The 288358-nt window shown below is 41.2% G+C and overlaps 2 protein-coding genes across 3 annotated transcripts; both read left to right on the plus strand.

Annotated features, from left to right (window-relative positions):
* Positions 1 to 9353: 9353 nt before the first annotated feature.
* Positions 9354 to 204275, plus strand: FSHR (follicle stimulating hormone receptor). 2 transcript variants are annotated; one of them, XM_061156295.1, is made up of 10 exons: positions 9354 to 9505; positions 77792 to 77863; positions 127100 to 127174; positions 129564 to 129638; positions 166287 to 166358; positions 167569 to 167646; positions 175238 to 175306; positions 175421 to 175495; positions 197756 to 197941; positions 203042 to 204275. In XM_061156295.1, the coding sequence occupies exons 1-10, from the start codon at positions 9354 to 9356 to the stop codon at positions 204273 to 204275; spliced, it is 2088 nt and encodes a 695-aa protein (XP_061012278.1). The 2 variants fall into 2 exon arrangements, with proteins under 2 accessions (XP_061012278.1, XP_061012279.1); XM_061156296.1 differs by lacking the exon at positions 167569 to 167646.
* Positions 53814 to 54428, plus strand: LOC133064227 (large ribosomal subunit protein eL18-like). The gene has a single exon (XM_061154042.1). It carries the CDS (start codon positions 53844 to 53846, stop codon positions 54426 to 54428), a length of 585 nt encoding a protein of 194 aa, XP_061010025.1. The 5' UTR covers positions 53814 to 53843.
* Positions 204276 to 288358: the final 84083 nt, after the last annotated feature.

Genomic DNA, 288358 nt, shown 5'->3' on the forward strand with positions numbered 1-288358 from the left:
CTAGTCCTGTGAAGTAAAGAACGTCATGTGTTGTATAGTCCTGTCGTTATAAACAAATGTTTAAACCCCCTGAGGCAAAGGGCAGGATCCTAGACCTTGCGATGCCCTGACTCCTGGGGCTAAACTTTTTGAAAGATACCAGACGTAAATTTATATTAACACTGGTTTCACTCTAAGTATTCCTGAAAACATTCATTGGCCTTGAATTTTTTATGAAACCTCCCACAATCAAACCAGGAACTAGATGTAGCCACCACCCTCCTTACCACCAGCCCCTGCCTGGTGTCTGAACATACGACACATGCGACCCTCATATCAGTGCACCCCAAATCTTAAGTGCTCCCTTGCAATTTCCACTTTCTCTGAAGTCTAGAAATGTTGGGAGTCAAAATACTGACCCAAAGGTCACTTGCAATGACTAGGTGTGATTTGAATCCTCCTTACTGTGTTTTTAAAAGAGCCTGTGACTTTCTTTGTCCATGAGAAATTAAACGAATGCAAGAATTTAAACTCCACTTTGTTCAGAAGCAGCACGGATTGGCCATCAAGCTTACAAACAACCCCCTCCCTCATCTCTCATTAGTATTCATTGTAACATTTTTGTTTTGACTGTATACTTCATTTGTTATCCAATCAGTCAAGGACAAGTCGGGAGGCTACACCATCTCTCTGCCCACAACAGATTGGCCTTGAACTCCCCAAGTCCTAAGTGCAAGAAAGGGTCCAAAAGGGGAGATAAGGGTTAGTGTTGCCAATGGCATAATTGTGATGCTTGGTGAGGCAAGGTCAGTGGCACACAGGTTTAAACAATTGTGCAACCAGAGTTGTTCGTCTACCACTTCACCACAGAAACCAAGTGGAAAATCATCATGAAAGGGACTCACTCTTTCTGTGATGAGATGTTTATCTTTCCTTTTTACCACAACAGCCACATACACATTGACACCAGACTCTGTCACGGTGCTTTCACGTGTGCATTGCATTCTAGGCTGTCTTCACAACAGCCATGCAAGTTAAGTGTTTACACTCACACTTTGGAGGAGAGGAAACTGAGCTCCAGATAATTAAAAATCTCTGGGGCTTATAGTTGCCACGGGAGGAAAGCTTGGGGAGAAGGGATAGTTAGGGAGTTTGGGATCAACATATACACACTGCTATATTTAAAACAGATAACCAACAGGGTCCAACTATATAGCACAGGGAACTCTGCTCAATGTTATATGGCAGCCTGGCTGGGTGGGGATTTCGGGGGAGAATGGATACATGTATATGCATGGTTGAGTCCCCTTACTGTCTACCTGAAATTATCACAATATTGTTAATCAGATATACTCCAATATAAAAGAGAGAAGTTTTTAAAAAAAATCTCTGGGGCTGCAACAGGAATAACACAGTTACGCACAGAGCCTGGGCCTCTCAATTCCATGTCTACTTCTTCCTTTTTTGAGCTTAGGAATAAGTAATGCAGACGATCAACTGCATGGTGTCCTATAGGATGCTCCTCTGGACCAGTACCCAGGCACTCTGAGTACTCTGTCACAATGCCTGTCTTTAGCCTCCATAAACTTACCCTCACCAGATCAAGCATCCACCACTGGCACCCATCCTGAGTCCCCAGCACAGGGCTGTCAGGCGCAGTTGTACAGGTTGTGCACTGCTCAACCCAAGAAGGGTCATTAACACTATGGCCTACGTGACTGTTCTATCTCAACATGCAAAATATGTGTCACAGCCCATCAGGCCAGGTGTGGCTGGTCGTGCAACTGGTGTGCTGCCTCCTGTGTAATGCCCTAGGCTCCTATGTAACTACATAACCCCATCTAATTCTTACTATAAATTATATGGCAGAGCAACAAAATGTCAGTAAAGCTTACTGTATAAAAAATACCTAATAGGAACCATGTTTAAGACTATACTATTGAGAATAATGCTTCCCAGGTGGCTCAGTGGTAAAGAATTCGTCTGCAATGCAGGAGACACAGGCTTGATCCCTGGGTCAGAAAGATTCCTTGGAGAAGGAAATATCAACCCACTCCAGTATTCTTACCTGGAGAATCCCAAGGATAGAGGAGCATAGTGGGTAACAGTCCATAGGGTCACAAAAGAGTCAGACATGACTTAGTGACTAAACAACTGATAATAATGTGGATTCAAGGATGCTACTTGAAAGATTTCATGTCCAAATATCATGTTTTACTGAATATTTATAAACTATACCTTTATGCTCTGGTCATATCACAAGAAATTTTTATCCCTGCCATAAGTCACACAACATACTTCACTAAAGCCACTAATATTAGAGCAAAACTGCATTAGATTCATAGAAACAAATGACATTACAGCATGAAAATATAAAAAAAGAGAGAGAGAGAAAGGCAAATTTTAAAAATAAATGTAAATCAACAAATATAAACAGAGAATAAATATCTTTGGTCATTTCAAAACACCATAGAATTCAAAAGACCATACTGCCTTTCTTGGGGTAGCAATATATTTAAGTTAATAATTGAACAAACTACTAAAGGCTGAAAATGAATATTCAACATTATCATCACCAGTGTCTCTATTAGTTGGCCTAACTTGTACTTTGGAAAACATTAAGCAAAACTAGCAAAAATTACCCAGCACAAACAATGATGTCTTCTTTGAATGCTTGGATAGCTGCAGTAATACTGGCAGAAGTGGCTGCAATTATTCTCCTTGCACGTGCCCACCACTTTGCCATCCCTTTGTGTTCCTTTCAACAAGAGTAGGAGTCTATTTCCCCAGCCTTTGAAGCTGATCTAGCTTTGTGACTTAGCATGACCAACAGATTGCAACAGAAGTTCTCTCCATCAATAAGACAGATCTCTTTCCAACAAGCAGACACACAGACATTCTCCCAGTGGCCCTATCTTCACATGACTATCCTAAAACAAAAAGAAAATTAGTTTCAATTTTCCAGATTCATTTATAAGCCATTTTGAATTTCCGACCTGTTGACAAACATTCCTTGCTGAAGAACTGCACAGAGTTTTGTGAGATCATCAGAAAATCTGCCTTGTAGCAACTGTATTAAGTCCTCCAGTCGAATGGTACAGACCAGGCTACCATCTCATCTGTGAAATTCAAGATCCTCGTAACCTGAGAAACTTTAATTTATGAAATCAGGAAGCTAAAAGAGACATTGACTTCCTAAGAGATAGATTTCTAAGAGAACGTTCTTTAGACAACCATAATCATAATCATCATCATGTGATGTCTGCATAGTTCTTAATCTCTAGCAAATCTACAGAGAAATCTGAGCAACCTGAAGGCAGTGTTGAATACAAGGCATCCTCTGATGCAAGGAAGAACAGTGAAATGACCTCAAGAGAAAGCTCTTCTCGCAATAGAATAAGTGAAAGAAAAGGCAAGGGGAAGCTAACAACAGCTAATGACAGGATAAAAAAAGATGCTGAGGGTCAGGTGGGAGATTTACAAGAGTAAAAAAAAAAAAATCTGTATCCCACAGAATTTTTCAAGACTGAACACTCAGTAATAAGGCATTTAATTCAGACTTATCACCACTAATCTCCTGGTAAGCTGTTAGAGTCTCATTTTCCACATTTGAGATTCCGTTTTATGTTAGAGAAGGATTTTTTCCTTCTGTATCTAGTACCAGAGCCAAACACTGCTGCCACAACAGCTATGCCTGATTCTCTGATTATGGCTGAAGGAGCCATTTGTTTTCATTTGAGGAGAAGAATCAAATCCATATAGCTGCTTCTGAGAGTATGCCTATATGTTCACACCTTATAATACTTTCCATCCATCCAGACTCGTGCTAACTTCTTAGAATTCATAATGATGTTGAACAACCCCAAGAAGCACTGCAGGCTTTGGCACCTGAGATAAAGCAACTCACGTTGGAGATTATTCCAAAGTGAAGTTCCAATAAAACTATTGCACACTCAAAGCTATGAAGTTGGAGATCATCTAAACAAGTAAGATGGTTCAAGAACAAAATATCCAGTGATATGCTAGGACAAGATCTTACCAGCTTATAAAAGCAGATTGACAAATGTTGAAGAATTCTGTAAGCTGGTTGACATTACACTGGTAGCTTGATAGAAGCTATGGTAGGCGAATTCATTCCATGGAAGTTAACAAATGCTACAAATAAAGACTTTTTTCCCCCCTGAAAAGCTGGTTGTTAAACATTTACCAGCATATCCCTGAAAATAGCTGTCTTCTATTATTCTGAGGTTTATCTTTGGAAAGAGATTATATTTGATAACAAGCAAAGCTTCTCAAAGCTTTCTAATGCTGTACTGACAAAGGCAAATGAGAGTACAAACTCCTCAGAGATCCAGTTACATTCCAAAGTGGCAGAGAATCTAAACAAATATTGAATGTATAAAATAATGAGGATGTATAATAATGACTGAACTAAAATACTGGATAACAAAAAATACACAGTATCTGGCTAGTGTGTAGGCTTAAAAATTTAAAGTCCATGCATCTTTTAGGAGGGGATTTAAAACACTATACAATTAAATTTTTTAAATAAGAGGTATAAGCTAAAAGTATATGGTAAAAATTTGAGAGTAACCATTAAAATTAATAAAGAGAGTATGTGCTGTGTCCTTAGTCGCTCAGTCCTGTCTGACTCTTTGTGATCCTATGGACTGTAGCCTACCAGGCTCCTCTGTCCATGGGGATTCTCCAGGCAAGAATACTGAAGTGAGTTTCCATGCCCTCCTCCAGGGAATCTTCCCAACCCAGGGATCAAACCCAGGTCTCCCACACTGTAGGCAGATTTTTTACCATCTGAGCCACTAAGGAGAGTATATAACATCCAAAACAGTAGATGGAACAAAACAGAATAAGAAAATAAAACAAAGCAATAAAAGAAACAAACACACAAAAATTCAACAAATAAAAGATAAAAAGGTGAAAAATGGAACATGTAAAACTAGAACAAAGTAGACAGCAAATGGCATGGTAGAAAAAAAATTCATGTGGATCAATAATTAGAATAAATGTAAATTATTAAGGTCATCTGTTAAAAGAGATTATAAGAATGTATTAAAACAAAAAATTCAGCTTAGTGGTTATAAAATTCTACCAGTGGTTATAAAAGACATACCTAAAACAAAAACACAGAAAGGTCGAAAGTACAAAGGTAGAAAAAAATACTAGAAAAATATTTATTAAATGAATATCAGACAAAATAAATTTTAAGATAAAAGACAGTATTATGTGTACAGTAAGATGCTACAAAATTAGAGAAAGTCTGATTCACCATGTATATATTCCATTCTAACTTGTATGCCCAAGTAACATTGATCTGTAAAGAAAAATATAAGGACAAGATTGAAATGCTGACAACTGTATCATTCTGATCACGTGAAATTTCAACAGAAATCCCTTCAAAATGTTAGCAAATATATAGACATTTTAGGAAAATAATAATATGCTGGATTGATGGAACAAATACAGAAGTTGTCACAATTGATTGATTCTTCTCAAGCTCACATTGAGTATTTACAAAAATTAACAATACTAAGCCTTAAAACATATATCAACATGGCTGGGGGGAAAAATCAATACAGACCATACCCTGTATTGTATTAACAAAGAGATAAGTTTAAATATCTCTGTATTTTGTAGATTTCAAAACTGTACATATCCATTATCTGTGAGTCCAGGAAAAAATAATAGAAAATTGAGAAATACTTAGAACTCAGCTATAACCAGAAATTTACCTGTCAATATTTGTTGAATAGAGCTAAGGCACAGATTTTGGGAGATTCAGAAAGGAAGATGGGCTGAAGAACTAGTTAACTGACATCCAAAGAAGAGGTTAAAAGAAAACAGAACAAAAAGAAACACAGGAGAAAATAAGGGCAAAAATTGTGGAAAGTTAAAATAAAGATAGAACATGATCAGTAAGGCAAAAGTCAGGCCTTGAGAGTGCAATTAAATTGAAAATAATCTGGCAAGGTTAGCTAATACAAAGAAAATGGACAGAAATAAACAACATTAGGAATAGTTTTTAATAGATTTAAAAAGTGAATACCAAAAAGCCTTATGACAATACACTTAAAAACTCAAATGAAAAGGAAAATTCCTAGAAAAATTATAGTGTAAAACTTTAAGAAATAGGAAGCTTGAATAGCTGGAAAATGAAGAAAGCTGAATGAATATTTTTAATCTACACACACACACACACAATACCAGGCTAGGATGGTTTACAGGCAAGTAAAGCCACACTTTTTCAAGGAATAGATGAAAACAATCTAAAACAGTCCCATTCCTAGAGCAAACTAAGAGGGATTACTGCCCAACTTAGTCTATGAGGCAAATGCATCCTCAATACCAAACCATAAAAAGATAACAAAATAAAGGAAAATGAGAAATTACATTATTTGTTACTAAATTACAAGTTGCTTATGAGATAGATGCCAAAATTCTAAATAAAATATTAGAAAGTCAAATCTCTTAGTGTATAAAATAACAGTAACTCATAAACAACACTGCTAATCCTAGGAATATGAGTAGCTTAGTAGTATATCATTATCACTGTAAGGGTAAGGGTAAAACAAATGCAGAAAATGCATTTGACAAAATTCATTTCTACTCATGGTAGAAAAAAAATCCTTAGAAAACTTTTCTAAGAACTTCACCTTGAGATCTAACCTCGTGGGTATCAAAAGCTTATAACAAATATTTTAATGATGAAAAATTAAAAAACAGTTTCTTTAAAGTCAGGAACATGACAAAAATGCTCACCACTTTTGTGAGCATTGTCCTAGGTATCCAGACCAGAGAAGAAAAAGAAAGAGTCAGAGAGAGAAGAAGGAAGAGAGAATGAGGCAGAGGGAGGGAGAGAGTGAGAAGAAAAGAGGAGGATGGGATAAATTAGGAAAGAAGAAATTGTCTACTCACATGTCAAAACTATTTTAAAATTCTAATAATTAAGACAGTATAGTATTGGTACAGATAAAAAAGGACAATAGGCTATAAAAGAGCTTAAACACAAAACTAAGCAAAACAGTAGTTACTTGAGATGTGATAATTTTACAAATGAGAGAGAAAAAGAGGGTTTATTCAATAAATAATTCTGGGACAAATGTTTATCCATGTGTATAAAAACCATAAGCCACTGAATAAAACTGAACTTGAGTTCCTGATACACACCACACATAAGTACTAATACCTAATAAAGATTTAAATATGCAGAGCAAAATTATAAATTCTAAAACTTGCAGAAGGAAACATAGAAGAATATTTTATGGCCTTAGAGTAAAGAAAGATCACAGGAGAATAAAAATAAATAAATAAATGGCAGTATATTTACACAATGGAATATTATACAGCAGGGAGCTTTAACAAACTATGGCTACACAGAGAAATATGGATGGCTCTCTAAAATGTTGTTAGTGCAAAATATAATAGAAAGTAAAAAAAAAAAAAAAGACTAGTTAAGGTAATAAAATTTGTATAAAACCCAAAATCAAGCAGTATACTGTTTGAAGATATATACTTAGATGATGCAATTTGAAAAAAACAAAGGAATAACAAAATCAAAATTCAGGTCACTTCTAGGAGTAGGAACAGAGAAAGGAGGAATAACAAACACAGATGCAATGGCATTGGGATCTCTTTCTTTGGTCTACAACTGTTTTGTGATTTTGCTTAATAATTTGCATTTAGGTTAGCCATGTTATCTATCAGTTGTTAACAGGAATAGCTTTAAAGTCAAAATCTCAGTTAAAAATATTTCTTATTATACGAGGGCTAATTTAGTCATAACTGGAGCTTTCCAAAATCTCAGTGGGGCTTTGTGAGGTGGGGGTATATGTGAGAGGTTCAACTGGAAATGAGTTTTTTGGTCACTTGGAGTTATTCAAGAAGAGGTTAAGTCGACCCCTTTAAATTAATGTGGACATTTTAAAGCAAACTTAAGCATTAGCTGGATGATTGAATTAAATCCCTTCTCCATCTAAATGATTATGATTCCACAGGTCAACTGCTGAATGAAATAATTTATCTGTTCACGTTAGCCAAAACTGTAACAACATAGAGTCCATATAGATACTGGCCTGATCTTATAGTCCTGGAGTTAGAATGAAGCAGTTGTTCCCAGAAGCAGCCAGGGAACAATTTTACCCTAAGATTCACTTGCTTCTGTTATTCCCTTAATGATTATTTAATCCATTCCTTCTATGTTATGATTCGTTGGCTAGGTTCAGGAGAGGAAGAAAGGAGGGGAGATTGATATATACTTGTTTAGCCGTTCCACATAACTCAATTTTGTGCAACTAATTACCTAAAGATAGTGTTAAAACTAATTTGAGCAAGTAGTAAGTTATAGGCAGGATCTTAGAGAATATTCTGCCTTTTAAACTTCATAGGTTCTGGAGTTGAAAGTAGATGGCCCCTTGACTGAAAGTATGGCCAAACGTTCCTCAGATCCCTCACCATCGAGAAGGTGGGGCGTGCCCACAGAAGTGCCAGGATCGTCAGCTACAGAGAACATTTAAAACTAAGCTAAAAGCATAGGTTAAATAAATTCATTTGTGCCAGCTTCCAAAAGGCAAGGGCAATCTTCAGAGCCTGGAAATGAGAGAAGCCAGAAAGGATATGCGACAGAGGGTAGGATAGTTGGTGTCCACTAAACTCAGTGAAAACCCAGCCCGAGCTGTTGGTCACTCAGCTGAGTCAGGTATCTCTGTAGACTACTCTCTTAAAAGTGCCTCCTACCTACCACCATCTGTCCAGGGGCTCACTAACCCACTGCCTGTCCTCTGAGCTACACCATATTTGGTTGTTAATTCCAGCAAGAAAGAGAACCAGTGACACTGACCCAGAAGTTCTGGTTTTGTATCAAGTGGCCTGGAGGAAGACATTCACGCCAAGACTGGAAACAGGTCCCTGCCCTTCCCTGAGGAACTCTCTTAATGATGTTTCACACTGCAGATTGCATCTGTTTTGGAGAAAGTCGAGTGTGTCACTGTTTTGAGAAAAAACTAGTGACCCACAGGGACAGTCTTACAGCGAATTTAATATAAGCTATTCTAGGCATGCATCAAGTTTCAATTTGCAAACCCAACCAAAAAAGATAAAGGAACAGCGTATCTTGCCACGCCCTCCACCTCTCCCGCCCCACCCCCACCAAAGTCACTGCTGTCACTCAGAAATTCTGCTATTTGTCTGGAAGTGACCGATAAAAAAGAAAAAAAGGAAAGCGGCCCTGGGTGGGTCACGTGACCCTACCAGCTCCCAAAGCAGACGTCTTCTCATAAGGGCTCCGTGTGGAGCCTCTGAAATCTGTGCAGGATTTTCTCTGCAGAGGCAGAAGAAAGCAGGTGGATGGATAAGTAAACATGGCCTTGCTCCTGGTGGCCTTGCTCGCATTCCTGAGCTTGGGCTCAGGATGCCATCATCGACTCTGTCACTGCTCTAACGGGGTCTTCCTCTGCCAGGAGAGCAAGGTGACAGAGATTCCCTCCGACCTCCCCAGGGATGCGGTCGAACTGTAAGTATCTGAGTCAGTGGGAACAACAGCGTGGCTGTTATGTGTGCATTGCGTGCTATTATTATTTTCACATTAGGCTGATAACTGTTGGGCTGAAATACTCTGCCCTGACTGAAGGCTTAAGTAAAACAAACTCCCCCAGCCCAACACTCCTGCCCTGTGGTTCTCTAAGGATCTTAGTGAGAGTTTGTCTCGGAATTGTCAGGGAAGGGCAGCGTGGAAACCTGAATCTAAAGGTGAAAGGAAGACTTCTTAGTGTTTTTGACATGTTTGTTCTTGGGTGCTGTACTGTCTTTGGTGGAACTAAGAGAAGGCTAAGGAAAATGTAGAAACTTAGAAGAACTCGGATTGAAGGCAGAAAGATGGCTTCGATTGACATGGAAGGCATGATGTGTGTTTTTGAGGATACTGAATTCAAGAAGGCAAGAGTCATTACTGCTCTGGAGGCATCAGCAAGGAATTTCTGAACTGAGACTCTGCTTCCTGGGGGAAAAGGAGTCTCTTTTCTGGGGGAAAAGAGAGGGAAGGGGTGTGAAGAAAGGGAGAAAAAAAAAGGAGGCATAGAAGGAAGGAGATCATCTTTCATACCACTGGGAAAAGGTGATTCCCAACTTTAGATTTTTATTGAACTACTTTAAAAGGAAACAGACAGACTTTTAGAACTTGACAAGATCTTAGACATCATTCCACTTCCATCTGTTTATTTTGCAGTTGAGAAATCTGGGGTCTGGAAAGCAGAAAATTTCCTAACCTCTCACGATGAGTAGAGGTGGAGCCAAACTAGAAAGCAGGCCTTTGACTCACAGATTGCTGTCTTTCCCTTAAAGCCCCATGTCTATTGCATTAAGTAAGAGGAAGGCAGGACTGTTTCATGGTTCAATGACCATCGCTCCCCACCTCCCCACTCCTCCCCACCACCCGAGAGTTGGCTTGGAGATCATAGATATCCTCAGTCATTTCATCCCAAGGATTTTAAACAGAAGCTGCTATTTTGGAAGCGTCCTTTAATCTTGGTTCCCCAAAGCTATACATGAACTTCTTTTATGGCAGAATGTGGTCATCTTTTCATGTACCAGTTACCACTACCTATGCTCAAACACGATGGGGCTGCATTTCAGATTTTCACTCAGGGACAAACAGCTGCAAGGCTGAGTTGGTTCTGCCTGCTCCTTTTCCCCCGACATCACAAGTTCTCCATTCCTTCCCAGAGGTAGCGGCAAGGAAAACAGGTGGCCAACTCTGTGTTTTGGCGACACTGCCTTAATGAGACAGTTACTCCTGATTGCAGGGAAGAATGCGCCTATGCACAGTCTTGCTTTGTTAGATGATTATAAACACAAGAGAAGAATGATGAGCTCCTCTAAGAAGTCAGTCGCTTCTAAGCTACTTTGAACAATTACTTAACTTCTTTTGAGCCTCAAGTTCCTAACTTCTAGAAGCTTAATACAGTCTGCTTAGTGGGATGGCTGTGAACACCAAAAGATACAGCCCCTCAACGCACACACTCAACGCACACACTCAACACACACACACACACACACACGTGCTCACACACACACACACATTTCTACCTCTCCCAATCCTTCTCTTTTTCCAGTGTTTCCCCAGGGACCAAGCAGAGCCAACCAGTTACTAAAAGAGACATCCTCTTACAAGGCTTAATTTTAGAGTGATAACCTCTTTTCAAAACTCCCTTCTAAATTAGGCTATCTGATTTCTGGCATCTTTTCACCAGAAGGGAGATTTTTTTTTCCCACTCTGTATAGAAAAACAGGAAGCAACCAGATGTGGGCCATAGTCTGTGGAATGCCCACTTCTGATTTAGACCATAGCTGAGAGTAGTTAAATATTTCTGGCTTCAGGCAAACTCCAGGAGATAGTGAAGGACATGCTTGGGATGTGATAGTGAAGGGATGCTTGGAGTGCTGCAGTCCATGGGGTTGCAAACAGGTGGATACTACTGAACAACTGAACAACAACAACAAAGGGTTTAGGTGGCCTGAGACAACACAGCATTGTGGAGAAAGACCTCAACTTGCTGAGCAGGGTCAGGAATAGAGGGACTTCTAAAGTAATAGTCACAGGTGGGCCTTTAACTCTTTATCACAAGTCAGAGATGGAAGAGTATGGATTCTAGAATCTAAGAGACCTGTGTCCTGACCCAGACTATGACTGTTCCTTGCTTCAGCATGTGAGCTCTTGGGTGTATCATAGAAATTGTAATGTGTACAATTTTTCAGAGTTGCCATGGGCATTAAATGTAGGATTAAAACATTGAGCACAATGCCTCTCAAGTGTGGGGGGTGGGGATTGTTGTTCATCTGTAAAGTACTAGAGAAAAAACTACCACAGAGGGCATTCAGGATGATCAAATGAATCAATGGAAATGAGAAGCCTTTGGAAAACTGATGTAAAGATTTTCGTAGCTCTGAGATAGTTTATAGTGTCCCACTGATTTAAGGATAATTTCCTTCCCCTCCCAGTGGCTGGAGCACTTCCTCTCTGAATAAGAAATGGTGTTCCTTTGGGCTTTCGGTATTTGCCAAGAACTCAGGGAACAGGTTTCATTCTGATGATAGGCAAAGGATTTTTTTTTATTTCAGACTTACTCTAGAAACTCAGATTCACCTAGGGGCAATGAATCTGGAAAGGACCCTTTGATCTTGCATTATTCTTCCTGGAGTTAGAATTTTTAAGAATGTGAACACCCATTCAAAACCTGAAATTTTAGGTCTCAGTGATGTTATGGATACAGATTGTTTTCTTTAGCAGGGTCAGATGACCACAATACTAGAAGAAAAGAGTCCATTGATGGGCATTCTTGGCACAGGGAGAACTGTGTTGGGATCATGCAATAGGCTGCTTGTGTTGACCCCTCTCTTCACAGCAAGCTCCTATATCTCATTGCCGTCTCAATTCTCTTTCTGAGATGTAGAAAGGAACGGATTAGAAAACTACTAAAACCACTGTTGATTTCTTCATTTGTTGAATGTTGATAGTTTAGTTCACCTCATCATGTAGGTTTCATGTTCCCCAAAGCCCACATTTAACTACTTTCATAAACTCCCTTCATACTGCTACAAGCGATAATTCTCTTTTTTTTTTTTTATTGCCATTATCTTTGTTTGGAATCTGAACAACTACACACTGGATTAAATAATTGTCTTAATTTATCTCCTTGCTACCAATCTCTGTCTTCTCCAAACCAGCCCAAACACCGTCATTCCATTTTTCTTCATAAAACACCACAGCCACCATGATTCTCCAGTTCAGAACCATTTGGTGGCTCATCTTTCTGACTTTACCTCTCACCTATCTCCAACAGGAGCCATCTGCTCCACAAACCTGAAAAAGACTTGCTCTCAAGCTCAGTTCATGTCCCAGGGTGTTACTACTGTTATACTTCTTGCTTGTATATTCTTCAAGTTTTTCTTTGTCTCTTGAAATCCAACCTACTTACTATAAGCTAGCTCAAAGTTTGCCTCTTTGATAAAAACTCTCCTGACCATTCCATCTTCATGCAATCTGAACCCTGGTGCAGTTCACTTTACAGTCTTGCTTTGCCCTTAATTTTTCATGTGTGTCCTATTTCCTCAATGGCAGTGAACATTTTCTTTGTAGTCATTGTGCCTGGCTCAATGCAATGTAGGTTCTGGGCCCTCATTTACATATAGGATAAATGATACAATAAATAAGGGAGAATTACATCTCCTTATTTGCTTTGCTCCTCAGTATCGAAGAAAAGATTCTTATAAAAGATGATTATTGCTCCCCCTGTGGGGAACTGCTACAGGATTTGATAGTTCCCTTGCTTTCTTTGCTTTTTTACGTGTTTGTTTTAAAGAAAATGCCTGTATATCATTCTGGAATCCATTACTTTATTCAGAAAGAGACACACATAGACTTGAAACAAAGTCTACTAAGTTACAAGTTGAATATTCTTTTAGGCATGCCACTCAATTCTCTTGATTTAAGTAATAATACCTGTTTCTCTATTTTTAACAAGAATACTGAAAGGATGAGTGAAGTTACCTTGAACAAAATCACTTTAAACCAGGCAAAAGTGTTCAAAGAAATACAGTTTTTGCCAACTGAGGTCAGATTCCAAACCCTGAATGTTAGGTCTCCTGTGTTTCCCAGATGTGCTTTGATGATCGTAGTCTGTCCAGATGTCAAAACCAAACAGCCCACTGTGCCCACTGCTCCGGGTTCATCTATCTGGAGACGCCTACGACCTTGTTTAGACATTTCTTTGAAAGAAACAAACAGCACAGATTTCATGCTAATGCATACATAATCTTTCCAAATCCTGCACTTTCTTTAGTGAGAAATGATATGTCTATGTCCAACATTTAGAATTTAATCAAGCTAGGGTAAGGAAGGTTTATATTTCCTGCATAAAAATCAGAAAAAGGAACAGCTATAGAATGCAGTATCTTCAAAGGGAAAAAGTAAAAATTATATTGCAGAGGAAAAAATTCTTTAAAGTAACAGATGAACTCTACTCTGAGAATTAGCTAAGAGCTATAATTTATAGAGTCATTATCAGCTATTGAAGAGTAAGGGTTTGATAGCATAGAACGGCACTTCTTGATGATGATAACATCTCCTTGTTTACCTAAAGGTCAGGGCTGTCCTTCCTCACCCAAGTCCTCTACCAAACAAGCCTAAGCTTCAGAAGCAGAAAATCTTGGCAGCAAATGGGAAATTCATTTAATGTTTGACTGTTCTTCTCCAAAACCACTAATTGGGTTATCCAGTCACAGTGGTTTATTGGACTATCTTCTTCTTCTTTTTTTTTTTTTTTGAACTGTTAGATTTAAGATCTCCAATTTAGCTTTATTTAGACTAGATGCTAACTTTTATATCCCATAAGGTCACCTAGCAAAGAGAGTAATTATTTTCAATTGCTTAAGATCTGATAATAATGAGATATGGATGTTTCTTCTTAATCTGACCTCTTCCTAAAGAATCTTGAGCAAGTTTTATGTCTCTGACATGAACACGCCATAACCTTTTTCTTTCATACGGAATATGCCAACTGATCTGAAAGTCTTCAAGGGAAGTGCAAAAAAAATTTTTTTGAGTAAAGCAACCAAACCTGTGCCGTAGACCTGAACTCAATTATATTTTTAGTCTCAGGAGTAGCTAGTGTCCACTCTCTTTCATACCTTCTCCCAGACCTTTTATAGCAAGAGCCAACACACAGCCATCATGGAATCCTGCATCACAAATACTAGAAAATGTACCGCATAAGCCAATTTTTGTATCTCAGTGATGCTAAGATTGATGAAAATCTTTAAGAAATAGGGACCCTAAGAGTTCAGCTATTTCAGTGAAACAGATCAGTTGAGGACATGGGAGAGAAAACTCATCAGTAAATTGGTGAAGGGCAGAAGTAAAATAGTGCTGATATTTCTTTCAATCCTAAAATGCTTTGATTTTTACAAATATCGTCAGGTACCAGACTTCCCCAAACCAATAGGTTTCTTCTAGTCCTCCAGAGTCCAACACGTATAATTGTAACTCCTAAATTTCTGTGATTTCAGTTGTGGGATTTTGAAGAGTGTGGTTCTTAAGCTTAATAGACAGTTCTGTGAACTTCTGTTACTTATAACTGCAACGTGGAAAACCTCCCCATAGATACTTGTCTCTTACTGCTTTCAGTTTGGTGAGGGTTTTTAAACAAAGAATTTTTGAGGGATCCCGGATCCAACAATGACTTTGTAACTAGATAAACAAAGGCTGACTGGAAATCATCCTAGAATAGAAGGGCATGGAAAAGAAAGGGCCAGAGCCTTGAGCACTAGAATTCAGGAGTGGGTCCAATTTAAAATAGCTTGTCCCTTCTGAAAGAGTCTAGCAAATTTGGTTCAGGAGATAGGATCACATCCCTGGAAGACAGAGGTGCCTTCATTTGTGCTTTACTCATCATCTCAGGTAATAGCTTGTGAATCAGCCCCTTGCGCCTTTGGCTTTCTCCCCTCCCAACCTTCTGCTCTGAGTCCTGGCTCTGGTTTAATTCCCCTATAGGCACGAATGTCCAGATACAGGACAAAAGTCCAAAGTCTTAAGTTTGACATGAAGTTCCTCCACATTTTATCCTCAAATTAGCTCTCCTGTCTTCCCCTCATATCTTCCATCCTCTCCACACTTTTTCTGTGGACGATTTCCTAATTCCCAGCTCCCAAACATACTTTATATTCCCCTACCTAAATAATATTATTTTCTCCAACCTGAAATGCATTCTCCTACTTTAATATATTCAGCTTTGGAGACCAAGCAAAAAGGCTCATTTTTCATGAAGGTTTCTTTCAACATCAAATATTTATTGATTATATTTGTGCAGGGCACTACGCTGGGCACTTGGGAGAGGAGTATCAAAAGGGGAGGCACGGGACTGCTCTCATGGAGCTGCTAAAAGAGAAGAGCATTCAACAGTAACAATCATGCTTTTCCTCACTTTTACCCACAACAACAAAAATCCCCCTGGAAACCCAGAATGGTCATTGTCTAAACTACCCATTTGACAGTTAATTGCAAGTTGCCTTATGCAATCTGAAATCACAGACTGTGAGAGCTGGGAGAAACAGATGCTGAGTGAAAGTCAGTGGGGAGATGCCTGCCTTTTGACATTTGACCAGCATCTGGCTGCCCTAACTTTGCTCTTTTGACCAGCTAGGGTGGATTTAAGGAGCTGTGCAGGGCCACTTAGAATACCCTTTTTTGTAAAAGGTCAGAAGTGCCTTGCTTTATTTTACAAGGAAAACACAGACCTCAAGTAAAATAGAATGATAAATGAACACCAGCAAATTCATGATAAGGCTTAACCAGCAGATGTTTAAATATTTAAGTTTGACTAGGATTCCCTGGTAGCTCAGCTGGTAAAGAAACTGACTCCAATGCAGGAGACCATGGTTCGATCCCTGGATCGGGAAGATCCCCTAGAGAAGGAAATTGCAACCCACTCCAGTATTCTTGCCTGGAAAATACCATGGACGGAGGAGCCTGGCAGGCTACAGTCCATGGGGTAGCAAAGAGTCAGAAATGACTGAGCAACTTTCACTTTCAGAAATTTTCAAATTGGGCAAATACAAGGGTCTGGACTCAAAAGATACAGAAGATGGAAAACAGCATCAAAAGTGGAAGCTTAGGCTGCATTGTTTTCTTTCCTAAACTCATAATTTTTTCCCCAAAACTGCTTGTGTTCCTGAATACTACTAAGTAGACACTGGGAGAGAATAGGTAAAAGGAGTTTACATGTCAATGGACTGTGTATGACAGCTTCCCTTCAAAGCAGCTGAACATCATCTATGAAATCTGGTAACCACACCGAGTTCACAAAGACTAGATGTCTCTTCTGAAAGTGACACACCTTAAACATGTCTACTTTGGCATAAGTGGGACACAAACAAGGAATTCTTGAATGTTCTTAAATTTCTAAGCAATTTCTCTTCCTTCTAAATTCCAAACTACTTTGTATGGCTGTGTTTAGAATAGGAAAACAAACTGAAAACAAAAGAATGATCCGTAGCCATCCTCGGATCACAGCAAGTAAAGAGAGTCAGACTTAAAGCCTTGCCACTGCCATATGCCCACCAAGGCTAATTTCTGCTCAGGGCAGGAAGGAATGAATCCTTCATCTAATTGGTGTTTGTTTTATGGGCAAGTGGTGTAGACATTCTGTAAGTAAATATACTGGGTTGGGAGGGGCAGCAGAAAATACTAGAAACACTTTTTTAATTTAGAAAACAAACTGGAAAGGCAACGAAAAGCAAACATGAGATTTATGGTGACCAGCAAAGAGGTCATCTGGAAGCCTGCACACAGCAGCAAAATTGCTTATCAGGTCCCTGGCTGTGAAAATCTGCTGAGTTCCTTCAATAAGAACATGGAGTCTTAGAATGGCATCTGATTCCCCCAAACAAATACTAGAGATGAGGGGAAAGAGAACAAAGAGTTATGATAACCAGATAGGAAAATTACAAAGTAGCTCTGAAAGCAGAGCTATAGGGTAAGAAGAAGCAAAACAACAGCCCCAGCAGTATAAATAAAGGAAAGGGCTGGGCCATTGAACTGGGGGATCACTGTGCCAATATCTTGATCTTGCCTCTTGGACTGGGCAAAACCCCTGGAGAGGATTCTTCCAAGCCCCTACCTGGAGCGTGAAGCCCTAACTGCCAGCACTCTGGTGGCTAGGGAAGAGGACTGGAGGTCTCAGCACCCAGCATCCATAAGTGGTCCCTGGGGTCTCCAGTTCAGACATTCTCTGCTCTCTTTAAAGAACAAATCTTGGTATTCCCCTGGTGGTCCAGTGGTTAAGAATTTGCCTGCCAATGCAGGGGACACAGGTTCGGTCCCTAGTCGGAAGATCCCACATGCTGCTAAGCAACTAAGGCCCTGTGCCATAACTACCAAGTCCGCACTCTGGAGCCCACGAGCCGTGACTACTGAAACCCACGCACCTAGAGCCGGAGACCCGCAACAAGAGAAGACACGTTAACAAGAAGCCTGTGCCCCGCAGCCAGAGAAAGCGTGTGTGCGGCACAAAGGCCCAGCACAGCCAAACAAATAAATAAACCCTTCGTGTTTTCGCTCAGGTAGGAGGGAACACTGGCCTGACTGCCCCTGGTGGGTAGTATGGCTGCTTTTTAAACAACGTTTCTACCGGCCCTCTTTCTTTTGGCCACTTCAACCCTCTTCACCCTCCATTCCTGCTTCTGGGGACACCAGCGCCTCCAGTTCCTGAGTGCTTTTAGGGATCATGGGGCATAAATCTGACAGGCTTGGGATTTCATTTTAGAGGCTTCCAAGTCAGGACTTCTCCAACTTTAATATGCAAGCCAATCAGAGGAATATACTGGGAAAATGCAGATTCCGACTCAGTAAGTCTGGGGAGTGGGGAGGAGCCTGAGCTTCTGCATTTCCAGTCACCTCCAAGAGATGCTGGTTGTAGTAGTACCACATCCACATTCCTCCATGGTCTTTACAAAATTCTGTTGCTCTTGTTTCTCTGCACTTATGGCTTTGAAAGAAAAAAAGTCCTCTTCTTATCTTCTCAGTGGTGTTTCAAAAGGAAACCAATAGTTAGTTAATTGTTTGTTAATTCCGCCTTCTATTCTCTGGAATCCCCATTCATTATTCAATCCACTCAATGCCCACTGTTGCATTAAAAATTATCTTGTCACAGGTACTGATAAACTTTATTTTTGGTATGTTTTACTTAGTAGTTACATTATTCTTCAAATAAAAACCCGAATATTAGATGACCACAGGTAACCATCCTCCTGCTTGAAACACTTTTCTCTCTTGACTGCCAACTTCTGTGACATCACACTAGTTTTTCCTCTTACATCTCACCCCGGACCTTGACCTCCTCTGTTACCAAGTCTCTAAATGATGAAGTGCCCCAGGCTCTTCCAGACCCTCTTCTCTCATGAATCTGTATTCTCTCTACAGTAATCTCATCAGCCCTGTGGCTTTAAATACTAGCTATATTCAAAATCCATGTGTCATATCTGACCTCTTCATTGAGCCCCAGACAAGAATTACCCAGCCAAAACCTTGACATCTCACTGAATCTCTTGCCAGCACCTCAAAACCAGCAAGCAGAAAATAGTACACTTAATCACCCTCCCCTTAACCCCTCAGGATCTCCTCTCCCAGGCTTCATCCTCTGTGTTAACGCCCGTATCACCAACTCCTTTCCATAAATCTAATCCAAGTGCTGGGGATTAGACCCCCAAAATATAGCTCAAATTCTCCACTTCTCACCTTCCTTACTACCACTCCAGCTCAAACCACCATCTTCTCTCACCTGGGCTAGTACAGTAGTCACCAGGGCTTCTATCCCCTGTGAAGTTCTTCAGTCATGTCCAACTCTTTGCAACCCCATGGACTGTAGCCTACCACGCTCCTCCGTCCATGGGATTTTCCAGGCAAGAGTACTGGAGTGGGTTGCCATTTCCTTCTCCAGAGGACTTCCCAACCCAAGGATTGAACCCAGGTCTCCCGCATTGTAGGCAGATGCTTTACCAACTGAGCCACCAGGGAAGTCTCTATCCCCTAGTTCCACTTAAATCCATTCCCACACAGGAGCTAGAAAGACTTTGAAAAAGATGGCATACAATTACTTAGAATTTCACTCAGAATAAAATTTTTTCAACCCACGTTTCATGACTATCTATTATAACAGGCACTGTTCTAGGTGTCAGAGGTCCGGCAGTAAGCAAAACAAACCCAGGCTCTTCCCCTGTGGCGCTTACATGCTTCGTCATGGCTGCAGGGTACTCTGTGATCTGACCCCTGCCTGCCTTCCACAGGCACAGTGCACGTCATCTATCACTTGCCCATCGCCACTATGCTCTGGACCTTTTTCTGCTCTCCAAACACACCAGACTCTTATCCACCTGAAAACTTTCCTTTGCTTTTCTTTCCCTCTAGAATGTTTTTTTCTCTCCTCTTCAGTCTCTCCCCAAATGCCAACCCTTTGGAGAGGTCGTCCTTGACCACCCTACTATAGTAGCACCCCGACTGCAATAGTATATGATCTCTTTCCTTCATAAATTTACTGTAATGTGAATGTTTTTATCTATTTATCACCCCTCGACTAGAGACAAGAACTAATGCTTCACAGTAGCAAGGATTCTCATGTGTAGAATAGCTCCTAGTACAGAGCAGATGCTCAATAACTTCATGAATTAAATGAATAAATGAAAGGCCCCTTCAGCAAATGAGAAGTAGAAGGAGAGACTGAATGTAACAGATACCTATTAATTCTACTCTATCATCATGCTGTGTGCCTCTTATAGTATCTCACCCAACAGTCTTGCACTGTAGCTATTACTGTTCCCATTTTAGGAAATAAGATAAATGGAATCAATCAGTGCTAAATGTCAGAACTGAAATTGAGATTCCTGATATACCTGATTGGACAATGTCCAATCTTTGTACTAAACATGAAAAGAGAGAGAGAAAGAGGACCCCCTAGTCCTCTGAACTCAATCCCTAAAGAAAAACAATCCAAACTTATCATCAGAGCTGAAATACATACAAGTCTGGAGTCATCTATAATACCAAACTTACATAATATCTTACCTCTTAAAAACAGAAAAACTGTCTGAGGGCTAGCATTGCACCCCTGGCCTGCACTCAGCAGGGTTGGTTGCTCGATAGCTAATCAATAAGGAGGGCAGAGATAGAAAATGAATGTGTGGGATCATGAAAACACAGAAGGAGGACTGAAAATCAGATGTCACTGGCCATTTTCAGTGATAAACTGCAACATAACCAGAAGTTGTGTAATAAGGTCCTAAACACTGGACCATCAGGGAAGTCCAAAATCAGAAGATTTTTTGCTAGATAAATTTAAGAGAGCATATACTTCCTCCTTCCCCTTACTTGTTTTAGGTATGAGAAATGAAGCTCAGTAAAATGATTTGTCTTAATCCTCAATTTCCAAGCTTCTGGGTCAGGCTTGGTGATAAAACATTCCTCTCTACTCCCACAGAGAACAGATAACTCCCCAGCACATTCACTTCTTTTCCCTCACATTCAAGGAGGTATAAACTTTAGAATTCCACCACGATCTTCTTTTTACCTTTGCTTGCTTTTCAAAAGCAGCTTTATTGAGACATAACACATAGTGTACAATCTACTCAAAGTTTACATTTCAATGGTATTTCATATATTCACAGATATGTTCAACCATCGTCCTAACCAATTTTAAAACATTTTTATCACCTAACCCTCTAACTGCCACTCCTCTGCCTACCTATGCTACAACCAGACCAAAGAAACCATTAATCTACTGCCTTTACAGATTTTTCTATTCTAAACTTTCATATAAATGGAATTATATAAGATCTTTGTGACTAACTTCTTTCATTTTGCATACTTTCAAAGGTTTATTCAAGGTATCAATAATCTTTTCATAGTCAAAAAATATTTCTTTGTATAGGTAAACCACATTTTGTTTATCCATTCATCTGTTGATGGACACTGGATTATTGACTTTTTGACTATTAATGATGCTTGCTTTAAACATTTATGTGTAAGGTTTTGTGTGGACATGTTATCCCCGTACCACCTCTGGTCTCCATTGTTTCTGACAAGATGTGAGTTGTTAACCTTATTGAAGGTTCTTTGTAAGTAATGAGTCATTTTTCTCTTGCTTTCAAGATTTTCTCCTTGTCTTTGATTTTCAGTGTTTTTACTATAATGTGTCTGTTTTTGGGTCTCTTTGTGAATATTCTACTCTAATAATATTGAGCTTACTAGATGCTTTCAGTAAATCTAGAAGATTTTCAGCCATTATTTTTTCAAATAATTTTTCCTCCTTTATGTTTCTACTTTTTTTTTCTGGGAACATTTCAGACAATCTATTGTAGCATTCTGGGTACTGGTTCCACTTCCATGACTTACTAGCGTTATTGGTTAGTTTGCTGTTTAGTGGCTACTAGCTAGATTATTTTGTTAAAAGCCTTTGACATTGATTCTCAGGAAGGCACAACTTTGAAGATGCCCATGGTCACCCTGGGAAGACAAGGTATTACCAGGGCTGTCATCTATTCTTTCCTTGACCACACCCAGATATTAAACTTTACTGCCTGCAGTCAGACCATGCTACTATTTTCAAAAATTCCCTGGGGCATAAATTCCTTTATAAACTAATCCAATCAAACTGTGGCTCCTTCAAATAAATCATTGATGAAGTCAATGTTTTAATATTCATTTTCTGACCCCAGGGGGGCTCCTTCCAGCTGTTTTATTTCCCCTGGTTCTCCCCTGCAAACTAATTGTCCTACATTATATGTCTATTAGATCCATGAATATCCCAACTGCCTTTACCATAACTTTGCTGTTCTTGAGAGAGCTCTCAGGCTTAAACTTCTGCACCCTCTGTTGCAAATAAAGTCAGTTCTTTGGGAAAAGAATACCAGATATGTGTTTCACAGTCTGTTTTTCACTTTATGCAAAATCTCAGCCAGGGCTCTGGAGCCAGGAGTGGATTCAAAGGTAAACTTCTGAGACCCTCATTCCAGGAGTTAAACACTTGAAGGAAGGTAGGGTAGCAACCAATCAAGCTTGACTTGGAACCACCACCTCATGAACCCTAGCAAGAGATTTGGATTCCTAGCATTCCCAGCCAGCCGAACCCGAGACAGCCTCTGATGCACGTGTGCCTTGGTATAAAGGATGGAGCCCCCACTTCCCAACCTCACCTGCCTAGCATTCAACCTCAGCAACCCTAACCCTAAATGTTGAAGTCCTGCTTCTTCTGGAAGAAAGCCCTCCACCTGGAAACTGGGAAGAGAGGAAACCCTATGTTCTTGACCATAGCACTCTGAAGGACCAGTATCTCCACTTCTCTGAAGTGGGAGGGGCAAGGGAGGCAGTACTTTTGATTTAAGTAACACACTCTTGCCTTTTTTTAGCCGGATTTTCACAGATATTCTTGAATAGATGTCTTTATTTAATTTGTTACAATATCGCTTCTGTTTTATGTTTTTGTTTTTCTGGCCATGAGGCTTGAGAATCTTAGCTCCCTGAACAGTCCCTAATATATATGTATTAGGGACTTCCCCAGTGGTTAAGACTTTGCCATCCAATGCAAGGGGTGTGGCTTCCATCCCTGGTCAGGGAGCTAAGATCCTATATATGCAAATATTTTGCTGCGCTAGGTCTTAATTGTGGCATGAGGGATATCTAGTTTGTGGCATGCAAACTTCTGAGTTGTGACATGTGGGATCTAGTTCCCTGACTAGAGACTGTATTGGAAGCATGGAGACTTAGCTACTGGACCACCAGGAAAGTCCCGGCCCTCTATGTTCTTGATCAAGCAACACAAAGGGGGAGCAGGTTGTGGCTGAAAGCAGAGAAGCAGTGAGGTGCCCAGGATTATCATCTCTGAAGTTCTGTGTGCCCTTGAACAAGGAGAAGAGTTGGGCATGCCAGGAGGAAATGGATGTTTTCACCCTGAAGTTCTGCATCCCATTTTTAACTTTAATGTCTTTCACGTGCATTATTAGCTTTAAATAATTTAGTACACATGTCTTAAAGTTGGTCTGGTGAATAGTAATGGTTCTATCATCCACCAAATAAGGCCACTAATTGCTCTTCTTGACAGCCATAACAGTTTCTTAAACATTGTGATATGGTGAGCAAAACAGGTGGAAATGGAATTACAGCTGAAAGAATGCTTTCCAGAGTTGCTTTGGTTTGTTAGATCAAAAGAGAAACACAGATTTTTTTTTTTTTTTTCCTCCTGAGCAGGCTAGAGACAAAATAACTTCCCTGTGTATTGACAGTCCTGACCATTTGACAGAAGCAATTTCAGCAACAGGGAGCATGCAGTTGTATCAAATGGCAAACAAGCCAAAAGTATATCAAAATCCTGAGTTCAGCATCTTCCCCCCAAAAAAATCATTGAGACCCTAAACAAAGCAGTACATCACCCACAACCTGCTGCTACTGGCATCACATCTTTATTGAACACTTAACTGTGTGTACAGCCATTTGCTGGGATATAAGAGCCAACCTTACCACCCTGACATACAGAGTCTCTTAATGGATCTGAAGAAAGTAGGCACACACAGAGACACAGAAAAAGTGAGCAAGGCTTTTCAACTGATCATGTGATAACATGATAAGGACAGGAAGTGCAAGACAAAATGTAACTACTGTAGAAATTCCTTGAAGGGAGAGGTACCTGTGCTTGCAAGAAACAAACAAGGCCACTTCCTTGAAGAAGTCAGACATGCGCTGGACATAAAGAAAAGATTTAAATATGCAACAGTGAGGGAAGATTCTTAGTAGCTAGAAAGAACATCTGCAGAGCTAATCCAACAGCAGTAAATCAAAGAAAAAGCTTTTTGTCCTGAACGATATAGTATTGTTTCTGAATTATCAATTTCCTTTTTCAAAAATGTGCCAATCACAGCACTTGGGTGAGAGTGGGGGAAACTGGAGCATTTCCATTCCAAATCTCCAAATTCAAGAATCTAGTAGGGGGAGAAATGAAGTTCTGTTTTAATAGATAGTGGAGATTTGGGTAGAAAGAACTAAGGCATGGTTCAGAGAAACTTAGTGGAGTGTATTCAATGGTTTTCAAAATCTTTTGACTGAATGCAGAACAAATTAGACCCAGATTTACTTTGCAGTTAAGAAATACAAATTACTTAAGTCATTAGATTCTATTTGATAGATAAATAGAATCAGTTTTTATTCAATTGTTTCAATCGGCTGGAGTAGGGACAAGCTGAGGTCACAGGTGATCTTTGGATCTAAAACTACATTTCTAAAACAAATAATTCCTTCAGAGAAACTTAGACATTGGACTCTTTCACACAGTAAGCAAATAGACCCCAATTAGGTCTAGATAACTTTTCCTAGAATGAACAGAGGAGCCTGGAGGGCTACAGTCCTTGGGGTTGCAAAGAGTCAGACATGACTAAGTGATTCAAACCAACAACAACCTGAAATTAAATATTTTGTTTGTTGATCCCCAACCCACTTTGCTTTTCAAAAAAAAAAAAAAAAGGCGGGGGGGGGGGGGAGGAATAAATAACTGAACATAAAACAAGAAATATCAAGAAAATCTTCCAAATAGTCTGCCTCCCCATCTCATTTTTTTTTTCTCTTTTTATAACATTTTATATAGCTCATAAAAAAGTGCTTGTATAAAAATTCACACAAAGTTGCTAGAGAGCATACAATTTCCAAAACTGTCCTGGGTTTTTGTTACATTCAGTTTTCTTACTGTATTTTTCTAACTCTGCCTTGAAGGTGAGCAGTCAAGATCAGCTACCAACACGCAGCCCAACTCCTTTTGTTTTTGCATCACTCTGTTAAGCTGTCTCCCTTCCAATAATCATTATGGTGTAAGTGACACTCCAGGGGAAATCAATTCCTTTTGACTAAATAGAAAAGCTTGGTCTACCTCCCTCAAATCATAATTGGGGCTCTGTTTATTTTGCTGTTGTCTGAACCCTGCAAGGCCACATCTTGTTTCCACCAAAGTTGAATAGCTTGTCTACTGCAGCCTCCAGGGAAGAAGCCAGCCTTTAGGAACTGACCGCCTTAAGAAGGGAATAATTAGAACCACCTAGATATTAGAATTGCATTTCCTAGTGACTGGCTCCATGTTGTTTCCCCTCAAGATTGTTTAAAGGAAAACTCCTTTAAACCCCTAAGGGGATAGAGTCTGTCTCATTTTCTTTCCACTTAGAAAGACATGAAGCTACTGAAGCCTTTATATTTGTAAGATTCTCAAAACCAAGGATTCCCATGCCTCATTTCTAGCTGTCTTAGGTCTGGCAAGTATCAAGCATGTCTTAGACCTCAAGAGATATTTCTGAATAAATGAAATGAATGACTTCCGCTAAGTTAAACTGATGAGTTAAATTGAATTGGATTGGACTGGAGAATGAATTGAATTGGGCTTCTCTGCACTGACAGAGTAGCTATCAGGAAAGCAGAAAGAAGGTCAGTATATGCCATTCACTAGCTGATCAAGGCCAGCTATTTGGAATAATCAGGGAGCCCGGGCCCTCCCGGCTGCTGAGGATCAGAGGTTAAATGATATTCCAAGGGCAGATAGCAAAAAATGAGAGCAGAGACTCCAGACATAATAACAAGAAAGACAAATAACTAGGCTTGTGTGTATGTGTATGTAGGATGCCAGGCATGGCTCTCAGTGTCTCACTGTATCATTATCTTTTTTAGCCCTCATGGCAACCCTCTGGGGCAGGCTCTACTATTATCCACACTTTCAGATAAAGCAACTAGGCATTAAGCCAGTAAGTCATTTGCCCAAGTGGCACATCCAGGATAGGGACTCAGGAAGAAAGACCCCAAGACACTGCTGTTAACCATTTCAAGACGTCATGGACAGGGGAGAAAAAGAGTTTATAACACAGCTTAAATAAAGGTTTTAAGAAAGGAAAATGACAGCAATGTAAGGAAAAGGAGAAACAAAAACAAAAACAAAAAAAAAAGGAAGAATTTTTTCCCCTCTTGAAGACTTGCAATTATAAACCAGTTCTAATCTCCTAAACATTTTAAGACATCCAGATTTCATATTACTGAACTTCCTGGAGTTTGACCCTGGTAGGATCTGCCCAATCACATTGTACAGAGCCTTGTAGGTAGGTCAGGGTTCTAGTACATAGGAGTGTCATAAAATAAAGGTTTTTTAGAATAATACATCATCTCATGTTTATATTTACCTATCCTTTACAATAGAAAACACAGACCCATGATGTTGAAAATGTTCAAATAACTTCTTGGGACATGGCGGCCCTAGTCAGTGCTGGACACCATATTCGTTCTCCCAGAATGACCAGGAGTCCTGACCTGGAGCTGTCTCCCTGCCCTGTATGCACCCAAAGGCCTGTTCACTGCTGAATCTTCTGCTCCCATCAGTGGGGCATGACTGAGTGCCTCCACTGAACCCTGCACATAGATATTTAAACAAATAGGTGTTTAAATCATCCTATCGAAGCAGAACCAAACGCACCATTCTAGCTACTGACTATTCTAGGTCTGAAGATCTGAGTTCTTCAAAGTGTGAGCCTTCCCTTCCATGAGTTTGCCCAAACCTCCCCTTAGCTACTCACTGTTTTTCTGCCAGCTTGAGAGAAGCTGACAATCTTTCTCTCTCGTGAGTTCAGGAAGCAGGGAGAAGATGTGGAAGCCTCCCTGTGGGGCAGGCCTATAGGCCATCCCTGAAACCCTCGCATTCCATCTCCTGAGAGGTGTATTTCAGGGCAAGGAGGTCAAACTGTCATGGGATGATCGCAGGACCAGCATCGAGAAGAATCTGGGTCTAGTCCCAAGAGCACCTCATTATTCAACCTAGGAAAATCATCTAACATTTCAGGGCCTCAGTTTACTCTCTTATAAAGTCACAGAGCTGAACACAAGGATTCCTGAAGTCACTTCCCTCCCCAAAAACAGAAGGAAAACTTGAGCCTGAGAATGAACTGACTTAAGCCAATCAACTTTTTAACAATCAAGCCAGCTTCATAACACGGTCACCACTCCTCCCAGCCTACACGCGCAGAGACCCTGACAGCTTTGTCATATGTGATGCTAGGAATCACACCTGAGCAGTCAAAGTCCTGCATTTTTTGCCAGCCTCTTCCTTCAGGTCTGTCATGACTCAATGGCAGCAGGAAAAAGCTAAAGGACCAGGTATCTTTTTATTGACAGCTTGCCCTGTAGACCCTGCCCAGGGAGGAGGAGGAGGAGGAGTCCATCAGCCATCTGTGGTTTCCCAGGCTTTAGGTCTGTTAGCAACTGACATTTCATTCACATCACTATAGAGAGTGGCACAACCAGGGAGTTAGGGCCATTTCTGTGTGTGTTTGCGTGTGTTCATTCCTGGCTTTCCATTCCTAAGTCCAATATTTAAAATCAAGAGCCCTGCAAATTTGAGGCAGTCGATAGCCGTAAAACTCCTCGAGTAGTTGAATGTTACTTATTAAGGAAAAAAGAAAGCAAAATTGGTGAGCAACAATTCATCCATTCATTCAAACATACTTACTAAGTGCCTCCCTTGCGCCAGATAATGTTCTATATGCCAGAGATACAGCAGAGAACAAAATGGATTACAAGAAGAGATGATAAGCTTACTTAAGGAGCTTATATTCTACAATAGATGACTAATAATGGCCATGAAAAATAAGATATGTAATATGTTAGATGTTGATGTGTGATACTAAGAAAAAAAAAAAAAAAGGAAAGGGATCTAGAAAATCAGAAGCGGTATGTACAGTGGCCAGGAAATCCTTTGGAGAAGCAACCAATTGAGTAAAGGACTAAAGATGGTGAAGGACTGAGTCACATGGACATCTGGGGGAAGACTGTTCCAGAAGAGGCCAAGTGAGAGACTGTGAGACAGGGACACATCTGCATATAAAAGGAACAGCAAAGTCAGATTGGCTGAGTGAATGACTGAAGAGGGCATAGATAAATGCAGAGGGTCACAAAGATATTTGCATGTAAGGAATTTGCATGTAAACCCTTGTAGGGACATGGGATTCTGTTTAGTGTGAGATAGGAAGCCAGGGGAGGGAGTGATCTGATTTAAGCTTTAACAGAATTAATGTCAAGAATACACTGAAGGATGTCAAGACAGAAGTTGAAACACAGATTGAGAGGCTATTACAATAATTTATTTGAGAGGTGACAAGGATTCACATGAAAGAGTGAACAGTGGAGATGATGAGAAGCAGTGAAATTCTGGGCACATTTTGGAGGTACAGACAATAAAGATTACTGACAAATTAAATACGGGGTGTGAAGGAAAACAGTATCAAAGATGGCTACAGGTTATAAACCTGAACAGCTAGAAAAAAATGGAATTGTCTTTTCAGACTGGAGAAAGAAGCAGGAGAAACTGGGCTGAAGGCTGGGGTGGAGAAGGGGTGGAGGGGAGACACAGCAAAGATTATGAGAGAGACATAACCCTAAAGAAAATTGCATTCTTGTTTTCTGATGCTGCCCAGGTTAAACTCATCCCTGTCCACTGCTCCTAGAATGTTACACTAAAAACTGATACTTTAAAAAAAAAAAAATGCTTCTGAATAACTACATTAGACCTCAGGATTAGCTTTTTAAAAACGCCTCCTAAGGAAATGGCAATCCCCTCCATTATTCTTGCCTGGGAAACCCTATGGACAGAGGAGCCTGGTGGGCTACAGTCCATGGGGTTGCAGGTCAGACATGACTTAGCAACTAAACAACAATAAAATAGCTGAACAAGTTCCCTCTGGCTACAGACATAAACCCAATGCCCCACTTTTTAGTGATGATGTAGGGAGGACCCTCACTCCTGTGAAGAAAACTGCCGCATCTGCTCATTTTATCATCAATGCCCTTCCCTTTGTCTGGCCCCTTGCCAGAGTCCCAGTGTTTCTATCCAATCCCCCCTCTCCATCTCTGACCCCTGCCCCAGAAAGCAAGTCTGGGTGGAGCACCCAGACATCTGAACTTTGCTTGGAGGGCATGAGTCCTTTCCAAAGAGACTTTACAGACATAATATAGAAGATAGAGTTTATATGACTCAAGTAAGTAGGTCACTTAAATTTCTCATGTCTTGAATGTTTCTATCTCAAATCAAAATGTGGATGAAAGGAGGAAAGAAGGGAAGAAGGGAGAGATGAGGGGAGGGGGGCACTGAGGGGAATGAGGAGAAAGAAACACTACAGTTCTTACAGCAAAGGCAGATAGACCCCAACATAGCTACTACATCCTTCATTTTATTTATTTTTTAAATAAGTGATGGTTTTACAGCAAAATTATATAGGCAGTATATGAAGTTATTTCAGATGACAGATTTAATTCTTTTCCTTACAACTAAAAGCTGCAATTACCACATTAGAACTTCAATGCAGAATACCTAATACATATAGAGCTTCAGTCTCAGGCCTTGAATTCTCAGAAGCTGTGAATGAAAGTTATTACCACACCATTGGAGTCTGTGGATATCAGTATATTGTCCTTTATCTTCCACCTTTCCATCTTTCCGGTTTCCAATGTAGACAAATTCCATTAGGAGTGGTATGAATACCTACTCCATTTCTTGTAAAGATTTCAGAAAATGTTCTTATACCATCCCCGTTTGACACATAGGGGAGATTTTCTGGACTCTGCAATTTCCTCTGGACCTCCAGCTTTGTCTACCTCCTTCATGCTATAAGTATCAAAGGTGATATTCCAGAGGTGTGAGGCGACCTTCCCAAAGACTCAGAGCCAGAATCTGGCAAAACCAAGAATGGAACCCAAGATTTTGGACCTTGATCTTCAGCAGAAGTGAGACCTCTTCTCCAGGAGGGACTTTGAAAGTGAGCCAGAGGATCATCAGTTTAATTGAACAGGCAATAGAAAGCTGTTGTGGGCCGGGGAGCATGAGTGTGAAGTCATGCTTTTGGAGCCTTGGTTTGAATGTAAATGTTCAAAACAAATTGGCAAAGAGAGAAAGAAACTGGTGAAATGGAGACATAAGCAAAAGCCATTACAGTTATTCAGTCATGAGGTGAACAAGACTCTGGACCAGAATATTTCTAGAAATAGAGAAGAAAGGGTGGATCCAAGAGAATTTTCCAAGAAGCAATCAGACATTGGGGCAATGAAGGTTGAGACAAAGACAAACCCGACTGTCATAACCGTGGAGGCCAGCTCACTGTTTCGCAAGCTTGCAGTCAATCTGTGGCCCCATCCTGAGAGAAAGCCAGGCCCATCCCCGACCCTGCGTTAGGAGGATGACAGTGCTGTCAGCAGCATCAGAAAGGCACCAGCTCATTCCCGGGTCAGCCAAGAACATGCCCATGTGAGTCTGTCAGTCTGTTTCTAGCTCGCTCTTTCCATCATAAAGGTACAAAGGAAAATGCCCAGAGCGTGCTTTAGGCAAAGCATATTTTATCCCAAAGCCAAGAAAGAGAAAAGTTCACCTCTCACACCATCAATGCCAAGGTTTTGAAAGCACCAAGAAATGGATGAAAGAAAACAAGCTGCAGCAAGGGTGCTGATGCTTTGGTTAGGAGCAATCTGAAGTGGCGCGCATGCCGCCTGGCTGAGCAGGCACTAGGGAGGGAAATACAAAAGGAGATAGGATTGAAGTGCTTTGGATGACAATTTTCTCAAATAAATAAATAAATAACTGGACAAGCATCCCGTTCAAGAGAAAGTGGGCTCCTTTTTTGTCCTGAAGATACACACACATTATGAAACAGTGAGGCAGAGAAAAGATGTTATCTTGTGGACATTTTTCTTAAGGGAAAAAAAGACATTTGTTATTAAAAATGAAACACTTGGGTATTTTGATGTGGTGGTCCTCAGTCTTCCTGTGATGGACTGCGATGTTGGAGTTTAGACTGCTATGCATGACGCTCCGCCCTGAACTGCATTTTTCATAAGCACTGAGGCTCTCAGAATGACAACTTGAAGGCAGAGGAAGTTAGAGAAGAGGCTACCGCTGATGCCCGGGATTCCGGTCACCAGTGTGCAAAAGCCCACACCGAATATCTAGAGTAGAGTAGAAACCACCCCCAAATACCAGCCCCTTCCTGTACTGCTCTCAGCTATAGTGATGAGCAGGGTTACAGGCTTTCAGACATCAAAATAGCCCAGATTTCTGTTCCCAATGGTTCTTTTAATTCATAACTATAGCTAACATTTACAGAGTACTTGACAGTTTACAAAAGCATTTTGACAGGCCTTATCTCATTTGATTCTCACAATGTGCAAGCAGTTTAGTCCATTTAGGCTGCTGTAACAAAATACCATAGATTCAGTGACTTACAAACAGCAGAGATTTATGTCTCACAGTGTTGGAGGCCAGAAAGTTCAAGATCAAGGTGTTAGCAGACTCCCATCAGTATCTGATGGGAACCTAATCTTTGGTTCATAGCACCTTCTCACTGCATCCTCATGTAGCAGGAGTGAGGGGTTTTCTGGGGTCTCTTTTATAAGGGCATTGATCCCATTCATGAGGGCTCCAGCCTTATGACTTAATCATCTTACAAAGGCCCCAACCGCCTAACACCATCACTTTGGGTATTAGAATTATAGCATGCCGATTTAGGGGGGCACAAACATTCAGATCATAGCAGTAACATAGAGGTTATTCTGTACTGATGAGGAAATGGAGGGTCAGAGAGGTATACTGATTTGCCCAAAAGTACACAATTTAAAGGGGCTTCACAGGTGGCTGCTACACTGTACTTAGTCACTCAGTTGTATCCGACTCTTTGTGACCTCATGGACTGTGGCCTGTCAGGATCCTCTGTCCATGGAGATTCTCCAGGCAAAAATAATGAAGTGAGTTGCCATGCCCTCTTCCAGGGGATCTTCACAACCCAGGGATCAAATCCAGATCTCACACATTGCAGGCAGATTATTTACCGTCTGAGCTATCAGGTAAGCTCTGGTGGCGCTAGTGATAAAGAACCCACCTGCCAATGCAGGAAGCATGAGAAACGCAGGTTTGATCACTGGGTCTGGAAGATTCTCCTGGAGGAGGGCACAGCAGCCCACTCAGGTATTCTATTCTTGCCTAGAGAATCCCATGAACAGAGGAGCCCTGCAGGCTATATAGTTCGTAGGGTTGCAAAGAGTCGGACATGAATGAAGTTACTTAGCACACACAGCATATACACTTAAAAACAAAAACGGAATCTGAATTCAAGGTTGTTGTGAGGGTCAAAAGTATTTATATAAGTTACTCAGTCCAGTGTTTGTCACAGTTGCCACTCAATAAATAGTACCACCCATACACGACAACACACAAGAACTTCACCAAAGCAACTCATCAAATATTTTAGCAATTCTCCCTTCAAAGGATGGCCATGCAAACAAAGGAGAATAATTTGGTTCATTATTATTTTCTGTCTAGAAGTCCCAAAAGAATTTCTAATTCCTGCTAATTTATTAAGCAAAGAAGAAAAGCTCAAACTCACTTGTGTCTTCCTGGAACATTACAATGCATTTTACTCTCATATTCTAGTTTTCAATTAATGAATACTGAATATAATGGTGTAGAACTTAAAAGGTGAAAACACGATGGAAGAGAAACCAAGATTTACCCAGCACCTATTATATAGGTTAGCAAGTGTGATTAAGCTTATAAAATAACCTTGTAAGACTTCTTGGTACAGGAGAGAGCAAGGCCTAGGAAGCCTGTAAAATTTGTCCATGGTGTGACTAGTGCATCACTGAGCCAGAATCTGACCTCAGAAAGTGTGTCTGCCTCATACTATTTCAACTATAGCACAGACCCCTTGATTCTAGAAATCGCTAGAATTCTATTGAGTGCTACTTGTAAGTAAAGTGAAAGGAAGTGTTAGTTGTTCAATTGTGTCCGATTCTTTGTGACCCCATGAACTGTATGTAGCCTCTTAACCCCACCAAATTCCCTAGCTCTTTCAAGGACCTAATGTTACAGCATCCGTATATTTCAAAGTGTGGCATTCCCCCCACCCCCCCCCAAAAAAAGTATGGCATTCCCTGCTGACTTATACTGAAGTGTCAGGTAACGGCAAAAGGCCACCTTGTCCAAGGGCAAAAACAAGAATTCGTTAGTATTATCTTCAGGGGGCCACAATGCATATCCTCCCAGTGTTGATTCACAATGGATTCTACTACCATCCTGACCTAGAAGATGGAGGTTCATACCTAGAGCACAGCACTGTAAGGGAGTCCTTCTTCCCTGAACCCCTGTATGTGTTGCCGCAGCTGCATGCTGTCTCGTACTCTCATTTGACCCTCACAGTAGCCCTATGATGTAGAAAATGTTAGCCCCAGTTTGCAGATGGGGATACTGAGGCTTAGAGTGGTTATACAACATGCTGCCTCACACAGCTCCAAGTGTGATATGGGTCACAAACCCTGAGCTGGGCTCTTTGCTGACTTTTTACTTATGTCCACTTATTTTATGTTAAACATCGTCTCTTACGATCGTAACAGCTGCAAAGGGAAAGTGTTTAAAAGGGCCATGTGTGCTACCTGGGATTTCAGTGACGATCTACTATAAAAGTCTGCATAATATTTGCACAAGGATCTGGGAAGAAATTCAGTGCAATCAGATTTGGTCAAATAAAACAAACCAACCCAGTGATTTTAAATGTGTCAATGCAAAACATGAGGACACTGAGCTGGTGTGAGTTAGGTTAGAAACGATGGGTGAGAAAGGGAAATTAAGGAAACAATTTAGGTTTATAGCATGAAACTTACCAGAAAAAAGAAGGTGACAGAAATGATAAAAGCAAAAACCCCAAATCAGAAAATGCTTCTTATCTGAATGTTTGGCCAAACTACCATGTTATTTGCCTATGGAACATTATTTAATATATTTAACCTAAATTTCCTCAAATTCTACCAGCATAGTAGAAACAAATCATATTGTAGTAGCAATGGTAAATTATAAAGTATCTTATTTCTTGCCCAACCCCCTCACTTCCTTTATAAAGTCAGCTTTCACTTCACCTGCAAAGGGTCCCTGAGTTACACTGGCAGTTTCTGGGGGTAGAGCACATGTGGTCAGACACGGTCCTCTGGTTCCAACCAACTTGCCAATGTCCACTGCCTATGAAGTCACTCCACAAGACGCCTCTCCAGTCCCACAGCTGCCACCATGAGAGACCTGGGGGCGAGGATCCACCATCTCTCACAGGCAGTAGCTCATTAGTTGGACTGAGAAGAGAGAACTCTTACCTCAGTAGGTCCCACTCAGCAAGTCAGGAACCAAAACCTCCTGCCATTAGCTGCTGTCCTTGACACACCCCAAGCCTGCCTTCATCTCCCCCAACTCCTCCACTTCCCCTGCACTCCTCACTCCTCCTGTGGAAACAGTTCCCTCAACTTCTGCCTGGAGCCCCTGCCTGCAGGGTATTCATCACCATCCACAGCCTTGGGAGAGGTTAAAGATCTTTCTAATCCTTCCTTGAGTTGACTGCTTTCAGGTACTCCACACACAAATTGTTTCCAGAGGCATCCTCTCCCCACTCAACCACCCATCAAATCAAGTTTTAAAGAGATGTTCCAAAGCTACTGGCCATATCTACCCATCAACTAAGCTCAAACACTTCTAAATTTCTAATGCTAAAATCACCTGGATCCCATACATCTATGTGTCACCCTAGTTCTTCGTCCAGGGCTCAGCAATGTTTTCTAAGTGAATAATTTACAGTACCACTTAATAGTTTCCTAAAATAATCCCATACCTCTCCTTTGCATTTGGTTTTCTATCTCTTTGCTATAATGGGTGAGCATTGCTATGATACAAAATGGAGCCCATGGGAGTCGTAAATAAAATAACATGAGATCAAGTGAAAAAGTTGGGATGAAATCATTCACTTCCAAGAATGGTCAAGCAAAATAAACAGTGACAGTGGTGATAGGGGCACATATACAAAGAAATTAGAAGACCAGAAAGAGAGCTGTGGTGAAAAGGTTGAAATACTTATCCTTGGCACTATACTCAATCTAACTCATTGGTACACATTTATCAAGTTCTTAATATCACTGAACCTTTTTCCTTCCTGTTTGGTCTCATTGCCCAGTGCTTCCAATAAGGATGCCCCAGTTATCTGGAATAAAATTCAACTCTTTTAGTCTTCAGCATAGATAAACAGGAGCAGCTGCTAATTTGTATGAATCAGATTGAATTTCAGAGAAGGGAAAACTAAATGATTATCCACATTTAAACCAATTTTTCTTTGCTTTTACTTTGTTGTCCATGAATTATCATTAAGCAGATACTCAGCAGGGCCAGAAAAAGCCAAATCAAATGAAGGGTGTTGGCTGGTACGTCCCATTCAATATAGAAGTTCCTTCGATGACACCAAGGACATACCAGAGATGCAAAAGGGTGTGTGTGGTGAGGAAAAAGGTGGCTCTGATTTGGGAAAAGCAACCTGGTAGGCTGGAAGAGTGAGTATAAACATGGAAGCTGCATATTCCAGAGTTGCCCTCAGTGATTTTTAACCTAAAACAGAAGTAGATCTCTCTTGTGAGCTTTTTTCTTGGCCTGATTTGGGGCAAGCAGCCTCCAAACTCTGACCAAGCCAAAGATAACATTCCTTGTTGTTCAGTCACTAAGTCTTGTCTGACTCCTTGTGACCCCACGGACCGCAGCACACCAGGCTTCCCTGTCTTTCACCATCTTCCAGAGCTTGCTCAAACTCATGTCCATTAAGTCAGTAATGCCATCCAACCATCTCATCCTCTTTCTCCCCCTTCTCCTGCCTTCAATCTATCCCAGCATCAGGGTCTTTTCTAATGAATTAGCTCTTTGGATCAGGTGGCCACAGTATTGGAGCTTCAGCATCCAATGAATATTCAGGGCCGATTTCCTTTCAGATTGACTGGTTTGATCTCCTTGATGTTCGAGGAACTCTCAAGAGTTTTCCAGCACCACAATTCAAAGGCATCAGTTCTTTGGCTCCCAACCCTCTTCATGGTCCAATTCTCACATCCATATAGGACTACTGGAAAAACCATAAATTTGACTATATGGACCTTTGTCCGCAAAGTGATGTCTCTGCTTTTTAATATGCTGTCTAGGTCTCTCATAGCTTTTCTTTGAAGGAGCAAGCATCTTTTAATTTCATGGCTGCAGTCACCATCTGCACTGATTTTGGAGTTCAAAAAACTAAAATCTGCCACTGTTTCCTTAACAGTCCTAGCTAACACCAATCGAGTGTTCACAAAGGACCAGCGCCGTGCCAACACAGCAGTAGACGTAAATGGAATGACCCACGTGTCCCTCTGCAAGCTCTCCTTTCCCATGTTTTCCTTACTCTTATGGCGAGCTGAAAATGCTTCCACCTTTATCAGTCTGACAAAAACATACCAGGGCAGGGTGACTGGTCCTTTGTTCACTTTTTAGATTCTAATTGAAGTCAACAAAGCAGATTTTGGGGAAGGAGGCAGAAATTTTTAAGAACATTACTCTAAGAAGTATGGTAGCAAAATGTGGGCACATAAAAAGCTATTGATGACATAATTGGAGGTTATGAAAAAACTCTAGCTTGCTTTTTCAACTACCGTTTATCAAGTACTTAATGAAGCATTAGGTACTGTGCTAAGAACGTTATGTGCATTCACATTATCTCATTTAATCTTCACAACATCCTTGTTAGGAAGCACTATTGTTATCCTCATTTTACTGAGAGAAAACCTGAAGTTTAGAGGACACATGGAATACGAGTAGCACAGCAAAGGCTGAGACTCTGATCTGTCTGATGCTAAAGCCCTGCCCTTAACCGCACAGGGTTTCTTCCGGGCCCCATATTTGCTGGAGCCTGCAAACTCATCATGGCATTTTGCCTCATTCTCATCCTCCCACCATCACCACAGAGCAGCAGAGGGGCCATCCAAAGCTCAAGTCTGATCATCTCACACCCCTCAGAAACACTCTCAGAACTGGAATTCCCTAAGTTCCCCAATATGGCTTAGTGAGACCCTTCCTGACTTGACTTTGACTCACATAAAGACTCAGTTTTTATTCATTCCTCACTCTTCTGCCTTCCTCATGATAATTTTCCTACTATTCCTGAGAAATGCCAACTTTTCTCTTCTTTGCAGGTCTTGGCACAAAATGTTCCCCCTAATAGAACAGGGGGGAACCCTATTAAAACAGGTGACCTCCCAATTACCTATTTTAACACAAAACACATACAGGATGTGGCACGTCACCTCTTCTCAGAAGTCTGCAAGATTCCTCAGGCTCCTTGAGCTGCCAGTCCTGAATCTGCGTGACTGTGCTCATCACACCAAATCACTCTTCTCTCTGACCTCTAGACTGGGTTCTTAAGAGTAACAACTGTACGTTATTTACTGCCTTAATCCCTGAGCTTGACACCATGCCTAACACCAACTAGGCCGTCTATACATCAGCAGAGTGAGTGCAGAAACCTTGGTGCTAAAAGCCAGCTCTTACTAATGATGCAGCCAGGGCAGGAGATCCTGAGAGCGTGGTTTTGTTACCCTTTTCATGACATATTACAGCATGATGTAAGGGGACCGTGTCTCCAGCTGTGTGTCCTATGGGAATAAATGTGGCCTCCTAGATTCAAGTCCAAGCTGCTCCCCTAAGTGAGCCCTCATCAAGAAGAGCTTTTCCTTATCATTCTCCTCTCATCTTCTCTGCAACAATCCCATTTTCATATTCATCCCAGCACTTTCCTCAAATTATAATCATCACATTCTCTAGATGTCACAGTCCACCTCAAAAGGGACCACTGTCAACCCTGTTCTTCCTTCTTTCCACTAACTTGGAACACTGTCTGGCACATAGAAGATGGTCAGTAAATACGTGTCAACTGAATGAATGATCTACCTCTTTGAACTTGGTGTGAGATAACAATAAATATCACAGGTTGATTTCCATGTATAAGGTACTGGGTTAAAAGTTGGTGTTCAAAACATGTCTGCAGGTATTGTGCATTCAGACAGAAGGAGGTGCATTTAACTGGAAGGATCTCTCAGTGTTTCATTCTTCCAGATGCTCTGGTTGGTCCCCATGAAGGGCCGTGCTGTGGCCAAGTCTATTATCCCTCTGCCCTTCTTCCTGTAAGCCAGGTGTTCTCCACTCACCACTTTGGGGTTGGAGGGAATCAGCTGCTTTCTGCATACCTCCTGCCCCCTAGAACCAGGTTTTCACTAGATCATCCTTTAAGAGCAGGAAGGAGGCCAAACACACTTTTCATCCAAATGACCTAAATCAAATTTTAGTCCTTTATCTTTTAGTATAGGATAAAAATACTTTTTCTCAATATCTTTCAAGGAATCCTTATTCCTTCCTGTCATATTGTTTTTATGACAACCAAAAGGTGTGTTTGATCACTGTAACAACATTCAGCTCTAAACCTAGTATATTTTTAACACTTCCTCCCCCATAAAATTTCTGCTTTCATTGGAATTCAGGGTATCTCAACCTCTCCAAGGCAGAGTGAAACACCACCCCAACTTCTTACTTCCTCAATATTATAAAATTGTAATGATTGTTGCTATAATACTTATTACCCTTTCTGAGATATCTTCACAAATATCTTTTGAGTTCTGCTTAAGCTTCTTATCCCTTATTGCTTAGAGTTGTGGCAATCGAGACTCAGAAACAGTAATCCACTTACCCAAGGTCACATAGCTGTTAAGTACTAGTGTCAAAGTTTAAACATGGGATTCCAAGCTAATATGGAAACCTTCTTGTTGACTCACTTTTTTTCTCTGAAGACTTCTCTGAAGGCAAGACTGTGGTTTATAAACAAAGGAAAATAGAGCAGTCTGGTTGTGACACATTATGTCAAAACGATGCATTAAGAGAACATTGTCTTGGTTGACAATGGTCCACAGAGACTCCCAGGATGCAGAACTGATTGCTCCTCATCACCGTGTTTAGCATTCGGATAACACTCAGCCCTGTGAAGTGAGACTTGGCAGAGCTTCTGTCAGCGCAGGTGGCTGTGACTGGCAATGTGCTGGTGCTGGGGTTCCAAAGTTATTTGTACAAATGGGGTCTTTGGGTCTCTGATAACCAAAGAGGGAAATAAAGAAGATGGATTGCTGGAAAGCAAGTCTGCAGTGAAGCGACACGAGAGCATAACCACCCTGCTGATTGGAATCGCACTGTACTTCATTGCCATGATCTGGGATTTGGGGAAACGAGCTCGACTAATTCTACCATGTCTCGAAGCCTTAATTATTCCATCTTCTAAATGGGACTAATAAGTCTTCCTGAGACAACTCCCAGAGAATGACAGGAGATAACAAGTGTAAAACATTTAAGGCACCTTGGATGTAATCAAGGGAAAGGTAGGGTTTGCTGCCAACAAACCTGGCGTCAGTGTTGGGGCACATATACCTGAACCCCAAGGCCTTCCTCAGTGTGTCCTTTAGCACACAGGTTTAGTTTAGAAACCACGTCCTACAAAATGTAACTGTCAACACAGGAAACCAACATCCAGGTTTCTAATGAAACTCTTCAATTAAAACAAGCTGTTGGGGGTTAGGGGGAGTAGTAAATGAACAACTTCATGTTCTCACAGGCCCTGCTCTGTTATCCTCCAGTTAAAGGGGGAAACATATATTTGTGTAAAAGGAAAACAAATTTGCAAAAGGCTCGAATGGTTTTCAATTTAAATCTCCTCTCCTAACCTGCTGAGCTAACATCAGTTCTCTCTCCGTGTGTGTGAATCCACAGCTCCCCCGAACATGAGACAGAGATGCTATGGGATGAACAGTTTTCACAAACAATCATCCTTTTAAATCCTGCTGCTGAGAAGATAAGAACTCATAAGAACCCAGAACATAGGCTTCTCAGGGTTCAGCCTCTGCTTGTCCCACCGTCCCCCGCCTCTCGCCTCTCATGCCTTCTGGACCTGCACCGGCCCACAGAAAGGCCATCCACAGATTTCCAACCCATGCCCTGCCAGCAGAATAAACTATGTGTTAATGGCTTAGCCCTGTCAGGCAGAACTGTCTCCAGGAGCTGCCAGCTTCACAGGCCTGGAAACGCAGGTGTGCCCTCAAGGCCACCAGTAGCTAAGGCTGGCGCTGAAGGGCAGGCACCCTGCCCAGCAGCATATCTGTCCCTGCCTCTTAAGTCACAACTCCCAGGATGCCATCCTGTCTCCCTCCTTCCTGCTGTTCAAACATGACCTACCTACCTACCGACCCTCCCCTTATCTTCTCCTCTCTCATTCCTGGGGGCTTTTCTTTTCCCCTCCAATTGCCTTCTCGCAACAGGGCATTTGGGATTTGTCTGAGGGATAAAAGTTCTCAGGGATGGATCCCTAATGTCCCATAAGGCATTAACACACCTTTCAAACACACAGCATGGCCACCAGTTCATCCAAACACTTGGCACAACTTGAAAACCTAAATAAAGCATTGTTCATAACAACAAAGGCTTACAGGAACAAGAGAGACATCTCCCTTACTTGGTTACTATTGCGAAGTTAGCCTCCCCAAAATAAAAACACAGTGGCAGTCAACATTTGGTCCTAGTGGCTTATGGAGACCTCTCTTGTGGTGCTCTCTTGTATATCCTCACCAAGGGGTCTGCTACTTCTACTGAAAGATTCCAAAGAAGGGGCTTCTCTACCCTATCAATGCATCTGTGCAGAAAGTAACAAATAACCCTAACATCCCTAAGACTCAGCTTCAACAGAATATTCAGTGTTGATTTCCTTTAGGATTGACTGGTTTGATCTCCTTGCTGTCCAAGGGACTCAAGAGTCTTCTCCAGCACAAGTCGAAAATTATCAATTCTTCTACATCCCCTGTGCTGTGCTTAGTCACTCAGTCACGTCTGAGTCCAACCCCATGGACTATAGCCCGCCAGGCTCCTCTGTCCATGGGGGTCCTCCAGGTAGGCATACTGGAGTGGGTTGCCATGCCTTCCTCCAGGGCAACATCCCCTAATTCCTCCCTGAATCATCCTCTACCATTGTTTTAAAGAAACTTCCAGACCATTAATATTCTTGTCTGTATTTTATTTTAAAAATTGATATTTCTCTAACCCAACTTCACTGTCTTACTACAAAACATATACATTATCCCAAAGTACCTTGGGTACACAGATTTGCAGTTGTGTTAATGGAAATGTAATGATTAGAGTGGGATTCTTCTCTTTGTTAGACTTGAGGACTCCAATGGAAGGAGGCTCACACACAACCCAAACCTTCATCTCATTTTCTATGAGAAGTGACACCCCGAAGTGAAGAGACTGCCTAAGAGATCCTAGGTGTTCTCTGGATCCCTATCAGAGGCTGTGTTATTCTCTGCTTCCTCCTATAGAGGAAGCTGGGGGTAGGAGAAACCTGCTTCACTTACTGCACCAGGATATGGGAATCCCATGGGGTGATCCACGTGGACTCAATTTGCAAAGACAATGTACTATTCACGTGTAAGAAACAACTCCTAAGGAGAAAAAGAAAGACACACTGCAGCAACAGAGCTCCGTGGGAGTGTGTAAAGAACACAGAGATTTCCCTGTCAGGTCTCTTGTTCTGGCTCCTGGAGCCTTCTCTGCAGGCTCATAATGGACGCTTGCTGAGGCGCCATGGGGAGCACCAGCTGCCAAACTGTGTCAGGAGAGGCCTCCTCAATGATGATCTCAATCAGTAAACCTGCCGCCCTGGGCAGTGGCTGCCTCCTCCTCCACTGTATGGGGTGTTCAGACACAAAAGACACCAGAGAAAGTGCATTTTTCACCTTCTTTGGAGATCTGAATGGAGGAACAAATCACTGCTCTTTCCTCTCAGAGAGGAGAGAAATCGTCTAATAATAACACTTTCCCTGGCCAGCCAGAGAGACGAAGTGACCAGCTGAGCAGCAAGGAGATGATGATTCTTTCAACAGAAACTATGATCTGGCTGCATTCAAAGACCAAAGGCATTTTAAAGGAAAAATACCTGGGGAGAGGAATGGTCAGTGGATTAAAACAAGAATTCGCCTCACCTGATTTCTTCACAGAGCCAGCCAAAAAAGCACAGGAGCAAAATTGGCACTGAGAAGGATGATGTAATGGTTGACTAAACAATGGCCCTGTGTCAGAGAAGCATTCTGGGGGTGCCATTCTCTCTGACACTCCGATCAGGGGCTCTCCTGTGTTCTAATGATTGGATGATGACAAGATAGCAACAAATAACCAATCAAGACAAAAACAAGTCCCTGGGGGGATTCTGCTTACATGGCCCAAAGCCTTATATGATGTAGACTTGGAGTCTCATTTTCTTTCTTTTCTTTTTCTAGTTAAAGAAATCACTGTGTTTTCATAAAGGCAGGCTCACCTGCTGATATCAAGCAAAAAATACCTGGGGAGAAGAATGGTCAATGGATTAAAACAAAAATTCCCCTCGCCTGGTTTCTTCACAGTGCCAGCCAAAAAAGTTTCTGATATCAACCCCCCCAAGTCACAGCAGCTCAACGTGACAAAAACGTGTTTCTCTTTCTAGCAAGGTCTCTGGCTGGGTGGCTCTGTCACTAAGGTCCGGGTCCAGAACTCGGTACAGCCCACCAGGATGCCCTGGTCTGGAAATGTTGTTCCTGGCTGGGCAGCCATTTCTGGGCAACCACTCCAGGCCATGGGAGGGCAGCACACGCATGGGGCTCTGGTGATTCTGCCAAACCCTGGGATGGCTGGAGACGGTACAGGACTGTTAAGTTGCCAAGGGGAGGAGGGGGTGGTGGGGAACTGACTGATAGGTGTTTGTGATCACCTGCTTTGTGCAAAGATCTAAACCACGTGTTGTAAGGGAGATCAAGGGAGAAAATAGGACCTTTGATCCTCAAAGACACTTAAAACCTACTGAGGGTAACAAATGTGCAATGGGAGAACAACAAATTAGATGATAAACCTCCTCCTGTTCCATTTTCTTTGAATTGTGTCAGCTAATTGACTTTTATGGTATATTGATGAACTTCATGTACCTGCCTGGAGCTAAATGATTTATAAGACAAGTCCTCATCACAAAAATTTACACTGAAGACATTAATGAGCAGAGGCAGTATATGAACTGATTAAGGATCAGCATTAGGGCAGACAGCCTGTGTTCAAGTGTGAAGTCTGCTACTTCCAAAAATGGATTGGCTCTGTGCTTTATTTTCGCACCCATAAAATGGAAGTTGTCCCTATCTCCTGGTTTGTTGAAAGGATTAGATGGATTATAAAGGTAAAACACTTAAACCATGCCTTGTAGGGAGTAATCACCAAGTAAATCTTGGCTGTTGTTACTGAGTAATGCTGTATAAAATGTAAAGGGTGTAGACCACAGGTGAACATGAGAATTCTTGAATGACTCCGTTCACAACATGTAAATCCTGCTCCCAAATGCACTCTTCTTGGCCTCCTCTTGCAACTGTCCTGGCCTGCATTTCAGGCACTCCTGTGTGTTTTGCCCTCATCCTACATAGCTTCTGTTCTGTACTCTTTACCTCTGGCCCCATCTGAACAGATTTGTCCTGATTTCCTAGGAGAAGTGGAAGCATCTTATTTGTTTACTTTTTACTGAAGGATATTTTATCCTTTTCCTAATTTGAAGGTTTAGTTTCATTTTCCTAATATGACAGAGTGGCTTCCCATATCCCCATCAAGGGATATAGGAAGAAGTAAGCCCTTAATTTCCAAGGGATCAGAAAAAGTGACACCAAGCCATCAGGATTGTGGAGGTGCAGCAAACTTTCCATGGCTGGTGGTTTTCTCTTTATTTGACCAGCTTGCTGTACGTCTGGTCTACACATTCAAAACTAGGCTCATCCCCTTCCCCCAGCTCTCCTAACTGTTCCTTTGGTCCTAACTGCTCCTCTGTTTCCCACCTAGCACGTATTAGGCTATAAATGTTTACAGACTAAATGAATGAATGTCCTACATCTATTTAAGCATTTCAGTTTTTTAAGGTTAATTTGAACTTTTCTTTGCAAGTATAACTTAACTATAGATGCTTGCAAACTTTTTTGACCTAAAACATACAATTTACATCACAATCCAACAAATACACACAGGTGTATGTGTATATATATGTGTGTGTATGTATACACACACAAACACACACACACCTGAAACAAACGTTTTTGCCAAAAATGTCTACCGTAACACTGAGTGTTCTTTTTAAGCCTTTTTTTTTTTTTTGGTGGTTTCAGGTTCCTAAAAAATAATTGACAGGAAGGTACAGGAATGTTCCATATACCCTCTCCCCATGTCTAGCTTCTGACTCTTAACTATCTCTAATGTCTATCTTCTCATCATTGTTCGCTATGACAATCACCTTCACCTTTAGGTCACAATTTCACTTCCATGCAAGCCCAGGCTGTGTTCTCAAAAGCACCCCAGACAGTAACTACACAGGTCTCCTTACCCTCTTCTATGGTATACCTTGCTCTGTTCAGCTTTCATTCCTGAAATCCCTGTGCTTAGCTTCTACACAATAGATTCTCGGCAGGAGAATTACAGATGGGACACAGTCAACACTTAATGAGCCTCCTCAGCCCTCTGCCTGCTTTATGACCAGTTCCAAAGGTGCCGAAGTTCTAGGCTGGGTTTGGCCAAATACAGCAGATCAAGGGGTGTGGGGAGCAAAATGCATGTGAGATGCGGAAAGCAAACACGCTTAGGTATTGATAGGTACTGATGTGTCCAGATAGGGAATGTGTACTCATATGTTTCAATGTGCATTTCAAAGTCACAATGGGAGGGTAAAAAGAACTCCATCTTTGAAGTCAGAAAGGCCTTGCCTGAAACATCTCTGCTGCTAAGTAATTTTGTAAACTTGGCAAAGCCACCTAATCTCTCTCAACCTCATTTTCCTCACCTGGAAAATTGGAGAGAGTTGTTTTTACATTGTAGGACTACAAAGTAGGCACATAAAACTCTCCACACTGTGTATTTGTCACAGAGTCCATTTCCAATAAAAGTTAGTGATCACTAAGAAGAATTTTGTGATTTACTATTGTCAATCAGCTTTCATTTGAAAATCAAAGTTTCTCTTGTAATGTCGTAGATGGATAGATTATTCCCCAATAAGTACCTATGAAACCTATTAGTACCTATTATTTTCAAGATGTAAGATAACTGAAACACAGAGCCTACCCTCCTGGAACTAATTATAATGAAGGGAAACAGTTAGGTCCATAAATGAACAGGGCAGCAAGATAAGTGCTGTGAGGTGGCATGTGCAAGACTGTGTGAGAACTTCAGAAGAAAGGTTTAGCAGAGCCTAAGGATGTCAGAAGGAGAAGGCAATGACACCCTACTCCAGTACTCTTGCCTGGAAAATCCCATGGAACAGAGGAGCCTGGTGGGCTGCAGTCCATGGCATCGCGAAAAGTCAGACAGGACTGAGCGACTTCACTTTCACTTTTCACTTTCATGCGTTGGAAAAGGAAATGGCAACCCACTCCAGCACTCTTGCCTGGAGAATCCCAGGGACAGAGGAGCCTTGCGGGCTGCTGTCTATGGGGTTTGCACAGAGTCGGACACGACTGAAGCGACTTAGCAGCAGCAGCAAGGATGTCAGAGACCAGAGATACTTGCCCAGAGGAGGTGACAGTGGAGACAAATTTCACAAGAGGGAGGAAATACCCATGAGAACTAGGAAGGAATGCCATCCTAAGCAGAGGAAACTGCATGTGCAGAAAGCAGAAATGAGTAGCATGATGCTTTCAGGGAAGAGCAGACGGCTGGAAGTGACCAGGACGCAGGCTTGGAAGGTAAAGCAGCAGCAGATCACACAGGGTGAATTCACAGCTAGCCTGCTGAAGAATCTGAACTTCCTCCTCTGGGTAATAAGGAGTTACTGAACGACGATAGGGTAGGATTTGCATTTAGAATGTTTTCTTTAGATATTGTAGAACATAGCTAGACAAGTGCTTTCCAACTGTTTTCACATCACAGCACACACAGACTCAGGCAATAAAGGGATGGTTCACTAGGTCAGTGGCAGGACGGTCTAAGGTGAGAGGTAGCCCTGGCCCCACACAGCTGGCCAGGGGGCTGAAAGTGTTTGCACATGTGTGGCCTCCTCATAGCCCAGCAGTGTGACATGGCACTTGGATTAGGAAGCTTTGGATTAGAGGAGAAAATGAAATGTAGGAAATGTCCTTGGAAATGAACTACACAGAGGTTGTCTGGGTGAGTCCTATCTCATGAGCATAATGTGGGTAATGGTCAGGGTCATAGAATGGTGTCAAGAATGTTGTTCCATGCCAGTGGGCCTAGGGTTTGATGGAATTTAATAAAATGCCACTTTTCACATGGCATCAAACTGCCTAAAGAGCTGGATGGGATAAAATATATCTTCTTATTCTTTAATAAGTTCCATCTGTATCTCTGAAGAAGAGCACTGAATGGCTGGATCAGCCCCCCACCACACTGTAAAATAAGTGAGATTTATCCCAGGAATCTTGTCTTCCCCATCTTCATCCTTGCCTGTGCACCCACAGCCCACTCACAAGAACTGGCCCACTTGCTCTCGTTCCCTCCTCCTATATCACCTGGCTCTGCACCTCTGATGCGGTCACTCATCCACAGGCATAAATGCATCACTACACATCTTCTCCTTGGAGTATGTGCATGCCAAATGGCATCTCCTTGTTAAACACAGAGACTGGCTTCCTTCTCAAGGTATCCAGGCCTTCAGGCCAAGGAAGAAAAGATGGGCAGGCAGAGAGCCTTATCTTTGCATTCCTGAAATCACACTAGCAAGGTGTCTCTAAAAACACCTGTGTGGTATTTGATAGTCACCAAATATTCTTTCATTTGGCCATCCCAAAATCTTGATCAGAAGGTAGAGCAGAAGGGGATATGCCCATTTTGCAGAGGAGAAAACTGAGATGTGGAGCAGTTCCAAGTCCTTTGCTTAAGGCCACATAGTTCACTCTTGGGGTAAATTCTAGCTTGTCAAATGGTTGGAAAGAGGAGTACTCTCAACTTGCCATGAAATTCTTCTGAATCAGTGCTCTTCAATTACCTTCCCATTGGGAAGCAGACAAAATCAGTCAGCCCCACACAGTGATTCGAGGTCAATACTTCCAGACAAACCTCCTCAGAGTTTTGTTTGTCCACTTGGTGGCCTAGGGTCCAGTAGCTTCCAGCCAGCTGGCAGGGGAACACAGCTCACAAGGACAGAAGGGCTTTGTCCTGAAAGGCTGAATGTATCAGTGTTGAGACTGAGATGGAGAGCCTGGGGAGTGGGGAACCAACAGATACATTGTTGAGATCGGCTTGTTCAGCCTGATCTTTCTGAGAAAGCAGAAACCTTGTTTTTCCCATTTAAATCCTTTCCATTTATTTTTTTCTTGGCCTCCTGACTTTTGAAGTTTAATTGCTAGCTTCTGTTTTTCAAAAACACAAGGGAAGATGTCTGGCCTTCTAACGCATAAGGTGACCTTAAGTGAGCTTTCTTGGGACCAAAGTCCTTTCACTGAACTTGGGAAATAAGCCATCCAGTCTCAGGTGGCAGCAGGTGGTGGAAAAGTGAAGGAGGGGAGCTTTCCAACACAACATGATTGAGATTCTAAATACCAACAGCTCCCCCCACCCAGGACACAGAGGCGAAGAGGACACTGCCCCAGCTCTTTCAATACTGGCTTCCTTTTTTGCTTTTCAAGGCCATTTCTGACAGTCATATAAACCAGACTACATCAGTGAAAAGACACTCAGTCAGAAGCACAAAGTATGACTGACGCCTGCCCTCATCCTGTCTAGGACTGATGGTGTGAGCCCTTTTCCTCAAAGTCTTTGAATCTGTTCTGCTCAAAACAGATATTGTTACTTGGATTCACTAAACATTAATTCTGTAGTCCCACTTCCAAACCCCTCTCACCTTCCATACACCCAGGTATAATAGTTTGGGGAGGCTGGTCTCCTCTCCACCACCAATGCACTCCATCTTCCCCTGCTGCCTGTACCTTGGGGCCAAGCACAGCTGGACCAGCTGGACTGCCTGGGTGGGATGGGGTGACTGCTCCCTTTTCTCTACCTTGCTCCTTTGAGGGCAATAGTCAGAGGTGGACAGGAAACAAAAAAAGACCCACTGAAGCAACCCCCCATATGGCTAATGTTCATGGCATTCTCTGGTCTCCTCACACCATGCCACATGCCCTCTGGAACACAACGCCTTTCTGCAAACCATTTTTCCTTTGTAACTCTGCAAATCAACTTGCTTCCGTCAAGGCTACAGCTTGCAAAGAATGCAAAGACAAGACTGAACATAAACACTTTCTCTTTCTTAAACTTTCCCTTTTTTTCTATGTCAAAGAAAATGTGATGGATGATGAAAAGAGAATGGGAGCAGAATGGTTCTCAGAGTGACTTTCCATGGAGGATTGCTTTGAACTCTGACCAAGCAGAGTTCCCTCCATGTTTCTGCCCTTTCTCTCCTTCACAGAGTTCTGGCTCAGGTGGCCTCTGCACAGCACCACCTGATCCTACTTAATGGGTACCAATCCTCTGTTGTGTGTGCATGCATGATAAGTTACCTCAGTCATGTCCAACTCTTGGCGACCCTATGGACGGTAGCCCCCCAGGCTCCTCTGTCCATGGGATTCTCCAGGCAAGAATACTGGAGTGGGTTGCCAGCCCCTTCTCCAGGAGATCTTCCCGACCCCGGGATAGAACCTGAATCTCTTAGGTCTCCTGCATTGGCAGGTGGGTTCTTTACCACTAGCGCCACCTGGATGATGAGAAAATCAAAGTGGGCCTGGTGGTCTGATGAGCCTCCTGGGACTCTGGAGAAAGCAATTTGCCAGCTTCTAGGCTCATCCCTTTCTCCAAGAGGTCACAAGGCACAGGCTCAGCATTTTGTAAAAATTAATCCTACTCTAACTTTCTTCCATGTGATGGTTTGCTAGGTAATGACCTTTTCTACTGTCAAAAAGAAAATTCAGAAAGCTTTACTTGATATGAGTATTTTATCGAGTAGGAAACAAACTGTTCACGAGCAGAGGCACTGCGAACCTAAAACTGGTATGACTCTCAGAAGCAGGATGTTACAGGTGGCTTGTAAAGTGAAAACGAGGACCTTTACCATGGTTGGCTATTATAATGGGGATCTCCAGACAGCAGGGGAGGTTGAAAGTTGTTATATTATTGCAAATCATTTTATGAAGATGTCTTAAGTTTCATTTATTATTACCAGAGGCATTTGTAAAAAAAAAAAAAAAATAGCCCAAATTAAATTTTGCTTATATTCATGAAATATGAAAGATGGCTTCACTTCTGTGGCTTAACTGGTTTTGTCTGCTTAAGGGATCTTCCACCCTGACTGGTCTCCGCTTTTTTATTTTAGTAATTCTTCCCTTTTGGTCATTCTTTTCACAAGCTCAGGATGTGACCAAATAGTACAGCATCACTTTCAATGACACTGTTAATATAGTGGCCGGGACAGAAAGTCATATAGTCGCTGTTTCCAATAGTTGTACTGCCATCCTAGACATGGGCAGTCAGATGATTGAGTTCTTTGAACTATCTAATCCTGGTGGATATCATTTGATGTGTGAGCGGCTTCTGAAACAAATTTAAACCCCCTGGAGAGGACACAATGCACCTGGGAGGTTCATATCGTGAGTCTGAGAGGAATAACAGTGAAGGACTGAAGAACGCCCCAGACCCAGATATTCCCAGGAACTCGGATTTAACCAACTAAAACAATCAAAGAAGTTATAATCAGAGTCAAGTTTAACTTTTCAGAGCCAATTTGTGTTTCTTAGATAATGTGTAATTAGGTTTCCATTTTTCTGAGCTATATACATAGACACAACATGCCATATTAGCAATAATATATAGTCTTTCTCACTCAGCCAGGAATTGGCCCAAGGTTATGCAATTGTCAAATACAATTCTGACTAAAGATTTATAGAATTTATAAATTCTTTCTGTAATTAAAGATTAGAAGATAAGGTCTCTTTTAAGGAGGTTTAAATGCAGTCTTTCATTGGTGATGTTTACAATAAACTAAGACTCCTGGTTCTAATGTATGGGACATATTGTCTTCTTCTGAAAGCAGATCATAGAAATCTTTTCAGTCTTGGTGGAAATAAGTCTTCGAATACTGTGTTAGTGCCTTACGTTATTGAAGAGTGAAAGCATTATTGGCTCAGTAGTGTCCTACTGTTCATGACCCTGTGGATTGTAGCCTTCCAGGCTCCTCTGTACATGTAATTCCCCGGGCAAGAATATTGGAGTGGGTAGCCATTTCTTCTCAGGGAATCTTCCCAAGTCAGGGATCAAAACCAGGTCTTCTACATTGCAGGTGTATTCTTTACTGTCTGAGTCACCATTGAGCTATGTCATAATTATTTAGGGCAGAATAAACATGGAGATGTTTCATTTCAGGATGTAATGCTGTAGGCAAGCTTCTATTTGGGTTAGAACTCAATTGGTATGAGGAATCAGGTATTATATAAGAGGGATTTCTATAGAAACAAAAGAAAAATAAAGTGTAATATTTGGAGCAAATTATAAACTGTTTCCAAGTCTGGAGAGCAGTCAGTGAAGAAATATTTTAGATTTGAGCTCAAAGCATCTTTAGATAATGAATGGGAATGGCAGCTTCAATCTGATGGATTTTCTTGGTTTGCAATTTGAATGTCCTTCGGTTTCAGTTGGACTCTCTGAGCAGCCCACACTGAAGTACAACCACACAGAATGCTGTGCACACTTGATCAGTAGTGATTTCCTGGAAGTTTACAGGTAGATAATAAAACCCCAACAACAATGAACACAAAAATAACCTGGTAACAGGAGCATTTACCATTGTTGTTCAGTTGCTCAGTCGTGTCCAACTGTTTGTGACCCCATGGGCTGCAGCACGCCAGCCTTCCCTTTCCTTCACTCTCTCCCAGAGTTTGCTCAAACTCATGTCCACTGAGTCAGTGATGCCATCCAACCATCTCATCCTCTGTCACCCCCTTCCTTCTCCTGCTCTCTATCTTTCCCAGCATCAGGGTCTTTTCCAATGGTCAATTTTCATTCCAATCATAAAGAAGGGCAATGCCAAAGAACGTTCAAACTACCACACAATTGCGCTCATTTCACATGCTAGCAAGGTAATGCTCAAAATCCTTCAAGCTAGGCTTCAACTGTATGTGAATTGAGAACTTCCAGATGTACAAGTTGGATTTAGAAAAGGCAGACAAACCAGAGATCAAATTGCCAACATCCATTGGATCATCAAAAAAACAAGGGAGTTCCAGAAAAACATCTACTTCTGCTTCATTGACTGTGCTAAAGCTTTTGACTGTGCAGATCACAACAAACTATGGGAAATTCTTAAAGAGATGAGAGTACCAGACAACCTTACCTGCCTCCTAAGAAACCTATGTAGGTCAAAAAACAACAGTTAGAACCAGACATGGAACAATGGACTGGTTCAAAACTGGGAAAGGAGTATGTATGTCAAGGCTGTATATTGTCACCCTGCTTATTTAACTTATATGTGGAGTACATCATGCAAAATGTCAGGCTGGATGAAGCACAAGCTAGAATCAAGATGGCCAGAAGAAATATCAATAACCTCAGGTATACAGATGACACCACCCTAATGATAGAAAGCAAAGAGGAACAAAATCCTCTTGATGAAGAAGCACTTACAGTTTTCTACTATTTTTTTTCTATTTTTCACTATTCTGTAGTCACCTCATTTTTATCAAAGACAATCACAGTAAGACTAATTTGTTTGTAAACAAATCTAGTATCGTTACTTTTGACCTGATTATTTACATAGTACAGCAAGAATAGTGAGTCTACCCATATTCTCAAATATGATATTCCAGTCAAAGTGTTGCTAATATCTAAGGGGCTTTCCTGGCTCCATAAAGTCAACCTTAGTTCTTTAAAACCATCTGGTAATAAGGAATCTAAGATTATATCTTTAAAAGTCTCTTTAGGCTAAGAAGCTAAGCTAATGACTTGCCCAATTTTTTCTTGTTATGAGGAATACAAATTCTTGTTAAACTTAGCTAAATTGCCATGAAACCTATATTGCCATGAAAATAAGAATAGTCAGTGAGAGTATTCTGGAGGGATCAGGTAAGAAGAAAAAGATAAGTATTTTATATTCTTTACAAAAATGTATTTTATGGGATGAAGTGAGAGGTGGAAGGAAAGTTCAACAGGGAGGGGACATATGTATACCTATGGCAGATACATGTTGGTGTATGGCAGAAATTAACACAATATTGTAAATCAATTATCCTCCAATTGAAAATAAATTTTTAAAACGTGTATTTTACCAAACAGGTATAAATTATGGATAGGAAACAGAAAGAGAGACAGAAATTTGAGATTGAGGGGATAGAGTGGGCAGGTTTGTCAAAGCTAGAAAACAGATCATTGAAGAACCAGTAATGTTTCAGTCATAAAAATTGTAATCATCTCTAATAGTTTATTCAGGTCCATGTAACTAATTCTTGTTTTGCTTGATTAGTAGTTTTAAGAATCAACTGTTATTTCCAGTAGAATTTTAGAAATCCTTACCCAGGTCACTGTTACAATCTAAAAATTATCAGAAACCTGTATGTTAGAGTACTTTTCAGGGTCTTTCCATTAATCTCTTGCAATTTTGTATCATAGATGCTTGCAAAAGCTTTCAGGAAATCATGAAAGTGAAACAGTAACTGGGCTATAATTATAATGGCCATGGATAAAGATCCAGTGAGAGTTCATGATAATGCAACTGACAAAGGAATTTGGTTATTTTTTTTGACATATAATATTTGAAGATAACAACCTGAATTATGACAGATTATCTGGACTTAAGGACAGTGACAAATTTTACAGAATTTTGTATAGTTTGAGGAACATTAGTAATACATACCCATGCACATACAACCTAAACAAGATTAATCATCACTTTTATTTGACAATGTTTCCAATGTAACTGCACATACCAAGTAAGCCTATTCATTTAATATTTTTCTTTTTCTAAGAAAATAGAATAAATATTTTGAGATCTTCCAGGGACCCTATGGAAAAACCAAAAAAGATTTTATTCAGAATTGATTTGGAGAAGTCTGTCAAAAATGTCAAAAGACTTAAAACACTTATCAAATAGGAACATAGGTCACTGTAAAGGTACAGTCAGTCAATCAAAGTGACAATTAAAAGATTTCAAAAGCAAATACAGAAAATCACATAATTATTTTTTAAACTCTTTTAACAGTGAAAAGACTCAGTTTTTCTCAATAATCAAAGATCTGATAAAGACACTATGCACAGGAAATTATTTTTGATAAAACAAGGAATCTTTGTTTCCTAGGTAGATCACAAGAAAACATTTTATAATCTCTTCTTAAGAACAGAGCACTTTCCGGAGCTGGCTAAAGAGGAGGCGCCATCATGGGAGTTGACATCCGCCACAACAAGGACCGAAAGGTTCGACGCAAGGAGCCCAAGAGCCAGGACATTTACCTGAGGCTGTTGGTCAAGCTGTACAGGTTCCTGGCCAGACGAACCAACTCCACCTTCAATCAGGTTGTCCTAAAGAGACTGTTCATGAGCCGCACCAACCGGCCACCGCTCTCCCTTTCCCGGATGATCCGCAAGATGAAGCTTCCTGGCCGGGAAGGCAAAACAGCTGTGGTCGTGGGAGCTGTAACTGATGATGTTCGTGTCCAGGAGGTGCCCAAACTGAAGGTGTGTGCTCTGCGAGTAAGCAGCCGTGCCCGGAGTCGCATCCTCAAGGCCGGGGGCAAGATGCTCACCTTCGACCAGCTGGCCCTGGACTCCCCCAAGGGCTGCGGCACCGTCCTCCTCTCGGGTCCTCGCAAGGCCCCAGGAACCCCGCATAGCCACACCAAACCCTGTGTCCGCTCCAAGCGCCGGAAGTTCGAGCGTGCCGTGGCTACAAAAACTAACCCGAGAGTCTACCTTGTTATTAAAAAGATTTTGGATGCTTTAAAAAAAAAAAGAACAGAGCAATAATTCAAGAAATTTTCTCATTTTAACAGAAAGAAAATTAAACTCTAGGTTTTTTATGAGTATATTGTAGAGCACATTTTAAAAACTCATAAATAAATCCATTTAACTTCAATTAGCCTTGACCTTACAATGAATAATATCCTTTCTACAAATCTTCTGCAACTTTCTATATCCATTTATATTTTGCCCTATTTCTTTTTTTTTTTTTTTTTTAATTAGTTGGAGGCTAATTACTTCACAACATTTCAGTGGGTTTTGTCATACATTGATATGAATCAGCCATAGATTTACACGTATTCCCCATCCCGCCCTATTTCTTTTTTTCTTTTTCATTCTGGAGCAACCAGGTATTTTACTTTAGGACAACACTCTTACTTAAAAGCACATCCACCTTTCCTGCCACTCTTTATATACAAAGCTGTTTCCCTTCATTCTTACTGTTTCTGTTTACTTTTATATATTGATTATAAAGTTTAGATATCAGTAACCTCTATTTTCCAGTGAAAACTAAGAAGCAGGCAATTAGGTACTGTCTATCATAACAGCATCTTGTAGTAGATTAGCAAACTAATATATAATTATAAAAATCTATAATTTTCAACACATCTATTTTTATGTTATAAAATTTTTGTTATAAAAATATAAATATAAAATTTTATGTTACAAAATTTTTAATGTGGCAAAAGACATATTTTTCAATAGACCCAGATATTTTTTGTTCTTAAAAATTAACAACCCAAAGATAGATAAATTTATGTTTAGCAATTAATGTTTTAGTATGGAAATGATCCTATAATCAATGAATATCGATCATTTAACTTAACTTAGTGTAAACTTGTATCTTATTTACATCTATTTAAATTACTTGTTTTTCAAAATAAGTATGCTTAGATTAAACATTAAACAGCTAACCATCATCTTATTTTTCTTGCTGATGAATTTTGTAACACAGAGATAACATGAGCTATAAGACTAGTAAATCTAGGTAGAAAAAGCAGTATGTTTGAGTTATATTTTATGTTGCCAACTCCAACGACATACCTGCTTTAACTAAGCCAACAACTTAAGCTAGATTTTATTTGTCGAATATTATCCTGTGAACTTGGAAAACTTTAATTTAATCTCTAGATTTTTGAGAGTGTTAGGAATACGTTAGATAACACCTAATCCCTGATAGCTCAGCTGGTCAAGAATCCGCCTTCAGTGTGGGAGACCTGGGTTCGACCCCTGGGTTGGCAAGATCTCCTGGAGAAGGGAAAGGCTACCCACTCCAGTATTCTGGCCTATAGAATTCCATGGGGTCACAAAGAGTCGGACACGACTGAGCGACTTTCACTTTCAAGGAACACTTAATTGGCTTATCTTTTAAACAAAACAAATAGAGCTTTAAAAAATATCACATAAACATAATGTACACACATTTATAGATGTACATAACATACAGACAGACACAGAGATCTTATAGCTTTCATTTTCAGCTATGTATCAGGCATAATAACACAAAACCCAGAAGAAAAGCTGGACCCAAATTGTGTTTCTAGCAGATAGAATAAGTTAGTTACCTGCTAAGATGGCAAAAGTTTTTACCAAAGAGTTTTCCTTTACATGCTACAGGGACTCCTAGAGAAGTTGCTTTTGGAAATCATTTCTCTTCCTACCAATCAAAGAAAGCATTCTATTGCCTGAGAGGTTAGGAATCATTTTTTTGTTATTTATTTTAAACTGAAGGATAATTGCTTTAGAGTATTGTGTTGGTTTCTGCTGTACATCAACATGAATCAGTCATAGGCATGTTTTCTTTTCAAGAGCACCCCTAAGGTAGACTATCTTATTTAAGTGAAAGATTCCTCTAAAAGCCACTTCAGTTCCAGATTATCCAAAGGTTCATCTATTTTCTACAGAGTTCAACATCGTGGTCAAGAACTTAAAGACAGACTATTAGGAATTATCAGGAGGAATTATTTTCAGTATTCAAAAGCATGTCATCTGGGAAAAGAGATAGTTTTACTTCTTTTTCAGTCTGGAAGCCTCTTATTTATTCTTCTTACCCAGTTTTTCTGGTTAGAACCTCCAGTGTGATTAAACTGAAATTGTAAGTGGACGTCTTTGTCTTGTACCTGATCTTGGTGATAAGCTTTCAGTCTTATACCATTAAGTATGCTGTTAGCTGTGAGGTATTCATAGCAGCCTTGTATCAAAGAAGCCTGTTTTTATTCCTAGTTTGTTGAGTAATTTTTTCCTAGTTTGTTCAGTGTTGGGTTTCATCAAATGTTTTTTCTGTACCTCTTTGGGTGATATCGTTTTTGTCCTCTATCCTATTAATACTGTGTAATGTATTCATATTTGCATATTAAACCAACGATGTATTCATGGCATAAATTCCACTTGATCACAGTGTACAATCTGTTTTATATTGTATTGGATTTGATTTGCTTATATTTTGTTAAGGATATTTACATCTGTATTCATAAGGATTATTGGTATGTAATTTTATTTCCTTGTGATGCCTCTGATTTTGGTATTAGAGTAATACTTGTCTCGTGGAGTCAGAGAAGGCAACGGCACCCCACTCCAGTCCTCTTGCCTGGAAAATCCCATGGACGGAGGAGCCTGGTAGGCTGCAGTCCATGGGGTCGCAAGGAGTCAGACACCACTGAGCAACTTCACTTTCACTTTTCACTTTCACACATTGGAGAAGGCAATGGCAACCCACTCCACTGTTCTTGCCCGGAGAATCCCAGGGACGGGGGAGCCTGGTGGGCAGCCGTCTATGGGGTCGCACAGAGTCGGACACGACTGAAGTGACTTAGCAGCAGCAGCAGCAGCAGCAGCCTCGCGGGGTAGGTTAGAAACTATTCGTTTATCTTCTATATTTTACAAAATTTTGTGAAGGATTTGAATTTTTTAATTTTGTGAGAAAGGGCTTAATTCTTCTTCAAACAATTGACAGATTTCACCAATGAAGATATCTGGTCTTGGGCTTTTCTTTGTGAAAAGTTTTCTTGCGTATTAATTCAGTCTCTTGATTTATTATGTGATTCAGATTTTCTGTTTATTCTTGGGTTGACTTTGGTAGTTGGCATCTTCCTAGGAACTTGTCCATTTAACTTAGTTTATCTAATTTGTTGACATCCCATAAGCTTTGGTATGCTGTATTTTTCTTTTCACTCATAAAACAACACTTTAAAATTCTAAAAGAAAAGAACTTTCAACCCAGTGTTCTGTTTTATGAAAATAGCCTTAAAGAATACAGATGAAATAAAATACCATCAAAAGAAAGGAATTCAAGAGAATTTGTTGCTAGCAGAGCTGCTCGAAAAGAAATTCTGAAGAAAGATCTTCAGTTTGAAGGAAAATTATCTCAAAAGTAAACAGAATATTAACGGTTAATAATATATAATAAATAATATATAGAGACATATTATAATAATAAAATATCTAAAATATGTTGAAAAATATAAACTATTCTTTCCCCTCAAGTTCTTTAAACATATATGACAGTTGAAGAAAAAATTTGAACTTTATCTAAAGGGTTTTTCAGTATATGTAGATGAAATTCATATGACAATTACAACATGAAAGGAAGTTAAAAGGACTATGAGATGGTAAGATTTCTACATTCATCTTGAAATCATGAAATATTAATTCTAAGAGGATTCTAAAATTTTAAGTGTGACTATTTCAATCCCTAGAGCAACTACTTAATAATTTATGTAAAGATATATGGTCAAATATAATTTGAAAAAATTTAAATAAGCCAAAGAAGGAAGGAAAGGGGTAACAGAATAACAAAAAGTAGAAGAAACAAACAAGTTAGAAAATGAAAGACCTAAGTCTAAACATATTAATAATGTACCTTATATATAAATAATTTAAGCACACCAATTAAAATAAAGACATTCAACTATACACTGAAGGAAATCTACTTCAGATATAATGGTATAGGAAGGTTGAAAACAAAGGATAAATAAAAATATGTCATGCAAACACTGATCAAAACAAAGTAGGAGTGGCCATATTAATATCAAACATCAGAGCAAAGAAATAGTAGACTTCAGAGCAAAAACTACTAAGAATAAAAAGACTCATTTCATAATGACAAAGGGTCAAGAAGACTTAGCAATTTTAAGTATGTATGTACCTAACAACATTGCTTAAAAATAAATGAAACAAAAATTGATAGAGCTGAAATGAGAAATGGGGAAATCTACACCTATATTTGGAGGCTTCAATATTCCTTTCTCAGTAAATAAAAGAACAAGTAGGTAGAACATCAGTAAAGATCCAGAAGATTGAACAACATCATCAGCCATGTCAATTCAACTGACATTTTCCAACTCATTTTAAGAGGCCAGCATTACTCTGATACCTAAACTAGACAGAAGGAAATGAAACAGTAATATTCCTTACGAACACAGATGAGAAAACTTCAACAACATATAAGCAAATGAAATCCAGCAAAATATAATAAAATTACACACAATGACCAAGTGGGGTTTATCCTAGAAATGCAAACCTTTTAATATTTGAAAATCAAGCAATGCAACCTATAGACTGAAATTAAAAGACAAAAGAACACATACAACAAGCTTATATAAATTAATGTAGAAGAAGCATTTGAATACAATCCAATATCCACTCTTAGTAAAAACACCCAGCAAAGTTGGAATAAAAGAAAACTTACTAACTTGATCAAGAGCACCAGGAAAAACAGCTACCACTAAAATCATACTTAATCATGAGAGATGAAAGACTTTTCCTCTAAGATAAAAAATAAAGCAAGAATGTCCACTTTCACCACTTGCGTTCAACAAAGTACCGGAAACCTATCCAGTGTAATATAGAAAGGAAGATAGACAAAAGGCCTTCAGGTTGGAAAATAAGAAGTAAAATTGTTTCTAATGATGATGCATGCATGTGTAGTCGTGTCCAACTCTTTGTGACCCCATGGACTCTAGCCCTCCAGATTTCTCTGTCCATGGGATTTCCCAAGAAAGAATACTGGAGTGGGTTGCCATTTCCTTCTCCAGGGGATATTCCCAACCCAGGGGTCGCAATGGCATCTTTTATGTCTCCTGAATAACAGACATAGGTGGATTCTTTTTTTTTTTTTTTTCCATTTATTTTTATTAGTTGGAGGCTAATTACTTTACAATATTGTAGTGGTTTTTGTCATACATTGACATGAATCAGCCATGGATTTACATGTATTCCCCATGCCGATCCCCCCTCCCACCTCCCTCTCTACCCGATTCCTCTGGGTCTTCCCAGTGCACCAGTACCGAGCACTTGTCTCATGCATCCAGCCTAGATTCTTAACCAGCTGAGGCACTGGGGAAGTCCTATTAATAGATGATATAATTGTCTATTAGAAAGTCCATGCAATCTCAAAGAAAAATGGTCCTAGAAGCAATAAGTGAATTTAGGAAAGTTGCAAGATACAAGTAAAAATCATTTTTATATTTAAAGTAACAGTGAACAATTAGAAAACAAAAGTAAAATCCAATGCCATTTATAATCACTCAAAAAAATGAAATTCTTAGTTATAAACTTTATCAAACAAAGGAGCTATATCCTGTTAGATACAAAACACAGTTGAAAGAAACCAAAGAAGACCTAAAAAAGAGATATACTCTGTTTTGTTCATCACTGGGGAAAGTATTATGGTTAAGATGTCAGTTCTCCCCAAACTGATCTGTAGGTTAACACAATTTCAATCAAAATCCCAGCAGGATATTTGTAGATACAGAGTAGTCAATTTTAAAATTTATAAGAAAAGGCAAATGAATTAAAATAATAAAAACAATTCTAAAAAAGAATTCACATTATGAAGTTTCAAGACTTACTATCAGTTCAGTTCAGTGGCTCAGTTGTGTCCGACTCTTTGCGACCCCATGGACTGCAGCACGCCAGGCCTCCCTGTCCATCTCCAACTCCCAGAGTTTACTCAAACTCATGTCCATTGAGTCGGTGATGCCATCCAACCATCTTATCCTCTGTTGTCCCCTTCTCCTCTTGCTTTCAATCTTTCCCAGCATCAGGGTCTTTTCAAGTGAGTCAGTTTTTCGCATCAGGTGGCCAAAGTACTGGAGTTTCAGCTTCAGCATCAGTCCTTCCAATGAATATTCAGGACTGATTTCCTTTAGGATGGACTGGTTGGATCTCCTTGCAGTCCAAGGGACTCTCAAGAGTCTTCTCCAACACCACAGTTCAAAAGCATCAATTGTTTGGTGGTCAGCTTTCCTTATAGTCCAACTCTCACATCCACACATGACTACTGGAAAAACCATAGCCTTGACTAGACGGACCTTTGTTGACAAAGTAATGTCTCTGCTTTTTAATATGCTGTCTAGGTTGGTCATGACTTTCCTTCTGAGGAGCAAATGTCTTTTAATTTCATGGCTGCAGTCACCATCTTCAGTGATCTTGGAGCCCAAGCTAATAAAGTCTGACACTGTTTCCATTGTTTCCCCATCTATTTGCCATGAAGTGATAGGACCGGATGCCATGATCTTAGTTTTCTGAATGTTGAGCTTTAAGCCAACTTTTTCACTTTCCTCTTTCACCTTCATCAAGAGGCTCTTTAGTTCTTCTTCATTTTCTTTTCTTTTTTTTTTCATTTATTTTTATTAGTTGGAGGTTAATTACTTTTCAATATTGTAGTGGTTTTTGCCATACATTGACATGAATCAGCCATGGATTTACATGTATTCCCCATCCCGATCCCCCCTCCCACCTCTCTCTCCACCCGATCCCTCTGGGTCTTCCCAGTGCACCAGGCCCGAGCATTTGTCTCATGCATCCAACCTGGGCTGGTGATCTGTTTCACCCTAGATAATATACATGTTTCGATGCTGTTCTCTCAAAACATCCCACCCTCGCCTTCTCCCACAGAGTTCGAAAGTCTGTTCTGTACATCTGTGTCTCTTTTTCTGTTTTGCATATAGGGTTATCTTACCCTCTTTCTAAATTCCATATATATATGTGTTAGTATACTGTAATGGTCTTTATCTCTCTGGCTTACTTCACTCTGTATAATGGGCTCCAGTTTCATCCATCTTATTAGAACTGATTCAAATGAATTCTTTTTAATGGTTGAGTAATATTCCATGGTGTATATGTACCACAGTTTCTTTATCCATTCGTCTGCTAATGGGCATCTAGGTTGCTTCCATGTCCTGACTATTATAAACAGTGCTGCGATGAACATTGGGGTGCACGTGTCTCTTTCAGATCTGGTTTCCTTGGTGTGTATGCCCAGAAGTGGGATTGCTGGGTCATATGGCAGTTCTATTTCTTCTTCACTTTCTGACATAAAGGTGGTGTCATCTGCATATCTGAGGTTATTGATATTTCTCCCGGCAATCTTGATTCCAGCTTGTGCTTCTTCCAGCCCAGCATTTCTCATGATGTACTCTGCATATAAGTTAAATAAGCAGGGTGACAATCTACACCCTTGACGGACTCCTTTCCTGATTTGGAACCACTCTGTTGTTCCATGTCCGGTTCTAACTGTTGCTTCTTGACGTGCATACAGATTTCTCAGGAGGCAGGTCAGGTGGTCTGGTATTCTCATCTCTTTAAGGATTTTCCACAGTTTGTTGTGATCCACACAGTCAAAGGCTTTGGCATAGTCAATAAAACAGAAGTAGATGTTTTTCTGGAACTCTCTTGCTTTTTCAATGATCCAGCAGATATTGGCAATGATCTCTGGTTCCTCTGCCTTTTCTAAATCCAGCTTGAACATCTGGAAGTTCACGGTTCATGTACTGTTGAAGCCTGGCTTGGAGAATTTTGAGCACTACTTTACTAGTGCGTGAGATGAGTGCAATTGTGTGGTAGTTTGAGCATTCTTCAGCATTGTGTTTCTTTGGGACTGGAATGAAAACTGACCTTTTCCAGTCCTGTGGCCACTGCTGAGTTTTCCAAATTTGCTGGCATAATGAGTGCAGCACTTCCACAGCATCATCTTTCAGGATTTGAAATCGCTCAATTGGAATTCCATCACCTTCACTAGCTTTGTTCATAGTGATGCTTCCTAAGGCCCACTTGACTTGACATTCTAGGATGTCTGGCTCTAGGTTGCTGATCACACGATCATGATTATCTAGGTCATGAAGATCACTTTTGTATAAGACTTACTATAAAACTACGGTAATCAAGAAAGTACTGCACTGGCAAAGGGATAGACTCAGATCAATGTAACAGAATAGAGAGTCTAGAAATCAACTCACACAATTAGGGCTGACTGATTTTTGACAAAGGAGGAAAAGTAATTCAATGGCAAAAGGATAGTCTTTTTTAAACAAATAGTTTTGGAGCCTATGACAAAAAGGAAGCTTGACCTAAACCTCACACAAAAAATAACCTGAAATCCAAAATGGATCATAAATCTAAATGTAAAACTTAAAATTAAAAAATTCTTAGAAAACACTGGAGAAAATCTCTGTCACCTGGAGTTCAGCAGAGTTCTTAACTATAACATTAAAAGCACTACCCATAAAAGAAACAACTGATAAGTTGGACTCTATCAAAATTTTTGCTCTGCATAAGATACTATCAAGAAAATGAAAAAGAAACTATAGATTGGGAGAAAGTATTTGTAAACCACATCTCTGAGAAGGAACATGTATCCAGATTACTTTTTAAAAAAGGAAAACTCTTAGAACTCAACAGAAAGGAATCAACAGCAAAAAAAAACCAGAGTACTTCACCAAAGAAGTACCTCACGTCTGTCAGAATGGCCATCATTTTGTGTGTGTGTGTGTGGTGGTTTTATTTGCAGTTTTTTAAGGAATCTCCATACCGTCTTCCATAGTGGCTGCATCAATTTACATTCCCACCAACAGTGCAAGAGCATTCCCTTTTCTCCACACCCTCTCCAGCATTTATTGTTTGTAGACTTTTTGATGATGGCCATTTTGACTAGTGTGAGGTGATAGGCACTTCACCAAAGAAGATATATGAATGTCAGATAAGCACATGAAGAGATGCTCAACCTCAGTGGCCATTAAGAAAAAAAAAAACTTGAAAATCTCAGTGTGATAAACTACACATCTATTAGAACAGCTGAAAACAAAACTGACACTGCCAAGGGCTGGCAAGGATGTAGCACATTGGGAATTCTCACATACAACTAGTGAGACTGCAAAACTGGAAAGCTGTTGTGCAAAACAATTTGGCAGTTTCTCAGAGTTAAACTTGCATTTACCATATAACCCAGCAATTTCACTCAAAGATATTTATCCTAGAAAAGTGAAAATGTATATTTCTACTAAACCCTGAACATCAGTGTTTATAGTAACTCTATTCCTGATCACCCAAAAATGGCAACAACCCAAATGTCCTTTAGGTGAATGGGTAAACAAACTGTGGTATATATACAATGCATATACACAATGTATATGTATATATATGCTATATATACACATATATACATATACACAATGAAATACCACTCAACAACAAAAAGAAACAAGCTACTGATAAAGAAAACAAAATCCATGAGGCTTAATTAAAAAGCACTGATGGAAAAAAAGCTAGTCTCAAAAGGTAATATACTGGGTAGTACCATTTATATAATAGTTGAGAAAGGAAAAGTATAGCACTGGAATACAGTCAGTGGTTACCAGGGCTTAAAGTGTGGGAAGGGTATCAGTGTGACTTCAAAGGGACAGCACAGGGAGTTATATGGCGATGTAACTGTTCTGCATCCTGAATGTGGTGGTGAGGGTTATATGAATCCATGCACCTGCTCTGCCACTCAGCCATGCCCCACTCTTGGCAACCCCATGGACTGTAGCCCACCAGGCTCCTCTGTCCATGGGATTCTCCAAGCAAGAACACTGGAGTGGGTTGCCATTTCCTTCTCCAGGGCATCTTCCTGACCCAAAGATCGAACCTGAGTCTCCTACATTGGCAGGTGGATTCTTTACCTCTGCAGCCCCTGGGAAACCCTATATGAATCTATCCATGTGTTAGAACTCTTGGAATTGTACATATATGCTCAAACTGTACATTAGTTTGGGAAAAAAAAATTTTACCTGTCACACTGCCGTGAGAACTAAATAGTGAGAGTGTATGGTAAACAGCCTTGAACAACGGCTGTACATAGTAAGACTGTACCAAATGTTTGTTCAGCCCCCAGTTTGTTCTCCCTTTCAGCCAAGGCTAAGCCCCTTTCCAGTGGTCAATGTCCCCACGAGCTAGAATCTGTGTGCTTTTCACAGTTTCGAATTGAAAAAGTCTGGTGGAGATTGCATCCTACCAGCGGTGACCCAGCTCTTCACCACCATGTTTTAGTCTTTAGCTAGTGCAAAGACTCCGTTTAACAGGAACATTTATTTCTTAGATCAATGGGTGTTTTCAAAACAGGAAATGTCAAGAGCCAAGATAGAGATTTCATTCCTAGAGTAAAATGAAATATAGCCCATGTTCAGAAAATTGGAGACATGACCCTTTTTGTGAAATGCAAGGTATCAATATTATTACATTTTTGTTTTCAAAGCTGCTACTGTGTCACACACAGTTAATCTAGAAATTATCATTTATAGATTGTAACATTTTCAGTGAAGGAAAGAGTCCTTGTATTTCTACTGACCATTGCTATTCATTTCTACCAGTTAAGTACCAGAGACAACTAATGCTTTGCTTGTATTACAATGTAGGAACTATCCATTCAGGATCGCTCTGTGCTAGCAGTTAGCATCAAGAAAAGAATAATGTGCGCTTAATATTCATTTTATGTTCTTCTGATGCAAAGCAGAAGTATTCATCTTGATTTCTGGCAAAATCTCTGGCCCATATTCAAAAGAAACAATGCCAAATAATGCTTTCTTCTTATCCTCACAGAGGACATTAAACTTTTCAGGGAATATCTCTCTCTGTCAAAATACATGTTGCTCTTAAGGATTAGGTACAAATATCATCAGATTACTGCCTTAAAGATTAAATAAATCATTCTTTTAAATCCTGTAATAAATAACATATTTATTATGTGAGGAGTGATTTTGGATCCAGGGTTGCATTCTGAGTACTGTCTTACTTGCTTTACTCCAAATCTATTTTAAATAGTTTTATGCATTTGTTCTTGTCTCTAACAGGGTTCATTTGAACATTTGATATTTGCATTTTACAGAGTCAGTAAAAGATAATTATTCAATGCATATGCTTTCTGATTAAATGTGTGAAACTCCTAAATAGAAAACAGAAATTAGTTTTAAGTGCATTATGAAAGACTTAAATCTGTCTTTGGTTCATGGCGCAACGATGAGGTTTTGTTTGGTGCTGTTCTTGTGGTTTCATCTTCAGTGATTGTCACAGTCAAGTGGCGCCCATAGATTCCAGAAGGATGTTTATCCCTATTTAATCCTCCTATATCTGAACAGAAGTTGCCCCAAACTGACCTTTATGTGACAGTTGCCTTTCATTATTGCATCTTGAGCTGAGTGTTGTCAATAAAAATCACAGTTAAACCATTTGACATTAACCAAGGGGACTGAAAGAGCCACTTTAGAGGCATGATATATTTGCCATTTTATCAGATGCTGTCTGAGACCCTGGTGAGTCATTAAAGTGGAATTCTGTTTATTCACTCTGACAGAGTAAGAGTAGCCCTGAATTCTATCTAGACCAAGACCCTGAATTCTATTCCAAACCCAGTTCTCAATTAATAAAATTCTTTGATAATTCAAAACCAATTCTGAATTATTAATAATAATTTAATAAGACTGACCTTCAGGGGAATTTCTGGTAACATCTCTCCTTTCACCTTCTTGAGGCATCTTTGTGTTTTCCCAAATTTCTAGCACAATCTCAAATGACTGCTGGTCCCACCCCTCTTTGAATTAATTTACTTAGTACTGCTTTTTAAAGGAACATCTAAGTTCCTGATATATTTTATCCTCATTCATCCCACTTGCCCCCGTGAAAATCTTACTAGCTCTCGTTCCGATCTCTAATCCCTCTGATTATACGTGTGTGTGTGTGTGTGTGTGTGTGTGTGTGTGTGTGAATTTACATATACATATATGAGCATGGGCTTTTGGAGACCAGACCTGAGTTTGAAAATTAGATCTGCTACTGTGTCTTTGATCAAGTTACTACACCACTCTTAACTCAATGCTCTCATCTATAAAGTAATAGTTACCTACTTCATGAGGTGGTTTTGAAGATTATAATAGATAATACAAATGAAGGATTTAGCATAGTGCCTGACACAGCAAGCACTAAAAATAGTCATGTATGTATTATACATACATATATATATGTATGTATAGCACCATACACTCTGTGCTATAATTATTATATATATCACAGTAGAATTAAAATTGGTAAGGCAAGAAACGTATCTTGCTTAGCATTACTTTTCCCAGAACTTTAATGTGCATCATGAAGTACTTGATCAATAAAAAAGTTATAAATCAATAACTGTATATGGTGGGCTTCCCTGGTGGCTCGGAGGGTAAAGAACCTGCAATGCAGGAGACCTGGATTTGATCCCTGGGCTGGAAAGATCCCCTGCAGGAGGGCATGACAACCCACTCCAGTATTCTTGCCTGAAAACTCCCCACAGTCAGAGGAGTCTGGAGGGCTGTAGTCCATAGGCTTGCCAAGAGTTGGACACGACTAAGTGACCAAACACAGCACTGCATAACTTTGAAAAAACCTTCCCCATCATCCCAACTCCCTAACTACTGATCAAGGCAGCTTGCTGCTGATTCTTTTTGTTTTCCCTCTAAAGCAAGAGTTCTCAGTCTTCACTATGCATGAGAATCACCTGGGGAACTTTTATAGTAAGGATGCCTGGTTGCACCTGCTGCCCATCCCCCGCGCCAGCCCCCCAACATGGGTGTGGCTCAGGCACTTACAGTATGTAAAAAACAACAACAACAAAAACAGCCCTAAGTGATTCTCATGTGCACCCAAGGTTGAGAACCTTTGAATTCTAAAACATTCAAACCCATTCAGACTAGCTTTTCAAGAACCAGAAATCCCAAACACAAAGCCTTAAGACACAGGACAGAAGAACAGACCAGCATGAATGAAACCTGACCAACCATGTCAGCCATCACTCAACTGTAGCCAATTATACTTTTGTGGGAATGGAGCCCAGTGTTGCAAGATCTAAGTCTTCAAGAGAAGCCACAGATCTGCAGTTTTAGATGAACTTTCACAATGTGAAGAGCTGGCAACCAATTCAAACTTCTTTAAAATACTGTGTGGGCTGAACAAAACATGTCTTGTGCTGGATTCTGTTCATGGGCCAATAATTTGCAGTTTTTACTTTCTACCAACTGCTCTCCCACATCCTAAGAAACCCTTTCTATATTCTTCACCAAGTCTGTGTTAAATTCCTAGAAAGTTAAACTCCTTTTTCATCATTCATGAAATGATGAATGATGAAAATGATGTGTGTCCCAGGTATTATTTTGAACAAAACTGATTGGTATGATTGGCATAATTTTAAAGGGCTAACAATTTCTGTGATTTAAAGTATGAGATGCTCAAATGCCTAAAACTTAAGAGCTACTGCCATCATAAACAATATCCCCCATCTACTAACATGCATTAATATGGGAAATATGCAAAGCTCTGTTGAGATGAGGCCCTTTGGAATACAGACAAGTGGCTTGGTTCCTGCTCTATGGCACCATTCCATATACTTAGGGAAACTAAGACATACACCCATGGGATTTTAACACATATGCAACACAAGCCATGTATTAATGGTGAAGGCCTGGGTAGATTGAGCTTCTACACAGGAAGTAGTAGAACATCTCTCTGAAAAGCAAGTGGAGGCAGACTGTGATTCCTTTTGCTTTACACAGAATATGACTGAAATGGGAGAGCGTTTGAAGAGGATTCCACTATACAACCACAGTGTGAAATCTATCTTCTAGGGCTTTAGAGATCATCGGGCCCAACTCCCTCACTTTATTGATTGGACTTGACTTTTCTCAGTTATTTGCATACTTTGTAGCACAGCCGGAAGAGAACCCAGATTTCTAATTTTTTATCCTTAGTGATCTTTTCTTTTCATCATGTTGCTTCTTCATCCTGAGCTCTCATATAAATGAGTTATCAATCAGGCATTAGATTCAGGTAAAAGATGATGACAGTGAACAGCTGAAAAATGGAAGTGAACAGGTGATAAAATGTGGTGTAGAGTGTAATTTCAGAGCCACTCAGTGCAAACAAGGGGTTGGGGGGCGGAGTTAGTCAGGAAAAGAAGTCTCTGCAACCTTGATATAAAGGTTATACAAAGGAGGAGATAAAGTCAGCAATGGTATATAGTTAGCAGGAGAGCCTCATCCCCTTTATCAGTCCAGCACAGATGCTGAGATAAGGGGACATAAATGGAAATAAAAAGAAAGCAGATTCAAAACAGCTATTAGAAATTCCTGTTCACTGGAAGATGACAAAAGTGAAGAATCACCACTCTCAGAAGGTTGATGATGGGAAATCCCTGAGACTTGCTGGACAGTGAGGTGTCATTGGAGTTGGGTTTGGAGTGGCACCTACCCACCTACAACTATACTTTCTCTCCCAAAGAAAACATCATGGTATCATGAGTTGACACAATGGCATGTGGCAGTGTCTACACGAGACAGATTGAGTACAGTTTAGTCACTCAGTGGAGTCCAACTCTTTGCGACCCCATGGACTGTAGCACGCCAGGCTTCCCTGTCCATCACCAATTCCAGAGCTTGCTCAAACTCATCTCCATCAAGTAGGCGATGCCATCCAACCATCTCATCCTCTGTTGTCCCCTTCTCCTCCTGCCTTCAATCTTTCCCAGCATCAGGGTCTTTTCAAATGAGTCAGTTCTTCACATCATGTGGCCAAAGTACTGGAATTTCACCGTCAGCATCAGTCCTTCCAATGAATATTCAGGACTGATTTCCTTTAGTTTTGACTGGTTGGATCTCCTTTCAGTCCAAGGGATTGTCAAGAGTCTTCTCCAACACCATGGTTCCAAAAGCATCAATTCTTCTGTGCTCAGCTTTCTTTATAGTCCAACTCTCACATCCATACATGACTACTGGAAAAACCATAACTTTAACTAGACGAACCTTGAGACAGACTATCTGGAAGTTAAACTAGATAGAAAGTCAATGGGAACTGAATGTCTGGGCAAGCGGACTTTGCCTCCTTTAGCCAGCCTTTTGGCTAGTATGCAGATGATCCCTGTGGCTGGGGCTCTGATATGCAAACCTTTCTTCTATCTCAAACTACACCAAAAGGAAAAGCCAAATTATCCTCTCTGTCCTAAATTGCTCACTGTCAGCCCATGTAATGAGAACTAAATAAAAGGGGAGGAAACAGGAACAAGAATGTTTTCTATTCCTTTCTATTCCTTCTCCCATTTAAGCTCAGAATACATTTCTCTCACGGATAAATGTCTACAGAGAAAGATTTGGGGAAGACACAGAAGCCATAACATACTGATCAGGATGGATTCAGTGGGATACAAGAAGAAGGAGCTCTCTTCTTAACTGCCACTGCCAGGCAAACCTGCTCCATTGACTTGCCTTCCCCATCCCAGATGAAATTCAGGACAGATGCCATAGCTGTGTACTCTCATAAATGTCATGAAAGTCCAGTGTCAAATGTCATTCAAGGTCCCCTCTTTCATCCTATTTAAACCCTCCCTATTCCACTGCTCAGAGTAGTTCGGAGGGAGCAGTTCCTTCCTCCTACAGGCTTCTGGAAGTCTACTCCAGACAGGTTTTCTATTGGGCTCTGGTCACTATTCAGGCAAGTCCATTCTTTTCAGGATGAGAGGCCAGTTCCTTTTGGCTGGGTACAGGCCTGGCTTCTGGGAAACCCACACCTTCGTCACACCTCTTTCCCAAAGCAGCTGGCCATTTCTCACCTTTAGAGGCCAGACTTTAGTCATAAGCCAGACTCTATATCACCTAGATATGCAGGAAATGAGTGACAAACTCTTTAATTAGTTCTCCTCATACCTCCCACATTTGGCTAAAGGTGAAGAACAAGTGTCTCCTCCACACCAGGAAGGAAAAGTACAAAGAACACTGACACATCTATTCCAAGAAACCTCCACGAGAGCCTTTGCAATCCCAATGAATAGTTGGCATTTTCACACACAGCCTGGAGGTGGGTAAAGGGCTAAAGTCAGCTGAACCAATTTCTCTGTACTTTACAGAACATCTCACCTTGCACGTGACAGAGCACACCACATCTAGGCAGTTAAGACATGCCAGAAGGTGGAGAATTTTTTTTTTTAAAGCTTAAAGTCCAGTTATATAAGGAAGCCTACTCTTCCTACCTTCTCACCTCTTCCTTCCTGCTATTCACTGCCCCACTGGTTTCATGACTCATGTGGCAAAGTGAAAAATACACCCAATTAGATGCCCAAATGATTTTGACAGTGAGATAGTCATCTCCTGGGTCATGGTAAAGAGCCAAATCAAGTTAGCTATACTCTTTTTTTTTCCAGATGATTTCCTCATTTAATTCAATCCACCCCCTAGGATAGTTTTCCTAAACACATTCCCAGAATGTTAATTAGGGTAACGGTCTGACCTAAAGACTGTGAAGCACAAAAACTCTTGACATTTCGAGGTCAGGACGATGATCAATTTCTTTTTGTATACCCTGTGCCAAACTGTTCTCACTTTAATTTTTTAAACTCATGTGAAATTCAAAGAACACAGAGAGCAGTGTCATTTACACCTTGGGCCATCATAAAAAGGCAGCTTCCTCAAAAAGAATATTGGCTGTTTTCCAAACTGCCAGAAAGCTTTTTATGGGATCTTTTAAACTATTCTCCTTTAATCCACAAAGAGGAATTAAATTTGGCCAAGGGTGAATCGACCACCCAAGAAATTAATTGCTTGTTCAAGGGAATCCTAAAGCTTCCCCATTTCAGGAAAGTAAAAAATAAAAAATAAACCCCACCCACCCCATTTATCATGAAAGAGACATGAAATAACTTGCAATATAGTGAAGAAAATTTTCTTTTTGGAGTCATATTGATGAATTGTGCATCTTTACAGAAATTGTTCAGGCAACTTTATGCCCCCCTTACAGAGTATGAAAGTTGCCATCTGACATGAAGGGTATGATGACATTTTTAAATAGCTCTCTCTGTTTAAAAACAGACATAAATAAATGATGCTGGGGATATGGCCTGGTGAGAATTTCAATCTTGAAAAACTAATTATGAAATATTTCAAGTATGAAGCATACAAAATGATATCATAAACACTCATAAAGTACCACTCAGCTTTGCTAAATCTTAACATTTGGTCAAAATGGCTCAGATCTTTTTGAAAAATCAAAATACTTTAGAGTTGTGTTTCACTCCTTTTCCTTGTCACAGAGGTAAACACGGTGATTTTGCTGTTGTCATTCTCAGAAGTTTCCTTTTGATAAATCTGTATGCATCTCTAAACATATTTTGAAATATGGATCTTATTATTATTTGAATATAGTGAAAATATTAGCCACTCAGTCATGTCTGACTCTTTGAGACCCCAGGGGCTGTAGGCCATCAGGCTCCTCTGTCCATGGAATTCTCCAGGCAAGAATACTGGAGTGAGTTGCCATCCCCTTCTCTAGGGGATCTTCCCGACCCAGGGATTGAACCTGGGCCTCCTGCATTGCAGGCAGATTCTTTATCGTCTGAACCACCAGGGAAGCCATGGGTCTTATTATTCGAGTATGGCGAAGCCAACATATTAGAAGCCAACTGCCATGAAAAGACGGTTTGTCATATTCACAGCTCCCAAGAGAAAGGGGGGCTGTGAGGAAGCACCAGGGTTTGTCATGTGGCAACAGGAGCTGGGGGAAAACAGGCAAGAACTTTCCTTGTAGCTTCCAAGGGGGAAAAAAAAAACAGGGTAAACAGGTTTAGGACTCTGCAGTGTAGGAGCTTCCCTGGGGTGATCAGGGTAGAGAAACAGAGGCTTAGGGTATAAGGGCCCCTTAAAGGAAGTGGTGTGTGTTGGGGGGGGCGGGGGCGGGGCACGGGGGTGGACTAGTTGGTTTGCATAAGAAACCTACACTCTGAGGCCAGTTGTTTGCTGTCTCTGGGAATTAGCCCTGGGAGGAGTAGTCCTTCCAGAATCAACATATCACAAGATCTGAAAACATCAAAAATACAGAATGAAAAAAACACGATTCATACAAAACAATAAACTGTTTTATTTTGCATGTTGTTAACCTTTATGAAAATCACATCACACTGTACATACTGCACATATAATTCACTTTTTTCTCAACATTCTGCTTTCAGGATTTATCCAGATTTTTGAATGCAGCTCCAGCTAGTTTGTTTATTTTCACTGCTTTGTAATTTGGCATTGCGTCAGTATATCACAATTGATTATCATATATTCATTCTCTTGTTTATGAGCATTTGTCTCCAGTTTTGTTTTGTTTTTTTAACATATGATGTTGCAGTGCTTAATCTTTTACCTGTCTCCAGGTGTATACGTGGCCAAGAGACTTGAAATAACTGGATCCAAAGACATTTGTTTCTTTGACTTTAATACATTTTGCCTAGTGGCTACTGAAAGTACTCGTAGCAAATTATCCTTCTATCAAGAGTGTAGAAAATGTCCTAATATTCCACTGTCTCACCAGCACTGCTACTGTGAAGTATTCCTTATAGTGTTTGTCAATACGGTGGTATTTAAAGGCATCTAATTATTGTTTAAATTTGCATTTTCTTAATTACTAGTGAAGTTGAGCATCTTTTCATATGTTTATTAGCCATTTGCATTTTCTCTTATATGAATTGCCTGTTCTTTTCTTTTGCCAATTTTTCTACTGGCTTGTTTGTATTTTTCTCATTATTTTGTAAAGTTCTTTGTATTTTGGATGCCAACCCTTGTTAGTTGTATGTGTTGCAAACATCTTTCCCCAGTCTATTTCCCCATTTTATCTTTGTTTTTGAGAAATTTTAAGTTTACTATAGTCAAATCTATTAGCTTTACAATTTTGGTATACAATTTTCATATCTTTTTAAAAGACAATTTTCTCAATAAAATGTTACATTTTATTTAAAAGTTTTAAAGTATTGATTTTTCCCATTTAGATTTTTAATAAACCTGGAATTGAGATTTTAATATGATAATAAAGGTTTTATTTTTATCAACAAGGATAATCAATACTTTAAGCATTTATTGATTAATCCACATCTTCTTCCATAGATTTTTAATGCTACTCTCTCACATGTCATTTTCTTTTGTTTAATGGTCTATTTCTATATTTGTTTTCTTTTCCACTGGTCTACTGATTAATCTCCGTCAATACCACAGCATTTTAATCACTATAGTTTTATAAAAATCATATCACCTATTATGCCAATTCTCCCAATCTTGTTTTACTTCTTCAAAATTGTTTTGGTTATTCTTCAAAACTGCTCTTCCATATGAATATTAACCAGCTAGTCAATTTCCATTCACATGTATCAAAAGAAACAGCAAAAACTATTATGTCTTATATGGGTCTTGCATTTAATTTCTGTTAATGTGGATTAAAACTGATATTTTTACAACAGTGTGATTTCCCTTAAACATAAGTTGTATGGCCATTACCAGTGATATACTTTAAAATAATATAAGAATGAAAATTAAGTGTGTTAATTATACAGCCACCTACCCAACTAGACTTTATTAGTTCTACTACTGATCTCTTAGGTTAGAGTTTGCTTTATAGACAATTATGTTATCTATAGACAATGACAGTTTTTCATCAATAATCTTAATATATCTTTTTTTTTTTTATCTTACTGTATAGGCTAGGGTGCCTAGGACAATACTGAGTGGCAGATGCAACAGCAGGCATCCTCGCCTTATTTCTAATTTTAAAAGGAATGTGTCTAACATTTCTTCACTGGGTATGATGTATTTATTGTAGTGGTAAAATAGATTTTTCTCCTTATCAGATTAAGGATATTCTCTCTTTTCCTTGTGTGTCAAAATGTTTTATCATGAATGGACTTGGTCACTATTTTTTTAGAGTTTTCCAACCATTATAAACCTACCTATTCAATAAGGAGTACTAATTTCTTTGTTCACTACTCCTCCTTGTTTTTGAGCCTTCCCACTGGATTATTTTCTAAGGGAAATTTTTTGCTAAAACTTTGTTAAGGGTGAATTAAACTTTTCTAAATTCTTTTTATTTTACCCCCACATTTGAATGACTACTTCTGGGAACGGGACTCTAAACTGGCAGTTATTTTCTCTAATAATTTTGAAGATATTTTTACCAAGCTTTCTAATTGTATTTTTTTTTTCCTTTGAAGATAATGACTTTTTTTCTTCTGTTTGCATTTTTAAAAAATTCTTCTTTGGCCCTACAGGTTTAATTCACAGGTATCTGACAATGTATTTGTCTGTTTCCCTTCCTGAGACTTATTGAGGTTTCTGAATCTGAGCATTTATGTCTTTCATAAATTATGGAAATTCTCCAGATGTTATTTCATTGAAAATTGATGTTCTCCACTTTCTTTCTAGAAAACACATATGATAGATAGGTAGATAGATAGGTATGTAGACAGACAATGACATACATAAATAAATCTTTGCATTCCAACTTCCATATTTCATCTCATGGGATCAAAACACAAATGCTTTGTCTACCAAGTCCAGATACCCCTCCTCCCAACTTCTTTTCTTTATCCCCTCCTCCCCCAACCCGACACTCCCAGAATACACTGACTTCAATTTACCTTCTTAGAATTCTGTTTGCATTCATGACTCCAGTTTCCATCTGGTATTCAGTTATTATACTCTAGGTCCCTAGAAATGTCTTATACTTTTTTATAAGCTCAGCTATGCAACTGAAACAATATTGGCTATGTTTTACATAAGACTTCTGGGTGATCTTTAGTGGATCTAATTTATAGCCTTTCAGGAGATGGAAGACTTTAAATCTTCAATAAGATTTAATTTTATTAATTAGTTTGAACCACTTAATACAGGAATAGACAGTAAAAGTTTTAGAATATGTGCTTGATACTAAAGTTGAATCCAAAAGAACTATCTGGTTGACTCATTATCAAATAAAGTCAATTATACAAGATTCCACTTTTTGCATGTCTTGTTAACTAGTATTTACCTTAGTATTTCAACTCCCTTGAAGTTTTAGACTAAGTAGTTTAAAACAATTTTATTCTTTGCTTTTACCAGTTTGTTTTCATAATTTTTCTGTCTTGTAATAAATAGGAACAAAAGGACTTTGTCTACTTTAACTAAGATTAAGTGAGAGCATTAAGAGAATATGAACTGACCTTGATTCTTTTCAGATGTGCATTCAATAAGTTACATTGTTCCAGAACCATTACACTCAACCCTAAATTAGATCAAATACTTTCATGGAGACTATGCTTTTAGCATCAATATGATCTGATAGTTTTGAGACCCAGGCTCAAGCTCACACACTCCTTCCAACCTTCCTCATATATATTTATTTATGTACTATGGGAGTTTTACATTTTAATCCTTGTATAACATTTATAGTTGTTACATCAACTGTATCCCACATCTGTTTTCTTGTGATTCCAAGACTTCTATTTTTTGCCTTCCCATGTGTATAAAATCCTCCAGAGCAAGAACAGTACACAGAATTCTCTCTCATGATTCCTCACCGTGGAACTGGTGAGGACATGACAACAAAAGGCAAACAAACAAACAAAGTGGAAGAAAAGAACTGCTTGCCTGAACAATAACTTTATGAAACAGGAATTTCACTAATACAAATTTAAAAAAATAGGAGACTAATGTAAAGAAGGTTTGTGAAACTTCAAGTCCACACTGAATGCCCACTAACAGACTGCCTTGCAGAAGGAAGGATTATAGTAGGGGGAAAACCAAATCCCTATTAACCAATTGCAAAGCAAGGAAAGTGAGAGGGAGCAGAAACAGTACTCCTGTTATAGACTCCCAAAGGGTCACCTGTAATTCTACCCTCAAGCCTAGAACTCTCAGGCTTCAATAGCCATTCAAGAAACATTTTTCTGAATATGTGTCATACATCATTCACTGTTCCAGGCATTTGGTATACAGCAGTAGGCAAATCAGACAAAAATCCCTGCCCTCACAGAGCTTGCATTCTAGTTTTGGGTAAAAGATAAGTAAGTATATTAATATATAAGTAGATAAGTAAATAGAAGATTAAACATATCAGAAATACTATGAAGAAAGCTAAGGCTAACAGTCTAAGTTGGGGAAGCTGTCATTTTAAATAGGGTAGTTATGGAAAGCTTTACTAAGAAAGTGACATTTGAGCAAGCAGCTGGCTGAAGGAGCAAGCCAGAAAAATATGAGAGAAGAATTCTCCAGGAAGAGAGAATTGCAAATGCAGAAATATTAGGCAAGAAGGAACCTGGTCTGTACAAAAGAATAGTAAGAGATTACTGTGAAGAGAATGAAATAATCAGTGGTGTGAGGTGTCAAAATTGAAGTTAGAGAATCTATGGGAAAGGAGAGTGGGAAGATCCTGTAGGATCCTGAAGGCCATTATATACTATCTGGTTTTTTTTGTTTGTTTGTTTTGTTTTGTTTTTTTCCTGACTAAGATGAGAAGCCATCAGAAGAATATTGAGGCAAGCATGAGACAAATTTTTCCAGCAGAAGGAAATGGCAAAAGCTAAAGATGGATGAGGTTAAGATTTTTCTAAGATGGGAGAAATTAAGGCATGTTGGTATACTGATGGGCAGGATCCAATAAAGAAGAAAAAGTAGGTGAATGAAATGTATGAAAGAAAGGGGGAAACGGCTGTAGTGGCTACCTTCACAAGGCAAGGAAAGAGATACGGCGTGGATCAGGGGAGCTGGTTTTTAGTCAGGACCCTGGACAGCTCACCCGTAGAAACAGGAAGTGGGGCAGGGTGTATAATAAGCCCAGGTGCAGGTGGGAGGTTAGCTGGGAGCCATGTGAGAGCATGAGGATGTTCTCTTCTATTGGTTTCATTTTTTTTTTTTTTCTGAAGTAAGAAAAGTCAGCTGAGGAAACAGGGAGTAGGTATTGAGAGTTGGAGTAGAGAAAAAGAAGGAAACTCACAAAGGGCTAGAGGAGGCAACATGGAGAGGTGATGAGCAGAAGGCTCATATCCTAACTCTGCCACATATTAGCCACCTGACCCTGGGCAAATTTTTTAACCCTCCCTAAACCTCAGTTTCCTCTTATGAAAAAGAGGGATAACAATAGTGCCCATATCACTGCTTTGTGATATGGGTGAAAAGGGATCTTGGAGAAGCAATTATCACCATTACTAAATGGCAAGCACATAGTATGCGTTGGCTGTTATCTGTTGTTATATCTTAGGCACTCAATGGCTAATCAATGAATGAATAGGTTGTGATATTTTATGTTCACTCTCTTTTCAGGAGGTTTGTTCTCACCAAGCTTCGAGTCATCCCGAAAGGAGCCTTTTCAGGATTTGGCGACCTGGAGAAAATGTATGTACCTGAAGAGTGTGTGGGTGCTTTGAATGGCTATAGGCAGCAACCTCAGATCACATCTAGCATGATTCTTTATGCTTAGGAATTAGAATGACATGCCAAGCAAAGATTTTGCATCTTGTCCAATTGCGTTTCCTTCCCATATTTCCTAAACTTGTGGAATCTTTCAGCATGTGGCCACTGAAATAGGCATGAGGTCAATCCAAAAAATTCTCACTTTTTTGGTACAAAATTTGGCTTCCCTGGTCGCTCAGATGGTAAAGAATCTTCCTGCAGTGCAGGAGACACGGGTTTGATCCCTGGGTCAGGAAGATCCCCTGGAGAAGGGAATGGCATCTACTCCATTGGATTCTTACCTGGAGAATCCCATGGACAGAGGAGCTTGGCAGGCTACAGTCCATGGGGTTGCAAAGAGTCAGACTGGGCTACTAACACTTTCACTTTCTTTCTTTTGTTCCCAAAGTACCTGTGAGTGGAATTTTTATAAACCAAAGCCTATTTTCTCTGCTGACATCCATTCTTTTTAAAGATACTCTCTATTATTTCTGATTAATTTTTAATTGACATCAGGGACTAACATTTGGGCTTTAGAGATTTTGTGAACTTCTTGTCCCTAAGCCATGCTGACAAGTGGTAAATGACAGATAAACATTCAGAAGTATTGGGAAAGTTTAGAGCACTGAAGACGATTTCCTTTGAAAAGAGTAGACGTTGTTAATGTAAATATTTGCTTTTTTTTTTTAAGATCTTCAACATTTGAGTTTTATTGGGCTAGCTTAATGTATGGGTTTCCCCAAATAAGCTTTTCTCAAAGTGGGGTACAAAGTAATAAAAAAAAAAAACCCAGCAAATTCTTTCATGCTTATGGTAACCCACTCTGCTTTTGAAGGTATTTGATCCCATCCCCCAGGCTTTAAGAAATGGAAAAAGTATTTTTCACCATAGTTGCAGCCAGAAACCAGAACTTAAGCGCCAGTAAGTACACTAATAAATAGATGGATTACACAGAAGGGAACTTTTTTTTTTCACTATAAGAATAAGCAACACCCCTCCCTCAGTTATATATGTTTTTCCTTCTTTAAGCCAGTAAATTTTTATCTTGATTCTTTCACCTGCCTTTTAGAAAGAATACTTGCCCGGGTCTGAGGAAGTGAGAAATAAATCCATTAATGAAAGAAACACAAAGCAGAGAAAGTAGCAACATATTTCAGTGGTTAAGTCACTTGGTTAGAAGAGATTGGTCAGAATCCTATGTTTGAGTGTTAGTTTTAATATAAACTTAACTGTGTCACCTTGATTAAATCAGTCTGTCTCTGAGATCTGTGGTTTCCTCATCTGTATATCAAGGGAGGCATTTGTATAGTGGGGAATGGCTTATGTGATCTATATGCAAGCGTCTCCCTGTTGGACGGGAGCCCAGTTTAAAACCTGTGGTCTTCAGGGTTTACCTTCTTGAAGACATTCAATAGGCACAGGAATTGCAAGATGGGGCACTCATCTGAGCAGAGTTCACCAAGGAAAACAGGAAAGAAATAGTGTAGGAGAGCTTTCAGCTCAACGTGTATTCCTGGATGGATCAGCCATTACCCTGCCTGAAATTAACAGAGATTTGATGATGATTGGGTAGGTCTTGCCCCTTCAACCAGTCTGTAAAATTGCATAGAAATCATTCTAAAGTCATCAGTACCAGGTACAAATAATTCACCTTAATATAATTAAATCCAGAAAATGTGACTGACCCCTCATTGGGTGCTCAGCCTCCCAGGAGAACTTCCTGTGGTGACAGAGGGTTGATCCGAGATGACAGAGCAATAATCCCAGAGACAGAGCAGCTGCTTTTGAAACTCAGCTTCCTGAGTCACAGGATGTCCATTTCTACCACATGCTTTTATGAATCAGCCTGTACTGACACAGATGCCATTAAAAAAAAAAAATCTTATTGTTGCAGTACTTTTCATGTCCTAAGATAGCATTCCTGAGTAGAGGAGCCAGCACTGAACCGAACTCTGAACAGATGATTTGTACCCTTCATCCTTTGTTCCTTTGTCTCACCTCCTTTTCTTGGCCCCTGATGAGTTCAGATCAGATCTTTCCAGATATCTCTTCTTCATTTATTTTATTCTTCCAGTTTTTAACCAGTTTCCTGAACCTAATAACTACTGGCTTCCTTTTCAATATCTCCCTCTCCACAAATCACAAAATCCCTTTCATTCATTCTGCACATGTAGCCTAGTTTCACGTATGCTTATTAAAACGAAGATGGAAAAGCTTTCTGGATAAATCCTGCCTTCTTTCTCTTCTGCTTTCCTATCTCTTCCTCATCAATACCCTCCTCTGAAAAAGCAGCCTGCATTCTGTTCAGCCTTTCTGTTCAGTCTCTCCTCATTCCAGTCCAATTGCTATTTGACCACAAATCTTCTCACACTGTTAAATTATTCTATCAAAGGTCCCAAAAACACCCAAACTTCCAGAACTGACGACTTCTACTTTGTCCTCTTAGCGCTTAACCGACAGGTAGCTTCTGATTACATTGACCACTCATGCCATCCTTCTCATTACTCTTTCTCCTTTTGCTTCAGTGACACCTCACCCTTCTGCCTGCCTGCTGAACGCCTCAGACTACTCCATAACCAGTTCTGTCTCCTTTCTTATTCCTCAGCTGCCCCTCAAAAGTTCAGGTATTCCAGGGCCCCATTTCTTGGCCAGTTTCCTTCTTTATACTCACACCTTCAAATCATTATTTATCAAATAATGTCTTACTACCGGGGCTCCTAAATCTGTATCTGCCTAAACTCACCTCTCCTCTGAGGCCATAATTCTTGCTTTGAAATGGAGAGATTCCTCAAGACCTACCCCTAAATGAACCGCAAGTGCCTCATATCCAGACAAACTCCTTATCTCTTTTTTTTTTTTTAAGTTGGAGCCTAATTACTTCACAACATTTCAGTGGGTTTTGTCATACATTGACATGAATCAGCCATGGAGTTACATGTATTCCCCATCCCGATCCCCCCTCCCACCTCCCTCTCCACCCGATTCCTCTGGGTCTTCCCAGTGCACCAGGCCCAGGCACTTGTCTCATGCATCCCACCTGGGCTGGTGATCTGTTTCATCATAGATAATATACATGCTGTTCTTTCGAAACACCCCACCCTCACCTTCTCCCACAGAGTTCAAAAGTCTGTTCTGTACTTCTGTGTCTCTTTTTCTGTTTTGCATATAGGGTTATCATTACCATCTTTCTAAATTCCATATATATGTGTTAGTATACTGTAATGTTCTTTATCTTTCTGGCTTACTTCACTCTGTATAATGGGCTCCAGCTTCATCCATCTCATTAGAACTGATTCAAATGAATTCTTTTTAATGGCGGAGTAATATTCCATGGTGTATATGTACCACAGCTTCCTTATCCATTCATCTGCTGATGGGCATCTAGGTTGCTTCCATGTCCTGGCTATTATAAACAGTGCTGCGATGAACATTGGGGTGCACGTGTCTCTTTCAGATCTGGTTTCCTCAGTGTGTATGCCCAGAAGTGGGATTGCTGGGTCATATGGCAGTTCTATTTCCAGTTTTTTAAGAAATCTCCACACTGTTTTCCATAGTGGCTGTACTAGTTTGCATTCCCACCAACAGTGTAAGAGGGTTCCCTTTTCTCCACACCCTCTCCAGCATTTATTGCTTGTAGACTTTTGGATAGCAGCCATCCTGACTGGCATGTAATGGTACATCATTGTGGTTTTGATGTGCATTTCTCTGATAATGAGTGATGTTGAGCATCTTTTCATGTGTTTGTTAGCCATCTGTATGTCTTCTTTGGAGAAATGTCTGTTTAGTTCTTTGGCCCATTTTTTGATTGGGTCATTTATTTTTCTGGAATTGAGCTGCAGGAGTTGCTTGTATATTTTTGAGATTAATCCTTTGTCTGTTTCTTCATTTGCTATTATTTTCTCCCAATCTGAGGCCTGTCTTTTCACCTTACTTATAGTTTCCTTTGTAGTGCAAAAGCTTTTAAGTTTCATTAGGTCCCATTTGTTTAGTTTTGCTTTTATTTCCAATATTCTGGGAGGTGGGTCATAGAGGATCTTGCTGTGATTTATGTCGGAGAGTGTTTTGCCTATGTTCTCCTCTAGGAGTTTTATAGTTTCTGGTCTTACATGTAGATCTTTAATCCATTTTGAGTTTATTTTTGTGTATGGTGTTAGAAAGTGTTCTAGTTTCATTCTTTTACAAGTGGTTGACCAGTTTTCCCAGCACCACGTGTTAAAGAGGTTGTCTTTTTTCCATTGTATATCCTTGCCTCCTTTGTCAAAGATAAGGTGTCCATAGGTTCGTGGATTTATCTCTGGGCTTTCTATTCTGTTCCATTGATCTATATTTCTGTCTTTGTGCCAGTACCACACTGTCTTGATGACTGTGGCTTTGTAGTAGAGTCTGAAGTCAGGCAGGTTGATTCCTCCAGTTCCATTCTTCTTTCTCAAGATTACCATGGCTATTCGAAGTTTTTTGTATTTCCATACAAATTGTGAAATTATTTGTTCTAGTTCTGTGAAAAATACCGTTGGTAGCTTGATAGGGATTGCATTGAATCTATAGATTGCTTTGGGTAGAATAGCCATTTTGACAATATTGATTCTTCCAATCCATGAACACGGTATGTTTCTCCATCTGTTTGTGTCCTCTTTGATTTCTTTCATCAGTGTTTTATAGTTTTCTATGTATAGGTCTTTTGTTTCTTTAGGTAGATATACTCCTAAGTATTTTATTCTTTTTGTTGCAATGGTGAATGGTATTGTTTCCTTATAGGAAAAGAAGAAGTGAAACTCTCGCTGTTTGCAGATGACATGATCCTCTACATAGAAAACCCTAAAGACTCTTCCAGAAAATTACTAGAGCTAATCAATGAATATAGTAAAGTTGCAGGATATAAAATTAACACAGAGAAATCCCTTTCATTCCTATATACTAACAATGAAAACAAACTCCTTATCTCTATCCTTAAATTTCTAATCTTCTCATATTGCCCAATGAATAACATCATCATCTGCCCAGATTCCCAAGAAAATCCCGTGACTCACATGCCTTCTCTCTCCCTGCTATGCAGGTGCTCTTCCAGTCCTATTGACCACCCCTCACAAATACCTCTGGAGCCCTATTCTCTCATCTTACTCCTGCAGCTATGAGGTTCAAAGTCACTTGCACAACCTACTGCATAAGGCCCAACCTCCCACCACTCTGCTTCCACACCTGTCTTGCTCAAAGTCCCTTGCAGAAGAACTTCTAAGAACCATAAGCCTCTGACACAGAAATCAAAGCTCATGTCTCCCACCATACACTTTCAGGCAGGAAGATTTGCCATTTCCCAAGCACTGCCATTCCCAGATATCATATTGCTTATTTAGAATGTGATGGCTGGTTCATTGGATCATGCCTGGCACATAGAAAGACCAAAAAATAGGTACAGTTGAATGTATAAATGAACAAGTGAACAAATATATTTTCACTGTTCATGTATAGATGCTGTCCTTCTACCTAAAATTCCACTTAGTAGAATCCTGCTTGTCCTCCAGGAGCTGGATCAAATGTTTATCCCCCTCCTCCACTGAAGAGTAGAGCCTTTCCAAAACTCTCTCAGTGCTTCCAAACCATAATCTTGTGCTTGTAGTAGCAACAGCATATTTATCAGATTGTATTCAGAATTTACAGGCTTCTTCCACATCCCTGAATTGCTGTTTAAGAGCAAAGCCAGAGTGTAACGTTTTGTTTTAAGTACAACACCAAGTCCTATTGTTTTTAATCTCCTGATTATACTTCTGATCTGCCTACCCATCTCCTTCTCCAGCTACCATTGTCTTTCCCCAGAAAACTGCACCAGGCTTCTTCTTGTGCTGCCCCATCTATCTTCTACATGACAACCAGAGTGATATTTTCTAAATCTACACCTAATCATGTGTATACCTGTACACACACACACACACACACACACACACACACACACACACACACACTACATACCTTACTGCTGTTCTGAACATAAAAAAGAAATTAACATGAAAGCAACGTAGAGGTCCATCAACAGAGGAATGGATAAAGAAGTTGTGGTACACAAACCCAAAGGAATATTACTCATCCCTAAAAAGGAACACATTTGACTCAGTTCTAATGAGGTGGATGAACCGAGAGCCTATTCTATAGAGTGAAATAACTCAGAAAGAGAAAAACAAGGATCATATACTAACGCATATATATGGAGGCTAGAAAGATGGTACTGAGGAACCTATCTGCAGGGCAGCAATGGAGACACAGACATAGAGAAGAGACTTGTGGACACAGTGGGGGCAGGAGAGGGAGGGACGAATTGAGAGAGTAGCATGGAAACATATACATTACCATATGCAAAATTAGCTAGCCAGTAGAAATTTGCCATATGACACAGGGAGCTCAAATTCAGTGTTCTGTGACAATCTAGAGGGGTGGGAGGGGGGAGGGAGGTTTGAGAGGGAGGGGACATATGTATCACTATGTCTGATTCGTGTTGCTATATGGCAGAAACCAACACAACAACGTAAAGTAATTATCCTCCAATTAAAAATAAATAAACTTAAATTAAAAAGAGAGAGAGAGAGAAAAGCAACTAGACTAGACCTCTCACATTTTCTTCTTTGCTCTGCTGACCCTTTTTTCAGTTCAGTTCAGTGTTCCATGCTACACTGCCCACCCTGGGCCTTGTCTGGCATGCACTCGTCCTTCTGACAAGACCTTCTTTCTACTCTGTCCTCTTAATCTAGTCAGTTCCTCCTTCTGCTTCAGATTCCCACACCAGTGTCACTTGCCTAGGAAGGCCTTCCCTGACCTCCTCAACCAGGACAAATCCTCCCTACTAAACACCCTCCTATCACCACTAGTCTCTATGTGGTGACTGTCACTTCAGCACTCTTGCACTTGTTTATGCCATAATTTAATTAATCTCTGACTCCCCTAAGCTCCATGAGCACAAGGACATGACTACTTTTACCCAGTACCAGATCCATAGTGTCTCGTACAGTCAGATACCTAGAATAAATGTCTGATAAGTGCATGAATAAAAATGACAAACAAATATAATTAGTTGGAGAGAGAAACTACCTAGATACAAAAAAAAAAAAAATACTAATGGAATGACAGAAATGATAGAACAAATAATAGGAATATTTATCATAGGAATGATAATAATAAAAAACATAGGAGTTAATAGACAAGTAAACACTGGCTGAGACTCTGCTATGATCTAGGCATTTCTATAGCGATAGTTTAAAATATGACCCAGGACAAAAAGGCACAAAATAATATATGCAAAATAAGTGATACAAACATTGCACTTGTTTGGGCTTTTTCTGTTGTGTGAAGTCAAAGAAAATAAACCTCAAACTGGCTTAAGGAAAAGAAGGGAGTTTAATGGCTCATTTAACTTGACATTTGGCAAGAAGGAATGTGTTTAGAAATAGCTCTATTCAGGTTCAGTGTCCTTAGGACTCAGCTTTTCCCCTCTCTCTGGCCTTCCTTCACTATGATCATTCCAGCCGAGCCCCACCCTTGGTGGAAAAAAACAGTAGCAGTCCTGCCTTCAGACACTGTCTCAGGTTCTGTTCAGGGTGGAAGCACTGCCCTTTTTCCTGCTCAATCCCACAAAAGTCTTAAGATTTAAGTCTGACTTGCTTAAATCACACAACCATCCCCGGACCAACCACAGCAGCTAAGAGAATATGATGTTCAAATTGGCTGTGACTTGAGTAAGGGGCTCCATTCCTAGAGCTGAAAATATCTACCCCAGCCACGGGGATTTGAAAGTGAGGAGGGAAATTCACAAAAAAAAAACCTGAGTCTATTGTCGGAAAAAAAAAAAATAATAAGTGAAGACTAGATCCTGGTAGTTGAGCAAACCATGAATGTCAAAAAAGAAAATTAGTCCTCTTCTCATCATAAAGAGAGAAGGCTCTGTAGCCTTGGTGGTTGGGGATTTGCTAAGTTTGATCTGTCCCCCTTCCACCTCCTAGAATAACTGAAAGAATTAGTAACTCTGCCCCAATCTGTGCTAATCTATTCGTTTATTAATCCAGTTTAACCCACCCCTTCTGCTTCTTCTATAAGAAGTCAAGAGGGAACTGAGTCTTTTGGCAGAAGTGGAACAGGAGCTTCTCCATTAGAAGTGAACTGATCACTGTCACACCTTAGCTTTTTTCCTCAGCATCACTATCGCAAACCTCCTGACTCTTCACTGCTTTGGGACTGGCTGGGGGAAAAGGAAATCACTAAACTCTCTGCAGTGTGAAGTGGCTTTGCAAAGTGCACTGTAAACTGTTTACATTGTTTTTAATTACTTTGGAACCATATGTCAGCTTGGTATAAAGTGTGAAGATTACACTAAATGGGGGTGGGGGGAGGAGATGACAATGTGGTGATTTATGGTAACCAGAAAATTTGTGTATGGAAATGAGTGCAATTTAAAAACACATCTATGTGGTATTATAACACTGGAGGGGGAAGAAAAGCCAGTGTATAACAAAATATCTTTGAAAATAGGAGCATGATGAATATGTAAATGAGACCAATCAACATCAGCTGAGATATGGTATATGCAGATGAGACGGCAATGAGCCAAAATGCGAAATAGCTCCCAAACCATAAATATGAACCATATAAAATTCGTTTGAAATATTCATCATAACATAAGGACAAAAAATATAATCAAGTGATTTATTTGCATATAAAAATGAGAATACTAGTCTGACACTCCAGCCTCCACTCCCAGATCAGCGGAGGAAGAAAAGTTAACAGGGGGACTTTTAGAGGGAGAGATTTATTGACTGAAAACTGTTGCAGGCACACTAAAAAAGCTGAAGATCCTCCCAATTCTATATTCCTCAGACTCACTCAGCACAGATAAAGAGAAAGGGGAAAAGTCAGGTAACTAAAATACTAATGGCACTGGGGATAGAAGATTTGGGTTCCAGTCTGCTTTGCCTCCCTAAGCACCCCGTTGTTAGATAACTTAGGCCTCTTCTCACTCTGACCTTCTGTGATTCTGAGAGTTAATGAGCAAAGAAGCTTTGAGTCCCACTTACCGAAATAAAGCAAGAAGGAAAGATTGATGATTCTACAGGCTCCTGGTAAGAAACTGGTGGCCAGTGTTGGAGTGGCTGGACCTCTGAATAGGAAGAGGGAATCTGAATTCCAGGGGGAAAAAAAAAGAAGTGATCATGAGGTTCAGGTTGTACTGGACTTTACAAACTCCTGGGGAACTTTTAAAGTAATCTACAAATGTAACTGTCACCTACAGGGACTTTTCATTCTATTTTTTTAAATAGAAGCACTGATCATTTTTTAAAACTCCTTTGATGATTTTAATATACATCCACAGTTGAAACGCACTGAGATGGATGATAATATTAAGTCTGAATCCAATTTGTAGAAAGATTATTCATCACAAATGTATAGTGTGTCTATGTAGTATGGCTGAAGGAGAATCAACATAGGGGAGATGGCAGGAGATAAGGTCAGAGAAGAAGCTGGGATAAGGTCATGGAGAACCTTGTAGACCGTGAGGACAAGTTTGACTGTCACAGTGACTGTGATGGAAATTACATGGGTTATTTTGAGCAACTAAATAAAACTATCATACTTAGATTTGTCAAAATCCATTTTTGTTCACAGGTTTTGATTTACTAATATTTTGTTAAGAATTTTTGTGTCTATGTTTGTAGAGATGTTAGTCTGTATATTTCTTTTCTTGTGACTGCTTTTTTTGGCTTTGTTTTAGTGATGCTACAGAATGAGCTGGGAAATGATCCCTCATCCTCTATATCTTGAGTTGATTACAATAAGGAAAGAATAGTTTTTTTCCCACAAATGGTGGTGAAGCAACTTGGTATTCATATGGGGAAAAAAATACAACTCAACCCTTACCTCATGTTATACACAAAATTTATCTCTAAACAGATCATAGACTTAAATGTAAAAGCTAAAACTTCAAAACTTTTGACTTCATCAAAATAAAATCTCTGCTCTTCAAAAGTACAGCTATCAGGAAAATGAAAAACTAAGCCACAGGCAGGGACTAAAATATTTCCAAAACACGCTCTGAAAAGGGACTTGTAAAAAGAAGATAGAAAGAACTCTTAAAAGGGAAAAACAAGTAGATGAACAATCTAATTTAAAATAGGCCAAAGATCTGAACAACTACTTAGCAAAAGAAGATATAGAAATGAACAATAAGCACATGAAATGATGTTCAACATCAGTGGTCATTACAGATATGCAATGTGAAACCTTAAATTCCATTGCAAACTCACTAGAATGGCTAGAATTAAAGACTGATAGAGCAGGAACAGGGGAAGCCGGGGGAATGAATGGAACGATCCAGTGTATCTGGTAATACTGCAAAATAGTACAACCCCTTTGGGAAACAGTTTGACAGCTTCTTATAAACTATTTATCCAAAAGAAGTGAAAACATATGTCCACACAAAGCCTTGGTCAAGAATATTCAAAACAGATTTATTCATAATAGCCAAAAACTAAAAACAATTCAAATACTCATCACCAGGTTACTGGATAAACAAATTGTGTTCTATTCACATAACAGAGTATGAATAAATAATAAATAAAAAGGAATAAACTACTAATGCAATGACATGGCTGAGTCTCAAGCATTATACTAAGGCAAAGAAGCCAAACATAAGAGGATATACCATACTTCAAATAATTTTATTTATATAAAACTTGAAGAAATAACATATCCAATCTATAGTGACAGGAAGCAAGCATGTCAGTACTTGCAGGGGTCAAGGGTGATGGTGGGGATTGTCTGGGAAGAGGCACCAAAGAAACTTTTAGGCTGGTGAACATGTTCTATATCTTGACTAAGGTGGCTGTTACAAAATACATGAATTTGCAAAAACTCCTCAAACAGTTGAAATGAGCACATAGAATCATTTAAGTTACACTTCAATAAAGTGGATTTTCTAAAACCAACAATTTCTCAGCACCTATTTGGGGCCAGGTGTTTCAAATACCACATCTCAGTGAATCTGCACTTTACAAACAGACATTCAGAAAAGGTAAGCAATCAACCAGCCTCAGAGTTCTTTTGTGGTGAAGCTAGAATTTGAACCCAAGGTAATCTGGCCCTTTCTGCTACACAAGGCTTGCTTTTTGTTGGTGTCTACCTTTGCCCAGAATCATTCTACCTTACTAAAGTAACAAGTGACAAACGGGAGGATTAAGAGTGTAAAAGCTTCCTGTGATGTTATTTAAAATTAGAAGAGAGGATTTCTACTGCAAGAGAGAAACAAGAGTGCCTAAGCACTTAAATTGCCATAAACCAGAACCTAGAGTCACTTTCTACTGGGACAGTTACAGAGGAGCAGAAACCTCTTCTTGGAGCATTTTCTTCACCTTCAAGTTTCCACATGCCAACTCATTTCTGGGTAGAGATCCTGCTGAGACTGGCTTTAGTTCACTGTTCTGCAAACCCAGCTGCCTGTTAAGTCACAAATTAACTTAGTCAGCAGTTGGGAAATCTAAGAGCTGGGCCAATTAAGTTGTCATTATTGACCTGGGTCAAACATGAGTTAGTGTCTAAAAGGTGAAAATCCTTATCTCATTTCCTGTCCTCCATAAATATTCTGAAAATAAGTATTTTTGTTGTATTTACTGCTTCAAGAACACAAGAAGCCGTTTTCTTGTCACTTTCAGGGTTGGTGTGGTTTTACTGTTTCCATTAAGTCTCCTTATTGTCAACTATTTCTAGGTGGGGCCTCAAAACAGACTCTACAGTATCTAATAGCTGCCCAGATCAGAAAGAGAATAATTTATTACCTTTGTATTTATAAGTTCGGCTTTGTCTTTTTGCTAGTTGTTTTCACTTCGATTTCTTTCTATGTGTTCAGGGTGGGGAGGAGTCTGATAAAGGAAACAAGAGTTCCTGAGATCTAGTCATTTTATGGATGCCTTTTATATTCATTATAACCGTCCACATTTCAGTCCTTTTTGCTTTATCCATGAAGGTAGTATAGGGTTTCCTTTGCTGGAAGGGATTCCAAAGAAGGGAATACTGAAAGAACACATTCATCGACGAGAGCCCTGTTGTCTTAACTGGTTCAGGCTGCTGTAATATTGAATGCAATACTGCACCAGGTGACTTAACAAATATTTAAATCTCCCAGTTCGGTGAGTCCAAGATTAGATGCCAGACTGGTCAGGTTCTGGTGTGAAACTACCCCTGCTTTTGCTCTGTATCACCACATGGTTAAGAGAGAGCTCTGGCTTCGTCATCCTCTGCTGTGGATCCAGTCCCATCATGAGAGGTCCACCCCTATGACCTTATCCAATCATTTCCCAAAGTCCTCATCTCCAGATTCCACCCACCCATATGTTTAGGGGATTAGGGCCTAAATATATGAATTTAGGGTGGTGGGGAGAGAGACACAACCAATCCACAATACCCACTGTGAAGTAGCAAGCTTTGGTACTAAAGAAGCATGCTGGAGATGCTCCCTAGCTTGGGAAAGCACAGATACACCCTCACATTCACATGTTCAATCTCTAGCATCCTCCAGCCTCTTGGCTACTGGATGCTCTAAGGCATCCATGGTCCTACTGACCTCTGTTCAGTGCCTTTAATTCAGCAGCTAAAACTTACAGGGGGCAAGACTTGACAGAGGTTACTCAAGCCAGGCTTTTTTGGCTTGCCATCACATACCAATCTTCTTCCATTTTCTAATCAACAGCCAGGCAACGTCATCTTCTCTATCTTTTAAGACTCTGTTTCAGCCCTGCTTGCCCTTCTGACCTTTCTTGACAAGGCAAGCTGTGGGAAAGACCTTTGAACATGTTATGTTTGTTAGGGCTCACAGATACACTAGAAAATGAACTGGCCTTTTTGTTCTCTCTGCCAGCAACTCAATGTTTGTGTCTACTCAGAGAAGATACAATTAAGGCAGCATAATACTCGAGTTAAAAATAGCCTCAGTGGCTCTGCCCTACAGCCTCTTGCTAGGTTTTCTTTTTTTAATAGAGTGGTATTAAAATAAAAAAGATGCAATCTAAATACAAGCTCCAATCGATGCACAAACTATTTATTTTTATTTCCTCATTTAGCCCATGCCCATCACAACCACATCCATCTGGGCTGTTTATGACTTAATAAAATGCTTTAAACAGTAAAACACTCAAATAGGATATGGACCTACTTGCCTGCCCATCCCCCAACAACAACAAAAAATTACCTGAATCTTATACTTCATAAACTTCCTCTGTGTTACTCAGATCCACTCTGGCTAGCCTACACAGAAATGGAATGATCAGACATGGGTTTTTATAGTTCAGACCATTCCAGGGGTTAAACAGGCAGAGGAAAAGTGGAAGAGTGAAGGATAAATGCCACAAGAGCCTAAATGAATAAAGTGGAAGTTAATCACCCCAGTGGGTCTTAGATTCTGAGAGAGGCTGGGCATAGAGATAGCAATTGTTGATGCCAAGTGTTTTATAAACATGTAATTTGCACTTGGATATGAGCATGCTTTGACAAGATACAAGCTCATACAAACGCAAGGTATGGATTATTAAGAGAGCACATGTGCTCTGCTTCCCATCCGCGGCATCTCAGCTCAACTACATACGGATTACAGATTCTGCATTTCTCTTTTCTCATATTCCTCTCCAAAGCATGCAGCCCAGGACTGGGCACACAGGAAACCTAATGGCAGGCTAAGTTAGTGAACTTGTCATCTCTGCCTCTTGGATCCATTCCCAGCCTTTCAGAACCTCTTCCCCAAATCAGGCTCTCAACATTTCCTTTTAAATCTTGTTCTTTGTTATTCTTTCCCACTGATGATAACAACATCTGAATAACGTAATGGCATTGAAATTCTAAGGAGTTGCTGAATTAGATCCTCCAAGACAACGTGCCTTTTTAAAAAGACATGAAGTAGGTAATGCCAGCTCCTCCAAAGGACTGAATTGCTAATGGTGGGATTTTAGTCAATGTGGCATGTGTGCTTGAGGAGATTTGCTTTAATACATGAAAAATCATATCTAGAACTACTTGTTTGGACTGCAAAGTCCATGTGTACCTGGACAGAAACTTGAGCAAACAATGTTTCCTGTAATCAGGGGTATCAATGCCTTCAAGGGTCTATCTCCTAAGGATGGGCCCCCTCACTGTCTGACTGACCACGTGGAGAACTCAGACTGGTGTTTGTTTGGCTTTGCTTTTCCTTTGCTGAATGTTAAAAACTGGGGTTTCAGTCTTCATGTATTTGTTTACAATGTAGCCCCTTATGTGCTAAGTCACTTCAGTCATGTCCGACTCTTTGTGGCCCTATGGACTGCAGCCTTCTGGGCTCCTCTGTCTGTGGGATTCTCCAGACAAGAATACTGGAGTGGGTTGCCATGCCCTCCTTCAGGGGATCTTCTTGACCCAGGAATTGAACCTGCAGCTCCTGTGCCTCCTGCATTTCAGGTGAATTCTTTACCACTGAGCTACCAGGGAAGCCCCATGTCCCCTTATACTTTCCCTTATATATTCTTCCCTGCTTTTCTTCATATAACTTCTCACTCCAGCCAGATAAGATACTTAAGATGTGATTTTTCATTTAGTAAAGCAGACAATCACTTTGGGGGAGAAAGGATGGTTGCTTACTGCAACACCAAGATCCATAACGCCCCCCCACCAAAAAAAATCTTGCAAAAAGGGTAAATTCTAAATTAACTTCAAGGAAATGAGGCCAAATCAAAAATTACTGGTTGGAGTTTTTTAAGAAGAAGAGATTTATAGATTTCAGTCAAGTCCTCAAGACAAGTGCAGCCAGATGGATGACACCAGCTAATCCACCAAGTGATTGATCAGGGTTCACAGAGTAAATGATCATGATTTCCATCACTCCCTGAGCACCTGTGAGGATGAGGCTTGTAGAGCTAATATACTTCCTCAAGCCAGGGCCACCTCCTCTGACTGCTGTATGTGCTGCTATGTTTGCTCTTTCTATTTGTGAGCAACTCAGAGAGAGACCAGGTAAACTCGGGGAAGCATTATCCACCCATCAGTCAAGAATTCCACCAATTCTTCTTAAGTCACAAAATATATTAATTAGATGAGGAATGAATTGATGAGGGTTATGTGCCCACCACTTCTAGGTGTTCTGAGCAATAAGATGAAGATACTAAGTCTCTGCTCTCAAAGAGTTCTCAAGGGGAACAGCAACCATTGGCTGTCATTTGGTGAGTGATTATTTTGGCAGAAACTGAGATAAGCCACTTTACATGCATTATCGTACTTCATTATCATAACCTCATCGTCCAAGTTTTATAGTGAAGAGACTGAAGTCAAATGGGGTTATGTGACTTGCTCAATGTCACACTCTAAAGAAGTGGTAGGGCCAGGATTGGAAACCAGTCTTTCTGACTCCAATGCCCACACAGTAATCTATTATTCTGTAAAATCTATGAATGCAAAGAAAGTAGTCCAGACAATAAATGATATAGGAGGGTGCTAATCTTACTGTAGGAGTCACATGCTTCCTCATACCTATTAGCTCATTTAATCTCACACACACACACCCTTCAGAGTCAGCTGGGGCAAGAATTTGAGCTTATTGCATGGGTGAGAAAACAGAAGTCAGAGAAGTTTGGTGACCGGTCAGAGATCAACATCTACGAAGTGATGGAGGTGGGTTTCTCAGATGCCACGTGCAGTGCATTTTCCCATATAATGCTAAGCTTTCTACCATGCTGTCTCTCATTTACTAAAGAGAAATTACATCTTGAGATTTTTACAGTCATATCAGTATAGGATAGTAATAGATTGTCCAAGTCAGAAGAAACAAGTAACCCTTATATTTCTGCCAAGTATAAAAACTTCATATTCAGGTACTCAGCACTTCTCATAGCTTCGACTCAGTCTTGAGCACTTGGCAGTGGGGGAAGAAAAAACAGATGTTCTAGGAGTAGATGGATGTCTGATCCGAGAAATGACAATACAAGTATGAAGCCAGCCTTTTCCATGCCAAAGAGGAAATGCTGCAATAGGTTGTGTCCATTAGTAAAAACTGGCCCACACTATTTCATCAAAACATCAGTGATTAATCAAAATTTCCTAAGTCAGCTATATTTATTGGCTTTTCTTCTTCCTGTTTTGCCTACTCCCCTTTTGCCTCTCCTTGGAATTAACATTCTAGTAACACATAGATTCAACTACAACTTCTTAGTCAACATAGAGAATTTCATCTCTGCAAGGGAGGATTTTTTTCTTTTAGTTACATGCGTGAGCATCTTATGAGTTTCTACTAAGTGTCTCCTACATCAGGGCATCTCAAAACTCAATGTGCATACAAATCACCTGGGGAAATAACTAACACAGAGAGTGTGACTGAGGAGACCTGGGTGGGACCTGAGATTCTGCAGTGCTAACCAGCTCCCAGGTGACACCAACACTGCTGGTTCATGGTCCAGAAGGGACAATATGATCTAAAAAATACTAGTCCTGGGTAAGGAGCTGTAAGGTGGAGGATTCAAGAGAAATGGCCCACATCCCCTATTCAAGTGTGGTGAACAGGGTCAATAAAATGCATATGAGACAAAGAAAAGTACAGACCAAATGTGTAAACAGGTGCTTGCTTGTTATAATCAAATGACAGATGAAGGGGAAAGATTTTCTTATTATCTTTGTCATTGTCAGATCACATTTATAGTAAAAAATAGTCTTCCTTTTATCTTAGCAAAACTAGTCACTTAGATAAGGGCTTCCCACATGGCTCCGTAGTAAAGAATCCACTTGCCAAGCAGGAGACTTGGGTTCGATCCCTGGTTGAGAAGATTCCCTGGAGAAGGAGATGACATGGACAAGAGAGACTGGTCTCAAGTTAGCAACTAAACAGCAGCAGCATTCCCTTAGGAAAACACTGTCTCAGTCCTGAAAGCCCCTCTATTGGTACCCTGGAAACAAAACTGGACACTGAAAATTGCAATTCACTTACAATCATTTCAGGAGCAAACCCATTATACGGCTCATCTGAGCAAATTCAGCTTCAGCGCTCTTTCTTGTGACAGGATATCTGTATCTCAGGCAAAAAGTAGGAGGCTGAATATAGGCGATTCTGTCCCTGGAGTCTGAAGTAGACGAAGATCAGGGGGAAAGTGCAAGTCAAGGCAGCACATGTTTCATCCAGATCAAATGCAGCTAAAGTCCTGAGTGAGATGGGTTGAGGGAAGAGAGATGGAGGGAGGTGGTGGGAATGCTGGAAAGAAGCAAAGAGACCTTCTTTGTTCCTTACCCTTCCAGCCAGCTCTGCTAAGTCATTTCAATCATGTCCGACTCTTTTCGACCCCATGGACTGTAGCCCGCCAGGCTCCTCTATCCATGGGGATTCTCCAGGCAAGAGTACTGGAGTGGGTCGCCATGCCCTCCTCCATGGGATCTTTCAAACCCACAGATCAAACCCATGTCTCTTATGTCTTCTGAATTGGCAGGCTGGTTCTTTACCACTAGCACCACCTGGGAAACCCTTCCAGCAAAGACCCAGAAAAATTCCAGGCACAATCAATGAAGCTCACAGGAAACCTAGAGCAGAATGAAAGTGATGCTGATCTGCATGAGCTCCAAGGGAGGATTGCCACAGAGCTAGTCACTGGACTGAGAGTGCCATCTAATGCCCTTCCTCCACAAGCCATTCATCAAGTTTATAGTAGCAACAAGAGTTCATTACCATGTTCCTGTTTTGCACATTCTTGAACAAGGTTATGCCTCCAATTTTAAGTGTGGTGTATAAAAGGAATGAGGAAACGTGGGAGGGTGAGAAGGTTTCTGAAGGGAAAGGTAATAAACAGAATAGGTGATCCTCACCAACTGGAAATGTGAATCTCCCTACCTGCTTATGACTTTGTGCAATCAGAAAGAACACTTCACAAGCTGAGATTCATTCTGAGAAGTTCCTAAGCTCCTCTTATCAACCTATCTATCCATTTATCTCTCAGTCAGTCTTCCATATTAGAAGCTGAAAGAGAAGATAGGATTCGGTTCTAGGTTCCAAGAAACTTGTGATGTAGTTAGAGAAATAAGAGGAATTCATGTGAAACAAAGGTTACGAAACAGAACAGAAGCAAGCTCCATGTTGCTGTCCAAATCTTGGGTGCTGAAGGCAATTCGAAGAGGTGGCATTTAGATCAATGTGGTGAAGAGAACCCAGAAAAGGTTTTGTGAAGACTGTTGGGCTTCCATAATTAAAGGGGAAAGTACAAAGTGTTCAGTGTGACAGATATTAATGAAACAAATTCAAAGTCATAATGGGAATCTGAGGTCTCTCTAAGGAAATCAGCAGGCTCCCAGAGTCCTTATCTTTTGATCACATTATGAACAATGGACTCCCACTGAGTTTGGAAAGTTTGAACAGGAGTAGAAGAAAAGAAGCTCCATGCACTGGGAAACTATATCTGAATTCACCAGAACATTGACTCTTTTAATGCCCCACCCATGATTCTGTAGTCAGGATGCTGGGAGCTTGTCCATCAATATCCAGACAGTGTAATGGTTGGTGTACAATGTTGTTTAGTTGCTCAGTTGTGTCTGACTCTTTCTGTGACCCCATGGACTGTAGGCCTGAGAGGCTCCTGTTTATGGGATGCTGTTTATGGGATTTCCCAGGCAAGAGTACTGGAGTGGATAGCTATTTCCTTCTCCGGGGGATCTTTCTGACCCAGGGATCAAACCAATATCTCCTGAATTATAAGTGGATTCTTTACCACTGAGACACCACAGAAACCCTTCAGTGTAAAATAGATAGATTCAAATTATATCTGAAACTTTTTAGTCTCATTGATTCAGCAGAACTGTTGTTAAGGAGCCCAGCTCTCCATATAGAGTTGTCTCAGGCTATCGCTAAAATTCCCCAATGCTCTCTAAACTTGGGTAGCAAGGAGGTCAGAAAGAGAAATATTCTGCTCCTGCCCAAACACAAGAGTTTTCCTGATCTCTTCTGCAAAAGCCAAGTGAATGCTCACTACTCCCAAGCCTAGTTTTCTCCAATACATAAATATGAGAAGGTCTTGGTGTACTTTTAAAAATGCTCTAAGATGTGCTACATTCTGCCTTCTTCTTCCATAAACTGTTCTCAGCATCAAGATAAAAAACAGGCTCTGCTGATCAGTGGGTTCAGGGGTGACATAATACTATATCTTGGCAACCCTTTATGTGAACAATGCAAATGGTAGGATTTGACTGAACTAAATAAGCCACTTACTTCCTCATTAACTCTGTCTTTTTAGTCCAAACCTACTCCTGCGCTTACTCCAGGAGTCTAGGGTTGAACACTCCTAGAAATACATTTGGTTCTTTAGAACTCTATATGCCACATTTAGAGCTTTTATTTAAAAAAAGAAATTGCTGTTCCAACATTCACTAATGTATAACTAAAAGCAAAACCATATCTTTGAAAAACTTCAGAAGATGCTGCAACAAACACATATGTGGGTTCTGTAGCCATCCGATATAGAGGATAAAATGTTGACAGCAATGAATTTTTCAGCTCTTTATCAAGAGCACTGATGAATTTTGACAAGCATCCTTGGTCACATTGCCAGAGCCTCCCCTTCACACTTACCACACTGCTCTGACCACCCTATCTTCAGGTACAGTGTTTCTCTGCTCTTGTTCTATCATACCTTCTTTGGCATTCGAAATCTCTTCACTTTCTTGTCAACACCTAATCCGTCCTGATTCTCACTCCAAATAATTCTTAAACACAAGAATAGATGATCACCTTTAAGCCACAGCTTAAATGCCCCAGAACCAGGTCCCTGGGCAAACTCTGGGAAGGTAAAGTTTCAAAAGCATCAGCTCTAGATTTTATAGTATAAAATAGGATTTAGAAGAATGTGCACTTGCCTTGCCTATATCTCTGGAAACATTTCCAAAATGAACGGCTGTATATACGGAGGAAGATAGTGAAGGTGCTGTAAGCCATGATCATTGCATCACTTCTCCCTCTTTACTTCTCAAAGGTAAATGTTTGATGATGAGACAGGAAGAAGCTCCCTATTGAGCTGAGAGAGTCTATTCCCTTCCCTTCAGGCAAGTATATCAAGGGGGTAGTTTCAAGGAAACAATACATTTCCTGATCTAAAACTCCTCAGACCAGTGAAAAAGTAAAAGTGTCAGTTACTCAATTGTGTCCGGCTCTTTGAGACGCTATGGACTGTAGGCTGTCAGGCTCCTCTGTCCATGGAGTTCTCCAGGCAAGAATACTAGAGTAGGTAGCCACTCCCTTTTCCAGGGGATTTTCCTGACCCAGAGATTGAACCCAGGTCTCCCATATTGCAGGCAGATTCTTTACCATCTGAGTCACCAAGAAGACCAGATTCCCTTTCAATTCTAGACTATTTCATTACACTGTTTCCCAGCAACCCCTATTTTGAGCCTTCTTTAGAATAATCTAGGAACATTTGTTAAAATAAAATCTGCTAGGGCCTTAAATCAAAGATAACATGAGGACTAAAATAATTCTTCGTGCAGCTTGGATATCTTATAAGAGATATGCACATTTCTGGAAAGGAGACAGGATCTCAGTTCCACCCATTCTAATTGCAATTTTCATTTTCTAGTACAACTCAGGATTTCTGCATGACAAGAAGAGCTCCCTGACATGTCACCCTCAGAAGCTGGACTAAGCAAAAAGGCATGCTGTCTCTTTTCAGAAAGAGCAGAGGCGTGCTCACTGTAGCATGTAAACATTTTATACTGAGTGAATTCCATTTCTATCTATACTCATCACAAATGAGCACCACCAAAATGTTCAAATACATATTCACAATGTGCCTCTCAAATGCACTGGATGAAAAAAATCAGAGCTAAGCATGAGGCACAGATCCATTTCATTTAATTAGAGTTTCAGAGAAGCCTAAAGAAAAAGGTCTGTATCTCCCTAAGTGTTCTCTTTCTGTATGAGTATAGCTATCTTGCATTGTCAGGTCATTTGAATTGAAAATGATTCCAAACACAAAGCCTTTAAACCCTGAATGTTTGACTCGGCTAATATTATCACAGACAGACAATAAAAGAAACCAGCTCGCCCATTCCTATTCCAGATTTTGTACCAGTGTCCACTTTCCCTTTATAGGAAATCAGAGAGAGAGACTATTTCCTCTGGATCAATGCCAGAGCCCTGAATTACTGTCATATTAGAAAATCCTGCATTGCACTCAGCACATGCCCTGAGTATGCCCACTCCTTATTTTCATTCTCTCCTGTTTTCTTTTCAAGTCCCTTTAATAATTTCACCCCACCCCAGCCACCCAACATAGCTACCACTTACCTCCAAGGACCCTCCGTGCCGACCAAGTCAGGCTCCTCGTGGCCCCATCTCCATGCTATTCCTTTTCTTGTCTTCTCATCTCTATTCAAACAGTTCCCCTACCTTCAGGGTTACTATGCTTCCCACCATATGCATATAAGCATTTAGCATGTAGGTAGTAAATCTACCTTTCACATAGATTTACTGAGCACCTACTACGTGCTGGACACTAGAGAGACAACACTGACTAAGGCAAGATCACTGCTCGCACAGATTTTAGAGTTTTTGAGCAAGAGAAAGAAAATGGACAATAAACCATTTTTAAAAAGATCAAGTAACACATAGAGATGCTAACCTCTGAGTAGTGGGGGGTGGAGGAAAACTAGACAGGGTAAGGAAATCAATCCTGAATATTCATCGCAAGGACTGATGCTGAAGCGGAATTTCCAATATTTTGGCCACCTGATGCAAAGAGATGGCTCACTGGAAAAGACCCTGATACTGGGAAGCATTGAGGGCAGGAGGAAAAGGGGGAGACAGAGGATGAGATGGTTGGATGGCATCACTGACTCAATGGACATGAGTTTGAGCAAGTTCCAGGAGATGGTGAAAGACAGGGAAGCCTGGCGTGCTGCAGTCCATGGAGTCTCAAAGGGTCAGACACACTGAGTGACTGATCAACAACAATAAAGCGGGGATCAGGGGTGCCTCCCCTAAGACTTACCCCTGGTCTCTATCGTATGAATGGCTCACAAGATACTCAAATTCCACATTGATTTCCCATGCCATAGTATGTTTGTGGCCACCTCTGTAGTACTTCTGTGAGACTACTCCTATAATGAACCTAACAGCAACTGAACAGGAAATATACAGTGGGCAATAACATATTTTTTTCAAGTAGCTCCCAAACCACAACATGGGTAGTGCATGCTTACATACTGCCTGCCTGCCTCTAGCAATCCATAGGTTGTGGAACCAGGAATTCTGTCCGTGATGGCAATGGTTTTGGTTTTTACAATTAAGATAGGATTTTTTTTTATGATTATAAAAGTAATATATGCTGCAGAAAAAAAAACACTGCAGAAAGAATGATGAATCCACATAATTTTATAGTAATATATCTACTGTTAATATTTCAGTGAGAAGAAGCCTTTCACTTTTTTCTCTGCTGACACACATTTTTTTAAAATTAAAATGTGACAGTATGTATGTTCTTTTCTAACTTTTTCATGAAATTGTATGTTGACAGTATGTTTTAGAGGAAAATGATGGATGTTAAAGTGTTAAAAGACAAGGGTAAGAATCCCTAATTTAGGGAAATCAGAACACATTTATGACTATGATAAATGGAAGAGCTCAGCTTGGAAAAAAGTAGGAGCTACAGGGAACATGTCAGCACTAGTTTGAATGAAAAGCTGTGCAGAATGCAGGAAAAAATACTGAAGAGTCATATACGCAAGAAAAGTCCTTTTTTTGTTAATCATTTTGGAAAGACGAGAGAACAGACCGACTGCGTGTGTGTGTGTGTTGCCCTGTGCCCTCCTCCATGAAGGCTGAGGCTGGAAAGCACTGTAGATAGAGATCTCTCTAAAAGGGATATGTTATCTCTATAACACGGTGGTGAATGGATGGTGAATATCATTAGATGGAAATCCATGTAAAAGACATCACCTCTCCAGGAAACAAGTCTGGCAACATAAGAAAAAAGGACTTTGGACTCCCTCAAAAATTGACCAGAAAACAAGGACGTAAAATGGGCCCTAGAGGCACCTGCAGCCTGGTTTCTCAGAGATAAAGAATCAGTTGCCTGTAGCAACATGTACAATTGTATTTCCTACACCAGAGTACCGAGGAAAAATTACCATTCTGAGCTTATGCCTTTGTTAAAACTTTGCTTTAGATTTACAATTAGGATATGTACGGGGCTTCATGGAACCAAATTTGTGAGCTATACAAAGACCTTTGGCACGCAGCACATGTGCACATATATTCCGTGCCATGCTAAGTCGTTTTAGTTGTGCCCAACTCTTTGCGACCCTATGGACTGTACCCCATCAGGCTCTTCTATCCATGGGATTCTCCAGGCGAGAAGACTGGAGTGGGTTGCTGTGCCCTCCTCCAGAGGATCTTCGTGACCCAGGAATTGAACCCATGTCTACTGTGGCTCCTGCATTGTGGGCGGATTCTTTACCATTGAGCCACCACGGAAGCCCCATGCACTGTATACACATCCAATAATAAAACCTTTCCTGTTAGTGCTTGAAATGTCACCATAACAATTTCTTTGGTCTCTTCTTTTTCCTCTCTACTATTCTAGAAGTTATATGTTCTATTTTATAGATATCTTATCATTTTTAAAACATACTTATCAAACCCCCAAATTAATTAGCATCACTTTGTTTGATCTGAATAACACAGCATTTGAGTGCTTTAATTCTGGTTTCCTTGCAATTTTCCACGTCACTCTGTATAGCACTTTAGTTCTATCTTGTTTTTAAATAGCCCCAAATTAGTACCACTTTTAATTGAATACTTGATCAATATTACTATCATTTTGCCAAGATTTTGCTCTTAAACTCCATTTGTTTCTTCTGGGTCAATTTCCTTCTTGTTGATAAAAACTATTCTTCATAATGTAATTGTTCTTTATAATTTTATGCACTGTTTGTTTTTTCTAAAACAATCCTGTACTGCTTTCATCATAAAAATATCCTATTTCAATTGTGAAAAACAAAATCAAATTGCCCATGTATGAGTATTAAGCTCTCTTCAGTCTTAGTATATCTGAAAATGTCACCCATGCTCCCTCTTGACCTATTAATAGTAGTTTAGGTAAAGTTATAAACCTGAGTTGACCATAATTTTCACTCTCGGCAAGTAACTCTATTATCTTCTAGTATCTATTGTTGCTTGTGTGAAGGCTGCTGTTTGTCTAATTTTTGGCACTCTATCTTTCCTCTCTAATAGGTTTTAAGATTTTCTTTTCCTTTGTCTACACTTTCACTACTAAGTATAGATATGTTTTTATTTTTATGCTTGTGGCTTAGTGGTTTCCTCAAACTAAGGCAGTCTTTCTTCAACTATAGAAAAGTTTTTTTTTTCATTTATTTTTATTAGTTGGAGGCTAATTACTTTACAATATTGTAGTGGTTTTTGCCATACACTGACATGAAAAGTTTTTATTAGTATTTCTACCCTCTTCTCTCCTGGATCTGCTATTAGCTCTGTATTGGAACTTCTCTTGCTGTTGTATTATAAGTGATTTGCCTTGTCTACTTTCTAATTCATTTATTTGTTTTTATTATATCTAGTCCATTATGAAATCCAATTACATTTTGATCCCTGTTTGTTCTTACGTTAGTATTTCTCATTTCACACATCTATTCACACATAACTCTTTTCACACATATAACTCTTTTCACACATCTATCCTTTTTCACACTGTCCTCTTTTATCTTGTGATTTCTACATATTCCTTTATCTCTTTGAACATTTAAAAATAATTAGTTTTAAATATTTCAGTCTTATTCTAATCCTCAGTCAAGGAGGTATAACTATTTTCTCTCCTGTGGTATTTCTTTTTATGATTTTGTAACATATACTCTCAGCCCATCCATCTTAGGAAGGATGAAGTATGGTCAGTGCAAGTTTCATGCTCTAGTAAAGAACTATCTTAACAGTTTCTCACTTGCAGCTATTGAGCAGTCTTGTTCTCTCCAGTTTGGGATAATTTTTAAGTAATTTTTTTTTCGCTTGAAGTCACTGTAAATTTTCATTCAATGTAATTGTGTGTCACTGATCTAGTATTATAAATACTTGCAGGTGACTATTTCCACTCAGGCTGCTTCCTTGAGCTTCTCCATAGTCACTAGGTAGAATTCTAGAGTTTTACATTTCACTAGTCTACAGTCTTTCTGACTCTTGATTTTATGCAGGTAGGTTCATTCTGACTCCTCTCAGACAAAGACAAATCTGCAATTTGGGCTCATCTTCCCAGTGGCTTTTGAAACTCCTAGACCAGCCATTAACCTAATTAGAATTTTTCCTTTGTTCTTTGGCTTCAATGTACACTTAGCATTCTGACCAGGTTGAGGATGGTATTACTTACATAGTTTCTTAATTGGCTGTTTGACCTTTTACCCAGTATATCTATGTGTCCGTACATACAGAGGCCCTCATCCCTGACTTCCATTATCAGCCTGGACTCCCAACATCACTGTTTCATGCTTTGTTGTAATAAATCACCTTCCTCTGGCTCTCCTTTGAAGACAGGAAGATGTCAGAAGGAGGTAACCAACATCTTAGTGGAAAATACAGTTTAGATTACCTTCTGCTTTGACAAACTAGGGCTGCCTGATGGTGCTGAGCATCTTGAGGAAGAAGGAATGATAGAAGAAGTTGTAGAACAAGATACTGAGGACATCAAAGGCAACTTTTCTCATACGCACACACACAGTTGTGAAGTCAAAACCTGCATATAAACAATATCCAAACACGAAAGGATGTATTTAGCAACAGAAACTGAACATGCTAAATCTTATCATTCACATGTGAGAATAGCTGAGAATCTAAAACAAATAAAATAACATCTTAAAACTGTGGAATGAGAAGCTGGGGTTGGGATAATAGATCTAAGAATGATACCTGAGTAAGTCCAGTCACAAACTGGGCAATTCATGTTACCATAGCAACCCCAAGCTGGTTATCATTATGCCTACATTAGTTATATACTTTGCCTTTCAAAAATATAACTTTTCAAAGCTCTTTCCTACCAACTTTGATTTAGTCATTCAGCACATGTTACTAAGCTGATTCTCACATTATACTAGAAAAGTGATGAAATAGGTATTATCATCTTCACATAAATCACAGGAATACACATACCCTATTGAAGTTAGTTCCCTGGTGGCTCGGAGGTTAGAGCGTCTGCCTCCAATGCGGGAGACCCGGGTTGGATCCCTGGGTGGGGAAGATCCCCTGGAGAAGGAAATGGCAACCCACTCCAGTATTCTTGCCTGGAGAATCCCATGGACGGAGGAGCCTGGTAGGCTACAATCCACGGGATCACAAAGAGTCACACACGACTGAGTGACTTCACTTCACTTCACTGAAGTTAGTAGTCAACAGGCCAATAGCTAGTTAGTAGTAAAGTAGGTCAAGAACAATCACCGACTTCTAGCCCTTACCCTGTCTAGCACAGGGCAATAAATCGGCTTTACCTGTTTACATAGGGGCACCACTGAAGAGAAGTTGATCCAGAGACTGGACAGACACAATCTTGGCAAATGGTTGCTCCCCTTCTAATCATGACTTTCAGGTTGCTACAGCCCTCCCCAGGACCAAGCTTGCTCCAGATTTCTTTTCCCATTTGTTTCAAGTGGTTATAGTTATGAGGCCTTTGTGTTTTGGGACAAACACCAGTAAGAATCATATTTTAGACTCCCAAAATCATAATAAAATCTGAAATTCCAATGTTTAACCAGGCATTTTGAGAAGCTAAAGTATCAAAGTAAAATAATGTTAAACTGATGGCTAGATGCAAGAATACTTAGGAAGAGATTCTACGTAAGTCTTTTTGAAGAAATCTTTGGGGGACATTCAAAGCTTCAATGTAAAATGTTGGTACAATGTACAAATGGTACAATGTTTAAGTGAAGGGTAGAGAGTAAACACACAGAAAGCAATGAACATAGAGGATGACTGAAGATGATGACACAGAGATCAAAGATAACAAATCTCTTCTGGGTGGTAATAAATTTTAGAGCCTCAAAGAAAAAGAAAATAATTTTCTTAAGCAGCAAGTTATCAAGTACAGTTTCCCTCATGACAATTTCTGGAAGTGGTTCTGGTGGGTAATGTGAACAATAATTAACCTTCTTGCTCCTCCATATAGTATAAGTACCATGGTTAAAGATGTTGGTTAATGTCCACAGCAGATAATCTAAAACATATGGTAACATATATTTATCTTTCTGTTAGAATATAGCATATGTAGTATCTATACCTACCTGTCCACAAATTTTTTTATGGATAATGGAGAAAGAGAATGCAAGAGAAATAAGTGTTGCTCAACTTTTAAAATGAAAGCTACATGCTATGGAAAACAGTATGGAGGTCCCTTAAAAAACTAAAAATAGAACTACTGGGATATACCCAGAGAAAATAATAATTCAAAAGATGCACCGCAATGTTCATTGCAGCACTGTTTACAATAGCCAGGACATAGAAGCAACCTAAATGGCTATCAATAGAGGAATGGATAACAAAGATGTGGTACACATAAGGAATGAAATATTAGTTAGCCATAAGAAACTGGGTCATTAGTAGAGACGTGGTTGGACCTAGAGGGTGAATAAGAGTGAAATAATACAGAGTGAAATAAGTCAGAAAGAGAAAGATGGATATCATATGTTAACACAAATACGTGAAATCTAGAAAAGTGGTATTGATGATCTTATTTGCAAAACAGAAATAGACACAGATGTGAAAAACAAGCATAAGGACACTAAAAGGGGGAAGGGAGAATGGGATGAATTGGGAGATTGGGATTGACATGTACACAGTACTGGTACTATGTATAAAGTAGATACCTAAAAGAACCTACTGTATAGCTCAAGGAACCCCACTCAGTGCTCTGTGATACCTAAATGGAAAGGAAATCCAAAAAAGAGGGGATGTATGTGTCCACAGAGCTGATTCACCTTGTACAAAGAAACTAACATAACATTGTAAAGCAACTATACGCCAATAAAAAATAATGTAAAAAGATAAAAATAAATTGCACAAAAAATAAGATAAAATAAAAGCTATGTGCTTGAGCTTGCGGGTGATATTCACCTCAAGCAGAACATATCAAGTTCTACATTTTGTGATCTAAGGACTATTTAAAATGAACTGCCTTCTCAAACCTCTCTCCTACTGTCCTGCCAGTGTGCTTGGAACGCTCATCTTGCTCGTAGTTTAAAGACTGCACTCCTTCATGAAAATGCAAAACTGATAACTGGCAATATAAACTATCAGCACTCATGCAAGTCTTGAGCAGCCAGGAAACAGTCATCCTCTTGGGGTCCTAGATTCCTAAGAAAGTTGGAAATAAATGATCTCTTGAACCCTCTAATCTGGATTTATTCTGTAGTTATAAAATTTCATAATATAATAAACTCACAGGCAGATAAGTTTTGAAAGAAGACTAGGAACCAGGGTAGATTCACATTCTTAAATGCCATTTGGCAGAGGTGTAATGAAGGGTGATTAAAACTAATATAGGCATCACAATGTAGTACTCTGATCCAAAATGCCTTCCTGGTGGGAGACAGCAACGAGGATACTGACAAAGAGTTAACACTTCCCAGCTTTGCTCCTTAGATGGGCATGATGTTCATGTATATAAAATGTTCACTGTCCTTGTTCCCTTCTGTCACTGGTAAAGACCCTTTGACAATGGAAAGCAGTGTGAAATCCAATAAAGCACTTGAGAAAACTATGCCAAAAGGGGAAAGCTGTACTCAAGGACCTCCCTTAGACGTTGTTAGGATTCCTGTCCTCTCCCCTCTCTTGCAACCTGTGATTTGTCTTTCCAGCAGTACATAGGAATATAGTTTGTCTTTACATAGTCATCCCATGTTCTACAAGAGCAATATAATGTATAAAGCCTATAAAGACCAGCATTGGTGTTTAAAGATACACATGTCAATTATGACAGTGGGGAGCCTGTGTCATTAGAGGAAGCAGCAGCATCTGCAGCATTTTGTGAGGGGCACTGGAAGAGGCCATCCCCATAAAGTAGAATTTTTAAATAAAACACTTCCTCCAATTTATCCCTAAAGCCTAAATTCTATCTCCCAACAGCATTTTATGTTTTAAATGTCACCCTCTATCTAACCTCTCTATCTGTTTCTCTGGAGGAGAGAAATGCTAGGGCTACAGTAAGGGTTCTTAGAGTGAATTTATCGAGCTGGTTCTGAGTTATGGGTTTTATCTCAAAAACCAGTGGCTGGAGGAAAAGCATAATGAGAACGAGGGAAAGGAGTATAGAATGGGGTAGGGAGTTGGGGGGGGGGGCGGTCTCCGGGGTAGGGAGTTGGGGGTCCCCTCAAAGCAAGATAACAGTCACAGCAGCCCTGATAGTGATCATTGTAACTGTTCCAAAGATGTGTTCTTGTATTTAATGCTTTATAGTTTGCCAAATGCTTTCACAGACATCACTCAATTTTGATTTTAACCGCATGAAGTAGTTAGGAGAATTGTTTATTCACTTTACACATGAGACTTGGAGACTAAAGAGCCTGTTCACAGGTCACACAACTGATAAGCAAGTGGAAAGCTAAAACTTAGCCACCAGCTGTGAGTCCTGCACCAACCACCTCACTCTTAAGTGCCTCAGAGACTCTCTGCTAGAGGAGAGAGGGGGGAGTGGTAACCGCATGGCTAACAGGTTGCCTTTCCTTAACCATGCAGGATCTTCTCAGGGGTCAGGAGATACTCTGATAACCCAAGGCTTAACCTCACCACCTTCCAAGGGCTCCAGCTTTCATCCTTCCAAGTTACAACTGGCTTCCTTCCACTCAATCTGTAGACTGAGAATAGCTTGGGAAGGGGAGAGGAGGGTGGGGAGGATCAGGGCAGAGGTCTGTCTCTCCTGCTGGAAGGCAAACATGTAAGCCCCCTGGAGCTGGGTCTGGTCTCCTCCACACAAATGCTCCAGGGGTGTGTGGGTTTGCATTTGCTCTCTGTGGTGTTCCTTTATGTCTGAGAAGGTGTCTGTGACTTTGCCACTAGAACAATCACCTCGTTTCATCAAGTGGGTGAGGACCTGATGCTCATGGTTTAAGCCAACCTGCTATGAATTCATGGTAGAACACAGATGTGAATTTGAGGAGCTCCAGAAGGATTCCAGAAGTATTTCCACTATCTACTTCTTTGTGCCTAGTGGTCATAATGACTTTTCTGCTTAAACTGTACTCCTTACTAAAATGCAATGAGTTTTTCTTCTTTAAAGCAGACACTAATACAGGGAGGGAGGAGAGGAAGCCATGGAAAGGGGCTTAGATGATGCCGGGTCCAAAGCCAGTGACACTTCCATGATGAGTGGAGCCTCCCCAGCTCACACAGCCCCCTCCAGGCAAATCTGGCTGTGGGCCACCCTGTGTTTCCTCGCAAACACCCTGGTTCCCTCTCTGGGCTGAAAACAGCTGCTCTGGTTTGCCTCTTCATTAACTCCCACTTCAGCTACTGCTTGGGCTCCCCTGGTGTCTCAGCTCCTAAAGAATCCACCTAAAATGTGAGAGACCTGTGTTCGATCTCTGGAAGACCCCCTGAAGAAGGGACTGGCTATGCACTCCAGTATTCTGGCCTGGAGAATTCCATGGACTATACAGTCCATGGGGTTGCAAAGAGTCGGACACAACTGAGCGACTTTGACTTTCACTTCTCGGCTACCGCTTATCCTCACTTTCAAGTTGGTAATTTCCAGTCTTTAGTTTTGTTAAGTGTTTGGGGACCAGAAGAAAAGATAACTAAAACATTAAACATCTCTCAGCCTCAATCCCTCCAGCCCTTGTTGGCAGGTTTGAAACTGTTGCTTCTGTGAGACATCTTAGGTTATGCAAGCAGCAAGCAATAAAGAGCTCATGCTCAACACTGGCGAGAGATTTTTCCAATCGTTTTCTCATTTCCTCATGGTCCCTGTACTTCCCCGGCTCTCTTTAAACACTGTGGGGCTTACTCTGTCACTGACCTTGTCTAATCATATTGATTTTCAGCAACTGCAGCCTAATTGGAAAGCAAGTTGCTATGGTAATTCCTGTGTCTTATGTCTTACATTTAAAGACACAATGATCCTAAGTAGAGGGAAATTGCTTGTGGTTGGTGACAGAGGAAAACATAATTAGATACACAAATTGTGAAATAAATATATTCAAATGAATTCTGAAATCTAAATCTGGATTCGATGTATTAAATTGGTACCAGAATTTCTACCACAGGCATATTCGGTCAGAATGTTTTTCTTTTCTTCTAAATACTTATATTTTTTTAGGGGGGGAAAAAGGGAAAAGGTGTCATAGACAAGCCAGAAGGAGGTAGCTGCTCATAATTTAAATAAGTGCAAGATCCAGGATACTGCACTGTGACTGCTTAAACGAACATCAGCACAGGAGTTGGCAAGCCCAGGTTTTACTTCTCTTTAACTTGCTGCTGCTGCCAAGTCGCTTCAGTCGTGTCCGACTCTGTGCGACCCCATAGAAGGCACCCACCAGGCTCCCCCGTCCCTGGAATTCTCCAGGCAAGAACACTGGAGTGGGTTGCCATTTCCTTCTCCATGAAAGTGAAAAGTGAAACTGAAGTCACTCAGTCGTGTTCGACTCCTAGAAACCCCATGGACTGCAGCCCACCAGGCTCCTCCGTCCATGGGATTTTCCAGGCAAGAGTACTGGAGTGGGTTGCCATTGCCTTCTCCAACTTGCTGTGTGGCCTGAGTTAAATCACCTAACTTTTCTGTGCTTAATCCTTCTTAACTGATAATCACTTAATTATTCTTCACTGCTTGAATCAGTACAAGGCAAAGGAGTTCAAACCCTGCAAATGTCATCCGTCTCTTTAGCACACATTTCTGGTGCACCTGTTGGAGGAACAGGTGACAAACTATGAACATAACCAAGTGCTTGACCCTAAGGGATTTGTCTAGACTAGACTCGAGGGAAAAATTAAAATGATGATAATAAATATTATTTCTTTTAACACTTATTAAAGCTTTAAATACTTAACATGTAATTATTTAATATTTAATCCTCACAAAGTTTCACGAGATAAATACCATTGTCCCCATTTCAGATATGAGGAAACTGAGACTCAGAGAAGCTAAGTAACTTTGCTGGTTTCACACTGCCTGTGTGGGTCTACAACACTAGCTCTATGCATGCGTGCTAAGTCCCGTTGGTAGTGTCAGACTCTTTGCAACCCTATGAATCATCGCCTACCAGGCTCCTCTGTCCATGGGATTCTCCAGGCAAGAATACTAGAGTGGGTTGCATTGCACTCCTCCAGGGGATCTTCCCAACACAGGGGTCAAACCCATGTCTTTTACATCTCCTGCATTGGCAGGGGTTTCTTTACCAATAGCTCCATCTGCAAAGCCTGCTAGCTCTATGGTCTGGCTCATAACAGATATCCCCTCTTCTGGAACTCAGTCTTGACATTGTTTCTACAGCTCCAGCAAGGAGACCCTTATAATGGAATTTGAGCAAATGAATGAAAATATACTCATCATCATAGGTGAAGAGCATCTTAACCTAGACAACCAGTTATTAATTAACCATGTAATTATAGCTTCTTGTGCCTTGTTTATTTTATCTGTTTGAGGAAAGGGGAGAGATGACATATGTGTGTGGTGGTGGTGGTTTAGTCACTCAGTCATGTCCAACTCTTGCGACCCCATGGACTATAGCCCACCAGGCTCCTCTATCCAAGGGATTCTCCAAGCAAGAATACTGGAATGGGTTGCCATTTTCTTCTCCAGCGGATCTTCCCAACCCAGGTATCGAACTCAGGTCTCCTGCACTGCAGAAGATTCTTTACCAACTGAGCTTTAAGGAAGCCCGTGTGTGGGTAGGAAAGTACATTTTTAAGATAACTACAGACGGTGTTTCCTTCCTTGGCTACTACCTTGAAATTCTCATGTCAGTGGCATTACCAAAACAAAGCAAAACACTTTTCTTAAAAGATGTCTGCCTAACGGATCTTCATTATCTGAAATTGTCTTGGCATAGGACCAGTGCATGTTTCACAATTAAATGACACATGTATAGGAGAATGAAGGGCCCCTCAGAAGCTGCTGAAGTGAGGAAGGAGATGTGCGTTGTCTTCCTCTGCCCCACACAGCCATCTTTAATGGGAACAATTCCCTCATTGTTTTGCTTCTCTCTAAGGACATAGACTGACCTAGGCTGATGGTTCCCAATATCTTGAGTGGCCTTAACCAGCTGAACCAAACACTCATCTTGGGAAAGAATCCACCTTCCTCCTCACTTTCTAGAATGATGACATATTTTTCCAGGCACTGGCAAAGTTTCATAAAATATAAAGCACTTTTTAAAAACGTCCTTTCTTTTTCTTGATCACATAGGTCTCTTCACTGTAAAAATAAGGACATTTTCAGGACCAATACAAGGCAAAGAAGGCCCTGGAGGAAGGCCTTTGACTACCATTTTGGATGGGACAGAGAAATCTACTGCTCAGAAATCGATGTAAAATCAATTAAATACGAAGTTGGTGAAAATAAGCCCCTGAATTTCTAAATTCGAAGAAATTCAGAGAAGGTAGCAAAGGGCAGAATGGATAACAGCTTTGCATGTGGGGTGTTTATGAAGGTACTAGACTCAAGCCATTCCAAAGAGGAAAATAAGACAATGAAAGCAACTCAAATTCAGAAGTGTCCAAATGTGAGTTCCTTGTAGTTCCTTCACTGCAGCCCATAAAGGAGGTACTTTTGTGCCAGGAATAAGAGTTAATGAGGTGGAAAATGGAGAGCATAAAAGAGAGAGTAATTATGAATTGGAGAGTGAAAACGGAGACTGGGAAGAAGATGAAAGCCAGTTGAAGAAGGGTGGATTACATTACAGGTGTGGCAAGGATAGCAAAAAGGTACCCTAGAGCCCAGAGAAAGTAATTCAGGAAGCTTTTGAGGGGCTGCTGGGTGACAGAAGTGAACAGAAAAGCCTTCAATAACTGCCTTTCCACACACACACACACACACACACACACACACACACACACACACACACAACCCTACCCACCCCTACCCACACCCACCCACCCTTCTGTTTCTTTGGTAAAGAGGCTCAGGAAGTATAAGGAAGAAGTCAGCACTGGCGTATAGAAAGATCAGTGACGCCCTCTTTAAGCTGACACTGTCTCCAGGAGAAGGATGGCCACTGGGGCTCACCCTCCTGCTGCTCCCTCCTGTGCCTGCCCAGGACCTGCTCTTAAGGGAACAGGTGCAGTACCATAATCAAGATGCTTCACGGAGCACTTGCCTTTATCCCAGCTAGTTAGAAATGGAACCTTGCTATCTCAGAGGCCTGCCAAGGATATGGCTGGCTGCCTTTTAATAACAGAATCACAGAAATAATTAAAATCACTGAATTCTCTGGCTAGAAGGGACCCACGAGATCATCTGGATCAACTGTGTTGTTTTATAGATGAGGAACAAAGGCCCAGAGAAGGTAACTGATTTGACTCAAGGAAAGTGGTTAATTAGTGCCAAAGTCAGGACTAGAACCAAGGTCTCCCAACTCCAGTGAAGTAATAAAAATAACGGTAAGCAACCTGACCTTTGCATAACACTCTGTGCTTTTTTCCCTCCTGCATGACATGCATTATTCATATGATCTTCAATAGCCCAGACAACTACAAAGGATCGGGTGTAAAATGTTCTGAGGGACAGAGGGCCTTAGCAACGTCTTACAGAGGAAATGGATCTCAGAGCACTCAGGCCATTTGCCAAAGTGATGAAGGACTCCCTTTGGCCCACATGAGAGATTTCTCCTCATGCACCTCTGCGTTGGTGAGATGACAGAGCTAGGGGTTCAAATTGCTTAACCCGAACACCCTCCCAGAGTCTATGTGCTAATGAATTTAGTAGTCCCCATTGTTAGAAAGTTGCTCTTTCTAGGATGCCAGGGTGTTTTTTTGTTCCCATGAAATAATTGAAAAAGAGAAAAAAGCCAAGGGCCCAATAATTCAATAAGGAGCAGCCAGCCGATGTGCTCACTGCAAGAGGCCAAGCAACTCAATCATAGGCAGTAAATACGGTGTCACCAAGGAACAGAAGCCTCTGGCTAAATGAGGTCATATACAGACCTAGTTTTGAGGAGGCATTTTGTTGTTGTTGTTTCCTCCCAATTTGGCCAAGCAATATTCCTCATGACTCCTTCTTAGCCAAACAACAAAAATGTACTCAACACTTTCTGCAGACACCCATTTATCAGCAGATGGTAGATGCAACTGCCCTGATGGGAGGCGCATTTGATGAGTAAATACTAGGTAGGATGCAGGATGCTAGAATCCCACTGTAGGCATCAGAGTGGTTTGATGACAATGAACTCCCGAATATCAGGGACCTTGCGAACGTGTTTCTTTTTCATGTAGTAGTCCACATGGTGCTTCTCAGCTCTTGATTTAGAACACAGGGCGCCACCAGCTCCTTCATTTTCAATCCTGGCTCCCAAGGTTGCTCAGGCACCTCAAGCCAGGAGGTGGGAGGGAGATAGAGCATGGAGGAGCACATGAGGGGCTACAGTTCACGTCACTTCTCATATTCCTGGGGAGAAGCCTTCTCCCTGCAAGCCTATACATCCCAGAAAACAGAGGGGACAAACAGATTCTGGTAGGCAGCTAGAAATCCCTCTGTGCCATAGATCAGATCCATAATTTTCATAAAACCCTAAAAGGTAGTTATTATTACTCCCATTGAAATAAATACCATGCAAGTTAGCTCACCTGTCTAAGGTCACACAACTAGCCAGGCAATGATGAAGCTAGCATTTGAATCCAGGCCTGACTGGCTTCCAGGTTCATGCACCACTCACACATGCATATGAACAAAGACAGACACAAGTCCACAGGGCCCTAAGAAGACAAGGCCATTAGTGAGATTGCCCGTGTAGAGCATTTATTAATAGTTCTATGCCCGCCTCACAGTAACTGTCTAATAAAGGTTAATTATCACCAGCACCATTATTCCTGCAGTCTTCAGTTACACAGCTCAGACTCGCCAGGCCCCCTAACCTGCAGACAATTTACCTGTCCTTGTGGGTCAGAGGCCCCTCCAGTCTCCCCACCCGCCCTTTCTTTGGCCTCTGCTAGAGCTGGCAGCCCACACTGAAGCCAAGTGACCCAACCAAGTGACCCAATCAACACCCCTCCCTTATTACCTGCCCGACCTTTTATCCCCTGTCACTTGGAACTTAAAGAATTCCTGTTTAAATAATTTCTGACAGGCATACAGAAATTATCTCCCTTTTCTAACTTCTAAATCTAATCTATCTCCAGAAAATCTCCTTCCCTTAACCTCTTGTTCTTTCTCCCTTCTTCACTTTTTATTACCCTCTTTTAACTCTATTTACCTTCCCAAATTACACGCCTACTCATGGCTCCCAAGTATAAACACTGGCGACACTCCTGTATCCAGGCAGAGTGATATATCCTTGAATCTGCTCCAGATTTTTGAGTAAATCATTGGGACACTTACTTTGTTTGAAAGAGATGACTCATGACTCACATCAGACCCAAATCCTGAGTCATCACATGATTGTTAAGAACGGCTGGTCCAGTGGAAATTGCATGGAGCCATAATCACAATAATGATGGTAAGAAATGAAGAGATGTTTGCAAGAAATACTAAAACAAAAGTAATTGGGAGGATTTAGAATCTGTTACATGTTGAAGAGGAGTCAGAGATGACTCTAAGATTTAAAGTTTGGGTTGGTCCAATGGACCAATAGGGATGAAAGTGGAGCTGTTGTCTAGGATTGTAATGGGGCATGAGAGGGTTGGAAGAGGAAAGTAATGAGCCCGCCAGACTAGTTGTTCATCAAGGGTGTGCAGAATATGTGGTAGAACATGGCTTTGGCAGTTGGTAGACAAGGGGCTCTGGTCTAAGAGGGAAACTTGTTCTGGTGACAAGTAAGGCATCAGCAGAGAGGTTCTAATAGGGAAATCTTGAAGGATACTAGCAGCTTGAGAAATGCTGACATTTAGCAAGGATGTGAGAGAAAAATATAGTACATGGGGGAAAATCAAATGTGTTGAATGCCACTGTTTACCCTTCTCCATGCTGGACATTTGTCTTTCGTGTCTTATGTAACTCTACTTCTCCTGACTTTGCACTCCCAACTGCTCATGCACGTTGCTTCTACTCAACTAAACTGCAGATGCTTCGAAGACAGGGGCACTGCTTTTTAATGTCTTACATGCTTTACCCTCATGTAGAGAATACCCTAAAAACGTGCTTTTCCTACGAGTCACTGCTTGGGACTCTGGTTTATCTGCGGAAGGTGAATTTTCATGTTGACTTATATTTTGCCTTCTCAGAACTAAGTACCGTACAGTATGGGGGAAGGGGGTAGTATTCAGGCTTTTCATTTTGCTGTGCCAAAATTTTCTACTCTATTTGAAATTAAAACAATAACAACAGAATCTTCTGAAGTGGAAAGAGTTCCTTGAGTCACTGGAGGTATGGTCTATCTGACTTCTGCCATCTTTTTGAGGCCCCATGAATTATAGGTTCACATCCCAGGTCAATTTCTCTCAGTGGCTGTGCAGCACGGTGGAAATTACTTAACTTCTGTGTGCCTCATTCTCGTATTCTGTATAGGGATCAAGGATGGCACTTACCTCATAGGGTTGTGAGGATTCAACAATTTCATGAATGCAAAGCACAGAAAAATTGCTTGGCACAAAATAAGTGCACAGTAAACAACAGCTGCCAACAAACATCAGATGCCAACAAAGGTCTGTGTAGTCAAAGCTATGGTCTTTCCAGTAGTCATGTATGGATGTGACAGTTGGACTATAAAGAAAGCTGAATGCTAAAGAATTGATGCTTTTGAACTGTGGCATTGGAGAAGAATCTTGAGAGTCCCTTGGACTGCAAGAAGATCCAACCAGTCCATCCTAAAGGAAATCAGTCCTGAATATTCATTGGAAGGACAGATGTTGAAGCTGAAACTCCAATACTTTGGCCACCTGATGCAAAGAACAGACTCATTGGAAAAGACCCTGATGCTGGGAAAGATTGAAAGGGGGAGGAGAAGGGGACGACAGAGAATGAGATGGTTGGATGGCATCACTGACTCAATGGACATTAGTCTGAGTAAATTCTGGGAACTGGTGATGGACAGGGGGGTCGGGTGTGCTGCAGTCCTTGGGGTTGCAAAGAGTCAGACACGACTGAGCAACTGAACTGAACTGAAACATCAGTTAGTATATCTGTGATTTTTAGTTCCTTTCTTCATCTGCTGAGGAAAGCAAGGAAAATATTCCAATATATAGATATTACTTAACATTTTAAATTAAGACAAAACTAAAAATGAACACAAGTTTGTTGTCGATGTATTTAAAAGGGAGGGAGCTGAATTCAGATGTCTGAATTAGATCGAGTCACTGAGGGTGCCTTTATTTCTGTCCCATTTGGGGATATACTTAGAGCATCTTTAGCAAAGATGTACCTTGCCCAGGGAGAAGGAAGCAGGTGGGACATGTGGAGAAAGGAAGGAACCTACCAGTTACCACCTGTGGAGGGGAGAGGCCCCTGTTGGCTCACCCTGACAACATGGCCCACTCTGTACTGACCCTCTCTCAAAGGGATCAGCATCCTTTTCAGATTATGACTTCAGTGATGCAGACATCCTTGTTGGGGTACCCACATGCTGTGCCTAATCTCCTTTGTTGGACAACAAACCAGATAGAGGATCTTACTGTGGGTGAGCCTCAGAATGATGTTTAGGATAATGTCATAGCCTGACTCAAAAATTTAAATGATCTATAGGTGGGGTTAAGAGAAGTGTTCCTAGGACACTTGCTAGTACTATTTTTTCCAGCCAGTGGTTGGCTAGCCCCGTATCTCCCAGCTGCAGAAGAGTCCAGTCCTAAATACCACAAAGAGATGGCAGCCTTTACATTGATATTTGAAGTTTACCCCACAAGGAAAATTGTGCTTTCATACATACCATCTTATTTAATGCCTCTGACATCCCTGTGTGGTATCAATTATTCCAATTTTGCAGATAAGGAATTTGAAACTCAGAGAGACTCTAACTTGCCCACAGTTATACAGCTAGTAAGAAACAGAGTCAGAATTTGACCTCAGGTTTCTAATGCAAAGTCACCAGACCTGATCTCATGGGAATTCTAAATGAGGGCAGGAGTATATACTTAGAGAGATGTATGACATTTTCTGCTTCCCTAGTGTCTCAGATGGTAAAGAATCTGCCTGCACTGCAGGAGACCCGGGTTTGATCCTTGGGTTGGGAAGCTCCTCTGGAGAAGGGAATGGCTACCTAGTCCAGTATTCTTTCCTAGAGAATTCCATGGACAGAGGAGCCTGGCAGGCTACAGTTCATTGGGTTGTAAAGAGTCAGACATGACTGAATGACTAACACTTTCACTTTTATGACATTTTCTCAGATGCATTTTCACGGGAATTTTCACCTGAACATTCTGTATTTACTTAAGTCATATGGCACATTTCTAGAAGAATTAAGGGAATAGACAAGACATAAAGTAGAAATATATACCTGTGTGTGTATATATAATATATAATCATATATATAATACTTAATATATAATACATATATAATTATATACCATATATAATTATACATTATATATGAAAGTATATTATTTTAATATCTGTAGTTATATTCAAATGCAACATACCAAAAATCCATTTTCTCTTTTCTAGGAACTGAGTTATAGCCCACCAAATAAAGATAATACCCAGCTATCTAAGGCAGGCCTAGAATACTAGACTCCCTGAGTTAAAGATGATTGATAAAAACCAGGACCCAATTTATTCACTGTTAGAGCCCCAACATGGACCTAGTACCTGAAATACAAAAGCTGCTTGATCAAAATTTGTTGAACATTCGTTGAATCAGTTCTTCACTCTTCTAAAGATTCACTCCTAGGCTCTGGGACAGCAGATGCTTTCTTCCTGTGCTAATACACATTCTGATTTGCAAATACTCCATTTCCTGCAGGTTTTCAAGAACACAGCTTTATTGTGTAAGACCAAACGGAGAAAATCTTTTATAATCTTTCAAAGATAATTCAGTCATTCAGCAAACACTTGGCTGGAAGCAGAAAAACTAAGATGAAAGGCAATGTCACCGTCCTCCAGGAGCTCTTTGTCTGGTGAAGGAGACAAAACAGAATGCAAGCCCAGTGCAGTCTCTGAGGGCCATGACAGTGCGTGTGAGGGGTCCCACAGGGGGACTCAGAGAAGAGAAACAGTCAACATTTGAGGTTATTAAAGACAAATGAAAGAAATTTGACTCAGTGGGTATTAAAAGTATTTTAATGTAATTGAATGTCCAGTTATGGAGAGGTAGGTTGGATTTATTAAAGGAAAACACTCTATGGAAGGTCAGGGGAAGAAGGAAAAGACAGGGGAAACCTAAGTGCAGACCATCTCCTGTATCAAAAAGAAAGCGAAGACAATGAGTGTTTGATTTCTTATTACATCCTGTTCTCCAATTCATAGATGTTCTTTAAATTTCTTCAGGTTTTTCCCTGTCCTGCAAACCTATGGCAACTTTTTGCCTAGTGAAACCAGCATTTGGAAAAGGAGTGTCAGGTGAAATGGTGGACAAATGAATATCACTCCAAGATTAAAATTTTATGCTAGATCTAGCTGAATGCTACACGCTCATTCACTCCTTAAGTCCATCCTACTGATAGCCCATCCCAATACGTGTACTTTAATGAATACTAACCCTTCCGTTGGCCAGAAGAATGCAAATCTGGAGAATCTAATTCTCACTCTGAAACTCCAGAGAATGTCCTGATAACCTCCAGCACCTCATTCAAGTGCATCTCCCCTTCCTTCAAAGAAACATAGAATTCTGTGCACAGGAGAGACCTAACATTCGATCAAATGCTTTAAGAACTCCTCCAGTTACACCAGTCATCTCTCCTGTTTTCACCTCTATGGGTGTTTGCTCAATTCAGTGACCTCACCTGTGAGCCAGAGAGGAACTGGGAAACACCATGATGCATAGGGGCATCCAGATGCTATTAGCACAGCAGATCAAATCCATGCATGTGTCCCTTTCACGCTATGTATTAATTGTAGAAAAATTCCTGGGACAAAAATCTAGCTCACAGACAAGCTAGGCTTGATTGTTACATACCATATGTTGGCTACAGAAGAGGGGTGAAAGACTACAGAAGACAAACTTCATCTCCTTCACAGTTTTGCAGATACTGTTTCTGAACCTAAGGACTACTTTTCCTCCATCTACACATTCTCCCACTAAACATTTATTGAGTACTTATCATGCTTCAACTTAGCACTTGGTGCTGGAAATACAAAGATAAATGGATAAAATATCATCTAGGAACTCAAAGTCAGGTTGGGGATTTAGGCAATGACCACCCCTCCATCACCAAGAAAATAGCAATAACAAAACAAAGTAGCAAATGCTTAACTGAGAAAGAATTCTTGTGACAACCTAGAGGACAGAAAAACTTCAATAAGAGAGTAAGGGAGGGGTTTCCAGAAGATAAAGGATTTTTAAAATCAAGAACTTCACTCCTCCTCTATCATGCTTTTCATATCCACCCCTGTGTACGCTGGGGAGAAAGGCCTGGTAGTGGGTTACTACCATTCTTCAGAAGAACCTTGCAATCCTAGTGTGGTCTCAAGATCAGCAACATCCCCATCACCTGAGGTATTAGAAAGGCAGAACCTCTGACCCTCTCAAGATCTTCCCATAGAGAATCTGCATTTTAACAAGATCCCCAGGTGATTCCTATGTGAATCATGAGAAGCCCTGCCTGGGAAGATGAGAAGAGTCTCAACTCTGTAAACAAGCTTTCCACAGAATCAGGACCCCTCACCCAAGGACAGCATTCAGCCTACATTGGATAGTTCCCCAATTTCTCATCATTTGTCATTCTAGAAATTAAAACTGGGAAATATTCTGTTAGTTTACTTTTTAAAAAGTAATACATTTCTACATATTAATATAAATAACAGGTGTTACACAAAATAATATTATTCAAAAAATGTTAGAGGGACGTGTACCATTTTTTTTTTTACATGTTTCCAAAACATTTCAGCATGTTGCTTAAAAGAAGAGAGATGAACTCTCACATCATCTTCTGCATCCACACATCAATGAGCCCCAGATTCCACTGTATGCTCATAGAATGGGAGCAAAAAAAAAAATTATATTTTAGTGTGATTATGAAAACAGTTTTGACCACAGAGACCACCAGACCACACTTTGAGAACCGCTGATCTATCACATCCCTCTTTATGAAAAATTTAAGGAAGCACTATCATTCCCCAAATTATACCAATTGCAGTAATTTGTCACAATTGCAAAGAAAAACTGAATCTTTTGAGATAGAGAATAGTTTCCTAATTGTGCCAGTTCTTCAGATGTAAAGATTCTACACCCTCCCTTCCAAGACCAGTTGGGTGATCCTCACAGTTGTGTATTATCCTAGCCAAGCCAGGTCACCTCTGTTGACCTTCCTAGAGATGGTATTGGCTGTACTAACTCTAATTTACACAAAAGTACACTGAAAGGGGACTTCCCTGGTGGTCCAGTGGTTAAGAATCCACCTTCCATTGCAGCAGGCATAGGTTTGATCCCTGGTTGGGGATTAAAATCCCATATGTCACAGGACAACTAAACCACATGTGTTTCTACAGATTCTGCCTGCCGTAACTAAGACTCATCACAGCCAAATATTTTTTTTTAAGTACACTGAAAAAGAAGAGAAGCTATGCATAGGAAAAAAAAACCCACTTTGTCAATTATCAGTACTAATCAAAGATCAAATATCAAAGACCAAACCAGTCAATCCTAAAGGAAATCAACCTTGGATATTCATTGGAAGGACTGATGCTGAAGCTGAAGCTCCAATACTTTGGCCACCTGGTGAAAAGAGCTGACTTATTGGAAAAGACCCTAATACAGGGAAAAACTGACGGCAGAAGGAGACGAAAATGACAGAGGATGAGATAGTTGGATGGCATCACTAACTCGCTGGACATGGGTTTGAGCAAACTCCAGGGAATAGTGAAGGAGAGGGAAGCCTGGTGTGCTGCAGTCCATGGGGTTGTTGCAAAGAGTTCAACATGACTGAGCAACTGAACAACAATAAAATATAAGACGTTTTTACATATTTTCCACAATATCCCTTGTTACACATTGAACATTTGAAATGTTGAGCTTTTGATTAAACTTTCTTATGAAAAATCAAACCTAACTATTCAATAGTACCTCTTATATTTTACTCCCACTTCCAGGTTCTATCTCCAGGTTTCTCTTACTACTGTTTTGTCTCCTTTTTATTTCCTTTTGTGCTCCAAGAACTTTATTTCTCCAATTTGTTGTCCTAGCAGAACAAGGAAAATTGGCCCTTGCTCCTGAATCAAACCCTCTGTAAGATGGAAAGCACAGGTCTAAAGGGGAACTTAACATCATCTAGACCAGTAGTTTTCAATCCTTCATGCACATTAGAATCACCATTGTTTGGAGAATTAAAGAATAAGGGGAAAAAATTAATGCCAGAGTCTCACCCCAGACTAAATAAATCCAACTCTCAGATATGAACCCAGGCTTTGGAATTTTTTTTTAAAGTCCACCAGAAGGTTCTAGTGTGCAGTCACAGTTGAGAATCTCTGATTCTTTGACCTAGTTCAGCTATTCACTTCATAGATTTCAGTGAAGGGTTGGGGAGCTGCAGGGGAGACAATCAGGAGGGGAAGGAACCTTATCTATAATCTCCAGGACTGCACTAGGATTTGATAGAACTTTCAGAACCACCTTCAGACCAGACAACATTTTTCCAATAGCTCTCTTAATTCAAAGTTCTCAAGACATAAACGGAATGGAATTTACTCTCCTTCCTCTGAATAAAAAGTATTGCTATACAACTGTATTAAGGTGTGTTTCATATACACTAAAACACGTGCATTCACTTTATACCTAAAGTTCAACAAGTTAGATAAACTCATGTTACCACTTCCCCAATCTTGAAAGAGAACATTTCCATCATCCCAGAAAGTACCTGCTGCCTCTCCCGTTAGCAAACTCCATCCCAGGCCCCAAGTGACAATTACTCTGATTTTTATCACTGTAGATTAGTTTTTCTTCCTCTAGACCCTCATATAAATAGAATCAGACCGTATGCATCCTTTCCTGTCTGCATTCTTTCACTCAGCATAATTTTTTTTTAAAGATTCAACTATGTTGGAACAGCAGTTTGTTCCACTTTATGGATAAGTAATATCTCATTGTATGAATATGTTACAGTTTATCCATTGGGTTGTGCCCAGTTTGGGACTATTATAAATTAAGCTGCTATGAGTATCTGTGCACAAGTCTTCGGGAGGGTATAAATTTTTCTTTCCCTTGAGTAAATAAATAGGAGTGGAAATATTAGACCCAACATGGCTTGGGAGGCAAGGCATATAGAAGAAAGTGTTCCAGCCCTGCAGTCAGCCAGAGCTGTTCTGCATACAGATAGGGCTGTTTATTAACATGGAGATTAAAATACCAACTTCACAGGCATGCTAAAGGGATTGAGGAGAATGCATGTACAGGGCTGGTAAGTAGTAGATACCTAGTTAATGGTAACAGAAATAACTAGAGGCAGAACTGGTTTGAACAGAGCAAGAACCCCTCAATTTCCCAGTAAGGTATTTTTTCACTACTGTGTGCTGCCCACCTCCCTCCAGCCCTTATCCAGCCAAAGGCTCTCTCCACCACCATCCAAGCCAAACACCCTCCCGAGCTGTCTCTGAAGCTGAAGCCATAAAATACGAACTACCTTCTGAAATAATTAATTTAGAAGTGTTTCTTGGCTTATTTGTTTTAATAATTTTTAGTTCTCTTTGGCAAAAAAATCCAAATAAGAAAATGTGGATGGGATGAATTAAGTACATGAATTCAGGAAAGGAGAAATGTCTATCTTCTAGGCAGTATTAGGCTGAGATACTACAAGGTGATGGTATGTGAACCTGGAAATACAATAGCTTTTGGATGATACAGGCTCATTTGCATTTAAACCCTCTCTGTCATCTAGTGCTTCCCTCCAGGCTTATTTTCTACCTGTGCAGCTCATTCACTTGACTCCTTCAAGTCTTCAAAAAATGTCTCCTTTTTTGAAGTCTCCCACTCCTTTCCTATGGGAGTCCCTCATAGCTCAGCTGGTAGAATCTGCCTAGCATGCAGGAGACCCCAGTTCAAGTCCTGGGTCAGGAAGATCTGCTGGAGAAGGGATGGGCTACCCACTCCAGTATGCTTGGGCTTCCCTGGTGGCTCAGCTGTTAAAGAATCCACCTGCAATGCGGGAGACCTGGGCTCGATCCTTGGGTTGGGAAGATCCCTGGAGAAGGGAATGGCTACCCACTCCAATATTCTGGCCTGGAGAATTCCATGGACTGTATAGTCCATGGGGTTGCAAAGAGTCTGACACGAGTGAGCAACTTTCAATTCACTCACTCTTTTCCTACTCCTCTCATTCCTATACCACCCAGCACTCTTCCCAGTGGAAGGACAGAGAAGCAAAGAAACACCCAATGGCCAGCACATCCTCTTAAAACATGCATGCACACACCACCCTTATTTACATTCAACTGTAAAAAGTATGAAGGCAGTTAAATTTACCAAATGAATCATGAAGGAAGCTGCAATAGTATTAGATGTGCCCTTCTCTCACAAACATAAGAGAAGACTCTACACATAGATATCACCAGATGGTCAATACTGAAGTTAGGTTGATTATATTCTTTGCAGCCAAAGATGGAGAAGCTCTATACAGTCAGCAAAAACAAGACCAGGAACTGACTGAGGCTCAGATCATGAACTCCTTATTGCCAAATTCAGACTTAAACTGAAGAAAGTAAGGAAAACCAGTAAACAATTCAGGTATGACCTAAATCAAATTCCTTACAATTACACAGTGGAAGTGACAAATAGATTCAAGGGATTAGACCTGATAGACAGAGTGCCTGAAGAATTATGGATGGAGGTTCATGACATTGTACAGAAGGCAGAGATCAAGACCAGTCCCAAGAAAAAGAAATGCAAAAGGGCAAAATGGTTGTCTGAGGAGGCTTTACAAATAGCTATGAAAAGAAGAGATGCTAAAGGCGAAGGAGAAAAGGAAAGATATACCCATTTGAATGCAGAGTTCCAAAGAATAGCAAGGAGAGATAAGTAAGCCTTCTTCAGTGATCAATGCAAAGAAATAGAGGAAAACAATAGAATGGGAAAGACTAGAGATCGCTTCAAGAAAATTAGAGATACCAAAGGAATATTTCATGCAAAGATGGGCACAATAAAGGACAGAAATGGACCTAGCAGAAGCAGAAGATATAAGAAGAGGTGGCAAGAATATACAGAAGAACTATATAAAAAAGATCTTCATGCCCCAGATAACCATGATGGTGTGATCACCAACCTAGAGCCAGACATTCTGGAATGTGAACTCAAGTGGGCCTTAGGAAGCATCCTATGAACAAAGCTAGTGGAGGTAATGGAATTCCAGTTGAGCTATTTCAAATCCTAAAAGATGATGCTGTGAAAGTGCTGCACTCAACATGCTGCCAATTTGAAAAACTCAGCAGTGGCCTCAGGACTGGGAAAGGTCAGTTTTCATTCCAACCCCAAAGAAAGGCATTGCCAAAAAATGTTAATAACTACCTCACAATTGCAGTCATCTCACACGCTAGTAAAGTAGTGCTCAAAATTCTCCAAACCAACCTTCAACAGTATGTGAACCATGAACTTCCAGATGTTCAAGCTGGATTTAGAAAAGGCAGGGGAACCAGAGCTTAAATTGCCAACATCCGTTGGGTCATCAAAAAAGCAAGAGAATACCAGAAAAACATCTACTGCTTTATTGATTATGCCAAAACCTTTGACTGTGTAGATCACAACAAACTCTGGAAAATTCTTCAAGAGATGGGAATACCAGACCACCTGACCTGCCTCCTGAGAAATCTGTATGTAGGTCAAGAAACAACAGTTAGAACTGGACATGGAACAACAGACTGGTTCCAAATAGGGAAAGGAGTACATCAAGGCTGCATATCATCATCTTGCTTATAACTTATATGCAGAGTACATGATGTGAAATGCCAGGTGGATGAAGCACAAGCTGGAATCAAGATTGCTGGGAGGAATATGAATAACTTCAGATATGCAGATGACACCACTCTTATGGCAGAAAGTGAAGAAGAACTACAGAGCCTCATGATGAAAGTGAAAGAGGAGAATGGAAAAGCTGGATTAAAACTCAGCATTCAAAAAATGAAGATCATGGCATCGGTCCCATCACTTCATGGCAAATAGATGGAAACAGTGACAGACTATATTTTCTTGGGTTCCAAAATCACTGCAGACAGTGACTGCAGCCATGAAATTAAAAGACTCTTGCTCCTTGGAAGAAAAGCTGTGACCAACCTAGACAGCATATTAAAAAACAGAGACATTACTTTGCCAACAAAGGTCCATCTAGTCAAAGCTATGGTCTTTCCAGTAGTCATGTATGGATGTGAGAATTGAACCAAAGCTGAGCATTGAAGGATTAATGCTTTTTAACTGTGGTGTTGAAGAAAACTTTTGAGAGTCCCTCGGACTGCAAGGAGACCAAACCAGTCCATCCTAAAGGAAATCAGTGTTGAATGTTCATTGGAAGGACTGATGCTGAGGCTGAAACTCCAGTACTTTGGCCTCCTGATGCAAAGAACTGATTCCTTGGAAAAGACCCTAATGCTGGGAAAGATTGAAGACAGGAGGAGAAGGGGACAACAGTGGATGAGATGGTTGGATGGCACCACCGACTCAATGGACATGAGTTTGAGCAAGTTCTGGGAGTTGGTGATAGACAGGGAAGTCTGGCATGCTGCAGTCCATGGGGTCGCAAACAGTCGGACACGACTGAGCGACTGAACTGAACTTCTCTCACAAAATGTCTCCTTGCTAATGGGGGAGTGAGAGAAAGGATCCTGCCACCACTGAACTGACAGCTCCCTACCACCCCCTGCTCCCCCTCCATGTTGCCAACCCCCGTGCTCACGGTCATACCTCCCCTCCCCCGACAGGCCTTTTCCCTGTCCTGCCCTCCAGGCCTTTCCCTTGATCAAGAGCATTTCTAGAGCTTCTCAGCAAAATCCCAGACCAGCAGACAGCGCCTCGCCTGAGCCAATTTGAATGCACACCGCCTATGAGATTTTCTGAAGCTCTCTCAGCTGCCACATTAAAACTGCATGAGAGTCTTCCTCAGGAGGCCTAATAATAGCATGTTTCATCTTTGAGCCACTTTACAAACATTAACTGATTAAGTCGCCCTTCTCGCCCTTTTCTCCTCATAAGCTCTGGCCTTCTGCAGAGCGGACTTCATCCTCCACTCTCTTCCAATTACTCCAGGAGCAAACGGCTGGGACCTGAAGGATCTTTCCTGGGTATTTTGAGCCAAGACAACAGTAATGTCAAAGGTCTTGCAGTAACAATCTCCATTTGTGTAACAGCATGGATATGTATCTAAAAGAGACTGACTTGAGGTTCTCATCTTCCAAAGCAGCATAGCAGAGAGAACTTGCTTCCATGATCTAGGGTGTGGTCACCAAACTATCGCGCATGACACCAAACCCAGCTTGCCATCTGTTTTTATGGATAAAGTTTTACTGGAACACAGGCAGGCTCATTCACTTACATGATATCTATGCCTATTTTTATGCAACAATATCAACTGAGTAGCTGCAACAGAGACCAAATGATCCATAAAGCCAAAAAATAAAAATTTTACTACATGGTCCTCTAGAAGAAGTTTGCTGATCCCGGTCTATTTAGAGTTTGTTTTCACCCTGTATACTCCCCCTAAATACTTTTAATGAATTCTCTTTCCCTCTCTACGCCTCTATAGCTATACCTATAGACTGAATAATCTCTGACCAGAGTCACTGCCTTGGGTTCATTTTCTCATTGTTCTGTAAGTATCAGCATCTTATGTTAGCTTTGCCCCATCATTACAGCTGACTTCTTTGCGAGCCGGAGTAGAGTTCTGTGTGTCTCATGAATCACTGTAGGCACACGGCTCTAGGCTGAGTCCTAAATCCATTCTGGACTGTAGCTGAACTGACTTGAATTATATTTCTTTCTTTGCAGAGAGATCTCACAGAATGATGTCTTGGAAGTGATAGAGGCAAAGGTGTTCTCCAACCTGCCCAAACTACATGAAATGTAAGCAAGACTCTGTGCGGTTTTGCTCATGGCTGCTTTTGGCAGTAGCCTTAAAGTTCGCTTATGTTCCTGGGAGGCCCTGGCTCTGCTCTGTCCTCAGACTCCTAGAATTTCCTTTGAGGCTCTCAGAGTCAGTCCAGCAGGTACTGCCACATGTCTCTGCCTCGTGACTCAGGTACCAGTCCAGAGCTTAGTCTTATTCTGCTTCTTCCTTCTCAGGGATTTTTGCATAGTAAACTCAAGAACCTAGCTCTGTGACTGCACATATTAATACTTCCAGCTCATCCTCTCATTCAAATTTGTTCCACAATCAAAGCCCAAAACAAATTCCTCATGAAGTAGTTGAAGATGGGCAGTCTTAGTTTGACTGCTAGCCTATGCCACCTACTCACCATGGAACCTTGGTCAAGATGAAAAATCATGCTAAGACTTAGCTTTCTTTCTGTAAAGTGGGAATAATAAAATTGCATGCCTCATAGGATCACTGTGATGAATAAAGAAGATGATAAATGTTATGTATATCTAACACATAAACTGGCATACAGTAAGTTATCATAACAATCCTTGGTTTCTTTACTACTCCAACCAAATGTACTTTCTCTTGTTGACATTCTAGTTTTATATACATGGCAATACTCACACAGATACACCTCTGTTGCATACCAGTCTAAAGTTACTATAAATTATCAAAGCGAGATGAGACTTTGGAGACTGGTCCAAATTTTTTCAAAGTGTATTCTGTGTGTCATTAAACAGAAAATTATTATGTGTTACAAAAAAGGAAAAAGATTCTATGGTCAAATAAGATTAAGTTAGATAGACTCACTTACTATAGGAAAACTCAGAGTCTGTAATATGCAAATATACACTTGGAATATGCAAGAAGGATATTGTATTAAAGAGTTTCTCAACGAGTGTCATTGGAAAGGTTGCTCTGTGAAGCACTGATGAATATCTTACAAAATTCTCAGAGAACACAGTTAGGAAAGCCACTGAACCACTTTCCTAATTTTACAGATGAGGAATGAAAGACAGAGAGAAGTTCTGAAGTTTGTCTAGTCACCCAGCCAAATCCACAGCAGGATAAGGACTTGAACATAACTTGACTCTTTTGTATCTTTTTAAAAACTTCTTAGCATTTGCCAAGCATATACACATATATACACATATGCATAATTCATATATGCATACATACATATATATGAATTTGTTTAGGAATGACAGTCTGTCCATTATGACAGACTCTGCCCTCCCTTTCCCTTACTACCTCCCACTCTCATTCTTCTTCGCTGTCATTGAGCCTCTGCAACTGATGCCTTCCCTCTGTCTCTGCTTGGCCTCTCCTTAGCCTAGGTGGGAAAAGAAATCTGACCAGAGTCTCAGAACCCACAGAGAGTATCAGAGAAATGAACCGAAGGGCAGTCAGCCCTCCACGCAAGGTCAAGTAGATGTCCCTCTGTGCAGCTCAGTGGGCAGTGGAGCTAATGGGATGGCTCTTTCATCTCTCCCCCACATGGAGAGGGGCTCACTGCCATGTAACACTGCCTGTATTTAAAATGATTAATTACCTGGTACTTGGATCTGGATAGCTACAGGTTACTGCAACATTAAAGCTAATGAAACAGGGAAGAAGTAATTAACACAGAGCATCTCTGCAAACACACATTGATCCAGCCAGATGAGGAAAGGGCAGCCTCTCTCTGTTGGAATCCAAATGTGAACATGCCACCTCCAGACTATTGATCAGGATGTGGCGCAAGTCAGCCCCGGGCAGAAGCCATCACTTCCCATGAGCTGTGAGAGGGCAGCCTCCACCGCAGCACGAGGGACTCACTGGCACCTTGCCAGCTGCTGTCCGCAGGGGCTGCACCGTGAAAGCCAGAGATGTTCACTGCTTGTCCCCCAATCTTCATTTTCCTTTGACCTTTCACTTTACTTTTCTCCAATCTCCTTTGACTCTTCGCCCTCTTTGTTGCTGTCCATCCCCTTCTCTCTTGTCTCCCAAACAGAAAAAAAAACAAAAAACTCATTTCCCACATTAGTCTCATCCCTACCCTCCTCAGACCCTGGGAGATCCTTATTGGTTAAACACTCAACTGAGTTTAGGGTGAAATGACTCACCCAGATATGCTTTGATTATCTCTGATGAATAGATTCCAGGAAGACTTCAGTGATGAGAGTTATATAGGACAGGGTTAACATTTTGTTTGCACAGTTTAGTATAGTAAAAGACACCACATGCATGCTCAATATTTGTGGAAATGATGGATGGACAAAGAGATGGATAGATGGGTGAAGAACTTATTAACATACTCTTTGCATAATATGAAAAATACCATAAGCATTCCTTACCATTAAGGTCATGTGCATGTTCTTTTCTTTTTCACAGTAGAATTGAAAAGGCCAACAACCTGCTATACATCGACCCTGATGCCTTCCAGAACCTTCCCAACCTCCGATATCTGTAAGAACTTCTGTATTCTGGTGCCCCTTCTATTATCAAATCGTGTACTTGTATTTTAGCAAAATATCCATTTGCAACTCTGGGGAGCAACTGCTTGTAATCAAAGATGTGGGGCAATGGAGGAAGTAAGGAGACACTTGCTGGTGGGTTTTAGTTTAGCTTAATGAGTAAATTCCACTGACATAATTGCATTTGGTTTTCATTTACAAAAGCAGACATCATAAGGAATGCATTTGCATTAATGGGACTGTCACACAGACCTCTTGCAGAACTCAGTCATAATTTAGTGTTAATGAGATACAGCCAAAATTTCTGCTAGCATTTAGCTTGTGACCTTGACCTCAAAGGCATCGTCTCTCCTGTTCTGCATGTAAGCATTTTTTCCTTTGATAGATTACAATGTTTTATATTAAAGTTTTGGTTAATGATAGACATGGTATTTTTATAAGCAGAGAGATTCTTGGAGTTTGAGCTCCATCCCTTGGGCCTGACTCTATCTGCAAAAACATTGCTTCTTCCACTCAGCTTTCAAATTAGCTAAGGGCTTGACAGAACCCCGAGTGCTACAATGGGATCCCGCAAAATAACAGATAAGAACTTGTCCTATAGAGTCACACTTTTCAGAACCATTTATTAACTACCGATCACAGGCACGAATATAACCTCTCAAAGCTTGTTTCCTTGGAAATGATGGATGTGCGTCTGTTATCTATTAATTTAATAAGAATGCATACCCACTTACCTCCAAAAGACAAAAAGGATGTATCATTTCTTACCTGTCTGCGAGCTGATCGGTGAAATCCATTGGCCAAGCTGTACTCTGTTGGCCTGACCTCAACTCAGCTCACTTGTGTATCTGAAGTTAGCTGGCAGGTGAAGTGGGTGCTGGCTGCCCTGGATAGTCTCTATTTGGTATGACAGCTCTCCACCAAGTGGTGTTCATTGCTAGCCAACTCACACAGGCTTGTTCTCACAGCAGACCTGGGGTTCCAAAAGAAAGAATAAGCTTGTAAGCCTCTTGAGACTTAAACCCTCAATTTACACACCATTTCTTCTGTTGCATTTTATCATTCCTGGGACCAACCCAGATTTAAGAGGTGGAGAAATAGAATCCACTGATTGATGGGAAAAGCTGCAAAATCACCAAGACAAGGTGTGGTGATACAGGGAAGGATAAAGATGGAAACCCACTCCAGTATTCTTTCCTGGAGAATTTCATGGACAGAGGAGTCTGGCATACTACAGTCAAGCCAAGAGTCAGACACGACTGAGCGACTAATACTTACACTTGCAATCAATTCAAAGTACCTAAAATGTTTTGCACAGTGCCTGTGACATAATAAATGTTCAATAAACATTATACTAGTAATGTAAATCACATAAATACTAGTGATATTTTGATTCTGTCCCTAACTGTTGATCTATGAGAACTGGAGTTAGCAATTAATATAATAAGGAACTCTAGGCCATTGTGGCTTAGCTCTCTGATGGAGACTGACAGAGGGAATAAAAGATTTAACAGAACAAAGTCCATATGTCCTGGGACTTGGGCTCTGATAGGAGCCCCAGAAATGATCTGAGAAAGAAACAAAGTCTCCACTCCTGAGTCATGTCAGAGGCTGGACCAGCTTCACTGGCATTCTCATGGCTCCATGCTCAAAAGGGTCCCACACTCAGAGGGCCTCATTCCAGGTTTAATGCTCTGCTGTCAACATCTTGAAATGCTTTGACAGTTTTGAACAGAGAACGCTACACCTCACAAATTATGTATTCAGTCATGCTGAGAGGTCAGGGCTATGATCAACTCAGGAGTCCTGGCTCTTTAAATGGGCTTTGCTATACTCTGAAGAATCTAACACAGGTTAGGTACAGCACAGTGGAGGAAATCCGAGGTAATAGAAAAGGTATAGGCCTTAAGATAAGAAAAAATCTAGAGCCTCATCCTGACTCCACCATTCACTCTTGGACCAATCACTAGACCTCTGAGATGGGCAAAGCTTATAGGACTTTCAAGTGAGGTTCACATGTGAAAATATACTGTAAACTACAAAAACATTAATAAATGTACCAAGTATTTGTAGGATGGTTATTTCTGGCCAACCAGTCAAAGTCTACAAGTCTACCCTCAAAAAAAGTCCAGTAAGGGTTTCATAGAGAGTTATGGTGGCTACTAAGAACTTCAACTTTCACCCAGGGTGTTTAGCATGAATTCAACAATAAAGAACTTTGGGACATGCCTTTACATTTAATGGAGCAGTATAGAAAAGAAAAAAAAAAAAAAAAAACTATACATGACATCAGAAGGACTGGATTCCAGATGGGATGCTGTATTTATTAACTAGATAAACTTTACCTTCTCTAAACTTCAGTTTCTTTATCTATAAATTGGGTGGTTACAAAAACTAAAAGAGATTATGCCTATAAAAACATTTTACAAATTGTTTTTAGCATATAAACCATAAATAACTATATAAATGTAAAATTATTAGTGCCTATTACCCAGGTGGTTTCCTTCATTCCTTCTTTTTTTCTCTCCCTCCCAATTACTATCCTTCCCTTTCTCCTCTCTCCTTCCTCTTACAAAAAGTCTGAGTGGAATAGGGGTGGCCATAGAGCCTTCAATATAGCAGAACAAAAGAGACCTGATGCAGAAGGACACCCCTATTCACAGACTGTCACACGCGGCTCATGGGAAGCACCCTGCAGAGGAGAGACTCAGGAAGAAACAACCCTCTCACACACACATTCCACGGCCCATGGTGATAATAGCAGGTCTTCGAATGGGGAACTGGGAAAATCCAAGGGATGGGGAGTCACCGCAAAGTTAAGAAAGAGCTCCAGCGTTTAACATTAGCCTGTACTTTGCAGCCAGCGCCATTCATTATTAGCAAGGACCCTCAGCCCTGTCTCTAGGGAGTAAGGGCAAGGGGGGAATTAGGAGTGTGTGTGTGCGGAAGGCATGGCCCTAGACTGAAGGGGGGACTCTGGAAGAACAGAGAGGACGAAGTTCTGACTTTGACTCTGGAAGAAGCTGAAACCTCTGCCATGTGTCATTAAGTCCAGACGCCTCTGTATCCTTTTCTCACTTGGAGGTGTTAAGTAATCTTCAGTCGTACTTAACTACCCTGTCAAGTCCAGACAAAACTGGAGGTGACTGATTCCAGCCACATCTGTCCTGAGAGGGGGTTATCATTCTCAGAGTATCTGAAACATGCTTTCTAACTGCAAAAAGAAAAGAACTTGTAATTAGTTAAAAGCAATTGTGTCACTGTCAAATGATCCTCCTGGATGGCTCTGAAAAGCACATACACTCACATAATTCCACAGAGTATAAGGTTCTTTCACAACCAGCCACGCTGATCCCCATCAGGAAGCTGGAAGGAACAGCTGTCCCTCTCAAGCCTTTGGACTTACTGCCCAGGGCAGACTTTTCCCAGCTGCACACTGCTCCCAGGTTGCAGCCCAAGGTGACCCTGAGAACTAAGGCAGCTGTGCACTCCAAAAACACTACCGGCAAAGCATCATTCAGGGTTTTCAGACCATGGTCCTTTGAAATATTTTTCAAATTGCTGAGAGGAATCACCCAAATTTAGAGGTGGTCCTCTAACCTAAAAGATTATGGAAACAAAGCCCAGGGAAGCTTCCCTCTTCTTCCACACTTACTTGTGTTTGGGCAGTGGTCATGAACAGCTTTGCAATCCAGCAGCCAAGTAGGGGTGGGTGGTAATGATTTCAGGTATTTTGGGGAATGATGAACTACTTGCTTCAAGGCAAAGAAGAAACATAAAATGGATGAAGGAATCCAGAGAGGACCAGTAGGATGGAATAGTTTTTTATTTCCTTAAGCCAGGATAAATGTTTATCAACACAGCCAGCAAAGCAGGAAACTACAAAGAGTAGGGGTGAGTTGTCATTTGACTTAAGAACACTAAATGCTGCATACACACACTTAGAAATGTTGCTCTGAAATTCTCAAACTTGATTCCACATTATACTGATCATTTGATGGCACAGAATTCAAAACAACTAGAAATCAGCCTTCTTCATCACTCCCTTCATACTTCACTAAGGAACCTGAAATGGTTAGGGGAAGAAAAAAATTCATGAATAAAGAAATGTACTTTGTCTAGAAGAGTATATATCAAAGGATTCATCTGGGTGGATTTTTTCAAGTCAATATTGTATTTACGAGCAATATTTCTTTCTTTACTGCTCTGCCTTCCTGGAGCTGACCTTTTGTGTATGAAAGATTATCTATTGATCTGTAAATAAGGTTTACACAATATTCTCTTGCTTTTGCATCCTGTCAGCATAATTCTCAGGCAGCTGGATGTTGTTCTTTGCTACTTAGTAAACCATAATTTCACCTTAACAAACCCTTTACACAGCTGGGTGGGCCTCCACCCGCAACTGACAGCCATCTTCCTTTCACATGGGGACCTGTTAGAGCTTCTTAGGAGGCTGTTAATGGCAGCTATGTCATCTGCTTCCTGCAGCCAAAGATGATTCCAGCAGAGTCTTCACTGCAACTCACCTTAGCAATTCCAGATGTTTCTTCCCCAACCCTCCCCTAAGTCTCTCTCCCTCTTTTCTGCTCTCCTCCCTTTAATTTGTTTTGGTAAGAGTGGTGAAAGTAGCTTCTTGGACTATAAAAGTTGAGCCATTTTCTGGGCATGGCAACAGAGACCAGGGATCCAAGAGTGGCAGAGAGTAATGAGGAAGTAGAGATTCCAGGGCCCCCTGGTTGGGCTCAGTCTCGGCTCCTACCCTTCTTAGTTGTGTGGCCTTGGGTAATCAGCTCAACAACTCTAGGTTCGTTTTCCTTTCTGTAAATGAGGGATAATGTTGCCTGCCTCCTTGCACTGTATTGAATGAAGTACTGAAAGAATGACTGACATTTAGAAAATTCTCAATATGTTGTTCAGTTGCTCAATTGTGTCTGACCCCCATGGAGTGCAGCACGCCAGGCTTCCCTGTCCTTCAGTATCTCCTGGAGTTTGCTCGAACTCATGTCCATTGAGACAATGAAGCTATCCAACCATCTTATCCTCTGTTGCCCCTTCTCCTCCTGCCCTCAGTCTTTCCTAGCATCAGGGTCTTTTCCAAAGAGTTGGCTCTTAACATCAGGTGGCCAAAGTATTGGAGCTTCAGCTTCAGTATCATTCCTTCCGATGAATATTCAGGGTTGATTTCCCTTAGGGTTGACTGATTTGATCTCCTGGCTGTCCAAGGGACTCTCAAGAGTCTTCTCCAGCACCACAGTTGGAAAGCATCAATTCTTGGGTGCTCAGTCTTCTCAGTAAACAGTAGCAATTCTTATTAAATTCCTGACCCTGTCATTGACTAGCTAAGGGAGTCTGTGTAAGGGACTCCACCTCTATGTACCTCAGTTCTCTCTTCTCCTTTAAAAAAAAAAAGAATACCTATCTCTGAGAGTCTTGCAACGATTAATTTGATGATGATGATCATGTGTTGCTGGTGGATATATTGTTTTTCTCTTTCAATATTTCTAAGGTTTGGAAGGCCTCTTTAACTGCTTTTTATAGACAGAATCCACTGACCAGCATTCAAACATGAAAATATATTATTTGTGCTTCTCAAAGGACAAAGGCATCCTTCTCACCCAACTGCTGACAAATCCAGAAAGTCCCCTCTGAACAAGCAAAATTAAATAATCCTGCATAATCTTTACCCCTTCTTTGTTCATTTCCAACACCATGTATGTATGTGTGTGTGCACATGCGTGCACAGGCACACTCAGTAATGTCTGACTCTTTGTGACCCCATGGGCTGTAGCCCTCCAGACTCCCCTGTTCATGGAATTTTTGGCCCACAATACCATGCCATCCCCAACCACCAACTGCTTGGATAATGTTTCCTATTTTTATGTTGATTTATAATTTAGCTCCTTTTACCATACTTCATTGCATCTGAAGCTGACAGCAGTACAAATGTAAGCATTTGACAGCATTCAGCTGGCCTTGCCTGTGCTCCCGGGTACACAGCTCTTCTGACAGGAACGTGCAAGGTCCCTGTGGACTGGGCTACTCTGACAATTTTGATGTTCAGCAATGTTTGGTTCCCTGTGGTGGTAGGAAGAGAGCCGTACCGGGGTTAATTTTTCAAAGTTCCTGCACAATGGAAAGAATCAGGGCCTTCCCATTTCTCCTCCAACATTTTGAATGTGAATTAGCCAGTCAGTGAGAACTCATTCATTCAGTCAACCATTCAACAATCATTTATTGAGGCCATACTATATCCTAGGCTTTGTTGTGGCTACTTCTTGGGCATGCAAAAGATGACAATACAGATGATGCCTCTGCCCTTATGGAGCCTATATTCTAATTGAAGAGACAACGTTGGATAATGGCAAGTGGTAATAGTGATGTGAAGAAAAGTAAAGCAGAGAAAGTAGAGTTATGGTTTAGAAAGGGTGGTCTAGAAAGGAGAAAGAGGGTGACCTTGTGAGAGATCCAGGTGACATCAAAGGACAGCTCTCAACACAAAGGGCTCAGCCTTTGGGGAAGAAAAGACTATTTATCATCCATTAAGCCCTGAAAATAACACATCTGCCAAGCTGTGTGGCACTGGCCATAGATAAGAGGACTGATTCAATTAAAGGAAAGCTTTTGGGAAGTAGGCAGAATTTAGCTGCAACTTGGAGAATGAATAAAATTTAGAAAGACAAAAAAGAAGGAATTTTCTGTGAAAGAAAGAGAGGATCAAACCCATAGAACAAAAAAGCATCATGGAGTAGGGAGAGGATGGGGAGATACTGAATCTCAACTAAAAGGAAGGCATATGCTGAGGAGTTTGACTATATAAAGATGGACTGGCTCTGGAAGATTGGAAAACTAAATTAAGGCAAGGAGCTTAAGCTTCAACACAGTAGTAGAAGGATAAGTTACAAGACAATCTTACCAACAAGGACCAACTGTATAACACAGGGAACTATACTCAACATTTTGTAATAATCTATACATTAGGAAAAGAATCTGAAAAATAATATGTATGTGTGTGTGCGTGTATATGTACATCTGAGTCACTTTGCTGTATACATCTGAAGCTAACATAACATAATAAATCAACTACAATTTTTTAAAGAAGAGCTTCTTCAGTAGAAAAACAGGATGACAATGATTTGGACTATAGCTTGACGGGGAGCAGGGTACAGACTATATACTCAAGGGAGAACTGCTAAGGGCCAGTTGCCATAATCCAGGGGTACAGTAATAATGGCCCCTGGAGGAATAGAAAGGCTTGGTTCAATGGGGGACAGGGGACACATTTCTAAAACAGAACCACCACCATTTTATTTCCCTCCAGGTCAGACAAGGACCCAAGTGACTAATGATTTTTGCCCACTCACTTCTAGTAACCCCCAAAGCCTCCCTTCCCTGAGTGACCCCCACACAGAATCACCCTGCAGTCAGCACCCCTCAAGAATCCAGCTAGGCCAAAATTCATCTTACGTGGTAGCTGTGATTTTTGGGAAGAAATTAGCCATCTCCCCAGCTGTCAGTGTCATAAGTCTCTAAGGATGTTGTCATGACTACAGGGATGTTTGGGCACAATGGAAATTATACAGTTGTTTCTTTTATCAGTAATCTGTCTAGCAGAGCCACCTTTGCCTGATATTGTCAACTTCAGGGAAAGAGAGCAAGATTTTCCTTGTGGACCACTGAGGTTCAAGATGAGATTTCAGCCTGGGCAGATCAGCCCCAGGAGAGCAAGAACCTCCTCTCGTCTCAGGGCATGATTGTAACGATGGTGATGTTTTCATGCTGCTCACCTCTCCTCTTCCTTCCTCTGACCTGCTCAGTAATTTCTCCTGCAAGAAGTCCAGGCCTTCTCCATCAAGACAATTATGGCATCTATCAATTCACATCAGTATGTTCAGATCTTAATATTATTCTTTTCAAAGGAAGTGGCATATTTTTTTAAAAGGAGCCTGGAAAAGACAATGTGAAACCCAAGAATCAATCATGATAGATTCCTGGCCAGGGGGGCTTCTGAGAGGGAAATTCCAACAGGATCTACTTAAATAGTACATAACTAACCCTCTATTCCATCCACTGGAATACATTTTCACAGGATATACTTTCTTATAAGGTAGGTATATCCTCACCTCATTAATTTTGAAATAAGATCTGTCTCTGTCATCATCAGAAATCAGTTGTGAAGACAAGTCCAGAGGGGGTTCAGAGAGAAACAAGTCCCAGATGAGCTGTGTGAAGTCAATCCTGACCCCCTTCCTCATTGAGAGTATTACCTCTACTTCCCCCCACTCCCACAGTGATGGACAGATCTTTTCAAGTTTCAGTTTCCTCATCTGCAAAATGGAAATAATAAAATATGCTTCAAGAATATGAAAGTATATGAAAGAGGAAATGGGTTTTATGTCCTCCAAGACCTCTTCCTTCCAAGTGCAGGGTGCCTAACTGTGACTTCAAGACTCTGGGGATCCCAGCATCACTACCTGTCCTGAGTTCAGCACATTCAGATCAACACAAAGGGTCCTGTATGGAAGGAGAAAACCCCTCTACAAGACAGGAAAATCCAGCTTCCTGCAGACCACTCTTGTTTCCCAGATCAGGCTCCTCTTCCCCAGGATTCAAAGAGACCCTCTAAATGCTAAGATCCTTCAGATGCATCAAAAACTTAAACCAGTTGTAAATTAGTCTTAAGTACAGCAGAAACTCAGCATCTTAAGCTAAAGGAGAATCACAGAATGAGCCCCGTCACTTCGGCCCCTCACAAATGAGCACAGCCGGCCTCAGAGGAGCCTGAGAGGCACTGGATGTGGGGTCAGGCTTAAGAGGCAAACAGCATCCAGTAGCCACTGGAGCTGGCCTGGGAGGAGGGCTGGCCCCAGGCACAGACAGAAAGAGGGATAGCTTAGCCAGTGAGAATCTGAATGACATCAAGTGAAGCCCCACTTCTGTGGAAAATAAACCACTGCCTCTTCTTCCACCATTGCAGCCTCAATGTTGGGAGGTTTAAAGGCTATTTTGGTCCTTCCAGACCCTTGTAGATTTACAGTTATCCCCAGGAGAAGCCACAGGTTAAGGTGTTAGAGCTAACACAAGAACTGTTGGCTACCTTCTCTGCAGAGATGAGGCAGTCTCAGGGAGGCAGAGATGGGTCAGAGGAGACTGGGCTCTACAGTGGACAACAGGGGACAGTCAGGATGATGAAAGAGGGAGGGCGCCATGCAGTCTTCTCTGGTGACCTGATTCTGTGCTGCTCCAGGATGGGGACTAGGTTGTCTTCATGGCTGAAACCCAGTGAAGGGCACCAAAAACAAGGCGCTCAGCTACTTATTTCTCCTTTTAGAGAATCCTGGCTGTGATCCAGTTCTCACACACCTGTAACCAGCTCACTCTGTAATGCGCGTTGAGGGACCCATTTGTCTTTGCTGCCCTCATTCATCTCACCCTCTTCGGCTTTCACACTGTGTGCTCTTAGGTTGGGAGCTAAGAACACAGGCCTGATGGCTCTGCTGCTCCCAAACCCTTGGCTTGTCCATCTGGGAAGATGTTGTCTTCCTGTGGGCATGGCTATAGGAGAAATGCATTCCCAGGGGCACCTCGGCCAGCCAGATTAGCTGGTTCAAGACCAGGGAGCAATACATTGCAGGAGAGGTCATCACCTGATTCAGTCAAGCTCTAATTCAGAACAACCGTGTGCAGCTCATCTCCACAGAGGGCAGCGTCCACACACAGTAGGTCCTTAATGAAAATGTGGGCCTGGGTTTGAATCTGTCTGGGTAGTAGAAGAGAAGCAACTGCTGTTTTTAGAAAACTATCTTGGGGCCTTACGGAGTGTGAACACTCCATAAGTGTGTGACAGATGCTTTAAGAAAGAATATTTTCATCTTCAGCAGACATTACAAAAGTGTTCTGCTGCAGTTTAATCACCAGTTCACCCACAGCAAACAGCCTGCAAATAATGTCTAGTTCAACAGGCAGTGAGCTCCTCCTCCACCAGTTTGGTACTCAAAGATAGAAGTGCTGAGAAGAGGGAACAGGGTGTTTGGGAGATGTGCCAGGGAAGAAATTAGGCGGCTTCCCTCACAAAGCTCACCCACTATGCTCTCTGTGGTCAAGGAGCCACCCAGACACAGATTCACTCAGCAATAAACAAAGAAAAATCTCTTCTCTTCACAGGAGAGCCACACGCCCAGTCTTCAGCCATGGTCCTATTTGTGTAAGCAAGTAACAAGACCTTTCAAGGCCTCATGTAAAACAGAGAGGAAAAGGACAGCCTATATCCTTCAAAAGGCTGTATGGAGGGAAAGGAAGAGGGAAGATGAGTCAGGGTGCAGAGTTGCTTTGAAAGTCTGAAAGAGCAAATGAATGCAACCACTGCTAATGGGACAGGACACTGCTGGCAGGCACGGGGTGGGACACAGGGATCACAAATTAGAAAGCCCTTTCACTTCAGATCCACTGACATAGCCTTACAAAAGCCCTCTGAGACATTTACTGATGGTTCCACTTTACAGATGGGAAATTTGAGGTTCAGAGATGCTGACTGAATCACCCAAACTCACAAAATGGGACCAACAAAGGATCTGGGATCTTTGAAGACCTACAAGACCTTCTAGAACTAACACACAAAAAAGATGTCCTTTTCATTATAGGGGACTGGAATGCAAAAGTAGGAAGTCAAGAAACACCTGGAGTAACAGGCAAATTTGGCCTTGGAGAACAGAATGAAGAAAGGCAAAGGCTAATAGAGTTTTGTCAAGAGCATGCACTAGTCATAGCAAACACTCACTTCCAACAACACAAGAGAATACTCAACACATGGACATCACCAGATGGTCAACACCAAAATCAGACTGATTATATTCTTTGCAGCCAAAGATGGAGAAGCTCTATACAGTCAGCAAAATCAAGACCGGGAGCTGACTGTGGCTCAGATCATGAACTTCTTATTGCCAAATTCAGACTGAAATTGAAGAAAGTAGGGAAAACCACTAGACCATTCAGGTATGACCTAAATCAAATCTCTTATGATGAGACAGTGGAGGTGACAAATAGATAAAGGAATTAGATCCGATAGACAGAATGCCTAAAGAATTATGGACAGAGGTTCATGACACTGTACAGGAGATAGGGATCAGGACCATACCCAAGAAAAAGAAATGTAAAAAGGCAAAATGGTTGTCTGAGGAGGCCTTACAAATAGCTGAGAAAAGAAGAAAAGCAAAAAGCAAAGGAGAAAAGGAAAGATATGCCCATTTGAACGCAGAGTTCCAAAGAATAGCAAGGAGAGAAAAGGAAGTCTTCCACAGTGATCAGTGCAAAGAAATAGAAGAAAATAATAGAATGGGAAAGACTAAAGATCTCTTCAAGAAAATCAGAGATACCAAGGGAACATTTCATGCAAAGATGGGCTCAATAAAGGACAGAAATTCTAGGGACCTAACAGAAGCGAAAAAAGATCTTCATGACCCAGATAATCACAATGGTGTGTTCACTCACCTAGAGCCAGACATCCTGGAATGTGAAGTCAAGCGGGCCTTAGGAAGCATCACTACCAACCAAACTAGTGGAGGTGATGGAATTCCAGGTGAGCTATTTCAAATCCTGAAAGATGATGCTGTGAAAGTGCTGCACTCAATATGCCAGCAAATTTGGAAAACTCAGCAGTGGCCTCAGGGCTGGAAAAGGTCAGTTTTCATTCCAACCCCAAAGAAAGGCAATGCCAAAGAATGTTCAAGCTATCACACAATTGCAGTCATCTCACACACTACCAAAGTAATGCTCAAAATTCTCCAAGCCAGACTGCAACAGTACATGAACTGTGAATTTCCAGATGTTCAAACTGGATTTAGAAAAGCCAGAGGAGCCAGAGATCAAATGGCCAACATCTGCTGGATCATCGAAAAAGCAAGAGAGTTCCAGAAAAACATCTATTTTTGCTTTATTGACTATGCCAAAGCCTTTGACTGTGTAGATCACAACAAACTCTGGAAAATTCTTTAAGAGATGGGAATGTCAGACCACCTGACCTGCCTCTTGAGAAACCTGTATGCAGGTCAGGAAGCAACAGTTAGAACTGGATATGGAACAACAGACTGGCTCCAAATCGGGAAAGGAGTATGTCAAGGCTGTATATTTTCAGCCTGTTTATTTAACTTACATGCAGGGTACATCATGAGAAATGCTGGGCTGGATGAAGCACAAGCTAGAATCAAGATTGCTGGGAGAAGTATCAACAACTTCATGTATGCAGATGACACCACCCTCATGGCAGAAAGCAAAGAACCAAAGAGCTTCTTAATGAAAGTGAAAGAGGAGAGTGAAAACGTTGGCTTGAAACTCAACATTCAGAAAACGAAGATCATGGCATCTGGTCTCGTCACTTCATGGCAAATAGATGGGGAAACAGTGGAAACAGTGACAGACTTTATTTTGGGGGGCTCCAAAATCACTGCAGATGGTGCCTGCAGCCATGAAATTAAAAGACGCTTGCTCCTTGGAAGACAAGTTATGACCAACGTAGACAGCATATTAAAAACCAGAGACATTACTTTGCCAACAAAGGTGCATCTAGCCAAAGCTATAGTTTTTCCAGTAGTCGTGTATGGATGTGAGAGTTGGACTATAAAGAAAGCTGCTGCTGCTGCTGCTGCTAAGTTGCTTCAGTCGTGTCCAACTCTGTGCGACCCCATAGACAGCAGCCCACCCTGGGCTCCCCCATCCCTGGGATTCTCCAGGCAAGAACACTGGAGTGGGTCACCATTTCCTTCTCCAACGCATGAAAGTGAAAAGTGAAAGTGAAGTCGCTCAGTCATGTCCTACTCTTAGTGACCCCATGGACTGCAGCCTACCAGGCACCTCTGTCCCTGGGATTTTCCAAGCAAGAGTGGGTTGCCATTGCCTTCTCCGAAAGAAGGCTGAGCACCAAAGAATTGATGCTTTTGAACTGTGGTGTTGGAGGAGACTCTTGAGAGTCCTTTGGGCTGCAAGGAGGTTCAACCAGTCTATCCTAAAGGAAATCAGTTCTGAATATTCTTTGGAAGGACTGATGTTGAAGCTGAAACTACAATACTTTGGTCACTTGATGCAAAGAACTGACTCATTGGAAAAGACCCTGATGCTGTAAAAGATTGAAGGCGGGAGGCAAAGGGGACGACAGAGGATGAGATGGTTGGATGGCATCACTGACTCAATGGACATGAATTTGAGTAAACTCCGGGAATTGGTGATAGACAGGGAGGCCTGGTGTGCTGCAGTCACAGGGTCAAAAAGAGTTGGACATGACTGAGCCACTGAACTGAACTGAACTTGGAGCAGGAGAGAACACTGATACTAATTGTCAATCTACTAGATGGCAGACCCTAAACTAAGTATTTTGGTCTCACAGGTCCGTCTTCTGAATCATCTTTCAAAACAGTGAGGCATGTATTTTCCCCAATTTACAAAGGAGGAATTTCAAACACAGAGTTTCTATAGCTGGCAGAACTAAGAACTGAGTCCAGGAGTGTCTAACTCCATCCCCATCCACCCCCCTTTCCAGCATGTCACGACTGGAAAGGTGCAGAGTATGGGTGAAGACAATGTCAATATACCCGCTGTTCTGAGCGTAAGAGTGACACTGGATTACTGTTTGCCATTTGGAACTTGTGATCATCTATGTGGGCTAAGTTTAAGTGTACCTAAGAAATAGCTTTCTAAATAATTAATGCTAGAAATGAGTTGTGGGGAAGGGTGTGCAAACTGTTTAAAATATTAACTCTTTTGTGACTCCCCTATGTAATTTAAAAGTAACTGCTTGCCGCAAATTGGTAGTTTGATGAAAGTTGTTTGTACGCTGGCATCCAAGGTGGTCCCCAAAGATTACCTCTTGGCAACACTCTGTTAGCAGTGAATCTACTAACTTGGAGAGAGCTTTAGGGGAACTTCCCTGGTGGCTCAGACGGTGGGGCATCTACCTGCAATGTGGGAGACCTGGGTTCAATCCCTGGGTCAGGAAGATCCCCTGGAGAAGGAAATGGCAACCCACTCCAGTACTCTTGCCAGGAAAATCCTATGGATGGAGGAGCCTGGGAGGCTATAGTCCATGGCAAAGAGTCAGACATGACTGAGCACACACACACGCCATGTGATAAGGGAACTGGTAAGCATTAACTATGATTGTTTCTGGTTCAAGCTTAGAAATTTGGGTGATCCACTGACCCTCTGTGAGCACTGCCTCCCTTATCTGTAAGATGAGAAGCATAATTATGTTCATCTAAGAAACTCACAGTGAAGTCAAAGTGAAGGTGTCAGTTGCCCAGTCATGTCCAACTCTTTGTGATGTCATGGACTGTACCCCGCTAGTCTCCTCTCTCCATGTACTTTTCTAGGCAAGAATACTAGACTGGGATAGCCATTTCCTTCTCCAGGGGTCTTCCCAACCCAGGGATCAAACCCAAGTCTCCTGCATTGCAGGCAGATTCTTTACTGTCTGAGCCAGCAGGGAAGCCCCAAAGTCAAATGAGAGAATATGAAATAACTGTGTCAGCCACATGTGCTACATGAGCATAAGGCAGGCCTATTTTCCAGTCTTTTCTTCCTAGATGTCTGGGTTAGAGATGTGACCTGTATAACCAGGTCCTAGTACTTCAGTTATTTCCCAAACACTGGTCTATTGCAGCCTCTAGCCTGGGCCCAAGTCAGACACCGGTCACTCTGTTCCCCAAGCAGGAGGAGACAGTGATGAAAGCTGTCACGTGGTCTGCTGAAAGTTCTGCTCTCAAACAAAGTGACACAATAAACAGCTCCCATCCTGCCACATGGTGAGGGGCTGGGAAGGGCAGATTCATGGCTGTCTGGAGGAACCCTTCTCCCAAGGCTCCTGCACCATACTCATGCCCACTGTGCATGAGAGGTTAAGAGTTGTGTTAACTAGTTTCTAGAAACTTGGCATATAGCATGTCTCACACTTCAGCATCTCAGGAAAAGTCCACCTCTGACATCTTGTTCTGCTGAGACCTGCTCTAGCCGTGAAGGCATCATATGTGCTCTAAACTGAAATGACAAATAACATCAAATTGAGAGCTTCTCAGTAGCCCATCACAAACTTTTTATTTCTTTCTAATTCAGCCCATGTTGTCAAAGATTTATCTTCAGTTTAGCCTTCCTTCGATTCATTTTTGTCATAAGAACGTGATTTCTTCCTACCCAGACATGGTGTGAAGAGAGGTTAATTGTTGGGCTAGGGGGAGTAGGAATCTTATCCTGTGACTGATGGACTCTGTGAAGCTGCAGGGGAGTTATTCAGTCTCTTACCTTCCCTCTTTAGGTGGTACTCTGAAGGGGCCCATCTGGAAATGCCTGAAGATGCGGGTAGAAACTCCATCAAAGTTCACTGGACACAGTGTGCCCTTTTAGCAATGTGACCCCGTAAACTTTGTGATTTATATCATGGTGGAGGAGTAGAGGGGGCTGACTAATAGAACACTCAGAGTTTGTCAACCACGTCCTACAGGGTGACAGCATTTTCAGAGAATCAGCGTCAATACTCTAGCTTCTAGCAGGGCTTCAACGGTTGAACTAGGAAACACCAAACTCAGGAGATACTCTACAATAAAGGAGGAATCCAAAGTCAATGTGTTTGGGGAAAGCCAGCACCCTACTTCCTGCTCATGGACATTTATAATGAATAATATTGTGGTTAAGGCTCTGAGAACCCTGTAGGAAAGAAATGCTTAGCCTTATTAACCCAGCATTTCCTAGACTTATTTGATGATTGTAGCCTTTCATTTGTAAACAAAGCACTTACTATGTTTGAAAATGGCATTTTTGGAGGAATGCTCAGTTCCTAAGTTGAAAAGCATCTTAGGGTCCACAGAGTTCAGCTTCCCTTTCCAGCTCTATACCCACTTCCAGCGTGGGGGGTTTCTCCTTACACATCCAAGCAATTCTCAGACATCACTTGGGTGCTCTACAATTCAACTCAATTTTGACACTGTCTACCTGGATACAGCATCAGATCCCAAGGATCTATGGTTTGATCCTATAAAATTGCCCCCCATAAAATACCAACTGCAAGTCCAGGTTGTCACCTGTGCTCCTGACCAACCAGCTATAGAATGGAGGTTCCAATAACCCTTCCTTGAGTTTGGTTACTTTGCTAGAGCAGCTCACTGAACTCAGGGAAACATTTTGCTTACTCAAAAACTAGCTTATTACAAAAGGATACAATGTAGGAACAGCCAAAAGGAAGATATGCAGAGAGTGAGGTATGGGGAAAGGATTCTGAGCTTCCGTGCCCCTCTCCAAGCACATCACACTCGCCACCCAGAAGTTCTGTGCCAGGAAGGGGAACAGAGACCAAATATGTATTTCTCATAATAAATAACAATATCACACCCCTCAGGAAGAATCCCAGCCACACAGACATTTCCAGAGGCAAGGAACCAGGTGCTTCACAGTACAATTAACCCTTCTATCAGGCAGCTGTCGTAATGAATGAGAATCAGTCCTTATGAGAATGAATGACCATCAGCCTGATCATGGAAGAAGCACAAACTTTAGAGTCAGAAAGATGTTGGGTTCGACCTCTAGCTCTGCCCCTCTTAAGTGTGGCTTTGTGAAAGTGCCTGAACCTCTCAGCTGTGCCTCCTCCACTCTGATATGAGGATGGTAATGTTACCTGTCTCTTAAGGTAGAGGAGAGGAATAAATAAAAAAATCAATGTTAAGTGCTTGGTGTGGTACCTGGTACATAGGAAGTGTTCAATAAATGTTGACCACTATTATTATTAATCCTATATCTACCTTCCTAAGCAGCACAGCACAAATCTATTATTATTTCCACCTGGCAGCTCTTCAGAATCACAATCTTCTCTTCCCAAGCAAAATATCCTATGTAGTGGCCAATATGGTCTTGAATTCCTCACCCCATCAGAAAAAAAAAAAAAAAAACCCTATGTCCCCAAATAAGTTTACTTATAGATCTATATATAATTATAGTATTAATGTATGGTTATATTACAAAATATACACACAAATGATATCTTAAAGTATGAAATAAAGATGAATAAAAAATGTGCTTTTAAGGTATATACACCCTGCCTTAATATATACCATTTTATATGGCACAATAAGCCTATTTTGATCTCACTAAATACAATAACCATATTTTAGAGGAAGCAGTATCATAGGATGCACTTCATTATTTTTTAGTTAATTTTATTGAAGGGTACTTGCTTTACAGAATTTTGCTATTTTCTGTCAAACCTCAACATGAATCAGCCACAGGTATACATATATCCCCTCCCTTCTGAACCTCCCTCCCATCTCCCTCCCCGTCCCACCCCTCTAGGTTGACACAGAGCCCCTGTTTGAGTTTCCTGAGCCACACAGCAAATTCCCCTTGGCTCTCTATTTTACATATGGTAATGTAAGCTTCCATGTTACTCTTTCCATACATCTCACCCTCTCCTCCCCTCTCCCCATGTCCATAAGTCTATTCCCTATGTCTGTTTCTCCACTGCTGCCCTGTAAATTAATTCCTCAGCACCATTTTTCTAGAGTCCGTATATATGTGTTAAAGTACAATATTTATCTTTCTGACTTACTTCACTCTGTAAAATAGGTTCTAGGTTCATCCACCTCATTAGAACTGACTCAAATGCATTCATTTTTATGGTTGAGTAATATTCCATTGTGCATATGTATCACAACTTCTTTATCCATTCATCTGTCAATGGACATCTAGGTTGCTTCCATGTAAATAGTGCTGCAATTAACAATGGGATACATGTGTCTTTTTTAATTTTAGTTTCCTCAGGGTATATGCCTAGGAGTGGGATTGCTGGGTTATATGGTGGTTTTAATCCTAGTTTTTTAAGGAATCTCCATACCATCTTCCATAGTGGATGTAGCAATTTACATTCCCACCAACAGTGCAAGAGCATTCCCTTTTCTCCACATCCTCTCCAGCATTTAATGTTTGTAGAGTTTTTGATGAGGGCCATTCTGATCAGTGTGAGGTGATATCTCATTGTAGTTTTGATTTGCATTTCTCTAATAATGAGTGATGTTGAGCATCTTTTCATGTGTTTGTTAGCCATCTGTATGCCTTCTTTGGAGAAATGTCTGTTTAGGTATTTTTCCCACTTTTTGATTGGGTCATTTGTTTTTCTGGCATTGAGTTGTATGAGCTGTTTGTATATTTTGGAAATTAACCCTTTGTCAGTTGCTTCATTTGCTATTATTTTCTCTCATTCTGAGGGTTATCTTTTTACCTTGCTTCCTTTGCTGTGAAAAGGCTTTTAAGTTTAATCAGGTCCTTGGTAACTTTGTTTTTATTTCCATTACTCTAGGAGGTAGGTCATAGAGTATCTTGCTTTATGTCATTAAATGTTCTGCCTATGTTTTCCTCTAAGAGTTTTATAATTTCTGGTCTTACATTTAGGTCTTTAATCCATTTTGAGTTTATCTTTGTGTATGGTGTTAGGAAGTGTTCTAATTTCATTCTTTTACATGTAGCTGTCCAGTTTTCCCAGCATCATTTATCGAAGAGGTTGTCTTTGCTCCATTATATATTCTTGCCTCCTTTGTCAAAAATAAGGTACCCATAGGTGCATGGGTTTATTTCTGAGCTTTTTATCCTTGTTCCATTGGTCTCTATTTCTGTTTTTGTGCCAGTACCATACTGTCTTGATGACTGTAGCTTTGTAGCATAATCTGAAGTCAGGAAGGTTGATTCCTCCAGCTTCACTCTTCTTTCTTTGGACTGCTTTGGCTATTCAGGATCTTTTATGTTTCCATATGAATTGTGAAATTTTTTGTTCTAGTTCTGTGAAAAATGCCATTGGTAATTTGATAGGGATTGCATTGAATCTGTAGATTGCATTTGGTAGTATAGTCATTTTAGCAATATTGACTCCTCCTCCCCAGGAACATGGAATATCTGTTTATGTCATCTTTTATTTCTTTTATTAGTGTCTTTTAATTTTCTGTATGCAGTTCTTTTGTCTCCTTAGATAAGTTTATTCCAGATATTTAATTCTTTTTGTTGCAATGGTGAAGGGGATTGATTTCTTTTTTTGGGGGGGTAGGGAATTGATTTCTTAACTTCTCTGATTTTTCATTGTTAGTATATGAAAATGCAAGTGATTTCTGTGTATTGATTTTGTACCCCACAACTTTGCTAAATTCACTGATTAGCTCTAGTAATTTTCTGATACTAGCTTTAGGGTTTTCTGTGTACAGTATCATGTCATCTGCAAACAGTGAGAGCTTTACTTCTTTTCCAATCTGGATTTCTTTATTTTTCTTCTCTGATTGCTGTAGCTAGGACTTCCAGAATTATGTTGAATAATAATGGTGAAAGTGGACACTCTTGTTTTGTTCCTGATCTTAGGTGGAATGCTTTGAGGTTTTCACCATTGAGAATAATGTTTGCCATACACTTAGCACATATGGCCTTTACCATGTTGAGGTAGGTTCCTTCTATGCCCATTTTTTGAAGAGTTTTAATCATAAATGAGTGCTGAATTTTATCAAATCGATTGAGAATATCATATGTTTTTTATCTTTCAACTTGTTAATATGGTGTATCACATTGATTGATTTGCATATATTGAAGAATACTTGCATCCCTGAAATAAACCAAACTTAATCATGGTGTATGAGCTTTTTGATGTGTTGCTGAATTCTGTTTGCTAAAACTTTGTTGAGGATTTGTGTATCTATGTTCATCAGTGATATTGGCCTGTAGTTTTCTTTTTTGTGTGTTTTCTTTGTGTGGTTTTGGTATTAGGGTGATGGTGGCCTCATAGAATGAGTTTGGAAGTGTTCCTTCCTCTGAAATTATTTGAGAGTTTTAGAAGGATAGGCATTAGCTCTTCTCTAAATGTTTGATAGAATTCTCCTATGAAGCCATCTGGTCCTGGGCTTTTGTTTTTGGGGAGATTTTTTTATGACAACTTTAATTTCAGTGCTTGTGATTGGGTTGTTCATAATTTCTATTTCTTCCTGGTACAGTTTTGGAATTGAACTTTTCTAAGAATCTGTCCATTTCTTCCAGGTTATCTATTTTATAGCTATATAGTTGTTCATAATACTCTCTTATAATCCTTTGTATTTCTGCATTGTCTGTTGTACCCTCTCCTTTTTCATTTCTAATTTTGTTTATTTGATTCTTCTTTTCTTGATGAGTCTAGTCAAAGGTTTGTCAATTTTTTTATCTTCTCCAAGAACCAGCTTTTATTTTTATTAATCTTTACTATTGTTTCTTTCATTTCTTTTTCATTTATTTCTGCTTGGATCTTTATAATTTATTTCCTTCTACTAATCTTGGGGGGGTTTTTGTTCTTCTTTTTCCAGTTGTTTTAGGTGTAAAGTCAGCTTGTCTATTTAATGTTTTTCTTGTTTCTTGAGGTAGTATTGTATTGCTGTAAATTTTTCTCTTAGAACTGCTTTTGCTGAATCCAATAGGTTTTGAGTTGTCATGTTTTCTTGTCATTTGTTCCTACAAATTTTTTTATTTCCCTTTTGATTTCTTCAGCAACCCATTGGTTATTTAGAAACGTGTTGTTTAATCTCCATGTGTTTGTGTTTCTTACAGTTTTTTTCTTGTAGTTGATATCTAGTCTCATAGCGTTGTGGTCGGAGAAGATGGTTGATACGATTTCAATTTTCTTAAATTTATTGAGGTTTGATTTGTGACCCAAGATGTGGTCTATCCTGGAGAATTTTTCATGTGCACTTGAGAAGATGTATTCTTCTGCATTTGGAATGTCCTGAAGATATCAATGAGATCCACCTCATCTAATGTATCATTTAAGACTTGTGTTTCCTTATTAATTTTCTGTTTTGATGACCTGTCCATTGGTGTGGGTGGGGTGTTAAAGCCTCCTACTATTATTGTGTTACTGTCAATTTCTCTTTTTATGTCTGTTAGTGTTTGTTTTGTGTATTGAGGTGCTCCTATGTTGGGTGCATAGATATTTACAATTCTTATGTCGTCCTCTTGGATTGATCCCTTGATCATTATGTAGTATCCTTCCTTATCTCTTGTAATATTCTTTATTTTAAGGTCTATTTTGTCTGATATAAGGATTGCTACTCCATCTTTCTATTGCTTCTCATTTGCATGGAATATATTTTTCCATCCTCTCACTTTCAATCTATATGTGTCTTTAGGTCTGAAGTGGGTTTCTTATAGACAGCATATATGTGGGTCTTGTTTTTGTATCCATTCAGCCAGTCTGTGTCTTTTAGTTGGAGCATTTAATCCATTTACATTTAAAGTAATTATTGATATATATGTTCCTATTGCCATTTTCTTAATGGTTTGGGGTTGATTTTGTAGATCTTTTTTCTTCTCTTGTATTTCTTGACTATATAAGTCCCTTTAACATTTGTTGTAAAACTGGTTTGGTGGTACTGAATTCTCTTAACTTTTGCTTGTCTGAAAAGTTTTCTCAGAATGAATTTTGAATGAGGTCCTTGTCAGGTCCAGTAATCTTGGTTGTAGATTTTTCCCTTTCAGTACTTTAAATATATCCTGCCATTCCCTTCTGAACTGTAGAGTTTCCACTGAAAGATCAGCCATTAAGCATATGTGGTTTCCCTTGTGTGTTACTTGTTGCATCCCCCTTGCTGCTTTTACTATTCTTTCTTTGTGTTTAGTCTTTGTTAGTTTGATTATTATTGGTCTTGGCATGTTTCTTGTTGGATTTATCCTGTATGGGACTCTGTGCCTCTTGAACTTGATTGACTTATTTCCTTTTCCATGTTGGGGAAATTTTCAATTATAATCTCTTCAAAAATTTTCTCATACCCTTTCTTTTTCTCTTCTTATTCTGGGACTCTATAATTCTAATGTTGGTGTGTTTGATACTGTCCCAGAGATCTCTGAGACTATCCTCAGTTCTTTTCATTCCTTTTACTTTATTGTGTTCTTCAAAAGTTATTTCCACCATTTTATCTTCCAGCTCACTGATTCATCCTTCTTCTTCAAATGTTCTGCTATTGATTCCCTCTAGAGTATTTTTAATTTCAGTAATTGTGTTGTCTCTGTGTGTTTATTCTTTAATTCTTCTAGGTCTTTGTTAATTGATTCTTTCATTTTCTCCATTTTGTTTTCAAGGTTTTTTACCATCTTTACTATCATTGTTCTGAATTCTTTTTCAGGTAGTTTGCCTATTTCTTTTTCATTTATTTGACTTCTGTGTTTCTAGGTTGTGCCTTCATTTGTGTAGTACTTCTCTGCCTTTTCATTATTTTTTTTAACTTATTGTGTTTAAGGTCTCCTTTTCCCAGGCTTCAAGGAAAGTTTAATTTTTTCCCTGAAGAAGGTTGAATTCTTTCTTACTTTTGGTTTCTGCCCTCATAAGGTTGGTCCAGTGGTTTGTGCGAGCTTTGTATAGGGTGAATTTGTGCTGAGTTTTTGTTCATTTGTTTTTCCTCTGATGGGCAAGGCTAAAAGTGAAGGGTGAAGTCCTGACTCAGTCATGTCCGACTCTTTGCAACCCTGTGGACTGTGTCCATGGGATTTTCCAGTGGGTTGCCATTTCATTCTCCAGGGGATCTTCCCGACCCAGGGATCAAACCCAGGTCTCCTGCATTGTAGGCAGATGCTTCACCATCTGAGCCACCAGGGAAGTCTGAGTGAGGTGGTAATCCTGTCTGCTGATGATTAGCTTTGTATTTTTGTTTCCTTTGTTGTTTAGATGAGGCATCCTGCACAAGGTGCCACTGGTGGTTGGGTGATGCTGGGTCTTATATTCTAGTGGTTTCCTTTGTGTGAGTTCTCACTATCTGATACTCCCTAGGGTTAGTTCTCAGAGAAGGCAACAGCACTCCACTCCAGTACTCTTGCCTGGAAAATCCCAGGGACGGAGGAGCCTGGTAGGCTGCAGTCCATGGGGTCGCAAAGAGTTGGACACGACTGAGAGACTTCACTTTCACTTTTCACTTTCATGCATTGGAGAAGGAAATGGCAACCCACTCCAGTGTTCTTGCCTGGAGAATCCCAGGGACAGTGGAGCCTGGTGGGCTGCCGTCTATGGGGTCACACAGAGTCGGACACGACTGAAGCGACTTAGCAGCAGCAGCAGGGTTAGTTCTCTGGTAGTCTAGGGTCTTGGAGTCAGTGCTCCCACTCCAAAGGCTCAGAGCTTGATCTCTGGCCTGGAACAAAGATTCCACAAGTGGTTTCTTATGGCATTAATTGAGATTAAAACAAGTATCCAAAAAATGAGAAACCAAAGATGAACCCCAGACTAATGGCAGTTACAGAATCAGGCAAATAATAATTAAAATAATGGAATACACACATATACACCCATGGGCAAAGAAAAAACTGTCCAACAAAAATACAGTAGATTGACCTGGTGAACAAAGGAAATCAAAAATTATATTTACTAGTTAAGAACAAAAGTAACTAAATCACAAACTCGCAAACAAAATTAAAACAAGGTGCCAACTGGGGAATAAAGCAATGAAAACAAAACTAACTAATAAGTTGAGAGGAAAGGAAAGAAAGAAAAGAAAGAATAGATATGCAAAGTTAAATAGAGGTAGATGAAGAAGATTTATATATATTAAAGATTAAGTGCAAGGAGAAAAAAACAGTAGGAAAGGCAAAGGAATAAATGTAGAAAAATATAATAGGTTTTAAAAAATTAAAATTATTAAAAAGAGAAAAGAAAAAAATGGAAGAAAAAAAAGGAAAACTCTACAGAATTGCAAAAGCCCAGCATAGAGGCAGAGGTTTATAACAACAAAAAAAAGTGTGACTGAATATACACATATACATATGCACCCGTAAGCAAAATCAAAACAGTGCAACAAAAATAAAGTACAAGAAAGTGATCTAGTGAACAAAGGAAACAAAAAATTATATCTACCAGAACAAAACTAACTAAAGCACAAACTGGAAAGCAAAACTAAAGCAAGGTGCCAATTGGGGAATAAAACAATGAAAATAAAACTAACAAATATGTTGAGAGGAAAGGAAAGAAAGAATAGATATGCAAAGTTACATAGAGGTAGATAAAGAGTATTTATATACATTAAAGATTAACTGCAAGGGGAAAAGAACAGTAGGAAAAGCAAAGAAAGGAATAAATGTAGAAAAATAATAATAGATTTTAAAAGTTCAAAATTAAAATTAAAAAAAAAGAAAAACTCCTCAGAACTGCAAAATCCCAACAGAGACAACAACAATAAAAAATGTGACTGAGGGAAAAAAAAAGCTCAAAAGCTTAATTGGATTTCACAGTGCTAATAAAATCGACAACTACAACAGGGGTGGGGGGGTGGGGGTGGGAAGGAAAAAAAATCCAAAAGAATCTGCAGAACAAGTGAAAACATAAGAACAATCATTTTTTTCTTTTTCTTGAGTCACTGCTGTCAGAGTCCTTTCCCTCACTGGGAGTCACAGTCCACCTCACCTCCCGAGGATGCCCTCCAACACTGTACTGCTCTCTGGACCTGCAGCGGGGGCAGCTCAGATTCTAATCTGGCCCTACACCTGTGTGTTCTTGCCTCCAATGCCCACAGCTATCATAGCTAGTGCATTTTCCTTTGTGGGAGCTCTCAATGACCTTTCATGTATTCCATAGACACAGAGTCTGCCTAGTTGATTGTGTGGATTAATCTGCAGCTTGTACAGCGGGTGGGAAGGTTTCGGGTCTTCTTCCTTAGCCACGCTGCCCCTGGGTTTCCATTGTGGTTTTATTTCCACCTCTGCACGTGGGTCGTCCACTGGGGTTTGCTCCTGAGGCTGCCCTGGAGGACCTGGGTTTGCCCCTGTGAGGACCAGGTGTGGAGGTGGTGCAGCTGCTTGGGTCACAGAGGTTCTGGCAGCACCAGGTACTTGGGGGAGTTGGCGGCTAGGGCAGCAGGAAATATAGCGCTCTAGAAGGGCATGGCAAGCAGTATTGGCCAATATGCTCCAGTTTTCTTGCTGGAGAACCCCCTTCCGTGACAGAGAAGCCTGGCAGGCCACAGTCTACAGGGTCGCAAAGAGTCAGACGTGATTGAAGCGACCCTGTGCGCATAGACACAAGACCTTTTTTTGCCCGTGGCAGCTCTGCCCAGTGAGAGCTGAGCGTGAAGGTGGCGCAGCTGCTTGGTTTGCGGGGACCCTGGCGGTGCCTAGCGTGCAGGGACACGGAGGGCCTCCACCGCAGGAGTCATGTCCCTATCAGAGGCTTTTCTCAAACCTCTTGTAGCTGGTGATCAGAAGGCCTCTTTGGCCAGTCTTTCTCCCAAGTTCCGCCTGTTCCGGCACTTAGAGGACTTCCTTGCCTGGGGTCCTTTTCTGTTGTTCAGCACGTCAAGCACATAGAAGGGCCCCCCTGGCTGGGGTCCTACCCTGTAGATTGGCACATCAGGCACTTAAAGGAGCACCCTGGCGGGGGTCCTGCTCTGTAATTCGGTGTCAGGAGTTTGATGGACCAGCCTCTCTATTTTCAGCTGCCGATGCTGGTGTGTAAGGAGAGAGAGGCTATGGTGTTGGCTCCACCCCCTACATGTGACTCAGCAGGATCACCTTTCTTCCATGGCTGCCTGGCTTTCCTCCACGAGCATTTCCCACCACAATCTCCTCCCTCACATCCCCTTGATCTGTCTCTCTCTCCTCATCAACAGCAACCATCGCCCTAGGATTGCTCCACAATCCCTCAACTCCAGCTCCCAGTTGCTGTACTTTCCAGGGGACCAGCATTCCTGTCTGGGGCATGTAAGGCTCTGGCAAGAACTGTCTGATTCTCATTCCATTTAGGCCGCCACAGATCAGCTGTTTCACTCTCAGCCTTCAATGTTTCTCCTCTGACTCAGATATTGCCCCGATGTGGGGATCAGACCCCTACTTCAGTTCCCCTACCTGCCGAGGGTAGGTCCATTCCTACTAACACTCCTGTTGTTCCCCCTAGTTCCTTCATCCTACCAAGTTTTGCGTGGGTCTATATATTCTTTTCTGCTGGTCAGGTCCTCCTGTCCATTCTCAGGTGGTGTTCTGCATGCACTTCTATGTCTGAAGGTGTATTCCTGATGTATCCGTGGAGAGAGATGTACTCCACATCCACCTACTCCTCCACCATCTTGTTCCCCCCACACTTCATTATTTTTTAATCCTTAGTTTAACATTCAGAAAAGCAATTCACAGGTCATATCAATACTAGATTTTAATGACTGTCAAAGATGAGAGCAAAACTTCACTGAAGCAAACAGGTCCAATGGAAGACAAGCCCATGGCTACACACCCTGAGCCATCCAGGCTTCACGTTCAGTCCAGTTCTTTCATGCAAACATTTTTATGAAATTCAGCTAGTCAATTTTCTTCCCAAATGTCAATCAGATGTTCTTACAAACTACCTGAATGATGTTGCAGTTTTATGTTTCTAATCAAAGGATTCAAAACCCAGTGAAAAGCTTTAGAGTCAAAAAGTTGCATATCCTTGTTTTCAAAATACACACTGTATTTATAAATGATAACATGCATCATTTTCAGCAATAAATTTCCATTTTCCCCCCAAATTCTTTCCTTTGAAATGCTGTTGTATTCCTCCTCATTAATACATCACCTTTCCCTTAAAGAGATAAATGTGTCGAATTTAAAAATATCTGCTTTGTAGCATTATTTCTTATAGTCATTTGTTGTCACAGAAGAAGACAACAAATTTGGATCACTTATATATATATTTTTTTAATTGGTAAGTCATCTTCAATTTTGTCAAGGCTTTGCAGTAATTTTCATTGAGATGACCAACAAGCCTCTAGGTGATAGCATGATCAGGACCCAGAGACTGAACAGAATCAGACAGGCAAGAAGGTTAATCCAGGCAGGTTTGTCAAAAGAAGCAGGAGGAAATTAGAAGGGTCAGGAGGAATCTGGGAAGTTCAGCTGTGGCTTCCAGTGGTTGCAACAGGGTACATGGAGCCTTAGGCAACAGGTAACAGACAACCCTGCCCAGGCAACATACAGGTCCCACAAGCAGAACAGAAACCCAGACACAGAAACAGCATCTCAGTGCCCAAGAGAATTAGAGGAAAGCAAGTCACGGCCCAGGTTCTAGGGAAACCAGGAAATCAGACAAGTTCTCAGTGAGAGCAAAGGAATATAAGTCTGGACCATGATCAATGGACTTCCCAGGAGGTGTTAGTGATAAAGAATCCACCTGCCAATGCAGAAGACATAAGAGATGCGTTCAATCCCTGGGTTGGGAAGATCCCCTGGAGGAGGGCATAGCCACCCACTCCAGTTTTCTTGCCTGGAGAATCCCCATGGACAGAGGAGCCTGGAGTGCTACAGTCCATGATGTCACTAAGAGGCAGAAGTGACTGAAGCAACTTAGCAGGCACAGCATGCATGATCAATAACAGTGTCTGGACACAGTGCTGAGGCTTCCTTTTGAATAATCTTATTTCCCTGGGTGAAAGATAAAAGATTTGAGTACTATAGACTTCAACTAACTCCTTAAGGCCATACATCTTAAAAAGCAGTACAGTCAGGACTTAAATCCAGATCCTCTAGCAGGTTTGATCTCTGAGTCGGGAAGATTCCCTGGAGGAGGGTATGGCAACCCACTCCAGTCTTCAGCATTCTTGCCTGAAGAATGCAATGGACAGAGGAGCTGAGGGGCTACAGTCCATGGGGGTCACAAGGAGTTGGACATGACTGGAGTTACTTAGCACACGTGCCCCTCTAGCATCAGAGCTGCTAGTCTGAAGCTATGCTACACTTCCCATCTGAGAATAGGACCAGAGCCCAATTGCTAAGCCAGAATATTAGGTCAAAACAGAATCCAGGACCTCCCTGGTGGCACAGTGGATAAGAATCCACCTGCCATTGCAGGGGACACGGGTTCAATCCCTGGTCTGGAAAGATTTCACATGCCAAGGAGCAACTAAACCCATACATTGCAACTACCGAGCCTATGTGCCATAACTACTGAAAACCACACCCTAGAGCCTGTGCTCTGCAACAAGGGAACCCTTGGTAATGAGAAACCCGGGCACCAAACCAGAGAGTAGCCCTCGCTCACTGCAACTAGAGAAAGTCCATGCAAAGCAATGAAGACTCAGCACAGCCAAAAATAAATAAATTAAAAAAAACAAAAACAGAATCTGGCCTTCCCTGGGGGTCTAGTGGTTAAGAATCCACCTGCCAATGCTGAGGACAGGAAGATTCCACACGCCATGGAGCAACAAAGCCCATGGACCACAATTGAGCCAGCATTCTAGAGCCCAGGAGCCAAAACTACTGAATCCTGTGCACCTAGAGCCCATCCTCTATAAAAAGAGAAGTCACCACAATGAGAAGCCCGCACACTGCAACTAGAGAGCAGCCCCCCATTCGCTGCAACTAGAGAAAGCCCTCACACAGCCACAAAGACCAGCACAGCCAAAAAATAAAAATCAATGATAAATAAATCTTAAAGCACGCGCACACACACACACACACACACAGAATCTGCAGCCAGGCTAATAAGGCTGAGATCTTCAGAACCCTGCTTTGGGGCTTATTAAATTCCCACCGATTGCTACAGAGTCTGGTTTCCATGGAGACCAAGGCCAGTTTGAGCTGAATAGGAGTTAAATATTTCCAGCTTTGAAAGCATGAGACTGGAGAGACAAGAAAACAGGCTCTCCTACTGCCTCAGGTAAATGGCGTATACAAGATCATTTTACAGAAGGAGAAACCGAGGCTCTGAAAAAGTAAATGAACTGCTTAACACCATCCAGCTTGTGAGAGAGAAAGCACTTAAATCCAGGGTTCCTAGTCGTAAGTCTAATGCCCTTTTCATTGAACTACAGCTTATTACACACACTCCCACCTAACTCCAAGTTTATGTGATTCTATACTTAGTCAAATCTTTATTTAATGATTTGGAAAGTACATGTTAGCATCTTTTCTAATGGTGTATAGAGAAACACAAACTCTCAGTCAATAAGGACCTACAGTTAACAGAAGTTTCAGTATCAGTGAGCCTGAAAAGGTAAGGAGTCTTCTCTTTTATTAATTAACTGTAGTACACTCCTTTCCTTCTTATGAATCAGTGGATAACTAACTTCTCCCAGAGTGGTCAGGAGGAAAAAGTACATTTTATCTAAGAGACAGAAAAATGTACTTTACAATGTAAAAACAATAAGGAAGAAACAGTCTTAAATTAGGTGCAAACAAATATATCATGGTAAACCAATCAGAAGATGAGAAAAGTTCAAGTTCAAACCCTCAGTCTTGGCTTCTAGGAAACATGCTTTGGCAAAAATAATAAACCCCTAACCTAGACACACAATTAACAGCATCCCATTCTTATATCAAATTTGCCTAAAATATCTCAGTCAGTTCAGCTGCTCAGTCGTGTCTGACTCTTTGCGACCCCATGGATTGCAGCACGCCAGGCCTCCCTGTCCATCACCAACTCCCGGAGTTTACCCAAACTCATCTCCATTGAGTCAGTGATGCCATTCAACCATCTCATCCTCTGTCGTCCCCTTCTCCTCCTGCCTTCAACCTTTCCCAGCATCAGGGTCTTTTCAAATGAGTCAACTCTTCACATCAGGTGACAAAAATATTGGAGTTTCAGCTTCAACATTAGTCCTTCCAATGAACATTCAGGACTGATTTCCTTTAGGATGGACTGGTTGGATCTCCTTGCAGTCCAAGGGACTCTCAAGAGTCTTCTCCAACACCACAGTTCAAAAGCATCAATTCTTCGGTGCTCAGCTTTCTTTAAAATATCTCAAGAGGCCATTAAGGTCATGATATGAACTCTGCTTCTGCCTCAGTTCACAAACTAAAAGAAAACTGGTTCACACAGTCTCAGAATTGATCATTCCCTGCCATGGTGGATTTTGGGTGGAATAGAAAAAATTGCATTCTTGGCTAGAACGTGTGATGAAGAGTGATGTCTTGTTCTTCTGACAGTTTTCAGTTCAGTGGGTTATGTAGTAGGTTCTCAATACCTACCCATTGGTTTGTCCTGACTACTACTGTGAAGATGGGGTTACAGGGTGGTGAAAATATGGGCATCCCCTGCTCAGGAAGTCCCCGAGTCTTCTTACTTCCTGTTTTAGCACCTAACAGTGGTTTCTAATCTCTTAGTAATCAAATCCATGGTTCTCTACCTAGTTTTATAAGTTGTTGACATATTGCCTCCTCTTTCCCTTCCCTTTCCATTCCATTCTCCTCTGTGCCCCATCTCTCAAACCCCTCTTGTGGTTTAAGCTATACACACTCATTTCCCTAGTTCAGGCCAATAAGCTCTATATTCTCTTAAAATCTGATTTCCTCTCCTTCCTGCAAGAGCTCCTCCATGAATAATCCATCTCACATTGCTCTCCCCTTCCCTGCGTCTTAAGACACTCACCATCAACAGCATTCATCTTAGCACTAGACCCATCTGAGTATTTCCTCTATACTAACCTTAACTCAATTCACCTACACACTCCCTGAAAACAAGGGTATGGTCTTTGGCATCCTCTTTTGGATAGGATGGACATTGTATGGAAGGAAGCTGTATAGCCCAAAGCAAGACGAGTGAGCCCAAAACACTGAAAATTTAAGAAAAAATACACACTGGCACTGTTGAAGGTTCATGAAAGCACTAATGATGTTCAGTACAATGAGCCTTAGAACTATGGGGTCAATTGTTCTTGGAAGCAAATATATTATTTAGTGAGATGGCATGACATAGTGGAATTGGTTCCCATCAACTGAAGGGACCTCACTAAGTTCGTCCTGACAATAGAAGGATCCATTTTCATCACTGTAACCTCAATACTGGGGACAGTCAGGCATGAAAGGTGTTAACACCAGTTCAGAATGTAAAGCCGGCTGTTGAGAAGGGAGGACTATAAGCAGTTACCTTGCTTTAGAAGATCCATTTGCAGAACTTAAATTTGCTGACAGTTTACCTTCAGACCTTTACCTGTTTTTGAAGATTAACTGTGGTTGAGTGAATCAAAATAATTTCACAGCAAACAGTCATTTGACCAAAGCAAACCCATTGAGACATAGAGCTCCTAGCTGATTACCCACTTCCAGGCTCCATCAGACATGAATTTATTGATCAAAGGGGAAAAATGAATTGAAAAGTAAGTGTTCATCCAAACTCCATTTCCTGAGTTATCTTGGGGTTATGAACAGTTTCAGCTATAGAGTTATCACCAATAATCCATCTCACTAGATAGTCACTAGATCTTTTTAAGTGTCTAAAACTCAAAACTACTGGAATAATCTTAGCTGTTTTTGCTGTGTGTTTTCTATAAAGACCAAAGATTTCAATGTGCATCTACAGACATTTATAGATGTCCCATAAGTATAGTGACTTTGGGAGTGCATATTATGGATATTAAATAATGTACTCTTGTTGATAATAAGAAATCTTTTTCTCCTTCAATTATATAAAATTCTCACTCATTTACTAAGAGAGAGCCAGGTGGTTATACATTAGGTAATGGATAATTTAACCTAATGTTAAATCCATTAGGTATGATAAACATAGCTAGTGAGTGATTCCTTTTTTGTGTTCATCTCTGACAACACATAAGACATTGCCTGGTCTTGTACATACACAAGCACTTGACATGTGTCATCCACTGTGTTGACATTGAGTTTTCAGGAAAAAACATGATTTCCGTCATCAGAAGGATGTTGAAGATGTTCAATCTGGTGGAAGACACAGACACTGAATAGAACATAAACACAAAATCATATACAGTTGAGAATTTTGATGAGTGGTAGTAAGGGGAAATTGCTATAAAGAATATGATTATACTGGGAAAAATCAAAAACCTTAAGTTAGCTTGGCAATCAGGGAGCTCTTCTCTCAGAAAATGACATTTGTAACTGAACCCTGAAAGATGAGTTGAGGTTGGCCAGGTAAGGCATGGATGGTAAGCCTTCCAGATAGAGCATGAGCAAATGCCTGGAAACAGGGAGGAACTTAGTGCATCTGAAAAATTGAAGGAAAGCAGTGGTGCTGAAGTGAATTGAGGAAATGACATCAAATGAGGGTGCAAAAAGTAGGCAGTAAAAATTTTACTATGAGAAATAACTAAAGAAAAGCAGAGAACTAATGCCATCTGATTTACATTTTTAAAAGGAATGCTCTGTGCTGAATGGAGAATGGGTTTGAAGAGGACAGGATTAAATGTCTGGAAAGCACTAGACTATGACAGAAATCTTGAAAGATGATGGTGGTTTGTTCTAGAATGGTGTTGATAGAGATGGAAGAAATTGTATGGAATCAAGAAATATTTTGGAAATGGAATCTAAAAGGACTTCGAGATAGACTGAATTCTGGGGGATGAGGGTGAAGCAGCCAAGTTTAATGTCACATTTCTAACAAACAGTTGATAGATGGGAGTGCTATTTATGAGGAAGAACTGAGAAAGAGCAGCTTTGTGAAGGTAATAGCAGGGGAACTAGTTAAGTTCACTATGCCAATGAGACGTCCAGAACAGGATATGTGCAGTAAACTTTAGGGATAGACTGGAGAGGTCAGAAGTCAACTACAAATCTAGGGGTGGTCATCATATCAACACTACTTGAAGCCATGGGAAATGAGACCTTCCCAGCAAAATGAGAGAAAAAGGGCAGAAGGCTCAGAGTACAGATAGAGGCAATGTGCCATGTATTTAATTGCTCCGTCAGGTCCAACTCTTTGCAACCTCATGGACTGTAGCCCACCAAGCTACTCTGTCCATGGGGATTCTGCAGGCAAGAATACTGGAGTGGGTTGCCATGACTTTCTCCAGGGGATCTTCCCAACCCAGGGATTGAACCCAGGTCTCCCTCATTGCAGGCTGATTTTTTATCATCTGAGCCACCAGGAAAGCCCACAGATAGAGGGGGCATCAACAACAAAAAACGTTTAAAGGGAGTAACAAAGATGTGGAATAATAGAAAAGTTCAACTGGACAGAAACTAATAAAAGAGAGAGACTTGGCAGAGAGTACTGAATTCTGAATGGCATAAAAAAAATGAGAATTTAAAGTGACCATTAGATTTATTGTTTATGGGTTGGTAGACATGGGACATGACAAAAGTAGATTCAGTGGAGACATATGGCATGAAAAAAAATTGGAGCATCCTCAACAAGCTGAAGAGGAATAGAACATAGAAAATGAAGACAGCCTTCACAGACAACCCTTTCTAGAAACTTTACTGTAAGAGAAGGAAGAGAAACAAACTGGGCTGCAACTGGAGACAAATATGGAGTAAAGACAGATGAGAACCATCAGTGAGTCCATGAAAATGCGAAACTAGGTACAAGTTAGTATCTCTCTTAGCCTAGGTGATCCAAACTATGTCTCAACAAGGACTCAACAAATAAGCAGTTTCTTTTACATTCAAACTGGAGGAGAGGGGTTAGATGACTAAGAAGAAGCAAAGAAGGAATGAGGGAAGCTAACTCAGAAATATCTTATCAGCTGACTGCCACCAGGAAACCAAGGCCTAATTATGCTAGAGTCCATCTAAGGTGTCCTTTGGAATATATTCAGAACTGTTCACCCAAGGGATGGAAGAGTTCACCACTAGAAGAGTTGCCTATGAGACGGCAACCTCCTAGTACTTCCCAATCTGCCCCCTGCCTCAAAATAGTTGAGCAGATTCTTACAAGTGTCCCACTCAGAGATGGTAGAGAAGCCTAGGGAAGAAAATGAGACTGACCCAGTATAACTGAGGCCAGTGTCTGCTAAGTTAAATCTGTATGTAGCTGGCTGCTATGGTAACCACTAGAGTAAAAGATGGAACAAAAGAATGCGAAGCAGAGTAAAGCAGTGTCTGATATAATGTCTACCTTGAAATTCACACATTCCGTGTCCTTTCCAGTCTGGAAAGATGAAATGGCTTGTGTCAAGTACTTAACATGTCCACTCTCCTGATTCCTGGCCTCCAGAGCTCCCTTTCCCTGTTTAATATGAATTACTGCAAGTAGCCATGATACCTGACAAGCAAATTAACTGCATAAGGGTTTTAATAAATTCTGGTGACAGAAGCAAGAAATGTTTTAGAAACATTAACCAATTAACCTAGTGTTTTATGAGCACATACTGTATTCCCAATCTGCACATAGTATATATTGTCAAAGAATATTAAGTGTAGTCTTTGCTTTGATGTCTCATTAAAAAAATACTCCATAGACCCATGAGAAGTGATCTAAAAATAGTAGAAGGCTGGATATGATTAAATAACAAATGTAGAATAGGAGTATGTCAAGCTAGCAGATATTTAGTTATGGCAATGTTTCTGTTGGTATTTCTCTGAGTAGAATCTCAGAGGTGATGGAGAGCAATCATGAAAGCTATTTGTTTTGGTTAGAAATTTCAGACTCCAAATGATAACAGAAGCTATCTCTGGGTAGTGAATCTAGAGGTGATTTTTTACTGTCCTCTGTAGATGTTTCCATAAGTCTCACAATAAATATATATTATTTTTATATTCAAAGAATATACCTTTTTAAAAAACCAAAGGATATAGAGCCGCTAGAATTCTCATATATTGCTAACTGGAATACGAAATGGTACAGCCACTTTGCGAAACAGTTTGGCAGTTTCTAATACAGTTAAACATACACTCACCATCGACCTAGTAATCCCACTCATAGATATTTACCCAAGGAGAGTAGAAATGGTCTCTCTTTCTCCCTATCTGTCAGTATTGGTCTCATTCAAACACACACACACACACACAATACACAAATGTTTAAAGCAGTATTTTTTTATAATCACAAAACCTGGAAACAACCTAGGTGTTCTTTTACCAATGAATGAACAAATGATGATATACCCATTTAAAGGAAGACTAATCAGCAATAAAGAACAGTGAACTACCAATACATACAATAACATGGAAGAATCGCAAATGCCTTATACTGTATGAAAGAAGTTCCATAATATATGGTTGCACTGGCATGACATTTTGGAAATGGCAAAATTATATAAATAGAAACTAACCAGTGGTTGGTAGGAATAGGAAGTAAAAGGAGAGGTAACTGTTATACAAAGGGGCAACACAGCATAATTTGAAGGGTGGTGGCACTGGGTTTTATCTCGAGTGTGCTGGCCGTTAGACAGTTGTATATGCTTGGGTTAACTCAGGTCTCTACACGAAACAGTTTATTTTTCAGTGAGAAAAAAATTTAAAGTAAATAACACAATGAAGTCTTAATAAAACCATGGTAACAGCCCTTTTCCACAAATTACAAACAAAGGGAGACCATCTCAAGGGCTGTCAAAATAATCAAAAGAAGAACTGATGAAGATGCGTTCTGCGTGGATCACTGAGAACCAAGCAGGAGCAAAACATCTGGGAACCATCACAGAGACTCCGTAGGCAGAATTTATGGGCTCTCTGAATACAGAAGCAACGAGCAGGACACCAAAGCCTACCCTAGAATCACAAACCCCAGACACACACTCTCTTTCACCATGATGAGCGTACTGGTGAAGGTTCTTTATCTTGCCAGCAAAAAGACCAACTGTAGGCAAGACACACAGAGAAAATGGAAATGGGAGTGGCGAGGTACTGGAAGGATTTTGAGTATCTCACAGGAGCCTAAGAAATGCTGAAAAACAGTATGCCAGACAACTCTCATTGTCAATTGAAAATCTTCTTCACCACTGCTGTGGAAGCCAGTTCCACTCAAATTTCAACCAGATTAATTTCAGCTGGACAACAGCTACTTCTGACCTTGTGTTCCTCTCATTTCTAGTCCCAGGGCAGCTTCTACACCAACGTAAGAGATACCCAGAGGGAAGTCTCCGGGCACCCACAAGTATAAAGTCAGAGTGGAGAGTTAACATCATGTGGATGCTGTCAACCAATAGGAAATAGTAGTCTGTGAATAAATGCTTCCCTTTCTCCCTCATTCACAGCAACAGTTTTGATACCCATTTTGAAAATATCCTACGTCAAGTCCTTTGCATTAAAGACCAGTCACCAGTAGTGCTGGCCAACTCGACTCATATCGATTATTTTTCCTGCATCTCTGTTTCATTTCCCCTGTCCCAACTCACTGAAGTCATATTATCAAATATACTATCTATAAGGCAGTCTTTATCTTAGGCTTAGCTTCCTGGGGAACCCAGGCCAAGACATGAAGACCTTGGGAAGGATCCAAAATAGCTCTGGAAATCTCAGCTCTAGAAATGTAGGGACTATCTCATGAGCATGATGGCATCAGTGGACTCTGCTCTAACCAACTTCCAACTTCTTCCCAGGAGAGAGTTTGATGGGCCCACATGCATCCTCTGAGGTCAAAGGGTATGGAATTCATGTCCTAATATTGACAGAATCACTTGGAGAGGAGTAGAGGCAATTCTTCAGAGAGTATGTAGAGGTTGGAAGTAGGGGATCATTTAGGAAAATTCTGTTGTCCAGTTGCAAATTACTTTTGGATTATGTTGATTTCTTCTTTTTTAGCAAAGGTGTGCACTGTGTTCATCTGTGTCTGAGTGTAAGTTTCTCTTCTCTAAGGTATCAGCAGCTTCCTAAACTCTGATTAGAGCCTTAAAATAGAAAACATAAGCATGATTCATGTGTATTATGGGATTTTCTGGTAGTTTTTCTGAAAGCTCAATATGGATATTTTGTATTTGGAAAGCCTAGACGGTGGCAATTGTTAAAACAGCCAGCTTCTTTTTTCACTCACTCTTATTTTGTCTCTCTCTAGGTTAATATCCAACACAGGGATTAAGAGCTTGCCAGATGTTCACAAGATTCAGTCTCTCCAAAAAGTTTTACTGTAAGTTTGAAGAGTAGTCACCAACTATTTACTCATAGCTGTTCTGCCCAACAGCCTCTGGGCCTGTAATAAGCATTGTGTAGTCTACATCCTCCAAATGTGTTGCTCTGGGTGAGCAGGGGTAGGAAGGTAAACAGCAAACATCCTGGTTTACCTGAAGACCAGCTAATCTCAGCTTAGTCAGCAGGGTGAGTCAGCAGGCATCTCAGTCAGACAGTTGTCAACAGAGCCATCTTGCAGCAAATCAGGAAGTCTCTCCTTTCTTCACTATTGAGGGCTTTTCACGCCTCCCTCCTGTTAACTCCCCTTGTCTTCCACCAGCCTCCCCTCCTCCTTCCAGAATGCCCAGGCTGCCCTAGGCATAAAGAAATCACCTGACTGAAGTGTTAATGACAATGTATTTACCTTTTCCCAAGGTAAATACATTTGAAAGAGCAACAGAAAAGACAACATATAATAGCAACTTTATCTTCAATAGCGGAAATTGTAAGAATCTGGACAGATCCCAAAGGAAGAGGTAGAAAAGAGATGTAATGAGCTAAGGGAAGGAAGGAGAGAGGGAGGGAGAGAGAAAAATAGAGAAGCCCCTCTAGTTTCTCAAATTTTCCCAGACAGTTTACTCCTTTTACGTTTAAATGTTAGATCAGACTCAACAGGGAAGCTTCAGAGGATGAGCAGTACAAACAGAAAAATGAGATTTTCTTCATCCTTTCAGTCAGGAAGAGGAAAACCAATGGTCAAACTTTTCTGTGACTCAAAGAAGTCAGAGGAAGAAAACTAGCTTTAAGAAGGAGATTGAAATGGAGGAAGATGAAGGCCCAACTAAGGTGAATGGAGAGGTCTGGTAGAAATGAAAGGTCAGCTTAAGTGACTTTGTCATATTGAGCAGGTACCAACTGGGGAGGCAAGGATAATAAATGAGTGTGTTAAAACCTCACACAGTTAAATTAGCCTAGAAAACTTTCAGAGATGTAACAGTCTGTAATTGCAGACTGCATGTCTGCAATTGTACTTTTAAGAAGAACTGGTATACTAGAGATAAATTAGATGTCGTCAATTTCCCAAACATTGATCTCCTCATCCTCCAGAACAATAATTATTCAAGCATTACCTCAGTTAAAGACTACACCATGCCAAGTAGACTACATGTGGGGAGGTGACACTGGGTGGAGCTGACATAAACACCTAATCTGTCTGTACTTTCTTCTAGAGATATTCAAGATAATATAAACATCCACACAGTTGAAAGAAATTCTTTCATGGGGCTAAGTTTTGAAAGTATGATTGTGTAAGTAAAGAAAAAAAATCCAATGGAGTAACATTTGGGTTTTCATGTAATGCTTTCTTTGTCATAATGGTATGTTTCTTTTTTTGTGGGGTGGCGGGGGCAGGGGGTATAACTTTGGCACTTCTCCATTCCAATTTCTCTCTGGCTCTGTGTTTTTTTCTCACTTCCCATCTTTACATTTCCAAATCACAGCGTGGAGCCATGTTAATAATTTATGATTCTGTGGTGCGATTCAAGTGTTTAAAATTGCTCTTTGAATGATGGTCTCCTGTGATGCAACATCTGTTCTGAGGGACAGAATAACTCATGCATCAATATAGCTAGTTATTGCCTGGCAAGGCTTTTGTTGCCCAAAGAAAAAGTCCAAGGAGGAGTCTGAATCCGGAGTCTGACTCATAACCATGCCAAGCAGCTCCTGTTCAGCCCCACACTGGGCATATAAGATGACTTCACATTTGCTTAGAACAATCATGCTTTTTTAATGAGCTTGAGCTACTCTCTATGATTTTTGAGAAAGTTTGTAAATGCACTCTACATTGTTAATGAACTATCTTGTAATCATTTGTGCCAGCAGCCTGTGTAGCAGTTTATCCACTTCCCAAGATGGCCAGGAAATAGGGCACTCAGGCTACCCAAGTGCTTATGGGATCCTTGGAAGTTAAATGCACAGAATGACATTTGGGGGACTGGTAATTGCAATCACATATGTAAGAAAAGTATTTTCTCTTTACATTTCACAAATTGCTGTGTTTCTTTAAAATATACTTGTGTGTTTCAACATGCAGTTATGTACAAAAAGCAAGTTCTACTCCAGAAAGAATATTGGTTCTTTTCAAAGCAGTAATATAATCCAGAGACACATCTATATGAAAAACAAACTAATAAAAACAACAACAAAAGAGAAGGGGAGGGAACAGAGGGTAATAGCAGGCAGAGAGGAGGACATATTGAAGAATAAAGCTAAACACTGTATTTGATGTACATTTATTACAGTGAAAACCACTCAGTTGTGTCCGACTCTTCATGACCCCATGGACTATACAGTCCATGGAATTCTCCAGGCCAGAATACTGGAGTGGGTAGCCTTTCCTTTCTTCAGGGGCTATCCCCAACCCAGGGATCAAACCCAGGCTTCCCTCATTGCAGGCGGATTCTTCACCAGCTGAGCCACAAGGGAAGCTCAAAAAATTTATTACAGAAAACGAGCAGAAAAATATGAAAGGGACCAGCAAAGAAATAGGATATATGAAGGAAAATATAAAATCAAAGGCATGGATTCAGCGTAGACAGCAGTAGGACAAAATTGTAGATAATACCTAATCCTTCCACTTAATATTGCTCATGACATTTGGAATCTCTGTGTGTGTGTGTGTGTGTGTGTGTGTGTGTGTGTGTGTGTGTGTGTGTGTGTGTGTGTGTGTGTGTGTGTGTGTGTGTTGGAATGAGTTGATGAGGTGTGAGAAGCATGATAGAACAAGAAAGGCAAAAGAAATAAGCGGTAGGAAATATGTGCAAAATAAAACTAATTGTTCTAAACATAAAGAAGGAATAATGCAATTTGACATGAGAGTTGAAGGAAGAGTTAAGTGAGAGAAGGAAGGCGGCTGAGAAGGGATGTTGGGTGGGAAATGGGCCTTAAAAGATGAGTGGAATTTAGCCACAGCATTGGCAAATGAGGAGTAGAGGAAACAATCTCCAAAGCCAAGAAGGTTAAAACAAAAAGGTAAAAGGGAACTTCTGGAAAATGGTGAGTATCTGAGTACCACTGGCCTGCTGTGTTACAGCAAAAGGATTCTTGGCTTATATAATGGAGGGAGGAGCTTGGTGATCAACGGAATCAGATACCTGGATGCTTGCACTGTTTTAAGTGTTGCTCTAAACATACGTGTCGTTTTTAAATATTGTGATTCAAATATATGTATTCAAAATGAGTTCATGTGGCAAGTTTATTAATAGAGTTATTTTTATTTTTTTGGCTGCACCAAGGCCTGTGGGATCTCAGTTCCCCAATCAGGGACTGAACCTGGGCCATGGACAATGAAAGCATCAAGTCCTAACCACCAGACCACCAGGGAACTGAGTATTTTTATAGAAAACATATAAGTGGGAACCTAAAATTAATATAATGTCAGATGTCAGTTATCTCACTTTTTAAAAACTGGTGTGTACTAATAACATTCTCACAGTTTTGCACTCTGATATGCATCCTTTTTGTCCAGAACATCATACAGAAAGCAAGCTCTCCTGACCTACCTAGTCTTAACTCTTCCCAAGTGGAGGAAAAGAACTTAAGGAAATAAGAACTTGGGATACCATCTCAGAAACCCGAGACTACAAACAATAAAAAATAGAGATCATAGCTGCTCTTCACTGACTCCTGCCCATGGATACTGTGTGGATCACCAGAACTGAGAACCTACTTTCCTAGTGAGGACAGTTTTCATAAGAATCAACACTTCTCAGACATGTCTCCAAAGGACAAATTCACATTTGTGAGAAAAGTTTTTTTTTTTTCCTTTTTTTTCCCCTTAACCTCAAATGGCCCTTAATCCATATATAACAGAATCAGAAGGTCCACACTCTCCACAGTTTAAGTCTCCAGTTGTTCTTTGTCTGGGCCCTACTTCTGGCTATAGGGGCACCTTCTGCCTCTAGGGACATCCAAGGGTACTTGGGGGGAAAGAAAAAAAAAACAAAAACTGATGATGCCAAAAGCTCTCTTTGCATCTTTCAAAATCCTAAAGCCCTTTTCTATTATATATATATTATATATATATATATAAGTAAATATATTTTTAAAATAGCCCAACAATGAAGGATTATCAGACACCTGGCTAGCGGCTCAGGGGGAAATGAAGAGTAAAAGCCCCCCACAAGGAGGCCCTGGAACCCTTCCCCACCTCTCCACCGACCACACAACCAGAAAGTCTGAACAGGGAAGTACCTAGCCATGGCCTTGCTCCACGTGCGTCTCCTCAGCTGGCTTCCATCTTGCCTGCCCCTCAGTGAGCTTTCAGGGGCCAGGGCCTCCCACACCGTCCTTCTTTAACAAGAGGACAGACCATGCTGCTGGGGCTTCCTGGGCCTTCAGTGAGTGAACATACTGGGGGAAGGACAAAAACAGACTAAGGAAAACCATGATTCAGTTACTCCTTAGCTGATGTTCTGCCCTATTTGTTGTCACCATCATCATGAGGCTAGTTTTAAAACCAGCACTACCTCTCTTAAGAGACTAGGCATGTACTTGAAAAATACCAGCTTCTCTGGTAATAGTTTGACAGTAATACTGCCTAACATAACCCCCTGGGCAGGAATTCTGGACATAATTTGTTTACTGTGTGATAATCCATTATTGACATCAAAAAATGCTACCTCCTCCGCATACAATGGCATCTATTGATTAAGAAAATCTGTAAAGAAAAAGGGCTACTCTGAATACAATAATTATCTTAAATTAGTCTGCATTTTACATAGCCACATCTATTTATATTCATGAAAAAAGTATTAATTATCTAGCCTATAGAAAAAAAGATAAGTGGCACTCACATGGACTGCTCATCACTTTTGAAGCATTAAGAGTCAGCCAATTACAGCCCTCTATTTCTTTGCATTGATCTCTGAGGTAGGCTTTCTTATCTCTCCTTGCTATTCTTTGGAACTTTGCATTCAAATGGGTATATCTTTCCTTTTCTCCTTTGCTTTTGGCTTCCTTTTTTTTTTTTTTTTTTTTTTTTTTCACAGCTATTTATAAGGGCTCCTCAGACAGTCACTTTGCTTTTTTGCATTTTTTTTCCCCCTTGGGGATGGTCTTGATTCCTGTCTCCTGTACAATGTCACGAATCTTCGTCCATAGTTCACCAGGCACTCTGTCTATCAGATCTAGTCCCTTAAATCTATTTCTCACTTCCACTGTATAGTCATAAGGGATTTGATTTAGGTCATACCTGAATAGTCTAGTGGTTTTCTTCACTTTCTTCAATATCCGTCTGAATTTCCCAATAGAACGGGAAAGACTAGAGATCTCTTCAAGAAAATTAGAGATGCCAAGGGAACATTTCATGGAAAGATGGGCTCAATAAAAGACAGAAATTCTAGGGACCTAATAGAAGCAGAAGATATTAAGGAGAGGTGGCAAGAATACACAGAAGAACTGTACAAAAAAGTCCTTCACCAAAAACAAAAAACAAACAAAAAAAAGACCTTCACAACCCAGATAATCATGATGGTGTGATCACTCACCTAGAGCCAGACATCCTGGAATGTGAAGTCAAGTGGGCCTTAGGAAGCATCACTACCAACAAAGCTAGTGGAAGTGATGGAATTCCAGTTGAGCTATTTCACATCCTGAAAGATGACGCTGTGAAAGTGCTGCACTCAATATGCCAGCAAATTTGGAAAACTCAGCAGTGGCCACAGGACTGGAAAAGGTCAGTTTTCATTCCAATCCCAAAGAATGCTCAAACTACTGCACAATTGCACTCATCTTATATGCTAGTAAAGTAATGCTTAAAATTCTCCAAGCCAGGCTTCAGTAATACGTGAACTGTGAACTTCCAGATGTTCAAGCTGGTTTTAGAAAAGGCAGAGGAACCAGAGATCAAATTGCCAACATCTGCTGGATCAGCAAAAAAGCAACAGAGTTCCAGAAAAACATCTATTTCTGCTTCATTGACTATGCCAAAGCCTTTGACTATGTGGATCACAATAAACTGTGGAAAATTCTGAAAGAGATGGAAATACCAGACCACCTGACCTGCCTCTTGAGAAACCAGTATGCAGGTCAGGAAGCAACAGTTAGAACTGGACATGGAGCAACAGACTGGTTCCAAATAGGAAAAGGAGTATGTAAAAGCTGTATATTGTCACCCTGCTTATTTAACTTATATGCAGATTACATCATGAGAAACGCTGGGCGGATGAAGCACAAGCTGGAATCAAGATTGCTGGGAGAAAGATCAATAACCTCAGATATGCAGATAACACCACCCTTATGGCAGAAAGTGAAGAAGAACTAAAGAGCCTCTTGATAAAAGTGAAAGAGGAGAGTGAAAAAGTTGGCTTAAACCTCAACATTCAGAAAACTAAGATCATGGCATCTGGACCCATCACTTCAAGGCAAATAGATGGGGAAACAGTGGAACCAGTGGCTGACTTTATTAGCTTGGGCTCCAAAATAACTGCAGATGATGACTGCAGCCATGAAATTAAAAGACACTTACTCCTTGGAAGGAAAGTTATGACCAACCTAGACAGCATACTAAAAAGCAGAGACATTACTTTGTCAACAAAAGTCTGTCTAGTCAAGGCTATGGTTTTTCCAGTGGTCATGTATGGATGTGAGAGTTGGACTATAAAGAAAGCTGAGTGCCAAAGAATTGATGCTTTTGAACTGTGGTGTTGGAGAAGACTCTTGAGAGTCCCTCGGACTGCAAGGAGATCCAACCAGTCCATCCTAGAGGAGATCAGTCCTGGGTGTTCACTGGAAGGTCTGATGTTGAAGCTGAAAGTCCAATTCTTTGGCCACCTGATGCGAAGAGCTGACTTATTTGAAAAGACCCTGATGCTAGGAAAGATTGAGGGCAGGAGGAGAAGGGGACGACAGAGGATGAGATGGTTGGATGGCATCACCAACTCAATGGACATGGGTTCGGGTGGATTCCGGGAGTTGGTGAAGGACAGGGAGGCCTGGCATGCTGCAGTTTATGGGGTCACAGAGAGTCAGACACGACTGAGCGACTGAACTGAACTGAATTACAGCCCATGGGCCAAATCTAGTCCCTGATATAGGACTTGTTTCTATAAGTCAAGATTATGATGATAAGGAATATGAAAGCTGAACCTAAATGAAGCAAATGTTACTCCAAACAAAAGAAAAAAAAATCCATTCTTTTCAGTAGTAGACCTATATAACAAAAGAATTGTACTCAATTATTACTATTATACTTTAACTTTGGTCAATAAAAATCTCGTGAAAAATTACTTACGTAAAGTACCTGGTGACTTTCCTGGTGGCTCAGATGGTAAAGAATCCGCCTGCAATGCGGGAAAGGACAATGTGGGTTCAATCCCCGGGTTGGAAGGTCCCTGGAGGAGGGCACAGCAACCCACTCCAGTATTCTTGCCTGGAGAATCCCATGGACAGAGGAGCCTGGTGGACTGCAGCCCATAGGGTCACACAGAGTCGGACACAACTGAGGGACTAACACAAAGTACCTATGCAATATTCTCATTTTGCCTCTTGGCCCACAAAACCTAAAATATATTACTGGGCCCCTTATAGAAAAAGCTTGTTGACTCCTTCGTCTGGTCCACACCTCCTAGGATCCACCTCCCACCGGTTAGGGACAGCTGCTTCAGCACCTTCACCCCCAGCCAATAGGCTGATGAATCAGTCAGGAAGGCTGGATGTGCTGGGCACACTTGGGAAGGTGTGGGGCAGGCAGGATTGGGGGCGCACAGCTACTTCTTAGCCATCAGAGTCTACCAGTCTGTTGCTAATGTTCTCAAAGACCTGCATTGCTCCTGTGTGGATTTTCAGCTAACTAGCTTTCAGGGGGAAGAAAAACACACAGTGTCCTCCTCTGATTTTAAGCTTGTCAGGCTCCCCACTGCAGCAACAGAAACTCTCAACATCCTGGACCCATGGGAGTGTCCCTGGGTCAGCTTCGGGAACAGTGCTATTTGCAAACCCACCAAGCCGGACAAGGAAGAGGACCTGACGGCAAATCAAGAGCAAGTGATCAGAGGCTCTTTGGGCTAAGCCCTCCCAACCTTGGGTTTCTGTTTTTGTTTTCAGATCCATCCAGGAGCACAGCAGTGCTGAGTTGTCAGCCCAAGGTGTCCTTGGGCTCCCCTGTCCAGGCAAAGCTGCTCACTGACCTTTGCACAATCCAGATGATGATTCCCCATCCCATCCAACCTCCCCCAGAGCCTCCTCCCTCACCCGCTCACACCATCTCACCCTGTCACAGCCCACAGCCTCTATAATTGATTTCTCTTCCTTTCTGGCTTAACCCAGAGCCACCTCCACAAACTCCAATAGCCAGGTCGCTATGGGTCATGGGAGACGTTCAGGTTGTCTGACAGTTTAATTAGATCACTTTTTGATGACAGCCAGGCCCGCTGCTGTGAATGAGCATGAGTGAGAGGCTTAAGGTGATAGAGAAAGGGGATACAATATGTTCTTTCTCTGTCTTACAGACACTTGTTCAATAACTGTATTATTTCTGTCCTTCAGGATGGGAAAGATCTTTGTCTGCTCCTCCCATGGCATCATTTCTGCACAAGAATGATGTGTGCAAACACCTTATGGGATCCAGACTGCTATGGCTAAGTGTGCCTTCTCAAAATTAAATTTCATTGATTTCTCTGAATAAGTAATACATGCACATAATGCAAACTTCCAGCATTACAAAAGGTTATACAGTGATAAATCAGTCTCCCTTCCACCCTGCTCCCTGAGTCTTAGGGTGGTGTTTTATTTATGCCACTAACCTGTGCTGTCTGACCTTGCCCCAATGCTTCCAATTATGAAACTCGTGTACTGTTTGCATCTGACATTATTGGTTTTTTAATGGGTCTTTTATTTCAGATGGCTGAGTAAAAATGGGATTCAAGAAATACACAACTGTGCATTCAATGGAACCCAACTCGATGAGCTGTAAGTAGCCCCGACTATTCTTCCAGGCCATTTAGAGGGAAATGGCTCTTATAACAACAGTGATGTTTATGTGGCTTTGTGTTTCCCTCCTTCTTTTCTCAACTCCATCCCCAGGAATCTAAGTGATAACAGTAATTTGGAAGAACTACCTAATGATGTTTTCCAGGGAGCCTCCGGACCAGTCATTCTGTGAGTAGCCTCCCTCGCTTCCAAGTGAAAGAGATCAGCATCTGTAAGTTAGCAGCCAACTTTGTCCAAGAGATCAGTGTCTGTAAGTTAGCAGTCAACTGTCTCCCATTCAGGGATGCTTAGAGGACAGGGCTGGGAATTAAGATCAAATTTTATCTGCATCATCTGCAAAGGTGTATAGGACAATTTAGGGCTGACCTACACTCTAAATATCAATACAGTAACAATAACAACAACTGTCTAATGAGCACTTACCAAGTCCCAGAGAGTGTTTCAAAAATGTAAGAGGCATTTTCTAATTTAATCCTTATAATAACCTCTGTGGTAGGAGCTATTTGGTCCCATTTTAGAGAAGGGAAAACTGGCTTCCCTGAAGGGGTCAATTTGCCCAAGGTCACAGAAATTTTAGAGCACAGACGTAACACCAAACTGGTCTGACTCCTAGAACACTCTTAACCACTCTGCTATACATCTCTTCCCTGAAAGGGAAAGCACAGTTCTCCATCTTCACCCTCAGGGTTCAGGAGTTTTGTTCAAACCAGTGAGAAATACACACATTTATGTTTGGCTCCTCTTTGCCTCAATTCCAGATCTCTTCGCGTGCCACCAGTGCCTCATGGCACTGTATCAGCACCTCTCCTTCTACTGTTGCTTGCTCATCTTCATTTCTCCCACCAAGAGTGACTTTCCTCTGTTTTTATTTGCCCCTGCCCTTCCCTTCCACATGGGTCACTCCAACCCCCAGCTCTTCATTGACAATCTCTGCTAACAGTGAATTCCTCCTCCTGCAACTCCCACAGCCCTCATGGCTGAAGGGCCCAGGTCTGCAAGAGCTTCTTTAAAATGTATTTCCCCAGGTTTTAAGCAAGACCCACTATATCTATGGACAAATGTATTACAGGAAGAAGAAAGGTATCCAGAAGGAAGGAGTCAGATGTAAGAAGAAATAGTAAGCAAAGAAACAGATAAACACATGAACAGACGTAAAGGTTTGCAGAATGACTGTTACATAGCTATCCTGAGGTCAGTTCAGGCACTTGAGAGCCACTAGCTTGTACCTCTTACTTGGCAGTCAGTACATAGGTTATTTACTTACCTGCCTACCAACTATCAACATCACTTTCATTTTCACCAAAAAGCTTTCCAGTTCACCCTTGAACAACACAGGTTTGAACTGCATGAGTCCACTTACATATGGATACTTTTCAATAAATGTGTACTGTCTGCAGTTGGTTGAATCCTTGAGGCAGAACTATGGATAAGAAAGGCAGGGCCATGGGACTTGAGCATCTATGGATTGTGGTGTCTTCAGTGGGTCCTGGAATCAATTCCCCACAGACACCTGGGGGCAACTGCATTCTCCTTCAGGTTGGAACCTGTGCATCTCTAGAATGAGAGCCTGTGTGGTAGAGCAATAACTCAATTAATGATTATTAATGATGATAAAGGATCTGTTGTAACTTTTATGTGGGACTCTGTCTCCTTGAATAAGTTCAAAGATCATTCCAGAATGCCTGGTTTCAGGAAGGCAACATGTACAAAGGAAGGGATGTTTGCACAATTAAAGCATAGATGCCAGAGAAGACTACCTAGGTTTAAAACCAGTTCTCTCACCTCTCTAAACCTCAGTTTCCTCACCTAAAACAATGACAGGAACAATAATATCCATGTCCTAATACTGTTTGAAGCTTAATAATAATATATCTGTAAGGGTGTGTGTGTGTATATACATACATATATAGAGAGAGTGAATATATGTAATATTCACTCAATGAACAGATAGATTTTTTTTTATTATTATTATTTTTTTCCAGTGGGTTTTGTCATACATTGATATGAATCAGCCATGGATTTACATGTATTCCCAATCCCGATCCCCCCTCCCACCTCCCTCTCCACCCGATTCCTCTGGGTCTTCCCAGTGCACCAGGCCGGAGCACTTGTCTCGTGCATCCCACCTGGGCTGGTGATCTGTTTCACCATAGATAGTATACATGCTGTTCTTTTGAAATATCCCACCCTCACATTCTCCCACAAAGTTCAAAAGTCTGTTCTGTATTTCTGTGTCTCTTTTTCTGTTCTGCATATAGGGTTATCGTTATCACCTTTCTAAATTCCATATACATGTGTCAGTATGCTGTAATGTTCTTTATCTTTCTGGCTTACTTCACTCTGTATAATGGGCTCCAGCTTCATCCATCTCATTAGGACTGGTTCAAATGAATTCTTTTTAATGGCTGAGTAATATTCCATGGTGTATATGTACCACAGCTTCCTTATCCATTCATCTGCTGATGGGCATCTAGGTTGTTTCCATGTCCTGGCTATTATAAACAGTGCTGCAATGAACATTGGGGTGCACGTGTCTCTTTCAGATCTGGTTTCCTCAGTGTGTATGCCCAGAAGTGGGATTGCTGGGTCATATGGCAGTTCTATTTCCAGTTTTTTAAGAAATCTCCACACTGTTTTCCATAGCGGCTGTACTAGTTTGCATTCCCACCAACAGTGTAAGAGGGTTCTCTTTTCTCCACACCCTCTCCAGCATTTATTGCTTGTAGACTTTTGGATAGCAGCCATCCTGACTGGCGTGTAATGGTACCTCATTGTTGTTTTGATTTGCATTTCTCTAATAATGAGTGATGTTGAGCATCTTTTCATGTGTTTGTTAGCCATCTGTATGTCTTCTTTGGAGAAATGTCTGTTTAGTTCTTTGGCCCATTTTTTGATTGGGTCATTTATTTTTCTGGAATTGAGCTGCAGGAGTTGCTTGTATATTTTTGAGATTAATCCTTTGTCTGTTTCTTCATTTGCTATTATTTTCTCCCAATCTGAGGGCTGTCTTTTCACCTTACTTATAGTTTCCTTTGTAGTGCAAAAGCTTTTAAGTTTCATTAGGTCCCATTTGTTTAGTTTAGCTTTTATTTCCAATATTCTGGGAGGTGGGTCATAGAGGATCTTGCTTTGATTTATGTCGGAGAATGTTTTGCCTATGTTCTCCTCTAGGAGTTTTATAGTTTCTGGTCTTACATTTAGATCTTTAATCCATTTTGAGTTTATGTTTGTGTATGGTGTTAGAAAGTGTTCTAGTTTCATTCTTTTATAAGTGGTTGACCAGTTTTCCCAGCACCACTTGTTAAAGAGGTTGTCTTTTTTCCATTGTATATCCTTGCCTCCTTTGTCAAAGATAAGGTGTCCATAGGTTCGTGGATTTATCTCTGGGCTTTCTATTCTGTTCCATTGATCTATATTTCTGTCTTTGTGCCAGTACCATACTGTCTTGATGACTGTGGCTTTGTAGTAGAGTCTGAAGTCAGGCAGGTTGATTCCTCCAGTTCCATTCTTCTTTCTCAAGATTACCATGGCTATTCGAAGTTCTTTGTATTTCCATACAAATTGTGAAATTCTTTGGTCTAGTTCTGTGAAAAATACCGTTGGTAGCTTGATAGGGATTGCATTGAATCTATAGACTGCTTTGGGTAGAATAGCCATTTTGACAATATTAATTCTTCCAATCCATGAACACGGTATGTTTCTCCATCTGTTTGTGTCCTCTTTGATTTCTTTCATCAGTGTTTTATAGTTTTCTATGTATAGGTCCTTTGTTTCTTTAGGTAGATATACTCCTAAGTATTTTATTCTTTTTGTTGCAATGGTGAATGGTATTGTTTCCTTAATTTCTCTGTTTTTTCATTGTTAGTATATAGGAATGCAAGGGATTTCTGTGTGTTAATTTTATATCCTGCAACTTTACTATATTCATTGATTAGCTCTAGTAATTTTCTGGTAGAGTCTTTAGGGTTTTCTATGTAGAGGATCATGTCATCTGCAAACAGTGAGAGTTTTACTTCTTCTTTTCCTATCTGGATTCCTTTTACTTCTTTTTCTGCTCTGATTGCTGTGGCCAGAACTTCCAACACTATGTTGAATAGTAGTGGTGAGAGTGGGCACCCTTGTCTTGTTCCTGATTTCAGGGAAAATGCCTTCAATTTTTCACCATTGAGGGTGATGCTTGCTGTGGGTTTGTCATATATAGCTTTTATTATGTTGAGGTATGTTCCTTCTATTCCTGCTTTTGGGGGAGTTTTAATCATAAATGAGTGTTGAATTTTGTCAAAGGCTTTCTCTGCATCTATTGAGATAATCATATGGTTTTTATCTTTCAATTTGTTAATGTGGTGTATTACATTGATTGATTTGCGGATATTAAAGAATCCTTGCATTCCTGGGATAAAGCCCACTTGGTCATGGTGTATGATTTTTTTAATATGTTGTTGAATTCTGTTTGCTAGAATTTTGTTAAGGATTTTTGCATCTATGTTCATCAGTGATATTGGCCTGTAGTTTTCTTTTTTTGTGGCATCTTTGTCTGGTTTTGGAATTAGGGTGATGGTGGCCTCATAGAATGAGTTTGGAAGCTTACCTTCTTCTGCAATTTTCTGGAAGAGTTTGAGTAAGATAGGTGTTAGCTCTTCTCTAAATTTTTGGTAGAATTCAGCTCTGAAGCCATCTGGTCCTGGGCTTTGTTTGCTGGAAGATTTTTTATGACAGTTTCGATTTCCTTGCTTGTGATGGGTCTGTTAAGATCTTCTATTTCTTCCTGGTTCAGTTTTGGAAAGTTATACTTTTCTAAGAATTTGTCCATTTCATCCAAGTTGTCCATTTTATTGGCATAGAGCTGCTGGTAGTAGTCTCTTATGATCCTTTGTATTTCAGTGTTGTCTGTTGTGATCTCTCCATTTTCATTTCTAATTTTGTTAATTTGGTTCTTCTCCCTTTGTTTCTTAATGAGTCTTGCTAACGGTTTGTCAATTTTGTTTATTTTTTCAAACAACCAGCTTTTAGCTTTGTTGATTTTTGCTATGGTCTCTTTAGTTTCTTTTGCATTTATTTCTGCCCTGATTTTTAAGATTTCTTTCCTTCTGCTAACTCTGGGGTTCTTCATTTCTTCCTTCTCTAATTGCTTTAGGTGTAGAGTTAGGTTATTTAATTGGTTTTTTTCCTGTTTCTTGATGTAAGCCTGTAATGCTATGAACCTTCCCCCTTAGCACTGCTTTTACAGTGTCCCATAGGTTTTGGGTTGTTGTGTTTTCATTTTCATTCATTTCTATACATATTTTGATTTCTTTTTTGATTTCTTCTATGATTTGTTGGTTATTCAGAAGCGTGTTATTTAGCCTCCATATGTTTGAAGTTTTAACAATTTTTTCCCTGTAATTGAGATCTAATCTTACTGCACTGTGGTCAGAAAAGATGACTGGAATGATTTCAATTTTTTTGAATTTTCCAAGACCAGATTTATGGCCCAGGATGTGATCTATTCTGGAGAAGGTTCCATGTGCACTTGAGAAAAAGGTGAAGTTGATTGTTTTGGGGTGAAATGTCCTATAGATATCAATTAGGTCTAGCTGGTCCATTGTGTCATTTAAGGTTTGTGTTTCCTTGTTAATTTTCTGTTTAGTTGATCTATCCATAGTTGTGAGTGGGGTATTAAAGTCTCCCACTATTATTGTGTTACTATTAATTTCCTCTTTCATACTCGTTAGTGTTTGCCACACATATTGCGGTGCTCCTATGTTGGGTGCATATATATTTATAATTGTTATATCTTCTTCTTTGATTGATCCTTTGATCATTATGTAGTGTCCTTCTTTGTCTCTTTTCACTTCCTTTATTTGAAAGTCTATTTTATCCGATATGAGTATTGCGACTCCTGCTTTCTTTTGGTCTCCGTTTGCATGAAATATTTTTTTCCAGCCCTTCACTTTTAGTCTGTATGTGTCTCTTGTTTTGAGGTGGGTCTCTTGTAGACAGCATATATAGGGGTCTTGTTTTTGTATCCATTCAGCCAATCTTTGTCTTTTGGTTGGGGCATTCAACCCATTTACATTTAAGGTAATTATTGATAGGTGTGGTCCCGTTGCCATTTACTTTGTTGTTTTGGCTTCACGTTTATACAACCTTTCTGCATTTCCTGTCTAGAGAAGATCCTTTAGCATTTGTTGAAGAGCTGGTTTGGTGGTGCTGAATTCTCTCAGCTTTTGCTTATCTGTAAAGCTTTTGAATTCTCCTTCATATCTGAATGAGATCCTTGCTGGATACAGTAATCTAGGTTGTAGGTTATTCTCTTTCATTACTTTCAGTACGTCCTGCCATTCCCTTCTGGCCTGGAGGGTTTCTATTGATAGATCAGCTGTTATCCTTATGGGAATCCCTTTGTGTGTTATTTGTTGTTTTTCCCTTGCTGCTTTTAATATTTGTTCTTTGTGTTTGATCTTTGTTAATTTGATTAATATGTGTCTTGGGGTGTTTCGCCTTGGGTTTATCCTGTTTGGGACTCTCTGGGTTTCTTGGATTTGGGTGGCTATTTCCTTCCCCATTTTAGGGAAGTTTTCAGCTATTATCTCCTCGAGTATTTTCTCATGGCCTTTCTTTTTGTCTTCTTCTTCTGGAACTCCTATGATTCGAATGTTGGGGCGTTTCACAGTGTCCCAGAGGTCCCTGAGGTTGTCCTCATTTCTTTTGATCCTTTTTTCTTTTTTCCTCTCTGCTTCATTTATTTCCACCATTTTATCTTCTACCTCACTTATCCTATCTTCTGCCTCCGTTATTCTACTCTTGGTTCCCTCCAAAGTGTTTTTGATCTCATTCATTGCATTATTCATTTGTAATTGACTCTTTTTTATTTCTTCTAGATCTTTATTAAACAGTTCTTGAATCTTTTCAATCTTTGTTTCCAGGCTATTTATCTGTAACTCCATTTTGTTTTCAAGATTTTGGATCATTTTTATTATCATTATTCTAAATTCTTTTTCAGGTAGATTCCCTATCTCCTCCTCTTTTGTTTGACTTGGTGGGCATTTTTCATGTTCCTTTACCTGTTGGGTATTTCTTTGCCTTTTCATCTTGTTTAGATTGCTGTATCTGGAGTGGGCTTTCTGTATTCTGGTGGTCTGTGGTTCCTTTTTGTTGTGGAGGATTAACCCAGTGGGTGGGGTTAGACGATTGGCTTGTCGAGATTTCCTGGTTAGGGAAGCTTGCGTCAGTGTTCTGGTGCGTGGAACTTGATTTCTTCTCTTTGGAGAGCAATGGAGTGCCCAGTAATGAGTTTTGAGATGGGTCTATGTGTTAGGTGTGACCTTGGGCAGCCTGTATGTTGATGTTCAGGGCTATGTTCCTGCGTTGCTGGAGAATTTGCGTGGTATGTCTTGCTCTAAAACTTATTGGCTCTTGTGTGGTGGTTGGTTTCAGTGTAGGTATGGAGGCTTTTGGACAGTCACTTATTACTTAAAGTTCCTTGTAGTCAGGAGTTTTCTGGTGTTCTCAGGTTTTGGGCTTAAGTCTCCTGCCTCTGGATTTCAGTTTTATTCTTCCTGTAGTCTCAGGACTTCTCCAACTATACAGCCCTGATAAGAAAACTTCTAGGTTAATGGCTAAAAGATTCTCCCCCGTTAGGGACACCCAGAGAGGTTCACAGAGTCACATGAAGAAGAGGAGAGGGAGGAGGGAGATAGAGATGAACAGGAGGAGAAAAAGGGGGACTCAAGAGGAGAGAGACAGATCTACGCAGCTGTCTGTTCCCAGAGTGTTCTCCGTAGCCCAGACACCTACAAAGATTCACAGAATTGGATTGGGAAGAGAAGGGGAAAGGAGGAAATAGAGGTGTTCTGAGGTAGAAAACAGAGAGTCAAGATTGGGAGAGAATAATCTTCAGTTTAAAAATAGGGCTTCTCTTTTTTTTTTTTTTTTTTTGTAAGGTTATAGTGTATTGAAAATGAAAATTAAGGAGTAGTAGAGGAGTACTAGAGGACTTTAAAAGAAATAAGAGAAAAAGAAAAATAGAAAATAGAAGAGAAAAAGGAAAGAAAAAAAAAGAAAAAAAAAGAAAAAGAAAAAAAAAAGAAAAAAAAATTTTTTTCCCCCTAATTAAAAAATCGTAAAAGTCTATGGAAATGAAAGTTAAGGAGTAATGGGGGAGTAATAGGGGATTTTAAAGGAAAATAAAAGAGAAAAATAAAAAAAAAAAAAAAAAGAAAAAAATTAAAAAAAAAAAAGAGAGAAAAAAGTAAAATTATATCTAGGAGTTTCTCTGGAGCTGTTGCGGTCAGTGTGGGTTCGGCTCAGTTTCAGATAGCTCCTCGTTCCAGCTTACGCTTCTCGATATCTACAGGCTCCTCCGGTGTAGTCAATGTTTCCTAGAGGGATTTTAATCTGTTGCACCAGTCCCTTCTGAAGCGGTTCCCTTTGTTTATTTGGCTTCTGTTTGCCGGTCTCTTCAGAGCCTCATTTCCGCCCTGACACAGGCGGGCGGAGGTGGACTCTTATTCAGGTAGCTAGTTCCGTCGCGCTGCGGGGAGGGGCTGGCGCTGCGGGGAGGGGCTGGCGCTGCGGGGAGGGGCTGGCGCTGTGGGGACAGGCTTGCGCCGCGGGGACGGGCTGGCGCTGCCGGGAGGGGCCGACGCTGCTCTCTCCGTCTGCGCTGCTCAGGCTCCCGGCTGTTCTATATGGAGCGCGCCCCGCGCTGCGCGAGGTTCCAGCCCTCGGGTGTTCCACAAAAGCGCGGAAGGAAAAGCTGCGCCTGCTCTCCGTGCCTTCCCTGTCAGAGCAGTCCAGGCAGCCAGGGGCTTGGTGGGCGCACTCTCCCCAGGTGTGGCGCGCCCACTCCCTTCCGCGGACCCAGTCTCAGTTTCCGCTGGCGCCAGTCGGGTGCGCGCGCCCTCTGCCCTCCGCGTCCCCAGCCCCAGTCCCCACCCGCGACGGTCGGGTGCCTGCGCCCTGTGTCTCGCCGCGACCTTCCCCTCCCCCCTGCCTCCTGCCTCCGGAGGGGCTGGGCAGGTCCGCAGCCTGCGAGCTCCTCTCTGGACCCTCTCGGTCTCTTTGTTCTGCGAACGGCCAGCAGTGTGTTCGGGCCGGTTAATTTACTCTCTCTCTTTTGGTCTCCCACAGTTCATGTTGGCAACTCACAGAAGCTCCCTCCGATTGTCCTCAGGGCACTCAGGCCCAGACCCTACCCCAAGCAATGCCGCCTAAGACTCCCTTCCCGGGACGGATCTCCATCCTTAGCTCTTTTGTCTCACTTTTTATCTTTTATATTTTGTCCTACCTCCTTTCGAAGACAATGGGCTGCTTTTCTGGGCGCCTGATGACCTCAGCTAGCGATCAGAAGTTGTTTTGCGAAGTTTGCTCTGCGTTCAGTTATTCTTTTGATGAATTTGTAGGAGAGAAGGTGGTCTCCCTTCCTACTCCTCCGCCATCTTGGCTCCTCCCCGAACAGATAGATTTTTAAGCACCAGCCCTATGCTATGCACTGCATATAGTGCAAGAAACAAAAGTTCTTCCTCACAGAAAGCTTATATTCTTATGAAGGAGAGTCAGATATCAGAACTAAATATGCAATTTAATATATTGAACTATGATGTACGCTATGAAGCATCAAGTAGGACCTGGGGGTAACAAATGCGGAGCGCCAGGCATACAGCCCCTGTGCTTCAATACACAGAGTCCTTAGAACTTGTAGGGCTTCCCTGGTGGCTCAGTTGGTAAAGAATCTGCCTACAGTGCAGGAGAGGTGGGTTCGATCCCTGGGTCAGCAAGATCTGTGGAGGAGGGAATGGCAAACCACTCCAGTATTCTTGCCTGGAGAATCACGTGGACAGAGAAGCCTGGCGGGCTACAGTCCATGGGGTCGCAAAGAGTTGGACACGACTGAGCAACTATCACACTCAGAACTTGTAATGCTTAGTCGATGTTTCTTTTTTTTTTTTTTTCCATTTATTTTTATTAGTTGGAGGCTAATTACTTTACAATATTGTAGTGGTTTTTGTCATACATTGACATGTACATATACACCGTGGAATATTACTCAGTCGATGTTTCTTATTCTCAGAGTACCTGGGAGACAAACAAAGTGTGTTTGATGTCTTTGACCAGGAGAACAACAGTGTGTTAATTTCACTTAGTGAACAGTCCTAAAGGTTTTGAACGTACCTAAACCAGCACCCCTGTCTTTTATGGCAGAGCATGTCTGTGATGGGGTAGGTTTCCACATGTGACCTGTACCAGATACACTATGACATCACAGCACCTTAACTACTGTCTGCTACTGAGAACATTCGAGCTGGACAGGATCTTGTCTAGCTCACCACCCAGCTGAGGAAACCAGAGCCAGAAACGGGAAGTAACCTGCTAACCATCACACTGCTGCAGTAAGTGGCAGAGCCTGGACCAGAAGCTAGGTCTCCTGCCTCATATCCTATGCATTCCCACCATACCATGTCACCTAAAGTACTTCAATCGGTCCAACTGAACATCTAAAAGGGACCCTCAACTTACTGTGAACTAAAACAGGGGGAAAAACAACTATAAACACCAGAGCCCGCCCCCAGCCCAAGAACACTAGTAAAAGGTAGACACACACAGCATAGAAGAACATCCCCTGATGTTGACAAGTGGGTCCCAGGCTGAGGCACTGCACAGTATGTCTGACCAGGTCTCCAGTGGAAAACACCAGCACAGACCCCCAACCAGCCCTGCCACGAGTGCCAGCAAGAAGAGGGATGACATCATCACCAGCAGTTTTGCAGAGTCCTCAAGTTACAGGCCCATTTTCTACACTGTTACCACAGGAACAGTGAGTAAAATTTACAGAAAATCCAAAGGAATTATGAAGCATTTGCCATGACTTAAAAAGGTAGAGGGGCTTCCCGCCTGGCACTAATCATAAAGAAACCACCTGCCAATGCAGGAGACATAAGAGACACAGGTTTGATGCCTGGGTCAGGAAGATCCCCTGGAGAAGGGCATGGCAACCCACTTCAGTATTCTTGCCTGGAGAATCCCATGCACAGAGGAGCCTGGTGGACTATAGCCCATGGGGGTCACACAGAGTCGGACATGACTGAAAAGACTTAGCGAGCACACAAAAAGGTAGAGAGGGATAACACATTTCTATACCTTCTCATGTCAATGCATGAGGATATATGTGTAAGTTCCTGGCCTACACCCCAGTCTCTAACTGCTGATCGCCTCCTCCTCCTCCCCTTAGGGGCAAGAAGGTTGGTCAGCTTAACATTGAACCTCCTTTTTTGGGGCTTTCAGGTTAGTCTGCAGATGTCTTCCCAGCCTCTCTGGCTGCTAACCTGGGGCTCTAGGACCTAGTCTATCCTCTATTTCCAGCCTTATGTGCCAATCCCAGGTAAACCCCTGACCTGAAGGCTACTTGTTTAGTGTGTGTGCAGAGTACAAGCCCATGCTGGTGCTGTGGGTTCATGGGTAGGAGAAGTGAGTGTAGACTGCTCAGCCCACCATAGACGCAGCTCAGGCTAGGGCTGTGACTGGCTTGGATCAGATTCCTCTCACTGAACATCAGACAGTGATGTGGGTATTTGCATGCAGAAGGCTTCCTGTAGAGTGCTCTTGGAGCCTGTGGGGAGTACTTGATGGAAGCAGAATCTGGTTAAGAGAGGTGAACTACAATGCATTTGCAACAGAAGTTTCGGCTGATTCTAGGGGGAGCTCTGGAGTTAGAATGGCCCTTCAGAGTTGACTGAATTAAGGCCAGGGACCGACCCTCCTCATCAACAGTCACCAGGTGCAGGCAGGCCCAGGGGAGAAGTCAAGTCTTGGGCAAGTCAAATGAGGGCAAATTGCAGAGCGGAACTCAGCAATGGGCCACCTCAGCTGTAAGTGGTCCTCAAATGCCCTTAAGCCATGGTTCTAAATTTGACCATGCATCAGAATCGCCCAGGATGCTTATAAAACTCTAGATGGCTAATCCCCACTTCCAGTGGGTTTGATTCAGCAGGTCAGGGGTGGGCCTGAGAACCTGCATCTCTAATAACTTTGCAGGCGAAGCTGATGTTGCTGGTCCAGAAAGCACATTGAGAATCACGGCCCCTGAAGCAAGGCTGGGAGTTGGGAAGCTTGGCCTGGTCTCCACATCTCCTCCAAGAGCCAACAGTGGTGTATCTTCCTCCTAGCAGTCTCAGTACTTTGCCCCAGTACATATATGCAAGGGATTCTAACGGAGTTAAGGGGAGGGCACCCAAACCAATCATAACCCCTTTCCTGAAGGCAAAAATTTTAGCTGAGTGAAAATCAGGGAGCCCCTGAACACCTGAGGGTGCAAGTATAAGATGTTCCATTGCAAAGAGAAATAGATGCAGAGAAAGCCAGGGGTACACAGACAAGCTCCACTGAGTTTCCAAGAGCAGTCTAGCATCCTGATTCCCCCCTCATGAGTCTTGACCTTGAACATCAGCAGCCATCTGAGTTTTCACCTGATATTCTGAACTCACTCAAGTTTTCTTTTATTTTTTTTAAAGCAGTCAAGCAATTGCTGTTTCCTTGGGAAACCGTTTCCTGTGGGGAAAATTTAATGCATTGCTTTCGCAGGCTGGAGCCAGTACAATCATATTCTGATGGTTTATCAAATTGATTTGGCTATAGCTCAGATTCATTTGATAGTTCAGATTCAAACACTGAGTTATTTGTATAAGAATGATTCTCTTCCATTACCAGTATACCCACAGTCCTATAGATAGTAAATTGCCTTTTTATTCCACCTGGGATCATGAAAGAGAGGTCTTCTAGCCATCTGTCAGTGTAGTATACACCAGAAATGTGCTCTCACTTATGGAAATGATTGACCTGTAATAACATCTTTGCTGGGAAAAATAGAAATTGTTCAAATCAAATTTGTGGCACTGGCTATAATGCACTTTATTAAACAGGGCACAGAGCACAATTTAACGTCTGCCTCTCCTGACTCAGCATCTTATTACTGACTGCTGTTTCCCTTTCTGCTTTGTAGCTCAAAATCAAGAATGTTAACAATGTTGAAACAGTTTAGGATTGCTAAATCCTGTCAGCCATTGTCTTATGTCTCCTGTTGGGACTACTTTTCAGGATTTCAATTCTCAAAACCAGTCACTTCCAGAATGGAACATGTTAACCAAAGTGGGACCTTATAAAGAAAGGCTGCCATCATGAGACCAGCCTGAAAGACAAGGATTAATAACACCTGCCCATTTCTACCCCTTCTCCTGTCCAGCCCACCAGCCCTAAGAACAGTCAGTAATAAAGCAGACATCCTCACTCATTCACTGAACATAGCAGGGCTTACATGTCATATATTTGGTACGTGTTGATTGAGCATCTATTCAATGTGTGTCTGGTTCTCTGCTAGATGTGAGGGATGTTCATTGCTCTTAAGTCACCAAGTCGTGTCCTACTCTTCATGACCCTATGGACTGCAGCACACCAGGCTTCCCTGTCCATCACCAACTTCCCTGTCCAACACCAACTTGCTCAAACTCAGGTCCATTGAATTGGTGATGCCATCCAACCATCTCATCCTCTGTAGTCCCCTTCTCCTCACACCTTCAATATTTCCCAGCATCAGGGTCTTTTCAAATGAGTCAGTTCTTCGCATCAAGTGGCCAAAGTATTGGAGCTTCAGCTTCAGCATAAATTCTTCCAAAGAGTATTCAGGGTTGATTTTCTTTAAGATTGACTGGTTTGATCTCCTTGCTTTCCAAGGGACTCTCAAGAGTCTTCTCCAGCACCACAATCAGAAAGCATCAGTTCTTTAGCACTCTGCCTTCTTTACTGTCTAGCTCTCACATCCATATATGACAACTGGAAAGACCATAGCCTTGAGTATACAGTCCTTTGTCAGAAAAGTTATGTCTTTGTTTTTTAACACACTAAGTGAGTCATAACTTTCCTGCCAAGAAGCAAGAGTCTTCCAGTTTCATGGTTGCAGTCACTATTCACAGTAATTTTAGAGCCCAAGAAGAGGAAATCTACCTCTTACCCTTCCAACTCTACTCTCCTATTTGCCATGAAGTGATGGGACTGGATGCCATGACCTTTGCTTTTTTAATATTGGGTTTAAAGCCGGCTTTTTCATTCCCTTCCTTCACTCTCATCAAGAGGCTCTCTAGTTCCTCTTTGCTTTCTGCCATTAGAGTGGTATCATCCACATATCTGAGGTTGTTGATATTTCTCCCAGCAATCTTGATGCCAGCTTGTAACTTATCCAACCTGGCACTTTGCATAATGTGCTCTGAATATAGGTTAAATAAACGGGGTGACAATAAATAGCCTTGTTGTACTCCTTTTTAAATCCTGAGCCAGTCAGTTGTTCTATTCAGGGTTCTAATTGTTGCTTCTTGACTTGCATACAGGTTTCTCAGGAGACAGGTAAGATGGTCTGGTATCCCCATCTCTTTAAGAGTTTCCCACAGTTTGTTAGGATCCACACAAAGGCTTTAGCATAGTCAATGAAACAGAGGTAGACATTTTCTGGAATTCTCTTGCCTTTTCTGTGATCCAGCAAATGTTGGCAATTTAATCTCTGGTTCCCCTGCCTTTTCTAGACCCAGCTGGAACATCTGGAAGTTCCTGGTTTATGGAATGTAAAGTTTATCTTGGAGAATTTTGAGAATAACCTTACTAGCATGGAGATGAGTGCAGTTGTCCAGTGGTTTGAACATTCTTTAGTACTGTACTTCTTGGGAATTGGGATGAGGATTGATCTTCTCCAGTCCTGTGGCCACTGCTGGGTTTTCCAAACTAACTAACAAATTGAGTGCAGCACTTTCACAGCGCTCTGCTGGAACTCCATCACCTCCACAAGCTTTATTGGCAGCAGTGATTCCTAAGGCCCACTTGACTTCACACTCCAGAATGTCTGGCTCTGAGTGAGACACTACATCGTCGTGATTGTCCAGGTCATTAAGATATTTTTTTGTGCAGTTCTTCTGCACAAAAAGATTCTTTCCATCTCTTCTTGATCTCTTCTGCTTCTGTTAGGTCTTTGCCATTTCTGTCCTTTATTGTGCTCATCTTTGGATGGATGTGATGGATATAGAGACTCAAAAACAAATAGTACCAGCCCCAAGTTCTCATTCTGGTAGAAGGACAAAAGCTACTGTGCAGAACTATAATCTCTGCAGAAATCACAGGAGGTTTTAGTAACAGAGCAGACACCCAATAAATCTTTGCCATGTGATACAGTGACTTAACAGATGAAGCAACAGTATGAGGAGGTAAGCTCTCATCTCATGTCCACATCTGTGTAATAGCCATTCCTTTCTCCTTCCAGTCATTTAATAATGAATGAACACCTATTGTGTGCCATGTTTAAGACTCTCAAGACTAATCTAATAAAATCACTGCTTTCAATAAGTCATTCTTCTGCTCAAAGAAACTCTAAACTCTTCCACCTGGCTTTCAAGGTCAGAGATCAAATCCCATCCTGTGGTTCCCTTAATTACTCAAAATATGGTTGCTCAGAATCAGCCTTCTGAACACCCCTCACTGTTGTACTTTGTGTTCTGAGCCTCACCCCAAGCCTACCCTTAGCCAGTAGTCACAACAAACCCACTTCCATGAAGATGTGAACAACTGATAACGCCTTGTTTTGCTATTCCCCCTGGGGATATTTGCATCCTAAGAGTGGAATATGCTTTTAAAAAGGAATTAAAATCTAACATTAGGTTTCCAGATCACATGGAAGGGACTGTCAGTGATTAGACTCTGTGTGTCTGCATATTTACGTTAGGGGAACAGAGCAAAAGTGGGAATATTTGCAGTTTAAGTCTCACTCCATACTGAACACGATCTACTTATCCCCTCTTTGTCCCTACTGATATAAATGTTGATAGATTTTTCTTAATCTGTGAAGGTACCAGAGAAACATTTTTCTGCCAGTCCAAAATAAGGAAGTCTTATGACAGTTTCCTTGTTTGGTTGCCCTAGCAAGTGTCCAGTAAGCTTGAAGTAAACACTTCTACAAACACTTTTACTACCCAGGAACCATTTCTGTTAAAGAATCAGCTTTACCAAACTCTAAGTGACTCTGCATCTCTCTCCTACCAACCACTCTTTCAACATCCACCAGCAGAAGATCCGGATCCCAAGATACTGACAAGATGCCACAGTCTTCCAGAAGTGGAGCCACCTGTGCAAATGATAGCAACTCACATATTTTGCAGCTGCGATGAGGAGTCTGCAGCATAAGCTAGCTCCAGAACACCGAGCAAAGAGACAGGCACCAATGCTTCCCAAGCAGACCTCCTGATCCAACTCCTAGTCACTGAACCGCACACAGCTCAACCCATTCAACACATTATTCTACTGATTCTTTAATCTGTGTCCATCTCCTTGTAAACTTTGCACAAGGATGCTCCCTTCCTTGGTTCCTTTGATACTCTCAGTCACAAATAATTGCCCGCTGCAGAAGCACCATTAAGCTGAGCTCCTTATAAATCCAGATTTCCTCTCTCAGTCTGCCTTGCACACTTCTCCCTTTAGAATTGCTCTCCTGTAAGACTTCCTTCAACTTCTCACTTTCTCGTAATGCTGAGGCATCTCTGTTAATCAGACAACTCTCCACTGAGTAGATTTCTTGAGCCCAGCCCTGTGCCAAATGCCAGGTAGAACACAAAAGTATCTTAGTAATTCCTGTTCTCAGAGCATCTAAAATCTAGCTGAGGAGACAAAACAAATATACATGAAAAGTTGAACAGTATGAAACAATAAAAGAGACAATACAAGGTACCAGACCTTTGTAAGTACAAGAGGTCAGAAGACATCACAGCTGGCTGGGATGATCTATCATTTCCTTTCCTAGTCCTCCATCAGGGCCACTCCTTAGCCTATCTTTGAACAAAGCAATAATTTTCTGGGTGCTTACTATGTAAAAGGCACTGCTGAGAATGAAAGGAGTCCTCTGCCCTACAAGAGAGAGAAAATGCAAATACAAAGAGCTAGTATATAAAGAAAAAAATGGTAAGTGAAAGAGGCAGAAAAGTATACAGACTATAGTGCTGTTGCATTCTTAATGGCTTTCAAGGAAAAATGCTTCTACAGCTGTTAAAAATGATGGAGATGATGGGAGTCAACGTGAATTTGTTTGAGTTCTCTATTTCTGCCTAAAAGCTATCCTTAAACTCAGTGGTTTAAAGCAATTGTTCCATTTTGCCCACAGTTTTGTTTTAGAAGTTTGGGTAGCTTGTTTTGTCTCTGACCCACGTGATGTCAGCTCAGGTGGCTGAGTCTGGGGGATGTATTGCAAGTTGTCCTCTTCACTCAAGTATCTGGTGCTCCTTGGTACCACTCTACACACAGACACACATACACACACACACGTGGCATCTTATCCTCCAGACCCTCTGTACCTGGCTTAGACTTTTTCCAGCATGGCACTATCAGAGCATTCTGAGTTCTTGCATGGGAGCTTACAGCTCTGTAAGATTTAGAAGCTATCAGTGCTTAGAAGCAAGGTCCAGAACTGGCAGAGTAACACTTTCATCATACTCTACTGTAGTCCAAAGACATCATGGGGATTCAAGGGAAAGGCAAATAGACCATCTGTGGAAGAGCATGAAGAAATTGCAGTCATCTTTAATCAATGAGAAATATGAGCCAATGAGTCACTGAGAGTCAAAGAGAAAATATGATGCCATTGCATGCAATATAAAAATTTATTTTGGGAAATCTTCAGTAATGTGATTTTTATATATTCTAAAATTAAGAGATGAAGGCATAACTAAGAAAAAGAGTCTTCTGTTTTGTATCACTTGATTTTAGAAATATTAAAAATGCTAATGGTAAGTAATAAATAATCCCCCTGATTTAAATTACTCCTGAAGGACTTTGCTTATGCCTTCATCTCAGTCCCCATAGGAAGCCTTGAACTGTTTTAGACAAAACAAGCAATCTTTGCTCCCTTCCATATTTCAGGAAAAAAAGAAGAGCCCATATACCAGGCAAAATAAAAACTTGGTCCCAGGGACCATAATTTGAGTGTCAATAGCAGAACTGGTCAGAGGAACAATTGCCTGAAGAGAGAAACTGGAGAGATTTTTTTAGGGCAGAAAAGAAAGTTGAGAATCTCTGCAGCAATAGAAAGGCTAAGTGTTGAACAGGCTAGGACAGCTGGATCTTTCAGCATCAGAGAGTGAAGACTCACCACAGTGACAAAGGTTCATGGATCAGACTCTCAATTCCAGGGACCCCAGCTCCACAGAATTAGAATACACAGGCAAGAACTAGAAAAGAGACCTTGGAACACCAAGAACGTTTATCCTGTGGTGACAGCAATGAATGTGTGAGAAGCAATTAAATTCCAGACATATGTGGAAGGTAAAGCCAAGTTATTTTGCTGAAGGAGAGTACACAGGGTATGAGAGAAAGAAGAGTCAAGGGTGACTTCCAAGTTTTTGCATAAACAACAGGAAAGGTTGCAAGTAGAGAAGATTTGGGGTAAGATCAGGAACTCAGTGTTTAATATCTAAAGCTTTATCTGTCCATTAGATATATAAATAGAGATAATAAGAAAATACTTAGGAGTGATGGAACGAGCAAGCAAAAATCAGCAAGCACTCTGAAGTATCTGAACTATAGCAATGACAAATTTGATCTGTTGGGTATCTAACAAGGAGGGGGACTAAGTAAAATATACAGAGGTATTATATCAAGATAATCATTAACTCTGAAAATGTAAATTTCCCTTAGTATCAAGCAGGGAATTAGCAGTCCAGGGATTAGCAATGGTAGATAATTGCTACTAACCCTAGACTGGAAAGGCAAGTGAGGATGTGATCTAATTGAAGCACAGAACTGGGATGACTGGTAGCTACTGGATCCTCCACAGATCTGCGTGATGAAGCTGGAGTCACAGAAGAGCCTCAGGTATCTGCCTGAGGCAGAGGAGGGATGAGAAATGCCCCCGCTTCACCCTTCCTCCCACCTGCCAATCCCACCAGTGCCATTTGCTCAACACAACCAAAAGCTGACTGACAAGGTGGTACCTGGGAAATGGAAATTTTAGAGGCCATCTCTCCTGCAAGACAGAGCAGAACACAGAAAAGGGCACAGAGTGGATGTGAGAGAGATCAGGCAAAGACCAGCACATCATATTCAGGGCTTTGTACATCACTGGAAGTGCAGTGGAGAATCACTGACTAGTTATAAGCAGGAGGTCACAATCTAATTGGGATTTTTTAAATATCACCCAATCTGCAGTATAACAATTGCATTAGAGCTAGAGGCCAGGGTGATTAATTAAAATCATTAATTAAATTAAATTAATAATTTAAATTGAGAAAATTAATTAAAATCAACTTGACTGGGCCATGAGATGCCCAGATAGCTGGTAAAATATTATTCTTGAGTGCATCTGTGAGGGTGTTTTCATAAGACATTAGCACTGGATTCAACAGACTGAGTAAAGAAGATTCACCCTCCCCAGTGTGGGTGGGCATCATCTAATCAGTTGAGGGCCCTCATAGAACAAAAAGGCAGAGGGAAGGCAAATGTGTTTCCTTTCTTAAGCTGAAATATCCATCTTCTGGCATTGGACATCAGAACTCCTGGTTCTTGGGTCTTCCAACTCTGGGACTTAAACCAGTGGCCTCCTTAGTTCTCAGGCTTTTGTCTGACTGAATTATACCACAAACTTTTTCCTGGATCTCCAGCTTGCAGATGGAGATCTGCAAAATTCAGCCTCCAAAACTGTGTGAGTCAAATTCCATAATAAATATCCTCTTATATATCTCTATATATCCTATCAGTTCTGTTTTTCTGGAGAACCTTAATACAATGATCACAAGAAGAACAGTTATTGAGACTGCTGTCTCTCTAGGCAGAGATTATGGTGACTTAGACTAAAGATGTGGCCAAAAAAAGTGGACCAATGTGAAACAAATGTAAAAGTTAGGCTTGCAAAAACAAGAAATTGAGTCCAAGGGAGGGAGAGGAAGGAGTCAATGATAACTCCCAGGTTTCTATCCTGAGCAGCACAGGGAAATGGAGGAGTCATTTGCTAAGATAAGGAAACAAAAGAAGAAGCATATTTTAAAAGAAGATGGTAAATTCAGTTTTGATACTTGCAAGTCATCAGAAGGGTGAGATCTGATGGACAATGGACTATCTGGGTTTGGGGTTCAGAACTAAGATCTAAACTGGGATATATACAGAGAAGCCATCAGCATATACCTGGTATCTGAAATCAAGGAAGTAAGATCACCTGGGAAGATTATGTGCAGTCAGAAAGGGGCCTGAGTTTAGAGGAACTCCAATAGATAGAGGAGAAAAAACAAAATCAGAAATAAGCCAAAGTAGATGTCAGAGGAAATTCAAAAGAACGATGCCAAGAAAAATGGAGAAGTGTTTTATGCGTGAAATGTAATTGAGAAATCAAGAGGGTTAGAACTAAGATGTGACCTTAATGAGTATTGTTTCTCTAGGGGTTGGGAAGAAACTGAGTTGGATTAGGAAATGAGAAAATAGTAACATCAAGTATGGACACCTAGTATAAGAAGTTTGATTGGAAAAGGAAGAGACAAACAGGGCAGCAGTTACAAGTGGGTTTTACTGGACAGTAGGAAGCATTATAAATTTTTGAGCAAGAGAATAAATGACCCTATGAAAACAAGACTTTGAGAAAGTAATTTTCACCAGACTGGGAGAATATCTAGGGTAGCAGATATATATTCACACCCCGAAGTTTCATTGCTCCGAGTGCCTACTGTTTTGACTTAGAGGAAATGCAGACATTAGAAGATTCTCCTTTACCAACTATATCCAAGGATGCTTGAAATGAGTCCATCTGGTCATCCCTACCACCCCCTTCAGAAGCACTCATTCATGGCCAGCCTACTGACCTCCAAAGTCTAAGCCAGTACCATTTAACTCTCCTTGCACCTACCAGCTGGTCACAGTTGTTTTGAAGGTTGCAGCTGCCAGCAGTGCTGCCAGAAAACTGCCCATGTCACTGGTGTTGCTGCCAGCAAGGATGGGGCTCTGGAGCCCTCCAGGGACAGGAACCTGGTTAAAATGTTCATTTACACTGGTCTCTGCATAGACCTCCTGGGTCACTGAGGCATAGACTCTCCAACAAAGCAAGAACAGCCCTGTGCGTGTGTGTGATGTTTTCTGATAACAGCTCCTGTCATCAAGTGCTGTCTGTTGGTCAGGAGGTTTTCTATGTACTTTAGCTTGTTTAATTCTCACAACCACCCTCTGAAGTAGGTATGGTTATTACCATTCCTGTTTTACAACTGAGGGAACTGACACATGGAGAAGTGAGGTAACTTGACCAAGGTCACCAGTCTAACAGGTCGCGGGGCAGGGTACACACGCAGACTGTCCATGGATACCACGGTCATCACCACCACTCCCCAATGACACTTTGTCTTTGGGCTGAGGGTACCTCTGTTGCCCATCTCATACTCCTTCCTCTTATACTGTGTTCTCTTTGCATCCTTTTCTGAAATATGGCCACAGAGTCCACCCCAGCTCAAGAAATATATTTTTACATCTGATTTTATGGTGGGGAGGAAGTGGTCTCACTTTCTTGATCCTATGTGATTTAGTGAGTGTCTATTCTTTTTTTTTTTTTTTTTCATTTATTTTTATTAGTTGGAGGCTAATTACTTTACAATATTGTAGTGGTTTTTGCCATACACTGACATGAATCAGCCATGGATTTACATGTGTTCCCCATCCTGAACCCCCCTCCCACCTCCCTCCCCATCCCATCCCTCTGGGTCATCCCAATGACCCAGCAATCCCACTCCTGGGCATACACACCGAGGAAACCATAACTGAAAGAGACACGTGTACCCCAATGTTCATCGCAGCACTGTTTATAATAGCCAGGACATGGAAGCAACCTAGATGCCCATCAGCAGACAAATGGATAAGAAAGCTGTGGTACATATACATAACAGAATATTACTCAGCCATTAAAAAGAATTCATTTGAATCAGTACTAATGAGATGGATGAAACTGGAGCCCGTTATACAGAGTGAAGTAAGCCAGAAAGATAAACACCCATACAGTATACTAACGCATATATATGGAATTTAGAAAGATGGTAATGATAACCCTATATGCAAGACAGAAAGAGAGACACAGATGTACAGAACAGACTTTTGGACTCTGTGAGTGTCTATTCTAAAGAGACACTATGGAAGGGCAAAGGGCTACAGTTAAGCCCCAGATCAGCCAGGGTGCTAGTACACCCAGGATACAGAGAAACCTGTTATCCATATCCTCCTACCATGAACTCAAGGGCCAAATGTCCCTTTAGACAAACATTCATGTGACTGAGGTGTGTTGGATGAACAGGAGTCTCCCTCCTCCCTCATGTAAAAACAGGTCTACTATGACTGCTATTTTGACTGCTAACAGAGCAGAAAAATTTAGACTCATAGTAATCAGGTTATGTTTGCCTCTTCTCCTTATAGAGATATTTCAAGAACCAGGATCCATTCCCTGCCTAGCTATGGTTTAGAAAATCTTAAGAAGCTGCGGGCCAAGTCAACTTACCGCTTAAAAAAGCTTCCCAGTCTGGAAAAATTGGTCACACTCGTGGAGGCCAGCCTCACCTACCCCAGCCACTGCTGTGCCTTCGAAAACTGGAGGCGGCAAACGTGAGTCTTCTCTGTCCAGCCCTTGAGCCCTGTTTGGGCATTTCTCCAATGGAGTACTTGGTCCACAACTTCTGCATCCATGAGGAAATCCCTTTAGGCAAGTTCTAGATCAAAGCCTTAGTATGTTTTTTGAAAATGGGTTCACAGGAGAAAGCCACCCACATGGCAGGCTCCCTACCAAATATTAAATGAGCTACTATGAAAAACACCAAGCAAGCCTGATTCATAGCTGATGCTTAATAAATGTTTATTCCCTTTTCCCTTTGTACCAATAAGGGTATATACTTAAAGTCTGAAACTCTGCTTCCTATAAATGTGCCGAAGTGTTAATCACTCAGTCATTCTGACTCTTTGTGACCCCAAGGACTGTAACCCACTAGGCTCCTCTGTCCATGGAATTCTCCAGGCAAGAATAGTGGAGTGGGTTGTCATTCCCTTCTCCAAGGGATCTTCCTCACCCAGGGATCAAACCCAGGCCTCCTGCATTGCAGGTGGCTTCTTTACTGTCTGAGTCAGCAGGGGAGACCATAAGTGTGCCAGGGACCATCAGAGTCAGCTTTGGAGGGGGGGAGCAGAGATGCCATAACAGAGATTGATTACACACCCACAGCACATCTCCACCATGCTGCTGCTGCTGCTAAATCACTTCAGTCATTGCCGACTCTGTGCGACCCCATAGACAGCAGCCCACCAGGCTCCTCTGTCCCTGGGATTCTCCAGGCAAGAACACTGGAGTGGGCTGCCATTTCCTTCTCCAATGCATGTATGCAAGCTAAGTGGCTTCAGACGTGTCCGACTCTGTGCGACCCTATGGACAGCAGCCCAGCAGGCTCCTCTGTCCACAGGATTCTCTAGGCAAGAATACTGGAGTAGGTTGCCATTTCCTTCTCCACCATGCTAAACCTCCCTAACTCATCTTTGGAGCTTATCACCTCACAGGGAGAACAAAGATTATGATGTCTGTTCCCTTTGGCTTTCAAGGCTGGTCAGGTTCCAGGAATCCCAGGTTAAAAAGGGTAATCCTAATAAAGCCAAGTCCTAGTGGGTAACTGGCTAAAAAGTTGAAGTCATAGAAAGGGGATACTTTGAAGTTTACATGTTCCAGATATATAAACGATCCACCAGGGATACAGGTGCTTCCCAGGTGGTTCGGTGGTAAAAAAAAAAATCCACCTGCCAAGTAGCAGAAGCAGGTTCAATCCCTGGGTCAGGAAGATCCCCTGAAGAAGGAAATGGCAATCCACTCCAGTATTCTTGCATGGGAAATTCTATGGCAGGCTACAGTCCATGGGGTTGCAAAAGAGTAGGACACTACTTAGTGACTAAACAACAACAATCGGAGGTGTAATGTATTGCCGCTGCTGTTGCTGCTAAGTCGCTTCAGTCGTGTCCGACTCTGCGCAGCCCCATAGACTGCAGTCCACCAGGCTCCGACATCCCTGGGATTCTCCAGGCAACAGTACTGGAGTGGGTTGCCATTGCCTTCTCCTATATACGGTATTGGGTATCAGGAATTCTCCAAGTTTCTGCCTCTCCTGAGCTCACTGATACAATCCATACCATGCAGTTGCACTCAGTCAGATGATGCCTGGTTTCCACTCTTGCACAGGCCCAGCATGAACATAGCTTCCATGATACTGTCTTACTGTTTAATGTAGCCACTTCTATTTTTCAACCTTAACATGCAGATATATCCCCTAAAGTAAAATAAAACAAAACCAAACAATACAAATCCTAAAATGTTTTCAAAGTATTGAAGAGATAGCAGTCCACACTCAGACCCTTGTAAAGGGTCTGCAGAAAAGGGGCTACTCTTCAGAATTAGCACACATCATTAGGGAACTCCCCAGAATCAGACACTCCCTGCAAGTTAGCTCAAGAGCTAGGGAATTTCTTCTTAACGACTAGAATTTTTAAGAGCATGGGCTGAAGCAGAAGGCCTGCCTCTTTTATATTCCAGAAAGAGATATTCCAGCCAGGTCAGGAAAAATACCAATTTCACTGCCAAAATCCTGGAACTAAATACCCCCCAGGAGAAATTTCAGAGGATGTTAAGACCACTGAAGGAGCTGCCCATCACGTGCTGTCAGTACCCAACATCATAGGAATATGGTCTTACTCAGTTGCCCAGACTCCTCTGATTTCACCACCCCCTGGTAGTGTAGATGTTCCCTCAGGGATCACCCAGCTGGAAATCTCCAGGTCTGTCTTACATTGTACCATGGCTTGAAGGGTTTCCTTGTCCCTCTGGACCACTGGGCTCTCACCCTCTCTAGGTCCCTATTTTAAATTACATCAGGGCTTCCCAGGTGTGGCAAAGGAGAGGTCCACAGCTCTTCAAAGAAGACATGCCAAGACAGAGTACAAAAATCACAATGATGTTTGGTCTTTCTATTTAGCAAATTCACAAACCCACAACAACATGGTTATGCTATTCAGAAGATAATAAACACAGGATTTGTGTTTTAATTGTGTCAATTCATGGCATACCATAGTAGGTGTAGCGTGGTTAGGTAATGAAATTTGAGTTTAAAGATGCATGATGAAACTGGCCCTCCAATCTTCACTTGGAAATAATGCCCAAAGTGTAAATCTTAGGCCCTGTGACTGTGAGATTTTGGCCAATGGCCCTTCTGAACTCTCATGGAAAAATCTTATTATCCACTCCCCTCCTTCATTTGTCATTACACCGGTTATGTCCTTGTCATAGCTCTATACTCAGCTAACATTTGTTATTTTGTCCTTGTTTTGTTATTTCTTGTATTCAGGTGCTTTCTTTCCAGCTAGATTTTAAACTGATGCACTGTGGTGTATTCATTAAGTACCCACATAGGGCATGACCCCAATATGAACTCAGTACGTAACAACCATCCTCTGTCTTCATTTGGCTGATACCTGCCTCGTACTCACTGCCAGGCATGTTAAAACTTTGCACCTTTATCTCATTTAAGTTTCACAAAAGTAACAGCACTATTTTCTTCTCACAAAGGCAGAAACTGAGGCTCAGAGACTGTAAACAGCTTGACCGACACCAGTCGGACTCAAACTCTCTGGTCTGTCTATCTTCAAAGCTCAGACTCTGGGCCACTCTGCCATGCACTTCCCAAGTAACTGTTCATTGATTTATTGGGGTCCAGGAGTACCACTTTTTAACTCCACCCCAAACTGAATTTCCAATTTCTTATAATACTTAGGATTTGCTGAGGTATTGCAGAGGCAAGACTTTATTTCCCTGGCTTCCATTTTTCTTTCTAGTCTTCTCCCATAGACATACATTGTTTACCATTTCCCCACTCATGTCATTAGATCACTTCTGTTTCAGGAAAGGAAAACATCAATACTTAACATATACCGGTAGAAGTATCAACAATCAGTATCATCACAGCAGTCAACATAAGCCCCAGGAAGTGAAGGCTGTGCCTAGATGGTTAGTCAGATCCATCCCAGTGAACCCAATCACAGTCTGCAAGTGCCAGGTTACTTACTTCCTGTTCTTAGAACTGGGCTGCTGCCAATCCAATGACTGGAAAAACACAGAGTGATTCTCTTGTTCCCTCTTTGCCTGTCTCTGAGCTTGCCTTACTTTTTTGGTAAGATCTCTGACTAAACCAAAAGATTTTGTGCACATTTTCAATTCCATGTATGTTATTAACTGTTTAACCTCGTTAGTGTCAACTATGGCTGATGTAAGTAAGAAACTCTATCAGTCTCTAAATCAAAACAAAATGACACAGTCTCCAGGGGAAAAAATAAAAGAGTCCGAGTCCGTTGGCCCAAGGGAAATCTAGCAATTCACTTCACTTTCTGAAGGGGAAAGAAGGGAGGAATGGGGAGGGTCATGGGGAAAGTTCAGACCAGTCCATGTCCACTGCAGACTTGACCAGTCCCCATCGTTCAGTACCTAATGAAATCTTTACCTCTTCCATGCCCCAGTCACTCTCTGCATCTTATGGTTGGTGGGGGTGGGGTGGAGGGGGAGAGGGCAGTGTTTGAAGAGTTTTAACACTCACCTCCCCACTCCCTTCTGAGACTTTGTTAAGGCTTGAGAAAAATGCAGTCACTCAACGTTGCTGTGAGTTTATCCCTCAGGGAGGGAGGAAATGAATAGGGTGTGTGTGATTGTTTCCATTCAAAAGAAGACCCAGTGTGAAGCATCCCCATTCCTTAAGACTTTGCTTCAAAACTATTCAGAACTACTACCCCCATCTCTACACGCACTATCCACTTGTCTGGATAGAATATTTGTCATCTGGCTTTCATTCAAATCCCTTCTGGAAGTGCCTATATTCTGTTGGCAAGGCCTCTTGTACGCTGGGGTTCAAAGGGGGGAAACTAAGACAGAAAAAGTGACCCCGAGAAGATCCAGCTCCCTAGGGCATGAGTTACAATCACTCGCAACCTGCATTCTCAGGTTGAGATCCTTTTGGGATCTCACTAGCAAACTGCTGAAAATGAGGGAGCCAGGCTTACCTTGCAGACAATGCCTGAGGCCTACGGTGGCCCTTGAGGAGTGAAATAATAAAGAAGAATACACCCCTCAATAACATTCCAGGCAAGTTAGCAGACCTCCTAGTAGCACAAGTACCAAAGAGCCAGGGTCAGAGTTGGCTGGGAACAAACTAAAGACTCCGATCTTCCAATCTATGCAGACAAACTCCCACTTGAGTCAGAGGACAGTCCAGAGCTTCTAGGACTGGAGTTTAGTGTAGAGAAAACAGCATGTATACTATTCAGGCATATGAAGAGAGGGCTGAGTAGCGATGGGGAAGGGAGAGGATGGAATTGATATCAAGTCTGTAAATTATCTGCACTTAACAGTAAGGCTTAGCTAGTCCCAGGCGCCTTCCTCCCCACATTCAGGTTGTGGCCAGATGGTTTCCCAAGTGGGCCATCCAACTCTAGGAATATACACACGAGTTGTTCTGTTCATTTACAGTAAGAAGCATTAACCCTTGAGCTTAGTCTCAAGGGCAGACAAACTGTTAGAAGAAAAAAAAAATCTCAGGAAGAAATCCCATTCTCTACCCTGTGTAAAGACAGTGATATATTTGCCATTCTGGATCCAACATGTTGACTCTGTTCCTTTTTGTATTTTTCTAGCTCTGACCTTCATCCAATTTGCAACAAATCTATTTTAAGGCAAGAAGTTGATGACATGACTCAGGCTAGGGGTCAGAGAGTCTCTTTGGCAGAAGATGATGAGCCCAGCTATGCCAAAGGATTTGACATGATGTACAGTGAATTTGACTATGACTTATGCAATGAAGTGGTTGATGTGACTTGCTCCCCTGAGCCAGATGCATTCAATCCATGTGAAGATATCATGGGGGATGATATTCTCAGAGTCTTGATATGGTTTATTAGCATCCTGGCCATCACTGGGAACATCCTAGTGCTGGTGATCCTGATCACCAGCCAGTATAAACTCACGGTCCCCCGGTTCCTCATGTGCAATCTGGCCTTTGCCGATCTCTGCATTGGAATCTACCTGCTGCTCATAGCCTCAGTTGATGTCCACACCAAAAGCCAGTACCACAACTATGCCATTGACTGGCAAACTGGAGCAGGCTGTGATGCTGCCGGCTTTTTCACTGTCTTTGCCAGTGAGCTCTCAGTCTACACTCTGACCGCCATCACGCTGGAAAGATGGCATACCATCACCCATGCCATGCAGCTCGAATGCAAAGTGCAGCTCCGCCATGCTGCCAGCATCATGCTGGTGGGCTGGATCTTTGCTTTTGCAGTTGCCCTCTTTCCCATCTTTGGCATCAGCAGCTACATGAAGGTGAGCATCTGCCTGCCCATGGACATTGATAGCCCCTTGTCACAGCTCTATGTTATGTCTCTCCTTGTGCTCAATGTCCTGGCCTTTGTGGTCATCTGTGGCTGCTATATTCACATCTACCTCACGGTGAGGAACCCCAACATCACATCCTCTTCTAGTGACACCAAGATCGCCAAGCGCATGGCGATGCTCATCTTCACCGACTTCCTCTGCATGGCGCCCATCTCCTTCTTTGCCATCTCTGCCTCCCTCAAGGTGCCCCTCATCACTGTGTCCAAGTCAAAGATCCTCTTGGTCCTGTTCTACCCCATCAACTCCTGTGCCAACCCCTTCCTCTATGCCATCTTCACCAAGAACTTCCGCAGGGATTTCTTCATTCTGCTGAGCAAGTTTGGCTGCTATGAAGTGCAAGCCCAAACCTATAGGTCAGAAACCTCATCCACTGCCCACAACTTTCATCCAAGGAATGGCCACTGCCCCCCAGCTCCCAGGGTTACCAATGGTTCCAATTACACACTTATCCCCCTAAGACATTTAGCCAAGAACTAAAACACAATGTGCAAATGTTTCTGTGTGTTGAATGACAATTATGTCTTGCCTTTGAAGAATATGTCATGGCATAGCTGACAGAGCACTTCCACTTACTTCATCTAATTTAATCTCCCTGGCACATCCATAAGGTAAATTGGTCAGAAACTATTAACTCCATGTGATTCATTAGGCAACTGAAGACTTCATAACAACATTAATAATTAAAATAATGTAGTACTACATCACATTTGTTCTATCCTTTATAGCGTTCAAAGTGCTCTTGTTCAGATCATCTCAACTGATCCCTACAAAAGTCCTATTAAATAGGCAGAACAGAAATTATGCTTGGAGTTTTATAGACGAGGAAACCAAAACCTAAAGGGTTAAGTGACTTGTTCAACATTACTCGACTTATAAGAAGCAGAGCCAAAATTAAATGTCCTGACTCCCAGAGAACTTGCAAGAGAGGCAGTGCAATATTTATTCACTCACTCATTCCCTCAATGAAGATTTACTGAATATCTATGTGATGCTTTGAAATATGTCAACTTGAGTAGGCTGAACTACATTTCCCAGAATTCCCTTTCATAAATATTTCCCATGAAGGTAGGCCACATGAAAGATTTTCAGGAAAACAGGAGGGTGGAAGGGAAGCTGCACACTTTGCTGCTCATCTGTTGATTCAGCTCACTGCTGTGAGTCTGCAATGGGTCCACCATACCCTGGAACCTTCCTCGGGTTCTCTGCCTCTTAAGTCAAGTGTATGTGTTTAGCTCCATGTTGAAGAACCCCCATCTTCAGAACACTTTTACCACCAAGGCCAGAAGCAACAAGAACAGAAATAGATTTCAGTTTGAACTTTTGGAATCTATCTTTTGCTTATGGCTTCAAGAATGCTTGTGATCTTCCCTTTATGACTGCCTGCCCTATAGACTAGCATCAGATGTGGAGACAACATCCTTACATAGCCCACTTTACCAGCCTCCACAATTGTGTAAGTCAATTCCCTGTAACAAATCCCTGCCATATATACATATGCAAGACTGCTTCTGCTTCTTCAGTCAAACCCTGACTGAAGTATACAACCCATATGGTGTGCCTACGGATTATATTGTTAAGAACACAGCAACTTTGGAATTGAAGCTGAGATTTCATTCTCATTCCACGATAAGGCAGGACTTCTCCCTAGCTCAGTGTCTCCCTCTGCAATGGGAGTTGGTTATAGTATCTAACTATTGGACTTATTGTAACAATTAGAAAAGAAAGTGAGTTTAAGGTACCTATTGCTTTAACAGGCTTGATGAACAACAGTTTACTTCTTTCCCCCCAGATCAGTGACTGAACTAGCACTTAGTTCTCCTGACCGTGATCTAGAACTCATTCCCTCACATATTATTCCTGATAAATAACTACACTTTCCCTACCTACTTTCACAAATGACCCCATTTAGATGATCTGATCATCAGTTCAGTTTAGTCGCTCCATCGTGTCCGACTTTTTGCAACCCCACGGACTGCAGCACGCCAGGCCTCCCTACTCATCACCAACTCCCAGAGCCTACTCATGTCCATCGCATTGGTGATGCCATCCAACCATCTCATCCTCTGTCATCCCCTTCTCCTCTTGCTTTCAATCTTTCTCAGCATCCGGGTCTTTTCCAGTGAGTCAGTTCTTCGTACCAGGTGGCCAAAGTACTGGAGTTTCAGCTTCAGCATCAGTCCTTCCAATTAATATTCAGGACTGATCTCCTTTAAGATTGACTGGTTGGATCTCCTTGCAGTCCAAGGGACTCTCAAGAGTCTTCTCCAACACCACAGTTGGAAAGCATCAATTCTTTGGTGTTGCACTTTCTTTATACTCTGAGTCTCATATCCATACATGACTACTGGAAAAACCATAGCTTTGACTAGGCGGACCTCATAAATAACCACAAATCCCCACAACCAGCCCACAAAGCTCCAAGTCTCCTGTGAGAGTATCCTTGTTCCATGTCAAAGCCAATCCATCCTTCTCTTTGCCCATGGCAAATATTTCAAAAGTTGGTCCCAAATGAATTAACAAGAGCTGAAGAAAAACCAACCACTCTGCAGATGTGACCTGGCACCCCCTGATCTATTATGAGCATTGAGTGAAAAATGGAATAAGTATCCACAGAAATAGTCTAGAGCTGAGCTGAGCTGATCAGTACAGTAGCCATTAGCCATAGTACAGTGGCCATTGAGCATTTGAAATCCAGCTAGCCTGAAATGAGACATGCTATGAGTAAAAGACACAATGGATTTCAAATATTTAGTGCAAAGAAAAAATAATTACAATATCTCAATAATTTTGATAATGATTACACCTTGGAACAGGTACTATTTTGGACATACTAAGAAATATACATTTAAAAATTAATCTCACCTATTTCTTTTTACATTTGTTAATGTGGCTGCTAGAATATTTAAAATTACCTAAGTGAATCATGTTTGTGGTTCATGTTATATTTCTATTGGAGAGCATGACTCTAGAGTTACATGAAAATAAAGCATTTTCATTTAGTATTTTCCCCCCAGGTCTCCACTGCCACACTGTTGGGCTCTCCTAACTCCATCTGCAATCATTTTTCTTCGTTGTTGGTGGCCAGAGGGAATGTATTTCTGAATTTGGACTAAAAAGCAAGTAGCATCTAAATTAAAAATAGGATACAGTATTAATTATTTCACAACATAGCTGTTGATGACACAATGATTTAACAGATAGTGGTTCTGAGAATCAAGAATATATTCAAAGATAAACATACACCAAGAAAATCTCAGAAGGCTTTCACTCCATTACTCTGTCATACACTTCCTGGTAAGAGATAAGACTTTCCTCAAACCAGCAAATATATTTATAGGCAACTACATTAAGCATTTCAAAACCCTTTATACAAATCATAAGGGAAAAAACACTTTTTCTATTTCCTGTATTTGAATAAAAAAAAACTGGAATCCAGTATATCAGTTACTCTCCCTCCTAAACAGTGATTATACAGGTAACACCTCTATCCTGCATCTTCCACAATGGTGCTTCAGGATGCATGGTGACCCAGGGAAAGGGGGGAAGGGGGGAAAAGGGGATGGCAAAGGGGGAGGAGGAAGGAAAAGGAACAGAAAAAGAAAGATAACCAGAAGAAATGTCAAAATGTTATCCCAAGTTGCTCTTTTTCTAAAATTTCTATTCATAATCCTGAATACCATAAAGAGGGCCAGTGTCTCCCAGGGATTTCTTAACGTACCCATGTCTCCAGAGGTGATATTCAAAATACTAACAACTGGTACAGCCCAGGGACTGATTTCAGAATGAACCCTGGTGGGGAGCAACCAATTGGACCATCCTAGTACAAATTGGGTAAATGCCAGCCCTGCAAGCATACCTCCCAGCCCCCTAACCTGCACCCGGACTTGTTCCCATATACCTTTCCTCAAGCTTTAATCCACCATAAACTCCTTCAGTCCCATCCTGGCCAGCCTCCCTTATCACCTTCCTCCTCAGCCCTCTTTTCCTCCAGATCCTCCTTCACTGAATCCTAAGAAGCTGACAGATAATATAGGATCCTCCTTAGAGGGGTCAGAACAAAGAGACCAAATGAGTAAATCCAGAAGCTCTTACAGAACAGAGTGAAATGATGAGCTGGCTTTACAGATTAATAAACAATTTTTATCTTGCCACACACAGAAGCAATAGTGCAAAGAGGGCTGATGGCACCAGAAACTGTATTTCACTACAAGTCTCCACTCATTAAATACAGAATACCCTTCAGACCTCATTTCTGGAAAGGATACACAGAGGGAGGGATAAAATGAGAGGAAAGACCCCTCTCGCACTTGCATTAGCAAAATATAACAGATCTTACCAGAAGTGATACTCTGCCTTATTTGGGCCAGCATCATATAGCACCCATTAGAAAGCAGAAAAAGATCACTGAAACTGATTTTTTTTTTTTTTTTAATTCTGGTGTGAGAGCTGCAAACTTTGGGTTTATGAAGAATTTCATTTTAATAGGAAAATTTATAGAAACAAGCAAAGAATGAAGTTTCTGATTCTGGATAGTAACCCAAATAGAGACAGAAGACAGCAGTAGAGAAAGAGGACAAATATATAGAAAACTTTATCTGTTTAACATATAACACGAAAGAAATTAAAAGTCAGCACAAAATAAAGCCCAACCATGAGGTTATGCTTGCTTCTCATCAAAATGCTTTGTTTCAGCTGCAAGTAGCAGAAACTCCAAGTAAAAAATGCCTTAAATATGAAGGCCAATTATATAAGATGCTCCAAACTTGGGTGAGCAGCTCAGTGGTCTCAAGGACACAGGACCTTTCTGTGTCTTTGGCCACCAAACTTGGAGTGTTCCACCATGCCTTCCTCATGGTAGCAAGGCTGCTGCCGCAGTTCCAGACACCACAGGTAGGGAGGAATAAACCCAGAAACAAAGAAGAGAGGTCTTTCCTCCATGCATCGCATTTTCAAGGGGAGAAAATTTCTCCCCAAAGACCCTAAGCAAATGTTCCTTCCTACCCATTATGGAAGATGACTGTCCTGCCTGTAAGGGAGGTGGGAAAATGAAGCTCTGCCACATTGCGCCTCTAGGTTGGAAGGATGGCTCTCCCAGTCACAGAGGCAGAGGGGGAGCTACAGCAGGAGGGATACTGGCAATCTCATCCTCACCCTGAGTCGATTCAAATCCTCTCCCATGGGATGAACACCGTGAGGCTCAAGGTCAGGACACATATGGTACCTTACCACTCACATCCTGTGTCCTCATCCCTCCCCTCTTTCTCCCTCCACCTTGTCCAGCTCCTCTCCCCAAGTTAGTCTCTTCTACTTTTCCCTGGAACAAACTTTAGAAGTTTCTTAGATCTGAAAGCAACTGCTAGAGTCAGACATTACCCAAGAAAAGGAAAAGGAGAGGGTAGGGAAAAAAAAGAGAAAAGAAACAAAAGAAATACACTTGGATAGGAAGAACGGAGATGTGAGGAGGAGGAGAAAGAGGACAGGGCAGGACAAGTTAAACAAAGGAGTACAGTGGAGAGGAGCCAGGCCTGGACTCTAGGACTTGCCCATCTCAGGCTTAAAACACTTTTAACCCATTGCCAAGACTTCAACTCAAAACACTGAATGGCCTCAATCTTAGATCACAGTAGTAATGCCCATCATTCATACCATGATGTTTAGGCTTCCCAGGGCTCCATGTACCATGATCTGCATTCCCGAGATCCTGTTTAAAGGATGAGTAATGGGAAAATATTTCTGAAAGTCTTCAAAGCCTCTTCACTTCAGATGTCAATATAAAGACAGCTCAGTCCTTTCCAGGATCCCAGGTCTTCTCTCCAACAGCATTACCCCCTGAGTGTTCTGTTCTGGGATAGGAAAGTCTCAAAAATGCATTAAATCCCAAAGTTTTTAAGAGTGTCATCTGTATGCTCTTGCTTCCTTTTCTCCTTTACAACACAGGATTCCTTGAATTTTGGTATCTTCTTTAGAAACAAATACAAAGAGAGAATATCATAAAAGTCATCTTATTTTTAGTGATAGTTTCCACATAATAAGATGCAAAGAGCATTCTTGGCTCTGCATTTAGAGAATTCTCAGGCAATTTCCCCCCCACGTATCATTAGCTAGAGTCATTTAAACTTCCAGGTATTAATGAGGTGCATAAAGAAGAGGCTTGGGTAGAGAAGGCTTTAAGTTGTTTCATAAACAGTCAAAGCTGTACCACAGGGTTCCTGTCTCCCAAAAATCAATCTAGCAAATGGTTATATGTTTCTGTTTCCCTTTAAGTAGGGGCAAGGGGGAGGAAGAGAAAGAAGGAGATGAAGCAAGAAAATCTGAAAAATACCAGTAAGAATAAATTGCCTCTGTCTATAAAGAGATGGAAACCCTTCATAGGCCGCATCCCTGCAGAAACCCTGACAAAATTCTCCTCTCCATCTATTCCACGTACAGCCTGAGCTGCTTCCAGTCCAGGCTCCCAGCATCACAGGCCAGGGTAGTGCTTCCTCAGGAAACAGCCCTGGAACCCCATCCAACATAAGCTAACAGAACATTGGATATGGGTCAGTCCGGCTGGTATGTTAATCCTCTTTCCTAGGATGTCTGGCGTGCTTCAGGCAGCTTAGTTTTCTATGTATTTCAGTGAACAGCTTTAGATCAAAATTCAAGAGCCAATTTACTTGTGGAAGGGAGTCTAATCAAAAGACGTAATGGTAAGCATTTGGGATTGTGTAAATATTTGGTGTTGGGATAAATAACATCACTGGTAGCTACCTCTAGAAATCAAAAACTAACTCTGAAGAAGCCCACGCAGTTCTGTTTTCCACTCATTCATTCTCTCATTTGATGAATATTTATTGAGTGCCTAGTGTAACCCACTCAATACTGTGCTGTTGGAGAAGACTCCTGAGAGTCCCTTGGACTGCAAGGAGATCCAACCAGTCCGTCCTGAAGGAGATCAGTCCTGGGTGTTCATTGGAAGGACTGATGCTGAAGCTGAAACTCCAGTACTTTGGCCACCTGATGAGAAGAACTGACTCATTGGAAAAGACCCTGATGCTGGGAAAGATTGAAGGCGGGAGAAGAAGGGGACGACAGAGGATGAGATGGTTGGATGGCATCACCAATGCTATGGACATGAGTTTGAGTAGGTTCTGGGAGTTGTTGATAGACAGGGAAGCCTGGAATGCTGCAGTCCATGGGGTCACAAAAAGTCGGACACAACTGAGCAACTGAACTAGTGTAACCTGAGCACTATTCCAATCACTGGAAAAACAGCAGTAAATAATCCAGTGAAAATTCTTCCTTCGGGGAATTTACATTCTAGTAAAGGAAGCAGAGGACACACAAGCTAAATAAGTAAAATATATGGAACGCTGGACACTGGTAGGTGCCCATAACAAAGCACAAAGCAGGGAAGCAGGATGTAATATAAACTGTCAGGGAATAATTAAAGGCCTCCCTAAAAAGATGACTTTAGACTAACAACAGAAGGGAAGTGGAAAGTGAGACGTGGATATTGAGGGAAGAGGAAAGAGCAAGTACAAAAGCCCTTAGGCTAGGCTAAATTTGTTGTGTTCTAGAAAAATTAGGTCTGTATGGCTGGAGCAGAGAAAAAGGGGGTGGGAGAGAGCGACAAGGACAAAAAATACAGGGGCCGGGTTACTGTTATAGCTTTACTTCTAAATAGGTGAAGTGGCAGAAAAATACTGGGAAGGTCGTAGTAACTATTCATTGAGTCATTGTGTGTTGATGGCCTGGCCTACTGGTAAACACTAGGAGATCCTGAACTCAGCCACTTTTCATTTCTTTTAACAGCTTGTTCCCCCTCATCCTGCTCAGCACCCACCCCTCTGGTTTCCCCAGCCTCCACTTTACACCCCCACCACCACCATTCTCTCCACCCTCCCTACAGCAAAATCCTCTCCTGCAGAGTTGTCACTTGGTAAAGAAGATGATAAATGGCTCACACCATCGTGATAATAATCTCTGAAATTTCAATGGGCTTTACACATTCTAGAAGACATTGACTTTCATTGGCTCATTAGATCCTCAAAACATTTCTGTGAGGTAGGAAGGGTTCTTTTGTTATAAAAGAAGAAATCACCATTCTGAAGTTCAGTGGCCCATCTAGGGTCATACAGCTAAGGGAAGGCAGAGTAAGACTAGAATTCAAGCCTCCTGCTGTCCCCCTTCCTAGTTATACAAGTAGAGATATTGGCTTCCCTGATGGCTCAGTGCTAAAGAATCCGCCTGCAACGCAGGAGACACGGGTTCAATCCCTGAGTCCAGAAGATCCCCTGGAAGAGGGCATGGCAACCCACTCCAGTATTCTTGCCTGGAGAACTCCGTGGACAGAAGAGCCTGGAGGGCCACAGCCTATGGGGTCACAGAGAGTCGGACACGACAGCGACAACACAGAGAGATACCAGAAACAGCACTCTCAGCATGAACGAAGGGCAGTGGCCTAAACCAGACACTCCCAGCAGCAAGACTGCACCAGGAGCGGACCACGCTCTCTCACAGCTGGTGCTTGGTCACAGTGGAGCCCTGAGGCATGGATTTAGTCCAGTGAACAGGGAAAATAGAATCACAAAGCAAAGTCAAGCACGCAGGTGAGCAGGGTTTATTTATATATATATATTTTTTTTTATTGCTAATTCCCTGTAACATTTCTCCTCCTAATCCCAAGCACAGTGTCCCCCCGACTGGCAGGCTGCTGAGCTCAGCAGAAGCCAAGAGGGAAAATAACTAAAGTCCATGAAGTGTACACTAACCCAGGATGTGTAACTAATCACAGGCCAAACTTGGCTGTGGGTTGAGGTAGTTGAAGAGTTTGAAAACTCTAAATTATTTCTTCAAGAAGGGAATAAATTTGAAGTGTATTTTTGTTCATCCCTAAAAGAGTCCATTGTTTGAAGAGGATAAAACCAGGGCGTGGCCTGGGCCCTTTTCTCTGCCACAATCAATCACTTCACAACAAAGCAACGTGAAGGCAGAAGTGCCCAGAGACCTGGATGGCTAGGTCTGTGGGAATTAATATCTGTGGTAACCAGTTTGCCATGGTCACTACGATGTAGCAGCCCTGCTCTGGCCTTGCTCCACCACAGCAAAGGGGGCTAGAGTCCAAGGCCAAGGGGACATGACCACCCAAGCCTGCACTGAATATGCTGATACTTGGGGCCCCCAGGTCTCCTGCCCAAATAATCAGGGTCTACCTTGTCCTCCCTATGGTGAACCACACCCCCTGGGCATACCACGAGGCCGAGGATCACTGTTCTGGTGTGTGGACAGAGCTGACAGATGCAGATGGTCCCACATTGGATGGCATCAGGATGGGCGAAGGAGAGAGTAGCTGTGAGTCAACACTTCCATGGGCACTGTGAACTGATTGCCACAGATGTTAATGATGGGTCTGCATGAAGAAATGGAGATGGACTGACACGCCCACCCCCATCCCTACTACTGAGAAAACTACTCAAGGTTTTCAAGACTTTTTTTCTCCCTAGGATATTTTTTATTTTTAGACAAAGTATTTTAATATAGAAATTCTTTAACATACAAACTGCCATCACAACAGCATTCACATAGTAATGAAGAATGGGATATAGCAGGAAGCATGGCACAGGGAAGGAAGGTTTTCAGCATCCTCACTGCTTCCTTTGCCTATAATCACTCTATGGCCTGTGAGAACAGATCAGGGCAGCCAGAGGAGCATTGATGCTGATACTGAGACAAACCAACCTAGGGGGAAGAGCAGGTTCCCCTCAACATGCCACGTCCCCACTGAGCAGTCTCCGGGTAAAGCCAGATTCAGTTAGGAGGTAAGAGGAAGGTAGATTTGAGAGAGGAGGATCAACCATCATTCCACAGCATCCTTCTGATTGCACCTTTGGGAACAGAGTTTTCCAGGGGCTGCTCATTGCTGAGACTTAAAAACTGTCTTAGTTCTTCATAGTTGGCAGGTCCGTATTAGCACCTTCACATGGAACCCACATCCATATTGACCCTACTCTGCCCTTCAGAGAACTTCAGCACATTTATCAAAACTCTTGATACCTTATTCTGTCTCCATATTTGTCCCAGTCTTGAACCCTTCTGGTGACTTCAGCACCTTTATGGATCCCCCAGGTTGGATCTCAGCTTCACAATGCTTTAACTTACTTGCAGTGACTTACACCGTCATCGACTTTAGCCACATGTGGCCACAAGTCTGACCCCTTTATTTCCAGAAACAGCTTCCATCCCTCTGAAGTCTTCCCCCTCAGAAGTCTGCTCCCTGACTCCCTTACCATTCTACCTTTCTCAAAGTTCTTGCTGAAACTGGCCTCGTCCTTCAGGCTGTCATGATTTACACACGTTATGCTCCTGCTAGAAGATCCTCCTTGTATCTGTCTGCCTGATATACCCACCTCATCTGTAAAAACTCAGCTCAAACATCATTTTTTTTTTAATTCTACATACACTGATTAAGGGCTTTCCTGGTAGCTCAGCTGGTAAAGAATCCGCCTGCAATGCAGGAGACCCCGGTTCTATTCCTGGGTTGGGAAGATCCCCTGGAGAAAGGAAGGCTACCTACTCCAGTATTCTGGCCTGGAGAATTCCACGGACAGAGGAGCCTGGCAGGCTACAGTCCGTGGAATCGCAAAAAGTTGGACACAATTGAGCAGCTCTCACTTTCACATTGATTAAGCACCTACTAGGAAGCACACAATGGCTAAGCAGTAGGATTACAAAAATGAGTAGAATGTCTTCCTTTCCCTACACAGAATAGCTCAGAAAACAGACAAGAGAACATAAAATTCCAATCCATGTGGGAACTCATTACTAGACTTGCCTTACAAGAAATGCTAAAATACATTCTTCAGGAAGACATAAAAAGATGTTAATTAACATCATAAAAACACATGATTGCATGTGTAAAACTCTGGTAATAGTAAATATATAGTCAAAGTCATTTTCCTAATATTGTGATGGTGGTGCATAATTCACCTACAATTAATCTAAAAGTTAAAAAATAAATATATTAAAATTAATAACTACACATTGGACATACAATATAAAAAATATGTAAGGTATAACATCAACAACCTAAAGTGTGAGGGGAGAAGCAGAGCTGATCCTTGAACAACACAGGGGTTAATCAACATATAACTTATAGTCATCCCTCCATATCTACAATTCCTCTGCATCTACAGATTCAGCCAACCACAGACCTCATAGCACCATAATATCTACTACTGAAATATATCTGCATATAAGTAGACCCTCACAGCTCAAACCCATGTTTCTATATGCTAAAAAAATTAAGTTGTTATCAGCGTAAAATAGCAAGTTACAAATATAAGATATTTATGTAAGCCTCATTGCAACCACAAAAGAAAAACCTGCAGTAGATATAGAACAGATTGAAAAAGAAATCAAGGTATGCGTGCTTGCTAAGTCGCTTCACTCATGTCCAACTCTCTGTGATCCTATGGACCATAGCCCACCAGGCTCCTCTATCCATGGGATTCTCCAGGCAAGATTAGTAGAGTGAGTTGCCATGCCCTCCTCCAGGGGATCTTCACAACCCAGGGATCGAACCCAGGTCTCCCACATCACAGGTGAATTCTTTACCATTTGAGCCACCAGTGAAGCCCATGAATACTGGAATGGGTAGTCTTTTCCTTCTCCAGGGAATCGTCCCGACCCAGGAATCGAACTGGGGTCTCTTGCATTGCAGACAGATTCTTTACCAGCTAAGATAGCAGGGAAGCCCTAGTAAGTACTTACCTATCAATAATCAGTTTAAATAGAAATGTATTAAATTCTCCAAACAAAAGTCATAGACAAAATATCTGCCTCTCCATTGATGTCTTGCAAATAGGTTCATCAGTACCATCTTTCTAGATTCCATATATATACATGTTAACATACAATATTTGTTTTTCTCTTTCTGACTTACTTCCCTTTGTATAATTGGCTTTAGGTTCATCTATCTCATTAGAATTGATTCAAATGCATTCCTTTTTTATCCTCCAACTAAAAATAAATTAAAAAAAGAAAGTCACAAAAGACAAAATATACTTTAAGCTAAAAATGATCAAAAGAGACAAATAAGGCCATTGTGTAATGATGAAGGGGTCAATCCATCAAGAAAATATAACAACTGTAAATATTTATGTATCCCAGCACCATAGGACCAAAATATATAAAGTAAATACTAACAGAACTCAAAGAAGAAATAAACAGCAGTACAAAAACACTGGGGGTCTCTAATACTCAACTGTCAACAATGGATGGATCATACAGACAGAGACTCAATAAGCAAACAGTGGATTTGAACACTTTAGATAAAATAAACCTAATATATATAGAACATGCCACCCAACAGTAGCAGAATACACGTTTTTCTCAAGCACACATAGAATGCTATTTAGGATAGATTATATACTAGGCCACAAAAAGAAATTGCAACAAATTTAAGGGAAGAATTTCATCAAACACATTTGCTGACCACAATTCTTTGAAATTGGAAGTCAATAACATGAGAAAACCTGGAAAATTCCAAATACACTGAAGATAAAAAACCCTCCTGAACATCTAATGGATTAAAGAAGAAATCAAAGAGAAATAAATATCTTGAGACAAATGAAAATGGAAATTCAACATTCAAAAACTTGTGAGATGCAGCAAAAATAGTTACAAGAGGGAAGTTTATGGTGAAAAATGCCTATGTTAAAAAAAAGAAAACTCTCAAACAACCTAGCCTTATACCTCCAGGAACTGAAAACAAGAACTAGCCCAAAGTTAGCAGAACGGAGGAAACAAAGATCAGAGCAGATAAGTGAAAGACAGAACAGTAAATAAAAGAAAAGACTACCAAAACTAAGAGTTGGTTCTTTGAAAACTGACAGATGTTTAGCTAAACTAAGCAAAAAAAAAAAAAAGAGAGAGAGAGAGAAGGACAGGAAAGGGGATGGATGTTTTCTGAGACAGGATGATAGATCTGTCTGGTTGCAAAGCACAGCTCTTTCCATGACCCCCTTCCATCCCTTTAGTGTATCACTACAGTTTATGTGACAGTCCACTTTTGTTCCACACATTCAAAAACTAACTTCAAGTCTAGAAGATGTTTGCAAAACTTAACATTGCCAATGACTCTTCTCCTAAGATGTTGCAGAATTCATAAAACTCTTCTCACCATCAACAGAATAAAAAGGAGATCTGTGCCTATATCCATACATGACCAAAGATGAAGGATCATAAGGAAATTCATTATTAGTGTATGCTTTGCTGATTATGCATAATTAGGACAGTATGAACAGCAGGCTGCATGTGTAGGCAGGAGAGGCCCCCACATGTTGTGATTTGAAGGAAATTGAAGTTCACTCACCTCTTTCCCTCATCACCACCACTCCCTCTCCAACCAAATCCAGAGTCTCATCCCCACCAGTGTCCTGCACTACCTGAGATCCCCACCCTTTCAATCAGAAGCTTTATGGTATAAGAGCAAAGAACATGTCCAAAGACCTAGTTTGAAATTTAACCTATTCGCTGGTTTTGTGACCTTAAGGAAATCACTAGGATTCTCAATTTCTACAACTGTAAATAAGGGGAAATATTCTATTTCTGCAAAGAATATATCAGTCAACATGTGTGAAAGAATGTTGAAAACTACCTGAACACCATGAATATAGATCCAGTTGAAGTGCAGAAGTTTCTCGGAAAGGTGTCTGATGCAGAGTAATTTAATTAGCTGAGTTCCTGCTGCCTCTTACTGCTTTCCTCTTAGAGAACGGGGCTCACAAGGGCTTGTCTGATAGAGGGAGAGAGGATGCCGGGGAGACAGGATGGACCCACGTGAAATGGGAGCCTACTGGGCAACCAGATGGGCAGCATGAGAACTTTGGAGAAAGTGAATTAACCGAGCTCAAGACCTTCATACACCCTCAGTGAGATAAGCAAACTTGAGATATCCTTGAGGAGAAGAAATAGCTGAAAGGATATGAAAGAGAGTTGAAAAACAACCGAATCCATGTCACGTGACTCAGATGACTCCATCACCAGGATGTAGCCCAGAGGACGGTCAAAGTCCAGCATGGGAGAGTCAGTCACAAATGACCAACCAGGCATGCATGATCAGCAAGAGAAATCAATACCTAGTAACACTCAGCTGCAGTTTTGAAACGTATACCTCTGTACTCGTTTGCCAACACTGCTCAAGTATGAGGACAAAGCAAGCTTTCCCAACTACAATGACTGTGACAGCTGTTCATCCCAAATCTATGAGGAAAAGCAAATCCACGGGGAAATAGGGGGTATAAGAAGCAACGGTAAGCACAGAAACACCTTGTATGAGTCAGTGTCATCAACTATTGACTCTTTTAAGAACAATTCTTTTTTCACTCCTTAAAAATCAATACCAAGATGTTCACACTGTATAGAGTACTAAGGCCTATGTCTTGGATAAAGAAAGGGATAAAATAACTTTAGATGGAGAAAAAAAAATTAGTTAAGAATGTATGCTTACCAACTTCAGTCCTCATAACCCTCAGTGGTCCACCATGGGGACAGCAGCAATAAAATACCTTGCCACCAAAAAAAAACCAAAAAACAAAAAAACCAGTGTATGCTTAAAAGGATAATCACTTAATAAAAACACAACAAAATAAAAATGGAAATACAACTTTTAGCTTGTAAAAGCTAAAACTATGAAGCTTTTAGATAAAGCATAGAAAATTATCTTCAAGACCTTAAAGTCAGCCAAGATTTCTCAGAATTCTAAAAGTACTCCATGGAATTCTCCAGGCCAAAATACTGGAGTGGGTAGCCCTTCCCTTCTCCAGGGGATCTTCCCAACCCAATGGTTGAACCCAGGTCTCCCTCATTGCAGGCTGATTCTTTACCAGCTGAGCCACAGGGAAGCCCAAGAATACTGGAGTGGGTAGCCTATCCCTTCTCCAGTGGATCTTCCCGACCCAGGAATCAAACCAGGATCTCCTGCATTGCAGGAAGATTCTTTACCAATTGAGCTATCAGGGAAGCCCTAATTATTAAAAAATGATAATCTGGATCTGATCAAAATTAAATATTTTTTGCTCAAAGACACGTTAAGAAAATCAAAATGTGAGCCAAAGGCTGAGAAAAAAAAAAAAATTCTCAAAACATTTATCTGACAAAGGATTCATATCCAGAATACATTTTAAAAAAATCTTACAAATAAACAATGAAAAGATAATCTAACATATAAGAGAATGACAAACACATCTACCATATGTCCCAACAAATTCATCCAAAAAAAGATACATACATAGCAGCCTTATTCATAAAACCAAAAACATTTTCAAACCCAAATGTCCATCAAAAGGTGAATGGATAAATAAATTTTGGTTTAAACATGTTACTCAGCAATAAAAATGAATAAATTACTGATACATACTGCATACTGATAAATCTCTAAAACATTATGTGAAGTGAATGAAGGCAGACACAAAGGTGTGAATATTGTGTGATTCCATTTATATAAAGCTTAAGAACAGGCAAAATTAACATGTGGTGACAGAAGTCTATAGTGATTGTCTTGGGCTGGGGCCTTGACCAGGACAAGGAATATTCTGTGATGATGTACGTAGTCTATGGTTTGTGTGGATTGTTATACAGATGCAAACAATTACCACACCTACCAAGCTGAACACTTGAGGTCTGTGCATTTTATCACGTATAAACTATACTTCATTTTTTTATAATCCACCAAAGAGGTTCTCATTGTGTTCCTTTAATAACAATTAGAAAACATAGTAGAGAAGGAAAAAGGAGCCCTCATGATAGCAATGAAACCTATAGAGCGTAGGAGTAAATATAAGAAAAAAAAGTACAAGACTTTCACAAAGAACATTATAAAACTTATTGAGAATAGCCCTAAGTGAAGAAAAAATAATGTTCACCAATATGAACATTTAATGTTATAAAGTATTACCCCCCTCCCCCTAAAAGACTGTATAAATTCAATGTAATTCCAGCTCTGGTTCATAGGTAGGAATTCATGGACTTTTAGAAAACAACTTGGCTATGTTAAGTAAAGATGCACATATCATGAAACTTTGAATTTTGACTTCTAGGAATATGCTCCAGGGAAAGTCTTATCCTTATGCACAAAAATGACCACTGCACCATTTTTTAAAAAATCACCAATAAACACATAGTTGCTTTTTAATTATTGCTAAATTGTTTCTTCATAGTTCCAGAACTGGTCTGAATGAAGTTGATTGTTTAGAATTCAATGATAAATCCTTTGTGGCCCAGTTTCATGGCCATTTTTTTAAGTGATCATTTTTACTCAAAATGATGTGCATTCTGTGTTGTTCATTACTTATTCACCTTTCTCCCTGGATTTAACTGCTCCCTCCCAGATTCACTTCACTTCTAGCTGGAATACATCCTTCACGTCTTCCAAAGTGAACCTCGGTAGTAATTACTATGAGATACTGTATGCCCCAAAATATCTGTATTCCAACCTCACATTTAAATAGTAATTTTGGTCATTATAAAATTCTAGTATTACTGACTTTTCTTCAACACTTTGAAGATATTAATTCACTGCTCTCCCATATCTGGCAGAGATGCTGATTATATATATATTCATACAAAGTATGTAAGTATGGTCATATAAAGTATGATTATAATCTGATTTTCTTGCTCCTTTGGGGTTAACATGCTTTTCTATCTTTGGAAGCTTTTAGAATTTTCTCTTTTTCTTTATATTCTTTACTGTCACTGTGGAATGTTTCCATGTGAGGTCACCTCTCCTCTTCTGCACGCTGTGTCCTGTCAGCTCAGGATCTTTTCTTCTGTGATCCTGTAGAAGCAAATTTCTACTTCTACTTCAATCCTTCATCTCTCTCAAACTGCCACCTCTTCATCCTTTTCCAACACCTCCTGAGAAAACTCAGTCCAAAATTTCAGCCCACTAAAACGTTCTTTGGCTATATCCATTCCCACGTGCAGCCCATCCACTGAGTTCTTTATTCCAACAATTATATTTAGGTACCTAATATTTCCCATTGGCTCCTCTTTCTAACTGCTTCTTGCTTTATTTTTTCAATAGTCTCCTTTATCTCCAAGGATAATTACTATGTTTAGTTTTTAAATTACTGTTCATTCTATTCCCTCTAGTTTATCCTGTTAAATTTCTTCATAGAACTTTTAGTCCTCACATGCCTCACCATTTTTCCTTGTAAGCTCATCTTTTATTCCTTTAGGACCATCAAGTGTCTTTCTAATACTTGGGAGAGATGTAAAACCTTAGGCTTTGCCTGTTTTCCAAGTGAGTTAGAAGAAGGTGGTCTTCAGGGAAAAATGTTGCAAAGGTTGTAATCTGAATTCAGTCATTTCCTGGCCAACACCAACAATAACCAGGCATTCCCCTAACCTCTTGGGAACATCTCATCACCAGGCACATTCTCAGAAGCAGTCTCCTGTATAATTGCCTAGCCCACTGGATCCTAGCCCACCGGATGGAAAGAGAAGGGAGAGCTCGGGGGGACGCAGGTGTTGGGGCTACTGGCTTCTCACTTCGTTTCTGCGGTTGCCCTGGCACCACCCTGCCACTTCTGCCTGAGGCTGCTGCTTCCCTGGCCATAAGGAAGATGGAAAATGGATTACCAGGGTAAAGTGGGAAAGAGAAAGGGCACATTCAATGTCTCTGCGAGGCAATCCCTCAGATATCCCTGGCCTTCCTCCTCTCCAGTCTGACAATCAAATACAGTCATCTCCCTAGGGTCTTACAGTTTTTGCATTAGTTAATGAAAATGGTTGAGATCCACCAATCTGTTTTCCCTGTGACATCTCCATCATTGGGTTCAGAGAAGAAAGCCAACATCATGCAAATACTGAGCCATACGGGACTCCAGGAATATTCAGGTTATACAATAAAAACTCTGTTAAGAGAGATTTAAAAAAAAAAAACACTAAGAGAAAGGCATTGATGACCAAGTACAGAACTAGATTACATGCCAGCTCCCAGCTCAGGCTGCACAGCTTTCCTGACCATCCTCACACCAAAGAGAGAACTTTACAATCAATTTAAGTTAATCAAAGCTCAATAGTTACACTAGAGAGAGAACAATTGACTACTTTCAACAATTGCTCAAAGGCAATAACTATTGAGAGGAACAAATACACAGTCACAGAAATCTATCCCACAGGCATAGTCTATACCCTCATTTAATTCACCTTTACTTTTAACATATCTTTTCAAACTTTCATAGCTCTCCCTCCCTTTCCCTCTCTGGTATCAAATATTAATCTGTTCCAAGTTTATTTATTCTGTTCCAATGAAGAGGTATGAACAATGGCTGGGACAAAAGGTCCTTCAGGGTTTCATGGGTTCTCATATAAGAAAGGCCACAATCTGGTTCCTTCAATGAATTCTGGGGAAACACTAGTTACTCCGAGATTGCGCAAGACACTCCACATGGCTAATTACAGAAGACAGATTCAAGCTCCTTTTCTCTGCCAAAGTCAACTCAGTATCCGCACAGGATCCCATGGAAAACTGAGAAAAGTGGACGTGACTTGAGCCTCCTGGGAATTTGCCCTGCTAGACACATTAATTTCTCCTAATGAAATAGTATTAATTTAAAAACCAAATCACTTCTAGATAAATGGTAAAAGGGTTCCTCATACAAAACCCTTTGATTAAGTATGAAATAAAAAGGCTGTCATTATGAATTATATTAATGGTGAGATTGAAAATAAACCTTCAGCATGCTGAATATCAAAAGATTTCCAAGACCCTCTACTGCAAAACAGGGACACAAGATCATAATCACAGGTCAATAATAATATAATTCCCAACAATAGTGAGCATTCCTGATTTCACCTCCGCTGTCTGGTTCTAGACCTAAGTGGACCCACATGCAAACACACACATGCACACACAAAACCATTATAGAACAATTTCCCCTCTCAATTTTTGGTTTTATTTCCTTCTCTATTATCCCCAACCTACAGCCAAAACTCATACATATGATTCTTAATGAGAGAAATAACTAAGACTATCCACCTCACCAAAAAATGAAAGCTAAAAATGGAAAAAATTAGACAGTGACCAATTCAGTCCCTTCTTTTCTCTCCTTTCAAAGAGACACTAAACCTCAAACTCTCTTCCCTTCAGTGACGAGGCAAAAGAAGGTCTTTGGGGAAACTGGCCCAGCCTTTAACAAGTTAGGTATCATCGTCTCTCATTTTCAGATGAAGCAACTGAAGCTCCTAGAAATTAAATGACTTACCAAATATACCACAAACAAGTGGCAAGGTGAACTATAATGCAGTTTCTGTACTTCTTAAAATAGTCTTCTCCCCACTGCCTGATATCGTACGCAGGTTTTTAACCAGATACTCAAGTGTCCTCTCTGCATCACAGCCTATGCAGAGTTGGGAGGACACTGGTATTCCTGAACTTTTTATTATTTCAAATCTCATCAACCTCTTTATTTCACAACATCAAAAAGAAAAAAGCTTCTCCTTCTCACTGTGGTGGGTTTCAACCCCAGACAGTTGACTTTCTGCCCCCTTTGTTAACAGGCAATCACCAGGCCAGTGCAAGGTCACCATCTAGTGGTGAGAGCTGCTAACTACATACTACACAGAGCATCTTAGCAGATCTTTAGGCCCCTTCTGCCCACCTCTCACCCCCACTGGTATTTCCATCAAACACACAGAAGTAATTTACAGAGGAAATAAGGAGTTTCTCACTATATAAAATATAAAGTAATTTTTAAATTGTTTTAAGATTTAGGGATCTTAGACTCCTATGTAGGTGATGCGCTACCCTATCAGTGGACAGTCCTTAGCAGTTCTAGAGCTTGTTGTACAAAGAGACATCAAGAGAAGATTAGATATGAACCACAAGGTGGATTATTGTAAATGACCACACTCGGGGTAAGTGCTAGACTCTACTTCACTGAAGGACCTCTGCCATTTTAGCAACTTCCTGAGAACTGAGCAAACCATTGCTCAAGCAAAACCAACTATTTCTAAAAATAACACAAATTCTGATTATACTCTCAAACAGCAAATATTTTCTGCACACATACTATAGGCTGAAAAACTAACATGAGCAATGTTAGATAAGGATCGAACAGTCCTCCAGCAAGCCTGCTTTGGCACAACATTCACTATTCCATAGATTCCATTGTCTTCCTATTAAACAAGTATTTTTAAATACTAAACTCTGCCATCTTTCTTCCAGTCCTAAACATGAGCTTCTCTGCAGCCTTTAGCACCCCTAACCAAGTGCTCTCCCTCACACTCTGTCTTTACTTCCTTGCCCTTATACTTTCTTGATGATATGCTTAACCCTCTGATCATGCCTCTAGTTTTAGTCCTCCCTACCGTGGGTCCAAAGCTGTGGATATATCCCCCAAAGATCTAGCTTGCGACGCTCTTCATTCTTTTCACTTTTTTAACAATCCATCACATTTGTGGCTTCAACTAACAACGTCAGTATCTCCATTCCTGATTTTTCATCTAAGCTCTGGTGTCACATTTTTAACTGCCTACTGATTATCTCCCCACTGAAATGTCAAACTTAACACACACAAATCAAAGATTAGCAACTTCCCTTACAAATTCTACTTCCCTTTGTTCACCATTTCAACCCATTAGGCTCCACACTTTACCTCTCCTTTAACTGCTTTTCCCAATGCGCTCTCGCATTGATCTCTCATTAGCCCTTTCCCCTGTCTCTCCCCAAGATGGGAGAAATTCATCAATATTCTGATTCAGGCCCTCATTCTCTTCCACTTTGACCACAATCTTTCAACAATTATTATTCCTATGTATATTTGCTGAGAACCTATCACATCCCAGGCATTTACCAGACACTGGGAATACAGCAGGGACCAAATGAGACAGCAGCCTTGCTTTGATGGGTTTTGTTTGTTATTGTTGAGAAAGAGAAAGCAAACAAATATGAGGAATGAAGAAAGGCACCAAAAAAAAAAAAAAGCTTCAACATTCCCATCCTTGTCTCCTCGATTCAACAGAACAAGATCTCTATCATCATCTTGAATCCTTCGTTTCTTATTCTGCTCCTTTTATCCGTGACCTGTAATAAAACTCAGGGAAATTCAAAGTTTTGCATAGCTGATGGAAAAATAAAAAAAGAGGAAAAGCAAAAGTCTAAATTGTCTCCCTAAACCTTAAACTCTTGCTTAAGTTTAAAATCATTTTCATAAATTAAGAAACAACTTCTAAGAGTTAATTAGGCAAAAAGTTGTACATGTGCTTTGCCATAGCAAAAACTGAAATGAACAACTTTTGTTACTGGAAGGCAAAATTAGTAGTGTGTGCCTGTTTTATTTAGTTGGAAACCTGAAAGTCTAAATTATGTTCATTGTCCCTTACTAAAAGGTATTAGCCCATCAAACTGATGCTTCCTAAGGCTAAAAAGCAATCAACAAGATTTGTGTTTGTTTATATCCTCAGTACTAATTCCTAATTTTTAAGGCCTTATATTACTTGAGTGATTGGCTTATTCATTTATTCTTATTCATTTTTTCTTTCTTTTACTTAACAAACATTTATTATACGATGCTTACTATGTGCCAGACAATAGGACTGGTTTCTGGGGTAGAGAAACATGACACTGTAACTATCCTCAAGAAATTTGCAATTTATATCACAACACTGTTTGTTAATTGGCTATATCCCAATTATATATGCCTCAAAATAAAAAATTAATTTAAAAAATCATATAAAAAATGAAATTCACAGTTCAGCATGACAAGAGTTTATGTGAAACGGTGAGAGAAGTGAGAGCTATAAGAGAAACTCAAATGGTAAGAGGATTATGAGTCAAGCAAAAGTTTCACCAAAAAAGAAAAAGGACACTTAGGTTGGGTCTTGAGAAATGAACGTTTCTCAGTTGAGATGGAGAAGAGTATAACAGAGAGAAGAAAAATTATGTACTCAGGGGTATGACACAAGAGAACATCCCCTGGGGCAGCTGCCAGTACCTGACACAAGAGTCTCAACTTTAGGTAACAGAGAGGGAATAAACCAGTTATCAAACTTGAACAGAAATATCAATATATTGTCATCATGCATGATCAGTCGCGGTCGTGTCCAACTCTTCACGACCCCATAGACTGCAGCCCGCCAGGCTCCTCTGTCCATGGAATTCTCCAGACAAGAATCCTGGAGTGGGTTGCCATCCCTCCCTCCAGGGGATCTTCCCAACCCAGGGACTGAATGCATGTCTCCTGCGGCTCCTGTATTGGCAGGCAGATTCTTTACCACTGAGCCACCTGGGAAGCCCATACATTGTCATACTTGCACAGAATTGGCAGATGATAGCCAGTTTCTGATGCTACTTTGTTTGACATGCACTCAAATGACTCTGACCATGCTATATAGATAGAAACTTTCAGCCACTGACTGCCTTTAGTCATCGCACAATTCCTCCATGACCTTAAATTAACATACCATCAGTGCGCCCAGGTTTCCCAAGGCAACCATGATTTTATTAAAAGAAACTCTAGTTCTGACTGCTGGTTTGTGTTATCTAGGGTTTGGCTGTTTTTGTTGTTATCACAGCAACAGGTAGACACAGAAGACGTGGCACTGCTAAAATATTGCTTTATGAAGTGCTTTCTGGTACTATTTCCACTGGAAGAGTTAAAGATAATATTATGAACCACAGTCTCCGAGAAGGAACCAAAACAGGAGAAGAGGGAATAAGACTGGGTTCCAAAAGGTTTTCATGGACCATATCCCATGGCAAAGAATTAACAGCTCTCACTGGAAAAGTCTCTGAAGCAAACAGTGGGTTAACAATGCTAATAATGCAACGTGAACTTGACCCTCCCTATGGAGGAGAGGGTACACAAGCCTTCCAACCTAAGAAACCATGGATCACTTTTTCATCTAGAGGGGCAGCGACCATGAAACATACATTGAGTTAAATACTATCCTAGCTTAAAAAAAAAAAAAAAAACCTATATTAAGAAACAAATGCAACTAATTGAAAGAAGGCAGTCTTATAAGGCTACATACTATCTGATTCCAACTATATAATGTTCTGGAAAAGGCAAAACCATGGAGTCAATAAAATTAGTGGTTTTCAGGAGCTTATGGGGTAGAGAGCAATGACCAGGCAGAGCACAGAGGATTTTTAGGGCAGTGAGACTATCTTGTCGATACTATAACCATGGATAGGTGTCATTTGACATTAGTCAAAACCCATGGAATGTGTAATACCAAGAAGGAACCCTGACACAGACTACAGACTCTGAGTGATAATGATGTGTCAGGGTAGGTTCATCCATTGCAACAAGTGTACCTCTCTGATGGGAGATGCTGATGATATGAAAGGCTACATGTGACAGAGTCAAGTGGTATGAGAAAAGTCTCTTGTATTTTCTGCTCAATTTTGTTGTGATGTAGCTGCTCTAAAAAATAAAGTTTATTTTTAAAAACCACATTATATCTTACATAAGAAAACTACACAATTAAAGAAATAGCCTCTCATGAAGCTGTGCATCTTCAGTGTCCCTTCTCTATGTATTGAAAACAGTGCTTCAGGTGAAAAGTTATTGACTGGACCCTGTACTGAGTGCTATGGTAGAAATAGGAGAAGTAGAAATCTTGGTCCCCAAGAGTTTTCAAGATGATTGGGAGGGAGGAAAAATTAGAAATAGATAGAGATGGATAGATAGATATGAAACTATTAGAAAAATATATTTAGCCAATGTTTACTGGGTGTACTTCATGTGCCAGACATGATGGTAGGCTTGGGTATTTAGTGATGAATCGTGGTCTTTCTCTTCATGGAGCTGAATGTCTAGGTGGAGAGAAAAATATTACATCAGCAAAAATACAAACCAGAATGTGTTAGTAGCCCAAAAAAGCAGCTTGATTTAGAATCTGCTACAGACAGCTATTCTGAGGAAGTGACACTTGAGCTGAAATGTAAGATACTAATCAGTTAAAAAGTCAAGGGGGTATATATTTAAAAAAAAAAAAAAAGTCAAGGGGACGGTGTTCAAGGCAAAGGAAGGGTGTGTGTAAAATCCCTAAGATGAGACCAGTTTTCAGTTCGTGGGACTGAAAGGTGCCATTGTCATGAGGAGCCTACAAGAGAGAAGAATGGAGAAATGGGCAGGACTGGCAGACACAGGGTAAGGAGTTCAGCTTTCATTCCATTGGAAATGGAAAGCCTTTGATGAGTTTTACGCAGAGAAGTGACATAATCTGCTTAACATTTTTAACAGGGCGGGATGCTAGGGATAGCTCACTCATCAGGTTTGCTGGTCCAGTCACTGATTCCTTCTCTGAAGAAATGGAAGTTCAGAGAAAGAGGGAGCTGCTTGGGCTGAAGTTTGATTGTGACCAGGGAATGGATAAGTTGGGGTGCAATTATTAAAATCATCTATTAGGAAGCTTATCCCATAGTTGGAAGAAGTTTGTGTCAACAAAACAGCATCTGTCTGTGAGGGAGAGAAGGTGTAGTTTCTCCACAGAGCTTGGTCTGAGCTAGTAGGACAGAAAGAGCCTGTGAAAAGTCCCACTGGTTCCTTAGCATCAGGGCAATGCTTTAATGCCCAAGCCTCTACTATTGTGACACAAGCTTAGAGGTAATGTCATCAGTTACCAGCCACTGCCTTAACCAGAAAACAGTTAATAGCTAAGAGAGGTCTCAAGTGAATGGAACTCAAACAGGAGAAAGAAACAGTGGCAATTTGACACAAAGCCCCTCTCCTCTGCATTTTTGGACTGTTCTCAACTAGGAATCCAGAGAGTCGGCTCTAGACCCTGCCATCACAATCTAGTGTGACGCTGAGCAAATCACTTCACCTCTCTGAGCGCTCTTCATCACTTGGAACTGCTAAGAGTTGAACTCTATGCTCATGAAGGCCCTATTCCATTCAAACTTTGATTCTATGATTCCTTTCACTGAAAGAAAACCTGCCCCTGAGACATCTCAGAAGTGGGGGAAAAAGGGGAGAGAGAGGCGGGGGAGAGGGGAGGAGGAGGGGTCTACATTTTAACAGCTGCTGGGTTCATGCCAGCCTTGTAACCCGCCTGTGTCACTGCCTGGTAACAAGGACTCAACTTGTTAAAGAATGGCCGTGAAAATACCCAGAATCAGAGACATTCTTCCCCATGTAGCCTGTTTTATGTTTAATCCTCCAAGCAAGTCTGTGATTCTATCTCACCCCACCAAGGTAGGGGGGGCCACCCACAGGGACACTTTGAGCATGAGTTTGGACGTCTGCTTCCCAAGAATCACTCCTGATTATTAAACAGCTGAAGATGAGATTGCTTTTGAAAATATTTGAAGTTTTGTTTTTATCAATTAAAAAATCTCTTTGTATTAACTGATTTTTGAAATGGGTTTGCATTTTGACACATAATCTTCTTAGACATTAAAAAGAATACATGAGGAGAGTCTTCAAGATAAGATTTGCTTTGTACGGATAATTGTTGAAACTGGATGACAGGCACATGGGGATACACTATTTTTTTTTTTTTTTCGTTTCATGTCTTTTTGAAATTTTGCATACTGAAGTTTTAAAAATAGAGTGAGTCTAGAAATTCTAAAATGTTCCCATATTGGATTTTCTACATATATGTGTAAGTTCCATAAAACTAGATGGCTAAATAGATGGGGGACTGGCAAACTGCGGCCTGTGGGCCAACTCTGGCCAATTGTCTGTTTTTGTAAATGAAATTGTATTGGAACATAGGCTCACTGGTTTTTCATGTTTGGTCTATCGGTGCTTTTGTGCTATAGTAGCTGAGTTGAATAGCTGCAACGGCCGACCATATGGCCTTTACAGAAAAAAGTTGACCGATTTAGTGTACAGATTCTAGTTGAAGCTACTGGTGGGTACCACGGGGACTACAAATACCTGATGCTAACCCCAATCCCTTAGATCAAACTATGACACCAAACATCCCACAAGAATAGAACAGGAAGTTGGGGTCATATGATAGAACTCTCTGTGGTGGTGGAAATGTTCCATATCTACACTAACCTATACATCAGCTACTATATGAATGTTACAACTAAACATTCAAAATGTGGCTAGGGAGACCAGGGAGCTGAATTCTGAATTTTATTTAATTTAAATGTAAACAGCCACAGATGGCTAGTGACTATCATATTGGAAAGCACAGGGCTAGAATTTTGATGCCTTAGCCAGTGGAGTGCTAGTAAATGTTTAATAACAAGGCAGGTGCATGTGCATATGTGTGCATGCACACACATCTTTTGATTTATAACTGCCGACTTCAACAATCTCCATGCTGTAAATACTCCCACTATAGTGGATTTCAAACTACCAAATGCAGAACTGGGAAGAAATGCATGAGATTCTCTCTCAGGGGCCAGGGCCAGCCAGCTCCAGCACAACAGTGGCTGGCCTGCAGCTTTTGGAGCTAAAGCATATGAGGTGGCAAAGAAGTTCAGATAAGCCAGAGGGAAACAGAGATTCATCTATGGCTATGAACTGAGGCAGGAAAAGAGTGCCAACAGCAAAATTGTCGAAAAAACAGAAAGGACAATTAAGGAAGAAATGGGGACCAAAACAGGCAACACAAGAAAAAAGTTAAATTCCTGTAGAATAGGATCATCCCAATCTAACCTCATCTTTAAGGAACACCTGGGTGGAACAAGATCCCATTCCCTAGTTCTGGGACTGTCGTTGCCCAAGAACACCAACAACAAACACCGTTGCCCACTTCTCAAATCTAGAATACCTGAAAATTCAAAAGAAATGTACTACTAGGCTGATTCATATCAATGTATGACAAAACCCACTGGAAAAAAATAATAATAATAATAAAAAAAAAATTAAAAAAAAAAAAAAAAGAAATAAAGCTTAATAAAAAAAAAAAAAAAAAGAAAGAAATGTACTACTAGCAATAGAAACCATCCCAGCAGCAAACCTGCTTCAAGCCTACTACCATTAAAAGGACTAGATTTCAGAGGGAGAGCAGCAGGTAAGGATTTACGAACACATGCATGCATGCCTGCTAAAAGGAATTCATCAACAACTCAACATAGAACCAGAGATTTTCCAGGCTGGCAAGACCTGGGCTCCCATTTCTCTTATTCCAAAGCCATGGAGCACAGATATGTTTGTTCTTGGGGCACACTTTCACCCCAAGGAGCCACTTGCTCATCTTAGGTGCTGGTTTAAGATACAAAAAGTGTGGGAAGAGAAGTTAAGCTTCCAGCACAGGGCACAGTGAGAACTGGAGAGCATCAGAGCGAGAAGAGTTGTGATGACTCCGCTCTTGATGCTTGATGGATAAGTAAAGGGCAAGGAGGAAAATCAGGGGACAGGGAGCATTGATGTGAGAAGTCAATACTAATCTAAATACAGGCGAATACCACAGATGACACTAAAGACCCCAGAACTGGGTGGGAGCAGAAGAAATCAGTGTAGCCTTCAATAAATATTTCCTGATGCAGTCACCAAGCAAGGGGTCATGCTACAGAAACAATATAAAGACTGCCTAGCACCTGAGCCCCAGGTGCATACTCATGAGGGAGATGGAGAGTTCTTAAACAGGAAATGACAAGATGTCTTGATGGCTCTGATGGAGAGGGGGAAGCTTTAGAGGCAGGGCATCTGACCCAGCCCTGGGGAGTCAGGGAAGTCTTCCTTAATGATGTCATTATCAAGACCCAAACCTTAAGAATGAGTGAACAGGAGCTAATGGGGCAAAGGTACGAGAAGAACATTCTGGACATACAAAGACATACATTCAGGGCACATACAAAGACCTACACCCAAAGTAGCCTCGTCCACTGGTGTCTGGTCACACATCCCTGTTCACCTGGGCAGACTCTGGCTCACTCTTGTTGTCCAGGAGCAACTATCAAAAACTCATTATCAACAGATGCAATCAAAAAGGGTCTACTAGTCACTAGCAGGATTTGGAGGAAAAAAGGAACCTGAAGGGAAAAAGACTGTGGCCATCTCCCTGTACTCCACACCTACCTGCTCTATGTTGCAAAAGGAATCTATGCCACGTCCCTGAGGGCCTGGAGATTGTGCAAGTGTTTTCTGGATGGGTAGACTGGAAGAATGATGAGTGCAAACCAAATGAAGGGCAGGGCCTGCCAGTGCCAGAAACGAAGGGAAAACAGAATACTGAAAGGAGAGGTAAGTGTTTCTGAAAGTCTGAACCGAATAAAGCTGCAAACCCCCAGATTATACCAGAAAGTGGTTTACAAGAGCCTCCAGGCAAAACCAGAGAGAAACTTGACTACAATTGACCAGTTAGCACAGGACTTTGACCCTCCATCTAAATTATTTGGAGCAAATGTAAGGGGAATTTAATTTTAGAAAATGGGCAAAGAGTCAGACGCAGACTCACTCCCCCAGCAAACACAGCTCAGGTGGAGAAGCCAGAGGGGAGCTGAAGTTCTAAAATGTTCTGTTGCCATCACAACGGAAGAGACTATAACCTCTTTATTACTGGGGCGGGGGATGATGTGAGTGCGCTTGGAAACCTAAGCCCTTTTGTGAGTTGGAGTTGATGGAACCATGATGAAAGAAAGACAATTCTTTTATCGCCAGAAAATAAGTGTTAGTTTTCAAACAATATTTGCACATCTCAATACCTGTGTGATACTTTTCAGTGGCCACCACAGGGCTGAGGAAAAGAAGTTGTGACATTCTGTCCAAGTTGATGGAGATCTGGACTTGCCCCAGTTTTAGGTAGGTAGACCTGGCCTGAAAAGACTGAGATAGGACATTTGTACTGAGCAATGTCCGGATCATTGCGTCCAGCTAATTCCACCCCTCAGCAGGACAGGTATTTTGCCTTTAACACCCTTGTTTGCCTTCATCCTGTGACTTCTGTGGCATCTCCATCAGGCAGTTCAGGTGCCTGATGCCTACTTGTTCTTTTACCTTGGTTCTGAAGAGTTCCCAAGCTTCCCCCAGAATAAATGGGAAGGTGAGCAATGTTGTACCAATGGCTGGTCCCACCACTTGCCATCATTCCACTAGACTCTACTGGTCTTAATCTGTCCTGCCTTCAAGCACACCCACATTTCTATTAAGGGCCCAGGAGAGATTTGGGCAGTTGGCTGTCCTTTACAGATAAATCTTAACTAGCCAAAATATTCATAGAGAGAAAAAAAAATGTGAACTGCTCACTCCAGTTAATTTGATCCTCTAGTAAACAGAGAATTCCAAACCAGAGTCAGAATTGCAGTAGGCTGTGGTTTAAGGAGGAGATGAACAGGAGATCTTCATCACCTACTGTTTATGCCTAAAATCCATGGACTCTTAGAACATTTAAAGCTCAAAAATAGTTCAGAAATCTAGTCTAGCCCTTTCATTTACAGATAAGGAAATGGAGGTCTAGGGATATGGTTTCCCAAGTTCACATAGTTCATTATAACAAAAGGATCTATGTCACAATAGGAATGCCACATGTGATAGCTCAAGATGGTCTCAACTATCAGGTCCCACCTGAGCTTCCTCTGACCCACCATCAGGGTCTTTTGCTTCATTACTTACCAACAGTCTAATGTGTGGTCAGAGTGTGCAGTCAAGAAGGGAGGCATAGAGCTTGGGGCACAGACGGAGAGGTGACCTAAGCACATTGGGTACTCATCCTGCATCTCTTAGAAACATTTCCATTTAGTTACAGAGGGTATATTTTCTGCAAAGTTGGAAGACATGAGAAAAATATATTGGCCCTGGTTACTTATTCTTGGTTAGCCCTAGAAAAGGATAAAATTGTTCTTATCCACAGCAAGTAAGGTGTGGCCAATGAAATCAGCAATTAGACTTCAAGCAAATATTCAGAATTTGCTACTACATTGCATTAAACAGGATCACTATCAGAAATGAGAGGAAAATTGGAAATTATGAATAGAATAGTAAAAAAAATAGGGTATTGTTTTCTAGATTTTGCTGAGACTTCACACTATAACTCTTGAGTGGGAACCAGTTTCTTTTTTTCAGATTAAAAATACCTCTTTATACTAAAATGCCCTGTGGACATGTCATCTCAAGTGTGATTATGGCCAACAACAAGTTTGTTGACCAACCCAGGGGACTCCTCAGACAGAAGTCACATTTAAAGAGACACAGTCCAGGTAACCAAAATGTATTTTAAAACAACTCTGCTTGTGTTGATCAAATACTATGAATAGGGATACATATAATGGACTTCCTTTCCTTCCCCATCCACCATGGACCTGCAGTCCATAGAGTAGCTCTCTAATCCAAACCTTTCAGAAAACAAAACAGACAAAAAACCTCTTCCAGCTTCATCCCAAGCCTCTTGTTGCCCTCATCGCTGTACCTTCCACTCAACCACATCACAAAAATCTATAAAACTTTTCTCAGCAGGGGCAGAACACTCTTTCTCAAAAGGCAGAGAAGAAATTGAGCCAGCAAAGCCAGACCAGGCTCCCCCCTCAACCTTTAGCAGAACAGATGCAGAAAAGGCTGCACTTTTGTTTATGAATAAGTTTGCTCCATCATGAGTGACATCTGGGTATGTTTGCTAAACATTTGAAATAAGTTATTAAGGGATAATTTGAGGTAAAAAGCATTACTGTCATATAAATAGAATACATACATGTATGAAAATTTTTATTTACTTATGAAGGAACCAATAAAATATTGCAACAAGTTCAAAGGAGACTCCAAAGTAGACACACATAGAGGCAATCAAGAATGCTAACACAATGCAAGTTTGAAGACAATGAAAGATGCAAACCCCAAGAAGATCAGATAATCCAGAAGGGGGCACTGCACAACACTTAGTAATCCACTGAAGGGACCCTGTAATTATTTTTTCTTTTTCCATTTCAGAGTTGTTCTCAATTTTTCCTAACAAGGCCCAATATTTCTACATTGACAAGGTTCCTGCTGTCCATGCTGGTGCCTATCTGAGCCCTCTTTCTATTGGCATTTGCCTGATTTCTATGTCAAACTGGCCAATCCAGATGCAGAAAGAGCTGTCACTCATCATGGCATAATTCAACAGTACCACAAATATTCTGCAGTCCCACCATGTTATCCAAAAAAGCAGAGAAGAGCTCCACTCCCTGTGTATTTTGCTAAAGAAGTCCCTAAGAGAAGAAGGTCTTGGTGGTTTAGTCACTAAGCCGTGTCTGACTTTTGCAACCCCATGGACAGGCTACAGTCCATGGGATTCTCCAGGTAAGAATACTGGGGTGGGTTGCCATTTCCTTCTCCAGGGAATCTTCCCGACCCAGGAATCAAACCTGGGTCTCCTGCATTGTAGGCAGGTTCTTTACCAACTGAGCTACAGGGGGAGCCCCAAGAGAGGATGCCTTTTCCTCTAATGGTGTATGGTGGTCTTAATGACACAACTCACTCAGCCTTTATTTTTAGCCCTGTACGCCTCCTAACATCCAGCTATCATTCCATGGGGACTGGACCAGAAGACGGCCTGAGTGTCTGCCACGATCTATATCCAAAATCAGCACTCCCTTTCAGTTGGAAGACTGACTCTAGCTGATGAGACCCATCGCATCCCCTCTTTATTTCCCCTCTGCCTCTCCCAGGAAGTTCTTTCCCAAGTGCTCCTTGGTCTCCCATGCAAATTGGCAAGTACAAACCAGCATTGCTTGGGAGTCATCTGAATTCTAAGGTAAGAACAGCTTCATCTCAAGCCCTTCTGCTTGGTAGCATCTTCCAAGAGAAGCAGTGCAACGCTGGGGCGAGCTCAGCCTCTGACCTCAGAAAAACCAAGATTGTAATCCTATGTGTTGTGTTAATCACTCAGTCGTGTCTGACTCTGTGAGCCCGCCAGGCTTCTCTGTCCATGGAATTCTCTGTCCAGGCAAGAATACTGGAGTGGATTGCCATTCCCTTCTCCAGAGGAACTTCCCAACCCAGGGACTGAACCCTGGTCTCCTGTCTCACAGGCAGATTCTTTACCATTTGAGCTATAGGGAAGAATTTTAATCCTATATTACCCCCATAATCAGATTACTGATGTCATTTTTCAGGGCTGTTATGAGTATAAAAATAAAATAGTGTATGTAAAATACTCAGTAAAGCTATCTGTTAATTTTTCATTATCATGTTGGTCCCTCCAGGGGCTGATAGTTGCCCTGACTTTGCTGCCATCAACATCATTTATCAGTTGCATTCCGCATCTCATCTCCATAAACGGCCTCACATCTCATCTCCCAGGTGGTTCATGTATATGTTTTCTATCTCTCCTTGCTTTAGGCTCAATACCTTCCACTCCACTTGCTGATGAATATGTTTACACAGCCCTGATGGTTTGCCCGCTGTACCACATACCTGCACTGATACTAGCCCTCAGCAGTTTTGCGCTCATAAAAAGAAAAGTTGCCCCATACCTTTCACCCAATGCACCTGGCATCCGGTCCCTGAGCCATTGAAACTACCTTGGTTTTGAATGGAAGTTTGTCAAACTCCTCATAAAGAGTTCATATGCAATTCTATTATCAAGAGGCTTGCCTAGAAATGACAATGGTAATGAAAAATAATGACTACAGCAGGAAAACTCAATTTTTTAGTAGTCAAAATTATACCTTTTCATTAAATTGGGGTTGCAGAGGGCAAAAAATAAAGGTAATTAAACAGATTTATGATGAAAAATTACAGCTAACATCTTCCTGTTCAAAGTAATCAGAAGCACAGTCACTTGGAGAGAGAAACCTGGAATTTGAGGTCTGGAGGAGCTGCCTCCATGGGACATTTCAATTGTCATCTCTTCCCATGATAGCTTCTTCCTCTCCACGTCTCAGAGACTTCCCCAAGACAGTAGTAGAGTAGCATGCAACATCTCTGATCTCCAGGAAAGATGCAGGGTGCTCAATAGCCGAAACAGACACCATGGAAGCAACTCCAGAAGGTAACACCCAGACCCACACAGCACATCACTTATCGCTCTGCTCCAAACCACCACAGGTTGGCAGTCACCTACTATACTGAGCCCTAAATTCTTAACTCGACACCCAAGGTCCTCTTCAGCCAGCACAGGCCTATCTTCCCCATCTGTGCTCTCCTGCTCCCCACCACTCCATCCCTGCTGGATCATCAATTCCTTCCCCACATTTTCCCAGTTTCTTGCATTTGTTCCTGCTGTTCAAACAATCACCTTTCGCAACCCTCTCTGATGCCCTGCTCCTCCAAACTCTTATTGCACTGTACTTGTCTAGTCTTATGTCTCTACTTGTTCTAGGTTTGTTACCACCCTTTCCTTAACTAGACCATGCATTCAAAAACAAAGGTAGCAATATTTATACTTCTATACACTCTATTATCTTGCCACAAGGCTGGATTCATAGAAAGTGTTCAGTAAAATGCAACTGAACAATTAACTGTCTTCGGGATAAACAGAGTTCAGTGTAAATGAATGCATTTTATGACAAAGGTAAAAGAAAAACTAGAGAAAATAATAACATTTGGTGAACAGTGAGCAGAAACTACACTGCGGCTCTCATGGTATCTCATGAATTCCTTACAAGTCTATGAAATTTTGCTACCCCATTTTTACAGATTAAAAACAAACCAACAGAAACTCCAGGGAGGTTAAGGAACCCTGTCAAAGGTAGAGCAATTTTGTAAATGACAGAGAATTCAAATTCAGTCTGAGGCCAAAGCATGTGCTCATTCCAACACTCCAAGAATTTCAGTCATTGCCATCACTGTCACCACAGCCATGCTCATCCACAGTGACGACGAGCCACTGAAAAGACAGACTTTTCATAGTCATAGTAGAAGACACAAACCTTCACATTTTTCTTGACCGCTTTTCAGAAGGGTCCATCAAATGAACAAAGAAGGCCAGTTCTAACAGGTTCCCTCCCACATGCCCATTCTCCTCCTTTCTTTGACCAGTTCACTGGGGCAGTGGTGAAGACCTGGTCATTAGAATATACAAAAAAACTGAAAGGCAATAAATAGCAGGAAAAGGGAATTAGGGAAATTCCTGGCTCTGCTGCATCCTAGCTATGTGTCCTTGGGGAAGTCTCTACCTTCCTGGAGCTTTAGCTGCCTCACCAATAACTTAGGATCCTTTAAAGATGTTGTGACCCTAAGTGTCCTCTAAATATTGAAAATTAAGACCCTAAATTCACATATTAAAGAGTAGATCCAGTCTTACCTCCTGGGGAAAAGATCTTTAATCAAATAACCCAAGTGATTTTGAAAGAAAAATAACTTTTAAAGGATTAAAATCATAATTCTTGCATAAATATAAAATATAAAATGAACATGGGTCATACATTTTATTTAATTCATTAAGTAATGATGAAACAAGCACACGGTTATAATCAGTTCAAAGGAAAACTCAGAACATACAATCAGGAATGCTGAAATAAAATCACAGAGAGATGTGGTCAGTATCCACATGGCAATAATCAACTGCATTCCATGGGACACTTTTCATTTGCATTTCTACAGATAAGAACCATTTGTGCTATATTTAGAATTCCATGATTTACAGAGAGTTAAAAAACAAAACACAAAAAACAGCTCACAGACAACGGGAGTAGACCATTATACAATCAGATAATCCAGATGGGGATGCCAGACAACATCTGAAATTGCTTAGGATACCCAGAATTTTTTTCCATAATTTTCTCTTAATTGACAAGTATCCCATCTTTCCAAGCCCCTGTCCTATGGGAGAAGCAAGAAAACAGTGACAAAGTCAATGATGAAGGAAGTAAAAGTCATTTGCAAGTCAGAGCCCCATAAACCTCACTTTACAGGGCATCCCCTATCTGGTGAACTGACCTCAGCCTGCCTCCCAGGAGAGCCCCTGCTGGGCGAGTGTTCCTGAGCCTTTTTCTGTGACTTAACCCAGTATCCCCGCTGAAGTGGGTACTCAGCTCCCTAATAAGTCAGTGTTGCCCGTGGCTTCCCTGGTGGCCCAATGGTAGAGAATCTGCCTGCCAAAGCAGGAGACAGGTTTGATCACTGATCCAGGACAATCCCACATGCCAAAGAGCACCTAGACCCATGTGCCACGACTGTTGAGCCTGTTCTGGAGCCCAGGAGCCACAACTACTGAGCCCACGTGTGGCAACTACTGAAGTCTGTGCACCTAGAACCTGCGTTCTGCAACAAGAGAAGCCACCATAATGAGAAGACTGCACACTGCAACTAGAGAAAAGCCAGCGAAGCCATGAATAAAACCCAGCACAGCCAATAAACAAACAAAATTATTTTTTAAAAAATCAGTGTTGCCCAGGAAACAGGACCATCAGTGTCACCTGAAGCATCTGAGACTACAGATTCTCAGGCCATGACTTTGACCTCCTGAATTGAATCTGCTTTTTCACATAATCCCCATATGAAAATGTAAGTCTGAGAAGCTGTGGTTTAAGCCATCACATCATACCAAGGTGACTAATTCACCTTGAGGAAGTCAATTTACTTCTCTAGGCCTCAGTTTCCTTATCTACAAAATAAGAAAGTCAGGTCACTGGTCTTAGAGGTCTCTCCTGGTTTCTGAGTCTACCTTACAAAGGTTTTATGTCAAGCTCCAAAGCTAACGATAGACTGCCAACTTCTGGAGCTTGGGTCATGCAGAGATTTGGCTAAGCCTTGCTTACATTTTCCTCTTGTGCCCCTCTCTGGAGAAGAGAAATTGATACAATGACCCTAATGACATCTTCTCTCTTTCTGGAGCACTGGTAGTATGCCAGGATTCCCCAGAAAATGAGTGGGAATAATGTGTCAGTACTTCTTACCAATGAGGAAGAAATACACCATCTGCTTTCAAGACAGGATTTTCTACAGTTTTGCTCCGTGATTGAATGTATTGCTTTTAAAGTCCCAAAATAATCAATTCTAACAAGAAAGATTCAAATATGCTTTTCAAATTAGAAAAACACATATAACACACACAAATTTCCTGACAACCTGATAAAATGAGAAAGTGAATTACCAGCTTGTTATTTTTAACTTATTTGTTTTCTTCAAGCAAGCCTACTAATTCTACAGGGACCCTCTAGCCCCAGTGCAGTGCATGCAAGCACAGAACTTCACAGAGCCCTGTCCTTGCGATGGCAACAGAGAGCTCCCTCTGTAGTGACCCAGAACTACACTCAGCCTGTGTTTGGGGACGGGTAGGGACAGCAAGAATCAATCAGGTAAGGAAGCTGGTTGCAAACAGTGCTGCCCACATGCACATGAGGGGTTTTCCTCCATTGTCCTTCATCACATTCACATTACTTACTACTCTACGCAGAATGAGTTCCCAGGTGAACTTGATGTCTGCCTGAAATTTATGCAGAGCACAAAAATTCTGATACCAATGAGTTCCACAGCAACATTCAAGCATCACTGGTCCAAACAGGAGGAACTAGCAGCCATTCCCCACATCTGTCCATTCAGTTCCCACTGTGTCCTCGGATACCAGAACCCTCCTGTTGCCATATTAACCTCTTCTCTCTCCCCAGATTATTCAATAATTTAATGAGAATTTGTAGAACACTTACTCTCTGCCAAGTCCTGTGCTTTAAGCTCGGGCTTTGGTAGTGAGCAAGACAGACATAGATCGAGTTCTCTCTAGAAGCTCAGAGTTTGGTGGGGACATGGACCTTGCAATGATATAGACACAAGTCACGTCAGCATGTAATTTTGGTCTGTAATGGTGGGGCCTTATCTGGTCCTGACATTAAAAAAGGATTCTGTGATGAATTAATTTCTTGAACAAAGTACCTCCCTCAACTTGCCACAATTCCTGGTTTTGACTCTCCCCTACACAATCAGAGGTACAGTAAATCCCCTACTTATAAATGAGTTTCATTCTGAAAGCACATTCCTAAGTCCAATTTGTTCATAAATCCAACAGTTAGCCTAGGTACCCAACTAATACAATTGGCTATATGGTACTGTACTATAATAGGTCTACAATACTTTTCACACAAATAAAACACAGAGAACAAACACAAAAAATAAAGAAAATATTTTTAGTCTTACAGTACAATACCTTGAAAAGTACATAAGTATAGTACAATAGCTGGCATACTGGGGTGTGTGGGCATCTTTGAAAGTTCACAACCTGAAGGTTGTATATAGGGGAATCTCTGTTTTCAATACATTAAAAAAAAGAAAAAGGAACAGAATTTTTATGGCAAGAATACAAAGACAAAGTAGTCTATTAGCAGTTTTTAAGTTTTAGGACAGAGTTTTAAATCTGCTATCAGAGAAACTGGCTTAAAAAAGAAACATGTTCATTGGTGTTTGGGCTTCTTGAGAAGAAAAAGGCTTCCTGAGTTCTAAAAACCTAGACATAAGTATTAATAGCAAACCCTTAAAGGAGTCAGCATATCAGACAATTCCAGGACAATTCTTCAAAATGAGGATAATTAAAGAGTCAATTTACACATTTACTTGTTCCCCCAGGGGCTAGGTGTAAGGGAGAAAGTCAGTGTGCCTGTGGATGTCTTGTGACCAAGAAAAGCTACATGTTAGCAGAGGTTGGATCATGGACTGTCCTGCCACGGATGCTGTAAGTTCATGGTTAGGTTCTTTCTTGATAATGACTATCTCCTTAGCCAGGCAACATGGCACATCTTGACAGACGCCAGAGGTGTAGACCCCATGACCAGAGATGAGTCAAAAAGTTGTCACAAAAACAGATACTATGTGGCTAGAGACCCAGGACTTGATGCCTTCCCAAATGCCTTGACAACTTACAAGCGGCCCTACAACTTGTAAGCAGCCCCCTGGAGACCCAATAGCAAGAAAATAATTGAAGTGATGAAACTTAATTCTGGAATTAGATAAAAATCTTGAAAGTAATTGGGTTTAATGGGTTAACAAGATTGCAGCTTTTTCTGCTGTTAGACAGAAAGTATTTTCGCATAAGATAGTTGAGCTATAGAAAAATAAACTCACATTTGTCTCACACCTGAGTTTTGTGGGTTAAACATACATCATTTCCCTGAAGTGATAATTTAAGTGGAGACCTAATCGATAAGGAGCTATGTCCAGGTGGATCAGCTTTCTAAGAGGAAACATCTGGTATGATGCCAAGCCCTTCAATCAACACAGGATTTGATTCATTTAAGGAATTAAAGGTCAGTGTTCCTTGAAGAAGGTGGAGATGTGCCATGATAAAGATTAAACTAGAGAGATTAGACCATCCTCTGAGCAAACAGTGGGGAGGAACTGAAGGACTGCAAGAAAGATAATTATGCCATCAGATTTATGCTTTCACAAGATCATTCTCTGCTGCCACTAACCTCTCTTCACCCACATCTTCACACACATTCATTTGGCTCAAAGGCTCTCTCAGTCCACGGTCCCATGTCTCAGAACGGCTTCTTCTTTACTAGCTGGTGGGCTCTGTTCCCCATCTCTACAGGGTATTTCTTGTCCCTGGCCTTTACAACATCCCGATGGGGTTACTTTCTGGGAGGTTAACGCGAGAGCGCCACGTCTTATTATGATATTGCAGCCAAGGACCAAAGAATGGCTTAATCTTGCCCTTGTTAATTATCCCTCTCCCCTCCCAACAAAGTTCTAGGGAGATCTTCACTAAGAATCAATGCAGAATGAAAGGCTCTGTGCCATTTTATTCCTAGCTGCACTAGTGCATTGTATGGTACAGCTCTGCTTAAAGCCTGGATCAGGTTTCAAGGTCAGAATAGAGCCTCCTACGTACTCTTTCCTTCCTAATTCTAAACATTACAACAGAGATGCTCAGACATGTCAACTGGGAATAAAAGAAATTGCTGAGCCCATTAGAAAAAAAATGGTAAAGACTAAATTCTGACCTTTTTAGGCACAATGATGCCCTACCCTCTGAGGCCTAATTAAAGTCCTCAGCTCTGACCAACCACTTTAGCAGAGGAGAGCTGTGCTTAAAAGCTCGGGCCTGACAAAGGGATCCTCTTGATGAAAGTGAAAAAGAAAAGTGAAAAGGTTGACTTAAAACTCAACATTCAGAAAACTAAGATTATGGCATGCGGTCCCATCACTTCGTGGCAAATAGATGGGGAAACAATGGAAACAGTGACAGACTTTATTTTTTCTTGGGCTCCAAAATCACTGCAGATGGCGACCACAGCCATGAAATTAAAAGACACTTCCTCCTTGGAAGAAAAGCTATGACCAACCTAGACAGCATATTAAAAAGCAGAGACATTACTTTGCCAACATTACTTTGACTAGGCCCACCTAGTCAAAGCTATGGTTTTTCCAGTAGTCATGTATGGATGTGAGAGTTGGACTATAAAGAAAGCTGAGTGCAGAATAATTGATGCTTTTGAACTGTGGTGTTAGAGAAGACTCTTGAGAGTCCCTTGGACTGCAAAGAGATCCAACCAGTCCATCTTAAAGGAGATCAGTCCTGAATATTCATTGAAAGGAATGGTGCTGAAGCTGAAACTCCAATACTTTGGCCACCTGATGTGAAGGGCTGACTCATTGGAAAAGCCCCTGATGCTAGGAAAGATTGAAGGCAGGAAGAGAAAAGGACAAGAGAGGATGAGATTATTGGATGGTATCACCGACATGATGGACATGACTATGAGCAAGCTCTGGGAGTCGGTGACAGACAGGGAATCCTGGCATGCTGCAGTCCATGGGGTTACAAACAGTCGGACACAACTGAGCAACTGAACTGAACTAAACTAAAGAAGTAGTCAAGCCAGACAGCTTTCACATTTCTGTAGACAAATGTTGGAGAGGAAGAAATTTTTCTCTATCCTTTTAAGTTCTTCTGGCTAATATAAAAATTAAATTGACATGAGACTGATTAATGGAGAAACTCAGACAAAAGTTTAATGACAAGCATATATGGAAGAGAGCTTCCGTGGTGACTCAAAGATGAAGAATCTGCTTGCAATGCAGCAGACACCGGAGACTCAGTTTTGATCCCTGGTTGGGGAAGATCCCCTGGAAGAGGAAATAGCAACCCACTCCAGTATTCTTGCCTGCAGAATGCCATGGACAGAGGAGCCTGGCAGGCTACAGTCCATGGGGTCAAAAAGAGTCAAACATGACTGAGCTACTGAGCAAGCACACATGCCCCCAAAAAGATTTGCTTTGGAGCCAAAGAATAGCAATACAATAACTGCTAGCTTGTAGAGTTTGCAAAGCAAATATACATGGAAGAGACTCACCAAAATGGCCAAAACCCTTACCTCAAATACCATGGTCAGCTAAAGACAAAAGAGGATGTTGGGGATAGTGATTTGGGACTTCAAGGCAGAGGAAGGCAATTCACATGGAGATGGCCCCTGAAGAGACAATGGGGCACAGAATGGACTCTGATCCCTAGGCTCTGCCAAGTTCACCACACGTAGCCCATATGCTTTACAGGTATCACTGGTGACAGCTCTATTCTAAGAATATGCCCCTTGTCTAAATTCTTTTGGGCTTCTCTGGTGGCTTAGATGGTAAAGAATCTGCCTGCAGTACGGCAGAGCTGGGTTTGATCTCTGGGTTGGGAAGATCCCTGGAGGAGGGCACGGCAACCCACTCCAATATACTTGCCTGGAGAATCCCCATGGACAGAGCAGCCTGGCAGGCTACAGTCCATGGGGTTGCAAAGTAAGGCAGCTAGAGGGAAGGTCACGGTTTCATCCTCAGTCTTTGGAGTCTTGACTGGTTTCAGTTCAAAAGAATCTGCATGCTAAAGAGACACATTTGGGGGTGGCAAGTTTTGTTCCCCCATACAAGGAAACAAAATTGTGAGGAATTGACAGTACAAAGAAACTCGGGTTTTGGATTCTTAATTAGTAAAGAATTTAAGCAAAGTTGGGTTTGGAATGGTAAATCAAAGAGGGTTTTGTTTTGTTTGTTTGTTTAAATAAAGGTTTCTTATTTCCTAGTTCTCTGCCTCTGGTGATAAAGGTCTCCTCCTACCTCCTGGTACATGGAAGATTTCACATGGGAGACTTCCTATTTTCAGGGAGATCGAGAGGAGGATCAAAGTGTCTCTCTTGTATTGGTTATTTCTTAAGAAACTTTAATTGAAAATAATCAATATGCCATCGAGGCATATTTGGGGGCAGCCAGTCCTTGGATCCAACAGTTGTCCCTTGGCGGGGAAGAGTCAGAAAATTCTCAGGGAGGTTTTGTTCAAAGGACTGCTATGAAAATTGTTAAAGAGAAAAACCACAGGCCCAAAATGGTGTCAGTTATGCTAAAAACTTATGATACCAAACCTAGATGTAATACCTAAACTAACTGCAGTTTCAACCTTCCCGAAATGCAAACTTAACCAGTTTGGGAGTAATCTATCACATGGGCCTTCTCCATCTCCCTCAGAGGAAGGAGAGGAAATCTGCATGATAAAACCTGAACCATAACCTTTCCCCCCCAAAAGAAAATGTCCTGGCCTAAAAATAATTCCCTTTTCTTTCGCTAATAGCTCCCCCAGTTCATCCTTCTTCCTATTCAGTTCAGTCAGTCAGTCATGACTGACTCTTTGCAACCCCAAGGACTGCAGCACGCCAGGCCTCCCTGTCCATCACCAACTCCCAGGGTTTACCTAAACTCATGTCCATTGAGTTAGTGATGCCATCCAATCATCTCATCCTCTGCTGTCCCCTTTTCCTCCTGCCTTCAGTCTTTCCCAGCATCAGGGTCTTGTCTTTTCTTCCTATAAAACTTCCCATTTTGTACAACAGCTTTTGCACAAGCACCCTTTTAGTTGCTAGATGAATGCTGTCTAACTCACAAATCATTGAATAAAACCAATTAGATCTTCAAATTAACTCTGCTCAATTTTGGTTTTTAACAGAATCAAATGAGAATAGCTAACAGCTCAGTATTGGTTAGAACAGGGCTTCCCTGGTGGCTCAGTGGTAAAGAATTCACCTGGCAATGCAGGAGACATGGGTTCAGTCCCTGGGTTGGGAAGATTCCCTGGAAAAGGAAATAGTAACTCATTCTTCTTGCCTGGGAAATCTCATGGACAGAGAAGCCTGGCAGGCTATTGTCCATGAAGTCGCAAGAGAGTTGGACATGACTATAAAACAACAACTGGTTAAAATGCATCCTTAGTACCTTGCCTTGCCCATGGAAATCTGGAAGAGGACTGGAAGCGGCAGGCTAGGAGGGATTCCTGGCTGTCCTTGCAAATTCAAAGCAGGAAGAAAAGACTCTGGATGACATTTCTAGAGGGAGGAGAGCAAGGGGGAGTTCTTTCCAGAGGACTCCTCACAAAACTACATCCCATAGATTCCTGTCTTTTCATCTTCTGAGACCAGATCTGGAATGATTTTTAAGAAAAGTTGACTTAAGGAGAAAAAAAAAATTTAATATTTTCTCCATCATATGCTACCAATTAAGACCAAAGTTTAAACTTTATTTCCCAATTTCTCCCCAAAATACTAACTCAAACACTGATCTGCAGTCTATCTTCCACCATTTGACAGTAAAAAGATAAAGAAGATACCTATTTTTTTTTCCCCCAAAGGCAGACACCAGGGGCCTGATTATTGTATCTTATAATTTAGGCTTTTAAGAAAAAAAAAAAAAAAAAATAAGGACTACTATGCAAAGTGGAGAAGGTAATGGCAACCCACTCCAGTATTCTTGCCTGGAGAATCTCACGGACAGAAGAGCCTGGCAAGCCCCAGTTCATGGGGTCGCAAAGAACTGGACACGACTGAGCAGCTAACACTGTGCAATAATTTAAATTCCAGCTCAAGTTGGGGAAACAGATCAGAGTAAGAGACCGATCTGGCCACATGAGTGTTGGGCTCCCTTATCCCCAGGCTCTGCCAGATGCCATCTATCCCTGTGTCTCTTCTGGGGCAACCTTGAAATGATTTCAACCTGGTGGCAAAGAAACATTTCCCTCTTATTTTCCTAAAAAAAAACATTACAAAATCACCCAAAAGTGGCAAGAACAAAAAGAAAAAGACAAAGTCCATTTTCAATAACTGGTAGATCACTAAAACCTCAGTTCCCCACCCTTTAGTTCAGTTCAGTTCAGTCGCTCAGTCGTGTCTGACTCTTTGCGACCCCATGAATCACAGCACGCCAGGACTCCCTGTCCATCACCAACTCCCGGAGTTTACTCAAACTCAAGTCCATCGAGTCGGTGATGCCATCCAGCCATCTCATCCTCTGTCGTCCCCTTCTCCTCCTGCCCTCAATCCCTCCCAGCATCAGGGTCTTTTTTAAATGAGTCAACTCTTTGCATGAGGTGCCCAGACTATTGGAGTTTCAGCTTCAGCATCAGTCCTTCCAATGAACACCCAGGACTGATCTCCTTAAGGATGGACTGGTTGATCTCCTTGCAGTCCAAGGGACTCTCAAGAGTCTTCTCCAACACCACAGTTCAAAAGCATCAATTTTTTTGGTGCTCAGCTTTCTTCACAGTCCAGCTCTCACATCCGTACATGACCACTGGAAAAACCATAGCCTTGACTAGAAGGACCTTTGTTGGCAAAGTAATGTCTCTGCTTTTTAATATGCTATCTAGGTTGGTCATAACTTTCCTTCCAAGGAGTAAGCGTCTTTTAATTTCATGGCTGCAATCACCATCTGCAGTGATTTTCTTATGCCCATCCAAAAAATTCAAGAGTTTTAAACAACAGTTGTAACTGAGAAGGGGCCAGGTAGGAACAGGAGAAAAAAAGATCCTGGAAAGGAAGACTCAGCCACAGTTTCTCTAAAGTATGAGGCAACATACACTTCTTGAAGGTGAACGGTACACTGTGAGAGGTATGCACTGTGATGTAAATGTTACTTTATAATAAGGACAAGGATATATTATACAAACTGTGGGTGCACCAGTGAGAGCCTAGAAACAGAGGAGGCTGACATAAATGTCATGTTTTCCATCTATGTCTATGGCATCAGAGAAGAGAGACATACACTTAAAATAATAGAAAATAAATAATAAAGAGCAATAAAACTGACTATCTTCATCGGGTGAAGAGAAGTAACATCTATATAAACACACACAAAATCCTGGACCACTCAAAAAGAAAAAAAAAATTCAACTTATCTAAACAGCCTTTCCAACCCCCTTATATAACACTTATTAGACCAAGAATAACTTGCCTTGTTTAAAGTTGAATATTTTTTTAAAAGCATAGGATTTACACAAAGATAATATAAGAAAAATTTAAAATGAAGAACAAAACCAAGAAAAGCAAATGGCAATGAAGAACTGTGTTGCCGTGGAGAAAATGAAAACTGTGATAGAAATCTAAAACATCTAAAAAAAACAATTCTTCTAGTAAACAGGAGTACAAAGCACGGATGCAAGAGTTCAGGGAATGCACAGCCCAAGAAAGAGAGATTAAATATGGACTGGCAGTATTCAGGAATGAAGTAGAACAAATAGAAATAAAGCAATCACAGAAAGGCAAAATCAGAAGGAGCACCAGTGAACCATATGAGACATAAAGAGAGACAGAAAAAGTGGAAGCTTAAAAGGACTTGTGAGAAGATGACTGATCTAAAGAATAGCCAGAGTAAGCATAATTATAATGGCAAGAAAGAAAATGTAAATATTGGAAAAAATAAAAATTTAGAGACTGAATATACAAATAAACTGGAGAAGGAAATGGCAACCCACTCCAGTGTTCTTGCCTGGAGAATCCCAGGGACCGGGGAGCCTGATGGGCTGCCGTCTGTGGGGTCGCACAGAGTCGGACACGACTGAAGCGACTTAGCAGCAGCATACAAATAAACAATATTCAGACCACATATAAGAATACAACAATGATTTACTCTCTGCAGCACAGGATACTAAACAATTTTCCTATTAACAAGTAGTCCAAAATGGCCAGGACATGATCAATACTGCCAACCTCCTTAATTTTGCCCATGCTTCCAATTAGAAATAATCAGAGAAAACCAAAAATGCTCCCCTAACTAGTCACATAGTTTAACTACAAGTGGGGTGACTTACCTAAAGTTTCCCCATGCCCAAACCTTCCTCCAATCAGGGGGCACACCTGAAGTCTACCCTTTTTTTCCACTATAAAGCTTCCCTACTCCTCTGCCTACTTTTTGAATTTTTGTCAAACACAATAGACATTTATTGACTTCCTTGTATAGCAAGCTCTGAATAAATAGCTTTTGCTTGTTGTTTGTGTAGTCTGACTTTATTTCCACAACACTGTAAGATATAATTTCTTTAAAACCTGAATCTACCTATTGAAAAGTACACCATATCTTAGAGATAAATGATGCTGAATGGTGAATACTAAGACACATCCTAATAAATATTTCACTTTTTAAAACCGAGCAGGTCTCTGTGGGACTCCTAGGCATAGGTGTCTTTCTGTCCAGCCTCCCTGACCTTCAGTGAGTTCCAAAGATCAGGTGCAAATAGCTGCTAATCCAGGGAAGGAAGGGGATGCAGAGAAAGGGAGGAGCAGCAAAGAATCAAGAGTGCAGCCTTAGGGCAGGGTCCTGGTTCTGCCTCAAGGGATAACAATATCTTTGAGATCTTTATAGAACCAAAACACCCAACAAATGGAATTAGCATTCTTCATTCCAGATAAGACCCCTATTCTGAGGCCAGATTAAAGGAATCAGAGAAACTCATCAAGAGATTACCTGAGACTAGATTACAGAGTGTAGGCCCTGCACATACACTAACCTTATCAGCAGCCCCCCACTCTTGAACAATTACTATAAAACTCTTTACCAAATCCTCCTGGGCTAGGACACACAGTTTGGAAGGCAAGAGCCTGCTGTGTCCCTTTTTGCCTGGCAAAGCAATAAATCTATTCATTTCTACTTCACCCAAAACTCTGTCTCTGCATCAGTTTGGCACTGATGCAAGAGTCTGAATTTTCAGCACCAATATCAAAGGTGAAGAAGGACCCTTTAGGGTAGCTAGACAAAAAGGGTCACAAAATTCAAAAGGAAAAACAGTTTGGCCTTGGATCTTTTCACAGCAAGTTCAGTAGCGGCGGGGGGGGGGGAGGGGGCGTTGGGGGTGGGGGGAAGAGTGGCATAATACCTATGAAATCCTTAAAAAAAAAGAGAGCGAGACACTCAAAGATCTCTAAGTTTAAATAAAATTGTGATTTACATTTAAATAAAACAAATAGGATAATTTGCATAAGCCCTTTTTATGGAACTTAGTAGAAGTTAAACTTTATCCAACCAAGAGCTTACTGAAAAAATGATGGCAAAAAGACTGGTGAAGAGCAGTTTCCTCTATTGAAATGCATTGCTAAGACAAATGTGAGTATACTGTTAACAGAACGAAAGGCAAATTTTATATGTCGTGACAATGTGAAATTGTAACAAAAACTGATAGAAGAAGGGAGAAAGAAGATGAGAGGTAGGTAGATATTGATATAATCATTCTGCTGAGAATAAAGGAAAAGGAACCCTCTTACACTGCTGGTGGGAATGCAAACCAGTACAGGCACTATGGAGAGCAGTGTGGAGATTCCTTAAAAAACTGGAAATAGAACTGCCATATGACCCAGCAATCCCACTGCCGGGCACACACACCAAGGAAAGCAGAACTGAAAGAGAAGCGTGTACCCCAACGGTCATCACAGCACTGTTTACAATAGCTAGGACATGGAAGCAACCTAGATGTCCATCAGCTGATGAATGGATAAGAAAGTTGTGGTACATATACACAATGGAATATTCCTCAGCTATTAAAAAGAACACATTTGAGTCAGTTCTAATGAGGTGGATGCAACTAGAGCCTATTATACAGCGTGAAGTAAGTCAGAAAGGAAAATATCAATACAGTATATTAACGCATATATATGGAATTTAGAAAGATGGTAATGACAACTGTATATGCAAGACAGCAAGAGATACGGGTGTAAAGAACAGACTTTTGGACTCTGTAGGAGAAGGTGAGGGTGGGATGATTGGGGAGAATAGTACTGAAACATGTATATTATCATATGTGAAATAGATGACCAGTCCAAGTTCGATGCCTGAAACAGGGCACTCAAAGCCAGTGCACTGGGACAACCCAGAGGGGTGGGATGGGGAGGGAGGTTCAGGATGGGGGATACATGTACACCCATGGCTGATTCATGTCAATGTATGGTAAAAACCACCACAATATTGTAAAGTGACAAAGACCAAATTATACAGAACAGTACACACAATAAAAGATACCATAAATGTAAATAGTATCAGGAGGTGCAGCAGGAGAAAAAAGGAAAAGATAATACATTAATTCTACCCATTGGCCATCAGAAAATAATGGCTCCTATAAAAAGAAATAGACTATGGAGGTATTTTATATTTATCATATCAATAAATATGAACAGGCGGAAATTATATTTTTAGAGAAAAATACATTCAGATTGGATCACAACATATAGTTCAAGTTTATTTGAATATAGAGGCATTATATATTGGGGCTTCCCTGGAGGCTCAGATGGTAAGAATCTGCCTGCAATGTGGGAGATCTGGGTTCAATCTTTGGGTAGATAAGATCCTCTGGAGAAGGGAATGGCTATGCATTCAAGTATCCTTGCCTGGAGAATTCCATGGACAGAGGAGCCTGGCAGGCTGCAGTCTATGGGGTCACAAAGAGTCAAACATGACTGAGTGACTAACATACACATACTAGGCAAATGCATTGTAGGAGAGCAAAATTTGCCCCCAAAATGTGTCATTGGTATAATATTTAAAGGCTGCTTATTTTCTAAGAAATCGTAAACATGGGAAAAACTCTGAAAACCAAGCAGAAGTTATACTTTTGTAAGAAACATTTACATTTTTAAAGAAAATCTCCATTTTCAGGGGTGTCTCCTTGGCTGCACTAAGAAGAAAACTGAAAGTGTTAGTCACTCAGTAATATCCAATTCTTTGTGACCCCATGAACTGTAGCCCGCCAGGTTCCTCTATCCATGGAATTCTCCAGGCAAGAATACTGGAGTGGGTTACCATTCCCTTCTCCAGGGGATCTTCCCTATCTAGGGTAGTAAGAAGAGGTTGACAGAATCTCTAGAAACTCTTATCAATGGAGACAGCAGTGACTTAAATCTGCATAGCACCCTGTCCCTTGTTCATTGTGCTTTTCTTGTAACCTGGAATAACTGACTCTCCCTACTCTCAACACTCACTTTTGCCTTTAGCTGAGGATGGTATTTAAGGGGAAGGCTTTGGTTACACTGGCAAGATACTCAGGTTTTCTGAGTCCCTGTATATGTTATTAAACTGAGTCTGTGCATATGTTATTAAACTTGTCTGCTGCTGCTGCTGCCAAGTCACTTCAGTCGTGTCCGACTCTGTGCGACCCCATAGAGGGCAGCCCACCAGGCTCCCCCGTCCCTGGGATTCTCCAGGCAAGAGCACTGGAGTGGGTTGCCATTTCCTTCTCCAATGCATGAAAGTGAAAAGTGAAAGTGAAGTCGCTCAGTCGTGTACGACTCCTAGTTACCCCATGGACTGCAGCCTACCAGGCTCCTCCGTCCATGGGATTTTCCAGGCAAGAGTACTGGAGTGGGGTGCCATTTCCTTCTCCTTTTAATCTGTCTTATGTAAATCTCACTCTTACAGCAGGCAGAAGAACCTAGAAGGGTAAAAGAAAATTTCTTCCTCTCCTGCTGCTGCCAAGTCACTTCAGTCGTGTGCAACCCCATAGACAGTAGTCCACCAGGCTCCTCTGTCCTTGGGATTCTTCGGGCAAGAATACTACAGTGGGTTGCCATTTTCTTCTCCAACGCATGCATGCTTGCTAAGTCGCTTCAGTCATGTCCGATTCTGAGACCCCATAGACGGCAGCCCACCAGGCTCCTCTGTCCACAGGATTCTCTAGGCAAGAATACTAGAATGGGTTGCCATTTCCTTCTTCCTCTTCCTCCCAATAGCATATAAAATTGTTTTTTAAAAAAATCTGAACATTATACTAAGTTGGATTCAGGCAAAAAGAAAGTATTTAACAAGGCAAAGAAGGATATTTTATAAGGCCAAAGGGTGCAAATCTCAAAGAAGATAAAGGAAAAACAAATTCTCTGGGCTATTCAAACAAAGAGAGAAAAAACACATCAGCCTTAGGATACTCTAGTTTCAGTCCATGATAAATAAGGGAAAAAATAAGGTTATAAAAGACTTAACATAATAAATACAACTGATAATTTAAGTAGGAAATTGAGGATGATACAAAGGAATGGAAAGATATTCATGTTCTTGGATTAAAAAGAATATTGTTAAAATGACCATAATACCCAAAGCAATCTACAGATTTAATGCAATCACTATCAAAGTACCCATAACATTTTTCAAAAGAGTAGAATAAATACTCCTAAAATTTATATGAAACCACAAAAGACCCTATATTGCCAAAGCAATCTTGACAAAAAAAACAGAACAAAGCTGAAGGTATACACTCTCTGACTTCAGACTATACTACAAAGTAATCAGAACATCATGGTACTGGGGGGGGGAGAAACAGACACAAAGATCAATGGTACAGAATAAAGAGCCAAGAAAAAAACCCACACTTACAGTGAAGTAGTCTCCAACAAAAGAGGCAAGAATATACAACAGACAAAAGACAGTCTCTTTAATAAGTGGTGCTGGGAAAACTGGACAGCTATATGTAAAAAAATGAAATTAGAACATTTTCTCACACCACACACAGGAGGAAACTCAAAACGCATTAAAGACCTAAATGTTAAGACCTGAAACCATAAAACTTCGAGAAAAGAACATAGGCAGAACACTCTGACATAAATCACAGCATTATTTTTTGGAGCTGTCTCCTAAGGCAAAAGAAACAAAAGCAAAAATAAACAAATGGGACCTAATTAAATGTAAATACTTTTGCACATCAAAGGAAACCATCAACAAAGCAAAAAGACAATCTACTGAATGGAAGAAAATATTTGCAAGCAATATGGCCAATACGGGGTTAACATTCATATTTGTAAACAGCTCATACAACTCAATATTTTTTTAAAAATCTAATTTAAAAAATGGGTAGGAGACCAGAATAAACATTTTTCCAAAGAAGACATACAGATGGCCAACAGACATAAGGAAAAACACTCAACAGTGCAAATTATTAGAGACATGCAAATCAAAACCACAATGAGATATCAACTCACACCTCTCAAAAAGGCTATCATCAAAAAGTCTACAATGATAAGAATGTGAAGAAAAGGGAACTCTAATACACTGCTGGTGTAAATGTAAATAGGTACAGCCACAATGGAAAACAGTATGGAGGTTCCTCAAAAAACTAAAACTAAAACTACCATATGATTCTGCAATTCTACTCCTAGGTACTATCCACTGAAAATGAAAACACTGGTTTTTACACCCCAATGTTCAAAGCAGCATTATTTACAGCAGCCAAGATATGGAATCAGTCTAAGTTTCTATCAAAACATGAGTGGATGAAGAAGCTATGGTATATAAATATATCCAATGTAATATTACTCACCCATGAAAAAAAATGAAATTCTGCCATGTGCAACAATATGGATGGACCTATAGGGTATTATGCTAAGTGAAATTTAAAAAAAAAAAAATCACTCACTCATGTGTGGAATATAAAAAATAAAACAACTAAGTGTATGCAACAAAAAAGAAGCAGACCCACAGATACAGAGAACAAGCTAGTGGTAACCTGTGGGGAGAGGGATAGAAGAGGGGCAAGATAAGGTTATGGAATTATGAGATACAAACTACAACGTGTAAAATAAATTAACAACAAGGATATATTGTAGAGGACAGGGAAATAGATTATTTTGTAATAACTTTAAATAGAGTGTAATCTATAAATATATCAAATCACTAAGTTGTATACCAGAAACTAATATTGCAAATCAATTATACTTCAATAAAATTTAAAGAATGTACAAGAATGTCCATAGCAGTATTACTCATAATAGCCAAACAATGGATACATTTTGATGTATTCACACAATATCGAAATCAGTGAATTGCAGACACATGCAACAACATATATGAATCTCACACTTGAATCTTCCTTAGTCAAATACAAAAATATACACACTATATGATTCTATTTATAAAAAAATAAGCAAAATTAATCTAAGGTATCAGAACAGTGGTTGCTTTAAGGAATTCGGAGAGGGGAGTGGTCAGGGGCAAATGTAAAAGGTATTCCTGGGATACTGGCTACATGAATGCTTACTTTTAATAACTTACTTAAGCTACAATCTTTTGATATAGCATTTTTCAACATGCTTGTTACACTTCAATTTTTAAAGCTGATATTAAGAAGATAAAATTTCAGTCAAAGTTATTTTTATCTTTTAAAGTATCTTTATTTCTATTGTGCTATGCCACTAGAATGGTGGAGCTTGTTACAGCAGCTAAAACTACCCTAATACTGAATCTTAGATGTCATCAACATTCATTTTATAGATAAGGGAACTGTGGCCTAGAAAACTAAGGGACTTACCCAATGTCAGAGCTAGTAAGTGACAAGCTCTGACCTGTTAGGCTTCAAATTTAGCATGTCATCTTTCTTTTTTCCTTCTGCACTATGTCTCACTGCCTCAATTAATGTACATGTTAGTTAACACTCTTACTCCACTTGGCTTCCAATTAAGCCAACTAAGTAATAGGAAGTGATATGTACTCATTCAGCAAACAATTTCCTATGATAGTGCCTACCCTAAAATTTTTCCTGAATACCTGAGTATCTTCCTGCAAGTCTTAGTCAGTAAGCCTGGCAAACAGTACACTTTGAAAAATATTTTTCCCAAGATCAAAAACTTCATTAGTGAATCTCAGGTGCTTGACTATCCAAAAACCATATATTTACACACACACACACACACACACATACATAGCAATTTTGTTCACTTATTAGCATGAAGATAGGGTAGATTATTGTGATTAAGCCAAATTATTACCTATAATGTGTCTAAAAAGTGGTATGAAAGAAAGATCTCTTTGAAACAAACATGGCTGGACCAAAAATAAGAGTGTGAACAAAGAAAATCCTATGTTTTAGCTGCCAAGAAAAGCAAACAATATATAATCTTAAGAACCTGTAAACTGACCCTGGTACCATTTCTGGGTATTTCTCTCAAAGTGAAAATCTCAGCCAGACCTAGTGAGATCTGGGTTTTTAGGTTAAGTGAGACACCCACTGGAGACGGAGAGATGGCAAGAAAGAAGCCAATCCACCCACCATCTTCCCTAGCTGAGCTATGGAAGCCAGGTGCAGAGTCATCAAGGTGAGAGGTGGTTTTACTCAGCGGAACAGGTTTGTGACGTAATGATGAAGCCAGGCTTCCCCATCTCCACTTTTGGTCACTTTCTCTTTCCTCCTATCTTGCTGTTATGGACTGAACTGTAACCCTAAAACCACAGGCTAAAGCCCTAACCCTCAATGTAACCATATTTGGAGACATGGTATTTAGGGAGGTAATGAAAGTTTAGAAAGGCCATGAGGGTTGTGCCCTGATCCAATAGGACTAGTGTCCCTGGAAGAGGAGGAAAAGCCAATAGATCTCTGTCTTTCCCTCCACATGCACAGAGGAAAGGCCAGGTGAGGACAGCTGTCTGCAAGCCTCAAGGGAGCTCTCACCAGAAATCAAATCAACTGGTGACTTAGTGATCATGAGCTTCTGGCCTCCTGAACTGTGAGAAGGTAAATGTCTGTTGTCTAAGTCACCCAGCTTATGGTATTTTGTTATAGCAGCCTGAGCACGCTAATACACGTACCAGTTGGACAACTGTGTTGCTGCCAGATCATCTCCAGACAAAACCCTCCCTTGGTGGCATTGACATTTTCAGAGGGAGTGCTTAGAGACCCCAAAGCCTTCAGTGTCTGCAAAGCGTGATCCCTAAAATGAATTTCCAGGCACCAGGACACATGATGCAGGAAATGAATTGGCAAGTTTGGGTGGGGACAGGTCAGAGAAGCTTAAATGTCCAGCTAAGAAGCACAGAATTTATTTCAGAGACAATGACGAGTCGCTGCAAGTTTCTGAGAAGGATGTATCATGACCAAAGCTTCATTTCAAGGCTATAATGCTGCCAGCAGTGCAAAAGATTTTTATTATTACTATTAATTTCAGCGACTTTTATAATAGCTAGCGTTTATTGAGCACTTGGTCTTTGCCAAGCATTCTATATGCATTGCCTCTATTTAATTAAATGTGAAAAAGACTTTGAAATGGACCAAAAAGATCAGTGGGTTTTTTTCAATAGAAAACTGGGCATGAGCTGGGTTACGCTTTCTTTTAGCTATTCTACAACTCTGTGAGACGTTAAAGCTGATAACAATGCAAATAAATTTGTCAGTTGAAATGCAAATGAAATGTGCCCAGTGGAATACAACTGATTACTGCCTTGTGGATAAACTCAGTTTGCACCTATTTTTAAATTCATCTCAGCAATCTTTATTGCCTATATTATGTGTGGTTCTTTGAATTCTCCTTTAAGCCAGTGGTATCATCTTACTGCTTTCCTTTTAAATTAACAAGTTATGTACAGTCTATGACACATGTTCATTTTATATTTGGATGTCATGATTTTACTTTTTAATAATTCTTACAACAACTGTATGAAATTGGTACCCTTATTATCATCAGCTTATAAAGAACCTGAGGCCTCAAGAAGGAAAGTAACCGTCCAAAGGCACACAGTGACCTAAAACTAGGATTGGGATAGAAAACTATTTGTTTTACCTCACCAAATTACCATCCTCATCCCCAGTGCCTGGAGCCTGACTCTGAAGTTCCCCCCTTACCTCTCTGTTGAGTGAGAAGTCCCCCTCCTACATCACAGTTTCACTGTCTACAATATTCCCACCATCGGCTGAGCAATCTGATCAAGTAATCTCTATAAACCAGGAACAGGAAAGAAGTAACAAGAATTTATGTTCTGTAACTGGAATTGAAAGACAGACTCTCCATCCTTTCTGCATATCAGTCATCACCTATTGGGCATATATACGTGGAGGATGGCCATGGGACAGCATGAATGGACAGCATAGGTGACCATTTACTCTGTCTGCTAATAAACTACCATGATCCATCACCATAACCAAAAGCTCCACTTCTGTGATTCTAATAATGGCACTGGGAGCATTAAAGATATTGTCCATGATGGTGATGCCTAATTAGTCACTTTCACATATCCCCAGTGCCATGGATTTATGAGAGAAGTACTGTCAGCCTTACAAAATGAAATCATGTAATAATGATAATTTCCTAAAAGTATGTAATACTGTGTGTTTAAGCCTTTTCATATCTATTATTATGAAATAGCCTTAGGAAATAGGCCAAATTTATAATAGCATTTTCATTTCACAGATGAAAAGATTAAGTTCCATACAGGTTAGGTGATTTACTCAAAGTCAGCCAGTAAAATATTGCAAAAAAGGGATTCCTCTTCTTAATCCAGATGAGCTCTCTCTTCACTACCCCAAACTTTCCCCATCTTTCTTCCCCCCTCACTCATTCACTCACTCTCTCTCTCTCACACACACACACACACACACGCACGCGCGCACACACACACACACCCCTGGGCTCACATGCATACAGTATTCACCTTAGCCCATGTCAGCAAGCCAGTATACCAGCTGCCCCTCACCCCCACCCTGCAGCTCTAGGTAATCCCTCCCTCCTTTTCTGGGGCTTAATTTACATGTCCCTTCTTCCATCATCCTGAACTAGACTGGACTTGTTCCCATGCTACTCTCCACTTCCCCTGTGAAAGAATCTGTCACACGACAATGTAATTGCCTCCTCACTCGTCTGTCACCTAATAAACTGCCAGCTCTCTAAAGGCAGAAATGTGGCGCACTGACAATGATCAATAAATGTCTACCTGTTGTTGAAAAGAATCCAGGTATTGCCTTAGAACAGATGCAAAATCAGGTTAGACCCAGGTCTTCCCTAGAAGTCAGATGTAAACCAACAGCTGGGCTCAGACCTGGCTGTTAGTGAAGCTGAGCAGGCAAGTCTTCTGAATTTCTAACAGGCTATGTTTTCTAAAAGAAACAAGAGAGTTCCCCTTAAGGGCCAGCATTTCCCTAGGTCCAAATGTATTCCCAAAGAGCAAATTAAGCTCTTCAGAAAACTGTTTTCCACATTGCAGCTACCCAAAGAGCCACTTATACCTTCAGGGAAGACACACGATAAACATTTTGTCCTCAGCTGTGTCAACAGTGAAACGGAATGAGTCAGGCCTCCTGCCTTGGATGGGAGAGAATATAAATTTGACCTGAATTCTCTCTTCTGCTTCTGATATCTGGCTTCTCTCTATCTAAATCTTCCAGTCTTCAGTAAAAAATAGCTATTAAAAATATTTATTGAACTCTTCCTAGATGCTAGGCACTGTTCTCAGCACTTGAGATTTGCCAACTCATTTAATCCTCACAACAATCATATGGGGCAGGTACCATTATTATCCCCAGTTTACAAATGAGGAAACTGAAGCACAGAATGACTAAAAAAATCCTACTAAGGTCCCACAGGTAGTAAGTAGTAGAACTGGGATTCAGTGCCAAGCAGTCTGGCCTTAATGATCTGAAGGACCAGTTCAGGCCCTACCAGTTCAAGACCCATGTTCTCCAAGAAGTCTACCTGATCACCCCAGGCCAGAGTTAAATCTTGCTTCTCCTCTAAAGTACAACAGCAATTATTTATAGCACAATTTATTTTGCAATTAATTCCCCATCTGGTATTCTTGTATGGAAGTCAAGGTCTAAAGATGGTGTCCCCACTCCTTCCCTCAGGTCCAGATGAAGATCTTCACCATGCATAGTATTCTATGCATCACAAAGGAGATGGAGGGGTTTGAAGGTCAAGGGAAGATGGGTCAGATATGCAAAAGGAGAGCTTAGCATTACTAGTTAAGAGGATACTTGTCACCCAGCAGAAGAGGCTGGGAATATTCTTAAAGGAAAATATCTGCAAGATCATTCATCAAGTTAACTCTTGGAGGAGGGAGGCCTCTAATATTTCTCACTGACTCAAAAAAGCAAAACAAAATGTCCTGTGTCCTCTATTAGACAGGACAGGAGCCCTGGAGCCCTGCAAGGGGGCAGGGCCACAAGAGGTTAAGCTCCAGGCTTCAAGCCTGCTTCCTCATCTCAATTGACAAAGGCTTTGTAATTAATGATGTGGAGATGGCAATCACTACCCAATTCTTTTGCAGAAATCAACAGTCTGTCAGAGGAAATCCTTTTGGGCAGAGACTGTTTAATCATCTTCATTACCATCATCATTATCGTCATGATAGATAACAGTTATTGAATTCTTATGTGCAAGGCACTGTATATGCATTATCACAGCTCATCCTCCCATCAGTAGAAAACTTTTACTAAATATTGGATGGCACAGACTGATTCTTCACATTCAACCAAGCTAGGGCCTGTCCTCAGATGGTTTAATTTCAGGTCCTTAGCAGAAGATCCACCAAAAATACAACAGCAAAACCTCTGATATGAACAATATTGAAAAGCAAGGTTTCTACATAAATGGTGGTAGGATTTATTATGGCCTAAGGAGTGGGTGTGAATCCTTCCTTCACTACTCAGTAGCTCTGTGACTACAAGCAAGTTACCAGATCTTTCTGTTTCCCCCAAACATAGAATAATAGAATATCTCACCAGAGCTGTGATGATCAAAGGATACAATGGCTGAGAGAACCTAACAGTACACCCCCAGCATACTATGCCAAGGAGCTTATCACCTATGTTTTCTTCTGGGAGTTTTACGGTTTCAGGTCTTATGTTCAAGTCTTTAATCCATTTTTAGTTAATTTTTGTTTATGGTCTAATATGGTGGTCCAGTTTTTTTTTTGTTTTTTTTTTTTTTTGGTGGTCCAGTTTTATTCTTTGCATCTATCCAATTTTCCCAACATCATACATTGAAGAGGCTATTCTTTCCCCCACTGTGTATCCCTTTGCCCCATTATGTATTTCCCCACTGTATATCCTTTGTCAGAAATCGGCCATAGATGAGTGAGTTTATTTCTGGGGTCTCTCTTCTGTTCCACTGATCTGAGTGTCTGTTTTCATGCTAATACCATACTGTGTGAATTACTATAGCTTTGTAGCATACTTTAAAATCAGGGAGTGTGATGCCTCCAGCTTTGTTCTTTTTTCTCAAGTCTGCTTTGGCTATTCAGGTCTTTTATGATTCCACACAAAATTTAGGTTTGTTGTATTTCTGTGAAAAGTGCCACTGAATTGTGATAGGGATTGCATTGAATCTGTAGATTGTTTTGGGTGGTATGGGCATTTTTAAAAAAATAATTCTTCCAATATATGACCATGGAATATTTTTCCATTTATATGTATCTTCAATTTCTTTCATTAATGTCTTATAGTTTTCAACATACAGGTCTTTCACTTTCTTGGTTAAATTTATTCCCAGGTATTTTATTCCTTCTGATGCAACTGTAAACAGAATTGTTTTAGCTTCTCTGACAGTGCATATAAATGCAACAGATTTTTGTTCATTGATTCTGCATCCTGCAACTTTACTAAATTTTTTTATTCTAAGAGGTTTTTCATGGAGTCTTCAGGTTTTTCTATACATATCATCTGCAAATAGTGAAAACTTTACTTCTTCCTTTCCAATTTGTGGTTCCTCTTATTGCTTTTTCTTGCCTAATTTCTCTGGATAGTATTTTCAGTACTAAATAACTTCCAACTTTTATTTTTCCCTTGGACCTGCATTAGTTACTCAGTTCTTAAGCCTTTAGGGGAGGGGAGCAGGGGGAGGTAGAAAGTAGAAGAAAGAGATAGTTTTCTGATAATTATTCTTTTTCCTTGTGTTCCCAAATACTTGGTTTGGGCACATATGGCTGAAACTGAGTATGGTAGGTTCTGAGACTGTACCAGTTCTCTCTTAAGACAAATCCTGCCTGAATTCCAAGGCAAAGACAGGTCTTTTTCATTGTTCTTCCTTGAAGCATTTTCCCTTCCTCCTTGCCCAAATAAAATTCATGCTTGCAGGCCCAGTTAAAATTCTGCTTTCCATGGAGCATTCCCTGACCAGCCCATTGTACCCTGACCAATACTTCTCTGAACACCTGGCTCTTACTCATTATGCCATCCAGCTCAAAGGTACTCAGCTGGACCTTTGACATGGCCTTGACAAAGTTGCCTCCTACTGATATTTAACTCTTCAAGTGGGACCTTTCTTCACTGTTCTACTCTGCCTCTGACCACATATAGAGCATACACTACCTGTATATTTTACTGTTAACCATCTTGGACAATGAATTTGTAGTGATGTCTGCTCCATCACTACCCCGGCCATCTATTTAAGTAATCAAAGCTTAGGGCTTTCTTGTCTAGTCTGTATGTGGTGGTTCACCTGGGCGGCTGCACCCTAGGGAAAGAGGACCTTCCCCTCCCAACACACATACCCAAAGACCACAACCAAAGGGGAAGTTGCTGGCAGCTGAAAAGCTTTTGCCTCCAACTTCCTTCTAGTCTCCATGGTGAGAATTATTCAGCTGGTTTGGGTGGACAACTAACTCTAAGTCAAGATAAAACTCCAGCCTTCTAGAGTGTGAAGAGCTAATAAATCCTTAGTGAATAAGATTTTCTAAATGGAGCTTCTTTTATGAGGCAATTTGTGAACACTCTGGCTTTTTTCTACTGGAGCGGCAAACTGCAACTACAAAAATTAAAGTGGTACATGGGGCTGGGAGTGCAGGAGCAAGAAAGATTAGGACTCAAAAATGGTTCCAAACAGGACTTCCCAGTTTCGTGGGGTTCGTTCTCACTATCCCTTGCTCACTAATCCAGGCTGCTTTTAGGGAAACACAATCCCAAGAAAGACAGAACCACCTGCACTCCAATGGAAAAAGACAGCATGTCAATGTGCTAAAACCATGGGCCTGTGGATATTATTAATCCTGTGGTTGGTTAACAACTTCAAGGTCTGTCCCCAAGAAAGATTCTCCCACTACTTGGGTTGCCTGTAGAGTGTATGTGTGTGTATTTGGGACGAGGTTAGGGGAGCAGTGACAAGAAGGCTTGTTGCTGTTTTTGTTGGTTCATTTTGGTGAATAAAATGTAGGGCACTTTAATTCTATGAGAGTTCAAATTATTTTAAATGTTTTCAAATAACTCATCTGGCAATAGTTCTTTGTGCCAAAGTAGAAACAGACATGAGGAGGGGAGGAACAAAAAGGAGTACAGAAATGAGGCCAATAACATAGTGAGCTCAGAAGGAGTTGAATATTTCTGAGTACCAGCTACTGTCTGTCTGGAGGTTTCCACAATGTAATTTCACAAGAGGAATGGTTAGAGTTGTATGCCATGTGGCTTACAAGGATTTTTCTCAATTAATCACATTGCTATTACTCCCCTGTTACAGATGGGAAAACCAAGGCCAGGGAAAAACCACCTGCTCAACATTATACAATTTGCAATTTAAATAGAGATTCAAACCAAGGTCACCTCACCCCTGGGACAGAATTCCTAACCGCTATGTTGTGCTGATTTCCACTGCCAGGAGCCAAGAGACCAGAGCACAGCAGTTCTAAAGGTGTCCTCAGAGCTCTGCCCTGAGGTCCTCACTCAGAGTGGCGCTCTCACAAGGCGAAGTGTCTGCAGTGCAGAAGGCCCTTGCTGGCAGTGGACACATCCACTGGGATTAGCCAGCCCCAGGAGTCGGGCAGGCTGCACTCATCCAGGGGCCCTGCCCCCAAGAGCTGCATGAATTTGGCCCATTTTTATATCTGACTTCAACAGGACACAGTGATGTAACGCACAAGGAGCTGAGAAAAGGCCAAGTCAATCCCATGGAGGACATGCCTTGGAGGTTCTTTAGTGAGTCAAAGCAATAACATCCCAGGGAGCCCCCTCCTGCTCCTAGAGGGCCCCTGTGCCCTCGCCATGTGCCTGTGGACTAGGGACTTGAGTTGATGCTGATCCAAGGGTTATACCCATCCCTAGGAGACTGCAGTTTTCACATGGACAAAGCCTTAGCCAAAAGATTCTATCACCACAGGAAACATCAGGTGCCCTCTCCTCCAACCACTTATATCCCCTGCTCACCTGTGCCCTTTTGGACTATGGATGCCACCTCCAAACCCCACTGCTTTGTAGCTGGTAGAGTGGGTACCCTCAGATCAACTGCTGTCAAGTCTCCTGTGTCTCCTCTCAACAAAGCATTCTATTCGAAGAATGACTGCCTGATTCAGAAGGATCATGCATGGGATATTAGATATTGGGATATACTGCTGCAGTTTTGAAAGAAGGGCCATGGATGTCAGGATATCAAAGGAAGTGGTACACAGAACTCCCAAGCAAACACTCATAAGGTAAGAACTCACAGGAATAAAGGAGAACCTAGTCTGTGATGTGTGGACCACATAACAGGATCAAGGATACAACTGAGTTAGAGAAGGATTTTAAAGAGAAGCTGGAAGAGAGATTTCCTTGGGGAGAAGGGTTGTGAGCTGTGACTCCCCACCCCATCCTGCTCTGTTCAGGGATAGGGATGTGCTGCCTCTAACCTTTCATCTAGACAAAGGCCCCAAGGCAACCACTCAGGGTGCTGGGAAGTGTGATTTCTGCCACCGGGGGTTGCTAAAGACTGGTGCGGGCCTCACTTCTAGGAAGATCACAAGGACTTTAGACGGAGGTGATTCCTGCCCAGGAAATGTAGAAGTCAAGAAGGTGATGTGGTCTTCTGTTTCCCACACAAGTCCTGTTTCCTCTACACACTGACTACAAATCAACACACTGGGAAAACACCCACAATCAGGTCCTCCCTGACAACTAGAACTGCTTGATGGGAGCTGTGAAGGGGCAGCTGCTTTAGGATGAGCCTGTACTCCCAAGGAATGTGGGAGCTCCCTGCGGTCTGTGAGTCACAAGCGCACCACCCACAGAAAAAAAAAAAAAAAAACAAAAATCCTGGTATGCAGTCATCATGGGCCACAAGAGGTGGGTTTGTAAGGTTTGGGAGACCTCAACTGAAAGAAGTTGGAGGTACATACAGTGTCCAGGAGCTTAGGAAGGAATCCCAAGGGAACGCCTGTAACAGCAGGACAGGGAAAGCGACCAGCAGGGAAACTCGAAGAGCTTATCTAAAGTACTCAACTCTGAAAGGCTTCTTTAACCACCTTCCTGGCCCGGAAAGACTGCAGGCATCCAGCCAATGAAAACCAGCTCTCCCCTCCCCTCTCCTCACACCAACCCCTGGGGCATCAAAACCGCAACAGACAGAGGGGAACAGAGGCAGAGCACAAGGCAAGGGCCTCTTCCTATATGAGGGCTTCTGGGGACAGGTCCAAGCTGTGGGGGTGGGGCAGGAGAACAGTTCGTGGTGGTCCAGTCAAGGCTTCATAAATATTTTGGAGTGGATATTCTGATTCCTGAGCTGACTTGTGTAACTGATGGAGTCCATGGGACTGTATTGCCTGAGGATGGGCATAAAAGCCAGGGAGCTTTCCAGAACCGTCCTTCAGGGGCTAAGAGCTCCCCACCAAGTCACCTCTGAATGTGGGTGATGTGGTGTTCTCTTTCCCACACAAGTCCTGCTTCCTCCACATACTGGCTAGAAATCGGCACACTGGGAATACACCCACAATCAGATGCTCCCTAACAACCAGAACAAAATGGTCCAGTGGGTTCTCCTCTCCATTTCAAACAGGTGCTTTTGTCCTTTATTATCCCCATATCCCCACCACAAACACACCACCTGAAGGCAGCTTTCTGAAGAGCATTCATGGAGACAGTTACCACCTGCAGTCAAGAGGGGGACTGAGGACTCGAATCCCCCCAACTGCTCTCAAACCCATCCTTAGGTTCTGTAGGATATGATTTGGGGGTACCTCCCAGAAACCCTTCTGCTCCTAAAACTTCCCACCCCTCATCTCTCTCATCAGCCTGCCTCACTGTAGAAATCTCATCATTTGTCATAGCCACATGTTCGAATTAAATATTCTGAGAAAGGTCAGGCATTTTATGTTCAACATTCACACATCATTGTGACTTTTTATATTTCTCAACATTTTAACAGATAACTATTATTTAACATTATCACAAGTATCATGACTAAAACCAAGTAATTTTAACACTGACTATGCTTTTTAAAAAAATACACATGCCCTCCAGAACTTGTGATCCTTCTATATCAGATGGCTCACACACCCACCAAACCCCATCATCTAGGTTGAGAACATGGTTTAAGAAACAAAAAAAGTGAAGCTTAATACTGGCTTGTCAGAGTGTAGGGGGAAATGGGAGCAGGCTTGCTGAAGATTGTACCAAAATAACGGGGTGTCACCAGGGGAAAGCGGTCTTAGCAAGGAGACACAGGAGGCCAGTTGGGACCTTAGGGTTTAATTTTCTAACTCCTGCTACAGAACCATAATTTTTTTCAAGAAGATAGAGAATGATATGTTTGGATTCAAGACTGCAAAATTTTGCCTCATAAAATAGCATTCCATCTATTATATAACTTATTGTTCATCTACAAAGGTGTTTTAGAAAACCAGCTGGAGATCAGAGTAGAGAGGAGGCAGCTTTGAAACCAGACAGTCCAGCATCTTTTAACAAGCTCCATGACCCTGGGCACATTCTTTAGCTCCTCTGGGACTCTCATCTCATCAGTAAAAATGGATAAAAATAGATACCCTGAACGTCTGCTGGGAAGCTTGGACCATCACTAGAAAATGGGTCAAGCACAGTGCATTGCACACACTAGGTGCCTGATGTCATTTTCAGACATTTGTATGAAGGATCACAGAAGCTCTATCTTCAGAGTTGCATACTAGAAGAAACAAAAAGATGAGGGCTTAGGAACCCCATAAGAGAAAATATAAGGTTAGCAGGGGTTTTCCCCACAGGCATTGATAACATTGTAGTCCTGCTGCCATCTGCCTAGGGTGTAGCAGACCATGGGCATAGGTCAGACAGTGCCACCCTCCCTGCCCACCACCACCCTCAGCAGGAGCTGCTTCACCTTTACTGCCTTGGGATCCTGGGAGAAAATCACCCCCAGAGAACCTGGGATAGCCTCAGCCCCACCTCACCCGGTCAACCCTGAAAGGAATGGGCTGTAGGGAAATCCACAAGGGCTGGGTAGCTACAAAGGAAAAAGTCATGCAGAAAGGAAATGGAAAAGCCCCCCAAAACTATCCTTGTCAGTTTCGTAGTCCTCCCCATCCCCACCACCAACCAGAGACATGCAGAATTAATTAGAGTCACACAAAGCCAGTCTTGTCACACTCCAGGCTAGGAGCGACAGGCTGTTATCTGCACCAGCTGGCTCTTCGCTGGCACTAACAGGAAGGCGTCCTGCTATCTCCCCATCTTGCTTATCAACAGCCCCAGGCAGCAGCTGTAGCAACCCCAGCAGGAAGACTCCAGCCAGGCTTCTGATGAGCCCAGGCACTGCTGCAAGCCTTCCTGTTTCTTGGGATGAGAGTCTCTCTCTCAAACTGCTTGGGGCTCTAGAAGTTAGGTCTCCTCCTTACTGGGGGGAGTGGGGGTGGTTACTGAGAAGATGCCAGGGAAGACGCAGCTGATGCCCCTTGGACTGAGCAGGAGTCGCTTTCTAGTGGGGGGTCTTGTCTGTTGGGGGAAGCCATTCTCATTATTCCAACCTAACAGGCCAAGTGTGGCCCCAAGGCTGCTTCTCACCCTAGCAGAGAAACTCAGCCTCTCTCCTCACCCCCTGGTTCCCTGCCACTGCAGGGAGTCCCACCCCTCTCCCTTCTGTGAGGAGAGAAAATTCTACAAGGATCCCTCCCCTGCCCTATGCCTGTCATTTTCAGCACCATAACAGACTTCTTATTTAAGGCAAGGTAGGCAGTTTTGTATTATTATTATAAAACCTTTCAACTCAGGTGTAATTATATACATTTTACATTTCAGAAGAGTGAAGGCTATAGATGTTAATTAATATGCCCCAAATCACAAGTTTAGTAACAATAAATGAGGATTTTAACCAAGTTCGCCTGCCTGAAAAATCTGTGCTCTTTTACAACAAGAAACTATTCTCTAATACCAGGCTATAGACAGGAATGTAGGTGACCACAGCTCCCAAACCTAAGACAATTAGGTGACGCCCGTTCCTCCCCCAACCCCAAGGAAAGCCTCTTTGAATTGAGGACAGCTCTAAGCTGTGCCACAGGTTAGGTCTCACAGCATCTGGGGAAGTTGATCTGTTGATGCCTGGGACACAGATAAATAACCGACCAAAATGCTCCCCTTCCACAGTACACAGCCATGGCTGAGAAACAACCTGACCTGGGACCATATCTCACAGCCTACCTTGCACCCAGAGTGGCCAGACAGCTACTCTTGCCGATAGAATGTAAGCAGAAGCGGTGTCCACCACACATGGACTGATGGTTTTAAGAAGCAAATGCACTGTCTTCTCCGTTTCTTTCTCCTGCTCATGGTTAAAATGAGAGGACGCCATGATGTGCAGGCATGCCCAAACTTAGCTACACATTAGAATCACCTGACACTTTAAAAAAAAAAAAAAAAAACCAACGTGAGGACCACACCAGAAACCAATTAAATCGGAATCGCTGGGGGGAGGGGGGGAGCGGGTGGGAACCAAGAACCCTTTTTAAAGCTGCACAGAAAACAAAGATTGAGAACCACTGCACTAAGGGGATGGTGAAGCCACACGATGGAAAAAACCTGGGTCTCTCAACACTGTAAGGAGAAAACCCACCCACTGACAATACACACATGTATATATTTGACATGTATTTGATTGTTAATGAGCGAGAGACCTCCAGTGTATTTTAAGCTACTGATACTTGGGGGTTTGTTTCTTACAGCCACCAGTATTACAGTAGTAACTAATGTAGCCTGTTAAAATACAGACTTTTCTTTATTCCAAAGGAAACAAGAAGCTCCTCACTGGTCCTACCTTCCATGGGGTTCTAGCTCTGATAGCTGGAAACTCAAAGGCACCTCTCTGTATCCTGAGGCCCACGTGATCAAGCTAAACTATGCTGAAACCAGAAACCTGCAACAGGACTCATTCCTGGGGCACAAATATTGCTTCTAATACCTTCTCATTCATTATCTTGTTTCATCCTCATAAAAGCTCAAGGAGGAAAACCTACGTGATGTGATGATACCCTTGACAGATGGAGAAAGTGTGACCCAGAAAGGGAAATTGACTTACCTCAAACTTACATGGCCACTGAGCAGCACAGCCAAGCCTAGGTCTCAGTTATCTAACTTTTCCACCATACCCTGAGCCCGCATGGTCGAGGAGGCAGTATGGTGAACTGGCTAAGAGCATGGTACAGAATCTTACTGTCAGAGTCATGCTCAACTCTGCCACTTGCTAACTGTGTGAACTTGGGCAAGTTACATAGCCCCTCCGAGCCTCAGCTACAAATTGGGAATAATCTAGTTATCGTAAGGAATTAAATGATGTAATTCCCATAGAGGTCACTTAGACTGGTTCCTGGTACATACAAAGCATCCACAGATAAATACCTAGATTACTGGTCTGTGTAATTCTCACATTAATCCTATGATACAGGCACCATCAGCATTTTAGTAATGCAGAAAAAAAGACTTAGAGAAGTAAAAGAAGGTATCTAAGGTCACATAGATGAGAAGCAGCAAAGCCAGATTCAAATCAAGCCCGTTCAATGCCAAAGTCCATGCTGTTAACCACTATGACTTATGCAAAGACATAAGTCTGCTCTCTCACAGAGCGGCTGAAGGGGCTCTGGGAAGACTCCCCTACTCAAACTATTTCCCCATGAGCCAGCACAGCTGCTCTTAGCCCCTCAAGATAAGGCATCTCACTCTAAGTTCCTTCTACAAAATAGGAACCCCTCCAACCAACTCATATACAGATGGCTAGCTGCAAGGATCACCAGAGAATGGAACTCTGGGGTTACTGACTTTGTCCTGAGTTTTATTTTGTTGGGGGGTTGGACTGGAAACCGAGGCATCATCTAAGGAAAGCAGGCTTGATAGGAGCTACGCTGAGCTGGTAAAAAAGAAGGCTCAACAGGAAGAAGTGGTTACAGAAGGGGAACTTTCCACAAGGTCACTGCAGGGTAGGGGTGCCACATTTTTGTATGGTCAGGAGCAGAAAGAAAAGGAGGTGGACATGGTGGGGAGTTAGGACTATTGCACACCATGTGGGCAGATTCAGTGAAAATGTGGCTGGGTGTTAAGATTTATCAGCAGTGTTTAAAAGTCTCTGTTTCTTAGTCTATCCTAGAAAATCATTCCATAAATGTGGGAGATTATAGGTGGATGGGTGGGTGCATAAGTAAATGGAAGGACAAAGAAATGGATGGATAGGGAGATAAACAGATATGGATGGATTGATGAATGGATGGAATGGGTGGATCTCTATGCCACATATATTCATTGTTTGCAGACAGAAGTACTTTTAAACAGTGCTCATTAGGAATTGGTATATAGCATTGGAAATGGTACCATAACTAATTTAGTTTTCTATGTCACTGAAGCATATTTATACTAACCCAAAGAGTCCATAGGACTTCCCTGGTGACTCAGATGGTAAAGAGTCTGCCTGCAATGCAGGAGACCTGGGTTCAATCCCTAGGTTGGGAAGATCCCCTGGAAAAGGAAATGGCAACCCACTCCAGTATTCCAGCCTAGAGAATTCCATGGACAGAGGAGCCTGGCGGGCTACAGTCCATGGAGGCACAGAGTCAAACAAGACTGAGTGAGTTTCACATACAGTCCACAGGGTCACAAAGAGTCGACACTACTGAGTGACTAACAGTTCACTTCATCAGCCCCATATAAGGACTTAATAGTTTTCCATCGTCACATTCATCAGCTATTCTTTTATCCTCTCTGCACTCTCTCCCTTAGATATCTAATTTTATCCCATGCAAAGTACTACCTACTAGAAAAGAACTCTAGCAACTCTACCCCAAGCCCTGACCTCTGTCCTAATCACCCGTCCTCTCTCTAGCTGCCTTCTCTGTGTGTGCATCTGGACATCCCCATATCACTTCAACATGATGCTGACAACTCTTCTCCAACTGCCTTATCTCTTCTGTTTCTAAAGACATAAGTCTCCATTCTCCAAAGTTTTAGTAATAAACTTCAAATCAGCTTTTATTTCCTTCCCTCCATATGTGATCAATCACCATGTCATTTTATCTTATGATTACAAAGGCCTTTTGAAAAGGTTCCCAGCCTCTGATTTCACCTCTCTACAATCAGTGCCATATTTATTCATTCATTTATTCATTAATCCTGCTCAAAGTATTCATGCCTCTATACTCTCAATGCTGAGCTCTGCACTAGGGATTTAAAGATGAATAAAACACAGTCACTGACCTGAAGGATCTCAGTATCTCTGTAAATACTTCATAAAGTAATGTGTTGACTGTGTCTGTCCCCTCCTCAAACAATTTTTGGCAGCACTTATTGTCAGGAATCCATAATCATTGCCCAAAACCTGTCTTGGACTTGGCCTTGGGGGCTGGTGTTTAATGCAAATTCAATTCTGCACTCACAGAATAATTACTGTGAGTTGTAACCAGCCATATCAGAGCCTGGGCCCATGCCCCACACTACACTCAGAATTATGATGCTGAGACTTGGGATGCTGACTTGAAGCTCAGAGAAATAGCAGAATTGGCTAAAATTAAAATATTTGTGATAAATCAGATAGTCATCCAGAGCTAGGAAGGTTCATGCTGACAGAGCAGAAAAAAAAAAAAAAAAAGAATACTACTAATAATAGTAAAAATAGTCTCCTGGAATATAAGAAATCCAGAAGCTCAACCCCAAGTTAGCAGTTCTGGTACTTCTGAACCAGGCAAGGTGTGGGCCCTAATATCACATTGGTTCCTAGGGTGACCTCTGTGATCCATCTGCCTTAGCATTCCCTCCCGTAGGGGTCCCAAAGGAAAGTTCTCAACAAAAACCTTATGAATGAACTTGAAAAAAGAAGAACAGGGACTTTCCTGGTAGTCCAGTGGTTAAGACTTCACCTTCCAATGCAGGAGATATGGGTGTGATCCCTGGTTGGGGAGTTAAGATCCCATATGCCTCTCAGCCTGTGAAAGAGGAGAGTGAAAAAGTTTGCTTAAAGCTCAACATTCAGAAAACTAAGATCATGGCACCTGGTCCCATCACCTCATGGGAAATAGATGGGGAGACATCTATAGTGTCAGACTTTATTTTGGGGGGCTCCAAAATCACTGCAGATGGTGACTGCAGCCATGAAATTAAAAGACGCTTACTACATGGAAGGAAAGTTATGACCAACCTAGATAGCATATTAAAAAGCAGAAACATTACCTTGCCAACAAAGGTCCGTCTAGTCAAGGCTATGGTTTTTAGAGTTGTCATGTATGGATGTGAGAGTTGGACTGTGAATAAAGCTGAGTGCCAAAAAATTGATGCTTTTGAACTGTGGTGTTGGAGAAGACTCTTGAGAGTCCCTTGGACTGCAAGGAGATCCAACCAGTCCATCCTAAAGGAGATCAGTCCTGGGTGTTCATTGGAAGGACTGATGCTGAAGCTGAAACTCCAATATTTTGGCCACCTCATGTGAAGAGTTGGAAAAGACCCTGATGCTTGGAGGGATTGGGGGCAGGAGGAGAAGGGGACGGCAGAGGATGAGATGGCTGGATGGCATCACCGACTTGATGGACTTGAGTTTGAGTAAACTCCGGGAGTTTGTGATGGACAGGGAGGCCTGGCATGCTGCAATTCATGGGGTCACAAAGAGTCGGACACGACTGAGCGACTAAACTGAACTGAACTGATGCCTCTCAGCCAAAAAAACAAAACATAAAACAGAAGCAATATTGTTTAAAAAAAAAAAAATCAATAAAGACTTTTAAAATGGTTCTCATTAAAAAGAAAGAAAACTTTAAAAAAAAAGAACAGGAGGACCTAAAATGAAGAGAGAAAAGAAAGTTGACCCTGTACAAAGCCTCAATAAACTAGAGAGGTAAAGGGGATCTTTTCAGGTTAAGGAGAATATCCAGTCTCTAGGAAAAGTGCTCTCTCCCTATCATTCTGAAACTCAAATCTTAGAAATCTTAAGACTTAAGAAGGAGGGAAAACCACTTTGGGCATGAAATTCTCTTAGGGCTATAGCTGAGGCTATCCACAAGAAGGAGGGGGCTTCCCTGGTGGCTCAGTGGTAAAGAATCTGGTGCCAATGCAGGAGACCTGGGTTCGATCCCTGGGTTGGGAAGATCCCCTGGAGAAGGAAATGGTAACCACTCCAGGATTCTTGTCTGGGAAATCCCATGGACAGAGTAGCCTGGCGGGCTACAGTCTATGAGGTCACAAAAGAGTCAGACATGACTTAGAGACTAAACAACAACAGGAAGGAGGAAGCAAACTGGGTAAGGGACCAAATGCAACAAATAAAAAGCTAGATGAGCATCACAGACTTGGTGTGTGCCCTTCCTGAATGGAACACAGGTCCCAGGCCCAGATGGGCCAACTTCAATGAATTCATAACAGAGATATAGAGTGTAAGAACTAGAAAAGATCTTTGCTTTATATCTGAGGAGCCTGAAGCTGATGGATGTTGATGGAAGAGCACAGTAGCTTCATCCTGATTGGCTGCCTGAGGCTCCAGGAAGAGTCTTTCACTTTTTCCCACCCTACGAGATCTTTCAAACACAGACTGATCTAAGAGAATAATTTGCTTAATCGTCTTTAAAATTCAAATATAGACAAAAAGTTTAAGGGTTCTTGGCCCTTTATCTCTTAAGGATAGTTTTACTCAAATCAGATGTTACTAAATGTTAAACTCCTAGTCCTGGGAGAGAAAGGGGACTCAAATGAGTCCCTCCTGGGTACTGAGGAGGAAAATAGAAATTAGAGATGGATGAGTGGACAGGGGCCCAAGACTCTGGATTTTAGAGAAAAATATGAATCTGGTGCTGTCACCTGCTTGGGTGTTTGATCTCCATGTTAGTCCCTGACTCTTTTTGTCCAGATTTCTCTTTTGAAGTCGAGACTTGCCTATGTTGCAGGATTGTTAAAAGAATTAACTGAGACAAGATCTCCGGCACAGGTGTTTGTTCTCTTCCAACATTCTTTCCCTACTCAATTTGACCTTCCCTCCAGCTAGTGAACGTTATATCTCCCCTACATAATGGTGACCATCTTGTTGTCCATCCAATGTCAATGGGCTCTGCCAGTGACAGGGAAAGTGATAGATTTAAATTTGCATTTCCTTCCCAGCAACTACTTCTCTCTTGTTCTCTCTTGGGCAATAAGAAGACGCAGGGGGTGGCGGCGGAGAAACCTAAGGCTCAGTATCATCTGTTAAGTGGGAAATGGAACAATGATGGAGTATTCCATGGCCAACGGGTTATCACTTTGACTGGTCCTTCTGCCTCCACCCAGTCCTTCTAGCCTGGAAAGTGCCTTGATCACCGGCCAGGAAACCCAAGTTCTGGTCCAGGTTCAACTTGCTAAGCAATCCTCAGCATCCTTTTTATTGTCTGAGAAGTGCATTTCCCAATGCGTAAAATGGAGACAGTAATACATCCCCATCCTCCATAGGGTCCGCCACACAGGCACTCACAGAGGTTACACCAGAGACCAGATTTTAAAGCTAAAAATGCTTTATAAGCCTAAGACTTTATAAACATTATTTTATTCAGATGGCTAGAGGGAAGAAATGAAAACAATTTAGGACCAGGGTACTGACTTCAAGAGGAACCTGCCTTTATGAGCCGAAAGGAAGAAAGGAAGGATGGGTTGGGGCAAATTCCACCCATGTCCTGACGAACTGCTGTTTCTTCATGTGCCTGGAAGAGTCGGGAAGATCAGAGGAAATGTGTATATTTACCAGCTAAGCAAAGAGAAGAATGCCACCATAAATCCGAGGGGGAGGGATGACATAATAAAACAATATAGAGTGTCCTATAACCACAGAAACAATAACAACGCTAAAACAGAAATAGCTTATTAAGTTAAAACAACAGTATATCTGTCAGAACACCCATAGAAACTCTCATCTCAGGATAGTAAAAACCCTCTTCCAGGCCTATTGTCTTATACTTTCATTAAACTACAGTTTTATAAGGTAAAATATTGCCAATTCTTGTTCAATTCCCAGAATAAAATCTAGTTAAACTCTTAATTTGGGAGATACATCTTCTGCAAGTGACAGGTCCTTAAGGGACAGTTCCTGAAGCCTGATGACTGGGGAGACAGAGAACCAAGGCACAGGGGGGTTGCCCAACAGTTTGGATTTGGGGCCCTACCCTGCTGTCCGGGCTACTCTCTTACCAGAACCGCTGGCCCCTTCTAACCGAGGAAAAGTAGAACAAGGAAGCTGATGTTTCCTTTTCTCTAGCTAAGAGGGTTCGGATCTCAGGGGAAGCTGAAGTTCAAAGCAGCCAGCTCCATTCCCTCTTGAGCAAACTAGGTCTACAGTGCCTGCAAATCGACGTGTCTACCACTACCATATACACCAAGCTGCATGTAACCAAGGAGTTCAGGATGCTTAACTGAACTGAGGGCTTCCCTGGGCGCTCAGATGGTAAATAATCAGCCTGAAATGCAGGAGACCTGTGTCCGATCCCTGGATCGAGAAGAGCCCCTGGAGAAAGGAATGGCAACCCACTCCAATATTCGTGCCTGGAGAATTCCATGGACAGAGGAGCCTGGTGGTCAAATCCCCACGTCGACCCAGCACCATATATAAAAGGCAGCATGTAACCAAGGAGTTCAGTATGCTGCTGGTGGTTAAGCTTGAATCCTGAATCACTTACCTGATCCTACCCCTGGACTGAGGGAACTCAATTCTCCTTGCCTCTAAAGGGATTGCTTATGTGTTGTCTGTTCCCAGCCTGCTACTGGTGGTAATTTGTGGTTTTCCCATACCCCGGGGTTCTCTTTCCAGAAAGCCTGTCTCTTTGGAAGGGAAGATGGAAGGAAGGATGGGTTGGGGCCAACCTCTCTGCCCATTGCAACCCCAGGATCCTCTGCCTCCTGAGAAACTGGCCCTCCCCATCCCAGGGAGGGATTGCCAGGTCTAATGGGCAGGAGCCGGACATCAGTATCTGCACAACAGAGAATGAGGAGTGAGGGGAGTTGCCAGGGATTGGGGTACTGGGAGGGATCTCAGTGCCCCCTGCTGCCCCAGGTCCTCAGGGCAATAGAGAGCTAGGTGCTGGGTGAGTTAACAGAAAACAGTCCACTTTGAATAAAGTTATCCAAGTAACTGCTGGGTTATGACAGCCTGAATTTTTTACTGGTATCTAATGGACAGAGTCTCAGGAATGTATTCTTGTTTTCAGTGCCACCCACATACCCAGTTTCATAAGCTAAATTATTTCTATTACTTGAGAACTGCCAAGGATGAGCTTAAATGCTTGATATAGCCACATTACATCATATTTCACACTGCTTAGTACCCCACACAGCAGTTACCACCCCTCTTCCTTGTATCCAAAGCCTAGCCCCAACTTCTTCCTCCCCAGCCTCCCACCTCCCCCATACATAAACCAAATGTTCTCTTCATGGCCCATCCCCCCCCACCACAGGCCCAGCTCAAGCCTGAATTACCCTTGCCTGAATCGACCTTGCCTACAGAGCAAGCGTCTCTTGTCCTTCACAGTCTGATCAGATCTCACCTCTTCCTTGGAACCCCCCACCCCACCCCCGGCACCTCCACATTCAGAGCAATCTCTCTCACCTTTGATATCCCCAGACACTTCACTTCTAGCCTCATTAGAGCACAGATCCTTGTCTACCTAATACAGCCACACAAATGATCAAACTACCATGTGTCAAATAGATAGCTAGTGAGAACCTGCTATAAAGTACAGAAAGCTCAGCTTGGTGCTCTGTGATGACCTAGATAGGAGGGGTGGGGTGGAAGGTGGGGAGGGAGGTCCAAGAGGGAGGAGATACATGTGTACATACAGCTGATTCACTTCATTGTACAGGAGACACTAACAGAACATTGCAAAGCAATTATACTCCAATTAAAAAAAGAAAAAGAAAGTGGTGTGAACATTGCATTCCCTCCAACTCCAGCTGCACAAAGGAGCCAACAGTGCTTTTTTTTCAAGATCCAAGTTCATCTTTACATGCATACATGCACATATGTGCACACAGACACACAGAATTTATCTTTCAAACCCATTGAGGAAGACAGCTGGAGCCGCTGAAAAGGAGGCGTGGATTTGAGCACTTAAAGGGAAGAGAAACAAGCCACCAACTTGAGGACAGTGAAGTTTCCTCTGAGACAGGTGGCAAGGTGAGATGCCAGGGCCTCAGTTAGAGGCAGTGGCCTGGGTGGGTGGGGCTAGGAAATGGGTTTGGGGGTACTGGGTGGATGGCTGCAGTCACTAGGGGTGGTACCAGGGGCTTATCTCTGTGACTGTCCCAGGGAATCAGGACTGGGATACCAGCAGAGAGACAGGATCACTCTTGACAGAGCCACTGTGAAGGCAAAAGGACAAAGGTGGAGATGGGCAAACCATGGTCCAAGGATCTGATCCTCCCTGGTTTGGGGTTCTATGCAAGCCCAGGACTCATCTATGATCTCATAGAGTAGGGAGGGAACCCCAACAATGACTGAGATTTAATTTTATCAAACAGGCAAGCAGAGACTCAGAGCAGATAAATTTTGATCTAGAAAAGTAAAGGATTATGACATGGATTGTATTAAACATTCATACCTGCCACACTTGTGTGAAATCACCTGGGGCAAGCTTGCTTTTCCCGCTGGATTGGAAACCCTTGGAATCAGGGGTCTTTTCTCCCTCATCCCAGCTTTCCCCCACCCTACCCCAAGCTTTCCTAGTCAAAATTATTGAAAGCAGTCCCTGAGGTTGCAAAATAAAACTCAAGGAAATGATGCCATTTCACTGGCAGTTTGCAATCCACAACCGTAAAAGGCAAGTGGCTGGGTCATCTTTCCATAAATTCCCAATTCTGCTGGAAAGGCAGACAAAGGCAGCTGGGGAGCCAGGCCATGGCTTTGTTTTTGCAACTCTTTCCATCGAAGTGCCCTTTATATATGCAGCCCGGGTGGAATGCATCATAAAAGGTGACATTTTATCACAGCAGTTTGTAAATTTTACAGAAGCAGGCTCCCTGTAAATCACCCAGCTTATTCCCTGGCTGACTTTATTACAGCAAATCCAGTCATGGATAAACTGTATGCCAGTTTACTTGAAATTTATCTTTTTTATTCAAGCTGAACTGAGTCCTTTTAATATTCTTCTCTCTTCTAATGATAAGGCATAATGATAACCTTATTTCCTATTCAGACAGCTTTAAGAACTCTCATTTCTCTGAAAATGCAGCTCCTATTCGGGGCCTCTTTTCTCCCAGAGCCATTTAGAATTCATTTGTTGAGTCAAAAAACGTGGGCACCTCCCTGCGCCAAGTCTTTTAAGTCCCTGGAACTTAACTTATTTTATTCCTCATTTTCCCATAGTGTGCCCGCTTTCTTGGGCCCAGGGCTTTTCCCTCCTAAGCAGCTGCATTGAGACCCATACATTTAGGGCTAACATAGCTACATGGAATTGTCTACCCATCCTCCTGTTGTTCCCTGTGAATTTAAGGTTCTTGACTGCAGGGAGATAAAACCAGTCAGTCCTAAAGGAAATCAACCCTGAATATTCATTGGACTGATGCTAAAGCTGAAGCTCCAATACTTTGGTCACCCGATATTAAGAGCTGACTCATTGAAGAAAGATCGAAGGCAAAAGGAGAAGGGGAAGGCAGAGGATGAGACCATTGGATGGCATCACTGACTCAATGGACATAATTTGAGCAAACTCCGGGAGATAGTGAAGGATAGGGAGGCCTGGCGTGCTGCAGTCCATGGGGTCACAGAGAGTCAGACACGACTTCAGTGACAGAACACTAACTTCCTCACAAAAGAAACTGGAGATGAAGCAGAGAGGTTAAGAAAGTAAACTGAGAGTTTATCTAAGCAAGGATACACTCTCAGGGAGAGCAGGCAGACAGGTGAGGAGCTGCTATCCTGGGTTTCTCTGGCAACCCAGTTATGAAGGGCATACAAATAAAGGGGTGGAACATTCACTGAGAAAGGAGGATGGGGGGTCGTCTTCCCTGATTTTCATCCCAGCTCCATCTTCCCGAGAGGAGGAGGGACTTTTGTCCTTATTTAGCTTAGATCAGAAGTGTCATGTCATTGGTACAAAAAGAGTATTTCTCATCTGTAAGGCTGATTTTATGGTACTGAGAGCATAATGAGCAATAGGTTACATTCGGAGACAAGCAATTCCTGTCTTTTCCCCTACTTTTCTTTGTCTGCTACCCGGACACTTATGCAAAATGTATGTTTTCCTGTCAGTCTGGAGGTTTCTGCTTTCCTTTAACCGTCCATGGAGTCTGCTGTTTATAAGATGCCTGATTTCCTACCACCTGGCCCCTGGTCCCATTTTTCTGTTCATACTTCGCTACCTGCCTGCAGTAACACTGCAATGTCCACTACATGTGGCTCTGGAGCACTTGAAATGTGGCTGGTCCAAAGTCAGGTGAGCATCTAAAACAAAAACAAAGATTCTGTACAGGAAAAAAACAAAGAATGTAAAATACCTCATTAATCATTTCTGTATTGCTTACGTGTTGAGATAATAATAGTTTGGCTGTATTCAGTTAAATAAAACACATCAAAATGAATTTCACCTACTTCTTTTTACCTTTTTCATGTGACTACTCAAAAACTTAAAATGACATTTGTGGTTCACATCATATTGCTACTGGACTGTGCTCTTCTCAGCACATCCTCTCTCTTTGCTCGACAACATCTCATTGTCTCCAAGGAGGTGAAAATGAGTCCCCCTGAAACTGAGTTCCCCTGCTGAGTTTATGATTAACCTCTCTATCCAAAATTTTATTCCCTTCCTTGTTACCTCTGACCTCAATCTTGTTTTAACTGAATAATAATCAGTCAGAGGACTAAAATTGGTACTGTTGATAACATTATGCTTATTATGCTATATTATAAGCTATATAATAAATGCTATATTATAACATTATGCTATATTATAACATTATGCTATATTAACACACAGACTCAGATTGTTTCTCCAGGGTAGGATGAGCTAACAGACCCCCCTGGATCATGGGCCACCAGACTAGAAACTTGTAAACCACAGGCATTCTGACACATGAAGATGATTAATCCCAGCTTCTTTGTTCCTCCTTTATAAAAACCCCTCACTCAAAGACCAAGCTTAAGAGTGGAGATCTCACCATAGAGCAGGCGATTGTTAATTTTGTCATCCCAAGTCCACAGCTTCTCCATATAAACTCCAAGGTTCACGGGAACAGGGAGAGAACTGAGTGAGTTGAATTCTCATTAGTGCCTTTGATAGGTCCTAGTGCACAATAAGGTGCTCAGAGAATGCACACAGGAACAGATGCAGGCTAGACAGTTCCTGGACCTCGCTGGTGTGAGGCCAAGGCCTAGAAGTCAGGAACACAGCTATTTACTAGATTACAATCTTGAAAAGAGGGTCCCTATCCTGACTATCATCATATTCTCTATAGAACCTAACTGAATGCTGCAAAGAAAGAAATATTTGAGTAAATGTCCGCTGAACTGACTGAGGTCATACTGCACCAGGGGAATCCAACCCCAGGTGAAGGGTTTCCTCAGGCTGAAGACCCAAGCAGCCCCAGAATTAGGCTCACGGGGCAGCAGCCACCACCACGGACTCACTCCTTGACTAACACTACCATAGCTTTCTCTCTTCTCTGCACTATTACGTCTACCTTCACCTCAACTGTCTTCCCAGAACAATGCTTTGATCATACCCCTACCTCATTCAAGAGTCTACATGACTCCCTGTTGCCACAGGACAGGGTCTGAACTCTTCCGTGGGTCAGTTTACCACCCCAGCCTCGTCCTGCACTTTTCAGTATGTGTTCCTTCCAGTTAGTCTCCTGCCTGTTCTAGAAATAGGCCAGGATGTGTGTTCAGGATGACTGGTCTTCCTATGTTAGCCTCCTCCTCCTTCTTAAATCTCTGCCCATGTGGGACTTCTGCCTGTGCCGAGAACCTCAGTTAAAACTGCACCAGCTCTTCTATGAAACCTTCCCAACTTCCCAATCCATTCCCATCTTCCCATCCCCGAACACCTACCATCCCACCTGGAATCCCTATTGAGTTCAGCGTATTGACATCATGTTGCCACAGCCAGATGGAACACCACTCATCTATGGGAAATGTAGCTCATAAACTCTTTTAGCACGCTAGATACGTCATGATGCTGAATGAGTTTAGGCAAAATTGAATTAAAACAGTTAAAATATTACTCACTCCCCAAATGACAATATCTAGTATCTTCACATGACTGGTGGGGAGGGAGGTGAGCTCTGCAAGTAGTATGAACACCAGCCGTAGCTTATCCTACAGCACTCTGGAGGGGAAAGACTGACTTCTGCCTGAAGAGGAAAACAAGCGAGGCTGAACGAGGAGCCACTTCAGAGAGCCTTTGGTGACTGTGATTCTGAGGCCACTCTGAGCCTTCTCAAGGGCCACAGCAACCCTACCGGAGTCTTTGGAACTTAAACCAATAAGACACCAAATTAATTACCTACCATGACCCCTCATATTATAGATGTGAAAGCAGAGGCCAAGGGCAGGGGAAAAGACCCTGCCTGAGGGCGCAGGATTAAGCGGTGATAGGGATCAACCTTGACTCCCAGCCTAGCATGAGGGCTTTCCCCTTCTACACACAAGGGTCCTGAAGACTGGTCAAGGAGCCAGATGTATCAGTACCACCAGGAGATCTTCTAAAAAGACAGCTCTTCTAAAAGCTCATGTCCAACTCTTGTGACCCCATGGACTGTAGCCTACCAGGCTTCTCTGTCCATGGGATTTCCTAGGCAAGAATACTGGAGTCGGTTGCCACCTCCCATAGGGGATTTTCCTGACCCAGGGATCAAACCTGCATCTCCTGTGCCTCCTGCATTGGCAGCTGGATTGGCAGACCGAGAGTGGGGTCCCCATCTATAGAGATTTAGAATCACTAGAGTCTAGTGAGGCTGGGAATCAGTATCTTTCTAAAGTTTCCCAAGTGACTGTGACATGTTGCTAAGTCTGAGAGTCACTGAGCTCACTTGTTCCTACAGGGCCATCCTGGGACTAATGGCCCAGGAGTCCTGTACTTTTCAGGACCTGCTGCTATGTGAAAGGAGTACCAGAAAATGAGGATTGAAACAATACTGTCCATGGCTTATGGGCCAGCCTTTATCCCCAAGACCACACAAAGACCTCAGGTGTGGTCAGAGAAGGTAGGGCTGGGGCAGGGAGGGGAGTGTGCGGAGGTCAGGGGAACAGCAGCACCTCTGCCCAGCCCCATGAGGTTACTTCCTGGTATTCACTTCCCAGCTATACATGTCATGTGATGAAAAGCAAAATAACTCAATCAGGAGGGCAATAAATAAACATCAGGAAAAAAATATCAAAAGCTATTACGTTCTGCAGCAGTCCTATTACTGGGCACATATATGGACAAAACCACAATTCACAAAGATACATGCACCCCTATGTTCATAGTAACACTATTCACAACAGCAAAGACATGGAAATTACCTACATGGAAATAACCGATGAAGGGATAAAGAAGATGTGATCTATGTACACTAGGATACTCCTCAGTCATAAAAAAGAACAAAATAATGCCATTTGCAATAACATAGATACAATGAGAGATTATCATACTATGCAAAGTAAGTCAGAAAGAAAAAGACATACCATATTATAGCACTTACATGTGGAATCTAAAATATGACACAAATGAACCTATCTATGGAAAAGATAGGGGTTTGGGGCAGAGATGGAGTAGGAGATTGGGGTTAACAGGTACAAGCTTTTATATATAGAATTGATAAACAACAAGGTCCTACTGTGTAGCACGGGGAACTGTATTCAATATCCTATATTCAGTATCAATGATAAACCATAATGGAAAAGGATATAAAAATATGTATTTTTTATATCAACTCTTTGTGACCCCATGGAACTGTAGCCTGTAGCCCACCAAACTCCCCAGTCCATGTAGTTCTCCAGGCAAGAATACTGGAGTGGACAGTCATTCCCTTCTCCAGGGGATCTTCCCGACCCAGGGATCAAACTTGGGTCTCCTGCATTGCAGGAGACAATTCTTTACCATCTGAGCCACCAGGGAAGCCCATACATACATATATGGACCACACACACAGACACACACACACACAGAATCACTTTGCTATATAGCAGTAATTAACATAACATTGTAAATCAACTATACTTCAATTAATAAAATATTAATTAAATTGAATTAAAGCTTTAGGTTTTGGAAATTAAAGAGGATTACACAGTATAGGGCTTCTCTGACGGCTCAGAAGGTAAAGTGTCTGCCTGCAATGCGGGAGACTGGGGTTCGATCCCTGGATCAGGAAGATCCCTTGAAGAAGGAAATGGCAACCCACTCCAGTATTCTTGCCTGGAAAATCCCATGGACAGAGGAGCCTGGTGGGCTACAGTCCATGGGGTCGCAAAGAGCAGGACACAGACTGAGCAACTTCACTGAGCAACTTTCTTTCTTTCACATGGTCTAGACAATTCAGAGAAAGTTACAGAGCAAATGAAGAATTCTGTGACCTTTGCAACATGCTTTTGTATACAAAGTACCTTACATTTCAAAGGTTTATGGTCAACTGGACCCCAACTGACCACACACCCTGTCTGCCTGCTCACAGCACACCTCGACTGTGAGCACTGAATGGCTATTCGGGGACTGCGGCCTTCCAGGGTGGTATTTCCACTTATCAGCCAACAGATCTGAAATATACTGACCTTAGCGTGGTGGACAAACTCAGGATTTGGAATGAGAAGGAATGAGGGTGAATTCTAGCTCTTTTGCTTATTATCAGGAAGATTAATCCTTTCTAGAAAGATAAATCCTTTTCGTTTTCTCAGCTGTAAGGCAGAAAAGAAAAAAAAAATCCTGCCTCTGATATAATACGGTCAGAAATATCAGCCTCTTCTCTGTATTCTTTTTCTAGGTAAATAGCATCTCCAGAGATTCACATGAATGTGCACACATACTCTGATCACTAAAATTTATCTAAAACATTTCCTCTTTAAGCATGATCCATGGGCCAGCATCAGTATGACTCAAGAGCCTTTTAGAAATACAGATTCCCAGGTCCTTCCCGAGACCTACTAAATAAGGTTCCTCAGGTGTTTCTCATGCATGATAAGCTTTGAGAAGCCCTTCTCTAGAAGTCTGATGGGAGCTGGAAGTGGGACATAGCTGAAGAGGTTGGGGGCACATTTTAATCCTAAATTTAGGGGATCAGAAGATAATCCCGACTTTGACTTTCTCAGCAGACTGTTTTTAATCTAAGGGGCCTCTGAAGGACTGGGATATGGGTACTGGGCTAACCAGGCCACAGACCAGTGTGATCCACTCTGTTCCCAACTGAATTCTGACCTTAAAATAGGTAAGCTCTGGAAGTGATAATCTCCTTGCAAAAAAAATCAGGTCACACTCTTCCTTCTGTTACAATGAATGCCAGGTTTTAGGATTAGCTCAGATAGGAAGATGTAGGAAAAAATGAGTGCCTGATTGGTGATGCACCTTGATAAATTAGCTCTTGAATTACGGGAAGGAATTAATAAAGATAGAAAGGAAATGAGAGGAGGCACTCCCAAAGCAGGGGAAGGTGAGAATGAAGGTCCTGAGGAGACGATGTAGGAAGGAAAAGCCAGCACCGAGAAGACAGTCATGGCCAAGAGGAGGACTGCAGAGGCAGAGTTGTAGAAGGCAGAGAAAGGCCTTGAATGCCAAGCTCAGAAGCTTAAATTTTACTCTGTAGTTCACCAGGAGCCTCAATCGTTCATGTGCATTTGTTTTCTGATTACTCTCTTTATGGGAAAGATTTTGTCTACATATGTGATAAGAGATAATTCTCATGAGTCTGATGTTTATGAACATCTCAAACTATCTCTTCCAGAATGTTTGAATAGCAAACAACTTTGGAAACTAGAGACAGTGCATCTCTCCAGGTCAGAGGAAGGATTTATTTCCTGTACAATACAGTAAAGCTTAAAAACCCCTCCCCAGAGATATTCCAGGGTAGTAACAGTAAAGAGGTCTCCTTTCCAGCCTGGAGAATATTGCCATGCTAAATAAAGGTTGAAGACATGGGCACAATAAAGGACAGATATGGCAAGGACCTACCAGAAGCAGAGGAGATTAAGAAGAGGTGGCAAGAATACACAGAAGAACTGTATTAAAAGTTCTTAATGACCTGGATAACCATTATGGTGTGATTACTCACCTAGAGCTGGACATCCTGGAGAGTGAGGTCAAGTGGGCCTTAGGAAGCATCACAACAAACAAGGTTAGTGGGGGTGATGGAATTTCAGCTAAGCTATAAAATCCTAAAAAGATGATGTTGTTGGAGTGCTGCACTCAATATGTCATCAAATTGGGAATACTCAGCAGTAGCCACAGGACGGGAAAAAGGTCAGTTTTCATTCCAATCCCCAAGAAAGGCAATGCCAAAGAATGTTCAAACTACTGTACAGTTGTGCTCATTTCATGCACTAGCAAAGTGTGAGTGCTGACTTTTGAGCTCAAATGCTCAAAATTTTTCAAGCTAGGCTTCAACAGTATGTAAACCAAGAACTTGGAGGTATACAAGCTGGATTTAGGAAAGGGAGAGGAACCAGAGATCAAGTTGCCAACATCTGAAGAATCATAGAGAAAGCAAGGAAATTCCAGGAAAACATCTACTTCTGCTTCATTGACTACACTAAAGCCTTTGACTGTGTGGATCACAACAGACTGTGGAAAATTCTTAGAGATGGGAATACTAGACCACTTTACCTGTCTTCTGAGAAACCTGCATGCAGGTCAAGAAGCAACAATTAGAACTGAACATGGAACAATGGACTGGTTCAAAATTGGGAAAGAAGTACATCAAGGTTATGTATTATCATCCTGTTTATTTATCTTATATGCAGAGTACATCATGCGAAATGCTGGGCTGGATGAATCCCAAGCTGGAATCAAGATTGCTGGGAGAAATATCAACAACTGCAGATATACAGATACCACTCTAATAGCAGAAGTGAAGAGGAACTAAAGAACCTTTTGATGAAGGTGAAAGAGGAGAGTGAAAAAGCTGGCCTAAAACTCAACTCAAAAAACAAAGATCATGGCATCCAGTCCCATCACTTCATAGCAAATAGATGGGGAAAAAATGCAAATAGTAACAGGTTTTATTTTCTTGGGCTCCAAAATCACTGCAGACAATGACTAAAGCCATGAAAGATGCTTGTTCCTTGGAAGAAAAACTATGACAAACCTCAACAGCATATTAAAAAGCAGAGACATAACTTTGCCGACAAAGGTCCAGATAGTCAATGTTAGGCTTCCCTAGTGGCTCAGATGGTAATGAATATGCTTGCAGTTCGGGAGGCATGGGTTCGATCCCTGGGTCAGGAAGATCCCCTGAAGAAGGGAATGGCAACCCACTCCAGTATTCTTGCCTGGAGAATCCCATGGACAGAGGAGCCTGGCGGGCTACAGTCTATAGGGTTGCAAAGAGACAGACACAACTGACTAACACTTTCACTTTCACATGGTTTTTCCAGTACTCATGTACGGATGTGAGAGTAGGACCATAAAGAAGGTTGGGTGCTAAAGAATTGATGCTTTAGAATTGTGGTGCTGGAGAAGACTCTTCAAGAGTCCCTTGGACAGCAGTGAGATCAAACCAGTCAATAATAAAGGAAATCAACCCTGAACATTCATTGGAAGGACTGATGCTAAAGCTGAAGATCCAAAACTTTGGCCACCTGATGTGAAGAGGCAACTTACTGGAAAAGACCCTGATACTGGGGAAGATTGAGAGCAGGAGAAGGGGGAGGCAGAGGGTGAGATGGTTGGATGGCATCACTGACTCAATGGACAGGAGTTGGAGCAAACTCCGGGAGATAGTGGAAGAACACTATCTCTGAAGGACATGGAAGCCTGGCATGCTGCACCATGGGGGCCACAAAAAGTCAGACACAACTTAGCAACTAAACAACAACAACAACAAATAAAGGTCTAAAGAGGCTAAAGAAAGGTCTTTCTTGGAAGTACAGGATGGGCAAGTTGCCAGAGGCCAGATATAGGATCAGAGCTTCCTTATTGTGGAGTTCCTCTCCTATAATGCATCCAATCACACGCACAGTTACTATTGGGCTGGCTAAAAAGTTCATGTGGGTTTTTCCAGAAGATGGGATGGAAAAACCAAGACGGATTTTTTGTCCCACCCAATATCGGTCCCTCACCATATCACCATGTGCAGACTGGGGCTTAGAGAACTACAGCTAAGAAGTTGCAGGTTTTTCTGTACATAAGAAACTGTCTTAGAGGTCTTCTGTTTTCTGTAACTACACACACACACACACACACACACACACACCATACACACAGTGGCAGGACAACTTGTTAACTTGCAGGTAAAATAAAATCTCTAGCCCTTCACAGTTTTTAACTTCATACAGTGGAATTAAAATAAATAAATGGATTAATAATTTAACTTAATTATTATATAAATAATTAAAATAACTAAATGCTATTGATCCAGGATAGACAAAACATATGATGTCTTGTTCATCAAAACCAGATGATAAAAGAATTTCATATAGCTTGATGTACTTCTACAGATAGTGATTAAACTTTCTGGCCACTGTTCTCACCTACTCAACAAAATTTAGGGTCAGTAAACATGGCAATCCATTCCAGCATTCTTGCCTGGAGAATCCCATGGACAGAGATTCCTGAGAGGCTACAATCCATCGAGTTGCAAAGAGTCAGATAGAACTGAAGCGACTTAGCATGTGGCATGCACAAACCTGTTGCCACAGCACAAATCTGAGGAGTTCAGCCCTGTGAAGGGACACAAAACCCAACAGGCTTTCCCAATACCAGGGAAGTGGCAGGCATTGTTTAAAGTGTGAATTAGAAGTTTTCACATTAGGAATGGGAAGTAAGGTAGCTAGAGCTTCAGAGAAGTGGTCCATTTAGAAATCCAGTGTGAACTTGAATAACTGTATATAAAGACACTGAATAGCCTCCTTAATTGATATTAAAGCCAATCATTCAATTAAAAAAAAAAAAACCTTCTAAGGCAGTTTAGTATGGAGTACAAACTGCAGGGAAGCATAGACAAGAAATTAAAAATTAAAGTGTTGAAAAAAGAGAAACTGCATAGAAATTAGAAATGTCTCAAAGTTTTTCCATTTCTTAGTAAGCAGAGATAAGGCAATAAAAATCACACTGTATCATGGTTGTAGTTCTGCCTATAAGCTATATTTAAGTTAAATCCTCTGTAATATATCCATTCCACAGAGTGGGTTCAGTCATCCAAAATGAATCAATCCTTTTTATCAAATCCTAAGGGAAAATCACTCTTTCCACAAACAGTAAGAGAAAGTCCTGAAGCAGATCGACAAGCTCAACCATCTCAGTTAAGAGTTAGCAAATGGTAACCACTGCATAAAAAAGCATATATCAACTTACGTTACAAGAACATGATAGCCAGAGAACTTACACATCATAGTTCTGGATCTACCACTAACCTACTCTACCTAAAGCCACAGAACTACCTTCATTATAGAACAAAAAGCTTCTTGACATCCAGTATCTCTTCCACTGCCCTAGTGACCTCACCCCTCTATTCCCAAGTCCCCAGACTAC

The sequence above is a fragment of the Dama dama genome, chromosome 11 (assembly GCF_033118175.1).
Source record: "Dama dama isolate Ldn47 chromosome 11, ASM3311817v1, whole genome shotgun sequence".
NCBI classification, from domain to species: domain Eukaryota; kingdom Metazoa; phylum Chordata; class Mammalia; order Artiodactyla; family Cervidae; genus Dama; species Dama dama.

Coding starts and splice junctions, on each gene's coding strand:
- FSHR (XM_061156295.1), top strand. CDS start 9,354: ATGGCCTTGCTCCTGGTGGCCTTGCTCGCATTCCTGAGCTTGGGCTCA. Junction 166,359..167,568: donor TCTCTCCAAAAAGTTTTACT/GTAAGTTTGAAG, acceptor ACTTTCTTCTAG/AGATATTCAAGATAATATAA. Junction 197,942..203,041: donor GAAAACTGGAGGCGGCAAAC/GTGAGTCTTCTC, acceptor GTATTTTTCTAG/CTCTGACCTTCATCCAATTT.
- LOC133064227 (XM_061154042.1), top strand. CDS start 53,844: ATGGGAGTTGACATCCGCCACAACAAGGACCGAAAGGTTCGACGCAAG.